At 40.7% G+C, this 288,358-nt stretch overlaps 4 protein-coding genes across 4 annotated transcripts; 1 reads left to right on the top strand and 3 right to left on the bottom strand.

Annotated features, from left to right (window-relative positions):
- Positions 1–67,156: 67,156 nt before the first annotated feature.
- Positions 67,157–69,004, bottom strand: Fam181b (family with sequence similarity 181 member B). Its single transcript, XM_021658066.2, has one exon. The coding sequence runs from the start codon at positions 68,882–68,884 to the stop codon at positions 67,622–67,624; it is 1,263 nt and encodes a 420-aa protein (XP_021513741.1). The 5' UTR covers positions 68,885–69,004; the 3' UTR covers positions 67,157–67,621.
- A 58,997-nt stretch (positions 69,005–128,001) lies between these two features.
- Positions 128,002–191,148, bottom strand: LOC110561586 (lysosomal Pro-X carboxypeptidase-like). Its single transcript, XM_021658067.2, has 9 exons — positions 191,007–191,148; positions 160,522–160,662; positions 156,752–156,853; positions 154,600–154,781; positions 153,799–153,956; positions 152,696–152,865; positions 143,563–143,727; positions 142,680–142,867; positions 128,002–128,668 (listed from the first exon to the last, which is right to left on the bottom strand). Exons 1-9 carry the CDS (start codon positions 191,145–191,147, stop codon positions 128,452–128,454), a joined length of 1,464 nt encoding a protein of 487 aa, XP_021513742.1. The 5' UTR covers position 191,148; the 3' UTR covers positions 128,002–128,451.
- Positions 191,149–199,371: 8,223 nt separating this feature from the next.
- Positions 199,372–252,215, bottom strand: Prcp (prolylcarboxypeptidase). Its single transcript, XM_021658065.2, has 9 exons — positions 251,978–252,215; positions 219,487–219,627; positions 215,676–215,777; positions 212,974–213,155; positions 212,187–212,344; positions 211,070–211,239; positions 205,366–205,530; positions 204,424–204,611; positions 199,372–200,027 (listed from the first exon to the last, which is right to left on the bottom strand). The coding sequence occupies exons 1-9, from the start codon at positions 252,137–252,139 to the stop codon at positions 199,799–199,801; spliced, it is 1,497 nt and encodes a 498-aa protein (XP_021513740.1). The 5' UTR covers positions 252,140–252,215; the 3' UTR covers positions 199,372–199,798.
- A 923-nt stretch (positions 252,216–253,138) lies between these two features.
- On the top strand, positions 253,139–278,642 carry Ddias (DNA damage induced apoptosis suppressor). Its single transcript, XM_021658068.2, has 5 exons — positions 253,139–253,331; positions 263,401–263,529; positions 273,643–273,804; positions 274,616–274,733; positions 275,856–278,642. Exons 2-5 carry the CDS (start codon positions 263,417–263,419, stop codon positions 278,163–278,165), a joined length of 2,703 nt encoding a protein of 900 aa, XP_021513743.1. The 5' UTR covers positions 253,139–253,331; positions 263,401–263,416; the 3' UTR covers positions 278,166–278,642.
- The last annotated feature ends 9,716 nt before the right edge of the window (positions 278,643–288,358 follow it).

Here is a 288,358-nt window from a genome sequence, read left to right as displayed (position 1 = left end):
TATATTTTATTCTTAAAAATGCTGAGAGTGGTTGTAAAACATTCTTACCACAAAAATGGTAACTAAGGTAATGCACACATTGTCTAGATATAAATCATTCTATATGTATACATATTTCAGAACATCCTGTTGGGTACATTGAACACACATAATTTTATCTATAAACTTTTGAACAAAATACAGTGAAATATCAAACTGATAATGAGAGGAAATTTAGTAAAACATCTCTAGAACTTATCAACAAAAAGCCTTTTTCGGCCCATTCCAGGCTAGGTTTAGAATACTCTAGGATATTTTTATTATTGTAATTCCCACCGTTATGATTAAATATTAATTGTTGTATTATTAGCTATGTAATGACTAGCTCCCAAATGCAAATATGAGCCTCGCAAGGACATGAATAAAATATTTTATTTAACACTATAGATACACTTCCCAACAAAACAAATGTTTATTTAATGAATAAATGAACAAATTAATAAAGGAATATGGTGCTCTTATTTCTCATCATCTAATTTTGTTAATTTTTTTGTTGAGGAGAAGAATGGCCTTTTATCATAATAATATAACAAAACTAGTTACGAAATAGTGACAACATTAGCAAGAAAAAAAGTTCAGTGTGCCTCTGGGTGCGGGGAGTGAAAATCTAAAACAAGGGGAAGAACACTTTAGTAATCTCAAAAATATCCTAAAACTGTAAATACATCAGCTAGAAGAAAGAGATTTCTGGGAGACCATGAAAGACTAAGATGAACCCAAAGAGAAACAAAAGGAGAATGTTTGACATCATGGTCTGGACTGAGGGCAGAAATTATGGTGAGCCACAGATAAGACCGGGCCATTTAAGTAATAAACTATACAACCCACGCTTTTCCAAATTGTGTATGCATTATCCCAGAAGTATGTATTATTTGTATAGCTTCCTCAGCCAGGAGAGATTTAAGTCTGGATCAAGTTTCCCCACTCTATAATTCCAGAAATATTAAATAATTCATTGTTTCCCCCAGATGAACAGTATATACTGTTGCCTCCAAACTGAATGTACTACCTTTTGGCAGCAATGCCTGCTCTCTCTAAATCTAAATCCAAAGCATCCTCCAAAGCCAACTCAAATTCTGGACCTCTCCTGAGGACTCCCCCCGGGGTCTTCCAGTAAAGCCAGCTTAAACCACATAGTCTTTACACTGTTTTCATCATCCTCATCAAAACATCAAATTGAACTTTTTTTCCAGTGATTGGTGCCAGTTTATGCTAGCTGCAATAGTGTGATTATTTTTTTTTACCTTTTAATTTTTTAATTAGCATACAAAGTACTGGGTATCATGTTAGCATTTCCAAGAATTTGTTTTCTCTGTCTTTGTTTCCCCCACCTCCTTTCTCCTTCAACTCCCTTGAGTCCTCCTTCCTCCTCTCAGTGTCCTCCCCACCACCGTGTATGTGTATGCGTTTGTGTGTGTGTGTACTTGTGTGTGTGTGCACTTGCACAGCAGAACCCAGAAAAGGTGCCCTGGAGCTGGAGTTACAGGTGGGTGTGAGCTGTTCAGTTTGGCTGCTGGGGATCTTCAAGAGAGCAGAAGTTTTTGTAGCCTCTGAGCACACAAAAGCTACTGATTTTAATGTGTTGGTTTTGTATCTTGCCACTTTACTGAAAATGTTCATTATATCTCAGACCAGGCCCTGCACCTCACCTGGGCAGCACAGTATAGTTGGCCCTGGTGGAGGGAGGGCAGGTGAGCTGGTTTCACCACTCCTCTGCCATGAGTGGGTGCACGGGGAAGGTATGTGATGCCTTCCACTCACCCTCAGCCTCACCCTCACCCCTTACCTGGGCAACACAGTAGACCTGGACGTGGTAGCAAAGGCACAGATGAGCCAGGCCCAAGAATGTAAGAGTGGGAGAGCTGTCGCAGCCCCCTGGCTGGCTGATGCAACTGGGAGAGTGGACCCAACACCTCCAACGGACACCACAGTGGAGCTGGCTCTGGAGGCATGGGGGCAGATGATCCAGCCTGAGGGCATGAGAGCAGGAAAGTTGACTGCCTCCTGCCAATTGTGGCTTTGGGTACTAGAGCAGTGCTAGAGTACTCACCTCAATGATGAGATAAGGGAGAGCCAGCGGGACAACCAGCTCAGCTCCCATGCAGACGCAGATCCGGGGCTTTGAGTTGGCCCACCCCAAAATCTACATCATGTGTGAATTGTTGGGAACATGAAAGGGTTGGTCCTGCTGATCCAAAGCTGCTGTGTCTCTATGACACAGGGCAACAACAGGATAAACACGAGGAATCCAGGTGAGGAACCAGTACTGATAGTGTCACAGAAACCAGAGACCTCAAACCAGACCAATAACCCATTGCAATAAACGTTCTCAAGTGAAGAATTGTGGACAGAGGGGCGTATTGTTTGACATGCTGTGACATACTGCAGCTTCCACAATGAGGTGTTTTGTATGCTTTGTTTTCTTTTGTTTCTTTTGTTTGTGTGTGTGTTTCTTATTTTGAATGGGAGGTTTTAAGGGCATAGGGTAGATACGAAAGGATGAAGAAATGCGTGGGTCTGGTGTGCATGATGTGAAACTCACAAAGAATCAAGAAAAAGTTTTAAAAAAAACTACTATATGAAAAGCCATCGTTAACTAAACTAATTTAAAGAATATAAGTTTCAAATGGCACAAGTTTGGATATAAGACTCCAGCCTCTAGACACCAGACTCCTCCCACCTCCCTGAGGACAGCTCCTGGATACCAGGTACAGTCCCAACCTCCTGTCCTCCGTTCTACAAGTCCCCCTGTGGAGACCTGCCAGGCAATGGGAGCATATAGAGTCTCCTTCCAAGATGGCAGTGCCTAGAGTTCAAGGAGTCTGAATACAAGTTCAGTAACTTCAGAGTGAGCAAGAGGCTGGGCTGCTGACGACTGCAAAATGCCAGCCTCCATTCATGTTTTCCAGAGAAAGGAGGGGATATGTACCAGCTGCCAGATATGTACCATTTCCAGCCTCAGACCTCCCAGCCAGTCCCACCATCCAGATGACTACTCCAGAATCCGGAGACACCCAGATCCAACCAGCAGTTCACAGCTCTGCTCAGCCATCTTGAGGAGACTTGCTGGACCTCAGGATCACACAGGTTAGAAAGCCACACTCTAATTCCCTGCCTATGGGTTAAACTGGGACACAACCAGCATAGAAGAGCTGCAGGCTTTTTGCAGAGATCCAGCCTCCAGCCCACAACCCAGGGCTCCCCCCACATGCTTGAGAAGCCCAGGGGGCTCCAGGAACAACCAGTCAATGGCAAAGAAAACCAGATGGCTAAAGGCCAGCATAAGAAAACACGCAACAAAAACCAGCCACCACCAGAACCCAGCCATCCTAATACAGCAAGCCCTGGCTATCCTAACACAGCTAAAAGCAGAAAAATGTCCTTAAATCTATTCTTGTGAAGATGATAGAGGTCTTTAAAGAGGAAATAAATAAATTCCTCAAAGAAACACAGAAAAATAGAATCAAATAGAGTCTTTTAAAGAGGAAACAAATCACTTAAAGAAATACAGGAAAATACAACCAAACAGGTGAAGGAAATAACTAAAACAGTTCAATACCTGAAAATGGAAATACAATCAATAAAGAAAATGTAAACTGAGGAAATCCTAGAGATGGAAAACTTAGGAAAGAAAACAGGAACCACTGAGGTAAGCATCACCAACAGAATAGAAGAGATGTAGGAGACAGTCTCAGGCATAGAAGATACATTTGAAGAAATCGATATATCTGTCAAAGAAAATATTAAATCAAAAAAATTTTTGACATAAAACATCTAAGAAATCCCTTAGATTTACATGCTGTAAAAATGAAACTTAAGAATAATAATAATAGAAGAGAAGATTCCTGGCTCCAAAAGCCAGAAAATATTTTCAATAAAATCATAGAAGAAAATTTCCCCAACCTGAAGAAAGTGATGCCTTTAAACATTCAAGAAGCTTACAGAACACCAAATATATTAGACCAGAAAAGAAATTTCTCCCACAGCATAATAATTAAAACACTAAATGTACAAAGAAAAAAATTAAAAGCAGCAAGGAAGAAAGGCCAAGTAACATATAAAGGCAAACCATCAGAATCACACCTGACTTCTCAATTGAGACTCTAAAAGGCAGAAGGGCCTGGGCAGATGGCTTGCACACCCTAAGAGACCACAGATGTTAGCCCAGACTACAATATCCAGCAAAATTTCCAACCACCATAGATGAGGAAAACAAGATATTCCATGACAAAATCAAATTTAAACAATATCTATGCACACACCCAGTCCTACAGAAAATACTAGAAGGAAAATGCCAACCCAAGAGAACACAGGCTATAAATAACTACAGCAAAACCAAAAGAATACAAGCACACAAACACACTACCACTACCAATATCAAAATATAAGTAACTAACAATCATGATCACTAATACCTCTCAACATCAATGGACTCAACTCCCCAATAAAAAGACACAGGCTAACAGAATGGATGTATAAACAGGACCCAGCATTCTGCTGCATACAAGAAACACAACTCATCAACCAAGATAGACTTTAAACTCAGAGGAAGAGGCTAGAAAAAGGTTTTCTAAGCAAACAGACCCAAGAAGAAAACTAGAGTAGCCATCCTAATAGCTAATAACATAGACTTTTAACCAAAATTAATCAAAAGAGATGGGGAAGGACACTTCAATCTCATCAAAGGAAAAATCCACCAAGAGGACATCTCAATTCTAAACATATATGCCCCAAATGCAAAGGGACCCACACTTGTAAAAGAAACATTATTAAAGCTTAAATCACACATTGATCCCCACACATTAGTAGGGGGAGACTTCAACATCTCACTTTCACAAACGGACAGATCATTGAGATAGAAACTGAATAGAAAAATAATGAAATCAACAGGTGCCATGAATCATATGGATCTAATAGATATCTGCAGAATTTTTCACCCAAACACAAAAGAATATACCTTCTTCTCAGCACCACATAGACCCTTCTCCAAAATTGACCAAATACTTGGTCAAAAAGTAGGACTTAACAAATACAAGAAAATTAAAATAATCCTTGTATCTTATCAAATCACCTTGGGTTAAAGCTGAACTTCAGCAAGAACAGAAAACCTACAAACTTATGAAAACTGAACAACTCTCTACTCAGTGACCACTGGGTCAAGGAAGAAATAAAGAAATTAAAGACTTCTTTGAATTCAATAAAAATTAGGGTACAACATACCCAAACCTATAGGGCTTGTTGAAAGCAGTGCTAATAGGAATGTTCATAGTATTACGTGCCTTCATAAAGAAATTAGTGAGAGCTCACACCTAAAAAGTTCTAGAAAAAAACAGAAGTAAACACACCCAAAAGAAGTAGACAGGAGGAAATAATCAAATTCATGGATAAAATCATTAAATTAGAAACCAAAAAAAGAGAACAATACAAAGAATCAATGAAACCAAGAGCTGATTCTTTGAGAAAATCAAGAAGATAGACAAACCCTTAGCCAAGCTAAGAGGCAAAGAAACAATATCCAAATCATCAAAATTAGAAATGAAAAGGGTGACATAGCAATAGACACTGAGGAAATCCAAAGAATCAGTTGGTCTTACTTCAAAAGCCTATACTCCACAAAATTGGAAAATCTAAATGAAAATAGACGATTTTCTTGATAGATTCTACCTTCCAAAGCTTTGCCAAGTTAAATAGTCCTATAAACCCTAAGAAAATAGAAGCAGTCATTGAAATCTTTCATCAACAACAACCAAAAAAAAAAGTGCAAAACCAAATTGTTTCAGTGAAGAATTCTACCAGATTTTCAAAGAAGAGCTAATACCAATACTCCTAAAAGTATTCTGCAAATAGAAACAGAAGGAACCTAGGAACATTGCCAAACTCATTCTATAAGGACACAGTCACCGTAATACCTAAACCCCACAAACACCAATGAAGAAAGAAAATTTCAGGCCAATTTCCCTTATGAACATTGATGCAAAAATACTCAATAAAACATTTGAAAACCGAATCCAAGAACACATCAAAAATATCATCCACCATGATCAAGTAGCATTCATCCTAGGCATGCAGCGGTGGTTCAAAATATGAAAATCTGATCTGCTTGGCCCACCTGGGACACAGACAGTGAACCCAGCAGAGGGACCACCAGACCTGCTAACACCAGAGACAAACAGATGGCTAGCTGCCAGCCTAAGAACACAACAGCAAAACTCAGGGCCATATGACAGCACCAGCAACCAGCAGTTCTACAACAGCAAGCTCTGGAGATACAACCACACCCAAAGCAGAAGAAAAAGATTTTGAACCTGATGTTATGAAAATGATAGAAACTTTAAAGGAGGAAAATAAATCTCTCAAAGAAAAACAGGAAAATGCAATCAAACAGGTAAAAGAATTGAATAAATCTCTTAAGGAAATACGGGAAACTACAATCAAACAGGAGAAAGAAATGAATAAAACTGTTCAAGACCTAAAAATGGAACTGGTAGCAATAAATAAAACAACCTGAGGCAATGCTGGAGATTTCAGAAGATGGAAAGATCCCTAGGCTCATGGATTAGTAGGATTAACATAGTCACAACACCCTTCTTACCAAAAGCAATCTATATATTCAGTGCAATCCCCATCAAAATTCCAACACAATCCTTTATAAACCTTGAAAGAACAATTTCAAATTTCATATGGAAAAACAAAAAACCCAGAATAGCTAAAAACAATCCTATACAATAAAAGAACTTCTGGAGGTATCTCCATCCCTGATTTCAAGCTGTACTACAGAGCAATAGTAATAAAAACTGCATGGTGTTGGCATAGAAATAGACTGGTTGATCAATAGAATAGAACTGAAGACCGGGAAATAAACACACACACCTAAGGACACTTGATTTTTGACAAAGAAGCCAAAACTATAAAAAGGAAAATAAATATTTTCAACAAATGGTGCTAGTCTAACTTGATGTCTACATGTAGAAAAATTAAAATAGATCCATATTTATCACCTTGCACAAAACTCAAGACCAAATTAGATGCTGAAACTCACAGCTAAACATTTGGTGGGGTGCAGGGAGTCTTGTAGAAGAGCCAGGAGAAGGACAGAAAGACCTGGGGGGACAGGAGCTCCACAAGAAGAGCCAACTAATCAAGACCCAGAGAGCTTGAGGAGACTGAAGCACCAACCAAGGACCATGCATGGACTAGATCTAGGCCCCCTACACACATGTAGCCAATGGACAGCTCAAGCTTCATGTGGATTCCCTAGTAAGGGGAGTAGGAGCTGTCTCTGATCTGGACCCTATTGCCTGCTTTTTGATCACTTGCCCCTGGCAGGAATGCCTCACCAGGCCACAAGGGAAAGGGATGTGTTCAGTCCTGATATGACTTCATGTGCTGGGGTGGGTTGTGGAGGAGGCTCCCCCTTTCTGAGGAGTGGGGGAAGGGGATGGGAGAAGAGGAAGAGAGGGTGGGACCAGGAGGATAAGAGGGAGAGGCCCACAATCAGGATATAAAGTGAATTAATTAATTATTTTGGGGGTTTTTGTTTTTTGATTTTTGTTTTTAAGATTTACTTATTTTATTATGTATACAATGTTCTGTCTGCATGTACACCTGAACACCAGAAGAGGGCACCAGATCTCATTGTAGATGGTCGGTAGCCACCATGTGGTTGCTGGGAATTGAACTCAGGACCTCTGGAAGAGCAAGTACTGCTCTTAACCTCTGAGCCATCTCTCCAGCCTCCTAATTAATTATTTTTTAAAAAAATAAAATAAAACATTCAGACACCTTTAGTAAAGATACCAATAAAGCAGGTGACAGTGGCATAGAGATAAAGGAAAACTAGCTAATACTCTTTCTTTCTACTACATATTAAACATGGACATTGAGCTAGAGGCTATTGAGATGTTAATTTTGGTTTATTCTTCCCTCAAACAGTATGCAATAGAAACACAAAATCCTCCAGTCACCATGATGTATGCAATGATAATCAACATGGGTTTATACTTCCAAATCTTTGCTTTCATTCATCCAAAATTGCATTCCTTCACATTTCTACCTACCTACTGAGCTACCAATTATCTTATGAAATGCACTTGGACTCCAAAAAGTGATATCAGCAATAGACTAGCTTTCCACCAGACGGTTAAATTTTTTAAAAATCAATATAAACAACTATCAACATGTAAGAATATCTTTACAGGGATTTAAGGCTCCAGCCAACAAGTCTTACAACATTATTTGAAAATAAAGTTTGAGAATAGATGAATGAAACGGGCAAGAATTGTTTCACTTTTTATATACTATCTTTCCTCCAAGATGGACTAGCTCATTGCCAAGAAAGATCTCTCAACCTGTGAGTTTTTCTTTTTATTTTTTTATTTTTTTTTATCAGTTACATTTTATTAACTCTGTATCCCAGCCATGTCCCGATCCCTCATTCCCTCCCAGTCCCTCCCTCCCTCCCTCATCTCCACCGTGCCCCTTTCCAAGTCCACTGATAGGGGGGACCTCCTCCCCATTCATCTGATCCTGTTTTATCAGGTATCTTCAGGACTGGCTGCAAAGCCCTCCTCTGTGGCCTAACAGGACTGCTCCTCCCTTCGGGGGTGGGGAGACCAAAGAGCCAGTCATTGAGTTCCTGTTAGAAATAGTCCCTGTTCCCCTCACTTTGGGAAACCAATTGGTTACTGAGCTACCACAGGCTACATCTGAGTGGAGGTTCTAGGTTATATCCATACATGGTCCTTGGTTGAATGTCAGTCTCAGAAAAGACCCTGTGCCCAGATATATTTGGTCCTTGTGGAGCTCCTATCCTTTCCCCATCAGACTAACTCCCCTTCTTTCTTATGATTCCCTGTACTCTGCCAAAGGTTTGGTCATGAGTCTTTGCTTTGAAAACACTGCTAGTTAGAGTCTTTCAGATGCACTCAGTAGACTCCTGTCATACGTTCAATGCACATCCCATCTGTCTTTCTAAATGAGGATTGATCATCTTACCCCATGTCCACTCAATTGATTATCTTTTTTAGGTGTATAGATTTCATTATGTTTATCATATCTTATAGGTCTATATAAGTGAGTATATCCCATGTTTGTCTTTCTCCTTCTGGGATATTTCACTCAGAATGATCTTTTCTAGATCCCACCATTTGCCTGCAAATTTCATGATTTCCTCCTTTTTGATTGCTGAGTAGTATTCCATTGTATAAAAATACCACAATTTCTGTACCCATTCCAGCGTTGATGGACATCTGGGTTGTTTCCAGGTTCTGGCTATTACAAATAGAGCTGCTATAAACATGATTGAGCAAGTGTCCTTTTTGTGTACTTGAACAAACTTTGGGTATATACCTAGCAGTGGTATAGCTGGGTCTGGAGGAAGCACTATTCCTATTTGTCTTAGAAAGCGCCAGATAGCTTTCCAGAGTGGTTGTACCAGTTTACATTCCCACCAGCAGTGGAGGAGGGTTCCCCTTTCTCCACAACCTCTCCAGCATGTGTTATCGCTTGAGTTTTTCATCTTGGCCATTCTGATGGGTGTAAGGTGATATCTCAGGGTCATTTTGATTTGCATTTCCCTGATGAGTTTTTCTATTGGGGAAGAAATAACTTAGTGTGTGAGTGTGTAGCTGCCCCAACCAGCAGAGACAAGGCCAAAGGACTCCCTTCTTTTTTATTTCACCAAAAATGATCATGGCTGAATGACCCAAAGGGGCTAGAAACAGGAAAGAGAATGTGCATACAGTTCATAGACTCCATCAGGAATCTCAGCTCATGTCCTTTGGAATAGTTTTTATGCAGAATCCCACTCTGGATACTCCAAAGCTCCATGTGCCTCTGACCAACTGTGTTTCACAATAAACTCAACAATCTCTCTCACTGGAACTTAAGTCCTGTAATTTGTTGTTGATGTAACTCAGTGCTAGAATGCCATCAAGAATGCACAAGGCCAATGATTTGAGTCTTAGCAAAAATAAAGGAAGATATGAAAATTTCCAGGCCATTTGACAATATATCTGGAGATATATTTTTGTCAGTATTTTAGTTTCCAATGGTGCTAATCTCCCTGTTTTAGGACTGAGGGTGAACTTCAAATAGAGAAATATTTAATAAGAGTAGTCTCTTTCTTTAAAAAATATTCTTTTTTTCTGTATGTTTTGAGGTATGAATGAGAAATGAAAATATTACAGCTTAGGAATAAATAACTTTGACTGATTCATTATTATAATGTCACCATCTCTGGAAACTCCAGCTATATGTTAACTTTTATGAGCCTCAGAGTTTCTTCACTAGTAGAAGCATATCATAACTTATTTTAGAAGAGGTGTGAGGAGATATAATAGAATATAACCATAACTACATCTATGTATACACAGCGACATATACATAAAATATATACGTTTGGAGTTTATTCATTTATATATTTAGAGTTCATTTTAGTGCTTTCAGGCTTCCTCGTTTGCTCTTATGTACACAGAGTTGGATGAACACTGCAAAAAAATTTTGTTCCAGAACATTCATTTTTAATTTTACCCTTTAAGTGCATTTTTCTTGATTCTTAAAAATTATAGAAAGGTCTTGCAGAATTGAAATGTAATTATTTCTGATAAAAATGTAACTACATCTATATATACACAGTGTCATATGCATAAAATGTATACATTTGGGGTTTGGTATGAAGAAATTGTTTAACAGATAGCCATGCTGTGATAAAATAAGTACCATGATTTTTAACTTACCAAGAAAAAGGAAACTTTCCTAAGATTCTGACAAAATCTTAAAGAAAGAAAGAGAAGAAAAATTGAGGAAGAGGAACATGTATTGGAGTATAGGAAGAGAAGGGAGCAAAGATGAAAGGGAAAGAGAATGGGAGGGAGGATAGTCAAGGAAAGGAAGCAGAGAGGAAGGAAGAAAAGAGAAAACAAATTGTTGTACCCCTTTCTTGGTGTTTGTTACTTATGTGTTCTGGAACTCTTATTGGCTGTAAGAAATGAAAGTGTTAGAATAAAAAAAAAAATGTATAAACTCAAAAAAAAAATAAAGGAAGATAAAAGGGAAAAGAAAAAAGGAAGGAAGGAGGAAGGGAAATAGGTAGGAAGAAAGAAAGGAATAAAATTTCTGTATTGAAGTACAAGAAGTAATACTTAGCAGCAGCAGCCACTTTGGACTGCCTCACACCCAGAGTAAATAGCTTCCTGTGTGAGTGTTTAGCTCCTTTTAATAGGCGAAATGTAGACCTCAACCTGGTGACATCAAGCTTTCACATTATATGCTAGATCTGATTAGATACGCTAGCTGGTGTACCGCGATTCCTCAGCTGGAAATCAAGTCATGGTGGATTTTCCACATCTGGGAAGCCAGCAAGGGAATAAGGAAATGTGTGCTTACATTTTTCATGTTTCACACTTATTCTCTCCTGTTGTAACAGTAGAAAAGTATCTACATGCCCCCACTAACATACAATGCACATATGCATGTGCCTTCATATACACATGAAAACAGAAAGAATGGACAGTTTTACGGACATCCTCAAGTCAAAACTCAGAAATGTTACAAATAGCACTCAGGAGTGCTCAAGAATGAGAAAAGGAAATTTCTCTCAATTTTACTTATTGTTGTATCACCCTGCTTGCATACAGCTAGCACTCTACCAATTGTTTAGTGAAAGAATGCAGTTGACACTATGCTGTTATATTGACATTTTGTGTGTGTGGTCTAAATTCAGTTGTTTTGGGTGTACAGATTTGGGCAACTTCAGAAACATAAGCAGAATTCATCATACTGGCTAGGGCCTCGGGGCTGGGATGGGAGAAGGCAGAGTACCTACAAAAACATAAAATTACACAGGGAACCCTGAGAATACTTTTGTGCCTTTGTCCATGTTTCCTCCATAAATTGGAGAACCATTGCATCTCACCTTCGAGGAGAAAACTCAAGTCCACACTTGAGGGTGGAATCCTTCCCACCTTGCAATGAGAGCATTCTATGTCCCCATAGCTTGGTAGCTCGGTGGGCATTTGTGAACTTCACAAGACGCTCATGTCTCCAACTTCAAGTCAGATAAAATCTGTTTAAATGAAGGCAATTCTTCTCTAAAATGTTTTTTTTCTTTCTTTCTTTCAAAGATACAAGATGCATTAGATACATTCCCGAACATGATTAGGACAAAAGAAAGCCAACTAAAAGCTTTTACAAGATGCCTTTTCATCACTTGGCAGCAGAAGATAAAATCAGTTCTTGCTATTCCTCAAACAGACAGCCCTTTTCTGCCTCCTGGGTTCTGTAACTTTCAGTTCTTCCTGTTGTTATAAACCATGACAAAGCATGTTGCTCTTAAAGGAAGATCACTTTTTCAAAGGAAACACTGAAACTGCTCTTGGGAAGGTGATGTCTCCCATTTGTGAAGCCTCCTGAAGTCAAAGTCATAGTGCCATCTTCTCAAGCTTCACAGGAGCATCTATGACCTATGTGTTCAGACTGCACATAAAACCCCTCAAATCACGGCTGCATCCAACCAGAGCCCATCAGTGACAAGGAAAGAGGAGAGGAAGTAGCTATAGTCTAATTATAAAATCCTCACAAGAAGACAGTAACCTGTCCAAAACAAGACTTAGAAACACTGACTTATTTGGGAAAATGTGTGTCTTAATTTCTTGAATGCCTTGATTCCTTAGCTATTATATTGGCATCTCTATCTCTCCAGAGTACATAACCCATTGCATTACAAAACACAGAGCAGAACTGTTCTTTATTTTCATCGAAAAGGAGTTGTTCAGGTATTAAGGGGCTCTCTCACACTCTCTGTGTCTCTGTCATCATCTAATGACCATGGTCATAAGAAATGCTTGACCTTAATGCAGTCCAAAAAGAGGGTTAATATAAGCCTTAAATTTTAAAATCTCAAAGACCCTATTCAAAACTTTCTTATCTTCAGGAGAAGGGTGTGATTTCATGGACTGGGACAGAGCATCAGGAACTACAGATGCTACAGACATTTACATATTCATTATCTCTACTTATCTAGAATGTATGTGGGTTGAAGCTAAACAGCTGTCAGTTTTGTAGGTAGAGAAGTTCATTCACTACTGGCCGTGTGAGTCGGTGAACGTAAGAGACTTAAGGATTTACTCTATCAGCAGTTCAAGTTACCACATGAGAAATAATACCTAAGCAAAATTTCCATAGCATGGACGCATAAAGCCCAAGTATACACACATGGTAGTGATGTACTCAAATGGCCACAGACCCAGTCTAATAACACACATGTGCATGGGAACACGAAAGCCAAGTTTAAAAAGAGTTTGTATTTATTCAGGGGAAGTACAACACTACAGCAAATGTAATGATCATGACTACACAGCCAAGAGGGATTAAGCCTGGAAACTGAAGACCGTCAGTACATATGAGTGTGTTACCTGGGTGCTAAACAATGTGAATAAATCAGAAAAGTGCAGCCTGAGTCCCTCAATCCCGTCTCGCTGCTGAGCCTATTCACTCTGCCTGTCAAAAGGATACCATCAGGGACTGGGGAAAATGCATTAGCAAGTAAGAGCACCTGCTGATCTTTCAGAGAGCCTGAGTTCAGCAGCCAGCACCCTTCAACTGCCTGTAATGCCACTTCCAGGGGATCTGATGGCCTCTTCTGACCTTTATGGCCACTAGGCATGCCACGCAGCACACATACATCTCTGCAGGCAAACATTTACATACATATATCGTTTTAAAGTTATATCATCAATAGATTGAAGTGAGTACTTTGTGTTATCCCACACTCCTGAGCATTCACTAAGTTCCTACAATTGTAAGACATTCTGCTCATCTCTCAAGTTCTAAAGACATTATCCTCTTTGAAAGTATGCACAGGTTAATTGAAAGCGAAGAAATGCTTAAGATGAGTGATGAATGCAGTCTTAGGGTTTACAGAGCATTAGTAATTTGTCAGCGTTCTCTAACCCAGCTTGCAGATTTAAAGGAATTGTCATGAACAAATTAGTTCAAAGATTCTCTTTTTTTATATGAATGCTACATTTCAGTGTGTTACCTGGGTACTAAGAAATGTGAATGGATTAGTGAGAAATGTGGGGAGTGCCTGACAGAGAGTATTAGCATGAGAAAGGGCAAAGATGAAAAAAAAGGCACTGGGAATGACAACCAGGTCTATGTACTGGAAAACAATATATAAAAAGAAATGAAAGGACATAATGCAAAAGATGAAGGTGGCTATCAGTACCAGAGGTACTTTCATGCCCATATTAGTGATATTAGACTTCACTTTATTGAAAATGGAGAACAATTTGATCCTTAATGATTAGTGCAAATTTCAGGCATTTGAATAAAACAATATATATTCTTATCTCTTTAGATTCTCACTACACCACACAGTATTTAACTTTAGAAATTGAACTGACTCTTCTAATCCCTACAGTGGGAGAAAATTTGTGAGTATTAAGTGAAATAAAACATTTAAATGTAGAGCAACCTTAATTCAAACTCAGTCCAAAAATACAGGAATCTTAACAGTTGTAGCTGCTACCTACCCTATCATGTTTATTACACAAGGCAGAATTGAGAGGAAGAATTATCAGTGAAGAGCCTCTTCTGTAGCATCTTATGATAATGGATAAAAACAAAGTGAGAGCATTCTTTCCTACCATTTCATCTGTAGATCATCTTTATGTGCTAAAACAGAGTGTCAAAGACTTATTGCCTATATGTGCTGGCTAGTTTTATGCCAACCTGACACAAGCTAGACACGTTAGGGAGAAGGAACCACAACTGACAACCACAACCACAACCACAACCAGAGTAGTCGACTGGAAAGCCTGTGGTAGAGTTTCATGATTGATCATTGATGTGGAAGAGCCCAGTTCACTCTGAGCAGTGCCACACCTCGCCGGTGGGCCTGGATGCTATAAGTAAGTGGGCTTAATAAGCCATGAGAAGCAAGCCAGTATGAAGCATCCCTCCACGGCCCCTGCCTCAGCTGCTGCCTCCAGGTTTCTGTCTGAGTTACTGCTTTGACTTCCATTGATGATGGCCTTCAATGTAAAAGTGTAGGCCAAATAAACCTTGTCCTCCCCAAGTTGTGTATGATCCTGGTGCTTTATCACAACAAGACTATAAGAGAGTTGACCAAATGAAAGACTTTATTTGATTGGGAAGTCAATAAAAAGAAAGGAGCATCAAGGTCACAAAGTATCATCCAGATCATTTCTGATCTCTTGCCTTTTCTCCATGTCTTCCATCATATCACAGTTGTCAGTTCTTTAGAAGTCTTGATTATAGGCATAGACATTTGTCTTGGAATAGCACAGTTTTGTGAAATCTATGTATCAATAAATACAGCTTAAAAGCAGTTTGTCACACTGGCAGAGAGTTAATTGCTTCTGTGGTTAAATCAAATGTGCTCATTGTTTACTTTTGGGAGGAATAAAGTCTCAAGGTCCACAATTGTCTCGGGGCTTCTTATAAAGTCATAATTAAGACACTAGAGTTTGGGACTTGAAGTCATGCCTGAAAATACCCACACTTTGATTAGCTCTCTGTGTCCAGAGAGTAGCAAATCAAATTTCCAAGGTGAGACAGAAAATCAATTTTACATTTCAAAAGAGACATTTTCTTTGTGTCAGCCATCATTCCTTTATCTATTTCTCTTTTCAGAAAACACTTTTGGGATTTGATATATTGGTCAGATATTTGGTTGGAGGAGGCATGGAATGGAAAGAAATAGAGAAGAAAAAGAAATAGCATTTGCTCTCAAGAATAACAGAGGGAAGCAAATAGCCTGAAAGATTCAAAGCATTATAAGAGCATTATGACAAAAATATGATTCTGTACATGAGGTCTCAAGAAATGGTGGATTAATTCAGCTACAAAAGAGAGTCAGGAGGCAGACAAAGAGGTGAAACTTGAGCTGAATCTTTTTCTAATTTTTTTATTAATTATACTTTATTTACTTTGTATCCCCCCTGTAGTTCCCTCCCTCCTCCCCTCCCAATCCCTACCTTCCTCCTGCTTCTCCACGTCCACTGATAGGGGAGGTCTTCTTTTTCTTCCTTCTGATCCTAGTCTGTTAGGTCTCATCAGGAGTGGTTGCATTGTCTTCCTGTGGCCTGGTAAGGCTGCTCCCCACTCAGGGGGAGGTGATCAAAGAGCAGGCCAATCATTTCATATCAGAGGCAGTCCCTGTTCCCATTACTGTGGAACCCACTTGGACACTGAGCTGCCATGGGCTACATCTGTGCAGGGGTTCTAGGTTATCTCCATGCATGGTCCTTGGTTGGAGTATCAGTCTCAGGAAAGACCCTGTGCTCAGATTTTTTTGTTCTGTTGCTCTCCTTGTGGACCTCCTGTCCTCTCCAGAGCTTACTATTTCCCACTTCTTTCATAAGATTCCCTGCTTTCTGCCCAAATTTTGGCCATAAGTCTCAACATCTGCTTTGATAGACTGCAGGGCAGAGCCTTTCAGAGGTACTCTGTGGCAGGTTCCTAACTTGTTTCCTTTTTTCTCCTTCTTCTGATGTCCATCCTCTTTGCCTTTCTGGATGGGGATTGAGCATTTTAGCCAGAGTTCTCCCGCTTGATTAGTTTCTTTAGATGTACAGATTTTAGTAGGTTTATCCTATATTATATGTCTATATGAGTGAGTATATACCGTGTGTGTCTTTCTGATTCTGGGATAGCTCACTCAGGATGATCCTTTCCAGTTCCCACCATTTACCTGCAAATTTCATGATTTTCTTGTTTTTTATTGTTGAATAGTATTCCATTGTGTAGATGTACCATACTTTCTGTATTCATTCCTTAGTTGAGGGGCATCTTGGTTGTTTCCAGCTTCTGGCTATTACAAATAAAGCTGCTACAAACATGGTTGAGCAAATATCATTATTATGTACTTAAGCCTCTTTTGGATATATGCCTAGAAGTGGTATAGCTGGATCTTGAGGAAGCACTATTCCTAATTGTCTGAGAAAGTGCCAGATCGATTTCCAGAGTGGTTGTACAACTTTACATTCCCACCAGCAATGGAGGAGGGTTCCCCTTTCTCCACAACCTCTCCAGCATGTGCTGTCACTTGAGTTTTTGATCTTAGCCATTCTGATGGGTGTAAGGTGAAATTTCAGGGTTGTTTTGATTTGCATTTCCCTGATGATTAATGACGTTGAGCACTTCTTTAAGTGTTTCTCTACCATTCGATATTCCTCTATCGAGAATTCTCTGTTTAATTCTGTTTCCCATTTTTTAATTGGATTACTTAATTCAGCTAAATGGATGGAACTAGAAAAGATTTTGAGTAGAAGTAACACAGATCCAGAAAGACATGTCATATACTCACTTATAAGCAGATTTTAGTCATATAGTACAGGATAGACATATCACAATGCACAGACCCCAAGAAGATAAGTAACAGGGAGGATACGTAAATCTCACTCAGAAGGGGAAATAGAATAGACAGAGGTAGTGGTTGTAAGAGAGGGGACAAGGTGGAAGAGGGATCACAGAGAGAAATAAGGGTGGAGATCAGACCTGGTGAGACCATTTGTCTGTCTGTCTTTCTGAAAACAGGACGTTTCTTTTATGACCACTGAAACTCTTAAGATGAACTAGATGCTGGAACAACCTCCCTGTTGTTTCTCTGTGAAATCTGTCTGAGTCTGCGCACAACACACTCCAGTTATGCATTCCCTTAGAGCATGAGGAAGTATCTGGAAACTGCAACAACAGAAATGCTTGAATTACGAAATGATACTTGATTTAGAGAAGAGAATGCTCCAAGCACCACCACCAAATACCTAAAAGAACTGTAACATAGAAATAGAATTAATTGTACTTGCACCCATGTAGTTCAGAGAACAGACATAAGACTGTGCTCCAGCCAGCTGGGATTCTTATAATTCAGGTTCATCATCTACCAACCTTAGATTTAAAAAAATAGCCTTTTCCACCCCTAAACCCTCATCTGTGAAGTGAGGAAGTCTTATTGCATGTGTAATTCACAGAGAGTTCTGTTCTTTTCTTACCAATGGTAAGGAGGGCAATGTTTCAGGCAATCAATCCATGAGCACACTTGGATAATATGCTCCTCTCTCATCCCATCGCCATTCAGAATAATGTACTAGGGGAGGAGGGAGGGGCTTATGGGGGGATGCAGAATGAATAAAGTGTAATTGATGAAAAATTAAAAAAAAATGTAAAAAAAAAAAAAAGAATAATGTACTGCTTAGTTTCCTCCACTAAGGAAACTGATCTCATACCAAGCACCCAGGACCCAATTTTGAGTTAGAAATTATATGACAGAACTGTCAAAATGAAAGAACAATATTTTTAAGATGATAGTTTGGGAGTCACAACAAACCCAACGTCCATTTTCCTGACTGTCTCTGCGCATCTAAATGAAGCCTAAACAACAGTTTCCTTATCTATGAAATGGAACAATAGTCCATGCCTTATGTGTTTCATTATTATTCCCTTTGAAATCCAATATAAACATATCTGGCATATGGTAGGTATTCAATAAAAGTTATTTAAATCTAAAATTAAGCAAATATTCTCTACTGACAAAGGATGAAATGGTGTCTATGACAACAGGATATATTTTAGTCCTTCCAACATGTTATACTGTTATGCCTTAACATTGCAAAATGTTTTCTAATTCCATTACAATTTGTATGCATTCCAAAGTCTGGTGATGAATTATTTCTATGCAAGGTACAGTTATATGAATTTCTCCAATACCTTGGACATGTATCAAAGATTTTTTATCCTTGAATTGTTAAAATCATGGGTAATCAACTCCCAGCCTCATAAATATTTTATTTAACACCAACAAAAAAAATGCTATCTCTTTTGGTAACCAGTGCTTTTTCCAACTTATCCCTGTCCTACCTCATTATCTCTTAGCACGGAGGGATCTCAGCCCCTCATACTTCTGTTATCATACCAAAGGTTTATTTTACAAGCTGACATCTTGGTATCTGTCTCCTGACATCTAAGATGATCTTGGGTTGGTAAACAATACAACGAGATTCATTAAAAGTTTCTGACTCACAGCCACTCCAAGAAAACTTCCTTTATTTTTCTGGTAAGCTTTACTTCCTGGGTTCTTTTTTCCTATGTCTCTCAATCTGGTAAGTTGCTCTTGTTCTGAATAAAAAAAAATTAAAATCATCTGCACTCTTCATATAATAGGGGTGACTGTTAATGTAATATTGAGGTATATAACATAAGTAAGTGTTAAAAAGAAACAAATTGTCCCAATATAGAATAGTTATTTAAAAAGTGAGTCTGGCTCTGGTTTTGAAAGCAGACTCAACTCAATTCCAGAATCTACCATTCTGAAGTGTAGTGAATTTAAATAAGTGTGCATCCAACCTTCAATTTCACACCTCAAATGAAAAAGAAACACAGTCTTCCTATATAGAGCCAGAAGAGAATAAAGAAACACTTGAACCCCCTTCAGTTGTAGAAAGTGCATTAAGGTCTGTCCCTAGGACATTAAAAGCAGCCTAGGGAAAAACAGAAGGGGAAAATAATGTGTCCCTCTACCGTGGATAGAGTAGATGCAGGGAAATACATGTTCTTACTTTTTGAAAGTTATGCTGAGCCAGCCTGGAAAGCAAAAGCATGTTACTATATTAAAATATTTCACGACTGAGATGCATTATATAGGTCACAAAACTAACGATGTAAGCCTGTGGACAGACAAAGCAGCCATGAGATAATACACGATACTACATAAGCACTGACTTTGGGCTGGGGACTGTGATATACTTCACATATGAACAAATATGTCCCTGTCTCATTTCATATTTATTATGATATACATGTTTTGAGCGTGTGTAACTTCTTTTAAAATCCATGTGGAAGACTTGCTATGATGACCATTTAATAAATGATAACTTAGCCTGACAGCATAAACTGAGACAGGGGCTTCTGAAATCATCCACAATAGTTATAGCTAGAATAAAGAAATGACCAGGAGATATGAGGCAATAAGTGTATAAGAAGTATTCTATAGATGTGAAGTCAGGGCTCACATTTTTATAAAGATTGTCTGGTCAAAATGATAAAAACCGCAAAGTGAAGATGGAAACAAGGCAAAAATTGGTACCATGCCAGATAATTCTGTTTCTTTCTCAAAAAAAAAAATGAAAAGAAAGAAAGAAGTTGAAGATACAAGAGGCTAATTATTCAGATACAGATTCATACAGACAGACCCCTCGGTGACCTCTGCCCCTCTGGCTCTTTCAGTCTCTGCTGTCACCACTCTCCTCATCCCTCATGCTTACTTTCCTCTGGGCCTTTAGGCAGCATGTCAAGTTCACAATCCAATAATCCCAGCAAAAATGACTTCAAATTCCAACTTCTCCACAATGTTTCAACCACATTTCTGCTGCTTGCATTCGAGAAAGCTAAGAATGCACATGTGCACTCAGTACAACTACATACTTCCTGGTTGGCAGAAACTGAGGAAGAAGCATTTCCGAGTTCACAGTTGTTGGTGGTAGTAGATGTGCTTGCTAGGATCCAGAAAGCCTGGATTCTGGTCTTGAATATCTCTAATCCACTGTGAAGTACAAGATTTCATGAACCCCTTTGCTCCAGAATTTAGTTTCTTAGCATTTTGATAATATAATTGAAACAAATTGTTTCCAGTGTCCCTTCCAAATATAATGACCTCTGCATTTGAAATTATTATTTAAAAAACAACAGACCACACTTGTTTTTCTATTTTCCTTCCTTGCTGTCCTTTGAGCACATTGTCTTTTGTAGAAAAACACTCAATAAATCAACGCACAGGAGGAATGATTTATTTTGCTTACAGGTTCCCAGAGTTGAGCCCACGGTCATCAGCTGGCTCCATTGCTTTCGTGACTGTGGTAAGGCATCCTGGTAGAAGGGCATGGTGTTAATCTCGTGACCAGACACCACCGCTTACTTTCTACTGCCTTCCCATGATCCCAAATCCCAATACTGAACCTATTGATGGGTTAAGCTATTAAAGAGGTTAGATTCATCATGAGTCAATTGTTAAATCTATCAGTAGCAATCAAACATTTAACACCTGTGACTTCCGTGGTAGGGGCACTTGATATCTGATCTATAACATTTTTTTAATATGGACAAGTAGAATCTAAGCAGAAAATTCACGAGACCAAGCTCTAACTTTTTAGTTTGTCCTGCTCAGAATGTCTGTGTGCATTGCAAACGAACACTGTTGGGATGAGATGGATATATTCCAGGAATTAGATAATCCCAAATCTGAAACTAGTCCTATAGGTTCATTTCCACATCTGTTAAGTTTCCAGGTGTATTGTAAATACAGAAAAAAAAATCATGGCTAATTTCTTCATCTTACAAATGAGATCCTTGAGGCTCAGAAGGGGACTTACTCCAAGCTCTCACCATGATCTTTTAGTCAAAGTTGAATCCCTTCTCCTGCATGCTGGATGGTGTTTTTTCTGTATTATTTCATTGATGAACAAGATTGTTGGCGACAAGGGCACTAAATGTGTCATTAAAACTTGGATTTGAGTTCCGGCTACCACATTTTGCAATTATGTATTATTTATCAGATGTAAAATAATTCACGGAATACTTGTGTGAAAGTACAAATAACTAAAATGTACTCATAGTAAACCCAATGATAAATGCTTTCAAATATCACCCCTCAGGAGAGTGGATTAAATTTGCTTAATGTGATTCATATGAACATATATATTACATAAAATGATATATAATATAATATAATTCCAGTGATATGGAAATATAATTGTTTTGTCTTTTAATATCAAAATAAAGACACTTTCAGATAAGATTGCAATGGACGAAAAACGTTATTAGTTTCCATCTCTTGGACCACTTGTGGCAATATTTTTATTCTGAAACTACATGCACTTCTGCATCCAGAATGGACATACACATTCACTGAAGCCTGAAAACAAATCCATCCTACCAAGACTAGCAGAAAATACACTATGTATTTGGTAAACATTCTGAAATAAATAACCTATATGACAGCTATTACCTATGAATATATCCAACTGAGCCAACCTATCTCTAGAAAATGTCTAGAAATAAAAAGACTACCTAAACTATTGTTAAATATTTTACAGAAATCAAACTAAAATTCATTGATTCTATCATAAAATCATACTCGGTAAATGTTGCTTCTAGCCTCCATACAATCTAATCTTCTGCAATCACAGACCTTGAAGGCTTCAGCTTCCTGCCTCCATCTGTTAATCTAGGTCTAGAATGTTTGCAGCCTCCAAGATGTACTGCTGAATAAGATCACCCTTTCTAGTTCTTTTTAAACTCCAGGTGGCTGGATCAACTCAGCTGTTCTGGCTCAAAATCCCTCTCCAAGATGACTAACTCAAACTGGCTTCTCTCAGCTTCTCACTTGATTGCTCTGCTTGGAAAAACCTGCCTCTGAGCTCCATGAATTGAACTGCATTGACTGCACTGACTGCAGGAACTCAACTACACAACTCAACTACGCTCAACTGAACTGCACCAAACGCAATGCTCCTCTCTCTTCCTGCACTGCCTTTGAGTAGCCTCTCCTTCCTATCTGTTCTTTTGAGAGTTGGACATATCCTATCTCTGACACATTCTGTCAAATCTCTCTGATTCTTGACTCTGCCCCTCAGGAATCACTGTTCAGTATTAAAGATGTGCACTACCGCATGTCTGTATTCCAGGCAGATTACACACACCTAGGTCTTTGGATGTGATCCCTTGTCGGAGTAGGCATGTTGCTGGATTAAATTTTCTCTATAATACTCCCTTAAAGTTCCTGAAAAACACAAACTTGAACATAAACTAACAAGGGAAATTGAATTAGGGAAAAGGGGTAAATAAACACTTGATGGCTAAGTGCTAAACGTTGGTAGATATCTGACAGACATACTTTGTCTATCAGGCATTACTTTGTTCCAGTAATTAAATCATTCCAAATCTGAAACTAGTTCCATAAGTTCATTTCCAAATCTGGACAGTTGTCCAGAGATAGAGCTCTCTCATAATCTTCCATTTAACCCTATTATTATTTTCAAAGAAAACACAAAATGTCTTTTCAGTTATTGCTTACAAGATTTTAGAGTCAAGTTCAGATTCATCTTACTATTGCAGATAATCACCACATTAGAAAACACACAATTTTACAAGCGCTGTAGGAAGTACCTTGCTAATGAGTCCAGTCCAAAAGCCAAAGTATAGATGTAAACCTTCAAAACAGCTACTGGGAATTTAGGAGTCAATTTGGGTTAATTGGATTGTTTTTTCTTTTTGTACAATGAAAACTTAATCACACCTTGGTGTTTAAAAAACACTTTTAAAACACATTTTTTTTTTCAAATAGCATACCTAAGATGAAAATCCAAGTTTTCTAAGCCCTTATCTCAGCAAATCCTGTCTCAAGGGAATCTAAACCAGAATTCAGGCATCTGCATAGTAAAACAGCATATTTTTATCTGTTATAACGAAATATCATATAACAAAGTTATATGTTACATATACATGCTACACATAACAAAGTTATATATAACAAAGTTATTTACATACAACAAAGTTGTTTCTCACTTTTGGAGTCTGTGAAGCCCAATACCAAACCACTGATCAATATCTGATGAGAGCCATTTTCTATTTAATGAATGGAAGATGGTAGCACCTTCTCACTCCATCTCATTTGGTGGAAGAGGTTAGCTACTCTCTGGGATTTCTTTCATGAGGACACTGTATTACTTACCTGTAGGAATCTGATCATATATGTCCTCATCAAAGGTATTAAGAAAACTGGGAAGGTTTGGGAGCTTTAAGTTGTAGAATACATAATTTGACTTTTATTTGAAACGTGGAAGAGAAGCCATATGGGTTAGGGAAATGCTAGTGTGGAAGCTGTTGTGAAATAAAAATGGACAAGTTGGTGAGGATGGGTGGGTTCTGTGATTGTTTTGATAGAATTTTCCAGTAGGCTGAAAGATAGAATTTTCCAGTGAGGTATTTTAAAAGCGAATAGTCAAGAATGATAATATATACAATGAAATATTTAGTCAGCCACAAAAGCAACGGTAATCCTATAATATGTAGCAAAAGACATGGAACTGAGAGACATTTTTTTCTGACAATTGAAACAAGCTAGACAAAAACATATATGACATACTCTTTTTGATGTGTGGAGTTTTTAAAATGTCCATTTGAATGCAGATTAATGATCGCTAGAAGCTGTGAGGAGGGATGGGAAGAACACGAGGACATTATTAGCAAGTATCAAAATGCAGGTCAAAATCCTAACTAAGTTCTGTTGCTGTATAACATAAAGTGACTAGAGCTCATGATAACACATTCTATATTTTTATGAATGACTAGGCAAAAGGAGTCCTAAGGCGTCAAACACGAAATAATGCTATGTTGATGAAATGAACTGACTTAGTCAGTTCATGACATATTGAAATATCACACTGGACCTCTTAAATATGTATGTTATGCAACAATTGATTTGTTATGTTTAAGGAGATACAAATGATAACTGCTCACTCTAATCTGATCATTATACAAAATACACCACACTATCATGCTATAGCATATAAAAATCTACTATTAAAATGACTAAAAATCAACATTTAAAGGGTGGAAAAAAAACAAGGTTTAGAGGTGATAATAAAGAGCAACTCATAAACAGCCTATTTTTAAAAAGCAAGGTTGAAACCCAATGCTGTGTTTCCAAAGTACACATTCACTCCAGTGAACTATACTGGTCTAAATGAAGAACAAGTAAAAGGCTCCACCAGATTTAGGAAACTCAATGAGTAACCAAGTGAAAAGCACAGTCTGCCATCCAAGAATGTCTACCCAGGGGCTAAGAACGACAAGTCCCCGCATCGGCCTAGCTCACCCGAGCCTTAATCACATTAAGTACCTGCCATTACATTTTCACAAGACAGCAGGCCTGGATTCTCTCTGTTGCACACCTAATATGGCATCTGGCATCTAGCTGGCTCTTGAGATGATGAAGCTTGTGTTCTACATTAGGTGGGAGGCACCCCTCATGCAATATGCAGCAGTTACAATGCTACAGTAAGTAAACTATTCCCTCAGAGTCAACGGTTCACCCATGTGGAGTAAACTCTACCAGAACAGCTGTGAAGCATAAAGCAGACCGTGTCATTTAGGCACTATCAAGCTCCCGAGAATGTAGCAAGTGGAAATAATCACCGTAGCAAATTCCTGTAAAGGGCCTTTCAGTCTGAAGAGCATTGTCATTTGTTGTATGTGACTCTCATCGAAGCCTCGAGAGTTAGAGGATTTACTGGTAAGAAAACAGATTCACAAAGACCAATGGTTCATCCAAGACCCACTGCTAGCAAAAGACAAAGCATATATTCAAGCTTGTATCTGGTGCTCCACAATCCTTCTTCTTCCTCTTAAGGAAAAATAATCAAACTTTCGTGTTTTTAAGTGTTAAGTGTTCTGCATATCCCAAGACAATGAGAGTAGAATAGTCTGAGTAGATCTACAATGCTTCAAGAACCAGGGAACATTTGTAACCCAATTGGAAGGAGGAGTTGTTACTGGTGTATCAGAATCCAGACATGAGTATTGTGGTTTTTGTACTAGTTCGTTGAAAATTTCATCCAATGTGTTTTTTATCATTTTCACACCTTTCCCCCAATTCCTCCCATATCCACCCTGCTTCCCTACCCACCCAAGTTAATGTCCTCTTTAAAAAAACATCATAAAGTCCAATTTGTGCTGCCCAAACACTCTTGGATGTGTGACCTTACACAAGAATGTAGTCAATTTACCAGGGGCTACACTCTTAAAGAAAACTGACTCTCCCTGTATTAGCGGTCAATTGCCGATAGCTTCTCTTCTAGGGATAAAATTTCATACACAAATCCTCTCTGTAACTTGATGTTTGATCCAACTTGAGCTTGCATAGGTTTTATATGTACAATTCCTACGTGAAACTGCCCTGTTGTATCCAAAAGGCACTATTTCCCGGTAGTCCTCCACTGCCTCTGGCCCAGACATTCTTTCTGTCACTCATCCACAGTGATCCTTGACCCTTCTTTTTGTGAACAGATAAATCTCAGTTTCCAGTCATCAGGGAGATCCTTCCCTCCCCCACCCCTCATTTCACAGGGTCTCACAACAAGCTAGCTCAACTAGATAATGAAATGGACCCTCTGACAGCAAAGTTCTTTCAAAAACGCCTTACTAAACTTAGGAATCTTCTACCAAGTTACTTCCTGGGTCATAAGTTCCTTTGCCAAATAGAATACTGAGGGTCTAGCCAGTCTTCTGATACCACCTATAAATGTGTAGAGAAGTTAACAAGTTGAATCAGTGTGTTCACAACATTGTCTAGCAGTTACAGACCAATACATGTCTGTACAATTGTAGAGACCAAGGAAACTGCATTCTGCTACTTCTCTGTTCATATATCAGTCTTACGAAATCTTTTCAGCTAGCATCATTGTGTTATAAAGTGTATATTCTTATGCACCACACACAAACTAGAAACCACTCATTCATCCCATTGTCTCTTAGTTCAATTTGTCCCTCATCTGAGATGAGGTAATTTTATAAAGAACAAGAATTTAGTTTGCATCCTCTCGGAGGCAATGAAGTCCAAGATCAAACTTTCATCATGCTCTCGACCTGGCATGGGCCCAGTGTTTGCTTCCAAGATGGTGCCTTGAATTCTGTGTCCTCACATAGCATAAGAAATAGAAGGGGCAAAAGGGACCTAGTGTTTTTCTCCAACTCTAATATGGACCTTAACTTTCTCTCCTAAAGGTCCTACCTTAATTATTTACTGATCTCCTAAATGTCCCACCTTCTGATTCTACCATATTATTCACTAAGGTTCAATGTGTGAATTCAGGGAGACCCTTTGAGCACAATGATCAAAAAGCTGTCCCTGAAATCCCAGGTGCCAGCTTGAAATGCAAACTCACTGCAATGTTAGATGTAGAGCTTTCTACCAACCCCTACAGGAAGCTCACTAACCCCCACCTCCTAAGCATGTCATAAAATCAGCTGTAATCAACGGGGACAACATTATGATTCAACAATGGCAGGGGAGAGAACAGGAAAAGTCAGATCCTGATGACCTTCGCGTACTCCTCCATCCTCTGTTGGCTGACTTTATTCTGGATCAGTGACTGCACAACAGCTCCGCGTTAACTCAACCTGTGTGACCATTCACTGATCTCCTCGAAAGCCTCTATTTTAATTCTAAATAACTGTTTCCATAATGTTTTCAGTTTGCATGACACATAAGGAGTTCTCAAAGATACAAACTTTCAGTTCTAAAATATAAACAGCATTGTCAGGCAAACTGGGATTGCTAGTCAGCCTGTTGATGAAGAATCTTCTGTTATAACAGTTACATAGATGAATCCTGTCTCCCTAAACATTTAACATAAGGAGCATCTAGGGGATAAAGGTAGTATCCCATCCCCGCAGGACTCCAGACATGAGCTCTGTCTCATTAGTACCCAGACTGAGTGCTGAGTTGTCCCCTAGAATTAAGCTTCCCTAGTACAATAATTTTTATATGGCATAAGTGCATGCACTGGTGACAAACGGCTAAGATCTGTCCTCCATGGACCCTTAGTTATCCCTCTTCTGGCAATGACCTTTAAAAAGGTAGAAAATGACTGTGTGGAGAATGCTTTGAAAACAGCTTGAATGCTCCATTAAAGCTGAATCCAGAGACCCTTCATACACTACACATAGAACCATGAGGATGCTTTCTTACTCCTCCTGAACATATAGTTTCTCCATATTTGATACATGTCTTCCAAGAGTGCCCTTCTCAGTTACCTCTCCCTTTGGTGACTTACTTACTTGGAGTGTTGTCCTTTTTAATTCCTGCCAATCCTTTAACATCTAGCTCAATCCCATTTCCTTTCCTCTCCCCTGCTGATTAAGGTTCACATTGATTCTTCTCATTAGGAAAAGCATTATTGTATTTATGTCACAATTTTAAATAGCCAGTGTTTAGTCCAGTGTGGTTAACTACCTCTTGTGTGTGTGTTCTGAATTTATAAACTCTCCCTTTAGCTCCTCAAAGATTGGGGTCACATCTTACACTCTTATACATTATCTGCCACATGGTATGTGCTACATACATGTGACCAGAAGTATGTGCCTATTAGTCTTATAAGTTCTTTTGTATTAATTTATATACTATGATCCTGACCCTCCCTGAAACTGTAGAGTTTTATCTCCTGCTAGGACGAGGTATAGTGAAAACTATGATGAAGCTATTTTGTAGAGTCCAAACACTTGAAAGGGTAAAAATTTTGAGATTGATCTTTTTGGAACTAGAACCAGCCATGAGGCCTCCATATAAGTCATCAAACCCATGCTCTCCAGCTACTGGGTACAATGACTCCATGGAGTCATCGCATGGCATGATGCTAAGGCGTCAAGCGTAGCACTCATTGTCAGTGCTCTACCCAATATCTCCTCAGTTGCCTCACTGTTTACATTCACACTTATGTACATGTCTTCTTGAGAGCTGCACACAGGCTGGCAGAACCCACATGGACTTCCCATACACAGGCTGAACAGGTCTTCACACCCAGAACATGGGAGAGAGAGAGGGAGCCTCTTCCCAAAAACTACAAATACCCTGGGTCACTCTGCACTGACAAAAAAAAAATTGCTGGAACATTGTTTTCTAGGACATGGTGATTAAGCAACAGTCGCCTATAGCGCAAGCTGGATTTATGGTTTGAGTTAAGTATCTGACTTCTCTTTCTTATGCTATGTTTCCCCTCCACATTCTATCCATCTTTCAGTTCACTGCATTTGAATCCTTCACCAGGGACCTAGTTCCTGAGAACCGAAACCAAAATGTCATCATAACACACCTGGAAATAATGTCATTAGATACAGGTTCTTGGCAATATGAATGTTTAGGGAGATACAGCTAAATAACATAAGCTAACCCCCATCCCTATTTTTAAAATTTAAAAACAAAAAAAAAAAAACAGTGCATCAAGATGTACTTTAAATCATTATCTTCTTGCAGGTAAGGAGAGCAAAGGTGCAGGAGAAAATCTCCTTTATACATCCTGTAATTCCAGGACATATTTTTCATCCAACCCTTATCTTGGCTAATTTCTATGCTTCTTCAAGTTCTCTATTTGCTACATGACACATCTTTCAGAAACATGCTTGGCTTCTTTCCATTTTTCCTCAAAGCATCTTCTGCTTCCCTTGTCATGGTACCAAATGCCCATTTTATAGCAGCTACTTCCTATACCTTCCACTACTCCTTAGGTTTGGTGGAACCAGGAACCATGTTTAATCTTTGTGTTTACCATTAAATGTAACAAAAATTCTGGTATAGAGTAAATGTCCAAAGAATAATGTTGTATGAAGGAATATGTAAGCAAGTGGGAGTTCCAAGTATCCATTTAATCTTGATCATGGATTATGACCTAGAATTGTATTTTCTTTCACTTTCCAGTATGATATCTCTAAATGCATAAGATGGTTAGGTTACAAATAACCATCGAGATCATTTATTTATCAGGTCATTTTTATCAATAAGAAAATTCAGATCCAATACATTCCACAGCCAGAATTCAGAAGATCCATGGTCCATTTATTTCAGGTACATAAACGTTAAGAAGTTTCATATTAACAGTCTCTATCCATACATATAACCCTGCACAAACTCAACTCCAAATAGAGCAAAGATATAAATGTAAAACCAGATATACTAGGTTCCCGAGCTTCGAGTGATGTTTGACTCTGAGTCTCTGCATCTGTTCCCATCAGCTGTTGGAGGAAGCCTCTCTGATGGCAATTGGGCTAAGCACTGATCTATGAGCCTAGCAGAATATCACTAGAAATCATAAGAGCCAAATGGTTCGAGGACACCAGGACAAAATGGCCCACAAAATCAACGAAGCAAGGCTTATCAGGGCTCAGAGACTAAAGCTTCAATCATTGAGCTTGCATGGGTCTACACTAGGACTTCTCTTGGTTTTTTAGTTTGGAGCTTTTGAGGCTCTCCTAACCAGCTCTCAGGACCTTTATTCTCCTACTGGGTTGCTTCATCCAGTCTTGATATGAATGTTTATGCCTAGGCTTATTTCGCCTTATTATGCCATGTTCGGTCGAATAACACTGCCTTTCTCTCTTGGGAAGGGAAATGGAATAGTGGATATAGAGGGACAGGAGACTGGAGGTTTGGAACTGGGAAGAATAAATGGAGGGGAAGCTGCAGTCAGGATGTATTACACGAGAGAAGAATAAATTTAAAAAATAATAGATACATTGAACCTGATAGAAGAGAAAGTCAGGAATAGTCTTGAACTTATTGGCACAAGAAAAAAAAAAACTTCTAAACAGAACACCATAGCACAAGCATTACAATCAAAAATTAATGAATGGGACCTCATGAAACTGAAAAAGCTTCCGTATAGTAAAAGACATCATTTGGACAAAGCATCAGCCTACAGAACGGAAAACAATCTTCACCAACTACAGCTCTAATAAAGGCCTAATATCTAAAATAGATTAAAAACTCAAATGGACATGAGAAAAAAAATAACCTCATTGAAAACTGGGGAATATATGTAAACAGGAAGTTCTCAAAATAGGAAAGACAGATGACTTAGAATCACCAAAGAAATTTTCAACATCCTTAGTCATCAGGAAAATACAAATCAAAACTGCTTTGATATTTCATTTTGCATCAGTAAGAATTGCCAAGATCAACAAAGTAATGACAGCTCATGCTAGCAGACATGTGAAGAAAGAGGAATACACATACATTGCTGGGGAAACTCTAAGCTTGTACAGCCACTATACAAAGCATTGCTGCAGTTCCTTAGGAAGCTGGGAAGACATCTACCTACAGATCCAGCTGTACCACTCTTGGGAATATACCCAAAAGACCCTCCATCTTACTAAAGAGACACTTGCCCAATTGTGTCCACTGCTACTCTATTTATAATAACCAGACATTAGAAACAACCTAGATGTCCATCAACAGAATAATGGATTTTAAAATGTGGTAGATTTACACAATGGAATATTACTAAGCTGTTAAAAAATGATATCATGAAATCTGCAGGTAAATGAGTGGAGATAGAAAAAAAAATCATCTTAAATGAGGTAACCCAAGACTCAAAGAAAGGCCAATTGTGATATGTGTTTGTTTATGTATGGATGCTACTGTTAAGCCTTAGGTAAGCAGACTACAATCTATAAAGCTGCAGAAATTAGGCATAGAGTAAGGAACTACGGGGAAGGAAGGATCTCCCTAGGAAAGAGAAATCAAATAGTTATGAATAGACCAGTGTGGGGGAAAAATAGAACAGGAGGATCAAACAGGCATGGAGAGAAAGAGAGGATAAGGGAGGAAATGTGGGAAGGGTCAGCTAACATAAGGGACACTTGAGGAGTCACACAGAAACCTGATACAACAGAAGCTTCTTAAAATATATGTGAAAGAAATCTAAATTGGAATAACCAAATAACAGAGAAGAATCTCCAACTAGACACCTCCTGTCACCAATGGAGCCTCCAGTGCCAGAAAGAAATCCATCTAAATAAATTCCTGGCCTAAGGGGCCCCGTGGAAGAACCCAAACAACCCAGGCTATTGCCAAGGTTATTTGTTGCTCTCTAAATGCTGAAGACAACACCTGTGTAACTCACTGAACACAAAGAGGTCAAACTGGTGCCTACCTGGAGCCTTCACACCTGTTGACTAGTGTTCATGGTGTGACGTGTTGCTCTGCACAGCCACAGAAGATGAAGGTAAATGCCAACCCAGCTATAAACCGTTTTCTCTATAATGGAATCTAGCATAATGGCAGATATGCTAGAAAAATAGCGGCACAAAAGTTGTGAGAGTAACCAACAACTCTATAACTGGAATTAAGGCCCTCTCTATAAGATTAAGCCCATACCTGACATTTCCCTGGTGTCCAAGAACCTAAGGCAAGATAGGCAAGGACCTAGGGGGTAAACAACTATTAGTGTCTTTCCAATAGAACAAAGCAATAACATGACTCCTAACAACATTCTGCTGTACTTGTGATCCTCATCTTCCATCACAGAGAAGCTTCCTCCTGTAGTAGATGGGAACAAACACAGAAACCCACAGCTTGACAATGTGCAGTGTAAGAGACCTGAGAACAGTCAATCCGTATTGGTATCTATCCATCAAACTCCTCCCCTGTAGGTCAAGCAACTCCACAGAAGAGGAGGTAGAATGAGTGCAGACCCAATGGGAATGGAAGACACCAGGGAAATAAAGCCTCCAGACACAAGAGAACTGATGCTCATGAGAACTCATGGAGACTGAGGCAGCAGGTACAGACGGAGTCTAAGCTAGATGGGGGTCTCAATGCTGAGAGGAGAAATAGGCACAAGGTCCCATCCCTCGCCCAGAAGCTGTCTCCAACTGATAACCACTCACAAAGAAAAAATTCGTTCTCTTCAACAGAGTCTCACTGGGTATGCAAACCATACCAGGCCCAGCCGTAGATGGCCAACAGAAAATGAGCTCAGTGGTATTTTTTGGAGGTTTTTGTGGAGTTTGGTTTTTTTGTTTGTTTGTTTGTTTTGTTTTGTTTTGTTTTTTGACTCACAATGCTTTGTCTGGGAATTATCTTTTCCTTACAGATATTTTGCTCATCTATTTTGGTTTCCAGTTTCTTTACGGGTTTTCTGTGTGTGCGAATGTGTGTGTCTCAGTATCTGTATGTGTTTCTTGTTCTTTTTCTTTGGCTCCTTTTTCTCTATTTGTTTATCTGTTTGTTGTTGTTGTTGTTTCCTATATTCTGGTTTGTTTATTTGTTTTTATTACTTTTGTTATCATTATTATTTAGATGCCTGCTAGTAGTCTAACAAGAGAGAAAAAAAGGTGTGGATTTGGATAGGGGCAGCAGTGAGGAAGATCTAAGAAGGGTTGGGGAAGAAAAAGTAATCAGAATATATTGAATGGGGAAAAACTATTTACAATAAAAAAAATTTTTCACTGAAAGGTGAGACCTACATCTATTTTTCTGTTTCTGAAAATGGAATGATAAAATTACTTCAACTACTTCAAAGACTGGTTTCCCTCCTTTTGATGTTCACTGACCACCTATTAGATGCCAGACCTTCTGCAAAAGAACACAATTAGAACTCAGACTATGTATCCATAGACCTTGTGTTAGTGAGGTCTAATAAGACAAAGGAGAAAACTGGTGCCCAGAAGTGTGGTGTTTCTTGCTCAAATTCACACAGCAAATAAACACGGTAACCAAGCCTCAATAACTGCTCCCCAATAGTCTCCTTTAAGGTAAACTCTTTAACAGTCTGCCAGTATGAGGCTAACAGGCTCCTGCCCTTACTTCAGATCTTAATGTAGTTTTGTATAAAGGTGGTTAATCTTTTGGCAAAAGGCAAGATGTTGTGGCCAAAACTAGATAAATAACAACAGAAAAAGAATGGCAGGCACTCAGCATGTTTTGGGCATATTGAGTTAAATTTGTTTCTACAAATTTGATCTAAGAAGACTTGGAAAGCAAAGTCCAAAGAGATGCACCACTTGGAGCACTCCAGCTGTATCCAATCAGTTTATTCCATCCCATATAATAAGCTTTTATTGCCTGACTTTTATTACGTTGTGTTTCTCCTTATGCTGGGTGTGACCTTGAATGGGGATAATTCTTTGGAGTCTCAGTTTTATATCTATACTAACCCCTTTTTATAAAAGATCTCTTGAACATTTACATGCACCAACTTTTTGAATAATAAAGATGAATTTTGATGATGGCCAGTCACTACTAAATAACAGTTTTTAAGCATAGTCTTATTTGTTCTCCCAGGGCTTTAGGGTTCTGTTCCTAGAAGTTTGAACAATACAAACTCTTGTCTTGTGTCTTTAGAAAAGACCCTTAATCTCTCCAAGGCTTAGTTTGTTCATCTATGAATTGGAGACAACAATAAAAGCTTACACATAGAATTACTGTAAAAAGCAAATAAAACAATTTGGTCAAAATTCTCTTAGTACCTGCTACAAGCTAGAAAGCCATTAAAGATGGTTCTTCCTTGCTGCTCAACTCCATCACAGCATTGTCACCAGACTTCCAGCTCTCTGTGGCTTTGCCAGCAGGTCCTTCCAACTGACGCCTACTCATACAAAAGCAAAATCAGTGAGAAAAGGATCTATGTGACCACTTGCCAAGAAAACACCCTGTGCTCAGCTTCAGACCACAGAAAGAACAAGGATCCCCTGAATCTTCTTTAACACAGACCCACCGAGCAAAACTCACAGTAAGCTTAAGGGGGAAACTCTGTCTGCTGGAAGATTCTGAATCCGCATCCAGGTCTCCACAGCCACAAGTAGACCAGCCAAAAAGCTGACAGCATTGCTTATCTTGCAATGCCACCTGCTGAGATTTGTGAGCTATCGCAGCCTCTTCGGTTCCAGAGACAATGCCATCCGGTTCTGTATTCCAGAAAATAGATCAGAGACAACTTCCTCATTTTGTACTACAACTGTCTACCAAGAAAGATAAATGCATTATCTTTTTCTAAAACTAATCAATAAGATATTTAATGACCAATATGTCTACCTCTAGGAAGCCTGGAATATGAGAAGTACAATGTAAAGGTTTCATCTGGACTTCAATTGAAATCCTAGAATCTAAAATCCACTGACATTTTGGGTGACCAGGATGAGTGACTGTCTAGATCACCACAAGGAAGACGGTGGTGATGATCTTGATAGTTTTTAGATAGAATTGAACAGAATACTGGAATTCAATAAACATTTCCTCACTTCGTCCCTGACTAGCATGGACCAGTGTGAAGTCACTGTGTGGAGAGCCTTCTTATACACAGCAAGGAAGGTGTTGAAAGGGGTCTATAGATCCCAGTTTTCAGAAAACTTTTTATGTCCTTAAAGAGCAATCTCTATAGTGAAATAAGTGGTACTTTTCTGAAGCAAACGAAAGGTGTGTTTCTCAAAGTTCTGCTGTCTTCTGCAGCATTTGATGGAGGATCTTTTCTACATTTGTGATAGATAAAAATAAATCAGATTGCGAATTGTTTTTTGTTTGTTTTTTTAAACCATGTACTGAGTTACTGGACAACGTTATGTAGAAGTTAAATATAATTGCATTCTATTAACCAATATGAGTGTTTTATGCAGTTACACTGAAGTAAAGTTCTAAAAAGAAAAAAAAAACACCTTCAATTTTGTCTTCATAATTTTCTGTCCTTTAAAGACACAGAGAACAGAGAACCAAAGATCTAATTTTAATAGTACCTATTAAGAGCTTCTTAATTTCTTCTATTATGTTGCAACAAAGCACACAGAATTTTTAAGAAACTGCTTACACTTTTAATTTTTCAATAAAATGGTTTCGTGAACAAAACTATAACAAAAAAATTAATAATATGTGATCCAGATCTGGGAACAAATACTGGTTACCAATAGAGAGGTGAGCTTGTTCCCATCATGGGCTGAAAAAGATACAAGAAAGAGGAGGACCTCACATCACAGTGAAACTGTGGTGCACAGTGTAGGGCTAGAGGCAGTAACTCTTGTCATAATCTGAACGTAAAATGCCTCTCACAGGACAGGGGCCTACCACAGAGGGACTCTGAAAGACTTGACCCTGCAGCGTATCAAAGCAGAGGCTGAGACCCATAGCAAAATTTGGGCAGTGAAGAGAATCTTATGAAAGAGGGGGGAGATAAAAAGACCTGGAGGGGACAGGGAAAAAGAAAAAAAGAAAAAAAGAAAAATCTGGGCACATGGATCCTTTCTGAAAATGATGCTCCAACCAAGGATCATTCATGGAGATAACCTAGAACCCCTGCACAGATGTAGCCCATGACACCTCAGTGTCCAAGTGGATTTCCTAGTGAGGGGAACAGGAACTGTCTCTTATATGAACTCAGTGGCTGTCTCTTTGATCACTTCCCCCTGAGGAGGGAGCAGCCTTACCAGGCCATAGAGGAAGACAATTCAGCCAGTCCTGATGAGACCTGATTGATGAGGATCAGATGGAAGGGGAGGAGGACCTCCCCTATCAGTGGACTTGGGGAGGGGCATGGGTGGAAAAGAGGGAAAGAGGGTGGGATTGGGAGGGGACAAGGGAGGGGGGCTACAATTGGGATACAAAGTGAATTTAAAAAAATAAGTTAATTTTTAAAACAAAGGGAAAAAATGCCTCTCACAGGTTCATGTGTTTGATCACTTAATTTCCTGTTTGGGAAGCTGTGAGGACCTCCGAACACGGGTATTAAAAGGCTCTCGGGAGTGGGCTTTGAAGGCTGTCCTGTTTCCAGCTCTAGGCCAGATCCCTACATTCTGGTCAGCACCACACCTCTTCAAGCTCCTACCACAGACATACCTACTCCAACCACTGTGCCTTCCTCTCCGTGATGGATAAAATCAACCCGTGTTCCCTTGAGCTGCTTCTGTCAGGCATTTCATCACAGGAAGAGTAACGCCTGATCCTGCACCCGACACAAAAGCCGAAGATCTAGCATAGATGCAGCTCTTCAAAATACATATAGCGATTATTGATAGGCGGAAAAGGCCCAGTTCTTACAAACAGAGAAGCAGCTTTGCTATGGGGAAAAGTAGTTGTTTCCAGCGAGCAGGAAAAAGACAGGCTAATCGACCAAGAGCTTTGGAATTGCCGGGCGGCATTTTATAAAAGGGAGTGGGCTGTGTTCTTTCGTTGCTTGTTATGATGAGATCATTTCCAGAGGTATTTTTAAGCACACGATTTTACATTTAATAATAATTCATGTTATTTTGAGTGGAAGACAAAGCAACTACATAGCGCATACATTTTCAAACGGTTTGTATGTGACAGAAGTTTACATTTTTTATTTATTCTTTAGACGAATTTATTTTTACTTTCCATTCACACAATTAAACATGCTGATATGCCATTTGTAGAAAGTTCCAGCTTATGGGACATTAAACTAAACATCATTAACACTCATTAAACATTGTGTTACATTTATAAATAATAATGAGAATAAAGCTCTAACTTAATTGAGGACAAGTGGTTAAACACAGAGCTGAGACATCCTGTACCATCTCAGCATTTGAGACTCTCTCTTCTGTCTTTCCTTCCCATAGTCTATAATTACACTTCTATTTGAAAGAATGTAAGAACGTGGGGATAGGCAAGCCTCTTGGGAGATGCCACTGGGAAGTCTCTGTGTTTATGAGAAATATAGGTGTTTACCGTTAAAATTCTATCCTATCAATTTTATAAAATCTCATTAAGTATATAATTTTTCTTTATTAATTGCTGTGATAAGAGGCTGGCTGTCTGGGTGTTGGGATGGTAGCTGGCAATGTTTTGTATCATTTATTGTTTTGTTTTAAACAGAAAGAAAATCATTTTAGAACATTTTAATTCACTTATTAAAGACATTAGTTAGCACGTGCCTGTAATCTCAGAATTCAGGCAGCAAGATCAGGAAGATCAGGGGTCTAAGACCAGCTTTGGCTACAGAGCATACTTAAGACCAGCCGAGGTTTCGTGAGTCCCTCAAAACACCAAACAAAAATAAAATTGAAGTATAGAAATGATATACAAGTATGGACTTACGCAAAAAGCTCCTGGCTTAGCATTTGACATAATTTTTCTACTTCCTAACAGAGTGAAATTAATACACATTCAGTAGAAATTCTGTCTCAAACACTGAATTTTGTTCTTCCCCGTAAGTGATATAATACTGTCCCTGGTGCCGTAGGGTTCTGTCCCGTAGGTCCCCCTCAGCCATGTGGTCATGAAGGTGCACAGTACCACATGCACAGCGTAATGTATTGCTATACTGTTTGATAGGCCGGGTGTATTAAAAGCATTTACCGCCTAAGACATCGTCAGCCACGGTGGTTTTATAAGAGCATAACTGGAGTGGACAACATTCTTCAAACCTGACATAAAACCCATAACTCTGGCTGGAGAGACGGGTCAGTGGTTAAGAGCACGGTCTGCTCTTCCTAGATAACCCAGGTTCAATTCCCAGCATGCACATGGTAGTTAACAACCATCTGTACCTCCTCTTCCAGGGGATCCAAACAAATACAAGGGCATGGCACACACATACATACACAGGCAAAATACACACACATACATATATGCACAGATATATACACAGGCAAAATATGTACATATATGAATATAGATATATAATGGAAAGAAATAAACTTCAAAAACAATGGAGGCCCAGAACCTCTAAAATAAAGACATTAATCTGAACCCATTAAAAAAAGTTAAATGAATATAAAATGCTTAGGAGAATCTTGGTTGCGCATTTACCAGACAGCGGGCTAAATTCCTTGCTGTAAAACGAATTTCAAAATCAATAAGGAAAAGCTATACAAGTCAATAGAAATACTAATGCCCAATAAATAGATTTTAGCATGCTTGATCACATTCATAATTAAGAAGATACAAATCAAATCAACACTGGGATGCTAATTTACATCCGTGTTAGTTTGGCAAAATATTTCAGGCTTAAGTAGTTTTCAAACTTAAGTAAAAACAGAAATAATCACTTACACACATTGTAAGAGGATTGAGATTGGTGCACATTTTAAAAGATCAGTTTAGAGATGGCTGCACCCAAGGTGTCACCTTGTCCAGTGACAACAGATAAAAGAAGCAAGTGTGCCAAAGCCAAATTTGACATGAAAGGGTTTGTGGAGGGTAGTTTCAAGAGTATGGTGGAGAGGTTACATGTAAGAGGATATGTGACTCATACAGAGCCTTGTCACTGAAAAGCCCACCCAGCCCAGGTGCCAATCAAGTGAGAATTCCAGCATCTTTTGTTCACACATCCTTCAGCTGCTATGGCTTAAACGTGTAACTCAAAACACATATGTTGAAGGCTTGGGGTATAGCGCAATACAAGAACCTTTGCCTAGCATGTATGAGGCACCAGTTCATCCTCTCATCTGTAATCATGAGTGTGATGCTAACAGCTGTGGTCTTTAGGAAGCTATTAAGTCATGAATGTACCTTCTTAAATGGGATTAGGGTTTTAGGGGCAGGCTTGATAACCAGTGTGGTGGGCCTGGGGCAAGATTTAAGTTCAAGGCCAGCTTCAGGCAGCCAGTGACCAGGGCCACCACAAAGTATGTGATCTAGCCTCAACACCTACACCCTTTCTGCTTCCAATTCCAACTTTGTAGTTTGGCAATACTAAACAGTCTGTCAACCCCAGCTTACAAGTATCTTGTCTTGGCTTCCCTGTCTTTCTGTCACCTCATCACTCTGACCTAGTTGTCCACCCCACACTAACGTTCTGATGGCTCAGTTTAAGAGGTATCTCCCCAGGAAGCACTCCCTGTCCTCTTTCTCATCACAGAGAATTTTATGCCTTTCTTGTTCTCCCAAAATCTATGCCTGTCCTTCAGCATTAAAACTACACGCTCTGAATTTGTGTCTGGTCTGAGTCCCCATCTCAAGAATTTCATGAGGATACTGTGTTCATCTTTGCTCCCTAGACAGAACAAGATCAAATGTAGTGCACACTTTCAAGAACTTTGGACAGCTATTTTTTAAAAATCACTAACATTTACCCAGCCCTCTAACATGCCGTGAACTGACTGTAACCATTTTTACCGGTCGGCTGCCATTCATCAGGCAGGACCTATGATATATAAACTCTACTAATTCTTCCAGCTAAGAGGATATTGAAAGACACAGAAGGATTAAGTATGCGTCAGAGTCTAAGCATCTGAGAAACAGTAAAGATCAAATAGAGACATGTTCAAAGCTCTAGATCCACAGGCTTCACCACTCTGCTGTAACTGTTTCTCAAACACAGTGTTAACTGTCTCCTTCTGAGACATACTCCAAGTCCTCCCCAGCATCTTCATTCATTCCTTAACCTCTGAGTTGGTTTTTAACAGCCACGATACTTAAATTTTTCACGGTTCGTAGGCGTAACCTTTCCTAAATCTATCAAAACTCCCCAAAAGGAAGCCTGATCTTACTGTGATGATCAGCCTAGAGCCCAGAGGCAGGCTTTTGTGGAATTTTGGAGGAAAGGGAAGGAAAAGAAGATATTTAGAGGAGGAAAGAAGAAAGAATGAAGGAGGGAAGGGAAAAGTGATATGAAGAAGAATGAGGCAGCTCTGCCATCTGACACCTCCTTTGTCGCTGCCAACATGCACTACACATGCACACACACACACCACATATACACACAAAACAATACACACATGCAAACTCACACATACATGCACACACACATGCAAAGACACACACGTCTGCATGTCACCTCTTCAAAGTATTTCTGTAGTCGGAAAACATGAAAAGAGCCTCTCATCTTTCTTACCGTTTTTCTTCATTATAACAATAAGATGATTTTACTTTCTTACTGCTGATGAGCTGCAGAAAAGCATCTCAGAATGGCACTATAGTGCCATCTTTTGTTCAAAGTCCTCAATTCCATCCAGGTTGAACCACACAAACTGGACAGGAGTAAGACTCTGTTATCCATCTAATTCTCTCTCTCACACACACACACATACACACACAGTCATATGGTGGTTCAAAAGTCTGGCTAACCCAGAACAGGACTGAAGGGCCATAGGGTCTGTCCTGAGGCTCTTCTCCTTCTGGCTCTCTCTTCCTCACATGTCAATGCTAAAGCACCCCTCAAGGTCATCCTTAAGCTATGTGCAATCTCAGAATTGTCTTCTCCAATACTATTTCTGCTACACAAGTGTCACTGTTGACTCTCCTAATCAATTATTATTCAGTAACCAGAATATCTAATTCTTTGTTTTAATGATCAAAATCCCAAATTTGTCCAAATGTATCTTTATCTTATCAGCAATAAATAAGAAAGTGAGCCAGTCAATGATACCACAATGCTTTTGGAGTCCTAGCACAATAGTTCTCAACTTTCCTAACGAGGCAACCCTTTAATACAGTTCTTCATGCTGTGCTAACTCCGAACCAGAAAGCTGTTTTTATTGCTACTTCAGAACTGTAATTTTGCTAGCTATAAATTACAATGTACACATCTAATATGCAAGCTATCTGCCATGTGACCTCTGTGAAAGTGTCGCAGAACTTTAGCAGGACCATTGCATCTGGCAGGAATCTGGAGTGGTGGCACCTAAGCTTTGAAGTAGCTTTTTGTCGGTGATTGATAGCTGGAATTTTATGGGGTTATTCTCTCAGAAGGATTCACAGAGTCTTCGCATAACCTAGTCTTGAGACAGGCCTGGCAAACAAGGAGGTCTCCTATGGTTGAGATAACTACTAGATCAGAGAAGAAGGTTTTTGGTACGCAGAAATTGGCTTGCTAAAGCTGTCTTTTTTGTGTAACAATATAAAGAGCTTCTAGAAAGCTGTCAGGGATCAGTCCTTCAGAGGCTGATCTCCCTGCTGCTGAGAAACCTAAATTCATCCTGCAGTGGCTCTTTTCTTCCATCAATCATCCTCAAGCACTGACATTAAAGGGTCCTTTGACCCCGAATCGGTCAGGATCCACAGGTTGAGAACCACTGTCCTAGAGTAACTTTGAATCTGAACAAACATCTTTATCACATAACTTTAGAACTTAACAGTTTCACATGTCCTGTTACTCATTGAGAAAGACATTGCTAATTCCCTAGCTAAATTCAAATAGTACACTTGAGCATGTTTTCTAAGTTAGAGAAAGAAAAACTTTTGTGGCAGCATTTTTTGTTTACTACTTGTTTGTTTTAACATCTTTTTCGTCACCAGAGCAACAAATTACATTCTCTCTCTCTCTCTCTCTGTGTGTGTGTGTGTGTGTGTGTGTGTGTGGTGTGCCCATGCATGTATGTATGTATGTGAGAGAGCGAGAGAAGAGTACACGTGACAGTGTGTGTGTGTTTGTGAGTGTGTATGTGTGTGTGCGCGAGAGAGAGAGTACATGTGTGTGTGAGGGGGTAAGCACACATGACAATGTGTGTGAATGTGTATGTGTGTATGTGTGTACATGTGTGTTAGAGAGAGTAGCACATATGACAGTGTACATGCATGTGTGTGTGAATGTATGTTTCCAGAATCAAAATCTTTTTGTTTGTTTGTTTTTGGTTTTGTTTTTTTTTTGTTTTGTTTTGTTTTGAGGTTTTTTTGGGGGGGGCAGAGGTGGATTTTTGTTTTTTGATTTTTGTGTTTTGTAGGATTTTTTTTTTCTTTTTTTGGTTGGTTGGTTTTTCAAGATAGGGTTTCTTAGTGTAGCCTTGGCTGTCCTGGATTAACTCTGTAGACCAGGCTGGCCTCAAACTCACAGAGATCCACCTGCCTCTGCTTCCCTGAGTGCTGGGATTACAGGCATGTACCACCATGCCTGGCTCAGAATCAAAATCTTGATATCTTATTTAAATTCACAGATGCTCCCCCGAATCATTCTACATCAGCTCCTGGAGGGGCTGCCTTGCCAGGACACTGTGGAAGAGAATGCACTCAGTCCTGATTTGACTTGATGTGCTGGGGTAAGTTGGGGGCTTCTCCTTTCTGAGGAGTAGAGGAGAAGGGATGGGGGGAGAGGGAAGAAGGAGGGAAGTTGTGACCAGCAGGAGAGGAAGGAGGGGCTCTGATTGGAATATAAAGTGAATAAATAAACAAATTTTAATATGTTTATTAATTAGTTCCAGATTAAAGAAGCTCTTAAAAACTGTCTATAATATTAGACAGAATGGACTTGATGATAGGTAGAAATAGTTGAGTGAGGAAAAGCATACATCAAGAATTGGTATTTTTCAGCTTTATATATGCTGTCATATCAGAATGTGTTCGCATAATATTCCTAAGTTTATTTTGTATCTACTTAGTGGCCAAAGAGTCAGAAATATTAAGAAATTTTCACACCACCAAATTAACTATTACTGGAAATTGAATACAAATTTAATTGAATGCATCGTTTTGCCTTTTATAGTGAAGGGCACGGTGATTTGACGGGGAGAGTATTTAAATGGGGCTTGAGACCAGAAGGGTCTTGTTGTGGTTTGTTAAGACGCCCCACCCTCAATGGGCTCACACATTGAAGGGTTGGTCAGAGGTGGCGCTTTGGAGGAAGTAATCGGTTTCACCAATAGGTTAGTCTATTGCTGCCCTGAAAACATTAAAAGACTGTTGGGAGTAGGGAAGCTGCAGAAAGTGGGAAATAAATCCAGGGTGTGCCCTGGAAAAAGAGAGGCATTGTCCCGGCTCTGTTCCGTCACTCTCTGCCTCCTTCCCACTGTAGAATGAAGAGCCTGTCCTCTACCACATGCTTCTTCCCAGGATATCCTGTCTCACCACAACTCAGAGGAAACAGAGCCAAGTGGCCATAGACAGAAGCCTCTGGAACTGTGAGCCAAAATAAATTCTTCCTACTTTAAATTGTTTATGTGCAGTGACAAGAAAGTAAAAGAACCAAGCTAACACATCCCATAGATAAGCACTGTGCAAATTAAACTTTATAAAGTGACCCATGGCTAAATTTTTGAAAACAAGACTCATTCGATTCATAAAGCCACTTTCTAGGGAGCTAATTAATATCCTTGCTTTGAGCATTCATTTTCTCTCTTCTTCCAGGTACACAACTCATTGTGATGATGGCCCCATCCACCATCTGTCTCTGTAAATAACAGCTGCCAAAAAACAAGGGTTGAAGCTGTTAGCAAAGTGAGGACACTTTAGTATCAGCATTTGGCTTTAGAATCCATGTGTACAACACACCAGTCAAAGCGACTAATTAGACTTCAGTTGGAGCCCAATGGGATTTATTAAAGGAAAATCTTGTAAAACATTTCATCCACACCATGTATTTGGATAATCCAGAAGAACAATTTAATTAGGGGATTAAGAGCTCGTTGAAGTATATTCCAGAACAGAATAGTTTCCATCAGAAGGATATAGGGATCACATTCCTGGGTGGGGGTGGGAGGAGAGCATTCCCAGCATCCTCTGCTCTCCCTTTTAATGGGCAGATGGCAGCAGCAATTCACTTTTTTAAATCACTTAAGCCCACACACACACAGAATATCGTTCATTGGATCCTGTCTGCCATATCATTGATAAAACCATACCAGTAATTGTAAATCTGCTTCCTCTCTAAACATCGAAAACTATGTCGTTGGGGACATCAGCTACCGAACAAATATTCAAGCCCTTGGTCAGTCTAAAGTGAAGTTTTGTGTGGCCCCTTCCAGATTGTGAATAAGGCACAAACTGAATGATAGCTATTAGCACCTACTCGGCGTCTAGTGCATAGTGGAGTCCAGTGTCTAGTGCACAGTTGAAAAATACATCTGAAAAGGTTTCAGTGACAGTCAAAATCCAAATTTCAGCTGGGTGCAGTGGCATACAACTGTAATCCCCAAACTCTAAAAGTTCATGGTAGGGTGATCATAAATTTAAGGCCACCCTAGGCTATCCAATAAAACTCTTTGCATCTCCCTCCCAACAAAATAAATGCAAGTTCTATTCTTTCCTAATGAGAGGACCAGGCCTGACTCTTCCCCCAACCCCCAACTCCTGTGCCCACACCAAAAGTTGCCAGTCCCAGGAACTAGGCCATAGCTCACCAGTTCCAGGAACAAGACAATAAAAGCCCCTACCCAAGGAATAGCCTAGAAAAAAGTCCACAAAAATGTGCTTCCACCACTCACCTCTGGTAATCTTTAGCCATCACCCCTAGCAACAGCTAATCAGCTGGTCGCTGGCTTTGCTTCTAAGTACTGGATAAGGCATCTCCTGAGTGATTGACATTTAGCAACTATCAGGTGATGAAACCCTATTGACTATATCCGGAGCGCTAAACTGTAATTTTTACTCAACCTCACTTATACAACTGCCAAGCTGGAATTCCTCGCTCCTTGTTCAACCCCCAATAAAAACCCTCCTTCCCCTGAGCTCGGGGGCTCTATGCTCGAGAACCATTGCGTTGGTGTGCGCCTGAGCTCGAGCTTTAACAAAGGCTGCATTTTCATCGGAACTGGCTCCTTGGTGGTCTTTGGGGTCCGCGAGACTTGGGCGTAACCCTTACCTCTGCTTTTATACGCAGTATGTCTCTAACACTAAGAACAGGTCTTACCCAGCACTTAGAAGCAAAGCCAGGGAGCAGCTGTGAGTCACACAATCTCTCTACTCCTCACACTCACTTCTACTCTTCCCAAGGAACGCAGAACCAGCGGGCACTGGATGAGAAGACAAAACTGTCTTAGCAGAGACCTCCATGCTGGCTCACAGCACTTCTTTCCCTTAAGACAGAGAATCCTCGGACCCTCTGAGCAAGTAAACTTCAGATGAACCAGCCTTCCAGGTGAGCATAGCTACGGCTCTCAAGCTAGCCCGGGTGTTTCTCAGGCTAGTAGTTCATCATAAACAATGGTTTATGAAGTTAAAGTCGGAAGCACTCTGGATGTCCATCAGGTTAACTACATCAAAGGCCCACCCTGGAGCAGAGCAGTAAGAAGTAACAGCCAGGAGATGTACAGAGCAATGCAAATAAGTCTTTGAAATGTAAGCTCAGGAGTAGGGGGACAGGGGTAAAACAGGGTATATAACACAATTCCAATTTGTGAATAAAAGCATGCGCACACAAAATAATACACATTCTACAAAATGCATACATACTAAGAATACATATTAAACACACATGTGATTATGTTTAAATAAGACACAAAAATTTCTATACCATTTAAAACTGTTGGCCTTATGCTGGGGCAGTCTGTCAGCTAGCTGGTCTAAACTTCTCCTAACTTCTCCACCATCTTGTCTCTCCACATAGTTCTCACTACCTCCATCTCTCTGCCAGGAAGTCCCTCTGCTGGCCCAAAACTAACAACTGAAAATTCAGGGACACACCTTCTCAATGTGAGGGAAGGTCAGCCCAACACAGAAGAGGAATCACAGGAGCTAATGATGAGAGTGTGCCACAGTTTGAGGAATACTGTTACTTCAACAGTATATTTTAAAAGTCCAAGCTAAAACAACATTAATTTCTTTGGTGATGAATCACTTAGAGGAGAATGTAAAGGGAGGAAACAGGTTAAAGCATTTGGTATTTTTCCCCCTCAAGTGCAAAATAATTCAGGTCAAGTGGGAAAGGGTTCAACTTGTCAACACTGTGATTCAAAAGTTCTGGGTACATTTGAGTTACAAGGAGAACCCCACCAGCCATAACTCCTAATATGATAGATCTGGGATAGATTTTGAATTGTACATTTTTAACAAGTCCTTTGGTGATATGGATGCTTGTTGGTCAGGGACCAAATTTTTTTCTTTTTTACAATTTATTCATTTTATATCCCAATTTTAGCTCTCTCCTTCACCTCCTTCCTGTCCTCCCCCCCATTTCCCCTGTCTCCTTCCCCAAGTCCACTGAAAGAGGGAGTCCTCTTCCCCTGCCATCCGACCCTAGTTTATCAAGTCTCATCAGGACTGCCTGAATCCTCTGTGGCCTGGCAATGGCCCCCACCAGGGGGAAGTGATCAAAGAGTGGGTAAAGGAGTCCATGTCAAGGCAGGCCCTGATCCCCTTACTAGGGAACCTACATGGAGACAGAGCTGCCTATCAGCTACATCTGAGCAGGGGGTCTAGGGCCTCCTCTTGCATGGTCCTTGGTTGGTGCATCAGTCTCTGCAGGACCTGCTGGGCTCAGATTTTTTAGATTTGTTGCTCTCCTTGTGGACCTCCTGTTCCTTCCGTGCAGGGACCAAACCTTAAGAACAATGATTTTAAAGATTATTATTAGCTGGTAAATTTACTCAGGAGGAACTAACCATACAGAATGGGGCTTCTCTGAATTACAAATTAGGAAGCAAAGTGAAGGCAGAGAAATTCCTTTGTAATTTCGTGTGTTTTCTCTTCCTATCATAACCTATATTCAAGATATTTGTTGAACTGGAATGAAGTGAATAAGTGACTCTACGCCATCAAAAATATTTAATACATGCCATGAAAAAAAAAAAGGGCAGAATGTCTTTCACCCCAAGTATTCTTAATAGAACTTTCCAGCATCATGAAAACTAGACAATAGGAAAAGAAGCTTCCTGGTCAGTAACAGAGGGATTTCTCACATGTTCAGTTGTTCTGCCCAGTTCACGAACCCCAAAAGACCAGAACTAAATAGACTCCACTGTAAATACATGAGGTTTTTTTGGTTTGTTTTGGGGGGGGTTGTTTTGTTTGTTTGTTTGTTTGTTTGTTTACAAATTACAAGCTACAGCTTGGGCTCATACCCCACACCGCCAAAGAGGTGAGAACCGAGAGCCGGTGCTCAGATTAGTTGGGTAATTCCGGTTCCTCCCAGCATGCCCAAAGCAAGGGTGATTCCCACCTGGCAAGAATCTATTGGTCAAAACGCAAAAGGGATGTTGCACTTTGAATTTATTGGCTATAGGACGGTCCCCAAACCTTTAATGATCTGGTGTCCCTCCCTAGGGGGATGGGCCAGTTTCCTAGCAACTTTATCTCTAGTGGGTAGGAAAAGAATGCACTAAGACTAGTTCTTCTCCTCAAGGCATTATGGCTGGACGTATCTCCATCCAGCTAGCCTTAATTCAGGCTTTTGCTTTAAACTTTAAAATAATAACCACTGATTTTTAATCTTTTGGTCTCTCACAGTGACCAAAGAACTTTGTGCCTTCAGCAACAGTCTTACCATCAAGTTCTGATAACAACAAAGAGCAATGGCAATGGCCTGTGTCGTTTTCAAGGACTCTGGAATTCTGCTGGCCATCAGCTCAAGGTGAGGTACCCCACATCTCCTCCCCTAAGGGCTCAGCGACAAGATAGAAGAGAAGAGGGAAAGTTAGTATGAGCCAGAGACCACAGAGAACTGCTGCAAAAGAGTATCTTCTGAACACGACGGGGCTATTACATGTATGTTCACCTATAGCAGCTGTGCTTGCCTGCACAAGACAGATGCAACATTAAGCCAATCAACAGACTCCAGCCTAGAGTCAGAAGGGACTCAAGGGATCCCACCACATCTGAGGCATTATTAACAGTTGTTGGCTTTTGTGGAAGGGAGAGTCACCTTCTTGGGAGAATGGCCTCACATAATTGCCCATTTTCCAGAAGCTAGCCCTGTACTTGTGAGGCATATGGAAACACTGTTTGGACTCAGCATGAAGAAAATAAAAGGGTATGAGGTTGGGAAGAGAACAACAAAAGAAGGTCAGAAAGAATGTGGGCAGGAGTGGAAGAGGGTAAATATGAACAAACTACATTGTCTATATGTATGAAATTCTCAAAAAGTAGTTAGATAAAATAAAAAAATTAAAGACAAATGTACAAAATAAAAAGGGAAATAAATACAAAATATCCAAGGATTTCAGACTTTGGATATGGTGATCAAAAAAAAAAAAGAAAGAAAAAAAAATAACACAAAGCAAATTCTGTTATGTCATAACAATGCTTTAACCTGGCCCTGTCCTAGAAAAATCAGTGAAATTATATCAAGACAACCCTCAGTTTTAGGTGATAGCATTAATACCAACCATGTTCTCACTGTGGATCAGGCATTATGGGTGCCCTACATGCATCAACTCATTTACTCCTCTTAGTATGAGAATACTTGTATTATCCTTATTTTTCAGGCAAGGAAATTTAAATATAGAGAGGTAAAATGCTCACACAACTGGTAAATTATGAGTCACAATTTAAACATAAATAATCTAAGGCCACTCCATGTTTGGTCTGAATCGTGCTGACGTAATTACCAGAGTCCATCCTTGGTACCTGTGGAACAATAAGTTCCCATTCTTCACAGGTCATGACTATAGAAGTCCTTCCTTTCCTTCGGGTTGTCTCAAGTCTACAATCTAATATCTTTTCAGAGTATACAAAGAATGTAAAAATGATGACTTCTCATCAAATATGTTTTTCTGGGTCAACATCAGAAACATCAGAAAAGAGGAGACGGTGTACTCAAAGAGAAAGTGAAAAATGTTTTACAAAAATGCTACTTAGTTACAGTGTTGTGGGTATTAATATTTACTGTTGCTTTATCTTTTAGTTAATCAGCGGTTATTCCTAAACAGCTGTATACCCAAATCACCATATAGAGACTGGGATTTATTTTTTTTTTATTTTTTTTATAAGTTATATTTTATTAACTCTGTATCCCAGCCGTGTCCCGATCCCTCATTCCCTCCCAGTCCCTCCCTCCCTCCCTCATCTCCACCGTGCCCCTTTCCAAGTCCACTGATAGGGGGGACCTCCTCCCTATTCATCTGATCCTGTTTTATCAGGTATCTTCAGGACTGGCTGCAAAGCCCTCCTCTGTGGCCTAACAGGACTGCTCCTCCCTTCGGGGGTGGGGAGACCAAAGAGCCAGTCATTGAGTTCCTGTTAGAAATAGTCCCTGTTCCCCTCACTTTGGGAAACCAATTGGTTACTGAGCTACCACAGGCTACATCTGAGTGGAGGTTCTAGGTTATATCCATACATGGTCCTTGGTTGAATGTCAGTCTCAGAAAAGACCCTGTGCCCAGATATATTTGGTCCTTGTGGAGCTCCTATCCTTTCCCCATCAGACTAACTCCCCTTCTTTCTTATGATTCCCTGTACTCTGCCAAAGGTTTGGTCATGAGTCTTTGCTTTGAAAACACTGCTAGTTAGAGTCTTTCAGATGCGCTCAGTAGACTCCTGTCATACGTTCAATGCACATCCCATCTGTCTTTCTAAATGAGGATTGATCATCTTACCCCATGTCCACTCAATTGATTATCTTTTTTAGGTGTATAGATTTCATTATGTTTATCATATCTTATAGGTCTATATAAGTGAGTATATGCCATGTTTGTCTTTCTCCTTCTGGGATATTTCACTCAGAATGATCTTTTCTAGATCCCACCATTTGCCTGCAAATTTCATGATTTCCTCCTTTTTGATTGCTGAGTAGTATTCCATTGTATAAAAATACCATAGTTTCTGTACCCATTCCACCGTTGATGGACATCTGGGTTGTTTCCAGGTTCTGGCTATTACAAATAGAGCTGCTATAAACGTGGTTGAGTAAGTGTCCTTTTTGTGTACTTGAACAAACTTTGGGTATATACCTAGCAGTGGTATAGCTGGGTCTGGAGGAAGCACTATTCCTATTTGTCTTAGAAAGCGCCAGATAGCTTTCCAGAGTGGTTGTACCAGTTTACATTCCCACCAGCAGTAGAGGAGGGTTCCCCTTTCTCCACAACCTCTCCAGCATGTGTTATCGCTTGAGTTTTTCATCTTGGCCATTCTGATGGGTGTAAGGTGATATCTCAGGGTCGTTTTGATTTGCATTTCCCTGATGGCTAATGAGGATGAGCATTTCTTTAAGTGTTTTTCTGCCATTCGATATTCCTCTGTCGAGAATTCTCTGTTTAGCTCTGTTCCCCATTTTTTAATTGGATTACTTGGATTGCTGCTTTTCAGCTTCTTTAGTTCTTTGTATATACTGGACAGCATCTTCAACAAATGGTGCTGGACCAACTGGATGTCTACATGCAGAAAAATGAAAATAGATCCATATTTATCACCCTGCACAAAACTAAAGTCAAAGTGGATCAAGGACCTCAACATAAAACCAGATACCCTAAATCAATTGGAAAAAAAAGTGGGGAATAGCCTAGAACTCATTGGCACAGGAGACAACTTCCTGAACAGAACACCAACAGCACAGGCTCTAAGAGCAACAATCAATAAATGGGACCTCATGAAACTGAAAAGTTTCTGTAAAGCAAAGGACACCGTCATCAAAACAAAACGACTGCCTACAGATTGAGAAAGGATCTTCACTAACCCTTTATCTGACAGAGGACTAATATCCAGTATATACAGAGACTGGGATTTATTTAATTAACCTAGAGCACAATGCTAGGCAATAGTTACTCCATCCTAAACCTCCAAACCTGCATTGTTTTCTAGCATTCAGATTTTACCCATTATACTTGTTTTTAATCATATCTTAGGTCCTGTCCATCCCTCCTCATGACCTCTCCTGCAGATTTTCTGTTTTCCTCCCTTCGCTTCTTCCTCTTCCTCTCCCTCCCCTCCAGACCAGGATGTCCCACCCTATCTTCTCCATTGCAAAGCATTGGCTGGTTGTTTTAATTGACAACACAGAGAACAAATGGTGGCATGTTTATACAAACTTGAGACAGGTGATGCTTAGAGTAAGCACCACAATACAATGTCCGGATTGAAACCAAATAATGGGGTAGAGAAATCAGCATTTGAATGAACAAGGGTAAATTGTATACATCCAAAAGAACACAATACCAACATTACAGATAATAAATACAGAGCTAAGGAAAGCAGTGGTGGGTGGTGATGTTAGCAACAGTAGACCCAGCAATTAGCAACAATTAAAAAAAAAAGCATTACCACCCTGGGCCAAAGGAAGCAAGACTAGAGACAATATTAACCGATCCATAACAGAATGGAGCCACTGTGAATGGACACCAAACAAGAAATGCAGTCTGCAGTAGACACAATTTCTAGAAATGGCTTCAAGACCCTAATCCCCAAAACTCTAATCCCCAAAACCTTTGAATGGAAAGAGCTATCATTGTTATAACTTGAGTTATATTTTATCATCCTACTGATAGTCAAAAGGGAGATCATCCAAGTATGTCTACTCTAATCCCAGAGTATTCCAAAAACAAAGAACTTTCTCCATCTGGTAACAGAAGAGGAAGTTGAGAGATGAAGCCAAAAAATTCAAACTATGGAGATTTAATGTGATGTTTCTTTTTCTTTAAAGATGGAAGAGGCATAGAAGCAAGCAGCTTCCAGAATCAACAAGCTCCCTGCTAATGACATAAAGCTAAGAACCACAGCTCTCAGCCAGCCCTGTGCTCAGAAGTGGAATCCTGCCAGCCCAGTGAGCTTAGAAATGGATGACCAACTCACCCTCAGCCTCAAGATAAAAGCTGAACTCTGCCAGGACTTTAAACTTTTGCCGTCTCAATTTCACTGAACACAGAACTCATTTGAATTCACCCTTCTGTCCTAAAGAAATGTTAAGTAATGGGTGATATTTTAGGCTATTAAATATGATCATTTGTTTTAACAATAGAAATCCACATACAACCAAAGAGGGCATGACTGTGCCCAGAACTGACCATGGGGGAGACAGAAATAATGAGCATAGGACTGGAGAGATGACCAGCAGTTGTCTATTAGAGTTACTATTGCTTTGATGAAACATATGACCTAAAGCAATTTGAGAAGGAAGGGGCTTATTAAACTTACATTATTATGTCACAGTCCATAGAGGGAAGCCATGGCAGGGACTCAAACCAGGAAAGAAACTGGAGGTAGGAGCTGATGCAGAGGCCATGGAAAAGTGCTGCTAACTGGCTGGATCCTCCCGGCTTGCTCAGCCTGCTTTGTTAATGAACCTCGTACCACCAGCCCAGGGGTGTTCCCAGACACAATTGGCTGGGCCCTCCTCAATCAATCACTAATTAAGAAAGTGCCCTATGGCATCAACCCGCATGCAATCAGACATGCTCTTCTCTGGGTCGAAAGCTGCTGACCCTGAGTGCAGTGCTTAGCCTCGCATCCTGAGCATATCATTTTAGCTTTTTATGGTATCCAACCATGCTTGGGGAGAATGTCCTGCTTCAATGGCTGTAAAGGCCTGAATGATCATGGCTGCATCACACTGTTGTGAGACTCTAATCTTGCATATATACCACAGGCAAACCAAGGAGACCAACACCAGAAGGCCTGCTAACGCTCCCATGCCCGCCCATTCCTTCAGATGATTCATGGCTGCAGCAATGCATGTTGATAATCCTGTGGCTAGTCCTGCGTCCACTCTGGTAGAATTTACTGTGACAATGGCCACTCCCAGAGGCTATTTAAGCTGTGGGCTGGCTTTCCCCAGGGTCCGAGGATTGTTCAAGGTTCCTGAATAAACTGCATTGAAAAAAAAAAAAAAAAGAAAGTGCCCTATAGGCTTACCTGCCGACAGCCAGATCTTAGGCAGGTCAATTTCTCAGTTGAGGTTCCCTCCCACCAGATGACTTTAGCTTGTGTTAAGTTGACATAAAACTAGCCAGGATAGCAAGTAAAAAGTACTTCAATGTGAAGACCCGAGTTTGAATGAATATCCAGAATCCACATAAAAACTAGGAACATAGCACAAGGATCTATAAACCCAGTACTCCTACAAAGATGAGAGGCAAAGGGAGGGCACTCTCTAGAAGCTCAAAAGCTAGCTAGAATCACGATTGGAAAAGAATAAATTAGGCCTGTTCCAAACAAGGGGGAAGGCAGAGATTGTCCTCCAACCTCCACACTTACACCATGCCTACACCCACACACATGAATACACACATATGCACACGCCACACCCCCAAACAAAATAAGAACCCCGTTTCTTCTTCCTCCTGTTCTGCACTCTGCTTCAGGGCCACACACTTATCATGCTGTTGATGGCAGCCACGGACGTAAGTTGCCTGGAACATGTCAATCTCTTTCGAACACATAGATATATTCTAAGCTCACAGATAAACTTGGGTTTTGTGGGCATTAAGCATATAATGTTAGATCCATCTCGGAGAAAAAGACTATCAAAAGCAGTACAAAAGCAAACGTCTATCGAAAATGTAAAGAGAACCCGCAGCAAATTACAAAACCTATTGGGGCTACAAACATCACTAAAGTCTGAGCAGTATGTCAATGCTTCTATTTTTATTAACTAACAGCTCTTCATATGCTTTCTTCTGACTTTGGCTCTGCTACCTCTAACCATTCCTTCATATGACAACACTTTTGTAACTTTTTTTTGGCAGATGTGCATGCATGTGTGCATGTTTACACGTGTGTGGGAGCGTGTGTGTGTGTGTGTGTGTGTGTGTGTGTGTGTGTTTACTCGTGTATGTGGAGGCTTAAGGTTTATGTGTCTTCCTCAGTCACTCTCCAATTTATATTTTTGAAGCAGGCTATCTCTCAGAGCTCACGCTTTCAAATATTCTGACTAGCTGCTTGTTTGTAAGATTCTCTGACATTTTCTCTGACAGGGCCCCCACACCCACCTGGCTTTTACATGATTTGTGGGAGTTCAGCCCTGGCCGTCACACTTGACCCACTCAGGCAGTCCTCCAGCCCCCCGGGATATTATTTTCCACAGAAAGAATAGAAAATCAAATCACACTTTTGTCTAGCATGAGTAATAAATTATCCTCTCCCTATATTTAAAAAATAAGTTATTTTTCACCTTTGCAGCTTACTGCCAATAATGGCATGAAATTATTTTTTTTTATTTTTATGAAATTATTTTATAACTGATATTATACATGATTAAACCTCTATCATTTTCTCTCATGATGGAAGGATAAGATTTCAAAGGGTTTCCAGATTCCTTCGGTTGAGAGTCTCAAACTAGTCTCCATTGGAGTGTGCTCACTAAGCCTGTCAGAGTTCTCACTGGAGAGATTTATTGTGAGGGATCCATTACCTTTCCAACGCCAGGATTTCGTGTCGCTCTGACAGTAAATTTAGAGCAATCCTGATGTGTTCACTCCACACCAGTAAGGAGGATGTGAGCTCATCCACTAATGCTAAGTACCACTGTCTGCACTGCCTCTCTCCTCAGGAGCTACTGCCTTGAGTATTACTGAAGAAGAAAGTTGTTACAACTCACTTCTTGAAGTCAGAATATTTATTATTCATTTTATATATTTATGTACTGCTTTCTTTGTTGTTTCATAACTAAATTTGAAGTGACTTCCAAATCAGACATCTCTAATTTCACCATTTTATTAAAATGCCCCCAAATACTTGTTGGAGAGGCTGTCTAAATGGTATGTTTAAGCTTTGTCTGTTAAGTCATTCACATCACAAACAAGAGGAAATGTTTAAAATACAATGAGCATCAGATAGACTTCTTTTCAAAGTCAGAAAGTCTATCTCTGACAGAAGAAAAATTTAGTCTTGACAAAGCAAGAGCGTAAGCTGAATTTCTACTTATAGTTTTACACATCTAAAGGTCTTAAAGAAACTGTAAGATTCCTTCTGACTTGGTGAGCTACAAGCTTCTCTCTCCTTGCTTCCATTTTCCCTGCACTGTGAACAGATGCTCCTGCAAGACAATCTTCTCACAACTGTACAGCGGTACAGAAGCATTCCTAGAAACCAGAGAGGCACCAGAAGGCTGGTGACCATTCATTTAACTCCACATGGAAGAGATCGAAAACCACAGGGAACAACGAAGATCAAACTCAAAGTGTCTGTGTTCAGCATCCCATTATCCAGATCCCAAAATGCCCAGAGCCCATTCACTATCATCCAACACAAAGTAAAAGGTGATGGGTGGGAAGGAGACAGGGGTCCTGACAAATCCTCTAGGGATAATCTCTTATGTTGTGTGTGGAAACATCACCTGTCAATAAAAATCTGATGGCCAATAAGCTGAGGCAGGAGTAGAAAGCAGGACTTCTGGCAGGGAAAGAAAAAAAAATCAATAGTTATATCAATCTCTATTTAGTGGCTTCCAGGGAGAAAACTTACGGGGAAAATAAGTAATCACAAAACAAACATGCAATATTCTTATCACTCATATCTGCGCCAAGACACCGAAGAATAGATGGAGTCATTTTCTTGTGAAACCACAAGATGGCTCTGTGGGGCTTTGGATTCCTCAAGTTTTGCTCTGCCATCCTTTGCAGTGAAGCAAGATAAAAGGATTTTCCAGAAGTCTAAGCAGAGATAGAAATGACCCTATTCTTCTAAGCCTAGCTCAAAGAACTGACCTGGGCCTGCCTCCACCTCACGGAAATTAGTAACTGGGAGAATAAGAGAAGGCAGTGAGGTTAAGCTGAGCGTGGGGGCGTGGGCTAAAAGCACACACTGGGTGTGCAAAGCCTGTCCTCGGCACCATCTGAGATGGCACACTCATTGAGCACATGTAGCCTTTTGCTACCTCTGTTTCTTTCTTTTTTTTTTGTATACATTCTTTCATTTAATGATTTCTCCAGCTTCCTCAAGTGCTTTCACAAGTGTCCTCCTCCGTTGGCATCCAAGCGAGGTCCCACTGTAGGTGGAGAAACTAAGAGAGACTAAAACAACTTGCCAAGGGCGGAGGCAAGTAAATCAATTGCCGTCGCTCTGTGATGAATTTTATCAAACTCGCAGGAGTCCTCTGTTCCTCACTAGACACACGTAAGCAAGGTAAGCACTGGCCTCACTCGACTCACTGATTCAGAGGGAGGCAGGCAGCCTTTCCATTTAGGGAACAGAAAGGTCATATAATTTATGTTTCTAAATTTCCTCTTAAAATTAGTTTTTTAATATTAATGTCATACACTAAACTTTTCCCTCTTGCTGTCAGATACACTGATTTTTTTTTATTATCTTTAAGTGTTTTGAAAAGATTCTTTCCTTTTAAACATGATCCTATAATTTTGGCTAATGTCAAAATTAGCCCTAACTTTAAAATACACTCACACACACACATATATATATATATTTTTTTTTTTTTGAGGGGGAGGATGCAGTGGGTAAGAAAGTAAGCAGGCACTGTGGGTTGCCTCTTCAAGAAACATCTGAGCGGAACAGTGGTGTTGGAGCTGTGTTCTCAGAGTGATGGAGATGAACCCAGGTGTCCAGCCTTCTCACCACACATGAATGAAACACCCATAGAGGACTGAAGACCCTTCTTATCCACAAGAAAGGATCTAGCTCTGAACTCCACCTCAGCCAATGGAAGTCAAAAATATTGACTGGGAAGCTGAAGAGAAAGCTCAGCTGTTAGAGAACCAGCTGCTCTTCAAATCCGAAGGACCAGGATTCGATTCCCAGCACTCATATGTTAGCCCTCAACTATCTAGAATTCCAGTTCCAAGGGATCCCACGCCGTCTTCTGACCTCAGCAGGCACTTCTGTGGTTGAAGAGACAGTCAAGCAACACACTCATACACATATAATAAAATAAATAAATCTAAAACTAGTTTTAAAATCACTCAGAAGAAACACATAAGCAATTTGAAAGTCGGTTGTGAGTATTGGCATAGCATCACGTATGGCTAATAGCATGCAAATCTTTGACTTCAGATGAAGTAGAAATAAATTCACAGTTAAAATGTAGCTTCAGGACCAGAAATATAATCTGACGGTACAGTGCTTGCTCAGCACATGTAAGGCTCTAAGTTACCAGCCCCAAAAGCTGGGGGGCTGGGAGTTACTTTATCCCTTATATGATTTCCAGGTCCTGTAGTATTTACCAATGCTTGCACACAGCATTAGTAAACAGTGATTAAAGGTGGTTGCGTTTCAGGCCATCCTTATGACAAGAACACTGACCCAGCAGGCACAGATCATCCCCGAGTGGTTTACATCCAGATCTTAGGTCTTGGAAGTTATAGTACCAGCTCCTGCGACCCTATTCCCTGCCGGGTGCTTGGCGATAGCTACAGACGTGATTTTCCATCCTCACACCGATCCCGAGATCAGGGAATGGTGTTAGCACGGCTTTCCAGGTGACACCTGACAAAGTTAGAAAAAAAGAGCAGAAACAGAGCCTGGCCGTGGCACACCGCAGCGGCACAGGTCTGGGCTGCCGGGGCTGCATCACTTCCCACTGCCGTCTAACTGAGCACTCGGTGTGTGGCAACCGACAGGAGAGTAGGGGAAACCTCTCTGCTCAGACTCTCAGAGAGGGTAATAATTGATGCCGTGCTGTCTCACTTCCTGTTTCCTCCCCACCATTGTACAGGCAAGAATGGCTTCTTTTCTTTTTCTTTTTCTTTCTTTCTTTTTTTTTTTTTTTTTTTTTTTACAATGTTCTGGCAGCAACCCATGACCGGGGCCTGTGCCAGATTCCATCTGGGTTCTGGGCTAGTGTTCAAACGTGTCCTGAGTCTCTCTGGGCCACTTTACATCCCGCCCCCTCTCCCCCCCCCCCCCCAACCCGCACTGCTTTGAAATCCTGTTGTTAAGGATGGAATTAAGAGATCGAATTCTGAGCAGCACTCGGCACCCAGAACTTGGAAGACAGGGGACTCCAAACACAAAGCTGACCACCCAGTATTCGGCCCTCCAGGGAGGCCTGCCCCGCTCCTGAAGGACCAGACAGAGTCTCCTGGCTTGCTGGGAGGATGGCCCACTCCTGCCCAGCAGCAGCCACCTTTTGTGTGGGGTTTGTTTTGTCTTCCAGGGCAAAGGCACATTCCACCATCACTCCTTTACAAGCCAGCTCATCTGAAGAGAGCTGTTAGTCACGGATTCCAAGACATTGAGGAGAGACAGCATGTTTTTAGTTCCAGAGCTTCCTCCAGACCTTCCTCCAGACCTTTCGGTCCTGAGAGGACTACCCCATGGCATCCAGTTCTTCCTGTCTGGATGCAGTGAGGAGGCACCGGGAAGTTCAAGGCTCTTTTTCAGCTTTCTGATCGAGCCTCACTGGACACCAGTGGCATTAATAACAGTCACTGTTTGAAGTTGATCTTTACAGAATGCTGGTTACTTGGTCTGTGCATCTCAGACAATTGCAACTGCCTGTGGTGTCACTGTTGTCATTTGACAGAGAACATGCAGTTCTAGTTTAATGATCCCTGCCTAGGGACACGTCTCTGTGGACTCCAGTGGTTAGAGATGCCCATCGGTGTACCTTTACCAGAGCAAACAGGACTCACATCCACAGCGGTAGAGGACTCTCACACGGTAAGAACAGGCGACAGGCTCAGCTTGTCAGAAACAGGAAGTAAACTACAAAGGCCTAGGACCAAAGAACCTGGTAACCAGGGAAAGGATTCCAAATGAAAACTGAATGACTCCATTAGATCCCAGAAATAAAGGGGAATAGCACTGGTTCTGAGTCCTAGTGGTGTCAGGTTTCAGAATCTACCCTGGCCTGGCACACCTCAGGTCTGGCCTCAAAAGAGTATTTTCCCAACAATGCATGCAGGGCCTCAGCAAGTAAACCTGGCAGCATTAGCAGCTATGCTTTTCTGGCTAGGACAGATCTGCCAGGGTGACTCACTAGCCATCACTAGCTATGAAATTACTTTTCATTAATGTCTTATAAAAATGCTTTTTAAAAAAGACTCCCTGTTTCTTGGGTACATCGCTAGTGGAAACTGAGGCAAGATAGCTAGTTAGGAAACAGCGCTATCATGAGAAGACTTTTAAAACTCCCTTCCCCCTTCCAGAGCCTGAGTTCTATCCATTGCTAGTTAATGCCCAGGTTTCAACATAAATGGCCAGACATCTGCAAGAACTGTATTCCCCACTCTGAGAAACTTTACAAGCAGAATTGCTACAAAGAGTTAGTGAACTCCCTGTGCCCTGCAGGTTAAGAAGGGTCCCTTTAGTAAGCATTTTGTATCTACTTGCGGCCAGCCTACACTGTATGTCAACAGAGTCCGTTCAAACACAAGATTCTGTGGACAGGAAAGGGGGATTTATGAGCACATACATGCTGCCCTAGCATCTAAACTCACTTAAGTAGCTTGGAAGCACACAAAGTAAATACACGGCTCCTACTGGGGCATGTGGGCACCCTCCTCCCCTTACACCTGTACTCGGCTCTCGAAAGTGTGTCAGTGAACAACTTTGCTTCACTCTGACTCGTTCTGAAAATCTTCCTGTGGCAGATATCAAAGACCCGGGTGCACCTTCAGGGCAAGAGGCTCCCTGAAGCCCCGATGCCGCCTCTGCAGGCTATACAGCTTGCAATGCTGCACTGTAATTTTGTCACAGTGACTAGGGAAGTCGTGGATGAGTCTTACCTTCCGTTCATCTCATTGACTTCTGTCTCAGTTTTATCACTGTGAAGAGACAGTATGACTATGGCAATGCTTATAAAAGAAAACATTTGGGGGCTGGAGAGATGGCTCAGAGGTTAAGAGCACTGGCTGCTCTTCCAGAGGTCCTAAGGCATACGTGCAGGCAGAATACGCTATACATAATAAATAAATAAATCTTTTAAAAACTAAATAAATAAAGGAAAACATTTCACTGGGGCTGGCATACAGTTTCAGAGGTTTAGTCCATTATCATCATAGGAGGGAACATGGCCACATACACGCAGACAGTGCTGGAAAAGGAGTTGAGTGTTCTACATCATGATCTGCAGGCAGCAGAGGGAAACTCACACTAGGCCTAGCTTGAGACCCCAAAGCCCACCTCCACAGTGACACACCTCCCCCAATAAGGCCACAGTTTTCCAACAAGACCACATCTGATAGTGCTACTTTCTGTAGACCTGTGGGGGCCATTTTTATTCAAAGCACCACAACTATGCATGCTCATAATGTAGGATATATGAGATCCGGGGTTTCAAGACAAACAGTGATGATAGCATATTTACCAGACTACCCAAACAAATTCTGGGCTCCCTTGAATGAAACTCTCTGATGCTCTCCTTTGGATTATGTAAGTGTTTGGGGTATATACTCCTACAGGGTTCTGGCACACTCTTGGAAGGAGAAAAGACATCAGGGGACAGATACTGAGATAGATTTGGTAAAGCTTAAACAGTTACTTGAACGTAAAAGAAACTTAGTATTTGATGTCTCAACTTGAGGAACTGTTCTCACAGACACATCACCTCTCTGGCCCCAAATGCTCATTTGGGTTCCAGTTTGCATATCTTCTATGTAGGTAGAGCCTATGATTTTCCTTGTCAGTGTGAACTGATTCACATCTATTTATTCCTGAATATTAGCAAAATTACTTATGGCTTTTAAGTTGGACATTTCGTTATTTGGGATAGCATAAATCAATCTTCTAGCGTTGGATTAATTCTGTCACTACATTAAAAAAAAAGTTACAGATGGGGGAAAAGCCTTAATGGCAGTAAATTAAGCTATCCTTATGCACAGCAGGCAAGGAATAAGCAAAACTGGCCTGGTTACAGGAGCAAAAAGTGGTTCCTGCCTCACGCTGGCCAGTTTGGACCAACTGCATCAAATCTCTGCAAACGATCGTTATACCATCCTTTCTTCTCTTCATTTTCATCTTGGGCTACATTTCTTGGTTTTCCTAAAGCTTTTATATCAACACACTGAAAAACTGGGTTGCTTGAAATCATAGAAATGTATTCTTTCGGTTCTGAAGGCTGCAAGTCTGAACTTAAGGTTTGGACAGGGCAATAGTCTCTGACTGCCCCATGATTCCCAGTGTCTGGTGTTGGCCAGCCATCCTTGGTATTTCTTGACTAGCAGATGGATCACTCCACACACATGGTTGTCTTTCTCCTGTGACTCTTCAATGCATCTTGTGTGTGTGTGTGTGTGTGTGTGCACGTGTGTTTGTGTGTCCAGATTTTCTTTTCATAGATACAAAAGTCATAGTAGATTAGCTTCACTCCTAATGGCCTCATTTCACCTTTATATCTATGTAAATACCCTACATCCAAATAGTGGCAAATCTTGGGCACCTGGGAGTTATCTCTTCAACATGTCTTCTAAGGGATCTAGGTCCATTTTTTTTTTTATTTATACCTATAAAATTTTCATTGCTAATAAGTAGATGGAATTAGATTCACTTTATTAGGCCATAGACATTTGTTTACTTTTTCATTCCTATCTTTCCCTCTTCGTCCACTAACACTGGAGTCTATGGAGAATGAATATTATATTTAACTTGAAATGCATTTCTAGAAATAGTTGATTTTGAAAGTGAAACTATTCATATCATTCACTTATCAGCTAAACTTTCTTTGTGGCATTTCTTTGGTTATTTTTAATATATTCTTCATTGCCACATTAGCAAGGAACAAACTATTACATGTACTTGTGTCTGAGGAACACATTTGTCTAAGATCAACTTTGAATTCACTGTAGGAAGAGAAAATATTATAACTTGGTAAATTCACAGAGGAAAGTTCTGTCCATACCATATAGACAGGGTAAATAATTAAAAGTATGTCACCAATATCCTTTCTGCCTGCCACAAATGTGCTGATCCATGCAAAATTACTGTGTCTTTGGGTTCGATACGGTTTTTCATGTGACTATTACATATATGCACCATTTTTTCACAAGTTAATTCCTACAAAAAAGGGTTCTCTTTGCACAATATGTCCTCAACAGATACCATCTTACAAGACTTAGGTAAAGAGCAAATGAGAGAATGAGTGAGAAGTCTCTTTTACAAATATAAAACTCATTCAGAAATCACCAGTATGTATCCCTGATGTCTGGTTCCAAAAGCAATGGAGCTGCAGAGGCTCCCAGTAAAGAAGGTAGAAGAATGACAACTATTTTTAAAAGTCTAATCAGTTGTCACAAGATAATCTTGACAAAATATTTTGAAACAAATATTGAGCAAAATATTTTAAAACAAGTGCTTAGTTGATTCAAAAAAAATTTTTTTTAAAGAGGCTGACATTAATGCTGAAAAGCAAAGTAGAGAAATTAGGACAGTGTATTCTGGGCTTACGTAGGACATGAGAAAACTCGTAAGAGTTTAGTAAATTCATGTATATGTAGCAGTCAAGTAACTGTGGTTACTATTAAACTTCTTAAATATACATTCCCTTAAGAGAGTCATGGGTGAGGTTAGAGAGGATGGTAGAATTCACACCTATAAGCAAACAAAAACTTAGAGTTGACCATGGAAGCAACAGGAAGCCACTCAACACTTGTAAGAAAAGTAATTACAGCAGGGATACTTTTTTGAAATCTCACTTTAGCAAGTAATGGAGAGGATGGACTAGAGAGTTGCAAGCAGAAACAAGAAAGTCATTAAGAGATCAATGGAATAGGTCTGGTGACAAGTACTGAGGGTTCAAACTAAGGAAGTTTCACTAACAGGCAAACAGAGGAGAAAGACAGGTTAGACTTATTAAGTTAATATCTTTCAAGCTGAAGACCCAACATCTTAATTACTGTTAAATCATACTAGCCACTAGACTACCAGATTTAGTCTAATGAACACTAACTATGTTTAGGAATAAACTGAAAAGAAAATATCAGTGTCCTTGACTCCTTGACAAGAACCTAAGCTTTGTGTTTTGGTTTTTTGTTTTAGTTTTTTAAAGTTATTTATTGAAATAGAAAAATGCATCTTAATATAAATAAAGACCTAGTAACACTTCAATTCTTACATATGAGAATATACGAACATGAACTTACCTAAATGTGGACATGGGTAAACTGAGCATGATGTCAGATCATGAACAAATAGACATATATACAAACATACTAGTTTAGCAGGCCTCAGGAGCCATTTGGATAGATGGGAGAGGCTACAAGGAATAGTGTGGTTAAGCTGACTGTGACTAATCAGTTTGAGTATGTTAACTCTCAAACACAGAGTTTGGGGAGTTAAGGGGCCCCCAGGACATGCTATCTGGAAAGCAGGTAATGGTCTAATATGGAGGAAAAGGGCTATAAGTACAGAGCTGGGTCAGGGTGGTGTTCATCAGAACATACAAAACAGATAATAGCATGGAGAAATCCACCATCTCCCAGGAAGAATGTAAGGAGTGTAAAGGAAAAAGGGTAGACAACAGAACTCTGAAGAACACTGAGGACATCCACTCTGCAAAGACAGGGACACAAGGTTAAAAAAAGAAAATGAGGACCCACAATTACATGTTTAAGATGTTTAGAGAAATGAAAGAAAACTCGATTCTGGTGGGGCCTTCATGGTAGCAGTTCTCAGGAAGTGGTGGGCAGAGTGTGCTATGGATTTAAAAATGTCTTGATTTGTGCAACTTGCAGTTTGAAACCTGGGAATGTACAGAAAACTAGAATGTTGATCACCCTAGACTGAAAATAGTGATAGCTTAAATAGTTGGTGAGATAGAGGCAAACCCTGTGAGCCCTTGCCCCAAAGATCTGACTCTCAAGAGATGGGTACTTCGAAGGAAAATGGTTGAACATTTTGACTTATCCCACACCCCTTGGAATTTTAAAAATTATGTTAAAGATTTATTTCCAGAATGTGAGGGGGAAATGAGGAGACAGGAAGGTCAATAACACAGAACACAAATAATAAATGGAGCAGTGCTTTCTCATGGAGAAGGGCAGGCAGGATCCTGGGCAGCAAGGTCAGGATGAGGTCCTGATAATTGCAGAGAGAAACTGAAACAGGTATAGGAAAAGGAGAGACCAAAACAAAGGCTCTCTATCTTGTCAGGACCTAATGGTATGATGATGGGTACTAAGGTACGTGGCAGCTTGAATGAAGATGAAGGGACATTATGAAGTTGCAGGATGTCACTTAATTCCAAGAATGAAGAATGACCAGCTAAAGAAGCATTAAAGAGTATGTATTCTACACATACAATTACTAACTAGCTAGGGTCTCAAGCCTGTCCAATCATACAATTATAAGTACACTGCACTAGTGGTCTTGAGAAATATCTATCATTGTACTTAAAAATAATTCCTTATGGATAATTAATTATGTGGCTACACAAGAGATAAAATACAGATTTTAAAATGACTGGAAAGACACATTTTCTATTTTAGCAGGTATACTATGAGTAACTCACTTACTGCACTACAGTGGGTGACACAGTCAGAGACAGATGAACTCAGATTGGAAGGGAATGTGAGAAAAAGAGGAACCAGAGACAGGGAAATGGGGAGGTTGCTAAGTCAGGGTCCAGTATACAACAGCTTGGAAAACAAGATGGTTTAACATAATGCTAAGCCTAGACTACCAAAACTGACCCCTCCCTCTCAGTGGGCTTTTATAAACACCTTATGGCAAAGTCTTACAATAATTCTCTGTGATAGATTGCTCTCCAGTTTGCCAACAGGAAAACCACAGTTCAGTACAGTAACTGGCCTGTGGCTGTTAACCAATCTAGCCCCTCTCTAGAACAGCATTTTCATTATTTACCAATAATAAAAAGGAAAAATAATAACACCTAAATTCAGACCTCTATTAAAATTAAATAAGATAATGTAAAATAAAAAAGATAATAAACAAATAAATTGGGTTCATGGGAAGGTTCCGGTTACCCCACAGGCACTGAGTTTATATTTACCTGGCATAATAATTCTCAACCAGTGGTAATTTTGCCTGTGAGGGCACATATGACAATAGGGATAGATTTTGTTGTCACAACCAACAGAGTACCACTGGACAAGCCTGGGCAAGCTGCAGAGCATGGCCGTGTGCAAGTCCACAGTAAAGAAGTGTGGTGCCCAAAATGCCAACAGCACCAAGGGGTCAGAACCTCCGCTTCTGGTGTAAGGGTCGGACACCCACGTGCGCCAAACATAGCCCAACCTCACCAACGTCAGGCACGTCTTGGTGTCCCGGCACATCTGAACCCACCACTTGCTTTCAGCGAGTTGGAGTTGTCTTGTCTATCTGAGCTTCAGCTTTCAAAGGAGCAACCACCACCCATGGGAAGAAGATCAGTAAACGGGAGGGTTTGCTCAGCCCTTGGCACATAGAAACATGTGGTGTTGGTATTCGTCTCATGGACGGAGGGCATCGCAAACAAGGCACTGGCCAAAGAGATCTTGTTTTTACTAAACTGGGTAAGAAGGAAGGAGAAATTCAAGAAACACTACAGTGACAGTCAACCTTGTGAAAGGTCACAGTGTCAACATCTGACTGCGAAATCCTACCCTGGGTTTTTCTCACCATAAAACACCTAGGATAAATTAAATGCCTGTTGAGTAATGTGCCTGCCGTTAGCACAATGAAATGAATCACTTTTCACTGCTGTGAATAAACTCAGCTAGCTGCCAGGATCCTAGAGTTGCAAAGTTCTTTTCATGGTTACTGCTCCAGTTTTGCTCAGAAGAAAGTGATTTGGTAAAAGCATTTGAAGCTATGCCTAACATTGCTTCATACACTTTTTTTTTTTTTAACAATTCCTTTCCAAAATCTACAGCAGTGCTTTCTATCTTCACAAACATTGGCCCTGACTTTTTTATCCCTTGCGGCAACACTGATTTTCCTTTCTCACATGTAGATATTCAGACAACCTGGCTTCGCTGCCTTGCACAGAAGCAGCAATCAAGCCTGTAGACGCACCCTAATCAGTTTCTGAAGTGCTGCTTGCTCTCTTGCATTCTCACCTGAGGGTCTGTACTCAGCAGCCTCCTTCCTTGTCTCCAGTTGCTCTCTTCCCACAGAGGCTTTCCTTCTCCGGCTCTCAATCATCTTGATGGTCCTGTGAATCCCCTCAGCCACCTTCCTGACTGCTTAAAACTATTCCTCTGGCTTTTCCCCTCCATGTCTCCATCCAGGCCTCCTTCAGACAGGTTAGAAAGGGAATGGAAAACCTCCTTTGGAAACATACATTCCACCACTCCCTATCATGGGGAGGTAGAAGGAGTGGGGAAGATCAGGAAGGTAGAAACTGGGGAGCAAGGATTTGAGATACAAGGATTGGCTGGGGAGTTAGAGAGCTGTTGTAAGGCCCAAAACAAAACAAACAAAATGGAAGAATTACATGCTGAGGTTTCTAGCGCAGAAGGCACATACATGCTTGTAAAATACATGTACACCTGCAGGCCCAAGCAATGCAAGTCTCAAGACACTTCTGAGACTCCCAAACAGCTGCAGAATGAGAAGTGAGAAAAGGTTGTCATTCTCTGTTATAATACGGAAACTCAGAATCAAAGAGGTTACAACCTGTCTCCTTTCCCCCATCCTAAAACGGCTGGTAAAGAGGAAAAGGAAAAGAGAGAAATGGGACTCTAGACTTCCGTTTTTTGTTTTGTTTGTTTGTTTTTGTTTTGTTTTGTTTTGGTTGTTTCTTTTTTCCTCCCAACTCAGAAATTTGGAAGAAGGCAAACCTAAAGAGAGCAATGAGAAGTTAGAGCAAGAGGAGAGGTGAGCCATATACAGGTAAGAGCAGAAAGGCGGAATGATCCTAGGAATGGCGGGGATGATCCTAGGAATGAAAGAAGAAAATCACACTCAGGGCTGGGGATAAAGCTCAGTGGTAGAGCACTTTTTCTAGCGTGTTTGAAGCCTTGGGTTTAATACCCAACACTGTGACAAATTAACCTTAATGGCCCTGTCAGCCGTGCGCCCCCCAAAAAGGAAAGGGGGGAGAGAAGGAAAGCCAACGCTGGGATCTGGCCTTGTCAGCGCCCAGCCACACCCACAGCATCCGCCTAGCAAAGCTGAGAAATCTGTGAAAACACTAAGACTAAAAACAAAACAAAACACAAAACGCTCAACTCAATGACCACATACCTCTGCTCCAGTTCTTTCAATATAGGCTTTAATTCATAATGCGCTCAAGAGAGGACACCAGGGCACTGTTTAAAGGGGGGATGACATTGAACACACTGACCTTGGCTGAACTGAGAGGAGACAGGTAGCTACAAAATCCCCATCCTGCTCGTGACCCTTCCTTCCATCGCCCTACCCGATTATTCCCCAAACCCTATCTTGGGCTTTTGGGTCTCTTCTGGTCCAAGGAAGAATCTATGGGACACCTACAAAGAAAGGAAAGGGGAGTGGGGGAAATCTGAGGCTGTGATTAAAATAACTCCTCTTTTCCCCAAGTTTCTTTTATTAACTGAATCGCGGGTTTGTTTTTTTTTTTTTTTTAATCCCATTTCGTCGTCACTTGCGTTCTCCCATCGTTCTCTCCCCTCAGGAGAGACCCACAGTGGCACGCAGCCCACAGCAGTCATAAGGAAAGGGAAGGGTACCTCGCAGTCAGTCTGGGTGAGCCCCCTCTTCCCCAGAAGCCCCTTCCCAGCAGGCCCCGTCGGGTCTCCAGAGGCTGGGGTAAACTGCGCGGCTGTAGCCCGTGCTGTAATCATAGGACACCTGGTGGGGCGGCGGCAGCGCACAATCTGGGAAGAAGGGAGTGAAAGATGCCAAGGCTGGTGCGTCCTCCCCACCTGGAGAGTCCAAAGCGGTGGGGTACAGGAGGCGCACAGGCTCGTTCAAGGTCACGCCGCCGCGAACGCCAGCCGGGGCAGGCTTCTTGGTCTGAGGACAGCTCGGAGCGTTCCAGGGCTCCGGGTAGAGTAGGTTCCCCCCCATAGCGGGCGGCTCAAAGGGGCCGGACTCCAGCTCCAAGGGTCCCCGTAGGACGGCGGCTCCGGCGGGGAACGTGTCGAGAGGGTCCGAGGCCAGCAGGACGCCCGCGTCGTTGCCGGCGCCGAAGTCCGGCGCCAACAGCTCAAAGAACTCAACGGCCTCCGCCCCTTTCTCCAGGTCACCAAGGCTCACGCCCTGACCCGAGGGGCCGCAGCCGCCGCCGCCGCCCACCCGGGACGGCTCAGTGAAGAAGGACGGGGGCAGGTTTCGAGCGCGCAGCGGGACCTTCTTGGTGCCGGGGCCCGCTAAGCTCCCCGCGGTGCCGGCCCCGTCGCCCGCAGAGCTCGCCGCCCCGAGGCCCGGGACCGACGCGGCCACCGCTCCGCCTGCCGTCTCTGCGCCCCCGGGGACGTGGCGCAGGGAGTCGAAGAGGGCAGCCAGGCTCCGGCTCTGCAGGCTGGCGGCAGCCGCCGCCTGGGTCGCCTCCCTCCGCGGGGCGGCCTTGCAGTGCGCCGGGGCAGCGACGGCCGGGGCTCCCGGGGGTCCCGGCGGCCGCCTGGCTGGAGCGTCTGGCGCGCTCGGGGACGGCGGTGGCGGAGGCGCAGTGCCCATGAGGCCGCTGCAGCGCTTGATCTGCTTCTGCAGGTACTTGCGGTGGTTCACCTTCCGCTTGGACTTGCCTGGCTTGTCCAGCGCCAGCTTGATGTTGCTGGACGCCGAGTCTATGAAGCTGAGCAGGTCGCGGGTGGCCTCGCGCACGTCCCCGCCCTCGGATCCCGACAGTAGCGCCCCCGCGGACCCGCCGCTCTCCTCGTCCTCGAAGCAGCAGCCCTTATCCAAACTTCCGAAGGCGCTCACCAGCCCGTCGGCCGGGCCTCCGAAGCCGAAGGGGATGAAGGGGTGGGAGCTGAGCAGCGCAGCCTGCACCGCCATCGCCGCGGCTCCTGCGCCGTCCGCTGCGCGGCCCGTGCGCTCCCGGCCGCCTCCCGCCCGGGCGCAGCGCGGACTGCTCGCTCCCGCCCCAACTCGCGGCTCAGCCTCCCGGGGGAGCTCATTAGATCTTGTAAACCAGAGGCGGAGGGAGGGAGCAAGGCGACCGCCCCGGTAGCAGAGGGGCGGGGCTTACTTAGCCAGGCTTAGGGGGCGGAAAGGGGGCACCGGAGACAGTTGGGGGGTGGGGTGCGGACTTGGGCTTTTCTGAGCTTTCTCAAGCCTTAACTCTTTCCTCTCGCTGTGCCCCGGCGCATTTGTTTTGACTGGCCTCAACCACCAGGGGTGACAAGAAAGCCTGTGTTCAAACCTCAGCTCGAGTCCGTGTAAAAAATATATATATATATATATATTACACTCTGGCCCTGGACAGTGTCCTTAAGGCAAAGCGGACCTGAGTCCATACTTCACCGCATTTAATCCTGTCCAACAGCCCCGTGAACTGAGTGTTTTCGTCACTATTCAACAAAAGAAACTGGACCTCTGAGACGTTCAGAGGATTGACCACTTGTAGCCCAGTCAGACAACAATGCCGTTCCCAAACTGATTAGTCTGTTCTTTATTGGCCTTGTCTTTCTGAAGACGGTGGGAAGTTATGTTTTCAAACTCTACTTCTGATTATAAGATTCTTTCAAGTTTCCCTGGGACCCTCGAGTCCAGTGTTCTTTCTTCTACTGCTTGATTGATAGTAGTTACTACTAGTTTAAAGGAAGTTGAAGCCAGCCCTTGGTCCAAAATCAGTCTCCCTAAGCCAATTCTTGGTGGAGAGCCACGGGAGTGTGGACGGACAGCTCTCAGCCCCTTATCCTCTGTGCTACTTCAGAAGTCACATAGATTGTCCTCCAAACACTTCCATTGTATTTGAGTGGTTACCTTGAAGTTCGCTAGGACACACTTTTAACCAGATATTCGTTTCTCTTGGAATGGAGGAAATGAACAACATGGCCCAGCATGAAAGATAATTGAGAAAAGATCTGGTTCTGGTTTAACGTAAGCCTTACCATTCAAAAGCCTTGAGACGGGGAGTAAAAATCTTGGCCCTGCGCATGGCTTTGGACAACCCGACCACGCAAAGCTAAACACTGGTGAGGTGGCCACCTCACTGGACCCATATAGTATTTACTATAAAACACTTGACCTGTGGAAATGGCTGCACCCCTCGACAAGCCTTCTCTGTCACAGGAATTCTTGAGAATTGACTGATGCCATAATAGGAAAGCCCTGAGCACAGGGTCGCTGAAGAGTCTTCTCTTCTCGCCCCATTCTTCTGCAGCAATTGGAGCATATACCCCTACCAAAGAAGACAGGCTTTGTTTAGGTGACGGGAATAGGCACTTACTCAAACCCATAAGGCTGAATCAGACTGTGTGTTGTAACTCAAGTTGGCTCAGTTGTCATGTACCTTACATCCAGGTTCACTCAAAGATGTCCAAGATCAGCCAGGCACCCAGAGTCCAATAAAGATGCCAAGATTTTAATTAGAAATGTCCATTTGAGGCCAACCTGGTCTACAAAGTGAGTCTAGGACAAAAACCCTGTCTCAAAAGAGAGAGAGAGAGAGAGAGAAGAAATATCCAGAGGCCAACTACACAAGATTTCTACACTTGAAAGACTGAAAAAAATTTTCTATCATATTTAAAATAAGTCACTATGAAGATTCATCTATGAAAATCCTTCTTCATTTCTAGACAGTTGGACTTCTGCACATCAAAGCTGATTTGCCCTTAGATGAGGCCAGTTACGATTCTGGCTGTGCCTGTTATTCCTGGTGTCCTCAGCTGGTCAGTTCATTCTCTGTATCTTTTCCATTCCTCTTCTGAGAAATGAGAGCAGTCAGAACTGTTCTCATTCTCATGGGTTTTGAAATGGTTATATGACATAGTAGGTAAATGTTACTGGCAAATATTCTCCCAGTACAGTGGGAAAGCTATCTCACCTCTTCATCTGGCATAATGAACTCCATTTCTTGATTTATATCCAACGCATTCTATTCCAACATAGCAAACTATAAAGTCTGTGTCATTTGTCCATCGTCCCCAACCAAGTGCCTATTTGCAAGTGCAAGAAAGTAGCTGTGCCTGTGGCTTATGTGGACTTTAAACAGACAGTGGAGTATGGTGGAGGAAGTGCTGAAATTAAAGCCAGAGGCTAAAACTGGAGTTCAATTTTGCCTTTACAAAACTTTTGCAAAATGTTGCCTTTGACAGTACAAAACTTCTCCTGTGGACTCTGACCTATAAAATAGAAATAACATGAGAGCTGTTTGGTGAAAAATTAACAAGATAACAAAAGTGAAAGTCTGTTGACAACTATATGTATAGAAAAGTAAAATATTTATAACTTTTCATGGTTCACAAAGCTGACCCTTAAATGCACATCTATGCCCATCCTTGACTTATTAATTTTGCAGAAAAATATTAACCCTCGCCCTCGACTGTACATATAGTGGACATGCAGAGATAAGAAGCTGTGCTTCCAACCTTTTCTACTGCAAAGGCAGACATACACGAAAGTCATTGTAATCTACAATCTTAGTAAATTAAAGGCGGGAGAGTTGATAGGATAAAAGGACCCTCAAGGCTGTCCAAAGTAGACAGGATGTTTATATAGACAGGGTAGTATTGGAGCAAAGACTTAAATGATGTCTTAGTATTTCAAGCAAATATGCTCTCTCTCTCTCTCTCCATCCCAGAAAAAGGCAAGAGTAAGTGAAAGCAATGGTGTTTATGAAAAAATGTGGAATAAGATACAAAGAATAATTTTTTCTTGAAAGAATACATTCTATTTCTGAAACCAGAGAGTTCTTACCCAGATACATTATCTGCACCTAGTATGACTCATGGCCTCAGTTGCTTTTCCCCTTCATCTTCTCTCTTTTTTGGAAGAGTCCTATCTGGGATGAAATTGGCTTTAGTTGAGCCAGTGGCTCACTCCTGCCAGGCCCTTCAGCCCCTCCTCCTACCCCCTGAGTGAGAGCATTCACTTGAGTGGCTTTGACATCAATACATTTCACTTCCTATAGAGCAAAGGGACTCAACTCCCGCCTGCACCAAGGGATCGCAGATCTCCAGACTAGAGCTCTTTCCTCCTGGTGATGCCTAATGCTGGGCAAGTGGGATTAGTCTCCTTGGGAACCAAGCCCCCCAGGGGCTCAAGAGCTGAACTCGCCCCAAACCGTTTGGGAGAATTGAGATTTCATATTGTTCTTTTACACAAGGATTTCAGGACATTACTCGAACAAAAGCCCACCTGAGAGCTGCCTCCTTTTTGTGGGTAAATATAGCAGCAGGATCAAAAGCTGACTTACTTATTTTGTTTTCCTTCTTTTTAACTTTAATCATATTCCCTACAGGAAATTCTTAGTCCTCAGAGATGTCAGGAATGCACGTTCATAATGAAAGAAATAATTATGCATTTTTTTTCTCTTCCCAAATTAATTTCCTGTCACTGGTTAGTTGGGAAATCTCAAATAAGGCAACTTAATTTCCCACACAATTTATAAGCTATCATTATCATCATAATACAATGTTACCTTACAAATATTACACACACACACAATGTGTCTTTTGCCTTGTTTCTCATCCACCCACCTCACCACCAGTGCAAACCTTCTACCAACACTACATCTCAACTTCTGGCTTAAAATATGAAATGTTGGTCAAGGGAGATAACTCAGTGGGTAAAAAAAAAAAAAAAAAGGTTCTTGCCACCAAACCTGAACCTGCATTCTATCTCTAATATCCACATCATGAAAGGAAAGCACCAGTTCTTGCAAGTTGTCTTGTGACCTCTACACAGATGCCATGGCATATATATGTGTATATATATATATATATATATATATATATATATATGTATGTATGTATAGATGTATGCACACACACACACTCAAAATGTAAAATACAAATTACAAAGTATAATCTGTTACCTTCTCCATCTATCATTATTAAATAGGTCACTTCAAAATTTAGCAATTACAAACAATAGCCATGTTATAGCTTGAAATGTTACAGATCAGTAATTTGACTAGGAGAAACATCTGTATATGAGACACTGAAAACAGCTGACGTAGAGGGTCCAAATTGGCATCATTCATAGGCTAGCACATGCTGGTGTCTTATCATTCTGATCTGAGAGGACTCCAGCTCTTAGGAGGGGATGTAGGAGGTCCCAGAAAAGATGCTCGGAGGGGCTTTTGGGACATCTGCCAGGTTTCTAGTCCTGGAATCCTCAGGATGTCCACTCTCACTAGTTTCTTTGGTTAAGTAAATGATTAAGGCCAGCACTAATTTAAAGAATGAGACATTAGTTACTACCTTCTGGTAAAGAACTAGCAGAGAATTTGTATATCTCTTGGGTCTTTTTAATCACTAGCAGCCATCATCCCACTTCGCTTTGTTAAAGAAACTGAGTTGTCACCAGCTCAACTGTCTCACATTCTACACTTGTCACTGAGTATATCTATCTCTGTGATGTCATTAGCAAGTGCCTTTGGTCTCTGTGATGTCATTAGCAAGTACCTTTGGTCTCTGTGCCTACATGCAAAGCATATGCCAAATTTGATGAGATTTGCGGTCCCTTCTTCTTCTTCCCAGAGTGTTTTAGAACAACAATGTCAGTATTATTACCTACAACCACCATAAATTGACTTCTCTTTCTTATTTTTTTCCATGCTTTTGTTCTCAAAACATTTTCCAAAATTTGTTCTCTCTTTTTTAACTCTTCCCTGTTTGACTACGCTACCAATTCAAGGCATACATTCATTTGTTTATTTTGCTTTTCAAAAAATCAAATCTTTAATTTTATTGGAAATATTTTACATGCATATAGGGTGTTTTGGTAAAACTCACCCATTTCCTCCCTCCAGTTCCCCCTTATACACCCCCAATTTTCCCTTCCAACTTCTTGTGCTCATGTGTTTCATTTGTTATTAAGATCCACATAGGGGTGCCTATCTGTTTGGGGCTGTAAGAGAGTATGGATAGCCTTTAGATAAAACATTAAAAACACAATAAAGAGAGTATATTAAAATCTGCAAGAGAGAAAGACCACATCATTTTAAAGGCAGGCCCAACAGATCAACACTTGGTTATTTGACAGAAAGATTTAAATCCTGGAGAACCCTGAAAAGATGTACCCAAGTTCTGAAAGAGGGCTCTTGTCAAGACACACCACTGTATCCAGAAAAGCTGTCAATTAAGTTACAGGAGAAATAAAATTAGTTTTTCAAATGCAGTTGGATGTCATTTTCAGCATTGTGACTCTCAACCTTGGAGAATGTAAGGCCATGTGAAAAGTAGGAGTAGGGTGTGTTTGCTGACAAGCAGCACTGACTGCCATATATGCCAGGGAAACTACACTGTACCCTGTACACCCGATCAAACCAACTGATAATGGAAGCCATATGAACAGTCCCACTCAAGACAAACAGAAAAACCACTCAGACAGCTAAACCACAGAATCCTGTAAAGCAGTGCATTTTCTTTTTAAATGTTTAAACCAGAAAGTTTGCTTGTTATACAACAAGTTTCATGGAACTTTTTTTTTAAACCATTTCATTTTCCATAGAAGAATAGCCTTCCATTCTGGTATGTCCATCAAAAACAACTGAAGAGAACCTGTTCATTCTAGCTGAATACCTTGGAACCAAGTCTTCATGGAGATAACCCCTGCCCTCCCTACTTGTTATGCTTGTAAAATTGACATATCATGAGATGTTGAGTTAGAAATGTTTCTATAATTGTTGGGTCTATGATTTGTCTGATGACTGTAGAAAGCGAGACTGATGGAGAAGGGATTTAGAGGACCAAATGTGAACAAATTCTGCATTGGTTCAGCCATTCATGAAAACCACCACAAACTCATGCTGTATCTATCTCTCTGTTCGATCTTCATTAATATGATAGTTTTCACCCTTACGTGGGTGTCCTATGGCCAGAACACTTTAGCAGAAGGCTTTGTGGTCTTCATAAAAGGACACCCAACACTGAAAACCACCTCTTTAGCCAAATCATAAACTTAATGTTTACCTGCACACCACTCAGTGACTATAGAAAATAAGACTTTCATGACTTATTTAGATTAGTAATAATTTACTCCTTGTACCCAGTATCTTGTACCTGGTAGGTACCAACAGTTACTGAGAAGGAGGGATTGTCTACCCAGCACTTAGATATATTTGTGTTCTGTTCACTGTTTGTAGAAGAGTGGCTACTAAATGCTCTGTGTAACCAACATGGTAACTGTCCTGACCTACATCCTGAGCACATCAACAGAATCAAACAAAGTCCCAAAGTGGTGCAGGGCATTGCATGCCTAGAGACAAGAAACATATATATGTCCATTTATGCTAATGTATATGTGTGTGTGTGGTTTCTTGTCTTTCTCCCTCTTCTAATAAAGCTACCAGGATTCAATCATGAGGCTCTACCCTAATGACCATCTCTAATCCTGATCACCTCCTATGCCCCATCCCTGCCTCTAAGCACCACAGTCAGACCATTTCCAGCCTCAGAACAGGGACTGCACGGTAACAAACTGTAGCTGAAAGCCGCATCTGCACTTTAGGTCCATCATGCTGCTCTCTGTAAATGATACGTAGAAAAGACAGAAAATCCAGTCTTTTATCAATATGAACTGAGAGACAGAACCAAGGAGGGCTGAAAACCAACCCACCCATCATTTTTTTGCCCCCTTCTGTTCTAATTCCTCGCTTTTGCTCTGTAGAGAGAGTAGCTGTTCTGTTGCAGATGAGGCCAACGTAGAGCTGAAGGCTTTGATTTCTGAATAATGATCCTGCTTCTTCCTGGAAATAGGGGGACATTATACAAGTCCTTCTGCATGGAATCCTCTTTTGCTCAGAATTTATTCAAATTCTTAGGGGCACCAGACTCCAGTTGCAGTGATGTGGAGTGACATCTGTCAGAACAAAGCTTAAGTCTGCTGTGAGATCACAGAGGTTTGCAGCAGAATGTAAGAGGGTGAAATAGAAACGGCCAGTGCTGAGGTAAGGCCTGGCCACTGGAGCAGCCCAACAGCTCAATATCCGGTGCACCAGACGGAAATGCTTAAAGACTTAGATCCTATTATATGAGGTTGAATTCATTCAATTAAACAGCTTAAGCAGCTCCGATCAGCCACTGGAACACATCTCTGCAGAGCGCTAAAACAATGGCGTGAAGGAAATTTGAGGTTTATTTTCTCTTGTGGGAGGCCAGCTGGAGCTGCCCAGCACATAGCCACACTGGGGAGGGCGGGCACTGCATAATTGCATTAAGCTTGCCTGTTCTTTGAGGGGAATGCTTCCTGACTACATCAAGAGAGGAAATGAGTTAAAGAGGGGCACTTTAAAGTCTTCGGACACCACACTTACGTTTCAAGCCCTGTCTCCTAACCCTTAAAATCACTTACGAGAAAAGAATCTCAATGTAGACTCCCCTGTCAATGGCTGTTTTTGCTCTTCTGCCATTGGCCTTCCATCATGATTATTAAATTGTCTTTCACCAAGCCAGTGTAACATTTAAAACAGCAAACGTGCACTGGGCTATATTTCTGTAAAACTGGACCCAGTAATCACAATTCCATGGCACTGTCTAGGATTCCTGTCTTACGTTTAAAACCCACACCAGATTCTAAACTCTTTCAGAAGCTTCCCACATTCTCCTTCTACTCTCAAGCTGTTGCCTCTCCCGCCCTGTACCACTTTGATATTTCACCTTACCCCTCCGTGGCCCTTCTTAATTCTCTCGTGTATTCTCTCAACAAGCATGGATCGAGTGCTCACCTTACACTTGAAGCATTTCTCAACAGTTGCGCATATTCATTCACCCTCCTAAGAGCACTTTCAAGTAGGTGATTTCTCTACTCACCGGAAAAACCCAGCTCACCAGAGGTTGCCTGCTTACCAAGGGTCAGACAGCTGGTAGCAGCGGTGGATCGCTTTAACCTCAAATCCTCTATTTCCAAACTTTCGCTACCTTCAATTTTGCTTTCTACGCTACTTAACTATTTCTAGCACTTATTTCTCGGATCCCACCCTAAGCACCCAGATTTACACAGCTCTCAGTATTAGTCCTAAGGAATAGACAGGCTTCGATTTTAACTATTCGTAGTGTCACTTACTCACTCTGCTGACATTTACTGCAGACCTGCTAACATTCTAAGCATACCATACACTGAACAAAGATAAACGGCATGCCTAGGCTTCCCATCCTCAGAACCGTGTTCTACAGACACGCAAGCAGAAAGAGAGAAAGAGAGTAGTTCAACATGTCTGGGAAATCTCCAGAGGACCTTTTAAAAAGAAGGAGGAGAAGGAAGACAGAAGACAAGGAAGAAGAAGAGAGATTTTTAAATGTGTTAAATGGCACCTTTAAAGTTAAAAGATGTTAAAGGGTGTCTCCCTCACAACATCATCATGAACAGTGGCATGAAAGTATAAAACTACAGTAGTAACACAATCCTGAAGGTGGAAAGCAAAGTCTGGATGACATTCTCTAATCTCACCAGCTTATTTCAGATGCAAAACCAAGATAATATGATATTGCTGAATGAAGAGACAAACAGATCAAGGTAATGTAAGGGTGTTCATAAATAGGTGTGTGTGATTTGAATATGAAATGTTTCTTATAGCCTCATATGTTTTACCACCTGCTCTCCAGCTAGTGGTGCTGTCTTGGAAAGCTGTAGAGCCCTTGGGAGGTGGAGCCTTACTGAGGAAGTAGCTCACTGAAGGTGGGCCTTCAGGTTTTAGAGTTCAGGCCCACTTCTTGTTCACCCTCTACTGCCTGTCACTGAAATGTCTGTGCTAGTTCCAGCAGGAACTGCTCTCCTGCTCCTGCTTTCATGCCTTTCCCCACTGTGTTGAACTGTATGCCCCAGAAACTGTAAACCAACATGAACCCTTCTCCCATAAGTTCCTTTTACCAGGGCATTTTCTAACAGCAATAAATAAATAAAAATCAAGACTTATACTTAACTAGTCTTTAACTAGTCTTTTACGAAGAAGCTAAGACAGCACAAAGGAGCAAAGATGTTCTATTTAATAAGTGGTGCTAGAGCCCCTGTGTGTTGACTTGCATAAAAATGAATCGACATATAAAATTTGCACTGTAAAATATTAACTCATAATAGATCAAACACTTTAATATAAAATGCAAAAGACTTGCAAGAAGTAGGACTAAATATAGGTTATGGATATTGTGATGATTTGAAGAAGTTTGGCCCCTGTAGACTCATGTGTTTGAATGTTTGACCCATAGTGGTTGGCACTGTTAGGAGGTGTATTATTGCAGGAATGGGTGTGGCCTGGTTGGAGGAACTATACCACGTGGAGGTGGGCTTTGAGGTCTCATATGCTCACGCTATGAGCAGTGTGGCACACAGTCTCCTTCCGCCACCAGAAGATCAAGATGTAGAACTCTCAGCCCCTTCTCCAGCACCATGGCTGTTCATGCTGCCATGTTTCCCATCATGACAATAATGGACTAAACTTCTGACACTGTAAGCCAGCCCTAAATTAAAATTTTTTATAAGAGTTACCTTGATCATGTGGACTCTTCACAGCAATGGAAACCCTAACTGAGAGAGATACGGACAGGATGTTTCAGATATAACACCAGAGTTATGATCTGTGAAAGAAAGAATCAACAATGTGGACTTCACTAAAACAGAAAACTTCTCTATGCTAGACAATAACAAAATGAGAAGATAAGCCACTGTCTGGAAAGAAATCATTTGACACAGAATTTTTATCTGAAATACACAGAGTTCTTAAAACTCCAAATTAATAATATGAACAGCTCAATTGTTCAAAAAGAAGCAAAGCACAAAGCATCTAAACACACTCCTCACCAAAGATCCAGGAGATGCAAATAAGCATATAAAAAGGTGTGCAGTATCTTTCTTAAGAGCTATTTCAGTTTAAAACAGTGATGAGATGCCATTGTATACCTCTTAGAAGGGCCAACGTCCTCAAGGCACCAAATGCTAAAGAGGATGTGAAGCAACCGGAACTCATTGTTGGAAGACTTTGGAAGGCGATTGGATGTTTCTTACAAAACTAACCACACTCTCACTACTACCCAGCAAAGCTGTTTGTTATTTGCACAAAGGATCTGGAAATTATTTCATTTCCACATAAAAACTTGTTTATGAATTCTTATAGAATTTTATTCACAGTTTACAAAATTGGGAATCAAGTAAGATATCATTCACTAGATGAGAAGGTAAGAAGCCATAAACATATGTGAAAGAACTTTAAATGTGTGCTGCTGAGTTAATGAAACTAATCTGAAAATGGTGTATATTATAAGATTCCATCTGTATGGACTCTTAAAAAAGGGAGACCTAGGAAAGCAATAAAAAAAATCAGTTATTGAGAACAGAAAATTTGTAGAGCTGGAAAAATACACTGTTTTATACTGGGCATGAGGGACATACGTCACTGACATTTTCCCAAACCCAAAGGAGGTTAACACAAAGAGCAAGCTCTAGTTTAAATTGTGGACTTTGAGTGATATGATATCCACATAGCTTCATCAGTTAAAACAAGTCTACCATTCTGCTGAGGGATTGATATGATTTGGATGTAAACTGTGTCACCTGCATGATCATGTGTTCGAACATTGTCCCCAGCTGGTGGTGCTATTCTGGAACAATAGAGAACTACCAGACAGCCTGCCGGGCAAACACAGGCAACAGGGAGTGCCCAGCCCTGCTTACTCTCTCTTCTCTGCTTTCTGATTGACCAAGATGTGAATAAGCCATGCCTGCTGTTGTGGATAGAGCCACCCCCAATTGCCAAGCCCTCCACACAACAGTAGATTAACAACCTCTGATACTGGGAGCCCAAATAAACCCCCTCTCTTACTGAGTTACTGTCAGATATATGGTTATAGTGATGGAAAAGTACCAATCAGAGATGTTGATATTGAGGGACATTGTTTGTGTATAAGTGTGTGGGGGTGGTTTCTATGCCTTTCTCGTAATTACGATATAAAAACAAAGAGCCATTGATTTCTGAACAAAGATCTTATTTCTCTTTCTACTACATGTCTTGCTTTGGTAGCATCTTCCTGGAACAACAGAATTTCTGACCCCCCACCCAACTGATGCTATGCTCTGTTTATGTAGGAAAAATACCACATGTGCACACACACAAACACACACACCCTTCCACGTAACAGTTTTCTTGCCAGCCCTCGTGAGAAAGCATCTGAGGTCTATTAGCAGGCTTTCTCTTTTAGCTGAAGCTAACCTCTTCTTCCTTGTTGTGTTGTGCTGCAGATCCCGCTAGCTTCTCCTAAGAAAAAAAGAAGACAAAGGAGGTTTGGTTCATGGAAGAAGTGCTAGACCAGAAGACTTATGAACCAGGGCTCTGATTCCCACTCTGAGCACCTAGAGTGTTATCATGACGACAGTCCTAACTCTCAAACGGACAGTCTTCACCTTCTCTTCCAGCCTTAAGCGTGTCTAACTTGAAATGCAGGGTCATCACCACCCCTTTGCCAAGTCCAAAGTCCTGCCTTATCATGTGGCTGTTAGATATTTTTTTCTCTTTGACTGCTTCATGTTCTCCCTTCTCCATACCTGTTCTAGGAGGTTGGCCAGGAACATTTGCCCGTCCAACTTTGGAGAGTTTTGTATTGCTTAGCTAAAAGCAGAGGCCACTAAAGCAAACCCTTCCTGCCTTAGGACTCAGGAATATACTGAAAACACTAGTCTACTTTTCTCACCTGGCATCCAGAGAAAAGAGAGCGAGCACTTTTAAGGGAATGAAATGAGGCTAGGGAAGGAGACCTTCTCTCAGAACAACAGCGTGATCAATCCTCTGAAAGAGAGCATTATAAGAATAAATGGAACACTAGTCAGAACTACCTTTGACAAACAGGCATGAATATGGATGATTGCTAGCAAACCATGTGGCATAGCCACCCTATACCACCGTGAAATCCAGGAAGAAATGCAGCCTCACTTTCCTCTTTCTTCTAACAGAGATCCCTGACCAATCCTGACAGCTCTACACGGAGCCCAAGGGAGCCTCGACCCCTTCTCATCATACTGTTTCTTGCCTTCATCAGTCCATCAGAGTTAACCCTTGACTTGAAACCTTTCCTTTTTTTAATCACAGTGAGCTTTGTAACAAAACTGATCGTGTTTGTGTTGTGCAGTTTCCCTCTGAGCAAATTGCTCAGCCTATTAGCTGCTGAGGGCTACCCAGTGCACAACTCTCTCAACAGCACTGACCTCAGCTAATAGACATCATCTTGTTCAGGGTTGTACCTCTCCCCAACCCAGAACCAGACAGGGTTTAAGGCCACAAGTTTCCTCTCTCTATTTAGGTTAAATTGAAAGAGCAACGCCAGCCCCAAAGCAAGAGTAGCTAAGACTGATGGCAGATCAGATTATCATAATCAATCATGGCTTCCTCACCTCACTTCGCTGCAGATATGGCCTCCAAATTTTCTCCATTGGTCTGCACACAAATCTATTCCTGGTTCTGTTTACAGGGAAAGCTAAGGAACCAAAGTATGTCTGCCCTAGGAGCAAGAAGTAAACCCTGAGTTCAGCTTCCTAGTGTCTACCTTAGGAGTCAGTTCACATAGATTTCTTAATCCTACAGTAAATTGAAATTAACTGAAATGTCAAAGCAAAAAAAAAAAATGTACATGTTGTTGATTGTTTATAAACAGCAAAATGCAAACTCTCTTTCCAGGGCCCTGTGGAAATTCCAGGCTGAGGAATCAAGGTTGCTACATGGTTCCTGGGTTCCTAGGTAGCAAATGGAGCAGGGCTGAGCTTCCATTATGCTTTGACACTGACTCACTGAGATGTAGACAAATCATTTCCTCTAGGTATACAAATTCACGTATAAAATATGGGGATTGCCAGAGCAATTACTCCAGACCCTGAAAGAGAGAAATATGCCCTGCACTCTTTCAATATTATACCAATCATAAGCCACTGAGAGACTGCCTACAGGGATAGGATTTGTCTTACATTTGCTGTTATTAAAAGTCTCCAACTTAGGGAAAGTATTTCATACCCGACATCTTTGTTCAGTACATAGGTAAATAATTTCTTCTCATGGAACAATAACCACAAAAACATATAGCTGGTGTTTATGAGAACCCAATAAACTTACAGTAACATCACAGATATATGTACATGGTGTCCTATATGTACATACAGTTAGTGTATATGTGTGTGTGTGTGCATATGTAAACATACATATACTGGCTACTTTTCACAGATGGGTTTCACTGAGAAGAACCTCTGACAAGACTACATACACATAATCTATCTCTAACATATATCAGTCATATGTATGGACTTTGAAATGCTTTTTGAACAAATCCTAACAGTTTAATGATTCTGTTACTACTGAGCAACTAGAATAGGATCTCTTTCACGTAGCTTATATTTGCCTAGGAGTCATAATTTTTTGCCTTCTTGAAAATCATACTTCAACGGTTTATCCTCTCGGTGACACTGGAAGAAAACCAATCCACACCCTGGGGAATTCAGGGTCTCTAGGAATGAATGTCATGTGGCATGCCTTTGCCTATTTTGACTTCATCACAAACATTGTGGGAACTCTCCCGAGGCTTCCTACAGAAGTTATGTCCTACCTGGATCTGTCTACACTTCCTCATCACCGCTTGTCACATAGCAACGTGTTCCTCCTGCTTGCATTTCAACCCACATCACATGAGCCCAGCACACAGTGCTCAACATATACTCCAAGAAATTGTTTTCATTATTCCCAGTAACTAAACTTTGCACATTTCCAAACGATCCAACCTATTTAGTGAACCTCACTTCAGAGCCCTGGAAAAGGCAGACATGTCACACACAGACAGATAGACCTATATTCCATCCCATCATTGCTATTTAGTGCCATTTACTTAGCCACTGTTTATTTATTTAGCATTGTGACCTTGAACCAGAGAGGAAAGCACACAAGCCTCAGTTTCCTCCTTCATCATATGCAAATATCCCTCGTAGGCCCATTATAGGGATTAAAGTTTTACAAGTGTGCAAAGGCACTTAGCAGCAGCCTAGTCCAAAGCCACCCCCACTGGTGATGTCTTTCCTCCCTCCCCCCAGCCTCCCCCAAGAGGACTTGGAGAGCTTTGAGCCTTGGCTAGGTTGCGGTTTCACCCCACCCCCACCACAGTCACAGTGATCAAGGGATGGGAAAATAACTCTGTTCAAGCAGGTGTCACTGTTCTAAACCTACAGTCTCATTTCCTGATCGTGTCTTAATCTGCTCGTCGGTGGCGAGAGTTGATTTCTTGCACATTCTTATATCAGTGGGAATTTCTGCCCTTGGCTGACAGGCATTATGGGCTGGCTTTGACATACAGCCCTACAGGGCCTGAACAGCTCCTATTCTTTCCCGGTCCTGAAAGGGAGCTTTGTGCCAAGGATTCATTAAACTGCACCGCACAGCCCCTTCATAAATGGGGCTCAATAATGAACAGTCGATTTAACTGGAAAAGCTGCTGGAGCTGTTAAATTAAAGGAAAATAAAGTGCACTTTAGACTCAGTCTGCCAGAAGAAACGGTGACCTAAAAGAAAAATCTTCATTTTTATTGAATTGCAGATTTTTTTTTTAAGTCTAAAATGTCCAGGAAGCTTCCTTGTGACAAGCAGCGTGACACAGAAGATTCGAATGCAGCTTAAAATGGTGCTTGCTTTTGTTCATCCCAGAGTGAGTCTTAGGCTCTTAGAGGGTTCAGGGGAATGATCTAATTTTGAGACTCTGAAGGAACTCTTCAATATGCCACAAAGAAAACTTGCACACATAAAATATTATATGTATAATATACATATATATTTAAGCATCTTAGCTAACTGTTCTGGGATAAGAAACTTTCCCTAGAGAAAATCCAGCTGTTTCTTCTTACTGTGCATCTCTGAGGTACACTTGGGTTTGGTCTTTCGCTCTGAAATCCGACAATGACCTTGCTTTGGGAATTTGAGATTTTCAGAAACAAAGAATGTTCTCTTCAACTTTTCAGCTTATTCTAGACTATAGCATGGAGACGAAGGATTTCTAATAGATGATAAAATCATGGTTTCAAACAACAATCTTGTGGAAGAAGCAGAATTCACTGGGCTTTGGCAGATAAAATAGTCCTGGCTTCTCTCTTGTAAGGTGCCGTGAGCCGAGAGTTCTGCTCAACACGCACCTGTGCCTTTTGTGTGTTTTCAAATCTAACATGCTTCATCCTGGGTATGCTACAGATTTTACTGCCTCATTAAACTCCTCTCCTGCTTGTCATGTCCAAGCCTCTTTTACCACCAAAAGTGACAATCATTCATCACGGGGAATTTAAAGAAAAATCTAAGGGACAGAATGAAAAATAAATAAATTCCACTTCCGATCCCATTGTTCAAGATCACTGGAATCCAAACAGAAATTTTCAGAGCAGGAAAAAGATGCATCTCAGCTTCTAGAAAAGTAAGACAGACAGTTAATAGGTATTTGAAGCAAAAGTAAAGGGAATAGAAAGAAAAATAAGAAGATGAAAGGGGAAATATGGGGCCGTGATGTAATAAACTTAACCCAGGAAAATTCAGAAATGGTGTGGTGGTTTTCTTCAAGTAATGAAAAAACTTGAGAAAAAGAGAGACTTATTCACTTAGAAATCAAATGTTTTAACTGGGATCTATGAACAAAAACCTAGAAGGAGGGAAATCTTACATCAACACCATGAAGAAATTGCTCAGAGCTCTCTGAAAAGGAGATAGGCCATCTTGAAGACAGTGGCTTTTCTCAAATTGAAGTTGACCTGACATCAGTTAAAAAAGCATGCTCTATATATTTTTGTGGAAAGACATAGGCATCAGAGAACAGTAAATCCTATTTCTTTGTGCCTGACATGTGAAGCTTTTTTTTTTTTCAGGTACACAGTGTTCTCTCTACTCATTCCTTTTCACCGGGTGCTCTCAGTGATGCTCTCATGTTCTCAGTGATGCATGCCCTCTGATATTTATAAGGCTAAAGGAAGAATACCCAGGAAAGCCACCTACAGCTTGTGTGCAAGTTCTATATGAAGTTCTATATCTCACTAACAAACCGCAAACAAGTATGTGCTGAGATATCAGTTCCAGAGAAGATGCAGCAAACAAACTCCATCCTGTTTCTCCTCCTGAGTACACTATTAAACTGTGGGGAAACCATCAACATAAGAAAAAGTACGGAGCTGCAGGTGGATTAAAGAAAGGTCAGAACTCCACCAGGTCAGCTACCATCTTGCTGTTGTCTCACATCTGACAGTTCTGGTCCTCCAGGAACACCATACTATTACTGAATTTTCCCAGGTTAAAGTTATGACTTCATGGTCCCATTTATTCATTTTCTCTTTTTATTTTCCTTTCTGTGTCTTTTACTTCCTTTCCAAAGAGGAAGCAAGCAGTGACACTGACAGAGAAATTACCAGGCAAATGTTTCATGCTGTCTCTCGAGGACCATCTCATGCAGCGTGTATGGAAAGCCCCACTTCCCATCTTTCCCTCCCACTTTTCAGCACATACATTATTACCAAGACAGGAGGTAACAAGTGGGAGAGGATGTCGATACCGTTGGAGGGAATATAAATTAGTACAGCCATCATGAAAAATAATCATGAATTTTCTTCAGAAAGTAGAAGTAGAACCACATATGCCTGCAATCTCACTGCTGGACGGTCAAAAGATACACACGTCCACTATAGCACTATTCTGAAATCAACCCAAGTAGCCACTAATGGATGAATGGATAAAAAAAAAAAAATGTGAACTACTTTCAGATGTTTTTAAAGAAAGTTCCATCATTTGAGACAACATGAATCTACCCAGAACACATTTAGCCTAGGAGAAGCAAACCAGGCACAAAATAGAGCACCAAATATAACCTAATTTCACATTTATAGGAAATATATGTTAAATTCTTAAAAACGGAGAATGGAAGAGTGATTACCAAGGTTTGTGAAAGTATGAGGAGATATGGGGAGACATTGACCCAAGGGCAGAAAAATTTATTTAGACCAGATAAAATGTTCTCAAGCTCTATTACGCACCATAGTGACATAGTTATTTCCTTTTTTATTAAACATAGATATTTCCTCATACAATATAATTTAAATACAGTTTCTCCTCTGTCTTCTCCTCCAAGTCCCTCTCCACACCTGATCTTCCATCCAGATCTACTCCCTTTCTGTCCTTCATTAGAAAAGAACAGACTTCTAAGAGACAACAACAAAATAAACATATAAGATAAGATAAAACAAAACCTATCATATTGAAGTTGGACAAGACAAGCCAACAGAAAAATAAAAGAGGCCCAAGAGCATCAGAGATCCACTTGTTTACACATTTAGGAAACACATAAAAGCTATAACATACATGCAGAAAACCTGGTGCAGACCCTCGTATGCCCAATGCATGCTGTTTCAGTCTCTGAGTTGGTATGAGCATTGCTCAATTAGTTTAGAGGGCCTTGTTCTCCTGGTCTCTTCTGCCCCTCTGTCTCTCTTATTCCTTCTGTTTCCCCATCTTCAGGATCCTCTGAACTCTGAGGGGAGAGATTTGATCCCCCTCCCCTCTCTCTGCATAGGTCTCTGTATTTGCTCCCATCTGCTGCAGCAGGAAGCCTCTCTGATGATAGCTAAATAAGGCACTGATCTCTGTGTAGAGCAGAATATTATTAGGAGTATCTAGATTGTGGTTCTTGGTCACCCAAGCAGTGTTAGGTATGGGCTCCATCTCATGGAGTGAGCTTAAGACAAATCAGCATTGATCAGTCACTCCCACAGGTTTGTGCCACTGTTACTCTAGTATATTTTGCAGGCAGGACAGATTATAGTAGATCATAGGTTTTGGAGTTGGGTTGATGTTTGCTTTTCTTTATTGATAGCATATACAGCATCTTTCTGTGTCATAGATACTAGAACATGGGAATGAAGAAAGTTCTATGTAGGCACATGATGACAACTATAGCTGATGTATTATGCACTTGAATTTTTTTTACAGGGTAGATCCTATTCACAGCACAGAGAAAGCTCTGAGGTGATGCAGATGTTAATTAGCTTGATTTAATACTTTCATGTGCATACATTTGCAAAGTATCAAGTTAGAGCATTAATTCCAAATATAGGTCTTAGATGATAGGTGATACATATCAATGCAATCAAATTAATCAATTGCAAGATGGCTCCACTTCAGTGGCACATACTGATGCTTAGAAGAGCTTTTGTCTGAGCAGAGGGTCTGAGGGCTTACGGTAGCTTCAGCCTAATTGTGCTGTGAATCAAAAAAATTGCCCTACAAATTAAAGTAACATATGCCTTTTTTGTGCCTGGCTTGCTTCTCCTAGAGTAAACATCTTCCAGGTAGATTCACATTGCCTCAAATATAGAGCTATTTAAGAAAAATCTGAAAAGTATTTTAAAATTTTGTTAAAAGCACACAAAAAAATCAGAGAACCATATACTTAAAGATGTTAGTTTTACACTATAATATAAAGTAAATTTGATGTATAATATAAATATATGTTGATATATGATATGTATATTAATACATATGTAAATGTACATATAATTTCTTAAAGTTGTGTTTCTTTTATATACAACTGAAGCTCAGTTTTCTTACCTGATTAGCCACATAGATGACTCTACTAGTCGATCAGCAAATGAAAAGAGAGACATGAAGTAACCTCTGATTTGCTATATGGCTATACATCTGCCTGACTAAGGAAATCTCCATCCATCTCAGTTTCACCAATATCAGCCAACTGCTCCGTGTGCCTCCTCTGGCTGTCAAGGGAAAAGGGCCCATAGAGCTTCTAAAAAAGTTCAAGGTATAAACACCTAAAGAGCCCAAACATGGTCTTTCTTTCTGCGTTCAGATGGAGATAAGGTAGTCAAGGAAACCAGTTAAGGGTTCCTACTAGGGCTTAAAGTACCTTCCCCAAAACTCTGTCCTCATTATATATTTCTGTCAATGCATATAGTTCTGTCAAAAACTTCACCCAAAATCTCAAGGCATAGACCAAATGCTGACACATTATTTATATACTATTACAGTGTAAGAGGAGCACCCTCAAGGCAAGTGATCAATAACATCATCCAGATTCTCATCAGTACAGCTTTTACTCCTTACGTTTCTGTCAGCATTCTAGCTTTTTCAGACATCACCAGAGTTAATCAATAAGTTATGTCATAGCATTCTAGGCTTTCTTAGGCCTTTCAAAATTCTTTCCAACTCCAAAGACCTCTATATCTGTTATCTAGGTGTACTCACAGAAATGACCTACTACTTCTCAGCACGAGTTTTTCTGTTACCTTTCCATATTGTGACAAAATACTCTAGGTAAGTAACTTGTCAGGAGAAATTTCAGTGGTTTGCAGACTACTGTGCTCTGTTGGACACAGTATATCATAGGAGGATATTATATGGCAGAAAAGAATGTTTACTGCACGGTGACCAGAAATGAGAGAGAAATGAGGACTCAGAGCCTCAACATCTCTTCAAGGTGATGCCTTCGGTAACTTGGTCACAATTTCCAAAAGTTCCATCACTTCCTAATGGCAGCACAAAGCACCAAGACTTCTCCATGTGTTCAAAACTCCAAAAAAATCATGCAAAAGGTTGTAAGAAACTACCAAGAAAGACTATATGAGACAAGAAAAGGGAGTCAGTAGTCATCCCTGGGCATGGCTGCTGAATCTGAAGTGTGGGGTGGGAAAGAAGAATTTGGGGGATGGGGAGGAGGTGTGGAAATGGCTAGATGTGTGAGAAGTGGTGAGCCTGGATGAGTTTGATAAACTCATAGGTCCTAAGCCTGGGCGGAAAAGCACCGAGGAGCCCATTCTGCTCCTGGCATCAGCACCGGGCAGAATATGCCTCTCCTGGCTGCTGCAATATTTCTGTGCTCATCCCTGTCCTTCACTGGTCCCACACTTTGTCTCCCTGCTCATGACAACCACTTGCTGTGTCACTAGCACACAGCCCTGAGGTCACCCTGTCTACATCAGCAGTGAAGCAATGAGCCTCTCCATCCTTCCACGGCAGCCTCTTCCTACTCTACCTCCAGACACCTTCAGTAGTTACTGGTATGAATCATTATTTCTCTTCTTGATTCTTTCCATCTCTGGCTCTCTAACATATAACAGAGGGTAGAAGGATAGGAACCTAGACATTAGGGTTACAAAGGCAAAAATACATTATTTGCAAGCCTGGGGAAAGTATATAATTTAATAGTTTTAGTTGCTAAGACCTAAAAACTCAATGTTCTGGGAAATTTTACTTGTGTCTGTTGGCCCAGGAGTGTAGGTGTGTAGGGAATTATGGACATGTTTGCACACACAAATGAGTGCAGGAGTGCATGTGATGAGGGTAGGAGCCTCCCTCAGGTGATGATAACAAATCGCAAGATTTAAAATCTCAAGAAAGTGTATGAGAAGAATGGCAAGCGATGTGTGGGTCCCCATTTTTATATCCCTCGCCAATGAAAGTATCCCTGGCACTCTGCCATCATCATTCCCATTGTACCACTTTGGTATTTTCTTAGCAGAGTTGTCTGTCTCTCTAATTTTAAACCATTGAGATCCTGTGTGAACCCTCTTTCCTGACAACAGAGACAGTGTTTACCCTGAAGAAGCTGTCATCTGTTTCCCAAATCCTGCAGTTAAACTTCTCAAGTGCTCCCCGGCTTCCTATTCCTAATAAGAAGTTAGCTACTGAAGTGATATGTCAAAAAAAAAAAAAAAATAGACATGTAACATTCTCTCTCTTTCTCTTTCTCCCTCATCCTCTCCTTTTCTCCATCCTCCCTCTCTCTCATTCCACTCCTTTATTTTGACAGCCCTAGGACTGAACGCCTCCTTAAACCTTTTCCCCAAAGGACTGTTTGCTGCTGGTCCTGTTTGCTCCTAGTTCAGGCCTCCCCCTCACACTATTTCCAATATCTCTAACTATTTTTGTTCCATGTGTATGTTCAAGTGAGAGAATATGGATCCATCATTTATTCATTTTTCAGACATTGTCCCCTAATCTTTGGGAGGGCAAAATGAGTAGCCATTTGTTTATACACGTCCTGCTCTCTGTCCTTCCTGACTTCTTATCTGTCCTCTTTTTCTCCTTTCAGGAGTGTTTCAAATCATAGGGCCACATGACCCTATGGTGGCTCTGCTGGATGATGAAACAGACCTGTCCTGCTTCCTCTGCCCAGTCAGAATGCTAAGGACATGTAAAGAAGCTGGCCCATAAGCCGTCCTCCTAAGTGGTACAACTGTACGCGCATGGGGGACCAACTCAAAGAAGTCATGCAGGAATGTTCAGGGATGTAAAGCTGGTGAAAGGTGCTATCTACAAAGCTATTGTGGGTCTCAAGATGCTCAGGGTCTAGCCACCCTCTAATAATGTCCTGTATCGCTTTGGATTCCAACATGGCTCCTTCTATAGCGATACATTGAGCTGAAAGAGACAAGTAAGGGCACAGCCTTCTGCCTAACAGTTACTCTTCTGTTGCCGAGATAAAACGCCATGAGCAAGGTAATGTAACTGGGCTTTAATGTGTGAACAATTATTACTTGGTACATGTAGAGAAGCACTGAAAATTTAGGATTTGTCTATAAACAGATACATTTTTGCATACCAAGACCCAGCGATTCTAGCACCATTTATTGAAAATAAAAATATTTTATTTTGGGGCTGGAGAGATGGCTCGGTGGTTAAGAACACTGTCTACTCTTCCAAAGGACCAGAGTTCAATTCCCAGTACCCACATAGCAGCTCACAACTGTCTGTAACACCAATTCCAAGGGTTCTGACACCTTCACAGTAATGCACACAAAATAAAATTAAAATACATTTTTTAAAAAATCTTTTGTTTTCCATTGAATTGCGAACACATTGGTCTCTTGGTACCTGTGGAGGCTTGGTTCTAAGATCTCCCATCTTCTATAGAAATTCATGGATATGTAAGTCTTTCAGATAAAATGATGGAGTATTTAGACACAGTATAGAAAAAAGTCTGGAGAAGTTCAGCATAGCTGCAGAGTTTTCCCCTCCCCCTGTCCGTGAGGTGTGGAGGAGGTTGAAACAGGTTCTTATGATGTAACGTTGGCTGGCTTGGAATTAAATATGAACACCATGCTGGCCTCAAACTAGTAGACATCTGTTGGCCTCTGCAATAAGATTTCTGGAATTAAAGGAGTGCATGACACCCAGTTTTTTCTGAATGTTTTCTGTTCGTACTTGTGCAAATCCACATGTTCAGAACTTGTAACTAGACTGTCCAGTTGCATGTGTTTGTTAACATAAGAATAAATTTCACAGAATACACTTAAAGATCTTTCTATCATGAGATATTTTTGAAAAGCCAGTTTGGGCAGAGGAAGGCTTAACTGAGCATTCAAGACTCCTAAGCTCCTTAGAGATGGTGCCCCGACAAGTTGACTTGGGACTTTCTATGCATGGCTCACCAAGTTATAACCCAGGAAAAAAAAAAACTTCAACCTTATTAATGGGAAAGGAATATTATCCACTTCTATTTTCATGCAAATTGTCCCATTGGAATAAAAAGGGGGAACAGTGAAAGTGATGACACTGACCTAATTATCTACAGGCCACTATCACCAAGTCCCTGAAAGGAGCCTATAGAATGGCCTGACAGAGACTCTGGCAGTCAGGAAACAATCAGGACCTTAGCAACAAGACAAAACAGTGCTCCTTCCTGCATAAATAGCTGCTCTATTAGCATTCCTTGTAATTTTCTATCAGACTCCACCACCTCCCCTGTGAACGTCTTAACTCGGTCTCAATAGCGGACCCACTGCCCTACAATCTCTAGCTTGAACCGTGGCTTCTCAGCCTGGCATTCACATATACAGTTCCAGCTCTGGTTGTAAACAAGACAGAATGCAAGAACAAGACACCAGTAGCCCTAACCTCAGCATCCGGTGCAGCACTTTACAAACGCTATTGCAGTCCGCAGGACCACTGAGTGAGGCAGGTCTAAAGCAAGCAACACCCACACACTAGCACACGTCAATTGAAATATTAAAGTATAAGCAATTTTTTAATGATATGGAAAATGAAATTTAGGGAAGTAACTGTAATTGAGAAGAGGGAAAAGGGAGTTTACGATTCCCTGGATTCCAAGTCTGAGATCCTTTACACTGTACCACCTTCAGCTGTGACAACATATCACCAAAAGGAAGCCAGAGACGTGGTGGCACACCTATAGCTCCAGCACTCTAGAGGTGGACACAGGAGCTGAGTCATCTCAGTTACATACGTGAGTTCAAGGCCAACCTAGGCAGGCAAAACCCTGTCTCAAAAAAATAAAAGCATAGTAACAAATTGGTGAAATTAGAGGTACTCCTTTAGGTAGCATTCAGGGCTTCAGAGGATGTGGGAGGTAGGAGAGTGTAATGGGAGTCAATGTGACCAAAATACATTATGAAATAATGTTATACAAAATTGTAAAAGTATAATACCTTTATTTTTTTTATAGATATAACATTCAAGGCAATTCAGCACTGCTATGGTTTGCTCAAGAGTTTCATTTCCCATTGAATGGAACCCATGCCACCTCTTGCACCACCACCTCCCAATTTGTTGCTAGCTTAGACCTGCTTCAAATCCTTCCCTGCCTTATCCCACCTGCTATTGTCTAAGTATCCTCACTGCCAAAGGCCTTTGCTGCTAGGCCATTATCCTAGTTTTTAGATTATAAATAAATAAATGAATGAATAAATAAATGAAATAAACTTTGACTCCTGATGCCATCCTGGACCGAATAAATTTCTTGGGCACTCCCCTGCTCAGACTATTCCTCTGTCACAGGTCCTTCTAAACAACTGCTCCATTCACTTCTCCACATCCTGACTCTACCCCAGGCTAGCCAGATGGCTTCGTGTGTAAAGACGGTTGCTACTGAGACTGGACACCTGAGTTTGATCTCCTGAACCCATAGAGTGCAGAGAACCATTTCCCTCAAGTTGTGTTCTTGCCTCTATGCTTGTACAGTGGCACCTAAGTGTTTACATGCAAACATGCACAAAAAGTAAATAAAACAAATTTCTACACCCTCTAGAAGAGGCAGTGTGGGGTAGAGCCTGCAGAGATCTAAATTACAGTCTACTAGGTGAAGTGAGAAAGCTATTTCAGCTCCATTAACTCCTATTTTCTATCTTCATACGGAAAAGAATACTACATATCATCTGAGACAGATGGTACACCATACACGTGGGGAAAATGGATAGCTATTCTCACTACTTTTCCTGTCTCCCAATAATTGCTCAAAGTTACAATTATTTTACTTGCATTTAATTTAAAATCCCAATTATTGTTGAAGTGTAACTTTACATTCAAATTAAGTGATACCCATAAATTTGTATCACTATTTAAAGAATGAACACATGGCTAAACTAATGAATGGTTAAATGCAGTTGTCTTCTCTTTTTAAGACGGGTTCTTACTACCTAGCCAAAGATACTCTAGAACTTCTAACCTCACTGCCGTCACTTCCCAAGTGCTAGGACTACAGGTGTACAGCAACACGCTAGGGAAGTGCTGGGGATTGTGCCCAGGGCTTTGGGCACGCTAGGCAAACACTCTACCAACTCAGCTTCATCCCCAGCTCAATTAAGTGACTGCTCCAAAACATTGGATATACCTGGAAGAAATAAACCAAACCAAGCAAACATACAGTCCATGCATGCTGCTAAGGTCTAGAGGTGTAGATAAGACAGACAGGATCCTTGTCCATGCTGAACCTGCATCCCGCTGGTTACTCCTCTTCTTGTGGATTTCGATATGCAACATATTAAGAAAACTGTGTGGAGCCAGGCACAGTGGCGCATGTCTGTAATCCCAGCACACATGGAGTCAGAGGCAAGCAGATCTCTGTGACATCGAGGCCTGCCTGGTCTACAAAGTGAGTCCAGGACAGCCGAGGCTACACAGAGAAACTCTGTCTTGGGAAAAAAAAAAAAACAACAACAACAACAACAACAACAAAAACCTATGTAGAAGGTTTTTTTTTTTTTTTTAAGGTTCTTTTTTTTTTTTTTTTTTTTTCAATGCAGTTTATTCAGGAACATTGAACAATCCTCGGACCCCGGGGAAAGCCAGCCCACAGCTTAAATAGCCTCTGGGTAGCCAACCCAGGCGTGCCACGGGGGCAATGCAGATAGGTCCACATACATGGAAGCAAGCCAGATCCTCAGCCTTAGCCAAATGTGGAATTGTTCATGACAGAGAGCACTCACCATCGGGAAGGTGGAAGGCGGAAACCAGCTCCATCTTTAAGGCATAGCATTCCGCAGCTCTCTACAGTTCCCCCTTTTTGTTTTAGACGCATCAGGCAAGAGTAGAGGTCTGATCTCTGATATTAGAAATAAATTGGGACTTTGTACAGATGTTCATTTAGGTGTCATCCACCCAAAGAGCATCAGACCGTCCGATACCTTTTTCTCAGAGGCGGGACCTGGGGCATCAACCCGCATGCAATCAGACATGCTCTTCTCTGGGTCGAAAGCTGCTGACCCTGAGTGCAGTGCTTAGCCTCGCATCCTGAGCGTATTATTTTAGCTTTTTATGGTATCCAACCATGCTTGGGGAGAATGTAGAAGGTTTTAATGAGTTGATTCGTTCTTGAGAAAGGGGACTCTCAGCATGGAAAGTCTAAGTGAGGAGGCTCAGTTAGTTAAAAAGAACACAGACTCATAACCACAGCTAATTGTTGTTATGTCAAACCTCTCCCAGAGACAAGAAAAATGAAAAACGAACAAACATTGGTGCTAAATAGATCTCAGAGAAGTTGTCCTTTTCGCAACAAGAAAATGATGGGATTTCCAGGGTTTTGTTGTTGATAGAGTACGCAACTTACCAGGTGTCAAACACCTGTGCAAACAAGAAGTTCCTGGCTGCTTTAGCTTTCTCCTGGCCTCAGAGTCAGGGCAGAGTCAGCATCAGCAGTCATTTACACAATGACTAGAGAACAGGAACCATGAACGAACTGGCCTCTTGTAGCAAGGAGTGTGGACATTAGTGCTTTCCAGCTCTAATATGGGAAGCCCTCAGTGTGAATGGTGCTCAGCTGGTGACATCACACAGCTGGTGGAAGAAGAGGCCCCTCTTACAGTGGGTAGGGGTGGAGGCAGGTGAGTAGGCAGGGAGACACAGGGAGAGGAAGAGGAGACTGTGGTTCATCAACAGAAGGCACAACACTGAGGAGCTGCTAGTTGATATTCTCTCAGGATTTTATATGAGAAAACAATGGTGTGAAAGAATGGACAGGAGTGAATAATGACTGTCTGCCAAGATCCTTGCTAACCATGGTGATTATCTCCCAGCCAGATTCAACGGGCAGCAGACTGATAAAAGACACATCAGTTCTTCTCTTTAGAATTCATTTGGTGCCTTCCCCCGACTCTGCTTATATAGAATCCATTTCTATATAGGTTCCAAGCTAGGAGATGGGCACTGTCTCTTATCCCTCATCTCCCTCTTGTTTCCTCAAAACCAGAGAGGAAAAGGTGCCAAACCAGATGGCAAGAAAGCTCTGAGCTAGTGTGGAATGTCTCTTCAATGGCCATGGAAGCAGGGGTCTGCTATTGCATCAGCCTGTAGCAAAACATGCTTTGGAAGGCCCCTCTCCCATCATGTTCTGGCCCTGGACAGCTGGTTCCCAGATGCGCTGGTTGCCAGCCCTCTGACTGGAAGCAAGGAAATGAAACCACTGCCATTTGTCACCTGTCAAAAATCCAGACACTTGTCCTGAGCAACACAGCCAGACACACAAAGACAACCAACCACCGATCCAAAGATAAGTGGACGTGAAACAAAACTGAGGGACCCACACCCTGGTTGCAAGAGAGAAGACAGGAATGCGGAATTTGTTGACATCTTTTTTTTTTAACCTACTTTCTTCATTGTGGTATTTTTAGGGTTCAGGCTTTTGACTTTCATTTCATTTTTCTGATCTATCCATCTAGGAAAGAAATTTGGGTTGATGAGAAAGACCTTACATGGCCTTGTGGTTGTTTATTAATCTAATTTATTTAGGACACTGAGCTGGGAGGTGGACACTTTCCCTTATCCCTCAACAAGCAAAAAATAGGTTTCAAACAAGATGGTAAGAAAGTTCTGGGTTTGTGAAGGAGTTTTTGTTCAAAGATTGTGCATGTTGGAACTATTCAACAAATGATGAATAGATTTCCTTTTAAAAAATGAAATCCCATTATTTTCCAAACCATGAATGTAGCTGTATGCTAGATAAGATAACATTGGCAAAGAAAGACAACTATTTCATAATCCCATTTATACATAGAATATTTTTTAAGTAGCTTGGGGGTTAGAGGTCAGAAAGAATGATAAAATAGCAGAATGTTCAAGACAACAAGATAAATAATATATTAAAATTTATCTGGGTTGGAAAGACAGTTCAGCAGTTAAGAGCCGTGGCTGTTCTTCCAGAAAACTGAGGTTCATTTTCTAGGTTTCATATCACTTGTAAGTCCAGTTACAGAAAATCTGAAACTCTCTTTGGGCCTCCGAGAGCACTGTGCACATGTGATGCACAGACAAGCTTGCAGGCAAAACACTCATACACATAAGGAAAAAAATTATCGGGATAGTCCGAAGACTGAGGTCCTTAGCATTCCTTGTAGAAAAACACACATGCCACTAGCATGCTTACTACAAACAATGCCCCAAGACTCGGTTAACTATTATACCCACTCATAAAAATGGCCTGACTCTTTCCTTTTCCTACCAATGCTGCATCGCCTCACCTGAGGAACAAAGTTCCAACAGATTTCATCAAAATGGACCATGGAAGGGAAGATGCGATGTTTACATTTTGATCATCTGCCTGCTAAAGATTACAAAATAGAGAGTGAGGGAGATGAAGAGCACCAATCTCCCCTGCCACAGAACACCCAGCAGGTGTTAACTTTGTTGAATCATTATTAAAATCACTGTTAAAGCTAACGGTAGGTTGTTTAATTTGCATTTCCGGTTCATAAAACAACATTAAATGGTGGGCAATTTGACTCACTAATTGGCAACCACAGGCTCTCCCTTGCCATCCTGAATAAAGACTGTCAAACAGCCAGCAAAGACTAACCTTATGACAGTGCTAGCTATTCTGAATTCTCAGTGGATGGTTTGAGAAAACTACAAAATGATTACCGCTCATTGTTTCAGCTCTCAAAGGCAGAGCCTCATCTACGGCTATTTCGAATAGTTTGAGCCAGACTTTTTGCTGTCAACAAGCATCAGTGAACTTTAGATGGCTCTGAAATCATTTTCACCTAGGCTAACGTGGGAGACCTTTCCCTGGTGGTCTACCAGAAGGATTTCTGAAGCTGATGCTAATGGGACAATTGTGTGACGGTTCAAAATTAAACCTTCATCTGCATGCATGGTGTGCTGTAACTAATGCAAACACCACTTCCCTGACCGTATAGTCTTTATCTCCTGCTGTCCTTCTGCAGAAAAAAATGATTTTGTACTACCTTACCTGGTATTGCAACATTAGGCCCAATAAAACATTTTTGTCAGTAATATTCTCTTGCTCACATTGCTAAGTGGGTGACACAAAGAAAGAAGAAATGGAGCCTACATTGTGGCACCAATGGCAAAAGCAATAGAGAAACATTTAAGCAGTTGGCAGTCCAAGCTGTGAAAATGGCAAGGTGGCTTGCTGCTTGACACATGACAAAAAGACAGAAGCAGTCAATGGGCCGACCTGCAAAATCAGCAAGGTGGCCAGCTGCGTGACAGCTGAAATTTTTGAGAAAACGGGTCAGGAAAAGATGGACTGGAACAATGGAAGTGGCAGACAAAGAGCTAAGGCTGAAAAAGGATGGAAGGCTGAAGACCCTATTTGCTGGAAGAGTTCCAGATAGTCTTCATGCCTTTGGTATCAAGGCTTACAGACACCCCAGTTTCTGGAAAGTGAAAAAGCATCTACTCTTAAGGTTTGAGGAATTCAATACCTACATGTGCCTAGAATCTACCTGCCTGGCTGTTTCCACAGGCTAAGGAATCTCAGCTTCCTAGACCTTCACTAGAACAATAATGCTAGTAGAGCTAATATTCCCCGCTGCACAAAGTCTCCATGAAAGCTGTAACCTGAGGGTCCTGAAGCTCTGCCTGCTACTGCTTCCTCCTGCCTGCTACCATCACTTGCTACAGTTGAACACGGAGGGCTACAATAGCTGCCAAAGACAAGCTTGAAGAGTGTCTTCCTCACTACCCACAATTCCTTTCTTGGTAGAGCAATAGCATCCTAGCCACCAAGTGACAGCAGAGGACCTGAAAACACTCACTAGTACATGACATGCTCATGTATCACTTAAATGCGAGAGACTCTCTGGCTGTGGACTAAGTAATGACGGACCTGAACAAGCACCAACAGAGGGTGGGCTTGTAGGACTCCCTTGCTCTGACCTTGGGCTTTACCACACGTGTAATGACATCTTGGTAGCATATATGACATAGAAGTAGAAAGAATCAAGCAATTACTCCCCTTTGAATAAGAGTTCTCCCAAAGGGTAGCCAGGACTTTCCTTTGTGTGAAGATTTATGAGCAGGTAAGAATTGTTTAAAAGTACAGACAAAACACAGTTCTCCTTGACAAGCAGAGAAAGAGATTAATTACATGCCAGATAAACTTTTGATTTACATATTGTTGTGTTCTTGCCCTAAATTAGAAGTCTTTTCTGGTTCCAAAAAAGAAAAGAAAAAGAAAGATAAAGGATTTCCTAACTGATTTTTCTCCTATAGTCTATTTGTAAACCAATAATTATCTGTAGCCAAATTGAGCTATTTGATAACCTTGGAAATAAATTAGTGATAGACCACTTCCAAAGACTGAGATTTTTAAAAGTAACTATTGCAAGTCTGGATCACACATTGTCAATTCAGATGGCTTTTAAAACATGACAGCAGCTCATTTTGACCAGGGGAAAAAAATCACATTCACCAGTGGTCTAGAAAATGCCACTGTGTGCCCTGTGCTGCGTGAGACAAGATTTCCTCTGAGTCCGGTCGATTCCTGGAAGGCCACCTTGCTACTTGCTTAACTGCCTACTTCTTTCTCTTCTGGTTTCTTCATCCTGCAAGTTGTTGTTTCATGTCACTGTGAAGCACAGAGGGTGTGGAAGAAGACTCCTGTAATTCCCCTCTCCATGTTTGCACTGGTCCAGGTCCTTTGTCCATGCCTAGAGCTTCCAGAGCTCACTGATCTTCATAAGGCTTAGCCTGCCCCACCCTTCCTCAACCTGCCAGCATCCACAGCCTCATGGCACTGTCTGCCTGAGGCCATCAAGGTTATCCTCACATGCCCCATACTCCTACTGAGGTCAGACGCAAACAGGCGTCTGAGACATCCTCAGCCTGAGACCTCACCCTCATGGTCTCTGTACTTACTTTCAGATGCCCTCTGTGTCAATGGATATCTGATAAATGTCCCGTAACATCCCTACTCATGGATATTGTAACCAGTCTTCAGCAAAGCTGACATACACCCAGTCTTGGTCTTTCCCTGGGTCTCTGTATCTCACTCTCCCAGGGGGATGCCGCACTCCACTGCCACTCTCTCAAGTGATTGCTGCTGTATCTGCAAGCTGCTTATACCATGAAGGCCAGATAAAGCATAAAGGCTCTTCTTGCCCTTTTGGGACTTCCCTACTGTTTTCACCCTTTCTCACTAAAACTCTCAGACTTTAATCATGTCAGACTTAGTTGCTGTCATCTGCTGACCTCTCACAGACTCCTTCATTTCTTTTTGCATTGTACTTTCCTTTTTCTTTTCAGTTTTAATAACTTTATTGAGATATTTCGGTGATTAGTAAATGTTTCTCTATCCCCTGACATCTATGTCCCTTAACCTCCCCTCCTCCAATGATAATTTCCCACACTTGAGCCCACAGGTCATGCTACAACACTCTTTGACCAATAATTTAAAATTTTGCCTAATCTCAGTTTCAAGCATTCCACCTTTGGATCACCATCACCTCTTATCTTTCTAAGTTTATTACCCACATTCCAGCAAGTTTGATCCTACTGAGATTCCTCACTCCTTTCACCACCCCAATATTACTTTGGATGACCAAGAGCTTGCCTGACTTGTTTTTGCTATAGTGGTCATGGTAACTGTAAAGTAATGACTTATGTTTTCCTGATGGTTAAAGAATTTGAACATCTTACATGCTTATTGACTACTTTTTACATCTTTTATTGTGGAAAAATATATCCAAATCCTTCCCCTAATTTTTTTCTTTTTAGTTTTTATAGCTACCTATGTTATACATATACACAGAGAGAGAGAGAATGAGAGAGAGATATCTACAACCTTAGCACTCCAATAGCATAGTAAATTATGTGTTTGTTTTCAGTTTCATTATATCTTTTTTCTTTAATCCTAACTTTAAAACTATAGTAAACTTATAAGTAACATAATTCACACTTTTTCAGTTGTATTGAAAAATGTACATCACTTTCATTTCCATTTAGTTACAGCTCAATAGTTGATACATAGTTTTGATCATATAGATGTGATTACAGGTATATTTTTGCATGAATGAATAAAAAAAGCAGGGAACTAAAAGCCCCACACCTCAGATGGATTTCCTCCCAGATCAGCTTTCTGTACTTTATTGGGTGAGAGAGAGCTGTTTCCTTTCATTAAGATGGAACTGGCAAAGAGGAATCGCTTGCCTATTTCCTGGGCTCAGTTGGCTGCCCTCCTAGCTTCATGGTTGGCCCTGGGATGAGAAAGAGAAGGGCAGCTATAGATCACTGCTTGTGTGAAGTAAGTAACACTTTCTTCCGAAAAGAAATGTCTTCCTTATTCACCTTCACCTCAAACAAGATCTCCAGACCAGTTGGCTTTGTGCCAACTGGGAGCAGGAGCCAGAGCTCACAGTCTCTCTCTCTCTCTCTCTCTCTCTCTCTCTCTCTCTCTCTCTCTCTCTCTCTCTTCTGGTGTGTGGTCTCTGTCTGGCAGACAGTATGGAAGACCCAGGTCAGTGGGGTCATCAGAATGCTAAGGGGAAAACTGATTGATGAGCAAGTGTCAGAAAGAATGAATGGGAGTCTTAATTAATGACTTCTGCCCTGTTTCAAAGAAAGCTTCTCTTACACCCAGCTCCCTTTTCTTCGGGGGAAAAAAAAAGAAGAGAAAAAGAAAAAAAAAATTGGGGTGGGGTGTGGAACTGAGAGGAGAAAGCAGGGGGAAAGCACTCCTATAATCCAAAGTTTTCTAAATGACAGAAAGGAGACTTCAAAGACAGACATTCTGGTTGGTTTTTTATGTGTGAGACTGTTCAGTGACTCTCTCCTCTCTTTGTTTCCAAGGACAGCTAGGCTCCATTCCAAAGCTAAAAAATAAAAGGCCACATTGTTCTGAGGGGAGCTAGCTTTTACAAGAAGTTTCCTCCTCAGGCCTGGGGCATATTAATTGTCAAGGCCCCGAGCTTTCTCCGGGCATTTCTTCCAGAGCTAGCTGCACAGCCCTGCCTCCCATCCCTCCCTACACACTCCTGCTGAAGAGCATGCATAAGAACCCAGAGTCCGCCCCACAGACTCAAACAGACTGGCCTGAGCAAATCAATGTGAAGATGAGGTAATCCAGGTGCATAACACGGGCCAGGCAGTGCTGGCAGGAATGGTCTGATACAAAGGTGCACATGAGTCATTTTACAGTGTTAGCTCAGCACTGAACATCTGATGTCTGACCTGTACTAGAGCTGGGTGAGCCAACAGAATATAAAAAGATTCAGATTACCATTCAAGCCATTTGCGGCGGTGCATGGCTGTAGTCCCAGCACTCAAGGACGCAGAGGCAGGTGGATCTCTGTGAGTTCAAGGCCAGCCTGGTCTACAAATTGAGTCCAGGACAGCCAAGGCTACACAGAGAAACCCTGTCTCTAAAAAAAAAATACAAAATAAATAAACAACAAAAAAAATTACCATTCAACAAGCCACTTAGACACCGCTCTTTCGTACTTTTTAAAAAGTGTGTGTGTGAGTGTGTGTGTGTGTGTGTGTGTGTGTATGTGTGTGTGTGAATGTATGTCACACATAAGCATGTGTTCACAGAGGCCATAATAGGAAGTTGGATCCCCTGGAACTGGAGTTACTTGTGGTTTTGAGCTGCCTGAACTTGGAATTAATGCTGGGAACTAAACATGGATGGTCTGGAAGAGCAGCAAGTGCACTTAGCTGCTGAGCCATCTCTCCAGCCCTCTGTCTCTGCCAATTGAATCTTCACTGGAGGCCATAATACCTGCTTGTAGGGCTTGCCAAGGAGTTGGAGAGTTCACATGGACAACACTCTTGTGCAGTGTCTAGCAAAGGGAACCAGCAAATGATAGTTTAGAAACTGAGTAATGGGCTAGTCCTTGCCCTGGAAGCCCTCCAGGGAAATATATATATATATAGTTCCATTTTAATGTTACAAAGGTTATAAGAAGTCTGAGCAAAGTACGGGGAACAAAATATATTTGTAAAGACTAGTATAGAGAGTACAACACACATTGAGGATCACCAGTCTGATGCTCAACTTCAGATTTGAACATAATGTCCCAAGTGAAAATGTTCTCACTGTAACTCACTGTTTCGTACTTAAAACATATACATATGTATGCTTCATGTTTATATTTGGATTCATCCCCAAGATATCTCATTATGTGTGTGAAACTTCCTCCAAATCTCAAAGTTCTGAGGTCCTAAATGCTTCTGGTTTCAAATGCTTTGGATAAGAGATAATCAACCTGTAATCCTCAAGAGACAGCGTCAGTGTAAGTGTCACCAAGAAGAAAATGTAATCAGAGTTCTGAAAGTGAACCCGACAAGTAGAGCAGGATGGAAAGAGTCTGAGAGAGGAACCAGGCAGGCACATCACATGGCCACTATGAGCACAGAACGAGCGGAGAGAGATTCAGTGAGAACTGAGAGAGACATTAGGAAAACAAAAGCAAATGAACTTGACAATGGATTGAACTAAGGGGAAAAGCAGGAGGAGGAAGAGGAAGAAGAAGAGAAGATGGTGAAAAGAAGGAGGAGGAGGAAAGGAGGAAACAGGATTAACTTGGTGGTAGGAAAGCGGCAATATTCCAAGTTAATCTGACAGAAAATAAAAAAGTTCTCCACTCAGGACAAACGTAAGCCATCAACTGGACTGGATCCAGGAATAAGTAGTAGCTGGGTAATTTAGAGGCCCATAAACAATAGTAAATTAGAGGGAAACTATTCGCCTGTAGCTCTACGAGCTTTTGAACCACTGATTCCCTCACTGGATATGCCCCTGGCAGTCTACCAAAGCAGGTGAGAACATTTGCCTTTAATTCAAAGGTGAGAAACTGTGACGAATGAGTAACCTTTAAGTCCATCGATACAGACCTATTCACTGACATAGCTGACTTAACAGACTGTGCTCAATATAAAATCTATTGTGCTCGCTGAATTTTACAAAAGTGTCTGAAACAATAAGCCAAATTTTTTTTATTAAAAACCAAGTCTAAATAAAATTAAATTAAGCTTTTAAAGGATTTATTTCATTTTCTTTTAGAGTGTGTGTGTGTGTGTGTGTGTGTGTGTGTGTGTGTGTGTGTGCACAAACACGTGCACAGAAGTAGCTACAGAGACCAGAAGAGCTGATCTTGGAAACAGTTGTGAGCCACTTGTTGTACAGATCAGACTCTAGTCCTCTGGTAGAGCAGCGAGTTCTCTTAACTGTTATACCATGCCTTCAGTTCTCTCCTTTCTCATTTATTTACTAAATTTATTCATTCATTTTACATCTAGATCGAAGCCCCCTCCCTCCTCTCCTAAAACTCCCACCCTCCCACCCTCTCCTCATTCCCCTTATCCTCAGAAAAATGGAGCCCACACCACTCTCTCCCACCATCCCCCAAGAACCAACCCACCCTGGGACATCAATTCATATTAGAACTAAGTGCATCCTCTTCCACTGAGGCAAGCCAAGGCAGCCCAGATAGGGGAAAGTGATTCAAAAGCAGGCATCTGAGTCTTTATCAGAGACAGCCCCACTCCACTTGCTAGGGAACCCCAGTGAAGACCAAGTTGCCCATCATTTACATATGTGTCAGGGCCTAAGTCTAGTCCATTTATGCTCTTTGGTTGGTGCTTCAGTCTCTGTAAGCTCCCGTGGGTCTAATTTAATTGACTCTTGATCTTCTTGTAGAGTTCTTGTCTCCTCTGGGTCATTCTATTCTTCCCCCCTAAGCTTCCACAAGACCCTCCCCCAAGCTCTGCCTAATGTTTGGTTGTGGGTCTCTTCACCTGTTTCCATCCACTGCTGGGTGTAGCCTCTCAGAGGACCGTTATGTTAGGACTCTTATAGGACAGTTATGCTAGGCTTTTGTCTGCAAACATAGCAGAGTATCATTAATAGTGTCAAGGGGTTCATTCTCACCTATGGGTTGGGTCACAGGTTGGGCCAGTGATTGGTTGGCCATTCCCACAATCTCTGCTCTATCTTTATCCTTGCACTTCTTGTAGGCAGGGTAATTTTGAGGTCAAAGGTTTTGTGGGTGGGTTGGTGTTCCCCTTCATCCACTGGAAGTATTGTCTGGCTAGAAGTTGGCCACTTCAGTCTCCATGTCCCTTTCTGTTAGGAGTCTCAGCTAGAGTCACTCTCATATCCTCCCAGGAGCCTACCCTGCCTCAAGCGAACCAGCTTGTCCCAGAGATGCCCCCCACATTGGTTTCCGTTCTCTCCCAATCCTTTCACCTCACATCCCTGCTCTCCCCACATATGATCCACAGCCTTGTTCCCCTCCCCACACCCTCTCCAACCCAGTTCCCTCACTTCATCCACTTCTCACATCTATTCTACATACCCTTCTGAGTGAGATTAAAGCATCCTCTCTTGGAACCTCCTTGCTTCTTAGCCTCTTTGGGTCTGTGGATTTTAGTATGGTTGTCCTGTACTATATGGCTCGTATCCAATTACAAGTGATTACATACTGCGTGTGCCTTTCTGGGTCTGGGTTACCTCCCTCAAGATGATATTTTCTAGTTCCATCCATTTGTCTGCAAATTTCATGATTTCATTGTTATTAACAGCTGAGTAGTATTCCATTGTGTAAAGGCACCACGGTTTCTTTATCCACTCATCGGTTGAGGTACATCTGGGATATTTCCAGTTTCTGGCTATTACATATAAAGCTGCTATGAACATAGTTGAGCAAACGTCCTTGTGGTATGATAGAGCATCTTTTGTGTATATACCCAGGAATGGGATAGCTGCATCTTGACTTAGAACTATTCCCAATTTTCTGAGAAAGCACTAGACTGATTTTCAAAGTGTTTGAACAAGTCTGCATTCCCACCAGCAATGGAGGAAGGTTCCCCTTGCTCCACATCCTCACCAGCATGTACTATCACTTGAGTTTTTGATCTTAGCCATTCTGACGGGTGTAAGATGGAATCTCGGAGTCGTTTTGATTAGCATTTCCTTGATGACAAAGAATATTAAACTCTTCTTTAAGTGCTTCTCAGTATGTTGCAAATACTAGAAATGTATGAAATTAGAGGTCAACTCTCAGGAGTCAGGTGTTTTTCTTCTGCCTTGTTGAGACAATTGTTTCTGCTCTGGCATTCGCGTTAGCTGGTCTGGAAGCTCCTAGCTGACTTTCAGCTTTCTAGCTGCCATCTCTCTGTTCAAGTTCTGAAATTACAGACAAACACCACCACACCCAGGTTTTTTTTACATGGATTGCAGGGATCAAATGCAGGTCATCAAGCTTGCGTGGCAAAAAGTTTTATCCAATGAGACATCTCTCTCTTCCTCCTTCTTGAGTATTTTTACATGAGAATATATATTAAATACTTACAAAATTATAGCAATTTAGAGCTATTTTATTTTGATCACTTTCTTTTTTGTTTTCTGTAATTAGAAAAAAAAACCCTACTTTAATGGGTATTCTGATATAGTCGAAAGTTTCTGGGATAAAGTTCAAGAACCATAATTGCAAAAGAAATAGATATATGCAGTTTATTTTATTCTAAAGTTGTTGCCAAAATTGCTCTCTGGTTAATAATGCCAACAGCAATTTTAAAATGTCTAATTTCTTTCACTCTCAGCAATGCACTGTGCTATCAGAGGCTTCCTTCTTCTCTCTGATAAGTAAAAATGATTTCATATTACAAGTGAGACTCATCATTTTCTATGAATGATAGAAACATGCATGTGTTGCATTTTTCACATTCATTTATTGCTCACGTGTGTATGTATGTGTGTGTGTTTGGACCATGGCTTGTATATGGAGGTCAAAGGACAGCTTGCTAGAATAATTTCTCTTCTTCATCATAGTCAGGTCATCATGATTAGAAGCAATCATGACTGAGACATCTTGTCATCCTGAAATTTTAAAAATATTCTTATAACAGTACCAAGTTATGTTACATAAATTATTTTTGTTCCCATAATATTTTTAACACAATGTGGCTCTAGAAACCAACAGTTGTCTAGCCATTATGCAATGTAATGTTTTAGCATTGCATTCTGTGTTCATTGTTGGATTTTCTTCATGTATTTTGAGGCACTAGAAGAAGGAAAACATAAATTAATATTTAATGCATTGGAGAAACCAATAAAGATATAATGGAGCTACTAAAAATGAGAAAATGTTTCTTTTGTTATTTTTCTTGCTGTAACAAAATACCAAATAAGAACAACTTAAAGGAGGAAGTGTTCGTCTTAGCTTGTACTTTCGGTGGTGTGAGACCACAGCCCTCAGTTCCGTTGTGTCTGACCCAGTGGTGAGATAGGACAGACGGCAGCAGGAATGTGTGGCAGAGTAGGCAATTCAGGGCATGGGGAACAGGAAGCAAGAACGGAGAGGGGTCTGGAAGAAGACACACATTCACAGTTACCGATCACACACACACAGATCCACAGTCACCTGTTTACCCAAGAGAGGCTCCATCTCCTAAAGTTTTCAGCACTCTTCAAAATGCTGAAATGTGTGCTTTCCCACCTGGGAACGCACATGTTAAACTCATGTGCCTATAGAGAACATTTCGTACTCAAAGCATAACATTCTGCTCCTGCCCCACACAGGCTCACGGGCATTTCACAATACAAAATACATCGAGTACATCTCCAAAAGTTCCCAAAACTTATCATTGTCAAGTTAAAGTCCAAGGTCTACTGAGACTCGAAGCCATCTTTTACCTGTGACACTCCCTAAAATAAAAGGCAAAATCATATTAATAAAATGGCATAGAGTAAACATCCCCCTTACAAAAAGGTGGAATGAGAAAAGAGCAGGAAAAAAAATCAGATAAAATAAAAATAATGCTTTCCCCAGGAAAAACATTAACTCTGGTGTTTCCATGTCTGATATCTAAGGTATGTGGTAGAAGGATGTGAGCAATCAACGGGCTGGGACAGCCCTGGCACTATCTATGGTCCTGGGCTGGGTCCACTCATTTCCTATAGCTTTCTTTGGCAAATAGTCCACATTCCTAGCGTCTTAAGCATCTTTGAACCTGCACCGTATCCTGCACCGTATCTCTGCCTTCACCATAAAAGCTTCCACATTGTCTTCTCAAGAACAACCTTCAAGGAACTGTAAATCTGATATGCATTCCTTGTCTAGCCTCCCCAGCATTCATATGAAATCTGAGTTGAAGGCTGAAAGACCTTATGACTCTTACATTGTACATACCCACAGTACTCCACGTGCATAAAGTCAAGATCTGCCATCATCTTAAGAAGGGGTGTGGTTTGTGTTGGGATCAGTAAGCAGGCATCTCTACAGCCAGCCCCAAGGGACCTGACAAACCGGTTATCAGGCATTTGTGAAGACACCAAGACTGCCCGCTGATCACCTGGAACTACCTCCGCATGCCCTGGGTCACCTTATAAGAGAACTCCTGGAGCCCACCCCCCTTCTCTCTTTCTCTTCCACCTCGCCTCTCTGTGACCCCTTTCCCTTCCCCTAATAAACCTCCTACGTGGAACCGGTCTCCTGACATGATTTTTTACCCCGTCGTGTAACCTTCACAGACGCCTGTTTCCTAACAGTTTGGCCCGCTGCAGATTTTTGGAATTCTGGGAACTTTTCAGAGGGCATATAAATGCTAGAGCCCCGATAAGCAGGGTTGGTGGTTGGTGGTCATTCAGGGCGTTGGTTGCAGTGTGTTATTAAGCATTCTCAAAGAAGAAGCAAGAAGAAAGAAGTTAGATTCTGGGATCTCTCTCTCTCCCCCCTCTACCCTTCTTTCTCTCCTATCTAGTGATAGGGGGTGAACAGGGTGGAGATAAAGGGTAGGGAAAAAAAAAGAACCCACAAAGTAGAAAAAGGTCAGCCACAAGTGGGGAAAGAAAATATCAAAATTTATTATAAAACTGTCAAAGAGAAAAAATGTATTTTAAAGGAGGGGAAGTGATGGTGGATATGAGCAAAATCCACTGTACGTGTGTATGAAACCTTGAAAGAATACATAAGACTAAAATAAAACCTTTAAGAACAGCTGGGTAAACAACAAGGGTATGAAATAATAAGCCCCACCCCCATCTCAACGACCTGTTGAAACACTCTCAAGTTCCCTAAGGTCAAGCTCTTAAATTATTTCAGCCCTGAAGGAGACACACCCGCTATCGCTGGCCCCACTTGTAAGCGTTGAAGACCGGTTCCCACGCCATGTCAAAGGCAAGTATTCAACACTGTTCCGTGGATTTTAATTTGACTTATTCTGAGGAGGCCTCAAAACACCTCTCCAGTGAGAGCAAAGGTTTTTGACAGAAGCCAGAAAAAGCTGCAGGGCTTACAGATCTATTTCATTTGCCCAATCTGTTGAGCAACCTTGAGAGATTCTCCCTTAGGATCATGCAAGGGCTGGGATGACTGGACAAGAAGCTGAAAAGTGAGGCCACTCTGTTTTTCTGGCCTAGCTCAGAAGGGCCTGGGCAGGGGCCTTTACATTGTCTCTTCTGCCTGGCGATCTGCTCTGCTCCCACCAACACATGCTGCTTGCTACCAGTATTAATAACGCGAGCAGCAGGAGGCTTCACACCAGGATGGGGGCTGCCTGGATAATTACCCAATGGTCTAGGATCAGCCAGTAAATTACTCTGTGACTAGGGAATTCAGCAGGTTACCAGCGTCACTCTGGCCATCTCATTTTATTGCTCTCCCCTCCTGCTGCACTGATATTCATTTGTCTGGTTTGCATTCAGGTCATTGCTCTGGTGAGGTGGGTTTTTGTGTGTGTGTGTGAGAAAGAGAGCAGTAGCCCCTTTGGGGAGTCCACTAGTCAGGGCAATGGGATGGCTGTAGAAAAATAGGAGAAACATTTATTTTATGAAACCATTCAGAGACCCCAAGCATGCTATTACTTGCTCTCTGTTGCATTTATAACCACATTTCAATCTTTTCTTCACAAAGATGTGACTCTTTACTCACATGCCTGTTCATGTAACCTAAAATAGTTTGGAAGAGAAAGGCAGAGAAAATTCTCAGTTCAGTTCCGACTCATCCACTCCATTCCAGATATTCCAAAGAGAGAGTAGGACATGGAAATTAGTTTTCTCAATGGCTGTGGTCTCTCTGAGGCATTTGTACAAATTATGCCCTCTATCTAATTCACCCTTTGTCCTCTCTTTTCCCACACTCCTGCTCTTATTTCGGATCTTCCCTTGGATCACACACTCCCCCGGAACCCTCTACAAACCCAGGCGGAGCACAGCCAAGCTCTCATCCCTCCTGGTCAACCACAGAATCCATCCCCTGTTACTCAGCTAAACCCACTCTGTTCAAATTGTTTCTCCTCTTGCCTGTCTTGACCTTCACATGGTCAGCCTGATAGAAACAAAACTAGCCACAGCCTGTCCAAGGCTTCGCTTAAAGTAGCCGGTGCAAACTAAGGAATAGATGAGGAATGAGCTCCAAGTTCTAGCCCCTAGGCAAGCTTGATTTCTAGTTTGGCCTCAGCTGATACACACAATACCCAGCACCATTGAAGAAATCCGCCCTGACAGTTCCCAGAGCTGAAACAAAGGACTCTATTTCCATGTCCCAGAATTTCCAGCTGCATCTTTCCCTCAACTTACCAACTTTTATAAATGCATCTGAAGATGATTCCGTAATTTTCCTTTAATGTTCATGCCACCTCTATCACTCATCCTCTTGAAGGAAGGATTCCATCAAGGGTTTCATATTCTACAATTTGGAGCAAACTCTGGTGTTCTGTACCATAGAGGTGGCAACAGTTACCGCTTTGGTATAAATGTCTTCTTGACAAATGGGCTATCAATACGATAACTGGTGCAGATAATTTCCAACAAGTTGATGGAGGTTACACTCTGGCCCCTGATAACTCTCCACCTGCCCCGATTCATTGCTGAATGCAATATGCTCTGAGTTCTTCCCTTCAGAAATGCTGCTGGTGATGTGCCTCTCCCTAAGCTGTTCCCTCATTTCGGAATGCCCTTTCTCCTTCAAGAATACCGTATACTTCTCCAAATGTTTTGGAACCCCACCTTGGTCATAAAGAGTCTTTATTAACTTAGACTACACTTTGAGGTAGAGTTCAGACTGTAGCATTAAACCATTTGGTCTACAATTTACTGACTATGACACTGGGGGAAGGTTGTTTACTTATCTAACCGGACCTTAGTCTTCTCATTTGTGAAATGGGATGATAAGAGTTTCTACCTGCCATCACTGTGGGGATTGAAATGGGGAACTTATAATTGAAATAATAAGCACTATGTTAAGGTTTTTGTCTAATGATTAGTGATCCAAAGTGTACCAAATCACTTATAATATCCACTTTAAAAGATGTATTTTATAGTTCTGCCTCCATACTGTGACTCTCTTAAAGTTAGATGTTTGTTCTTACCTGTATCCTCAAACTATGCCCACATCATGAAGAGTCAACAAATGCTTTCTTTGGTAAGTTCAATCATACAGCTAAAACAGCAAAGCATTTAAAAAAACAAAAAAACAGTGATTTGAAATTTTACAGAAAAAAAATGGCAAGGAAAATGTTCAACATTTCATTGCAAAAGCTACAGATTTGTTCAAATATGGACTTTCGTGTACATTTTTCCAGTTTTGCCTTTCATCCTTGAAATTAATTGATGTACCAGGTGTTACTGTGTCTAGACTACAAATGACTCACAGATCAGCTTTTCAGATTCAACTTCCTATCACTTTCCTCCCTCCTTAAGCTTCACTTACCTACAGAACCACCTAACAGGGAGTAACTAATCCTGTCTTTCCGCAGGTGTCACGCAGTACGGGGAACAGTGATCTTCAAGAAGCCATTCCCTGGGTGTCTACTGTACTTGCTTCTAAGGATGCCAGGGAGAAAGCACACAGTGGGCTCTGCAGAAGAAACAGGCATTTCTGATGATGCTTTGGGTATCTCCAGGCTTCTCCTGTGTTTTTGTGCAGCTGAGAAGGTGAAGCATAAGGCTATCAAAAGCTGGAAAAAAAAAAAAACCCTACCTCTGGAGGCAGGCATTTACCGAAAGAAAGAAGGACCAATAGCCTCCCAGAGCATTGTTCAGCCACATTAGAGAGAGGATTAAGCCGATACATTCAGCTATTCTAACAGATTTTCTTTAAAGCCTTGAATACAACTCTCACACTCACTCAGATAATCACATTAGTTTTGTCATTAAAAGATTTCTTTTATAGAAAGCACCTAAACCGCTTAAACCACCCAGAGAGGGTGCATACATTACCAAGCTCTAAGACAAACAAAAGGGATTTTTGGTGCCAAGTGTTTTCTTTATTCTTCATATTTTTGGGGGAAAACAAGGTAGAAATTATTTTCATAAATGGCCAGTGGCTAGAAAGCAAGTCTTCCCTCCTCACCCTGTCAGTTCTCCTGCAAGGAGAACAGGGAAGAACAAATGCCTTCATGGTAGAGGCCAGCAGAAAAAAATCAGAACAGTAAGACTACAGGGGAGGAAGTGGATAGAAACTGCTGTGCTTACCTCTCTGCTACAGGAAATTCCATCTGGAAATCAGAAAGCATAGCAAAGACCCTGGCTGAGAATCAGTTAACAGCCACTGACTACATCTGTGGCCATTCCTTAGGCCAAAAGGGAGTCATTTCTCTCCTACTGTCTTTCACCTGTCAGGGTTGTTGAAGGCATCCAAGGACAAAATCATTGAAAAGACAGGAAGAAGAGCTCTAAGAACTGTAAGGTATGATCCATGTGGTCAAGGGAGGCTTTCTGTGATTCTCTTCTGATCAGCCTGATAATAATAACAGGAAGGGTTGTATCTGGTTTTGTTTTTCACAATAATGTAATCAGTACCTAACTACAGGTACAGAACATATGTTTAATCATTTTTCTCAATATATGTGCTTTAGCTGACTTCCCACTACACTACCCCTAATCAGCAACCTTCCTGCAAACTCCCATCCCTCAAGTCCAAGTTTAAATATTTATCTCAGATCCTCAGGATAAATTCATCATCGTCATGTTTTTGCTTTCCAGCTTCCTGATGCAATAAAAGTTTTGATCGCAGTGTTGTTAATTACTTATCACTGCAATTATCTCTTCCCATTACCTCTGAATCCCCTGAGAACAATTGGACTTTATCCTTATTTCTTCATCTTATTATTGCTCAGCACAAATTTTCTGTTAGATGTGTGCTTTTTTTAACTAATCATAAAGAAACAATTCAAAAAACTGGCATTAGTTGGTTGTCCTGGGGAAGAAGTTACTTAAGCTCAAATGCAAACGGCATTGAACTTTAGAGTAGGTCTCACATTAAACTCTAAGATGCTGATTCGCTGGTCAGAGTAGGGTTATTGAATGATTGAATTACGTGTCAGATTCTCACCTTCTTAGTAAAGTAAAACAAGAAGGGTCCTTAAATTATGATGGAGATGATTTAGATTATTTTCTTAACATCAACACTGTAATCCTCTAGAGCCAGATAAATTCTTTGTTATGTCAAGTATGACAACCAAAAAATGCCTCGAGCATTGTCAAAAGAATACTCTAGGTTGGGAGTGAGGGACTGCCAACAATTGGGAACAGTGATTTAGATCTAAAGAGCAGACTCAGCTGAAGAGAAAGAGCCCTCGCTGTTCATGCAGAGGACCTGGTTTCAGCTCCCAATACCTATACAGCAGCTCACAATGTTTGTAACTACAGTTCCAGAGATTCTGACACCCTCTCCTGGCCTAAAAGAAGTACAGGAAAATAAAATCAAACCGGGGAGCTAACTGAATAAAACTGTTCAAGACCTGAAAATGGAATTAGAAGCAATAAAGAAAACATAAACTGAGGGAATCCTGGAGATGAAAAATCTAGGCAAGAGAACAGAAACTATAGATGCAAGCATCACCAACAGAATAGAAGAACCTCATGTACAGAAAATATGATAGGAAAAAATGATACAACAGTCAAAGAAAAAGTTAAATTTAAAAAAAAAAAAAAAAAAATTTGACACAAAACTTCCAGGAAATGTGGGATACTATGAAAAGACCAAACCTAATAATAATAAAAATAGGAGAAGATCCCAGCTCAAAGGCCCAGAAAATATTTTCAACAAAACCATAGAAGAAAAATTTTCCTAACCTAAAGAAACAGATGCTGATAAATGTGCAAGAAGCTTACAGAGCACCAGATAGACAGGACCAAAACATGTACAACCACTTTGGAAATCAATATGGCACTTTCTCAGACAATTAGGACTAGTGCTTCTTCGAGATCCACCTATACCACTCCTAGGCATATATCCAAAATATGTTCAAGTACACAACAAGGACATTTGTTCAACCATGTTTGTAGCAGCTTTAGTCATAATAGCCAGAACCTGGAAATAACCCAGATGTCTCTCAGTGGAGGAATGGATACAGAAATTGTGCTGCATTTACAAAATGGAATACTACTCAGCAATTAAAACCAAGGAAATCATGAAATTTGCAGGCAAATGGTAGGAACTAGAAAAGATCATCCTGAGTGAGGTATCCCAGGAACAGAAAGACACATATGGTATATACTCACTTGTAAGTAGATACTAGACCTATAAGATAAACATACTAAAATCTTTACACCTAAGGAAGCTAAACAAGCAGGAGGACCCAGAGTAAAATGATCAATCCTCATTTAGGAAGACAAATGGGATGTACATTGGAAGAAGGAGAAAACAAGAAACAGGACAGGAGTCTACCACAGAGGGCCCCTGAAAGACTTTACCTAGCAGTGTATCAAAGCAGATGCTGAGACTCATAACCAAACTTTGGGCAGAGTGCAGGGAATCATATGAAAGAAGGGGGAGTTAATAAGACCTGGAGAGGACAGGAGCTCCACAAGGAAAGCAACAGGACCAAAATATCTGGGCACAGGGGTCTTTTCTGAGACTGAGGTCCATTCATGGATATAACCTAAAACCTTGCTCAGATGTAGCCCATTGTAGCTCAGTCTCTAAGTGTGTTCCCTAGTAAGGAGAACAGGGACTGTCTCTGGCATGAACTCAGTGGCTGGCTTCTTGACCACCACCACCGCCCCTGAGGTAGGAGCAACATTTCCAGGCCACAGAGGAGGACATTGCAACCAGTCCTGATGACACCTGATAAGAGAGGGTCAGGTGGAATGGGAGGAGAACCTCTCCTATCAGTGGACTTGGAGAGGGGCATGGGAGGAGATGAGGGAGGAAGGATAGAATTGGGAGGGATTGAGGCAGGGGGCTACAGCTGGGATACAAAGCGAAAAAAAATGTAATTAATGTAAAAAAATAAAAATTTAATTTAAAAAAGATAGGAAAAAAAGAAAATCTCACCACATAATAATCAAAACACTAAATGTACAAACCAAAGAAAGACCTATAAGATAAACATACTAAAATACTTTTACTAAAGCCTCAAGGGAAAAAGGCCAAGTAACATATAAAGGCAGACTTATTAAAATTATACCTGACTTCTCAACAGAGACTTTAAAAACCAGAAGGGCCTGGGCAGATGTCTCTAAGAGACCACAGCTGCTAGCCCAGACGACTATACCCAGTAAAACTTTCAATTACCATAGATAGAGAAAACAATATATTCATGAGAAACCAAATTTAAATATATATATATATATATATATATATATACACAAATCCAGTCCTACAGAGGAATTAAAGGGAAAAGTCTATTCCAAGGAGGTTAGTCATACCCAAGAAAACACAGGATATAAATAATTTCACACCAGCAAAACCAAAAGAAGGAAAGCACACACACACACACACACACTACTACCACCACCAATATCAAAATAACAGGAAATAACAATCTTTGGCCACTAATATCACTTGACACCAATGGACTCAATTCCCCAATAAAAAGACACAGGCTAACAGAATGGATGCAAAAACAGGATCCATCATTATGCCACATATAAGAAACATACATTAGCAAAAAAGATAGACATTACCTCAGAGTAAAGGGCTTGGAAAAAATGAAACCAAGAAGCAAGCTAGAGTAGTTATTCTAATATCTAATCAATTAGAATTTCAACCAGAATTGCTCAAAAGAGACAGATAAGTACACTTCATACACAAGGAAATGAAATCCCCCAGGTGTCTCAATTATGACTATGTATGCCCCAAACATACATAGTCAACCACATTCATAGAAGAAGCATTACTAAATTTTAAATCACATATCGAACCCCACACATTAACAGTGAGAGACTTCAAAACTTCACTCTCACCAATGCACTGGTAATCAAGACAAAAACTAAACAGAAAAATAATAAAACTAACAGACATTATGAATCAAATGGACCTACAGATATCTACAGAACATTTCACACAAACAAAAAGAATATACTTTTGCCTCAGCACCTCACAGAACCAAATCCAAAATTTACCATATACTCAGTCACAAAGCAAGTCTCAATAGATACAAAAAAATTTAAATAACCCCCTGTATCTTACATACCTTGAAAGAACAATTTTTCACATCATATGGAAAAACAGAAAACCCAAGATAACTAAAACAATCCTGTACAAAAAAGAATTTCTGGAAGTATCACCATTCTGGATTTCAAGCTGTACTACAGAGCAATAATAAGAAAAACTGTATAGATACAGACTGGTTGATCAATGGAATCAAATAGAAGACCCAGAAATAAAGCCACACACCTATACACACTTGATTTTTTACAGAGAAGCCAAAGCCATACAATGGAAAAAAGAAAGCATCTTCAACCAGTGGTGCTGGTCTAACTGAATGTAGAAGAATGCAAATAGATCCATATTTGTCACCCTGCACAAAACTCAAGTCAAAGTGGATGAAAGACCTTGACATGAAACCAGATACACTAGATCTAAAGAAAAGAAAGTGAGGAAAAGCCTTGAACTCAATGGTACAAGAAACAACTTCCTGAACAGAACACCAACAGCTCAGGTTCTAAGACCAACAATCAATTAATGGGACCTCATGAAACTGAAAAGCTTCTGTAAAGCAAAGGACACTGTCAATAGGACAAAACAGCTGCCTACAGAATGGGAAAAGATCTTCACCAACCCTACAACTGACAGAGGGCTGATATCCAAAATATATAAAGAACTTAGTTAACAACAAACCAATTAATCCAGTTAAAAATGGGGTACAGAGCTAACAGCTGAATCTCTACTAGTAGAGAAGCACTTAAGTCTTTAATCATCAGTGAAATGCAAATCAAAACGACTCTGAGATTCCATCTTACACCCATCAGAATGACTAAGATCAAAAACCTAAGTGACAGCTCATGCTAGAACAAGGGGAACACTATTTCATTGCTAGTGGCAATGCAAACTTATACAACTACCTTGGAAATTAAATTGGCAGTTTCTCAGAAAATTGGAAATAGTTCTACCTCAGGACCCAGCTATCCCACTCCTTGGTATATATCCAAGAGCTCAGGGAAGCTTCTGGAAGATTTGAGAGAAGGATTGAAGGAGCAAGAGAGGTCAAAGACACCATAAGAAAACCTACAGAATCAACTAACCTGGGCCCATATGAAGTCACAGAGACTGAACCACCAACTACAGAGTGTTGGTATAATAAATTTTTCCTTGTTCATTCAAATGCTGATTACTCTACACCACTAGCTGGTTTCAATCTGGACACTGCATTGTGATGCTTATTCTAAGCATCACCTGTATCAAGTTTGTGTAAACAAGCCACCATTTGTTCTCTGTCTTGTCAATAAAAACAATCAGCTAATGCTGAGCAATGGAGAGAATAGGATGGGACACCCTGGTCCGGAAAGAAGGAGCAAGAATTACTGGGAGGAGAGATCCGAGAGAAAAGAAATCGGAAGAGAGATCAGAGAAGAGAGGACAGGGAAATATCAGGAGAAATGAACCTGACCTAAGATATGACTAAAAAGCAAGTATAATGTGGGAAACCTGAATGGGAGGAAGCTATGTGGGCTTGGAGGTTTAGGATGGAGTAATTATTGCCCAGCACTGTACTCTAGGCTAACTGAATAAATCTTAGTTTCTGTGTAGTAATTTGGGTATACAGCTGGTTTAGAAATAACTGGTTCTTAACTAAAAGATAAATCAATATTAAATATTAATAATCATCAACAACAGAGCATGCATGGGACAGACCTAGGCCTCCTACACATATATAACAGATTTTCAGCTTGATCTTCATTTGAGACTCCTAACAGCAGAAGCAGGGACTGTCTCTGACTCTGTTGCCTACCTTTACATCCCTTTCCCCTGACTGGGCTGCCTTTTCTAGCCTCAATAGGAGAAGATGTGCCCAGTCCTACTACAACTTGATATGACAAGGAGGTATCCCCTTCTCTAAGGAGAAAAGGAGAAGGGATGAAGAGAGAGAAAGGGGAGAGAGTGAATGAGAGTTGGGGGGAAGCTCTGATCAGGATGTAAAGTAAATAAATTAATTAGTGAATAAAAAAGGCACAAAAAACTAGCAATCTCTTATAGGAGAGAGTTTTATGGAATCTATAAAGGAGTCAAGGACCAAGAGGTCATAGAGGTAAAAATTCCTCCCTGTACCACTCAGTCTCTGAAGATAGAGCCAGTATCACAGGTCTGTCCTCTAGATCTAGCCTATGGATTACCTCTAGCTAGAGGGCAACAATCTAGGAGAGTTTTCCTTCATAACTGAAGGAGAAAAACTCTGCATGTTAAACACAAACTAAAAAAAAAATTCTACAAAAGACACTTGAAGGAAAACAACTCACTCAAAAGAAAGACAAATGTGAAGTCAAGATAATTTTTTGAATAAATAATTTAATGACGCACTTCAAAGCCTTATGAACCACCCTGGTCATGAATAGCCTTGTATTCCTTGTTGGAGATGTTAGTCATGTGAAACACACATGCTCACTCCTATCCCAGACTTGCTTTCCACCTTACTCGGTTAGCTTCTCATGCCCAATATCAAAGTTAGTAACATATATACAAAGCAACTCCTTGGCCACTGGTCATGTTCTATATCAAGTTCTCTTAGGTGGTCATGGTAGCGCATACCTTAAGCCAGCATTTTTGGGTGCTGAAGCAGAAGGATCTTAAGGATGAAGCCAACCTGAGTTACATAGTAAAGCATCATTTCAAAAAGCTAAAATGACCATTCCCTGACAAAGATTTCCAGGCTGCTAGAATGGGAAAAGAAAGAGCCAGGGCCCATGTAGTTGGAGGGAAGATACATCTGAAAGTCCAGGCTCCAAGGTCCTAAAAATGTAATTCCCTTTGTATATCCATGGTAAAGCAAAAGCAAAAGATTACGAGAGCATATTAGAGCTGAGAAATGTGCTCCTCTATAAAATGTTTGCATCTCTCAGTAGAAGTAGATTAATTCAGTAAATATTTTTAAAGCAAACTTTTATTATACAGTATTCCGGCTGCATGCATGCCTACACACCAGAAGAGGGCACCAGATCTTATTATAGATGGTTATGAGCCCCTATGTGGTTTCTGGTAATCAAACTCAGGACCTTTGGAAGAACAGCCAGTGCTCTTAACCTCTGAGCCATCTCTCCAGCCTGTGGAGATCTGGCTGCCAAAGCCCATGAAAAATGATAGTGACTAGGAAGTAATAAGATATGATATCTGCCCTCTGAGAGTTTGATTTTCTTAAAAGTAACTGACGATACGGAGAAAATATGACAATACATTTGTGTATACTAAATTAGAAGTGATCATGTACCATTGAAGGGTGTAGAGATGAAGACAGACAACACCCACAATGATAGAGCTTTCCTTCTTGCTGACAGGCTAGTTGTGAACCCGATTCAGTTAGCCATAAAGAATGACTCTCCTAAGGAAAACTGAGAAATGTCTTCCTTAGAGGAGTAGCCAAACTTGTGAGAGCCTTAAAAGAGGCACAAGGGGAGAAGACAAAGATAGCAGTGGTCAGCAGCACACACTGAGGAGCTTCGAGGAGTATGAGAGACCCAGGGAGGCTCAGAAGGGTGATGCGGTGGCAGAAAAGAAGTCTGAAGAGCCCACAGTAGCTCCAGAACAACTAAGAAAAAAAAATGGCAATTCTTGCCTTATGGGAAGTTCACTTTTAAAAAAATAGACGAAAGAAAGAAAGAAAGAAAGAAAGAAAGAAAGAAAGGAAGGAAGGAAGGAAGGAAGGAAGGAAGGAAGGAAGGAAGGAAGGAAGGAAGGAAGGAAGGAAGGAAGGAAAAGAAAAGAGAAAAAGAAAATTGGCAGAATAGAGCCACCTGTGGCAGAGAATGACTAATCTGTTCCCTTCATCTCTGCCAGACTGCAAACATAAAGGTCATGCTGATGAGCCCTGGGAAGCCCTGGGAAGCCCTGGGAAGCCCTGGGAGATGCGAGGCAGCCTGGAGCGCCTGCAGAAGCAGGTCGATACTGAATAGGGCCTCTGCCCACTGGTCAGCCCCTGCATGGAGCCTCTGCGGCTGCAGCCCTTGGGGGTTGCAAACTGCTCCTGAAAAAAAAAAAAAAAATACAAAGAGGAGATTCTATCAATTGTCTACCATATAAGATAGGTTTACAGAAAATTTGACCACAGAAAATAAGAATCAGGAGAGATCAATTACAAACTTTTAAGGATTTTCAAATTTTGCTAGGAGATTACCTAGCAAAATTAACTGCAGCCCTCAACTGGATTAATTACTAAAGAGCTAAGTAATTTATTTCAAACCTTACAAGAGTGCTACTTACCTGCTGAGAGATGGAACTTGCAGGGCAGCCCACAACCTTCAAACACAACAGCCAGCCAGAGCAAGGACAGGGTAGTATGCAGAAGCCGGTAGCTCCTGCTGAAACATGTCATTACTTAACAGGGCCATTCCCGAGCATGGAACCACTGTGGCTGCAGCCTGAGCTGTTTGCCCTCTTCAGGGCAGTGGTGCTACCTGCAGAGGAGACAGACATCAAGGGCAGGGAGGCACGTGGCACTCAGGAGAGCCTGTCCTGGGACACCTTGCCTTGCCACATCACCCTAAGTATGGGCAACAGCAGGATATCTGAGACAAGTCTCCGCAATGGTCCAGTATTTATGGAGCTTCAGAAACCAGAAACCTTGAATCAGATCAACAATCCATGGAAATGAATATTTGCATAGAAAGCTGCTTGGGAGAAAAAAAAAAAAAAACATTGTATGATACATTGCAGTTTCCAATACCAGTACCACAAAAGAATATGTGATGGAGATGTGGGAAAGATGATGGATTGGAGCAGTAAGTGCATGGTGACGATGGAACTAGAGACACACAGCTGTGATTCGTGTGGGTGAAGGCTGTGGTGGACGGGGGGACTGGCCCTTGCCAAGTAGGGCTGATGGGGTGGTGTGCAGCACCCTGACAGGTGGTGTGTCTGCAGTTGCTTGTGCAGACTCAGTCCCAGAATGCACTTCCCAGCTGCACAATCACCCTGGTTCTGAGCAACAACAGGATGTCCGAGATGAAAGGTTCATTTTACTGGATTAGACTTCTCAAAAGACCTCCACGTTGCCCCTGGAGGCCATGGGGACTGAATTCTGAGAAGAAGATCTCAATTTAGACAAAAGATATACTAGAGATCAAGTGAAGGGTTGGATAAGCAAAGAGTGCTTAGGAAAGTGTTCTAGCTTCATGAAAAGGATGATATAGTACCAGCTCTGAAGTATGTACCTCAAACGTTTGTTCCTTGAGCCCATGCTTTGCTGACTCTCCACTTAACTAGGATTCTTCAGCCCTGGCTGAGTTTCTGATCTCTATATCTAATAGCACTACTTGAGAACTGACTCCACTTGTTTAGCTCAGTACTGCATAAAACTCAACCTGACAATAGTGATCTTATGATCACCATGTCAAACCCAGTCCACATCTCATGCTCCCTCCCAAAGGTGTGGCATCACCATCTAGTCAAATGTACAAAGCAGAGGTCATCATCTTTGGTACCTGTCCAACGTGTATCTCATACAGAGCCCACCACTAAACGCCACTGTCTTAGTTTCTTCTAAGTTGCTGTTATTAAATACTCTGACAAAAGAAATGTAAGGGGAAAAAAAGAAATGTAAGGGATAAATGACTTGTTCTGGCTCACAGTTTATAGTTCACCACAGTGGGGAGCTTACAGCAGCAGAAACTTGAGGGAGCTGGTCACATCTACAGTCAACTAGAAAGTTCCTGGTGAATGCATGCATGTGGGTGCTCAGCTCAATGTCCAGGCCATCCAGTTTAGGCTTTCCTATTGAGGGAATAGTCCCATTTATTAAGATGAGTCTTCCCAGATTAACACAATCAGGATAGTCCCCAACATGCATGCCCAGAGGCTCATCTACCCAGAGGCAAGTCTAGATACTGCCAATGATTAGCAGTAAACATCACACCTACTAATCCATCCCATCCAATCATTTTCTTCATTAAACCACTCTCCATTCATCCATATCTGATTTATTTTTGTCTCTAATCAAAGTTATCATCATGGACAATTGCATTAGTGGTCTACGTTATTGGTTTGCTACTCCCCTTACAATTCACATCCCACTCTATAGCTAGACTGATATTTTCCAATGAAAATCCGTTCCTGTCATTTCCATGTGAAGACTCCTTTGTAGTTACTCATCGTTTATATCATTGTGAGGATACATCTGTGTGAGCGTTCCCCAGGCTATATCTCCATCTTGATTTAGGTCGTGTTCTCCGCGGTTGCCTGCAGTCCCATTCACGTCAATCACTCTGCTCCCCTCAGGGCTTTTACACAAGGCATTCTCTCCATTCCCTTTCTGGGTATATTTCCATTCTCCATTTAGATGACAGCTAAATACTAGATCTGAGAGAAGCATTGTTATCCCCTCACACTCATTCAGATTTTTAGCTGACTATCCCAACCAAATAGCCAGTACTCTTTGCAGCACTTATGTGTATCAATGCATTGCAATGCTTGCCTGCTTGTCTCTTTAGCCCACTAAAATGTATAATTAGAACAAATGTTGTTTTCTTAGTCACCTCTGTATTTTCTAAGCCCTAGAACAATGTTTTACGCTTAGTAGATTCTCTTTATACAATCACAATGTGTATTCACAGATGACAAAGTAACCTTTTAAATTTTAACAAAGATATTAAGACCTATGTATCTTTCTACTATTTTTGATTCTGGCATTTTGTCAGACATCTGTCTTCCAGGCAGACATCATGAGATCCAGTTGGCTGACCTGTTTCTCCTCTACCCTAAGATCTATATCTGTACTCTCAATATCCTGCCCTTCCCTAGCCACCTGAGCTGTAAGAACCTGTAAGGCACTGGGGATACCACTCTGGTAAGTCATCCTAGGCCTGTTGTGAGCAGAAAAGAGAGCTAGCTTACAAAAAGGGCCATTATAGGATGCAGCCTAGAAAGCAGGGCTCCCATCCTCAGACAGGTCAGAAGCAGAAACAGGTGGAGACAAACAGAAAGGTCATGCCCTGTCTGAAGAGAGTCAAATCCATAATGGTTTTCAATAGTGTTTATCAAAGCATGATGTCCCAGAATCACTTGGCAAGCAGTTAGGCATCTTCCTGAGATTTACCCTCTGGGCAGGAAACAAACTCTGGGATAGAGTTCAGCATTTAAAAACTTTTAAAAACTCTTTGGAAAATTCAGTCTCATGGTAAAACTATAAACATCTTAGAAATAAAGCTGACCCTCTAGGCTGGCACCTAGTTATCTTGATTGAAAGCCAGACACAGAGAAAGTGCCATCTTGACTTAAAGACTAGGTAGATTCCGGATCTATTTCTTCAGGATACCTAGTGACCACAGAACCTTGAAGATCTATATTTTAGCATGGTTTCAATAAATCTCCCTTTGTTTCAGATGATGGCTTAGTGAGACTTTGAGTCTTCAGTTCAAAGACAAAGCTACACTAGTTAAATTAAACATAATAAATTTGTAATCAACTCCAAGTTATGCCAAAGAATGAGTTGGAAGGCTGTAGACATGTCCCATCCAGCAAGTTTGATGGGTTGGGCTGGATTCCTGAGGTATGTTCATCCTCTAACATGCTGGTCTACAAAATGGCTGCTTTGGATAATCCACTGGCTCTACAGAATACGGAAGAAATGTCCTGTGTCTGTGTGTGTGTGTGTGTGTGTGTGTGTGTGTGTGTGTGCACGCGCGCGCACGCGCGTGGGTATTGTCAAGGCCAGAAGAGAGCATTTGATACCCTGAAGCTGGAATTGTAGGTGGTTGTGAGCTGTCTAGCACAAATGATGGAAGGAATCCTCTAAAAAACATCAAGTATTTTAACTTCTGGGCCTTCTTTTCAGTGTCCAAATTTCTTTAGCGCATCCATTGCCTCTAGGGCAACAAAAGAAAAAATAAAATTCACTCTCTTTTCTGTGTCTCTCTTTTCTGTCTGATGAATTCTGAGGAGATCTAGAGGAAAGGCACTTTAAAAAAGCTTTCTCTTTTTCTTTACAATGATTCCCAGTACGTTGCCAAGCTGTCCTTAAACGTATAACTTCAAGATAGGCTCCTGCGTGAGCCTTCCAACCACCCAGGGATGCAGGTACACACCCCTGTGAGTACCAGTAAGCTGCCAGGCAATTCCCACTAGCGTGGTAGTGGCATGACTATTTGGAGAGTAACCAAGCATTTTCTGATTGAGGCCTGCTCCGCAGGAGTAAATTTACAACTGGTCCTATAAACGACTGGGAAGAACATAGGCCTTCGTAAGGATCTGCTACCGCTGTTTTGCTAAATTGACATTATGTGCCCATAAAATCGCCTTCTAGATGTTTGTTTATTCCTACTGAAGTAGTGCTGGTAAGAGCTTTGACAAGAGGAGTTTCTTCCTGCAGTGGGCAGCAGGTATTGCAGAGACCCATAACTGATCTAAGTGTTGAGAATAAACAGCTGTGGGATGTCCAGTCCTAAATGGGAGGTCTACATCACCTTTTATGAGGCTCATGGAACATCAGTGAACAGGGGAGGAGAAAAGTGTAAGGGCCAGGAGGAGTGGAGTGATATTCAATGCTGTGTTCCAGGCATTACATGGCAATTACACTCGAGCTCTCAGCAGCTGTGATTACCTGCAGCAGTCATGCACAAGATTGGGCCTCTCAGTACTCCGTCACGGAAGGGAAAGAGGTTCATAAGCTCCACAGGCAGAGGAGAAGACCCCTATGCAAGTAATGGTAGCTGGGAGAGGGAGAGATATTTTTTTCTATGATGTAGACAATGGTAAGATGCCTGTGCTCTTGTAAAAAATAATAATAATAACCTCTCACTTGTGCTCCTTCTAAGCAACCTTAGTGAAATACATTGGTTCACAATTTGAAAAAAACAGTCATGAAAGTAGAAAAGAGAAGACAGAAGGGATGAGAGGAAGAAGACAAGAGAAGACCATTGGGGAAATGTCACAGTGTCATAACCCAGTATGATCAGAATAAGCTTTGAAAACTTTTTAAAATAGAAAGATTAAGGAAATATATTAAACACTACAAAAATATAAGGGTTTTTTTTTTCTTTTTTTTTTTGGTCAGGGGAATTGGCTATTGTTTTGCCTTTTGGAGTTAGCATTTGTTTGTTTGTTTGTTTGTTTTAATTCAACTTTGTTTTTGACTGCCCTGAAATTCACCAAATAGGCAAGTTTGCCCTTAAATGTGCAAGCACCCTCTTGTCTCTGTGTCCCGAGTACAAGCATTGTACGTATATGCCCAGCTATTTCTAATAAGGTTTGATATTCTGATTGTTTTTCTACTTTAAAAAAATTTAGTACAGGACACTGAGGCTAACTTTATACAGTATCATATAAATTATCCTGGCCAAAAATGGAAAAGATCTTTTTAAATTTTGTTTTTTCATCCTGACATTGTGGTGGATGCCAATAATCCCAGAATTCAGGGAAGCTGTGGATTCGAGGCCAGTCTGGTTTACAATGCAAATTCAGGACAGCCAGGGCTACGGAGAACCCATGTCTCAAACAAACAAACAAACAATATATGTGTGTGTATGTATGTATATATTTTATATGTATGTATATATGTATAATGCCTAATAATCAATATTAAATAAAGTCTAACAGTGTTTTTTAAAGATTCTAAATAAGTAAAAACGGGCTGAAGTCCTAAAATAAGAATGCTCTGTATTAAAGCTCCAAGCCTTCATCTTATAACTTAGTAGACAGAGAATAAAAAGTGGTATTGCCTTGACTTTAACACCTACCCTAGTAAACTGTTCTCTGATGCTGGAACAAAGTGTCAGGCTGGAGCAGAGACAACCTGCTGCCCCAAGCCTACTGCAGGGGAGGCCCCAGGCTGAGTTAATCCCAAGCCTCTGCTGTCCCAACTGGTCCCAAGGTGTGGGGAGACCCACCAAGCCGAGGTTGATGCCCCACAAGCTGTGGTGACCCACTGCCATGCCCCCACCTCACAGCAGTGGGGAATCTGAACAGCCGGCTACAGCACCCCAAGAGCTACGTTTAGCAGCCAATTAAATACATAGTAGCCCTTGAGCATTGGGCCACTGAAATTCCGAGCCTCTTGCTGCCAGTTCCCCTTCCTGCCTCAGGGTAGTCAGCCCCTTCTTCCTACCCTGGAGCTGCGGGAGGCAGAAAATGGTCAAGCGCCTTGTCGGGATCTGTCCATGGTGATTATTCCCGCCTAAGCTGACTACATCGGGAACCAGACATTTTCCTCCTTCAGAATGCCTACTGCAGACGCCATAGGAGCTGTCCACGGTGACACAGCCCTGCTTCAGCCTACTGCCTTCACAGTGGACTCTTTGAGGACTTTATAACCCCTCAAGGCAGAAAGGTGGCCAGACCTCTGCCTGAGAAAGCTCCAGCAGCCAGCCCCCTTCCCCACCAAGACCTCTGTAACTGTCATCTCCAGCCCCTCAGTAGGAATTATCCCAGATTATGCTACTTTGAAGTGAAAAGTCTGGACAAAACCCCACCAATTCCTGAGCAGGAAAACTGACCAATCCCTGAGCTTCCCACTAAAACCCACCAATCCCTGAGCTTCCCACTAAAACCCACCAATCCCTGAGCAAGAAAACTGACCCATCCCTGAACAGGAAAACCCAACAATCCTGGAGCTCCCCCAAGTTTAGAACTTGAACTCTCACCAATCCACATTCTGGACATCCCTGCCCCAGAAAGCTCCAGCCCTTAAGAAAGCCTATATAAAGGCTGTGTTTACCCCAGTTTCCTGCTGCCTTCTCCAGAGAACAGAGGCAACCACTCCTGGATTTGTCCCTTCAGTAAATCTCTTTTCTGTGACTCATTTGTCAGAAGAAGAAATGAAAAAGGAGTGGACCTCAGACTCCCAAACTCCTCAGCTCATCAAGGGTTGGGGTAACCCTCCCCTGGGAGCTGCAACGTCTCTGTTTAGGAGGCCTCCTCTCAGAGCTGTGAGGTTCCCTTGCTTCAGGATACCTACCCTTGGAACACTATCCCACCTCAAAGCTGTGAGGTTCTTGGACTCCAGTGCCTCAGGATACCATTGAGACACTGTCCCACCCCAGAGCTGGGAGGTTTCTGGGCTCCCTTGCCTCAGGGACAATGTCCCACCTCAGAGCTGTTATACATACCTTCCCAGCCCTGGGAGCTGTGTCTTGAATTGCAGCTTTGGAATTGTGGGTTTCCTGGATACCCTTCCATCCAAGGATCAGAAGGCAGGCCAACCAAAACAACAACAGAAAGTACTACCCAAGTTGCTTCAATGGACAACTCATTAGAATGAGAATTGAAGGTTTCCAAAGCTGACCAAAATTTTGCTGTATGTCTGGGAAGTATGGGCAAATTCTGATTTTAAATGACCAAGCAAATTGTAATTTTTAAAAAAAAGCATTAGATGTTCCCAAAGACAGGTAAAATACATATGTATGTATGTATGTATGTATGTATGTATATATGTGTATATATATGTATGTATATATGTATGTATATATATATATTATATAACTGAGAAAATAAAAAAGAAACTGGAAAAAAACTTATTCAGCAGAGAAGAAATTGTTAGTCCCTCTGTGTCCCCAAAATGCTCAAATTCAGCCTTATTTCCTATCCAAAAAAAAGAAAAAAAAAGCCCCTTGGAAGAAAGGTCTCCGTGTAAGAACTGCTTAAAAGTTCCAACCCCTTGGAAATGGGAAGGCCTCACCATTTATTACTGTCAAATATGCCGCCTGCATGAATTATCTGCTTGTCTTCTGCAAGCCAGACAGGAATGTACCCACGCACCTGCTGCTTGGTATCGTGATGCCTAGGGCTTTAATGACACCAGGAACAACCATCAGAAGACAAAATACGAACTATATTCTGATCTTTGAACAGCTTGCTCATCAAATTTAAAAGTCTTTTTACTGAAGTATCATCAGTGACCACAACAACATAAAGCCTGTTCCCACTTAAAGTGAAAGGCCAAAGAGAGCGATTTTGCTAGGTTGGCATAATTTAACTAAATTACCACCAAGCTGACCTCAAAAACAAAGAGAAACTGAGCAGGAGAAGGCCAGATTTCTTCCTGGCAGTACCACAGTGGCAAATATCCCAGAACGAAGGAAAGCTGCCAAGCGGGAGAGAAAGAAAGGACTTTCTGAGAACAGCCCAGGCACACTGCCTCCCCAACAGCTGGAGGGAGACAAGCAACACACAGGTAGGCCTGCCTTGTTCTTTATTGCAGCACAGTTCAAAGTCAATCACGGAGTACAAAGGAAGCGGCCCCGTTTCCTGGATCGGCATCACACATCCTACGGGCTGCAGCTGCAGCCTTTTTAATCCAGCTTCTGCTTTCCCTTTTGTGGCAGGAGTGGGGACGTACAATGGGCCAGAGAGACTTCAACCTCAAAACCAAGGAGACGTTCCCCACTTGTGAGAGAGCAGGCTCTCCTGGTGAATGGCAGTCAGGAACCACGCCAGTGAAGGTGGAGCAGCCACCAGCGTGGGACGGCTGCGCCCACCCCTGTCACTATCTTGTCTCAACCTTGGCCCAACAAATACAATGACAAATGAGAGAAAGTAATTGCATGTTTTAAAAAAAAATCAAAGTGAGTGGGAATGTGGGTGGAGTGAACATAAAAGAAGTAAAAGTGACTTTTAGAAACCGCTCAGGGCATCCTTCTGTAATTGCTATAGTAATCTGAGATCCACTGTTTCATGTGTCTGATTTCCACCGAGCGGGCTAACTGCAGAGATGGCGGGTCTGTGGGAGTGCTGAATCGCAGATCTAAATGGTGGGCTCCCTCTGGAATGTTGACCGCCACCAAGGTATCAGAGAGATCTTCAGTGACTCCACCTGCTGACCATGGGTCTAGGTCGCCATTGCTGCAAGTGAGGAAGACAAGAAGAATTAAAGTTGTCGGTTCTTCATGACCATGTTCAAATAAAATACGAGAAACATTCTCTATGCGTGAACCTGAAAGTATAAACAATTTAGGAGGCTGGACCTGAAGATCTACTTTGTCACGTCAAAAGCTTCTTAATGCTTTTTTCCCCAAGACACAGAAGCAAAGAAGACAGAATCTGGTGACAAAAGGCAGTAGTATGAACAAGGCCTGCTTGTGAAACATGAGCAATAGGACTCCTGAAAGTGTTGTAAACACACACGGTTTGATGTTTCTTAGTTGAGGAGAAGCAACCAGCTCATGCACTGTTCAAAGTTGACAGGAAACATGTCTATGCGGGCTGAAAACTGAGTTATAAATGTACCAAAATGTTTTTCCAGAAACCTTAAAATCTGTTTTCAAATTTTTGTGTCAAATCAATACAGAAGGCTACATACTTTCTGTAGTTCATGAGACTGTCTTTTGCCAGAGCATTGTGATGTGTAGAAGTGTTTACCTTAATTTGAGCTTGGTATAATTTCAATTTCCATTTAGTGATTCGTAAATTAATAAACTCACCATCAGAAAAATGGTTCTGAAGTTTTGTCACTAAATATGCTACCACATGGCCAGGGGCGGTGGCGCATAATCCCTCTAACCCCAGGAGACAGAGGCAGGTGGATCTCTGTGAGTTTGAAGCCACCATGGTCTATCTGCAAAGCAAGTCCAGGACAGCCAAGTCTCTAAAGAGAAGCCCTGTCTCGAAAAACCAAACCAAGGAAACAAAAGCTGCCACAGAAATAGCTTTTACCATATTTTTCATTTTAGTTGTTACTTCCTTAAAGTGTGCTCAGCCCTCCTGTATCAATTCACATATACCAACACTCTGAACAAATTGATTCTTCCGTTGAGGTTCCCTCTTATTAAGTGAGTAGGTTTGTGTCAACTTAATAAAAAATTCACATACATACACTTCATGATGTTTTAGGTAAATTTGCAATTTTGTGTTGAGCCATAAGAACTCAGAAATCTACATTTAAAATTAACACTGAAATGCCTGAGGTAAACATTATGTCATATCCCTCCTTTTTTATTATACTTATTTATTTATACATGGCTGTAGGAATGCATGTATAGCATGTGTGCATGTGTGAATGTGGAGGGTAGAAGACAATTTGTTGGACTCAGTTTTCTCCTCTCACCACATGGGTACCAGGAATTGAACTCAGGTCCTCACTCATCAGGACTGCCAGCAAGTGCTTTGACTTGCTGAGCCACCTCACTACCCCCAACGCCCCCCTTTGGAAGATCTTTGCCCCTCTTGGAAGATCTTAACCTACTAGTTGAAATCTAGAAAAGGTGTGTGTGTGTGTGTGTGTTCTGACTTTTGTTTAATGCACACTCCATGTTTCCGGTATTTTAACAAAATCTGAAATGCAAAAATTTCCAAGTCTTATTATCAGATAAAATCATTCCTGTCATGCACACAATCATGACTTTAACAAAACCTTCTCTAAATTCAATCTATATACAGATTACTGCTATTGTCTGTGTCTTAGGTGTTCCCCAAATGTCTATGTGCTGAAGGCTTTAGGGGGAGCGCAGTGGGAAGTTTTAGGTCACTGGCAGAGTACCTTTGGAAAGAATTATAGGACCCAGTCTCCCTCATTCACTGTGTGAATGAACACCTCCCCCACATGGTAAAAGTTTATCTCCTCCCGCTCACATCCTTGCTATGGTTCCCAAAGAGTAAGGCTAACCCACCACAGATTAAAATGTCTAAAACTGAGCCTTCTCTCTTTTTAAGTCATTTATTTCAGGCATTTTCTAATAGTAATGGAAACTTTTACAAATACCAAACACTGTGTCTCCCAGATTTCCCAAATACTTTATTATCAAAATTCAGCCACTTGCATGGCATTTTTTTTATGTGGAAGTCTACTTAGGCGTCTCAAGCATACCACATCCAAAGTGAGCTGTTTCCTCAACCGTCCACCAGCCCCTTCCTTCATATTCTTAGTCCCTACTCACGGCAACTTTCGTAGTTGCTAGGGTCAAAGATTTGCCTCCATCCTCTAGTCTTTGTTTAACCCCAATCCGTCCACAGACCTCAGCGATATCTTAAAATAAATCCAGAATCTGACCTCTTCTCATAACACTGCCACACCACAGTCCGGAGCTTCCATCATCTCTACCGAGAAATTGCTAATAACCTTTGCAATGCTCCTTCTGACCCACTCCTTTTCCTCTGTAATTCCAAACCAGCAAAGCAGCCTGTTTCCTTCTTCAAATCTGAATTAGTCTATGCTACTTTTCCGCTCAAAGTACGCCAGTTTTCTCATCTCTCAAGTAATTTCTAGAACCTACAAGTTTTTGCATTAGCCAAGCCTGTGCTGTCTCTGTGAATTCATCTGAGGACCTCCCTTACTGAACATTAACAACATTCCAGCCCAAAGATGTCCTTCCTCTGCTGGGAGAATCTGAAGAAATGTCCCTCTAGGGGCCTTGTCCTTGCTTGTGACTCTGGAGTACTCTTCTCTACCAGCTACATGGATGGCTCCTGCACTCAGCCAGATGATTTGGCAAAAGCTACCGTTTGGCAAGGTATTCCTGGTATGTGTGCATTTGCATATACATGTATGCATGTATGTATGTAAGTGTGCATGTATGTATGTATGTGTGCATGTATGTGTGCATGTCTGCATGTATGTACATGTATGTGTGTGCACATGGATAGTATTTGTGCATATGTGTACATATGTGTGTTTATATATACATACATATGCATATATGTAAGCCTATGTACATGTATACATATGCATTATATGTGCATAAATGTGTGTATATATGTGTATGGTCATGTATATGTGTATGTATTTATATTTGTATGTGTATATGTATGTATGTAGGCATGTGTGCGTGTTCCTTGTATTCCTGATACTTTCCCTTCCCACACTTTTTTAACCCCCTCCCTGGCTTGTTTGTCTTTCTCCTTAGCATATTTGTTGGTGCTGCCTTGTTTTATTACCTGTCAAACTAGGACCCTTCAAGATTGAGGATTTGGAGTTCTTCATTGTTCTGTCTCTAGGTGTGACACACAGCAGGGGCCAAACAAATAGATACAACAGTTAGATATCAGATTATCTGTTGTCTCACACTAGACCCCACGGGGTCTATGAGTAAATGTTTGCAGGTTCATGAACACATAAGCTCTTTGGTACTTTCTGACATGAAAGAACATTTAAACGACTAATACAAATGCACACCTGAGCTTTCTGCAGGAAAAACATCAACATAAATTTTAAATATTTACTAGGCTACCTGATTTCTGGGAACCTCAATTCCTATGCTTATTATAGAAAACAAATTATTTAAGTCTCACACAGATGTTTAGAGGCCAAAGTTGAATAATACACATGTAAATAAGGCACAAGCCACAAGTGTCCAGTTCTTATAATTATTATCATTCATTGTAAGCATGGTTAGTGGTAATGCCCCAGAAGGCAATCAATTCATGAAAGTGGATTCAAACTTTCTCGTAAAAATTTAATCAGAATCCTAATTCTATTACCCCTTTCTAGATAAATGTACTGCACAAACTGAATTAGAAAATAAACATTCAGGCACAGTGTAAATGTGTTTGAAATACAACTGTAAATTCCATTTTCCATCATATACTCCTCTTAAAGAAAAAAATGCTTAGTTGTAACTTACTAATATCATTCTTGAAGGGCGGGGAGGGGGGTACTCTAAGAACACACTTTACTGGTTTTGCTAAAAATAAAGGTTGACTTCTCTTGTGAGAACAAAAAGCCTTTTTCATTGCTCCAGTTTGATGGGCTCAACCCAGACAGGAAACCCTCCTTTATTTGCAAAACAAAGAGGTCCCTGCAGCCACGTGACAAGCAGACTGCATCTGATTTAAAGGGTCATCAGAGGCACCTGGTGACTTAGCAGCAGCATTTGGAGCTGCAGGGAGACCTAGCCTGCACGTGGGCTTGGATTTCTCAGTTCAGACCTGGGAAAGCTATGCCAGTCATCGGGAAATCTAAAAAATAAAGTAAAATAACTGCTTTCCTGACAGACTCCAGACACCTGGGTAAAATCCCCAACAACCAGCCTCACTTAATCAATGGCAATAAACAGTTAATTTGCCTGAGAAATGGTGTTAGTTCTTCATGGAGTCCCCTTTGAATTATATGCGATTAACTGAGAATCACCACTGATGAAACAATCTATGGGTTTTAGAAAACACAAGTTCTCCCAAGAAAACCACCGTGCAATGAAAATAAATAAATAAAAATGCCAAAGTAGGATTGTAGCAGCTACTATTTACTGAGGCCTCAGCTACCAACAAATGTTTACTGAGCACCTACCTTGTGTCTGGCGCTCACTGGCACAATAGGTTGAGCAGACAATAATACAGATAAAACCTCTGTTGTTGCAGTTACTCCAGTAACAATCTATTTATTCCTTAAATAACTGTGCTAGATAATCACAATTATTTCTCAATTCCATAAATCAGCAGTTTGCCCAAGGCCGTGTACGCAACTACGGGAGGAACAAAAACGACACCCAAGCTGCACCTGACTCTAACTGCAGCTCTTAACTGGAAAATCTTCAATCCAACAATTTCATATTGAACTTTCCAGCCAAAGCAGCCACCATGCTCATGTGTTTCTGTGTGTCAAGCTAAGGAGAGAAGCATGAACACAAAGATATTTTCCATGTGACCTTGTGTACATGTCCTCACTCAATACACACAAAATATAAACCAGAGGCTTTTTTTTTTATTCTTTTACTTAAGGTTGCCACAGCTTCAGAAAAACAGAAGTGTGTGTGTGTGTGTGTGTGTGTGTGTGTGTGTGTGTGCATGTCTATGTGTCTGTGTCTGTTTGTCTCTGTGTGCATGTGTCTGTGTGTCTGTGTCGATGTGCTCCTGTATGTGTGTGTGTGTGTGTGTGTGTGTGTGTGTGTGTGTGTGTATGACTCTGCGTGTGCCTGTGTGTCTGTGTCTGTGTATCTGTGTATATGTGCTGGGCTGGGCAGGAACAACATACAGATATAAAGTGTGTGGGAGAAAGTAGATGTCATTATACTTTTTACCCACATGTAGTTGCCAGGATTGAGTTTGAGTGCTTAGTACTTTGCTGGGTTAGCTTTTATTTGGTATTGGCGTTTCCCTAAGTTGTTAAGCAGACAAACCTGCTGCCTAAACCTCCTGAGTGGCAGGGACTAAAGGCCTGCACACCAGGCCTAGCTTTGGTTAACTCATTGAAACATGACAGCAGCTCTGTGAGATGCTTCTGCTTTTCTTATCTTTCACATGACAAAACTGAACATCAGACAACAAAGTCATTTCATTTAAGACAAGATCCCTTTACCTTTGTGAAGCTCTCTTAGAAAGCCATTCCTTATATTGAGTTATGACAACCTACTGACCTCGTAAATGTCTCTCACAAAATCTTCCCCTACTTCTGGTGAAAATGAAGGCAGTGCCCATGACAATTTTGAATACTATGGCTAAGCAGACAGATAACTACAGGAAGTATCTGTGGTGGCTAACTCCAATAAAAAAGGAGACTGTATTGGACCAACACTCATAAATTAAACATTCGAGCAAAGGTTAAAGATTCCACTTAACTAAATTTGATCTTCGGCTTTATTATAAGGTCTTTTTCTTACAAGCTTAAAGTCACGGTGGCAGAAAAACCATATAAACAGTCCCTAAAGATAACCTCCAGGAGGGAAAGCAAACTGACAGTTTCTTCCTCTTCTGATAGAACAGAGATGATCCTGGAGCCTCAGTGTTCAGTATTCGTGTGTGAGAATTTAACCTCGGCTAGTAATAAGATTTGTTAATAAGAGATAGGTCCTCTAGGGAAGTGACTGACTTCCGTAGCATTATCATCAAAGGCTGAAAAACAAACATGGCGACACACTCCTTTAGCCCAGCACTTGGGAGGCAGAGGCACGTAGTTAGAGGCCAGCCCGGTCTACATTGTGAGCTCCAGGCCATCCAGGGCCACATAGCGAACCGCTGTCTCAAAGCAAGCAGTCAAGGGTAGAAGAAACTACTTTAGGTCCCTTTCTACTCTTGTGCCTTCTACCACACATGACTTCAGGCCTCAAGGCACCATTTTAGAAACTAGACACAGAACATTCACTTTAGGTTTCCTGGCTGACACAACTGTGATGAGTAAGTTTACATTGTTTACAAATTGCCCAGTCTGGGATATTTTGCAACAGCAGAACTAACACTGAAGCCAGATCCAATGGCTTATAATGACACGTTTTTCAATGTCCAAGGTCCTTCCAGTATCCTAATTTCAAACATTCTAAATCTAGTGGATTGTAACTTAATTTATTTGTCCAACTACCACTTTTTACAGCTGAACTGAATAATATAGTTTTTGAACAGTCCAACTAAAAATGAGAAATAAAATTTAAAGAACTTAAGCCAAAAAAGCTGTCTGTTTTCTGTCAGACTGTCTCACCCTTTATTTGGAAACAGGTATCTGTTGGGTTAGAAAATAGCATGAGCTTGACAGTCACAGGCTTAAATTAAGCACGGCTGGCTGTTAGTATGTAGGCAGCCTGCTTCTGGGTTGCCTAGCAACCTATCATGTCATCATGTGTCACCAGCCAGGTAGTTGCACCTGGCAGACATGGTTCAGTTGCTCCGTAAAAGGACCAACCTGCCACTTTGTCTCTCTCTTGCCTTCTTGCTCTTGCCCTCTCTTCTTCTCTCCTGTTCTCTTTCCTTTCTCTGTTGTGGCATCCCCTCCCCTTCTCATATCATGTCTTGCTCTCTCCTCTCTCTCTCTCTCTCTCTCTCTCTCTCTCTCTCTCTCTCTCTCTCTCTCTTTCTCTCCATCCAATAAACTTCTTTCGTATAATATCTGTTGCACATCATCATTTCATTGGTGCGTTGGGCAGGGAAGGGCTCTCCTGGTAGCACCTGGTCTGGTGATGCCAATATCCCTTTAAGCAAACAAGGATGCCTGCAACAGGTTTTTCTTCTTTTCTACTTATCCCTAACCACCACTCAACCACATATGCCTTAAAACCTACACTTTCTCTCAACTGCCCTGCCCTTAAGGCACGCACTGTCCCTCTGCTGGCGGTAGCTCAGATGCGGCATCCTTCCATGTGCTCCGAGCACCCTGGACAAGACAGACACTCACATTGCCCCAGAATTGGCTTAGGGAAACTAAAACACTCATGCCAGTCGGCTGAAACTGATGCTTCAGACTCAGACACAGCCTGCTTCTAAACTATTGCTGTTAGGTAAGCAGTTGTTGGGGACCCTGCGCACACACAGATGGCTTTAGATTGCACCGCTGCCTCAGGCCCCACAGGCAGTTTTAAATCTCCCGCTGAATGCCTGCCACGAGAGGCTGGTTTGCAGAGGAGGGTTTTCGATTGTGCAGACTTCCAGTCAGCCACACTGCTGCCCAGGCAGAGAGCTTTAAACCGGGTGGGACAGCCTTCCCGCCAGCAAGCACCTGGTCTCTCTGTGCCGCCACAGTTGCGCACCGCAAATGGCAAGCTGCCATGTTGGTTTTAAAATAGAGAAGTCACGCCTTGCGCCCGCCCCTCCCCCGACTCCTGCAAAACTCCAAGTCCCACATTCTAAACACTAGCTCTCAAAAGATTTCTGACTTCTAAGGCCCTGCTCCCCAGCTTTTAAAGATATTTTCTTCCTGATTTCTGTACACTCTGCTCTTTAAAAGATACCTTAAAATGCTGTCAATTCTTATCTAATGATTTACATAATATGCTCATTGATCGGGTTTACATTCGTAAGACTTCCTTAGTCATATGTGTTTATTTTATCTCCTTTTAGACTAAAAACAAGCCTTATTTCAAATGCGCATAACATATAAGCTTAAAGTTATATTTTTATAACATGCTATAGACGATTCAACCATGGTTCAAAATAATTTTTATATGATGCTAAAATTTCAAGGTTATGAAGAGCTATTCTAATTAAGCTAATTTAAAATGTATGTCTAACTGCCTATGTCTTTATCAGTTCCTGAGTTAATAAATAAATGCTGTTTCTCCTGCCGCAAGATGCCTATGATCCAGATCCACCTCTAGGCTTTCTGGCCAATGGATTTGGTATAATAAATTCAAATGTAATTTTATAATTGCTTTGTGTTGCTCTACTATATTGTTGGTTTTAAAACTTATAACTCGGGGATTACTAAATAAAAGTTTTTGTCTGGATACCCTTAAACTATATTATTCCAAGGATATAATTCCAAGGATATATAATTCCAAGAATACTATAAATTAGGATCTATTAATTTTAGAGGCATTTATTTATGTTAAAACTTGATCATTGTGCTATATCTTCACTATCAAGGTTAAAATATGCTTGGTCTTATTTTCTAAATACAGTTATATTATTATTTTTATTACAACTTATTCACTTTGTGTCCCAGCTGTAGCTCCCTCCCTCAGCCCCTCCCAATCCCACCTTTCCGCCCTTCCTCATCTCCTCCCATGGCCCTCCCCCTGTTCACTGATAGGGGAGGTCCTCTTCCCCTTCCATCTGACCTTAGCCTATCAGGTCTCATCAGGACTGTATTGTCTTCCTCTGTGTCCTGGAAAGACTGCCCCCCCCCCCCACAGGAGGAGGTGATTAAAGAGCCAGCCACTGAGTTCATGTCAGAGACAGTCTTTGTTTCCCTTACTAGGGAACCCACTTGGACACTGAGCTGCCATGGGCTACGTATGTGCAGGGGTTCTAAGTTATCTCCATGCATGGTCCTTCATTGGAGTATCAGTCTCATAAAATATTCCTGGGCCCAGATATTTTGGTTCTGTTGCTCTCCTTGTGGAGCTCCTGCCCCTCCAGGTCTTTCTACCTCCCCCTTCTTTCATAAGAGTCCCTGCACTCTGCCCAAAGTTTGGTTATGAGTCTCAGCATCTTCTTTGATACGCTGCTGGGTAGAGTCTTTCAGAGGCCCTCTGTAGTAGGCTCCAGTCCTGTTCCCTGTTTGCTCCCTCTTCCAATGTCCATTCCATTTGCCTTTCTGAATGAGGATTAAGGAGCTTATGCTCCTTCTTGCTTAGCTTCATTAGGTGTACAGATTTTAGTATGATTATCCTATAGTATATATCTAATATCAACTTATAAGTAAGATTATACCATGGTGGGTGTCTTTCTGCTTCTGGGATACCTCACTCAAGATGATCTTTTCTAGTTCCCACCATTTGCTGCATATTTCATGATTTCCTTGGTTTTAATTGCTGAAGAGTATTCCATTTGTGTAAATGTACCACAATTTCTGTATCCATTCCTCAGCTGAGGAACATCTGAGTTGTTTCCCGGTTCTGGCTATTGTGAATAAATATGCTACAAACATGGTTGAACAAATGCCCTTGTTGTATACTTGAGCATATTTTGGATATATGCCTCGGAGTGCTGTAGCTGGATCTTCTTTCATAAGATTCATAAGATCACTTCCTCCTGAGGTGGGGCAGGGAGAGTCTTATCAGGCCACAGAGGAAGACAATGCAGCCAGTTCTCATGAGACCTGATAGGCTAGGGTCAGATGGAAGGGAAAGAGGACCTCCCCTGTCAGTGGACTGAGGGAGGGTCATGGGAGGAGATGAGGGAGGGACGGTGAGATTGGGAGGCCCAAGGGAGGGGGGCTACAGCTGGGATACAAAGTAAATAAATTGTAATAAAAAAATAATAATATTACCGTATTTAGAAAATAAGACCAAGCATATTCCTAATTGTCTGAGAAAGCGCCAGATTGATTTTCAAAGTGGTTGTACAAGTTTACATTCCCACCAGCAATGGAGGAGGGTTCCCCTTTCTCCACAACCTCTCCAGCATGTATTGTCACTTGAGTTTTGATCTTAGCCATTCTGATGGGTGTAAGGTGAAATCTCTGGGTGGTTTTGATTTGCATTTCCCTGATGACTAAGGATATTGAGCATTTCTTTAAGTGTTTCTCTGCCAATCGATATTCCTTAATTCAGAATTCTCTGTTTAGCTCTGTACCCCATTTTTAATTGGATTATTTGGTTCATTGCTGTTTAACTTTTTTAGTTTTTTTATATATTCTAGATATTATTCCTCTGTCAGATATAGGGTTGGTGAGCCTTTCCCAGTCTGTAGCCTGGCGTTTTGTTTTATATTAAACTATAGTATAGCCTTAGACTTTCACAAACTATAGACTTTTTATATACTAAATCATTCAGGAAACTGTTATGCTCTTGCTTTAATGGACTATGTTCATGACTTTTAAGGCTCCTCCTTAACAGGGATGAAACCTAAAGTCCTACAAATGCAAGTTAATAGTCAGTCATTTCATAGATGATCAAGTCCTTTAACATGTCCAAAAATATATTTATGATCCTAAAATGCAAAAGTGGTCTCCCTGCTATCTTAATTAAATGGCTGAGCTTGGTCCCTGAGTCACCATGCAGGAGTTGGTAAAACTAATAAGAGAGGAAGGAGTCTTCCCAATAGGCTCATCTACAGCAAAAACTATCCTCCAGACCTTGGCTGCTGCCCTGCGGCTGTTGGCATTCCCGCATAGAAAACAAGAGGTCTGCAGTGCTCACCCCCCCTCCAGGGTACAGCTAAAAGTCACTGTTTCACATGCAGCCAGGAAGGATGCGGGCCCCACGGCTGCCTCAACAAGCCACACCCTGCCTGCTGGCACACTGGCTTCTGGAAGTCAAATGCTCCCATGCAGGCTTGACCTCTTTGCCCAGCCATGGAGGCTCAAACAGCGCAAGAGCCACCGATACTTCCAGACTTTGAGCTCTTTGGCCTTGTAGAGGACAAATGGCTCCTAGATTCAGCGACCTCCACCAGCCTTGCCAAGCCCAGATAATACCTCAGGTCTGATTTAACACCACACTTGGGTCCCATGGTCATTTTGCCAGTTTCTATCTTGGCTGATTTCAGATGCCTTCTCAGTTCTCTTCATATGCAGGAGACCAGGCCTCAGTCCTAGAATTGCTACTTATCAGGCCTAGACACACCATGCCTTGTTGCCAGACTCAAGAAACAGGCATCAGATGTAACCTTTTATCATCCCTTCAGCTAAAGGACAATAAATGTTGATAGCAACCTCACCTATGTCTAATGGTAAATAAAATGCTGTTTGAGGGTCTAAAAAAAGTGTTTTAAAGTTGGTAAATACAAGTTATAAAGGTTGCAAGGTCTAAGATGATTTAAGGTATCCTAGATAGGTAAAAATGCTTAATATTTCTTCCTGTTGCTATGTTACTGTTATATTGACTGTCCAGAGCTTTGATCGTTATTTTCAATAGAGCTCTGATTTATTAATATAACTCTATTACAAAAACATTCCACTATACCACCCACTAGCATGGTTCCAAGCTCATCAAGTCCCCCACCTCCCTTAGTTTGTCTATGTATTTGGTCTCTGGCTAACTGACAAGCTTTTGGAACACGTTGTACCATGCTAACCTACTGAGTCAAACCTTGTTCTTGGGATGCCTTGGCAGGTCACTGACTCCTACCTGCCCAGTGGGAATAGTCCATTCAACCATTCCTCCAGATTCTCCTCTGGGATGTTTTCTGGAGAATTTCAGATTTCTACACCTAGCACCCACTTTAAGGGTCTCTAAGCTTATGCACCTCTGTAACCAAACTTGGCCTATAGTTCCCTTAGATGACAGATCCAAAATAAAGCCTTTTTTAATTACTGCCAGTGATTGGGTAAATGGAGGTTCCCTCAGGTAAATGGAGGTTCCCATGTTCAAGTCTCTTCTTTGATCCAAACCTTCCACCTCTGTTCACTCTCCCAAAAGTTTTAAATGTACACCTATAGGAATTTTTTCCATAACCTACTTAGCTTTGTCTTCTGCCTATATGTATGTTCCAGTATCCTGTCAGACCCAGGTGCTTCCTACAGCCACAACAGTGCCAAAGCAGGTGTTCCTGTCTGACCTCACAGACTTCCATCAAGCTGGACCTGCACTTTCCCTCCTAGCCATGATGTTCTCACAAATCCTGGACAGCATCAAAACAGCCTGTTCTTTCTGGTGTTGGCCAGCATTTCAGCCTTTTGACCTCCCTATAGCAATTCCCAGTGTCAGCAGGAAGTAGCCAGAGGAGAATCTCTACCTGTTATTCACTTATTATTAACAAAAGGCTGGAATTATGTGCTTCAGGCCCAGGACAAGCAGCTCCAGGTTCTCCCAGCATTCCTCAGTTACTATCTGCTGCAGTGTGTGGCTAGCAACTCCATTCTCTACCCTGAACTTTCAGGGTAGAGACTTCTTCTCCTCCTTACTATATAATCTGGACATTTTGGTGGTATTACTTTTCTCTTTCTCTCTCTTATCCCCTTGCATGACAACCAAGAACAGCTTCCAATGAACCTACATGTGTATATTTTAACTTGCCTTACATGAGAATCAGCCAAGCTCCTCATTTTTAATTATAGAAAAAAGGAGGAATGCTAGTATTTAGGCACCCTGCTTCTAGGTTGCCTAGCAACCTGTGATGTCATCATGTGTCAGGCCAGGTAGTTGTACCTGGCAGGCATCGTTGAGTTGCTCTGTAAAAGGACCGACCTGCCCCTTTGTCTCTCTCTTGCCTTCTTGCTCTTGCCCTCTCTTCTGCTCTCTTTCCTTTCTCTGCTGGGGCACCCTCTCACTCCCCCCCCATCATGTCTTGCTCTTTCCTTCTCTCTCTCTCTCTCTCTCTCTCTCTCTCTCTCATCTCCATCCAATAAACTTCTTTCATATTTGTTGTGTATCATCATTTTGCTGGCAGCAACCTTTAGCATTTCTTGTTGTTAGAAGCCACTGTATGTGTATGCAGATGGCCCAATCAGACTCTTGTTTAAGAAGGTGTAAAAAGAATGATGCTCACAAACTCCACCACAACTCTAATGAAGATGTATGTGCTGCCATCCACAGACTTCCCAAACTATTTTCTCTAGTACTAGGCATGAAACACAGCCACTTACATAATAGACAGGTACTTTTACTGCTGAGTTATGTTCCCAGCCATTAGTGAACATTTTTAATTAACTGGTTGTCAGCTGAATAACTGACAACATGGCCAGATGAGAAAAATGTGATGCACAGTCAAGTATGCATAGATAGACTCAGTTAACTCTGATGTGAACCAGTGTCAAGCATATTACTTCTTGAAAGCACTGGCAGAGAAGAACAAGTGGGTTTGTCGGCCTGCAGGCCAAGGAAGAAGTCTCCCTTTACAGCTAGCTAGTTGAGCTTCTGTAAATGTCTCAGTTCAGTGATTCTCGATATCACCCCGAGTGAAAGGAGGGTGCCAGATAATTTGTACTTGGAAGGAAATAGAGTGGGCACTTCAAAAGTATCTGTTGAACCAATGTGGAATATTATTTAACAATAATATGATTACTAACAACAATATTGTAGTTACTAATCATAAAAATACCAAATGAGAACAAACGCTTATGTTTTGTTTCATGCTGGAAAGATTTTAATAGGAAAGCCTAATAAGCTCACTATCATATGCTTTTTTCATTTATTATTATTATTTTTGTTAATTATAGTTTATTTGCTTTGCAGCCCAGCTGTAGCCTCCTCCTTCATTCCCTCCCAATCCCACCCTCCCTCCAACTTCTCCTCCCATGCCCCTTCCCAAGTCCACTAATAGGGGAGGTCCTCTTCCCCTTCCCTCTGACCCTAGCTTATCCAGTCTCATCAGGACTGGCTGCATTGTTTTCCTCTGTGGCCTGGTAAGGCTAGTCCCCATGAGGGGAAGGTGAGCCAAGAGCCAGCCACCTAGTTCATGTCAGAGACAGTCCCTGTTCCCTTTACTAGGGAACCCACTTGGAGACTGAGCTGCTTTGGGCTACATCTGTGCAGTGGTTCTAGGTTATCTGTATGCACGGTCCTGGGCTGGAGTATCAGTCTCAGAAAAGACCCCTGACTTTCCTAATTCTATTCTCTCAGCCATTCTGCAAGAGTCCCCAACAACCAAAGTTCCTCTCACGACCAGCAAAACTCACCTGAAAACGATGTTTGAGTGTGTGCCGATGTTTTTGCCTCCATACATGGTAGTGATCCAGGAAGGCCGTGGCCTCACCGACCACTGTTTGTAACAGTCATCAGAGTACTTTTCTAAATCCCATGCACGTGGTTCAAACATGTCGTCAATGCCATTGGTGCAAAAAGGCAGAATTATTTCTGTGCAGGTCTAAAAGCAAACCAGGAAAGGAAAGGAAGCGATGAATTATCTAAGATCATTCAGCTTGTGAGTAGCAAAGCTAGGACCTGAACCTGCAAATAAACTTCAGCCTCACACCCCCTGTAAATCCCTGTCACACAACTCCTTATTTCCCCTGGAAAGACATGGCTGAAATGTCACAGAACTCAGGAATATGTGTTCCTTCCTTTGCAAGAAACATTCTTTCACATCTATGATCATATTTAACCCCCTAGACAATCTAAGGAAAAAAGCATCATCATCATCATCATCATCATCATCATCATCATCGCCATTTATGCTGTGCAGATAAAAGAATGCTGACACAGAGAGAAACCAGTTAGACTTCACTTTTTTTTTTTTTTACATATCCATGCAATGCCTCCATACCAGGACTTGCCAAGGTCTTCTATAGTGTTAATGTACCTACCTTTCTCACTATTTGCTGATGAGGTCATGTTATTTATGATTTTATCTTTGAATCATGAGAGAGCCTGATCAATGATGAGCACTCACTGTGTGCCTGGTGAAGGGGTGAATGAACAAATGAACTTACAGGTAATCTCACATTGAACTAGCACCTTGACTTAAATGCAAGTTAGGTGATAAACTCTTGCCTGGTTTCTGTTGCAGCACAACTGTATCTGCAAAGAGCAAAGGCTGCCCCAGAAGTCATACATGCTTACCTGATAGCCCCAAACCCGGGATCCCAAATTTCCAATTGTTGTTTCGGAAATATTATTGCATTTGGACTGGCCTGAGAAATTATAATACACACTCATAGCTTGGTAAATGTTCTGAATCAGCATGGAGTCAGACATGTAGGGGTTTGTCAGGTACTGGCAAACAACCTGTCGTTTTGGAGAGATAAACAGAGGAAAAGTCAGATAGAAATACAAAATTATAACTTAATAACACAAAGAAGAAATGTGATTATACTTTGATCATAAAGCACTCTTAAACATCTGAAGCCAACCATGGTTATAATATGCCTAAAATACCAGTACACTACAGGCAGAGACAGGAGTACTACAGCAAGCCAGGCGAGGCTCTCCAGGAACTTCCAGAACAACCCAAAACAAACCTAAGTGTGATCCTTAAGGCTTTCTGTCTCTTGGGTGTAACTTTTCTAAACAAACTTCATAAACTAATTAAATTCTCCATGCATGGCAGAAATAACGCAGGCGTTCACATGTTGTGCAAAGCCCTATCTCCTTACCACTCCAGCTTAATCTGCATGACCTTTCCAGTTTAGGAAAACCAGTTCCCACCACACTCTTTAACTCCCCTGCCCATCCTCAAATCTTTTTCTCACTCCTTAATTATATGAATGCTGGCCAACTAACTCATCCTTCACAGTACTAAGCTCAAATATTCCCTACTCTCTGAGATTTTCCTTATCTGTGTTTCCAAGTTTCAAAGAGCCAAACTACTCCATCCTTGGTGCTCTGCTATCATCTTTTTCTATTTTTATCACAACCCCTGTCTGTACTAGTTTCATTCTACAATGTTTCCTACAGTGTGCTTAGCAAGGTCTCAGATAACTAAATGTTTGCTGAATAAAAAACTGTTTTTTAAATTAGCATAAAAAGTATTGGGTTTCATTTTAGCATTTCAAACAAAATTTGTCTCCTCTCCACTTCCCCATAACCCTGCTATTCTTTTGTGCCATATACTCCCATCAGCCTCCTTTGCATTTTCATGGGTTATATTTTTACAAAAATCGACAAGCGTTATTGTGGGAAAAAAAATGGCTCCTAGGTCGGATATCTGTGGTATGATCAGATGGCATATCTCACAAATGCTCCTGTCACCAGACTATAATACATGTCTAAAGTCTAATTCTGAAAATCAAAGGCAAAACTTTAAGTTAGAAGTCAAAATGGAGACAGCCCAGAGGAAGGATGGGAAACTTTCCGAGGTACAGAAATATCTCATATCTTCATAGGATACTGACTTATATAACCAACACAACACACAAATCTCTGGGTTCTGCTGTATGCAGATCTTTATTCTTTTCAGAAAAGAAGAACTGTGATATATAACTGGAAAGGGGAACACTGGGGACAGAAGAGTACTAGCAGGGATGGAAAGAGAGGAAGAGTGATCAGCATGAAAATGTTATTACAATGCCTGTTACTCTACATGATAAATTAAATTGTTTAAAAATCATCATAAACTAGTCCCGTGTGTAGTGGTACATATCTTTATTCCCAGAACTTGGGAGGTGGAAGCAGACAGATTTCTATGAGTTTAAAGCTAGCCTTGGTCTACATAGTGAGTTCTAGAACAGCCAAGGCTACATACGGAGAACCTGTCTCAAAAAAAAAGAAAAGAAAAGAAATAATGATGATGATGATAATGATGATGATGATAATAAAGGCATCATAAAACAATATTGAACTCTAATTGGTAATACAAAACTTTAATTATTTAGCGGGTGTTGTCTATAATTTATCTTGAAGTGTAATATTAAAAATGAGATGAACTCATTCATTCAAAGAAGTTTTAATGCTTAGAATATTCACTTTCATAGACATGTTTGCAAAATCACTTATGGATCTAAAGAGTAATTACAATGTACTAAAATATTGTAATAGGAATAATTGTCTACAAAACATTTAAAACACTTGAGTGACAGCTTAGTAAACTTATTAAAAATAATTAAATATTTTCTGTTGACTAGAAGGTATCCTTCCATGAAACCCTCATATTAAAAATGCCTTAATAATTAAAAAAATGAGATGAACAACGAGATTGCGAATATGCATGTGATAAGCCAAATATACAAATATTATTTATAAGACTTCGGAGGTAAGGGCTAGAGATATAGCTCAATGTTGGAGTACTTATTTCAAGGTAAGTTTATGGGTGGTCACTGTCCAATATTTTTCAACTTTTCTATATATTTGAAATACTTCATAATAAAACATTAGGGAAAATTCACAGTGAAATCATAGCTGAATCGTAACAATACCTACTGATTATTAGAACCAACATATCATCTCATTCTCAAAATCACCTACCCTACCAGATAGGTTATTGTCCACTGCTTTGCCTAGAAGAAGTTGACCGTGAGGTTAAATCACTGTATTTCAATTCATCAGCTAGCAAAGGGTAAAACTGCAATTTTTTCCAACGGATCTCTGCTTCTGAAATGGATGTGCTATCCACTGTGCTGTCTCATAGGAAAATGCCTCCTCATGGAAAGACAGACATCTCCTATGACAAAGCCCCTCGGTCCACGTCATACCCTGTCAACACTCTGACATGGCTTCAGTCAACTATTCACTTCCTGTTTCATATGGAAAAAGTATATAAAGTAGGCAACTCTGATCAAAAGATTAGTCAAGAGAGGGAGGCAGGAAGGAAGAAGCCCTGCCCTTCTCCCTCAGAGAGAGATTCTGGAGGGAGGACCAGGCCTGGCCTAGAGACACACCCCTGGTCAAGAAAGGAAGCTAATGAGAAAAAAAATTTGTCTAGCCCTCCTCACCATGCTGCCTCAGGCGAGTGTCCATCACTACTTTTCTAAAAACGGCAGGAAGTTTGAAACCATAAGAGAAATAAATTATAGGGGAAATTCTGCGCCTCTTTTTGGCAATATTTCTCTCTTTGTCTCTCTGTCTCTTGCTCTGTGTGTGTGTGTGTGTGTGTGTTTGTGTGTGTGTGTGTGTGTGTGCCAAAGGTTCACCTCAGGTTTCATACTCAAGAACGCTCTTCACTTTCCTTGAAACAGGGTTCTATTGGTCTGGAGCTCATCAGTTAAGCAAGACTATCCCAGGCATCCTGCCTCTGCCTCCCCAGCCCCAGGATCATAAGCACAAAGACAAGCCACCATGCGCAGCACTCTTAGATGGTTTCTGGGGATCGAAACCAGGTCTTCATGCTTATAAAACAATTCACTTTGCCAAGTGAGGCATCTCCGCAGCCCACTCACCACAGTTTTCCTATGGATTATTCATTGGTACTTTGTGTGCTTAGAAACAACTTTAAGAAGTCATGTATTAGCAAACATGGAGGGATGCCTCTTCTTTCATGTTGCGTGTGCATGTGTATGTGTGTGTGCATTTGCATGTGTGAGACACACATCTGTGTGGGAGCGTGCATGCACATGTGTGTACGTACATGTGGAGGCTGGAAGCTGGCATTAAGCATCTTCCTAAATCCTCCTTCATCTAACTCACTGAGGCAGAATCTCTCAAGTGAGCCTGGGGCTCACTAATATGGCCTATCTAGGCAATCACCTTGATCCAGGGCTCTACTGTCTGCTCCTTCTGAGGGTCAGAAGGCCTTATAGGTTTAGAAATTCTGAATGTAGGAGAAATCACAAAATACAATATCTGAAAAAGTAAATATACCTTTAAAAAAAAAAAAAAACATGAGAGCTGCGTATAGTGGCACACAGCTTTAATCCTAGCACTTGGGAGACAGAGGCAGAAGGAGCTCGGTCAGTTTGAGTCCAGCCTGGTCTACAGAGCAAGTTCCAGGACAGCCAGAGATGCACAGTGAGACGCTGACTTAAAACAAAACAACAATAGCAAAGCTACGAGGACAAGCATATTAAATCAGTGGGTAAATCTACTTACTGTGAGGCCTGAGTTTGATCTGAAGGACCCACATGGCAGAAAGAGAGAACAACTCCCAGAAGGTGCTGTAGCATACACACACACAGACACAACACATACACACACACACACACACACACAACACATACACAATAACTGTAAGATCATAAATATTCACTGTGCCCGTGCATAAAGAAGTACCTGCACAAAACTGCAGGTACGGACTTGTTACACCATAAAAAATGCCGGCTAAAGAAAAGTTAAAAGTCAAAACAGTGATTTGTTATTCTGAAAAACTCTTTAGTTATTCATGGAAATTCAAGTTACCTAACACTTAGAAGCAGTGTTCTCAGAAAGTATTCCTAAGATGCACAGCAGTGACAAATAACCAAGCGGTGTGGAAGCCAAGAGCCTATCACAGGATGTACTGAACCAGCCCTCACCAACAACTGACCCCTCCCACCTCCTTCCTGAATCAGGACGCGCTCAGCAGACCCAGCTCTTTCTAAGGCCGTCACGGAACTACAGGGTAGATTCAGAGGAAAACATTCTGTTCGAGCTGCGTGGTGGATGAGGCCAGCAGACGGTGCAAGCCGGTCAAGAGAAGAGAGGGGCTGATGTCCAAGTATCTAAAACCCCTGAAAGGCACAGTTGCAAGCGGGCATGACTCATATACTGGCATTAGACACCCCCGCCCTCTTCTGCAGCAGGAACACTGGGCCTCTGTTGAGGAAAGAAAAGGAGTCCCCGTGAATAGCCATCTCTGTAAAGAGCAGTTGTCGTCCCTGAAAAGACGCAAGCGTGGCTGGAGGCTGGCACCAGATAACAATGTGTGGGTTTCTGCAGACCCAGAACATCAGGAGCAGAGCCCTGGCCTCTGCTGATAGAAATCCCATAACCCAATTAAGGGCAGTCCTGGGCCCACTGCCGTTCTGATGGCAGATGCTCCTGGGAGGCCTGGGTTCAGTTCTGACCACCAACACTTCCGAAGGACACTCACCAGTGTAAAACAATTCACCGAAGGGCGGTGAGGCTATGGAGCTGAGGACCAGACAGAGCCTAGAGACTGGTCATTTGAAACATTGCAACCTTTTATTTGTATTTGTAAAATAAAAATTGTACAGCTCTACGGCTAAATCTTTACTCTTAATGACTTCAAGATAAGTTCTTACAGGAGTTGCTGGTTCCTAAGAGACAAACATTGTAAGCCTTTTGCTAGATCCTGTCAAGATGCCTTTATATAAAGGAAGAACAAATCTATAGTCTCCTTGTATACTATTTAGAATGCCCGAAGCTTCAAAAACCAGTGCTGCAATAAGGGCAGGGCCTCGGCACTATTTCATGATTACTCACAAGTACAGTGGCTTAAAGGGAGATAGTCCCACACTCTTCAGTCTGATGGACAATGTGCACAAAGCACATACATAACAAGTCACCGGTAAACCATCTGAAACTGTCACACTTAGAAGTCAAACATCAGCAGTCTTGTTACACTCTCATGTGATACCTCAGGTGAATCTTGATAGTTTGCAAATATTAGCCAACTCATCAATACAAGCATGTTCACTGTTAGTTACTTACTGAGGGGCTGTAATCTAATTAGGCAGCAGAAAGAGACCCCAAAACAATACAACAAACACTTCTTGAAAGACTTCACACACAAATGTTCCTTGCTTCATGCACCATTTGTGTGTGTTGTTAGATTTGTTTGGAGTGTTTGTGTCTGTGAGTATGTGTCTGAGAGTGTGTGTGTATGTGTGTGTGTGTGTGTGTGTGTGTGTGTGACAGAGAGAGAGAGAATCATTCATCATGTTGCCCCAAGTTGCCCTCAAACTTGCAGTCTTCTTGCTTCAGCCTTCCACATAGCTAGGATTCCGAGCCTGTGTCACCAGGCCCAGATTTCACATTTACCATCATAAAAACATGCTTTTAACTGGTAGGTTGTTTTTATATATTTTTTAGTTTGCTTTCTATTTATCTTTTAAAAACTTAAGAATAGCCAGGTGTGGTGGCAGGCAGATTTTTGTGAGTTTGAAGCCAGCCTGCTCTACAAAGTGAGTCCAGAACATCCAGGGCTACACAGGGAAACCCTGTCTCAAAAAAATAAAATAAAAATAAAAAAAGAAGAAACCTTAAGAGTCATTTTGTTGCTTTATAAATTTAAATATACATGCAATAGTTTAAAAGAAACTAAAATGTTAGATTAACAGAAGACTTGGTGCTAGCCACTTGAATCAAGCAGACTTAATTAACTTTCTTTTTCCTAGGATAAGTAAACACTCAAGAAACACTCTTAAAAGAATAAAAGACTGGAAAAGTGCCTTAGCAGTTAAAAGCATGTGCTGCTCTTGCAGATGACCTGGGTTTGTTTCCCAGCACCCACAGCTCAAAACCATCCCTAAGTCCAGCTCCTGAAGTTCTGATGCTCTCTTCCGAACTCCTTGGGCATCAAGTATGCACACAGTGCACACACACACACACACTCACACATAGACGAAACAATCTACGGAATAGTTTTAAGAACATTGGAAGTCCTTTTAATAATTACAGCTTTTAAAAGTACAGAAACGGGCTGGAAAGATGGCTCAGTGCTTAACAGCACTGATTGCTCTTCCAGACGACCTGAGTTCAGTTCCCAGCACCAACATGGCAACTCTCAAGTGTCTGTAATTCCAGTTCCAGGTGTCCAACACCCTTACACAGATATGCATGCAGAACAGACACCAGTGCACATAAAACAAATTTTTTAAAGTATTTTTTAAAGTATTGGCACAAGCCAACAGCCTCAGCTCTAGAGAGTCTGAAACCGGATGGTCACAAGTTCCAAGCTAGCCCGGGCTACAAAGCTAAACTTTGTTGCAAAAATACAAGGGGTGTAGAAGTAGAACACTCATGCAATGTGAGACTGGTCAAACGTGCACCCCAACCTGAACTGCCCTTTCTGCCAACACATAGGCAAGAATGTAAGGATAAGGGTTTGCTTGAAAGCCTTAGGTACCTGTACCTAGGAGGATAAGCATTTAAATTAAAAAAAAAAAAAAGTGGAGGCAGGGAGAGGTAGGGTAAACATACAATTCTCAAAAGAAGATAGTCTTAAAAAACAAAAAGGTCAGTCTTCTCTCCAGAGTATGGTGCCTCCATCCTTCCATTAGAAGAAGGATTACCAATACATTCAGCTTTTAGACCGGATTTTTTTTTCTCTAAGACTCCAACATCCCTTTCACACTACCTCAGATAATCACATTAGTTTTGTCAGTAAAAGCTCTCTTTTCATAGGATGCATCTAAACCGCTTAAACCACCCAGAGAGAGTGCATACATTATCAAACGCCAAGACAAACGGAAGAGATTTCCCCTTTTGTGTCTTACTATTTCACCGTGTGTGTCTGCATCTCGGAAGACTAAGCTAAGAATTGGAAGATATCTGACTGGTTATCCGCTAAAAGAAGGACTACAAAATTTAAGGAACGACATGGCCTTCTTTTAAAAGGCTTTTTAAGCTAAGAAGAGGCGTGGTGGTTTTCAAAGTGCCGAGAACGGTCAAATGACAGACGGTTTTCTATTTCCTTTTTCTCTTCCTCCCTGTGTTCCACCCGCCAAGTCCATGATTATTTCTGCATGACTATTTCGGCTTCTGTTAACGGTAAACAAAAGCAAATAGGGACAATGTGCAAAGACAAATTAGAGAGAAGGATAGCAGAATTGACGTGGAAAACGGCATTTAGTCACTGCCCAAGAAAACTCTAGAGATGCACATGCGACAGTTGGATTTGGAAATAGCCTGCTTTCTCCGACAATCGGACTGTTATCTCGTGGCGCTAAGCCTGAGTTACAGACTCAGAAAAGGCCTGCTGATTGTCAGCCTTTTAAAGAGGAGGAAGTGCATCCCAGGGAGGAGGAGTTCTGGCTAAATGGAACCATCCAAGTGAAAGAGCAGTCCCCAGCTGGGTAGTGTTCCAGGGATTAGTGGGTTGAGAGGACAGATAGGGTCAAGAAAGGAGAAACAGAATGAGCAGAGAACAGAGAGCATCTGAAGCCAGTTGAGGAGCAGGCGCAGTGAGAAAGAATCTGTGGAAAGGAAATGTGTAGCTAGCTGTGGGAAGAGAATCAACAGGCAATGGGGAGGCTTGCAGAGCAAAGGCAAGAGAAGTAGTTTTTGTTTAAGGTGGACAGTTCTAGACCACCCTAAGCTACGAAGCGAGCTTTGTCTGTCCCAAAATAGTAATAATAACTTTGTACTATCAACATCCAGCCTAATTCACTGCATGCTAATTTCCAGTCTGCTGTGGACAAGATGTTCACTTTGTATGTAAAGAAAAACAACTCCGAAAGCAAGTGAATTTATTTTGTTTTAATTACATTTTTAGGAAAGGCGTAGTTTTAGTAGTTTAGTGAGACAGTTAGAAGAGCTTTTGAAACTTGGTTCTTATATAATCACTTAAAATTTCATTTGCACCACCCATTCTATCTGTGGAGTCAAAAAATCCTCAAAACATAACTCTCCTTTGTTTTTTAAAACTCTCATTCTTAACAAGAGAATACTTTAAAGGCATATTCAGTAAATGATACAGGCAACAAAAGAATCTTTCAAATTATAAAAAGTACTTAAGTTTACAAAGTGTTAGTGCATTTGTAGAAGCGAAAATCAAATGTGTTTACATTTCTCGGGTCCATATTATTAGTAAAGGCATTTGAAAAAACACTGATATCTGTTCTTCTGAGGCACACAGGGCAAGGACAGAGCAATTCAAAAAGGAAGAGCACCTTATCCAGGTTGCTGGGGGATAAGCAGCAGCCTGGGGCCATGACCTCTAGCACCTAGACGGTATCCTTCCCATTCTGCTGCTCAGCGTATGATCACCCTTCATGGTGGGTAACATTTAGAATGTTTAACAGCTCACTGAGTAATCATCAAGTTTCTCCCATCTTTTGCATACATTTAGGCATGATACATAGATCACAAAATTAGATAAGTTACATATCCAAAGCACAGCATGGGATTTAGCACACAGCAATTATCCAATTAACAGCAACCATTGGAATAACTGATATTTTTATCTTAGGTTCTCAGAAGAGGAACCTAAGGCTAAGAAAGGCTATCTCAAATGCCTATGGTCACGTAAACAGAAAAACAGCTAACCTCAGGATGCTAGCCCACAATTGCTAGCTGAACAGAGCCCTCCATCACTGTGTATCTTCTTCTGATGAAAGCCAGAAAGTAGTTTATAAATGAGGACGGGGCACTATCCTGTTACCTTGATAGGCCAAGCAGGCAAAGGCTTTAAAAAGTTGGCTGGGTATGGGTAGTTCACCATGGCCAGGTTGACCCAGGTCTCAGAGATCCAGTCTTTCAGGCGTTGGATGTCCTCAGAGTTTAGGGGGGAACACAGGTGAAAGGTTCTCGTGAGCCACGGTAGACCACTGCCTGGAGACAAAATGACATCGCTGGAACCTGAAACATGCTAGTCCACACAGACCTCTCATCCTTCCCTTTGAGTTACAGAAAATGCGACTTTCTATGCCACTTCAGCAAGAATTTTTACACTATTCAGCAAAATGCTTTACTGCAGTCTGATAATTCCATGGCAGACAAATGAAATTTCATTGTGGGGCTTACTGAAATTAGTATTCTTTACCGCTTCTCATTTTAATTTAAAACATTTAATAGTTACTTAACTTAAAACAATTACATGGGAACGCTATAAAACAATGTGAATGGAGAAGTAACAACATAAAACAAATAGATACAGCTAACATTGAACAAAAGATACCAAACAAAAAATCCCCACAAGTGTGTGTGTGTGTGTGTGTGTGTTATATATAGCAAAAATCAAATTACTGAAAACTTCAAGAACAAGTAAAATCTACCTAAGATGAAGGCATGAGAATAATGATGAACAATGCAAGTGTACCAAAATGACTAAGAACGCCTTCAGATTTCTGAGAGCCTGAAAACGTTCTCTATTGATCTGAATTAGAATTACATCAAGCAACTCATCAGCCCATGCATCTTGATTTCTTTTATTTTCAATATTTATATTATGCTTTTATAACGTGTGGCGTAAAGGCAGTTGTGAAAATATGGCTCAAAGGTTAAGAGCACTGGCTGTTCTTTCAGAGGACCCAGGTTCAAATCCCAGCACCTACATGATGCCTCAAAACAATTTGTAACTCCATTTCCAGGGAATCAGATGCCCTCTTATGACCTTTGAGGACATCAGGCACACACATGGTACAAAAATATACATGCAGACAGAATGCCCATATACATAAAATGTTTTTAATTAAGTAGAAATATTGAACAAATGAAGTTCAATTTAAGAAACAGTATAAATCTTTTCTTTTAGGTAAAGCTTACCCGTATTTGAGAGTCGGTTAATGGCACCCCAAGACCTGAGGATGCTCTCTGAACATTTTACACCACTTTTTCTAAAATCTTCAGTTACAATCTTCATAAACACACCACAGGGAATCAACTCTGCAAACTGCCAGATAGGGGCAGAAGCTGCAAGAGCTCTAAATGATCAGGAAGAGGAGAGGAGAAAGGAAGAAAATGTAACTCACCTAAGTTTTAAAACAACAGACTCAAGCCAGACAAAACTCTAGCATGGATGGGGGGTCGGGGGTGGCCTGAGGTCCCATCACTAACGGGCAATGGATGTTGCTAGGAGAGGGAGAGTCAGTTTATCTTTAACAGTGTGGCCAATGGTAGGTCAAACACACTCCAGTAGGTAGCCACATACCCAGGAGTATGTGGCAGCACAAATTGGACTTGATGTGTGTGGGGAAGGAGAAGAAAGAAGAGAGGGAACTGGAGGAGAAAGAGGAAGAAGAGGAAACACAAAGTTGTGTAAGTGGGGAAGAAGGGATGAATGGGGAGGAGCTGGAAGAGGAGGGTGAAATACATTGTACAAAAGATTCTACAACAAATAAGAACTAATAAAAAAACAGCAAAAATCAAATAAGAATACACATTAAAAATAATTTTTAAAAAATAAGATGGAAACTGAGCCTTAACAAGATGATTAGCTAAATAGCACAGATGTTAATGAGATTCCAGAAACATCTATCCAACATCATGAAACATGCTTTACCCCAAATGAATCTCTGGGTTTGTCTTGATCGTGCTCATGGTTGGGTCCAGCGTAAATGCACCTACCCAACTACCAAATGAGGATATTTCATCCTGAACCAGGCTGCAAGCACGCCGCCATAAGAACCCCCAATGGCGATGACAGGCTGTCCATCTGCTCCTGGAACTGTTCTTTTCAAGTGTCTGATTAACTCTGCATAATCAGCCAGAGCCTGTTCTGAGGTCAGGAAGTTCAAGTGCTTGGAATCCTGTGGGTTGAAAGGATGAGCACAGGTGTAAATGTGCCCACATTTACCGATTAGGCACAGCTTAGGTCCAGAGTAGAGCCTGAGTCATGTAAACATTTTTCCAAATAGGCTTTCCAGGAAGTTGAGTCAAAATGCCAAGTCAAAGCACAGGTTCAATGTTTTCAACAAGTCACAGAAAGTGATTTAAGTTTGTAGAACATAATACTTTTGCATTAAATGTAATTTAATATCTCTCAGTTTAATATTTCTGTGTGTGTGTCATTTACTAAAGAATGAAATACAAAAAACAAGGCCAAGAACACATCTTTAAACACGACTTTTCAGCAGCAGACATAACATGACCTATTTAATTAAGGATTTTTCCTGAAAGTATTCTGGTGCCACAGAACTCATTTTGTCAAGAAATTTAAACAATTACTTGATGTGGTTTATTATTTTTATTTTAAATTTGTAAGGCTCCATCCTTTGCCTTGTCACAAATATAAAACAAGTGTGCATGTATAAAAGCAGTCCACCTGGGACTGACAGAGACACTGTACAGACATTTCCCGTGGAAACAAAGGAGCATCGCCAGGCCGCAGCTCTTTGCTTGACTGTGTGGCAGTGGTTTTGCCATCAGAGGCTCGCGGTCAACCAGTGTACACAATGTTGGCCTGGAGAGAAAAACAAACCACAAGCACGAAGACCATCCTGAAGGTAACAAGCTAGCAGCTAGCAAGGACGGACGGGTCTTGTTTTGTGGATGGATGTCAACGAGTTTATGAGATTTGAAGGGTAACTTTGATTCTGAAATAAAAATAACGTTGCAGCAAGAATTGTCACGGTGGCGTGTCTGAGACACTTTTTAAAATTGCTGCCACGTTTCTGACTCTGTAAACCTAAGTCTTCTTCTTGTCTGATGTTTACCAGTTCTGCCTAGACAGAGCCTGTTTTTCTTCACTACTTTTACACAAACACACAACTTCAAAAAAAAAAAATTTTTTTTTTTAATCAGTTGCCAAACCCCAAGGCCTGCTAGCAGGAGGAAGCGGCCTGAAGGACTTTGGAGTTTTAGTCTAACTGTCAGACAGAGGCAGCAGAGCAGAGGGGTGAGGTGGTAGCATAACAGAGAAAAGTTCTGACCCCAGGTCCTGTGCTGAAGAATCCGCAGGGATCTAGAGAGTGAAGAAAGCTCAGGATCCTGAGGGGCGTGTGCCCCTCTGCTCCTCTATCTCCTTTACCTCTCATTTCCCGACCTGAAAGTCCCGGTCACCAGAGGCCTTCAGACAACCGTCAACTCTCCCAGGCCAGCGGCCTTGGACTCCAGGTTAGGAACTGCTCCACCGAGTGCTGCCAAAAGCCAAGGGTCCCAGTACCCAAGATCCGCCTGGGGACCGAATGCGGGGAGCTAAGTTTCCCCAAACCCCAAAGCCGGCCGGGTTCTGCCACAGCAGAGGTCTTGTCTTGCTGCTGCTTCTGCCTGGCTGAGCCATAACTCACTGCTCCTAGATACTGAAGGAAAATAAGATCTGCCGGAAACCGGCATTCTTACCCCACCCACAATTACTATCCAGGTGAGAAAAAACAGAAAACAAAAACAAACAAACAAACAAACAAACAAAAAAAAAACCCAAACCTGTGTCTGGTGACAGTTGCACATACCTGTGGTCCCTTAGGAGGCTGACAAAGAACAGTCGTGAGTTTAAGGCTAAACTGAGCTATGGAGTGCCGCGCTGTCTCGAAAACAATAAAGAGGGGGAGAAAGAAGGAAAAGAAAGGTATGAACAGGGCTGGGGATGTGGGTCTGTGGGAACAGTGGTCGCCAGGAACGAAGCCCCGGGTTCGGCCGCAGAACCAGAGGAAACCAGGCACGCAGCCTGCCGTACAGCAGTAATCTCAGCACTTGAAGGTGAAGGCGGAACACCCTGGGATACGTGAGACCCTGGCCGACCCCCCAGAAAGGACAACCTTGAAGAAAAATGTGTGCCTACCTTGTATGAGTCCTCGCCGAAGGGCAGGGACTCCCCGTAGTACCGATGCTCAGCAAAGACCAGCAAAGCTTTCAGCTTCTCAGCCACATCCCACATGAACCCCTAGGAAGAATGCACGAATCCGTAGGTATAATTAGGTTATTTAAAAAAAAAAAAAAATCACGTTGAACTTTTACAGGCCAGGAAGAGTTCCCTGAAAAACTGGGCGGTTTATGTATGCACCACAGATAGGTGATCCTTGTTCCACTTCCATACGACCTTAGAGTGCTACAAATAAAGACGGGTTCTGTAGCCAGGTATGGCGGCAGCACCTGCACCCTCAGCAATGGAGAGAGAGACAGAAGGACGCCCCAGCCCCTAGGACAAAGCCGGCCTGTACACACAGCAGCGTCTATACCCGCCTGAGCTGATGAGCCCGTCTCAGAAGAGAAACAAAAGCAAAGCCTAGCCTTCCGCTGTCCACGCCAACTGCCACCTCTTCTGATACCCACACTAAACACCCTTGGAATCTTAATCTTATATGTTAGGAAATTAACAGCAGCTAACAGCACCTGTTATTAACTCCTGATTACAATGTGTCAGTTCTAGCCACACATGAAATAATTCGCTTATTTAGCACGATAAACACGACTCAATCAAGCACTGTGGTTCTACAGGCAAGGACACTGAGACACCAGGCTCAGTGCTCGCCCAGGTGGCAGAGCCAAGACTGAAACACAGGCTGTGATGTGGTCACCAAGGGCCACTCGCCTTCCTTTCTCCACACTGACGGCTCCTACTAATCATTTGCTGCCCCTTTCCCTTTGACTCGATGGTGCCCTCGCATCCTTCCTAGGAAAGCATCCAAGGCAGACAGCATTAATTGATCAGAAAGTTTAGCATGGATTAAAGCCTGATGAATGTTGCTGGTGTTTAATAAGTTACTATTTCCTAATGAGGCATAGGAACCTCAAAAAGACTTTGGTCATTTTGACCAATCTGTAAGGAATTAAAGGAGCCACCTTCGGGGATAATGGACGTGTTGGCCTGACACCTGTGCTTTTCAAGGTGCCACTTCTCTTTTGAGGAGCTGCTCGCTAATGCCGCACATCCAGGTCCAGCCAGGAACAGTCTAACTGAGCCACACCAGCTCAACTTCTTGAGCCACACCCAGCTCAAGCACACCCTCCTCTGCATGCCCTGCCCAGCAGAGCTGTCTATCTCCCCTCAACAGCACAGTGCTGGCAAGACCTCCTCCGCCTGCTGCAGCAGGAACTGCAAGTGTCTTAAGAGTAGGAACAGACCTCTGTGGGACTGACCTCAGGCTTTGGCAGAAGCAGCTGAACTGAACAGGTGCATGATGCAATTAGGGAGTGTTTGCGTGCATCTCAAGAGCAATTTTATCTTTTGAAAAAGGACTTAGTAATATGTTAACATCTATTAACGCCATACTTCTACAAGGTCCTTGATTTTCTTTTTAATTTTCCAAACACTAGGAAATAGCGCTTTTATCGTACCCATTTAACAGATGAGAAGACTGAAGTGTAGAGCTAAAAGCTTACCCAAACTCAATCAACCAAGTAACGAAAGTAAGAACTGAAGCCTCCTGCATCTGGCTAATAATTTCATTACTAAACTATCTCCCAGGAAGATCTGTTCACAGAGGTGTACATGCAATTGCGAGATTTCGGTTTGCAAAGGACGATGTTTAGAACCAGGGAAGGCAAGCCTCTGCCCTTCCAGTTCTCTGGAACTGTTTCTACGTTGAGTGTCTTTTCATTTCGGTTGCCTCCCCCTTCCCCCGCCATGAGCCTTAACTCCCACTGAGAAGCCTGTGCAGGAGCAGGGTTTGCTGGGGGGCAGGATGGACTCTGTGCCTAGATTAAAGATCTGGGAGATGGGCAGGAGAAGTTGCCCTGTGGCTCCAGCACAAAAGGGAGGTCACATCTAAAGAGAAGAAAGAGGCTGCAGTTCTGGTCTCTCACAGAGGAACAGCAGGAAGCTTGTGGAAAGTGACTGACCACTTGTTGCTGACCGTGTCCTGGATCTCCTTTCTTCAACACATTTAGACTCTTCACAGTTGTAAGCGGGGGAAGCACTATAAATGGGGAACTCAGGAGCTATGTGTGAATTCACGTCTTTGTTTTTTCTTTGCATTTTTTGCTTTAATTTTTTTTTTTATTTTTACAATTTATTCATTATATACCGCGACTGAAGGTTCCTCCCTCAACTCCTCCCAGTCCCACCCTCCGTCTCTCTTCCTGCCTATCCCCCTTCTGCTAGTCCCACTGAAAGTGGGAGTTCTCCTCCTTGGCCATCCGCCCATCCGCCCAGAGCTTATCAACTCAGCTCTCCACAAAGGCATTTTCTGAAGGCTCCTGAATACCAGCACCGTGGCAAACACTCCCGTTCTAGGTGACATGATATTCTCCACTTTACCATCACTCAGCCTTTGTAGAATTTTGATGATTTCTACTCACAGTCCTGACACCCCAAGAAGGAGGATGTCATATTTTCACATGCACTTAAGTTTTGTTTTTCAAGACAGGGTTTCTCTGTGTAGCTTTGGCTGGTGCTGGACTCACTTTGTAGACCAGACTGGCCTCACACTCAACAGAGATCCACCTGCCCCTGCCTCCCGAAGTGCTGGGATTACAGGTGTGAGCCACCTGGTCCAGCTACACTAACTGAAGTTTTATTAATGGATTTTAAGTATGATAAAAGGTGACAGGAACACAAGCCGGGAAGCAAGCTAATGGTCCTACTATGCTAATGCTTACAAATGTAAGAAAGGTGACAGGACAGGTAGGTTAGCTAAAATATACTCATACATTCACCTCTGCCCTTCCCTGTCTGGCAGGGAAACTTATGTCTTCTTACACTCAGTCACGTTGCTTTTGCATTTGTTTCTTTTATTCATTTAACAAGTGACTTAGGCACCTGCCTGTTATAACACTAAACTCCAATGCACAGTGCTAAGTATGTGAAAAGTCTGCCTTTACATTAACCAACTAGAGACGGTAATCAAAACACACTATGTGAGCTGGGTATGATGGCACATGCCTTTAATTCCAGCACCCAGGAGGCAGAGGCAGGTGGATCTCTGTGAGTTCTAGGTCAGCCTGGTCTAAATGATGAGGCCCAAGACAGCCAGGCAATGTAAAGAGATCTTGTCTTAAATCCTGACCCCCACCAAAAAAAATGCTATTACTATGCTATTACTCTATATGTAGTAGCATTTCTATACCATCTTCCCTTAGATTCTTCACTCTAGAAATAAATCAAAAATTTTTAACATAAAATTCAGTTTTCTGAGAATAGAATTTTGCTCTTTTCACTTATAATTTCATTAAGTGGAACAGAGCCCTCTTGAATATCTATATTCTTCACAGACTTATCTATTCACGTAAATTTGTTATTTTTTTAGTTATTCGTCAGTTTATCTTTCTATTCAATAACTTTATAATTAAGAACAATAGTAGCTTGAGCTGGTAGCACAGGCCTATAACCCCCGCTATGTGTGGGGCTATGTGAGGTAAGAGGATTGCAAACTCTACCTCAATTACAGTAAGTTCAAACCACCCTGCACAGCACAGTCAGACCACGCCTCAACTAGAAATGAAAAGAAGCCTCGGAATGCTGCTCAGTGGTAGGGCACTTCCTCTGCATCTGCAAGGCCAGGAATTCAATTCCCAATGCCACAAAAAAATAAACAAACCAAGTTTAGTGTCTACAACCCATCCTAGTAAAAGTCGATTTGCTTAAGCAGACCTTCCCAAATGGGCACATACCGTGCGATTCGAAAACCAGGTAATGTCCCCTTCGTTGCCAGTGTAGAAAAGTATAACACCATCATAGGTCTTCCAGTACTTATCAGATATTAGGTACCGCTGCTTAAAAGTTTTTGTATTATAAAATCCAAAATGATCAACCTACATTTAAAAACAAAACAGACAAGACATATTTCAAAGAAAGTAATCAGGTGAAGCATAAAAAGTAATTGACTAAAATCAACCTGGATCATAAAATAATCAAAAGAAACTTTAAACATCATTTGGTTTTATTCTCAATAGTAACTATTATAGTAATATTTCTACATAGTAATATTTCTTTTGAAACATGTGTACATTGTGGCATAGCAAACGGATCTAATTGCATAAGAATTACCTTATGCACAGTTAGTACTTTTTCCGGTGAGAGCACTTAGGATCTTTTCTCTTAGCAGTTTTGAATAAATCCAAGTATTCTTCAAGATGACGCTAGTACTTACTACCTGAATTTTCCTTTTTTATATAGGTTTATTTATTTATTCACTTTACACCCTATCTGAATTTTCATTGCCAAAATTTTCAGTATCAAAATCAAGAACTAACAAACCATGGAAAAGGTCTGTAAACATTGGTGTTGTACCACCCATAGACATTTCAAGTGGCAAGATTTTCATGCCTGCTTCTCTATTCCCCTCAAAAGAAGATGCTAACACACACACACACACACACACACACACAAGAGCTTGTTAGTGAAGCGAGTAATTGACTTTTTGGATAAGAATCAAGAATTACACAATCAGCCTAAAAATCTTGCTGTCAAAAAATTAAAACTTGCTCAAAAACTAGTGAAAGTACATTAATGGATATAGAAGTAAATTACAACAAACTAGTGCTGACTAAGGTTGTAATAAAATGAACATAAAACAAATAGAACATAAAGAAAATATAAATTGTAGTTGATTTAAATGTTAAATCTATGAAAATACATTCATGTAGAAAAGTCATTTTAAAGAGTATCTATTTAAGATGCCTATTAAATCAACCCCTCACTGTGAAGCCAGGAGTTAACAGTAAAGATTTCAATCTCTGGTCTGCCTTTCTGAGAGATTTGTATTGAAGAGTACCAAACAATCCCAGCTAATGAAGAAAAGCTGTCTAACCAAGTATCAGCTGGTGCAAAACAAAGTATTAAATTGGTAAAAAAAAAAAAAAAAAAAAAAATGATAGTTCTGCAAAGTTACTGATTAGGGGAAGCTATTAATTGGCATTCAGAACATTTAAAAATCTAAAAGAAAAATTAACTTTTATATGATGTCACAATGATACCGCAGACAACACTATTCCATCACAAGGCAAGAAGGAAACTTTACAAAAAGTATTGGGGCATTATCGCTTAACATTATGATCAATATTAAGACCACAAGTGGCAGGGCGGTCAGGGAACAAGTGTACAACAGAAAGTACATATCATCTATGATGTATTCTTGTTAAAACTATTATTTTATTTTTTACTTAACCCAGACTTTAGATCTAGTTCTTAGATCTAGATCCAGGAAGTGCAGAGGTTAGCAGGATGGCTTGAATGCACTCTGAAGAAGCAGTTGGGAAGTCTAAAGATGGAGTATCTTACAAAACAAGGACAATTATCACTGGGGAAGGACTGCTTTCAATTAAGTGAACTGTAAGGATCATATTAACTACATGCAATGCATGATCTGGGACTGGACCCTCATTTGAACAGATAAGACATGAGTGACAGACTAGAGATGACCAAGATGATGTTGCTATGGACAAGATATTAGATGTCACGTACAACACATACAATACATACACATGCAATTTTGACTACATAAGAAAATGCTCTAAAGTCCCACGCAGTGGCACATCTGAAAGCTAAGCACTTCAGAAACCTGGTATTGCTACTGGAACCAACCAGGATCTAAACTAGACAGTACTTCCCTAGGTCATTCAAAACAGACAGGCCTCCCTGGACCCAGCTCTGTCCCTGCACACACATGCACACAAAATGTGAGCATCTCGTTCTTAATCGGTATACTTCCTGACTTCTCCAGGATCTCTATGCAATGTGAAAGTGACTACCTACTTCTCAGAAGAACGGGAGTTTACAGAGACTATGCACATACGCTTGTGTAGACACCTTTCCCATCACACATGTGAATTTACTCAACCACTCATTCAACAAACGTGTGTTGAACTGCCTAGGCCAAGGGCTGAGCCATTTTATGAAAAAGTTAACTTCTGGGTTTAAAACAAATACAACAGAACAAAAACTAAATAAAGAAATAGAAGGGAGAGTGCCAGAGAAACAGAGAAGATATGCAGGTGACTCCACCAGCTTCCACTTGGTGCAGTGGATCTTCTTTGCACTAACCAGGGACTCGGCAGAAATGCATTGCCTCCGGCCGAATTCCAAACCTCCGGAATCTGGAACTCTGGGACCAGGCCAGGGGATCCATGCCTTTCGGGTGATTCTGACGCAGCTGAAGTTTTAAAAGCCACTGAGCTAGAGTAATCTCCAAAATGAAAGTTGAATGTGCTATTTCTTCTCTTGAGCTAGATCTCAGATGTAAGTATCCTGTACTAGATGAACCTCTGCTGTTAAATTATTTGATCTGCCACCCAAAGAGCTTCTAAAAGCAAGCCACGGGTGTCGTTTGCAGCTCACCAACAACCACAATCTCTTTCCACTAGGGTGGATAGACAGGCTGCGTCAGGGTTAAAGAAAGGAAGCACGTGGACTCTGAGACTACTACAATATTCTCAAAGATCATTTCGCTGTAGTGATGTTTTCACCCCTCCCACTGACTTCCAGACCTTGCCTTCTTATGAAATATTCCTTCTAACCTCCGGAAACGGCTCACAAAGAATCAGATTTGAAAGCCTGGGTGTTTATACGCCATGATAAATACAAGTCAGGACAAGTTCTGGCCAGAGGAAAACCTTTCATCTAGAATTACAAAGGCCTCGGGAACTTCGGAAACAGAGGCAGCCCTGTTCTCCTCTTAGGCCACACACAGGCAATCCGGCTCCTGACCATCGTTTTTTAACTGTTGAGACTTTGAAGGGAAAAGAGGAAGGAAGCGCGCCTTTGGGAGAAGGACAGAAAGTTCACATTAACAGACATGAACTTGAATCTCTGCTGGCTGTAAGTCCACGCATGTCCCTTAACCCCTAAGCCCAGTGTCTTCCTATATGACATTAGGATGACAGTATATATCATGCAATAAATGTGCATTCTTTCCACCCCATGGCACAGCAACACTAGAAATGGGTATTCAAGATGCGCAAGAGATATGAAGCTCTTCTGAGAATTATGGGAGCTATTCTTACAGGTTGGAAAACTCCTATATTCTAAGGCATCTGGGTATTGAAGAGCTGGAGATACGCTGTCCTTTGCACAACATGAATCCCCACCATCCTCCCAGCTCCCTCCTGTCATCAGGAACATCAGCTGCAGCTAAGAACTGAGTTTTCAGTACCCAGCGGTCACACACACACACAAGGGATAGCATGCCCTCTGCTGTCCAGACTGAGACACACATGTCACTTTCCAAGGCCTCCAGACTTTAGAAATCACAGCATGAAAGGACTGCAGAGGCCATCTGACCTCTGCTCTAAGCAAGCTGAGCACAAAGGACTCAGACGCCTTGGCCAGTATCAACAGAGATGGACCCTCTGGTGATTTCTATAACTTGGCTTGAGGATATAACCAAAGTGGGTGACAGGACCGTGACAGCCTCACAGGCATGACCTGGGAAAGGAAGCGCACTGGGAAAGGGCACGCACAGCAGTTCTTCCTAAAACACAGTAAAAAAGAAAAATTCAAAATATGCTTCCTGCTTCACCATGTAGAAATGCAGAAAGGGTCCGTGAGCAGAAAGGGCAAGAAGGAATAGGGACACCCTCTAAATAAAATCTACGGAGGCAAAGATACACGTTTGCATTTAAGCATGGTTGGTGACAATTTGAGGCAGAGAGGGTGAGAAAAACACAGAGTACCTGCTTCATACCATCAATCACCTGGCCGTCTCCAGTCAGAATCGGTGCTTTGGTGTCCCCAAAGCTAGAACAGGATCAGAGAGCATGGTTTCTCATTTATTTCTGCTTTGAAGCCTTTTAATAACTTGCTTCAATGCTTTATCTTTGTTCCCCTGTATAGTATAGATGCAGGAGCTTTAAGGATCAAATAATGTCAGAGGAAACAATAACCCAGGTGATCCTGTGTGGAGACAGGGAAGGAACAAGACTGTCCAAAAGGAAAACACTCCTGGAAGCAGGAATTCCTCCTTCCCTTCCCTTCACCAGCCACCCCAGAGAGCTCATTTACACTGCTTGCTTGCCTGTTGTTCTTGTTGATGTTACATTGTGTTGTGTTGTGGTTTTTTGAGTTTCCAGGTCTAAACCCAGGGTCTCAAGCATGAGAAGCAGAAGCTGTCCATATACCATACTGTCTCTCCACTTTGATAAGGAAGACAGGCATTTCTCAGTTACTCTCCAACTGAAATCATCTGTCTACCTCACAGGGCCTTATTTTTCACACATCCTTTTGCCCTGAAAGAATCAGAATACAGAATGGTACTCTCTTCTGTCCTTTTCTTGAGAAGAGCCACAGAAATGCTTGTGAAAGAGAAATTGACAAAATGAGGAAGAAAGAATATAAGTAATGTAGAAGACTCCTTTGTTGAAAAAAAAAATGTGATGTAGCTGGGCGTGGCGATACACGCCTTTAATCCCAGCACTCAGGGAGGCAGAGTTAGGCAAATCACTGTGAGTTCAAGGCCAGCCTGGTCTACAAAGTGAAGCCAGGACAGCCAAGGCTATACAGAGAAACCCTGTCTGGAAAAAATAAACAAAAAATATGGTGATTCATCCTCCTATATAATGGATAACTTGAAAGGCAAGATGAAAAGACCTACCACAGTGCCCATATAAGACAGATACTGTATTAATAAACATAAAATGGATACAGTTCAAAATGACCGGTTTGTTCATGTTTCTGAGAATGTGGTCCTCATATGTTCATGAATATGCTATAACTTAGTAACTAGTGATTGAGAAAATAGGTGTGGTTGTGAATTCAATAGTAGTACGTTTGAGAAGACACTGTCTGCTGGGTAGAAAGTGGATTTGAAAACTCTTCTTTAACTCTCAGGTTCTTAAAGTGCGCAGAACTTCCCTTTGACCAAAGACTGAGACCCCAGAGAAAGACTCATTTTAAGTTGACAAAATTCTGGAAAGGTAGATTGCTCTCTGCTAATAAAACAGAGTCGCCTACCCTTGAACCACCTAAAACATTACAGCAGCCAAAAGCAGTGTGTTTGGTCACACAAAAGTTAACAGTTTCATCAGAAAAAGATCCTAGCATCTCAGTTTACTAAAGAACTCAGATAATGAATCCTCGAATACATAAATGGCAACAACCTTTACACCAGCAGAGGGCATCGTCTCATAATCCATAAAGTGAGCGTGCCCACTAAGCCTGATTTCCTTTCTTGTTTTTTTTAAATTTATGAATCATAAAATATCCCGATATGTCTTATGGCTTAAATTTTTATTAGCACACATATAAAATGATAGTATCCTGGAGAGAGAAACTTAACACAACCTAGAGTTATCTGGAAAGAGAAAATTTGATTGAGAAAATGCTCCATCAGACAGCCTGCAGGCAAGTCTGTCAGCCATTTTCTCAACTAATGATTAACGGGAGAGAGCCAGGCACGCTGTAGGCAGTGCAACCCGTGGCAGTTGGTCCTCTGTGGAATAAGACGGCAGGCTGAGCAAGCCATGGGGAGCAAGCCGGGAAACATTGTTCCTCCAAGGCTTCTGCTTAGTTCCTGCCTTTGCGTTCCTGCCTTAGCTTCCTTAATGGTCAGTAATTTGGATAGTAAACCAAATAAACCCTTCCCACCTCAAGTTTCCTTTGATCATGGTCTTTATCACAGTAATGGAAATTAAATCTATCTAGACTTCACATAGGGGGAGGAAACATGTAATATTTGTCTTTCTCAGTCTGGCTTATTTCGCCTAACATTGTCATTTCCAGTTCCATCCACTTTCCAGAAAATGGCACTAGTTTTTAACCTATTTTATGTCTAAATAAAAGCTCCATTCGGGATGTATAACACACTTTCTTCATCCATTTTTCTGTTGATAGCCAAGTAGACTGATTGCCTAGCCTGGCTGCCCTGAACACCGCTGCAGTGAACCAGGTGTACAGGAATCTTTGTAGCATGCCAGCTTATATGTCTTTGGTTATATTCCCAGGAACAGTATGGCTAGATCATACAGTTGATCTTTAGTTATGCTTGGGACCTCTATTCCATAGTAACCATACTAATTCACATTTTCCCCATAATTGTATGGCCCTACCCTAATCCTTGTGAACAGTTGATGTTTGTTTTCTTGATGATAGCATTCTTGATGAGATGGAATGATGTTGGGAATGAGATGCAGTTTTGATTTGCATTTTCCTGGTATCTAAGGTGCTTGGTTGATTGATTTTGTTGCTGTATGAATGTAGTACTTCCTTTTGACCTTGACTTGAGAGGAAACCTGGACCATTCAAACAACACTTTCTTACGTATGACCTGGTCATGTATAATAGCCAACAGTAAAGGCTAAAAACCAAAACCAAAAAGAACTAAAATAAATTCTTCTATTCTATCAGGTAATGAGAGTGGGACAAAACTGGGAACCGACAGCTAGAAAAACCACAAAAATACTTGGAGACTGAAAATGAACACTCTTTTAAAGACAGCATCTCAAGAGGCTGGCTTTAGGCTTGCTGTGTAGCTGAGAATGCCCTTGAAATGCTGCTCCCCCTCTCTCTATCTCTCAAGTGCAGGGATTGTGTAGGCATGTGTCAGCACGTGTAGGAACAACACACTCTCAAAGTAGGCCAACAAAGAAGTAAGGGAGCAACTTAAAAATTCCTAGAATCAACTAAAAGTCGAAAGTATGATTTCTCAGAACATCTGCGATACACTTGATGCAGTTCTAGGAGGAAAGTTTATAGCTGTAAGTCCTTAAAGATTGCTTATATCTCAAAGTATTAGGGGAAAAACCCAAATCAAATGCAAAAACAGCATGCAGTAAGAAATAATAAAGATCATGTCTGAAATTAATGCAAGAGAGAAAAATGTATAGAATTACTTAATCAAACAAACAAAAAACTAGCAAACCCTAGCCAAACAAACCAAAATGGAGAGCAAAAGTATCCATTAATAATATTCAAAATTTTAATGTTATGATATGTTCCAATGAAATCCAGAAGGTAATCAAGAGAAGACATTAAGAACTTCTATTTCAGAAAACTCATATCTAGAAGGAGTGAGTAAAGTTAACTACAAATGACCTATTAAAATTAAATCAGAAATATAAATAACCTAAGCAGATCCATAATAAGCAATGAAACTGAAAAGTCAGTAATAAAATGTCTTCCACAGAGAAGGGCCCAGGACATAATGGATTCACATATTCCACATAATGGTTCATATACCAATGCATAGTAAAAAACCTATATACAACAAAACTATAGCCAGCATTATATTACATGGAGAAAACTGAGAAAAGTTTGCTTTAAAAAAATTAGAAATTTGACAAGGATCCCAACTCTCTTCACCCTTGTTCAGTATAATGTTAAGTCTTAACCAGAGTTATAAAACATGAAAAAGAAATAATGTGGATATAATAGGAAAAGAAAAAAATTTAATTATCTCTTGTACAATCCATAATCCTGTACTTAAAAAAAAAAAACCCTAAACACTCAACCAGAAAAGTATTCAATATGATGAATACTTTCAGCAAAGCAGGAGGCTATAAAATCAGCATGCAAAAATCACTTGCCTTTCTCTATACCAGTAACAAACTTGCCAAAAAGAAAAGAAAATAAGAAGGAAGAATCCTATTTACAATGCTTTTTAAAAATAGAAAATATTTAGGAATAAACCTAACCAAGGAGGAGGAAGACCTCTACAGTGAAACTCCTAAAATTCTGAAGAAAGAAATTGAAAATGAAGACCAGCGAACTAGATTAGAAGAAAAGGCATGTGCCACCAAGTCCAGTTATCTGATTTAAATTTCCTAGACCTACACAGTAGATGGCTTCTCACAAATTGTCCTCTAAGCTCCATGCATGTGTATGTGTGTGTGAGTGTGTGCACACACACATGCGTACACACATAAAATAAAATATTAAGTACAAAATAAGTAGATATTAAAGAAGATACCAAAAATGCAAAGACATCACACTGCTAATGAATTGACAACATATTGTAACATAGCTATATTTCATATTAAAAAGTGAAATTCCCATCAAAATTCCAATTACATTCCTCACAGAAGATAGAAAATAAAAGACAGAGAAAAAAAATACATCCTAAAATGTATATGGAAGCGAAAAAACACCCTGGCTAGCTACAACAATCCCCAAAACAAAAAGCAATGCTGGATCATAACAATATCTGATCTCAATTATTTTGAAGCTATACTAGCAAAAAACTGTGTGGTACTTACAACACATAGATGAATGAACTAGAAAAGAAGACCCCCCAGAAATTAATCCACACAGCTACAAACATATGATGTCTCACAAAAGCTACAAAAACATACATTAGGGGAAAGATACCCTGTTCAACAATGGCTGCTGGGAAAGCCAGACAGCCATATGTTAAAGGATAAAACTAGATTTCCCAGTGCTCACTCTGTACAAAAATCACCCAATGAATGGAAGATCTTAATGTAAGGCCTAAAACTTTAAAATTGCACTTTAAAATTGCCAGAGGAAGCATTTCAACATATAAGAGTAGGCAAGAAATTCAAAAAGGCACTCCAGTAGCACAGAAAATAGTCCCCAAAATTGGCAACTAAAAATCTTCTGTGAAGAAAAAATATCAGTGAAAAAATAGCTTATCTGTACTACAGAACCATAGTAACAAAAACTGCATGATACTTACTGGCATAGAAACAAAATGGTGAATCAATCTAATCGAATAGAAGACCCAAAAATAAACGCATACACCTATGGTTATTGATTTTTTACAAAGAAGCCAAAACCATACAATGGAAAAAAGACAGCATCCTCAACAAACGGTGCTGGCTTAACTAGATGTCTACATGTAGAAAATGCAAATATGTCTATATTTATCACCCTGCACAAAACTAAAGTCCAAGTGGATCAAAAACTTCAACATAAAAACAGACATACTAAATTGGTTAAAAGAAAAAGTGGGGAAGAGCCTTGATCTCATTGGCACAGGAGACAACTAGCTGATGAGAACACCAACAGCACAGGCTCTAAGATCAACAATCAATAAATGGGACCTCATGAAACTGAAAAGCTTCTGTAAAGCAAAGAACACTGTCCTCAGAACAAAATAACAGCCTACAGACTGGGAAAGGATCTTCACCAAACCTATATCTAATAGAGGGCTAATATCCAGAATATATAAAGAACTAAAGGAGTTAAAAAGCAACAAATCAAGTAATTTAATTAAAAAAATGGGATACACAGCTAAACAGAGAATTCTCTGTAGAGGAATATAGAATGGCAGAGAAACACTTAAAGAAATGCTCAATGTGATTAGTCATCAGGGAGATGAAAATCAAAATGACCCTGAGATTTCACCTTACACCCATCAGAATGGCTAATATCAAAAACTCAAGTGACATGCTGGGAAGGATGTGGAGAAAGGGGAACCCTCCTCCATCGCTGGTGGGAATGTAAACTTGTACAACCACTTTGGAAATCATTATGGCACTTTCTCAGACAATTAGGAATAGTGTTTCCTCAAGATCCAGCTATACCACTCCTAGGCATATATCCAAAACATGCTCAAGTATACAACAAGGACAGTTGCTCAACCATGTTCATAGAAGCTTTATTCATAATAGCCAGAACCTGGAAACAACCCAAATGTCCCCCAATGAGGGGATGGATACAGAAATTGTGATACATTTACACACTGGAATACTAAGCAATTAAAAACAAGGAAATCATGAAATTTGTAGGCAAATAGTGGGATCTAGAAAAGATAATCCTGAGTGAGGTATCCCAGAAGCAGAAAGACATACAGTGTATATAGTGGAAACTAGACATATAATATAGCATAATCCTACAAAACTCTGTACACCTAAAGAAGCTAAGTAAGAAGGAGGACCATGGGTAAGATGATCAATCCTCAGTCAGAAAGGCAAATGGGTTAGACATTGGAAGAGGTAGAAAACAGGAAACAGGACAGGAGCCTACCACAGAGGGCCTCTGAAAGACTCTACCCAGCAGGGTATCAGAGCAGATGCTGAGACTCGTAACCAAACTTTGGGCAGAGTGCAGGGAATCTTATGAAAGAAGGGGGAGATAGAAAGGCCTGAAGAAGACAGGAACTCCACAAGGAGAACAACAGAACCAAAAAATCTGGGCACAGGTTTTTTTTCTGTGACTGATACTCCAACCAAGGACCATTCATGGAATAACCTAGAACCCTTGCTCAGATGTAGTCCATAGGAGCTCAGTGTCCAAGTGGGTTCCCTAGTAATGGGAACAGGGACTGTCTCTGACATGAACTCAGTGGCTGACTCTTTTACCACCTCGCCTTGAAGGGGGAGCAGCCTTGCCAGGCCACAGAGGAGGAAGATGCAGCCAATCCTGATGAGACCCGATAAGCTAGGGTCAGATGGAAAAGGAGGAGGTCCTCCCCTAGCAATGGACTTGGAGAGGGGCATGGAAGAAGATAAGGAAGGGAGGTTGGGGGTTGAGGGTGGGGGCTACAACTTGGATACAAAGTGAATTAACTGTAATTAATATTTAAAAATAAAAATTTAATTTAAAAAAAGAAAAAGAAAAAATAGCTTATATAATGTATGCAATATTTGCCAACTGTAAATCAAAGAACTGGTTGATACCTTGAACATTTAGTACAGCTTCCACACCTCATCAAAGAAGTGTCTTTATGCGATGGATAGTGATTAACACAGAAACACTTAGTCAAAGTGCAAAGAATAAGTGTCAATGGAATTCTCAACCACAATTGGAACACCTAAATCATGGCATTGCCATGGCTCAAGGACCTTTGTGGAAGAGAGCCGTAAAGATGGGTAAAAGCCAGAAGTTAGGGAGGAACGGATTAAAACAGTGAGAAGCATGACGTGATACAAGAAGACTAAGTGATACTGGCAGGATTTAGGCTACACAGATTAATTCTGGCCTTGGCCTAACCAGTGTCCAGAAGCAACCTGGAGAGGAAAAGATATATTTGACTTACATGTGCTGAGTCACAGTACACTGAGGGAAGTCAAAGGAGGAAGTTTTGTACAGGGGACATGCTTAATGGATAAGGGTAGGAACAGCAAAGAGGAGACACGCTCTGCAAACTGCTGTCTGAGAGGCTACAGTGAAAGCAAGCTGTATGGATTCAGTGATGGCTGACTTGAATCCTGCCAACTCCTTCTTATCCTCGTCTCCCAAAACTTGCCTCTCTCTCTCTTCATATTTCAAAACTTTTCATGATAACATATCCCTCAAGCCTCTGGGCTTCTGCACACAAACTGCCTATGGCTGAAACACTTTCTTCCCTCTGTCATTACAGAAACTACCAACCTAGTCCTCCAGGTACTCCCTCAAGTGCTCTCTCCTCTACAAAGCTTTAAGACAAGCCAGGCCTAAAGGACTGTGCCTTCTCTGCTCCTGTCACAGTTCTCAGCAGAGTTCACAACATGGCCCTGCCACTGTTTTGAAGGTTGGTTCAGCCCACTGCAGGAAAGCAGAAAAGCTCCCAGTTGAAATGCTAATCATGCCACTTTCTTGCTATTAACAAATAACTTTGTCACATCTCTGAATCTGAGCTTACCCGTGCACAAAGGAGAACTAAAATCTTTGTAAAGCCATTGTACTTTCAAGCCCATGCCAACAGCAAAGGCTCTGAGTTTATCAAATTAAAGGATAGAATTGTGATGATACTATCCATAAGAAGGTCCCTACTGCGATATTAATAAAACACACAAATATATATCACAACTATTTGTCTTTGTTAACTCTCGGCACATGATCCTGGAGAACCCGAAAAGCAGTTTGATGATAAATTTTTCCACAGGTGCAGTTCAGTTCTCCTTAGAGCAATAAAACGATGCAAAGAAGCCTTTAAATAAGGGAGCTCCTACAAGGGAAAAAATTGCCCTAAATAATAAAATCAAGATGACCTTTACCATAAAGGCTACTCCATTTACATAACAAACCAATGGAAAACACAGTGGCACATATGAAGCACATGGACTCAGGGGCTGTAATTATCTGCCATTTCTGCTTGTTACAGAGCATCTCCTCCCCTTAAAACTACAGTTCTAGCAACCCACAAGGAGGAGATAATTATTACCCTTTGCAAGTTTTCCTCGTATGGCCTCTGACCTCAGAGTTCACCATTTTGGAATGTTTGCTTTTAGTCACCCACAACATGCACAAAATGGAGGAAAATTAACCCTGAGGTCTCTCTGTGTTGCAGCCTGTGTCACTCTGCGTAGGGATAATGTGGCATATGCATGCCTGTGCGTGCAGACACGTGTGCTTGCACACACACAGAGGCCACAGAAGGATTTTGACTGGCCCGCTCATTCTCTCTCTCTTATTCCCTTGACACAGGGTCCACACTGAACCTAGAACTACGACAGAGGCCAGAAAGCCCTAGAGATCTGTCTGTTCACTCCCCTTATAAGCACTGGATTGCGCAGACCAGCTTTTTCACTGAGTGCTAGAACCAGAGCTCAGGTCCTCCTGCTCGCAAGCTGGTGTTTCCCACACTGAGCCTGCTCCCCAACTCCCTGCTTCACTATAGGGAGCATTTAGAAGCACCAACCTAATCAGAAAACCTCAAGGCCCTGCAGTTATGACAGGAAAGCAAGATGGGAAATAAATAAAAGCCACAGAAAGCTAGAGGGGAAGTAAGATGTGTTTTTCCCACTTGCCCTGGTGAAAAGCAGTCCTCTGCAAGGAGTGCTTTCATTTATCAAGAGAAAAATCTGCAAACCATTAGAAAATAGCAGCCAAGATCCTCTTTCCCCCACTAGGGAGTTCTTTTCACCATGGAATTTTTCCTCCTCTTTACTTTCACCCTTTACCCCTCCTTTCAGATACTTTATCCTCATCCTCTACTAAAGGCTTCTTCTAGGCCTTTCCCTACAAACACTTGTAAGGCCTGTATGGCTCAGGTGTTTGATAACATTGTGGTCCAATCAGGAGTTATAAAGTTGAGTCATAGCATTTTTTTCTCCTATTCTCTCTGTGTCTCTGTGTCTCTGTCTCTGTCTGTCTGTCTCTCTCCCTCTCTCATGATATTGTCTCACTATGTAGCTCAGGCCCTCAATGATCTGGAACTCATCATAACAATGAATTTGCCATCAAACCAGCCATCCTGCTGCCTAAGCCTCCCCAGTATTCTAGCCAGAGGCCTCCCCCACCATGTTCACCTGGACCTTAGCATTTTTATTTAAAAAAAAAAAAACTACCTATGACTGAGCAAACAAGATAAAGTATCTAAAACTATTTCTAGCAAAAAACAAAATTGAAGCCGCTTGAGAAATTATGCTGCTGTAAGGATAATAATTTTGCTAGGAGATTAACAACCTGTTACATTATGGTCCAAGATGTAGTTACAGTTGAGGCTGTCTCACAGAGCAGAGCATAGTTAACTGTGCCTTGACTACTGCAAACAGTTAGCACTATAGGAAGGAGGGAAAGACAGCATTATCATTTCAGGTCAGTTGACGAAAATCCCTGTGATTCAAAGGACATGTAAAGTAGAGAGCTCCAGAGGAACTGGGGCTAACCCTAAAAGAACAGCAAGTCTGAAGCAGCCATTGTAATAATCTGACCTGGAATGATTAGTACATCGTAGTAAATCTGAGAAATGTAAAAAGGGACATAAACTGGGATTAAATTTAGGTGTGGATGTGAAGATGAATCAGGTATTTCCAGTGTTTCCAAAGTAGATTCAGTAGAAAATTTGTGCCAATAACCGTAATGCAAAAAACCTCACAGCAGTCTTAGCAAGGAAGGTTGCATGATAGCATTAGCATTTGTTATCGGCCTAAGCTGTTCTGGATACCTACTGTTCTGGTTTCCTTTTCTGTTGCTGCAATAAAAAACGTAACCAAAAGCAATTAGAGGAGCAAAGGGTTTTCATCTTACACTTCTAGATTATGGTCTGTCGTTGAGAAAATAGGGGCAGGTGCCCAAGGCAGAAACGTAAGGACAAGGTCTTGAAGCCAAAACTATGGAAAAATGCTGCTTCCTGCCTCACTCTCTGTCTCACTACTAGATTTGTGCTTAGTAAGCTTTCTTATAGACCCCAGAACCATCTGCTCAGGGATAGGACCATCCCAGAGGGCTAGGACTCCCCCATCGGCCAGCAATCAAGACAATCTCTCGGAGATATAGATACAGTCCACGGATCCATTCCATTGATCTGGGAATTCCTTCAATGGAGGTTCCCTCTTTGCAGGTGACCCTAGGTTGTGACAAACTGATGATAAAAAACTAATCAGGACATCTAGGAGAAGGAACATGAAGCAATAGCTAGGAAGACAAGCAATATCCTGCCTTTAAAGTGCTGACTACCTGGGGAAACTAAAACTATTCTTTGTCAAGGTCTTAACATATGGAAAGGCTTCAATATTTTGCCAGTTGGCAAATAACTACTTGAGCACTTTGTACATATATACTAGACACACACATTTCATGCATGCATATGCCTTCACACAATCACAGAGAGGTGCTCAGTGAACATGAGTTCCTGCCTTTTTAAAGAGCAGCTGTATTTTAAACATTACACCACATAAAAAGGCAAACAAAAACTTCTTAGTTTCCATTGCCCATCTGCACAGCTTGGTCTCATTTAAGGCGCATTGCTCAAGGAAAGAAATCCCATCAGCACCAAGGACAGGAGAGCTATCCCCCTTGCTTTTCCTTATCTTGTCCCATGAGCTGCTCCCTCAGAGGAAGAAGCCATCAGTGTCAGGAAGTAGCAGAGGTTTCCGAGTGTTTAAAAGGATGGTGTCTGCAGCATGACCCTGCTTCAAACTGTATAGAAATAAAAATGACAAAGAATAACAAGTACTTCCGTACTTTCCTATCTGATGAATCAGAGCCATTGTCTGGCTTGTAGTTCCTGGCTTAAAGTGGGTTATTAAATCACATTGTAGTTGGCCAGACTTAGAGGGTGTGGACAAATATAGCATGCTTTTTATATTATGTGGACTCTTATGGAAAACTTCCCTAAAGTGACACTTGTGTGAAGGCTCAAACACGCATGTGCACACGCTCGCACAGACACACACAAACAGAAACACAGCTGGAAAAGGAATATGAATCAGTAATAATAGTGCTTATTAAAACCTAACACTTAAAATATTTTCTCCTTCTCAAAATCACAAAGGTTCTATAATATAGTGGGAAAAGAGAAGAATTAGCAGGCAGACCTGAGTGCATGAAAGGCCTTCTGCCTGGACATAATCTCCACCATTATTTCATACTCCACAGCCCCATCTCAAATCTCATTATCTATAACAAAAGGAAGACTGAGGAATGGATTTTGTCACATGATAATGTCTGTTTCTTAGGCTCATTCTAATTCCAAAGAGAATCATTTTAGGAGCTAATTTCTGCCTTCAGAATTAGGATCCCTCAAAATTGTCTGCACCACGCACAGAGAGAGATTATTTTGAAAAAAAAATAATGGAGTCATTGTCCTGAAAATCATGAAGAGAAGACCATTGTTAGGCTATTAAAGTACAAAATGCCTGGGTAGTTAGCCGGGCCTGACTGCTTATTCAAGGGGTAGGAAGCCATTTTGATGCAGAGCGTAGGCAAGGAACATGCAAAGTCCTCGCCAAGTAGAATGAAAGATGAATGCACAGCCGTGCTTCATGAGTGCAGAACAGATTGTAAACATGTTTCTCAAGAGTAATAAAATGAATAATTCTCACTGTCTCATCAAAACCATTCTTTTTTCTATTTCTTTCATTATTATTATTATTGTTATTATTCTTAGTATTATTGGTTTTGCGAGACAGGGTTTCTCTGTAGCCTTGGCTGTCCTGGCCTTGCTTTCTAGACCAGGCTGGCCTCGAGCTCATAGATATCCACCTGCCTCTACCTCCCGAGTCCTGGGACTAAGGGCATGTACCACCATGCCCAGCATCATCAAAGACATTCTTAGATGAAACTATTTGGTATAAATGTGAAGTGGTGTAGTTATTAATATTTGAAATACAATTGTGTAGCGCCAGGACATCTCACTTATAAAGTAAGCATTGCCTTATAATTACTACAAAACTAAGCATGAAGGCTGGAAGATGCTTATTTGATAAAGGCTCTAGGTACACAAACCTGAAAACCTGAGTTCAGTCCTCACATTTAGGTGGTGAGAGAGAGCAAACGCCACAGACTTGCCCTCTGACCCCCACGCACATGCTATATTGTGCACATCCACATATCATGAATGCACACGATGACAATGTATAAGCTTGACATCATAGACACCCCCGAAACAAGTCATGAGTCCCAAAGAGCTGCAGAACACACTTTATGTATTTTTTAATTGACTTGCTTGACAGCATACCTTCATTGTACAAAATGATGGGCTCCTTATAACTTTTCATACATCTATTTCATGCTCTATGCTCATATTCAGCCCTCTATCACTTTTGCCCGTTCCCTATCTCTCCTTCTGCTGGTCCCCTGCCTATCCCTGAATAAGCCTTTTTGTTCACGCCATCTGTGTTCTTGAATCTGTCCTGTATGACCTAATAGTGTGATCTACAGTCACATTGATTTTTGTGCAGATGATATTTGTTCTTGGCGGTTGAGCAGTACTTCATGGGTGTGTCATATTTTATTTATCCATCTATCTTTTGATGAACATTTAGATTTATTCCATAACTACTATTGTTAATCACACACCCTAAGTCTGGGTGGTACGGATATCTGTGCTTTGTCAACTTGGGTTCGCCTCTGGTAAAGGAGTGGTCTAGGCAGATGATATGGTAGTTCTGTCTTTACATCTTTTGAGGAACCTTCCTACTGATCTCCCCAGTAGCTACATTCATTTACACTCCTGCCAGCAATGTATGGTGGTTCTTCTTCCCCCTGATATCCCCTCTAGATTTTGCTCAGATCCATTCTGACTGGAAGAAGTAGAATTTTGATGAGTTTTGATCTATACTTCTTTGGCAGCTAAAAATGCTGAACATGTCTTCACCTACTTATTGGCCATTTGTACTTCTTTTGTGAACTTTAAATTCATTTCCCTGTGTATTTTTTTCAGTATTTAAGTCTTTAAGCTCTTTATAGATTCCAGGTAGTTATTCCCATCATATATATAAATAGTGGCAAAAAATACATCCCATCCTATAGGCTCCTCTTCACTATTAGTAATTTTTTATTATGAAGCTTTTATTTTTGTCTGAGTTTAGTATTTAATTCATTTTTATAAATTGCCATTGGTTTATCAGTGGCACACATAGAGTGTCAGAGTCTTTTATGCTAAAGTTTATTGCCTTTTTAATGATTTTTTAAAATTTTTTTATTCACTTTACATCCCGATAGTATCCCCCTCTCTACTCTCCTCCTGGTCTCATCCTCCCTCCATCTTTCCTCCTGTGACCCCCCTCTTCTACCCCTCAGAAAGGGAAACCTACACCCCCACCAACCACCCTAATACATCAAGTTGCATCAGGAAGCTTTTAAATACCATGGAGTCCCAGTTGTCAGCTCTTGGGAATCTTTTCTGTGCTAGGAGGCTTTAAAAAGTCCTGACATGTGCCTGCATTTTGAAGTGTTTTCTCTGTGGATTCCTTTGCCAGTGTCAGTGTGTCAGTATTATATTAAGGCCTTTGATCCATCTTGATTTTTGTTCTTGGCAGAAAATATGAATCTAGTTTTACTCTTTTGTTTGCGATATCTAATTTTTTTCCAGAACTATTTGTTAATCAGGTTGTGTTTCATCCAACAAACATTTTTTGGAGCATTTGTCAAAACACAAATGTCTACAGTCATGTGTTTATTTATAGGTCCTTTGTTTTATTGCATGTGCCTGTGTGCCTGCTTTTGTGCCAGTGTCATGCTGGGTTTGTTACTATGCCTCACTAGTATAATCTGAAGTCAAATGCTGCGATTAATTTTTACTTAAGATTGATTTCACTATTTGAGCCTTTTGTGCTTCTGTAGGCGGCTGTGACCAGCCCAAGTGGGAGCCTCCGTGCTCTGTGACTGAGACAGCAAAGGTGATTGTCCCAGGTACCAGGCAGGCAAACAGTAGACACCACTAAGCTGATGGATCTCCTAAACTCTCATTTGCCCCTGGGGGCCCAAAATCTGAGAACAGAGAACAGGTGGAAGCCCTGTGCTTTCCAATTAAGCCCTGTGCTTCCAAACAAGCTAGGAAGTGTGCCTTCAAGTAAGAGCCCCAGATCCAGGGTCCCTCTACACTAGAAGGCAGATATCAGATCCCTCCCACCCACACCCCTGCTGTGCACAACATAGGGTTCCTTGGGACAGAGTTCTCAACATTGAAGCCCCTGATCTGTGGGTCGACTAGTGGAATCCAAGCAAACAATTCCTGGAGCCCAGACAGATCTGAATACCAGGAGGAGAGTACAGTACAACAGGCCTGTAGGCCACTGAGGGGCACCTGCACATAAGCATTGTGTCTGTGAACAGTGCCAGCACCCCTTCTTGCGCTTAAGACCCACTCTTCCAGGCATCTACACACTCTAGCACCCTGTCCCTCAAGGCACACTTCCATGAACACACCCACAACCTTCCTCCCTTAGCTATAGCTGAAACACCAACATATACTCTCGATCTGGTGAACCTCTCTCATCTTCCTGAATAATACTCCAGACACCACAGACATACTGACCCAGTCTGAAATACAGACTCCAGGAACAAACAGCGAAGGTTACAGATAAGCAGATGGCTAGAGGTTGGCATAAAAACACATTCAACAAAAATCAAGACATCATGGCTTCACCAGCAACCTCCCAAATCAATGGACATTTTAATTAATCAGAAACACAGGTAAATGTTTTTAAAGCTATGATTATCCAGTTATTAGAGGCACATAAAGAGGAAACAAACAAAACTCTCAAAGAAATAGCCACACAAATAGAGGCAAATAAAGAGGAAATGAATAAAAAAAATAGAGGCCATCATGGAAGGACAGGAATCCACATTCAAACAGATGAAGGAAATGGTGCAAGACATGAAAACAGAATTAGAATTAATGATGAAAACACAAATAGAGAAAACCTTGGAGCTGGAGAACTTAGAGAAAAGATCAGAAACCACAAAGGTAAGTATCACCAACAGAACACAAGAGATGGAATATAAGAGATGGAAGAGAGAATCTCAGGTGCTGAAGATACAATTGCAGAAATTGAAACATCTCTCAAGTAAAATCGGAAAAGTTCCAAACTCAAAACATCCAAAAAATCAAGGATGCCATGAAAAGACAAAATCTAACAATAATAGGAATAGATGAAAAAGAAGATTCCAGGCTTCAAGGTCCAGAAAATATTTTCAAGAAAATCATAGAAGAAAAATTTCCCAACTTAAAAGAAAGAGATGTCCATTAACATACAAGAGGCCTACAGAACACCAAATAGACTAGACCAGAGAAGAAAATCCTCACGGCACATAATAGTCAAAACACTAATCCACAGAACAAAGAAAAAATATTAAAAGCAGCAAGAGAAAAAAGCCAAGTAACATATAAAGGTAGACTCCACTGAATCACACCAGATTTCTCAACAGAAATATGAAAGCCAGAGGGCCTGGGCAGAGGTCATGCAGACTCATGCAGATGCCAACCAGACTACTATACCCAGCAAAGCTTTCAATCAACAGAGATGGAGAAAACAAAATATTCCATGACAAAACTAAACTTAATCAATATCTACATAGCAACCCAGCCCTACAGAAGATACTAGAAAGAAAACTCCAATCCAAAGAAAACAACTACATCCAAGAAAACACACAATATAGATAACTTCACAGCAAAGAATCAAAAGAAAACAATGAATCACAGTAACACCACCAACTCCACAATAAAAGGAACTAACATTCATTGGTCACTATTATCCATCAACATCAACAGACTCAGCTCTCCAATAAAAAAACACAGACTAACAAAATGGTTGCTGAAACAGGGTCCAACATTCTGCTGCATCCAAGAAACACACCTTTGCCACAAAGATAAACACTACCTCAGAGTAAAAGGCAGGAAAAATGTTTTTCAAGCAAACGGACCCAGAAAACAAGTGGGGATAGCTACCCTAATATCTAATTAAATAGATTCTCAACCAACAAAGATGAGGAGGGGCACTTCATTCTCATCAAAGGAAAAATCCACCAGGAGGACACCACAATTCTGAACATCTGTGCCCCAAATACAAGAGCACCTAGATTTGTAAATGAAACATTATTAAAGCTTAAATCACATATCGATCCCAAAACCTTAATAGTGGGAGACTTCAACATTCCACTCTCACCAAGGGACAGATCATCTAGACAGAAGCTTAATAGGGAAATAATGACACTTACAGAGGTCCTAAATCAAATGGACCTAATAGATGCCTACAGAACTTTCCACCCAAACTCAAGAATATACCTTCTTTTCAGCACCTCATGGAACTTTCCCACAAAATTGATCATATAGTCAGGCAAAAAGCCTCAACAGATAACAAGAATATTGAAAAAAATCCCTTGAATCCTATCCAGACCACCACGGCCTAAATAACAAAAAGCCTACATACACATGGAAACTAAACAACTCACTACTCAGTGACAGCTTGGTCAGGGAAGAAATGAAAAAAGAAATTAGAGACTTCCTAAAATTCAATGAAAATGAAGGCAAACTTACACAAAGCTATGGGACACAATGAAAGCAGGGCTAAGAGGAAAGTTCATAGCACTAAGTGCCCCCAGAAAGAAGTCTGAGACATTTCATACAAGCAACTTAACGACACAAACACACCCAGAAGGAGTAGATAATGGAAAATAATCAAACTCGGAGCTAAAAAAAAAAAAAATCAATGAATTAAAAACAAAGAAATAAATTCAAAGACTCAATGAGACCAAGAGCTGGTTTTTTAAGAAAATCAAAAAGATAGACAAACCCTTATGCAAACTAACTAAAAGGCAGAGAGAAACTATCTAAATCAACAAAATCAGAAATGAAAAAGGAAACATGACAGACTGAGGAAATCCAAACAATCATCAGGTCTTACTACAAAAGCCTATATGCCACAAAATTTAAAAATCTAAATGAAATGCACAATTTTCTTGATAGATTCCATTAACCAAAATAAAATGAAAATCATGTAAATAGATTGAATAGTCCTATATCCCCCAAGGAAATAGAAGCAGTCATCAAAAGTCTCCCTTCCAAAAAAAAAAAAGAAAAAAGAAAGAAAGAAAGCCCAGGGCCAGATAATTTCAGCACGAAATTCTACCAGACTTTCAAAGAAGAGCTGACTACAATTCTCTTCAAACTATTCCACAAAATAGAACCAGAGGAACATTACCAAACTCATCCAATGAAGCCACAGTCACCTTGATACCCAAATCAAACAAAGATCCAACAAAAAAAAGAGAACCTCAGACCCATCTCTTTTATGAACATTGATGTAAAAATAATAAAATACTTACAAACCAAATCCAAGAACACATAAAAGACATCATCCACCATAACCAAACAGGCTTTATCCCAGGCATGCAGGGGTGGTTCAATATACAGAAATCTATCAATGTAATCTACCATATAAACAAACTGAAGGAGGAAAACCATATGATCATCTCCTCAGAAGCTGAAAAAGCATTTGACACTCATTCATGTTTAAAGTCTTGGCGAGATCAGGGATACAAAGAACATACTAAAACATAATAAAGACAATATATGGCCTATACCCAACATCAAACTAAATGGAGAGATACTTAAATCAATCCAACTGAAATCAGGGACAAGACAAAGCTGCCCACCCTCTCCATATCTCTTCAACATAGTACTTGAAGTTCTAGCCAGAGCAATAAGACAACTAAAGGAGATCAATGGGATACAAATTGGAAAGGAAGAAATCGAAGTTTCCCTATTTGCAGATGATATGTTAGTATACATGAGTGACCCCAAAAATTCAACCAGAGAACTCCTTCAGAGTGACTGGATACAAAATTAATTTAAAAAAAAATCAGGAGCCCTCCTTTATATGAAAGACAAAAGGCTGAGAAAGAAATTAGAGAAACAACACCCTTTACAATAGCCACTAATAACATATTGTACCTTGGTGTGACTCTAACCAAGCAAGTGAAAGACCTGTTTGAAAAAAAAAAAAAAAAAAAAAAACAACTTCAAGTCTTTGAAGAAAGAAATTAAAGAAGATATCAGATGGAAAGATCTCCCATGCTCATGGATCAGTAAGATTAACATAGTGAAAATGGCCATCCTGCCAAAAGGAATCTACATATTCAATGCAATTCCCATCAAAATACCAACACAATTATTTTCAGACTTTGAAAGAACAATTCTCAACTTCATATGGAAAAACAAAAAACCCAGAATTCCCAAACGATCCTGTACAACAACAGATCATCTGTTGTTCTCAAGCTGTACTACAGAGCAATAGTAATAAAAACTGCATGGTACTGGCATAGAAACAGAATGGTGGATCAAGAAATTGAATAGAAGACCCAGAAATAGACCCACACACCTGCAGATGCTTGATTTTTGACAAAGAAGCCAAAACCATACAATGGAAAAAAGTCAGCATCTTCAACAAATGGTGCTGGCCTAACCGGATGTCTGCATGTAGAAAATGCAAATAGATCCATATTTATTACCCTGCAAAAGACTAATAAAGTCCAAGTAGATCAAAGACCTCAACATGAAACCAGACACACTAAACCTGTTAGAAAAAAAAGTGGGGAAGACCTGAAACTCATTGACACAGGAGACAATTTCCTGGACAGAGCACCAACAGCACCAGCTCTAAGATCAACAATCAATAAATGGGACCTCATAAAACTGAAAAGGTTCTATCGTCAGAGCAAAACAACAGCCTACAGACTGGGAAAGGATCTTCACCAACCCTATATCTGACAGAGGGAGGGCTAATATCCAGAATATATAAAGAACTGAAGAAGTTAAACACCAACAAATCAAGTAATCCAATTATAAAAACAGGGAACAGAGCTGAACAGAGAATTCTTAATAGAGGAATATCAAATGGCAGAGAAACACTTAAAGAAATGTTCAACGCCCATGCATCGATATAACCTAGAACCCCTGCTCGGATGTAGCCCATGGCAGCTCAGTGTCCAAGTTGGTTCCCTAGTAAGGGGAACAGGGACTGTCTCTGACATGAACTCAGTGACTGGCTCTTTGACCTCCCTATCCTCCATGGGAGGAACGGCCTAGCTAAAATACAGGGTGGACATTGCAGCCAGTCCTGATGAGACCTGATAAACTAGGGTCAGATGGAAGGGTAGAAGGACCTCCCCTATCAGTGGACTTAGAGAGGATCAGGGAGTAGAAGAGGGAGGAAGGGTGGAATTGGGAGGGAATGAGGAAGGGGTCTACAGCTGGGATACAAAGTAAATGAACTGTAAAAAATAAAAACAAAAAACAAAAAACGCTCAATGTCCTTAGTCATCAGGGAGATGAAAATCAAAACAAACCTGAGATTTCACCTTACACCCATTAGAATGGCTAAGATCAAAAACTCAAGTGACATCACATGTTGAAGAAGATATGGAGAAAGGGGAACCCTCCTCCATTGCTGGTGGGAATGTGAACTTGTACAACCACTTTGGAAATCAATATGGCGCTTTCTCAGACAATTAGGACTAGTGCTTCCTCAAGATCCAACTATACTACTCGTAGGCATATATCCAAAATATGCTCAAGTACACAACAAGGATATTTGTTCAACCATGTTCATAGCAGCTTTATTTGTAATAGCCAGACTCTGGAAACAACCCAGATGCCCCTCAGTTGAAGAATGGATATAGAAATTGTGGTACATTTACACAATGGAATACTACACAGCAATTAAAAACAAGGAAATCATGAAATTTGCAGGCAAACAGTGGGATCTAGAAAGATCATCCTGAGTGAGGTATCCCAGAAGCAGAAAGACACACATGGTAAATACTCACTTATAAGTGGATTTTAGACAGATAATATAGGATAAACATACTAAAATCTCTACACCTAAAGAAGCAAGGAAGAGGACGCCAGGTAAGATGATCAATCATCACTCAGAAAGGCAAACAGGACAGACATCGTAAGAGGAAGAAAGCAGGGTATAGTACAGGAGTTATCACAGAAGGCCTTTGAAAGATCTACCCAGCAAGATATCAAAGCAGATGCTGAGACTCATATCCAAACTTTGGGCAGCGTGCAGGGAATCTTATGAAACAGGGGGGGAGATAGAAAGACCTGGAGGGGACAAGAGCTCCACAAGGAGAGCAATAGAACCTAAAAATTTGGCACTAGGGTATTTTCTGATACTGATACTCCAACCAAGGATCATGCATGGAGATAACCTAGAAACCTTGCACAGATGTAATGCAAGGCAGCTCAGTCTCCAAGTAGGTATCCTAGTAAGGGGAACAGGGACCATCTCTGACATGAACTCATTGGCTAGCTCCTTGATCACCTCCCCCTCTGATGGAACAGCCTTACCAGGCCACAGAGGAAAACAATGCAGCTAGTCCTGATGAGACCTGATAAGCTAGGGTCAGATGAAAGGGGAGGAGGACCTCCCCTACCAGTGGACTTGGGGATGGGCATAGAAGGAGATGAGGGAAAATGGGATTAGGAGGGGATGAGGGGGGGGGGGGTCTACAGCTGGGATACAAAGTGAATAAAGTAATTTGTAAAATTAATTAATTAATTAATGAGAGAAAAGTATAAACCACTGCGGAGATTTTAGGCTATTGAGGGAGTGGGGGAAGCAAGTCTTTTTTTTTTTAAATTATTTTATTTACTTTTTTATTTTATGTGCATTAGTGCGAAGGTGTCAGATCCCTTGGAATTGGTGGTATAGACAGTTGTGTGGGTGCTGAGAATTGAACCCGGGTCCTTTGGAAGGGCAGACAGTGCTCTTAACCACTGAGCCATCTCTCCAGCCCCGGGAAGCAAGTCTTTATTAAGTTCTTTTAAATTCCTTCCATGTTCCAGGGATGGTGTTTGCTTTCAAGTGTTACCACATTTAAATCTAACAATTTTGGTAGGTGTTAGTTTTATCTGCCAATATGGGTATGTTATGGTAAGCAGATATTTGGTCAAACACAGTTTTGGATATTTCTCTGAAGGCATTATTATTGTGGTCTTGTTTTGGAGTGGAGTAGGTTAGCATATACGTCAGCGTGCTTTGACTCGAGCACAATACCCTCTCCAAATCGAGAAGGCCGCATCTGATCCATCTTTAAGGCCTAACTGGAGCATAGACCTCTACTCAGCAAGAAGAAATTCTGCCTGCCAGCCCACCTGTGGATTCCTGCTAACAGTGAAGTCAGGACTCGTTCTAGCCTGCAGACTTGAAGTGGAAAGGAAAGCAGCAACCAGTGAGATGATGTAATCATAAGCCAAGCACCCCTGGGAGCCCTTTATGACTCCAGCGTCACAGGGTCCTGAAGCCTTGATGCGCCCAAATGACCTGCCACATCCTTCCTCTGCTCTCCTGATTTACTTAGGGCAAGTAAAAGAAATCACACATTTCTACTAAATCAACGTTTGGAATGAAATGTTTCAAATGAAACTTTGAAAATGGAATGAAAAGAGATAATCAAAAACAGGAGTGTGGCATGGTAGTGCATGTAGGAGGCTGAGGTCATCCTCAGCTACATGGTGGGTTTGAGGCCAGCCTGGGGTACATGAGGCCTGGCATCAAAGATCAAGAATAGTTAATTAAAAGTTAAATAAATTAATTACATTTTTATTGAAAGTGTTATGTCAATAGAAAAATAAACGTATTTACATCAATTAAATAGTGGTAACCTTGCTATATTAGTGCCCTTTAGTCATTGACTCACTCCCTTTGTTATACTAACAATTTATTTTCTATCTTATGCTTTTTTATTCTTTAAGATTCATTTCTTACACCTAAACGAACATCGGTACAAAGTCCCAATTTACTTCTAGTATCAGAGATCAGACCTCTACTCTTGCCTGATGCGTCTAAAACAAAAAGGGGGAACTGTAGAGAGCTGCGGAATGCTATGCCTTAAAGATGGAGCTGGTTTCCGCCTTCCACCTTCCCGATGGTGAGTGCTCTCTGTCAGGAACAATTCCTCATTTGGCTAAGACTTAGGATCTGGCTTGCTTCCATGTATGTGGACCTATCTGCATTACCCACGTGGCACGCCTGGGTTGGCTACCCAGAGGCTATTTAAGCTGTGGGCTGGCTTTCCCCAGGGTCCGAGGATTGTTCAAGGTTTCTGAATAAACTGCATTGAAAAAAAAAAAAAAAAAGATTCATTTCTTTATTACGTTTACAATGTTCTGTCTGCATATACACATGCACGCCAGAAGAGGGCACCAGATCTCATTACAGAAGTGGTGAGCCACCATGTGGTGGCTGTTAATTGAACTCAGGAGCTCTGGGAGAGCAGCCCGCGCTGTTAACCTCTGAGCCATCTCTCCGGCCCCCGCCTTTTTTATTCTTCAATGTACAACAAGGCTCCAACAAGATACTCTACTCTAGCTAAGGGTGGCAAATGATGGGATGGCAATGACGGCAGAGGCTTAGATGGTGTTAGTGCAATCCCCCACGTGATGAATAAGTGACTTTTTTCCAGATTTCTTAGTTCTTCCAGTGTCCATTTGTAAGGATGGAAAGTGTCCAGAAACCTTTGATTTTTATCTTTTTGCATTTACTCATCTCCTCTTTCTGAAGTCTCTATCCTGCCTGTCCCTCAGCTGCTGCTTTGACTGTTTCCGGGGCTTTTTCTATTCACCTTTGTGGCAATCATGGCACTCATCACCTATTTCTCAACCTTCCTTTAAAATTGGGAACAGAAACCTCTTACATTTTTTATACACTCTTCTAGGTACCACGAGGATGCTATCAAGCTGGAAGGATACATATAAAATACTAAGAATACAAAATGAAACAAGACCAGTCATATCGCCCTAAAGTCAAAAGAATATTTCACAAAAGAACAGCATTTCAACTGAGATAGAAGGACATGTTATTTAAAAAAAATGGCAAACATAGAAAATATGAATGGTATTCCAGACAGACTTTCTCAAATAGTAAAATGCAAGGGAGCTTATATTCCATGATGCTAAACTATCAATGCGTGGGAACAGAAGCCCAGAGCAGCGCATTAAGCTGGAATTGCATGGTGAGGAACAAGATATTTTATGCCAAAGGGTTTGGACTTTATTCTGGGAAAAAAAAAAGGGGGGGGGGGAATGTAGAGATTACTCATCAGTTAGGAGCATAGGCTGCTCTTCCAAAAGTCTTGAGTTCAGTTCCTAGCACCTATATGTCATTTCACAAATATTTGTAACGTTGGTTCCAGGAGATCTGATGCTCTCTCTTGACTTCCTCAGTTACAGGCAAATAAATGGGCAAAGACATATACACAGAAAAAGCATCTGTACGCATATATATATAATGTTTTAAGTTATAAAGGGTTTCTAAGCAGGGGAGGGACAAAGCAAGGATTATATCTTTTTATAGGAGCTACTCCATAAAACATCTTTTCTGTGCATATAAAGACCTCTAGGACTAGTTTGGTTACCTGGATGGATATCATGACAGGCAAAGAAGCCATTTTCAAATTTAATAAAAAGCAAAACCTCAAACAGAAACCAACTATAACTATAATAATAATTTTATTATTAAAAGACAAAATAAAGTTGAGAAAGAGAGTGTATGCCTGTAATTTCAGCACCCAAGAGGTTATGACAGGAGTGGGAGTCAGAAAGACCTTAAGTTTGTGGACACAGTAAGCCACATGGCAAGTTCAAGGCCATGCTCAGCTATACAGAAAGATTCTGTCTCAAAGAAAAACCAATAGCTGGGATGTGGCTCAGTTTTGGAATGCTTGCTGTCTTGCTTTCACTGCCATTGCTCTGATAAAAAGCAATTTAGAAGAGAAAGGACATTGTTGCAGCTTATACCACCAGGTTATGGTCGACCAGCGTGGGGAAGTCAAGACAGGCACTTCAAACGGCTAGTCACACCGAACCCACAGCCAACAGCAGACGAAATGAGCGGACACCTGTTCACTTGCCTGTGCTCAGCGCCACTTTTCAAAGCATACAGAGTTAGGCCCCTCTGTCTAGGGAATGCTGCCACCCACGATGGGCTGGGTCTTCCCATATCAATTAATTAACTAAGGCACCAGCCCACACCACAGACACACCATAGACCAACCTAATGCAGACAATACCTCATTGAGACTCTCTTTCCGGGTGATTTTAAGTTGTGGAAACTGGACAATTAAAGCTAGCTCTCATATTTTTTTTCTAGCCTACACAAGATCTGAGTTTAATTCCAGGTACTGCCTGAAAAGGTGTAGTAAAGAGATATCATAAATATATTTCATGTGCTCCATTAAAAAAAAATAACATGGGGTTAATTTTTAACTCCAAAGCAGTACTATCTAAAAATAGAGACCACAAATAGACAACTACTGAGTGTGCAACATATATATATATACAAATTTTTCTGTAAAATGTGATAAACCTCAATTATAGTTAACTTAAGAAAATTTACTATTATGATCATAAATAGACATATGGACTCTATGACCTAAAGCAAAAACTAAATCTAAACCAGTGCACGAAGATTGCTGAGTTGAACCAGATTTTGCAAACCACCAAAAGTGAAAACTGATATAGTATCAGATTCCATTTCTAAAGAGTGATGTGACAGACGAACAAAATTACAACGAAGAAATATAAGTAGAAATGAAGTCTGAATTTTTTGTCATTTTCTTACAGCTTCTTTTCATCATTCTCAAAGGGATTTTAGAGATTATCTAGCCCAACAGTTCTTCTCTCAGTTTAACTTTTAGTAATAGGATGCCGAACAAACAACCCCACCCCAATAAAATGAATAAATGCAGAACATTCCTGACAAAAAGAGGTCAGGGAGAGAAGGGGTTCTAGGCCTCCAACATACACCACGCATCCAGCTGTCTTCCCTTGGGGATGGCTCCCCCAAAGAGTCCTTCATTTCCCCAGTAATGTATAAAATGTAGAACACACACTGGTGTTTTGCAAAGGCAGAAACTATGCCTGCCGAAAGGCTTGAAGCAGTTGCCCCAGGAGAGAACTTTTTTCTGGTACTTCTTGTGAAAGTAAAACATTTCCTCTCCTTTGTCAGTTCAAAGTTTCTGAATTAAAAATTGCTCCCCATAAATCATTCTGGAAGTGCATGTCATGCCTCCATCCCACAGTCCTACTCAAACTTAACATAGGTCTATAAACCGTCATTGATAAGTGCCCATTCAAAGAGAACTAAGCTTCACTGCTTAGAAACGTATCAGTTCTTATTTAATCACCAACACGACGAGGGAGGAACTAACAGTGAGCTGTCCAAGAATAGAGTTAGCAGGGAGGAGTCTTGGTCTGACTCCTCGTGATTGGAGCCAGCACTCTTTCTAATCCCAGTGTCTCCCACACGCATGGCTATCTTTCTTTGAACTCATAGAAATGCAGAATTATTAGGACCCCTTTGTCACAGGACCTGAGATCCTCTTCCATTCAGACTTGTGGAAAAATGGTTCCATGCCTGAAGCCAAGCACAAAGCATCCATAAAGCTTTTCATGAAAGCCTAATCTCAAGTTACAAGCCTGAGACCTAGTATCATACCCCCCTAAGACTTGCACACAGACCTTTAACCCCTATTATGAGCCCAAGCTTCATGTGTTCAGGGTTAGGGAAGAGATACTGTCAAAAATGTATTAAATGGTCAAAAAGTCAACTTGCCCTGCTACAGAGAGGAAAGGCTCATACTCTAGATTTGATTAATATTCTGAATTAACTCAGAGGAAAAAGGTATTAGAATTCATGATTAGGGGCTGCCACGGAGCAAAGGAAGAATTGCTAGCCCAAACTAGGGGCCAGAACTTTTAATTCTAAAGTCCGTTTAGAGTTTCAGGTTGAGTCACTTTGTCTGGGAGCAGGGTTAGTAGCGGCCAGCCAGCTACAGACAAGCAAAAATCAAAAGTATTGGGGGCCTGACCTCTAGAACTGTGAGAGAATACATTTCCGTTGGTGGGGGAGGGGCTACATTGAGTAAGAGATCCGTGGGAGGAGAAATTTGAAGGTCTGGCTTCTGTAAACTGTGAGTGAAAGGCGGAACAGGTCCTAGGCGTTAAGACGTCTGGGTTTCAGGGTGGCCTTTTGTGTCTGAGAATAGACTGTATTCTCTAGATGATAGTGGTTGGAATATAGGACCTCGATCCCCCAACCTCCATTACCTTCTGGTCGAAGTAATAGACTGAGTAGTTACTGGCCTCTTTAGGTTGTGGTGTGGAGGTTTCCACGTTTAAGTTGGAGAGGGCCCTTAGGGCTGCCACAGGTGCCAGAAAAGGCAGGAGCAGGAAAGCCAGGCCGCCCATGGCTCAGGCTGGCCAGCAGGGCGGGTGGCAGGGCGAGAGGGCCACCGGCAGAAGCGCGCGCCTGCCTGCCCAGCCCACAGCTCCTGGCTGCACACTCCCTTGCGAAACCAAAAGCCAAACACCGGGGATCCCTCTCAAGCCATCTATCCTTCTTCCAGCCCATCTTCCCTTTGGCCATACTCCAAGTCAGCCTTTAAGCAGCCAGGGCTCCGCCCCATCATTATCTAGGCTTCTGGAAGCCTACTGCTCCTTCAGGTCAGGCTCCTAAGATCACCTCTTGGTCGCTGCCAAGTTGCAAGTGCTCGCCTCAGCCTCATTTGCAACGTCTCTGCTGTCGGCAGATCCTACCTACCGGCACTAATAGAGATTCCGTGGCAATTTACAGGCAGTCATCACCAGACGTGACAGCGTGATGTGACCTCCCCTCACTCAACCTCCTTCCTTTGCCAAGGATGGCAGAATCCATCCTCCAACAGTAGTCCCTCCTTCCTTCCTGATGTCCCCTACTTCTACACCCTTTGCCTCCTCTCATCAATCCTCAATCCCTTAGCCTCTCCGGTCCAAGAGGAGTCTCAGCCCTTCTGGCCTCTTCCCTAAGTACTTTACCCTAGCACCTCACAAGCGACAAGCCCCCCAGATCCTGTGTCTATGCCAAGTTGACAGAAAATGGTCCAAAGTGCCCTTCTCCCCGACTTTAGTGAAAATGCTCTGATGGGCATTTATATATTGGATATAGATTTGTTGTATTTAGCCTTTATTATTATTACCTTGAAGTAAATTCCTTCTATTAGTTTCTGTAAGGATGCTGTACTTTGTCCAGTGCCTTTTCTAAATTCATGGAAGTGATAATGCAATTTCTGGCTTTGGGTTTATTGATAGACTATGTCACATTTGCTGGTGTGTGTGTGAGTATGTGTGTGTGCTTGCGTGCATGCATGAATGCTAAGCCATCCTTGCATCCCTGGAATAAAGCCCACTGGGTCACACCAAATGATATTTACCCCTGTACTGGAATTCAGTTTGAAAGTATACAAGTATGCAAATATTTTATTGAGCATCTTTGTATCTATGATTGCACTACAATTTTGTTTTCTGCTTATGAAGTTTTAGTAAAATGTAATTCTGTTCTGTAAAAAAATGGGTTTAGTAACTCTTCTTTCTCTAATTTATGAAATAATGAGGATCACTGAATCTTTAAAGATATGGTAGAGTTCAGCTCTGAATCCATCTGGATCTGGATGTTTTTTAATTGGGAGATTTTATTTCTGCTTTAATATCAGTATTCACTATAAATCTATTTAAATGGTTTCCATTCTCTTGGTTTGACTTTGACACATTTTGCCATGAATTTATCCATTTCTTCTGGATTTTTCATTTTATTGGAATGTAAGTTTTCTAAGTGTGCTCTGATGATCCGCTGAAATTTATTGCTGTCTGTTATGTTTTAACATTAATTTTAGCAACTTGATCTTTGTGTTAGTTTGGCTATGGGTTCTGACGTCATGCTTATTTTTTTCTAAGAACCCACTCTCTGTTTCTTACTTTCTGTGTTGTTATCTTCACTCCCACTTCATTAGTTTCTGTCTTGATCTTCAGTATCTCTTTCCACCTGCTCATTTGAAATTGGCCTCATTCTTGCTTTTCTAAGACCTTAAGTCCACCATTAAGTTACTTGATTTTTTTCCCTGTTTTTTTAAATGTAGGTGTTAATTGCTTGCCCCCAAATACGCTTACTTTTTCTAAGAGCAAACCATATGTATACCAAGTGATGCTGGGTAACTTTACCTCCAAAAGTATCCCTGGTTGGCTAAATAAAGTTGCCTACATACCCAGGTTGAGCAGAAGTGAGGTAGGTAGAGCTAAGGGCATGGAGGACAGGAGGATCACTGGAGGGGGATGAGAAGAAAGGAGAGACAGAAGAGGAGAAGAAGAAGAAGCAGAGTCACCATGGGTTAGCATATAGAAGAACCACGTGGCCAGGGGTGAGCTTGCTCTGAGGATCTGTGATGGAGAGAGCCAACCCAGATGAAAAGCAGAGCAAGTTTTCATGGGAATTATGATGGGAGTTAGCCCAGATAGCAATAATCAAAGCAAGTGGCATGGGATGTGGGGCTTGGAGGTGAAAGACAGCTTAGGGGTTAGTTTCTTCCAGTTCCAGTATATAGGCATATTAAAAATCTAACAGGTGTCTTTGTCTTTTCTTGATATGATAATGAGTTAAATAATAACCACCATAGTAATCATATGGATTACAAATAAATATTAATAGCATTTTCTACAACATGTAGGCATTGATGATTATAAACTTCCATCTTAAAACCATCCTCACGTGTTTGCATTCTATCCTAGGAAGTTTTTAATGCCTTCCTGATGTTTTTGGTGACCCATACATCATTCAGGACTGTGCACCACCACACCAAGCCCTGGTTTGTTGTTGTTTCTGAGGCAGGGTTTCTCTGCGTAGCCTTGGTTGTCCTGGACTCACTTTGTAGACCAGGCTGGCCTCAAATTCATAGAGATCCACCTGCCTCTGCCTCCTTGAGTGCTGGGAATACAGGTTTGGGGTTTTTGTTTTTTGTTTTTATACTTTATAAAGTAAATGTAGAAACTGTCAAGTTTGGTAAGTACTTGCTCAAGCATGAGGTTCAGATCCCTAGCACCCACATAAAAATCTGGGTGTGACAGCACATACCTGTAACTCCAGCTCTGGAAATAAGCAGATAGACTGGTCCTGTTGGCTCACAGCCCAACCATTCTAGCCAAAATTAAAATAAAATATAAAATAAATAGAGTTCTGAGTTCAGTAAAAGACACGATCTAGAAAGGAAGGAAGGAGCCTGAAATCAACCTCTGACCTCTGTATGTACATGCACTAATGAATGTACACGCTTGTGCATACACGTAGACACATATACATGTACACATGCCCATATTAAATGTTTAGGAAATATTTTAAATTTATGAAAAAATTAAAGTATTTTACTATTATTGAGAGAGAGATGTGAGGAGGGTTGCATGCCATGGTTAAAAAACTTTGTGGAGTTGATTTTTTCTTCTTTACATGGTTTCCAGGGATCAAACCCAGGTCACCAGGCTTGTGCAAGAAGTGTCTTTACCTGCTAAGCCACCTCAGCAGCCCCAACATTACTTTTAAATTTATGTTTTACTATTTTAAGTGAGTGTGTATGTATATATGTGTGTGAAGTCAATTAGAAAGTCAGAATTCTGCCAGTGTGATATAACTACCCCACATACAGTCAAAACCACACTGGCCTTCCTACAGAATAATACATAAAGTCTCCTAACATTCAGTCTTGTCGTACCCCATAACTGAAATGAGAGAGTTCGAACACTTAACTACTGACAGTATTTTAATGAGTGTTACATAACATAGGAAAGAAAACACAAATATCTGCTTAATGTGTGTGTGTATATTCATTTTATATGTCTGTCCAGAACCTACAAGCATGCCATAAATTAAGATAGAACTGCTGAGGGCAATTACAGTTTTTTTCCTGTTACTAGTCACATGGCTTTATCTGATACTCAGCTACCTTCTTCTACCTCTTTCACCCTCAGCAAGTACTTCATCTTGGTTCTTTGATGGTACCCTCAAACCTTCCTTGTCAAGAGTCTGGATCACTTATCAAGATAAGCCCGGGGCTGGATTGGGCTGTTGTGGTTTCCTATTGACCTTACACCAGATGTGGTAACAACAAAAGATGCAGTAAAAGATTCTCTGTACTACAACCTCTTCCTTACCTCTATTGGTAGAGAAGCAACTCAGTCCCCTCCTCACCATTGGAATCAACCACTCCCATTAACACTGTAACTCCTTAATTACTGTGTTGACTCAAGAGTGGCAGAAGTATCCCTGAGGTGGTCTTAGTTTTTACTTCAATGGGATCTTTGTTGTGCCTCCTGGTAGAAGTACTGCCCCCTCTGAAAACAGTATCTCTAGGCCAAGAGAACTTAAGGTTACCGGAACAAGAAACAAAAACTATCTTTGTTATCTTGATGAGGCCATTCACAAGCCCACAGTCTGAATTCCTCTTGAAATGACATGTCCATCTTATCCTATGAGGCTCCCATCCTCAAAGGTTTAGAATTGACAGTTGATTCTGTACCATAAAGGTGGCAACCATCCCAACTTTGCTACACACATTTTATTGAAAAATAAGCTACTATCCCAGCACAGAGGAGGCAAAGGCAGGTGGATCTCTGAGTTCAAGGCCAGCCTGGTCTACAGAACAAGTTCTAGGACAGCCAAAACTACACAGAGAAACCCTTTCTCAAAAATCAAAAAAAGGGGGGGGAGGGAAGCTACTATTCAGATAATTAATCAAACACTTGATCTACTTTTCCCACAAAAGTCAGAAGATTATAACTTGTGTATGTTACTTTTTTCATTGCTACATCCTGCAAAAGCAACGAAGGGAGGGAGGGAGGGAAGTAGATAGGGAGAGCAAGTTTGTTTTGGCTCAGTTTGAGGGTACAACCTATCACGGTGCAGAAGTCAGAGCAGCAGCACAAGGCCCTTGGTCACATTGCCTACACAGATGGAAAGCAGAGAGACAAGTATCCATGCTCAGCTGAATTTTTACTTTTTATGCAGTCCCAGGACCCATGGGGTGGTGGCATCCACTCTGAGAATGTGTCTTGCCTCTTCGGCGAAACCTTTCTGGAAAAACCCTCACAAACACACCGAGTTGTGTTTCCATGTGATCCTAAACGCAATCACGTCGACAGGGCCCATTAGGCATCACAGCCTGGCCCCACAGTCACTTTGATCCCGGTGTCATAGCTAGTCTCCCGAGTACTCACTGAACTTCCCAGTCGAACCTACGGGTGACCATCTCCTCTAGGAACTCTTTCTTAAATCGGAGCGCACCGTGGGCAAGTTTAGGTCACAGATGCTATGGGCCCAGCTCTTACTAGCTATGACACCAGGATCCAAGCGACTGTGCTTCAGGAGTATCATCCGAGAAACAGGATAAGAAGAGTTTCCACTAGCCATGGCTGAGGATTGAATGTGGAAACTCAAAGCATTCAGTTCCATTCCTGGTAAATGATAAGCACTATCCTAAGGCTTTGCTGTTATTGCTAATGATTCAAAGTGCATCAATCACCTGCAGTGAGCACTTTCTAAGATATGTTTTATGCTTCCTTACAAGATATGACCCTGTTAATTTTCAGTTACAAGTTTGGTTCCCGGGCCTGTGCATTTTGCCTAGATTATAAATACCCAGAAAAGTGTTGTTACATTAAATTACACATTTAGAAAGGAAGTAGATTTCTAGAATAAGAATTTGAAATTTTAAATGAAAAAGCATACATGTCGCATGTGAATACTGATAAGTGATCCTCACAGTTTCGTGTTCTTTCCTCCACTTTAATTCTGAAAATGAACTCCTGTGACACGACTTATCTCTAGCTTATGAGAGAGCCGACCTTTAGCTCTGACCCAGTCACTGGGCGATTTTGCAAGTTCGGCTCTGTCCCTTTCCCTCTTCTTAGGCTTCCCTTCTTCATCTGCTTAACAGGGAGTAAGCAGCTAAACCTTTCTTCCAACTCAGGTGTGAAAATTTAAATGTCCACAACCGCTCTATCACTCACTGCTGAGAACAGTGCTCTCCAAGATGCCATTCCTCATGAAGAGCACAGTCCTCACTTCCACAAAAGCCCAGGAAAAAAGCCCACCATGTATCTTGTGCTCTGCCCACGGTATTCAGAAGAGACAGTATCTGATGATGCCTTGGGCATCTCCAGGCGTCTTGTGTAGTTTTGTGCAGCTGAGAAGGTGAAGCAGAAAGCTATCAAAAGCTGCTAAAAGTCCTTTCCTCTGGAGACAAGCATTTACCAGAAGAAAAAAAAAAGGACTAGTAGCTTCCCAGAGCATTGTTCAGCCACATTAGAGAGAGGATTAAGCAGATACATTCAGCTATTCTAACAGATTTTCTTTAAGCCTTGAATATGCCTCTGACACTCAGATAATCACATTAATTTTAGCATTAAGAGATTCCTTTTAGAGAGGGTACCTAAACCGCTTACACCACCCAGTGAGGTGCATATTTTATCAAGCACCAAGACAAACAAAAAAGATTTGTATTCTCATGTTTCCCTTATTCAGAGATAGGGGAAGTGGAGAGGGAGGAAAGAACAGAGAGAGAGAGAGAGAGAGAGAGAGAGAGAGAGAGAGAGAGAGAGAGAAGAGAGATCAAGGTAGAAATGCCCAGTGGCTACATAGCCAGTCCCTCTGCAATCAGAGCTGGGAAGGCTGGAAACTCCCTCAGTGTGAAGGCCAAAAGCAGAGGGTAACATAGAGGCTGAGATGAAGGGTAAGGAGTGGGTGGAAACAGGGCTGATTACTTTTCTGCTGCAGGAAAATTGCATTTGGAACCAAGGAAAAGTAAAATAGCTTAACACTGGCATTATACAACTGCTGCTTCCTAGCTCTGTGGCCAGGGTTATAATTTCTTGGCTCTTAGCCATCCTAAGGAAGTTTCCTAAATTGACTTATTCCAAATGAATCTAGCTAGTTAAGGTAACAAAAGATAACTTTTAAAAAGTCACTCCAATTCTGTATAATTCCCATTTCCTATGTGTTAAAGTAGTCACATTACTAATTATAAAGATATTTAAAATATTTTTGCTTGCTTGTTTCTACAGTGGGGTCTTGCTTTGTTGCCCACGGTAGTTTTGAATTCCTGGGAAACTTTCTTATCCTGCCTGCGCCTCCTGAATACCAGGGCTTACAGGTGGACCCACCATGCCCACAAATAAAGATTCAATATGGCTAGTTTTGTATTTGGATTCTATTTCAAGTTAAAGTTGAATGTAAGAACATTTAAGTTAGGCTAATATCAGCTAAGACTGTTGTTATATACATAAAATGTACAGATGTAGAATCAAATTATACTTGCATAAAACTTTTTTTGCCCAATTTATTTCTTCAGAAAATGCAATTTCAACTTCACCTAACAGCTGATACAACATGAAATGTCAAAGTATCTTAAAGCTTCCAAAATAAAAAGATTTTGCAGAAAACACCCTAAAATCCTACAGTAAAAGTAATCATGTTCTCCGCTAAACCATTTCCAAGCCTAACCATGAGCTGAACAAGGATGACACCAAAGTGAATGAGAAAAGCCCACAAGGCCCCACTATATATGCAAAGAACAACAGGCAACTGCAGGAAGCTGAGAGTGGAGAAATAGTCTTCCCTGAGACAAGCACATCAATTGGCAACTCAAAACCAAATAGTCAACCTTGAAAATACTCATCAAAATAACATTACACAGACTGCAGATTGCATTTAGAAATATGTGTGTGGGGGTATGTACAATAACAATTCATAAAAAAAGAGGTCATGAATTTGAAAGAGAGCAAGGAGGGGCAGTTTAAAAGAAGGAAAGGGAAAAAGAGAAATGTTATAATTATATCATAATCTGAAAAATAAAAAAAGGTAATAAAATAAAATCTTGTCAAAGGTCTAGAAACAGTTTTTGTTTGTTTGTTTGTTTGTTTTTAATTTAAGTAAGAAATGTTTCCAAACCTCGGTAAGAACACGACTGAGAAAATAACAAGAAACTAGGAGGAAGAACCCTCTCTGCACAGAAGAAACTGTTAGTCACTCTGTGTCCCTGAAAGGTTCACATTCAACCTTATTTCCTGCCCGAGAAAAACCCCTTAGGCTTCAGTGTGAGAGCTGCTTAAAAGTTCCAACCCCTTGGAAATGGGAAGGCCTCGCCATTTATTACTGTCAAATATGCCACCTGCAGGAATTACTCTGCTTGTCTTCTGGAAGCCAGACAGGAAAGTCCCCACGCACCTGCTGCTTGGTATCATGGCTCTGAGGACATCAGTAACCATGACTAGACCATAAAATTTATTTACAAAATGAACAGAAATACATTCTACCTTTTAAATAGCTGATTTGTCAAATTTTAAAGAATTTTTATTAATAGAATTCGTTCAGTTTTAAGGTAAAAAACACTTCTCCTAAACTGGCAGAATTTAGAAAGGCCAGATCATCACAAAACTGACCTCGAAAACAAAGAGAAACTGAGCAGGAGAAGGCCAGATTTCTTCCTGGCAGTACCACAGTGGCAAATATCCCAGAACGAAGGAAAGCTGCCAAGCGGGAGAGAAAGAAAGGACTTTCTGAGAACAGCCCAGGCACACTGCCTCCCCAACAGCTGGAGGGAGACAAGCAACACACAGGTAGGCCTGCCTTGTTCTTTATTGCAGCACAGTTCAAAGTCAATCACGGAGTACAAAGGAAGCGGCCCCGTTTCCTGGATCGGCATCACACATCCTACGGGCTGCAGCTGCAGCCTTTTTAATCCAGCTTCTGCTTTCCCTTTTGTGGCAGGAGTGGGGACGTACAATGGGCCAGAGAGACTTCAACCTGAAAACCAAGGAAACGTTCCCCACTTGTGAGAGAGCAGGCTCTCCTGGTGAATGGCAGTCAGGAACCACGCCAGTGAAGATGGAGCAGCCACCAGGGTGGGATGGCTGCACCCACCCCTGTCACTATCTTGTCTCAACCTTGGCCCAACAAATGACAAAAGAGGGAAAGCAATTACATAAGGAAAACCAAAGTGAGTGGGAATGTGGGTGTAGCAAACATAAAACAAAAGAATATTTTTTTAAAAGTTGCTCAGGCCTGCCAATTTGGCATTCCCATAGAAATCTGCAATCCATTTCTTGATGTGTTTGACTTCCAATAAGCGAGATGACAGCACAGAGGAAGGGTCAAAGGCAGTGTTGGCTCGAAGATCTAAATGATGGGCCCCATTGGGGATGTTAACAGCCACCAGGGTGTCTGAGATGTCTTTGGTTACTCCACCTGCTGACCACGGGTCTAAGTCACCATTGCTGCAAGTGCAGGGAAGAAGAAACATTAATGTAATTTTATGCTGTTTCCACCTTTTGGACCTCATGAGCATTACTCACTTGAACATTACCACTTTCAAGGTCTCATGTGTATGTTTATCTTAATTTTCTCTCATATACCTAGGAACAGAATTCTGAGATATGTGATATCACTTAATTACTTCACGAGCTGCCAAACAATTTTCCAAAGTGGCTTCAGTATTTTATACTTTCGTTAGCAACAGAGGATTTGGAATTTGTTCATTGTGGCTTTGGTGGTGTGATTAGGGGAGTGCTTTATCCCTGGGCTACACATCAGTCCCTGCCAGAAGCCACACGTGCAGAAAGGGCCTGTGGCCAGCAAGTGAGCATCCTGGAAGCAGCAGCCATTTTTTGCAAAGCTGAGTGATGGGTGAGCCCTGGTTGAGACATGGCCCCAGGGACTTTGTCTCTGGGTGGCTTCCTGCTGTGGCTATGCCTTTCCATGCTTGCCATTGCTGTATCTCTCAGTATCTGGCAAGGCATAGAGAAATCCTCACTGCCTGTGTTCTGATGTAATTATTCCACTCTGTTGCACAGGTTTCCTGTGAATCAATATGAAGATGATTTTATCATTCCTAATAATGATTTTATAGAATTCCTGATTCTATAAAACCTTTAAACCCTCCTGCAGAACAGCAAAAGCTGCTAGGAACTCTGTGAACCTTCTTGTATCAAGCACATAAATTTCACTAGGAAGAAGAATAGGTTTGAGTCAGATTTATGACTAACGGTAAACATGCACTCTAGGTTGGAAGTGAAGTCACGGGTCTTGGAATGCACCATGATAGAGAGCCATGAACAGAAAATAGGTAATTAAATAGATAAATTAGAGAATTAAAATAGATAATGAACTATTTGTGAAATGAAAGGCAGATAGAAATATTATTCTGAACTTATAATGAACTCATGAAACTAAGAGAAAGCTTAGGTTAGTTTAGTTAGGTGTGAGCCTTAATGGAAAGACATATAAACAATAATCCTGCTGTTACCCTTTGGAAACTGTTAACCTTATAACTTGCTACATGAAAAATTGTTGTTCTGAACTGCCAAGTGGGAAAGAGAACTTACAATGAACTTATGGAATGATGACATAGATTTTAAAAAATGATTAATTAGGTACAAGTTTTAATGGAAAATCAAGTCATCTATTACCCTGCTGTAACTTTTATTTCATCTGTTTTTGTGACTAATTGTTTTTGTGGCTATGAGGTTATCTTTCTTCTTGTACAGAGAGCTTTTGCTAAAAAAGTATACAAACCCAAGTACAAAAATAAAAGGCATTGAAGCCCCTTTACTTCATTCATTGTGTGAATGTGTGTGTGTACATAACTTTTTTCTTTCTTTTTCTTTCTTCTTTCTTGGCAGCTCACAGAGTTACCAAGCTCAGAGCCCTTGCCCAGCTGGCAGCTCGGTGCCGCCCCTTTCTGAGTTAAAGAGCTGCCAGCTCTAGGGACTTAAGTTTTGCGCCCTGCAGACAGCTGACCCTGACTGACCACAGCTGACCCTGACTGACCACAGCTGACTCTGCGTACACCTTTCCAGTCTGCCCCATGCTCTGGCAAAGCTGGACTTTGGCAAGTCTTCACTGCGGTCTTGACGGTCACGCACACTCCCAACTGATAGTTATTACCTTGTCATGTGTTATTAGGCCGTTAGATACACTATTTGAAAACTTATCTGTTAAGATTATCGCTTCTTCCCCTTGTTTGGAGACAGAGCCTCATTTTATTCCAAGCTAGCCCAGAACTCACTATTGGCCTCAACCTTGTAGCAGTCCTTCTGCTGAAGCTACAGGTGTGAGTGCTACAGTTAGCTTCTCGCCTATTTTTAACTGGGTCATATATCTTTTCATTTTTGAGTTTAATAATTCATTCTCATTAGGCTGGCGTGCACACTTACAGTTTCATCGCTGGGAAACTGACGCAAGTGGACCACAAAGGCCACCCTTTTGAAATTTGTCTTTTTTTCTAATATTTTATTTGAAAATATTAATTAGTGGGGCTGGAGAAACGGCTCAGAGGTTAAGAATTCTGGCTGTTTGTTCTTCCAAAGGTCCTGAGTTCTATTCCCAACAACCACTTGGTGGCTCACAACCATCGTGAGATCTGGCACCCCTCTCCCTGTGAGCAGACACACATGCAGGCAGAATGCTGTATAAATAATAAATAAATAAATAAATAAATAAATAAATAAATAAATAAATAAAAGAGGACTCCCCTGGGTGCCATCTTAAAAACAACAAACAAACAAAAAAATATTAGCTAGCATATAAAATTCTGGTTTCATGGTGGCATTTGCAATAAAGTTTGCTTTTGTTGATTCTCATCCCCCTCTTCTTCCCAAGCCCTCAATACCCCTTGTACCCTTCTATTCCTCATAACATTCTTCTCTCTCTCTCAAGTCTCATGTGTCCTGCCATCCACCCTCCTGTTTCCTCAGCACCTTCCTCCCCACCCTTGTCAACTAGTTTTATAAGGGTCAGCCACAGTATACCAAACCAAAACAAACAAAAAAATCAATTGACTATTATATACAAAGGTCAGCCTTTGGGCTTACGTTCTCTCTCTCTGATTATGTTTGGGATTATAGTATACAAATACATGTCTAATATTAAGTCAGCATTATAATGTCCTGGAAACTGTTGCTTCAATATGTTTAAAATCAGGGAGTTTAAGTTTTTTCTTCCTTTTCAAAACCATTCTGTGTCTCTTGTAGTTCTATAGGAATTTGAACATCAGTTTATTAAAATTTTGTTACCAAACAAAAACAAAACAAAATAAAACAAACAAAAAAGCCATCTGATTGCTGTAATCTCAGCACTCTGGGAGGCAGAGGCAGCTGGATCTCTGAGAACTCGAGGTCAGCCTGGTCTACAAAGTGAATCCAGGACAGCCAAGGCTACACAGAAAAACCCTGTCTTGAACGCCCCTCCCCCCAAAAAAAGCTGTTTAGGGTTTTAATGAGACTGTAATAGAGGAATCTGGGGGAATGCTCATTTGTAGTGAATTCAATCAACATGTATACATGTGTGTTGTGGTGTATGCATGAGAATACACGTGTGTAGGGCGAGCAAGAGCCTCAGTATGTGCAGAGACCGGCAGTCAATGTTGGCTGTCCTCTACCCCTCTCCTTGCTTTCTTGAGACGCTCTCTCATTGAACCTGGAGCTGACCATTTTGGCTAGACTGGCTCACCAGACATCTGTCCTATTCCACTCTCTCAACCAGCAAGTAGGGTTGCAGGCATATGCCACCATGCCCAGCCTTTACATAGTGCTAAGGATCTGGATTCAGGTCCTCTTGCTCACACAGGAAATATTTTCTAAACTGAGCCATCTCTAATCCCATCAATCAGCTCTCTCTAGGCAAATGTATAAATAAATATTCAGGTATATTGGGTATATCTGTATTTAAAATACAATTTTAAATTCCCTGACCTATTATTATATACCTCTCTTTAAAACAAAACAGTAGTATTTTAATTGCAACCTAGGATACAATTATAGGGGGAAATATATCCTTTTATTTGTTTGTTTGTTTTACTAATCCCATACCAAATAGGACTCACAATTTTCCTCTACAGGATAAATGTTTATGTGAACCACACAGAAGATGGTTTCTCTTAAGTATACAAATTTTGTTTTCTTTCTTTCCTTCTTTTTTCTTTCTTTCTTTTTTTTCACTATTCTAATTAATAAGATCAACTCAGACAGTAAACCCTCCTTTATTTGCAAAACAAAGAAGTCCCTGCAGCCACGTGACAAGCAGACTGCATCTGATTTAAAGGGTCATCCGAGGCACCTGGTGACTTAGCAGCAGCATTTGGAGCTGCAGGGAGACCTAGCCTGCACGTGGGCTTGGATTTCTCAGTTCAGACCTGGGAAAGCTATGCCAGTCATTGGGAAATCTAAAAAAGAAAGTAAAATAACTGCTTTCCTGACAGACTCCAGACATCTGGGTAAAGTCCCCAACAACCAGCCTCACTTCATCAATGGCAATATTAATTTGCCTGAGAATTGATGTTAATTCTTCATGGAGTCCCTTCTGAATTCGTATGTAAATAACTGAGAATCATGATCGGTAAAAAAAATCTATGGGTTTTAGAAAACACAAATCCTCCCAAGAAAACCACTGTGCAATGAAAAAAAAAAAAAGTCAAAGTAAGACTATAGCAGCTACTATTTACTGAGGCCTCAGCTACCAACAAATGTTTACTGAGCACCTACCTTGTGTCTGGCGCTCAATAGCAATAGTGGAATAGCATCAGTATTGAAATCTATGTTACTTTATTACCTAGCACTTTCCTAGTTCTATTTTCTCAGCCATTCTGCAACAGTCTCCATCAACCAGCACACTCACCTGAAAACTATGTTGGAGTGTGAACTGATGTTTTTGCCACCGTACAGGGTAATCATCCAATGAGGCCTTGGTTTCACACCCCACTGGTTAAAACAGTCATCGGAAAACTTCTCCAAGTTCCACAAATAAGGTTCAAACATGTCATCGACACCATTACTACAAAGGGGCATGACCATTTCTGTGCAGGCCTGAAAATCAAGGTGGGAAAGGGAACAAAGGAAAAATGAGGAGAAAAGAGATAAATTACACAGTCATTCAGCTGCTGAGTAGCAAAGCTAGGGTGTGAACCTCCAACTGAGCTTCAGTCCCCCACCCCATCCCGCCCCTAACTTCCCTACCACACAACCCCCTATTTCTCATAGAAAGACAGAGCTGAGAAGTCCCAGAAGTTAGTACTGTGCTTTCTTCCTTCCTTCCTTCCTTCCTTCCTTCCTTCCTTCCTTCCTTCCTTCCTTCCTTCCTTCCTTCCTCCCTTCCTTTTTCTTTTGAAAAGAGCCTTCTATAGTCCTTGACTATAGTTAGCCTTCTTGAAAACCCTGAGAATCTTGCTGTGGAGGTGAGAGAATGGAGACTCAGAGTCATCTTAGACTCCCCTTCTTTCAGGTGTCCACCCGATGCTTCCAGGACTTGTCAACGTCTATTATAGTGTTAATTTATCTCGCTTGCTCACCGGGCTATATTTTATGGTAAGATCATATAAATGATTTATTTATTTATTTATTTTATCTTTAAAACCTAAGAGATTAGGATCAATGATACATTTGCTGATGACATATGAGAAGAAAGGAAAGAATGAAGGAGGAAGGAGAGAGGGGGTCATGTGGCAACTTCACAGTGGCCAGACTTGGATGCAGGTTAGGGTGCAAAATGCCAGGTAAGATGTTACAGTGCCATCGAGTTAGTAAAGAGCACACTAAGCTCCGGGAAATCATGCATGCTCACCTGGAAGCTCCAGCCCACAGAGCCTAGACTTCTAGTGCTGGTTTGTGAAATGTTCAGGCATTTTGCTTGGCCTGAATAATTATAATATACACTCAGAGCCTGGAAAATATCCTGCAGCAGCACTGTATCAGACACATTATGATGTTTCAAATATTGGCACACTGCCTAAAAGATAAACATGGGGAGAGTCAGAGATGACTCGATTGTTAGGTTAGTAACAAAGAGGAAACATTATCTCAATTTTTATAAGATATTGATAAACATCTTAATGCATTGCTTAAAAAATTATATTTCCGAGGAATAATTTCCTCTTTCAAAAAAAAAAACAAAAACAAAAACAAAAAACAACCTTTAACTGTTCTGTAGTCTGGTGAAATAAATCGGCCGTCTGCATGGTATGCAAAGTGCTCTCCACCTGGTCTAGCTTCTTTCTCAGTGCCTTCGTTCACGTGTCCAGTAAGTAAAATCAGTCTTCACCTCTCTCCTCAAATCTCCAATCCATCCTTTATGACACCCACTTCTACTATCTCCCCCTCTCTGAGGTTATGCCTCTGTGTGTTTCCCAGCCTGGAAGAGTTAAACCACGCCTCTCTGGATGCCTCTGTAATACTGCCCTGCATGCATCTGATTTCGGAACATCTCCCTAGGTGCTTAGCAAAGTCTCTAATAACTAAATCTTTGCTGAGTGAAGGACTATATTTTCCTAAGATTGCAAACTTTATAAAAACTTTGTTTGTGGATGTATTTGTGCATGCATGTGCATGCACATGTATATGCGTCCATGTGTAGACCAAAGGGAAGCCTCGGGTGTCAGTCCTCAGGTGGTTTCCACCTTATCTCGATGCCTGGAACTCATCAAGTAGGATTGGCTCGCTGGCCATCAAGCCTTAGGGGGTCACTTGTCTCCACACCCCGGACATTGAGATTATAAACATGGGACACTGCACACTGCTTTATTTATTTTTTTAAGACAGGATCTCACTATATAACATGCAATATTTCATCTTTTTTTCTTGTCTTTTTGTTTCATTCTCTTTCCTTTTATTGTTGTATTATCCCTGTGGTTTTCTTTCTGTTCATTTTCAGTGCAATTATAGCTTCACTGTGTTTTTACAGTTTTTGCTATTCCTTTCTTATATTCACTTTTTTTCACTATTGGACAATACGTTTTCTTTTCTTTTCTTTTTTTTTTTTTTGGCTTTCTCTAGATTTATTAGGGAACTTGTTACAAATGTTTGACTGGGCTTTACAGGTAGAATGCATGGGTTCACAAAGGATTAACAGTGACACTTCAGTCTTCTCAAACGAGAAAAATATAACATTACAAATTGCAACCTGGAGTCACATTTCAAATGGTTCATTTGGGGTTTTGCCTAAATGTATCATTACATAATGAAAGCACCAATTTGAGGGTTTTCCAAAAAGCTTGAGTTTCAGGATATAACCACATTAACTTGGCTATTTTACTCTTCGTATCAACCAGGCATAACCAGATGGGAACAGCAATGCTGAGAAATCCATCAAAACAGAAGCCCAAGCAATTGGGCTTACACTGGAAAGTAAGATTTACTTAGAGGACACATGCTTTTGCTGCATCTAGCAACACTTCTTGTCACTTCTGTCACTCATGTGGTGGGATCAACAGCCTCCACCAACTTAGCAAGCATTTCCTTGTAGAGTCCGGAGTTGAGAACCTCGCCAGAGGACACAATGCACTACAAGAGGGGGGGAAGTGCCCCTCCCTCTTCAGGACACCCTGTCATGCGCGCTTGGCTGCAGCTTCCCTCTTGACTATCAAGTACCTTCCAGATAGAAAAACTGAAATGCAGATTCAATTTAGTATGGATATCATTTGTCAGAAGGTTACATTTCACACCATTAAAAATATTTAAGTGGCATTAAATATTAAAAATATTTAATGCTTTGAATTAAGATCTTAAGAAAGCATGGAACAAAGCCCTTTAATTTAAAAAAAATTAAGGTCTAAATTTGTCTTGGTCTTTCATTTATAAGGCAACTCTGTAAAGTATAAAAAAAAGAATTAAAAGTCAACCAAGACACTTGTGTGATCATTTGTCAGTATGCAGGAAGGGTGCAGGATTTCAGAATAGAGAAATCTGTAATTAGGCATGGTTCATTGTGCTTACTCCCAGGACTTGAAAGTCCAATGCCCCTCGGAGCCTCAACTCCAAGTTTTAGGATTAGGGCAATACTTTTTCTTTTCCTTAGTTTCTTTTTACTCTTTTGTTCCCATGTTTCCTTCTTTATATATGTTTTACTTTTAATATATGCTGAATTTTACTTATTTTTTAAATAGTCTAATTTAAAAATTTTTTGTTTCTCTCTTGTATTTACTTAATTTCTTTTTTAACTTTCTTGTTATTAGGAAACCTTTTACTGTTTTTCCCTTTTGTTCTCTTTATCTTGTTCTTTTCATGAGGCTCTTGCCCTTTTCTCTTCCCACCATAATATTTTTCTTCATTCTTTCATTTCCATTCTTTTTTTTATATATAATTTTATTTTTCTCATTAGTTACATTTTGTAAATTCTGTATCCCAGCTGTATCCCTCATTCCCTCCCCAATCCCACCCTCCCTCCCTCATCTTCTCCCTGCCCCTTTCCAAGTCCACTGATAGGGGAGGACCTCCTCCCCTTTCATATGACTCCCTCTTGTCAGGTATTTTCAGGACTGGCTGCAAAGTCCTCCTCTGTGGCCTAACAGTACTGCTCCTCCCTTGGGAGGTGGGGATTTCCATTCTTTTATGTAACTTTACTTTTCCTTTATTCTTCCCTTTCTCTGTTTCTCTCCTTTATCTCACTCATTTATTATTTCTGTATTAAGTGATTTTTAACATCACAGCTCATTTTACAATAGTCTGGTCCGTTTATTGTCATTGGTGACAAAGTACATTTCTGCATCTTACTGGTTTGATGCAGCAGTATGCATGCTTAGCCACTAAGCCACCTCTCCAGCCCCTCTCCCTCTCTTATCTTTAGATAGGTTCTCCAAACTAAAAAGAACCAAAGTAACCTCAAAGTTCGATCACACCACAGATTAAATAGACTTAACATAAATTTATAGAATATTGTATCTAACAAATACATCTTTTGTAGGGTTTGAATCCAATCTAATGGAGTATTAAACATTCAAAATAATTTCTTACATATTACCAGACCAAGTGCAGTAAAACTAGAAATTAATAGCAAGAGAAATTATACAAACACATGGATAGAGAGCATTATACTGTGGATGACTAGTGAGTCTAAAGGAAATTGGAGAGGAAATTTGTAAACATTCTAGAATCAAATGAAAAAGAAAACACAATTTAACCAGAATCCTTAACCAAGATACAATTAAGACAGTTCTAGGAAGTCATAGTTATGAGTGCTACTATTTAAAAATCAGAATATCTCAAATAAATAATTTAATGATATACTAAAAATATTAGAAAACTTATATTACAAATCCAAAACTAGCAGACAGCAAGAAATAATAAATTCAGGACTGGAACTAATGAAATGGAGACTAAAAGAAAACCTCATATAATCAATCAAGGGGTTGGTTCTTAGGGTAAAAATATAAGCCAGAATGACAACAGCTAGCCAAACTAGGCAAAGGAAAGAGAGAGGGGTGCTAATTAACAAAATCTGAATTAAAATGGGAAGGTTATTACATATGACAATGAAATCTGGGCAGTCATTTGTGGTGGTTTACCTTCATTGTCACCTTAAATAGATTTAGAATCACCATGGAAACACATATCTAGCTATGGATATGAGGGTGTTTCCAGAAAGGTATCACTGAGGAGGGAAGATCCATCCTAAATACAAGCAGTACCATCCCCCAGGCTCAGATCTAGACTAAATAACAAAGAGAATACGAGCTTCCTGGTGAGGATACAGTGTGACCAGCTGCAGCTGCTTCTCCGGGATGGACTGCATTCCTTGAATATAAGTTGAAATACAGTCTCCCTCACTTAAGCTGCTTCTTGTCACAGCAATAAGAGAAGTAACTAGCACAACTTCAAAAGAAGAAATTAAAATGGCCCATATATATATATATACATATATATATATATATCTGTATGTATTCATATATATGTATATATGTGTATATATATATGACATATATATGGCTCATATATGTGTGTGTGTGTGTGTGTGTGTGTGTGTGTGTGTGTGTGTCACAAGGAAGGATGGAAAAACAAAGGATACTGAAAGCAAGAGAAATAGTCTTCCTCAGGGTAGAATATACAATTGCTTTATGCCATACCAAATGATCAGCCCTGAATCCTCTACATAGAGTATAAAAGCTGAGCAGGGTGTACTTATACATTTAGAAATACACACACAAACACACACATATCAACAAAGTAAAAGAGGCCATGAACTTGAGAGAAAGCAAAAAGGGGGATAGATGGGAGGAGTTGAGGAAGAAAAGGGAAAAGAAAAATAACATATTACAGTCTTAAAAGTAAATAACAACAATAACAAAAATACTTGAAAATAAGAGGTAAAGAGAGGACCCGTGATATAAATCGGTGTATGAGAGGCCCTAGGATCAATCACTGTACAGAGGGATGGTGATTTTGAAACCGCACTCTCACATGACTTATTCTTGTTTCATTCCAACAACCACTTTAGAAGTACCGTTAAGTATATCTTCAAAGCTTAACCATGAACTCTGTCAGACTGTTTTCAAAACTAAGAGAGACATTCTTAACAACAGCAGCAAAAATGTTTAAAGGTGAGCCTATGTAATAAGTTATTTTACCATGAAAATAACTTCAGTATAGATGGGTGGTGGTGGCGCACACCTTTAGTCCCAACATTCAGGAAGCAAAGGCAAGTGGATCTCTGAGTTCGAGGCCAGCCTGGTCTACAGAGCTAGCTCCAGGACAGCCAAGGCTACAAAAAGAAACCCTGTCTCAAAAGAAAAAAGAAAAAACTTTAGCATTTAGCATTAGGAAAGATAGAAAAATGAGTGTGATATGTTTTCACACTGGAAAAAGAACATAAAATATATCATAATATATAATTCCAGATTTTCTTCAAATCTAACATTTTGCATGGTCCTCAGCAGAACTCCACGTGTTTACTTCTGTGCTATTGGACACAGGAAGACAGGGAGCCTGGGAAAGAAGTTCCCTTGTTTAGGGTCACAAAGCAGTAGGCAGCAGCTCCAGGCCATTCCCTCACCACAGCACATGAGAGCCTTGTGTGCTGCTCCGTGGCATGCAGATCACCCATGATAAGTGTAGCATTTAGGCTGCCTTTAACAGCTCACTGTCTCTCAGTACTATGATAAAACCTGCCACTTACTAAGTTTAGTCACTGCATTACATGGATCTAGGCATGATACATATATCACAAAACAGATTGTATTACATATGCAAAGTATAGCCCAGAATGTGGCATATAGTATTATTCCATCAGCACCAACTATTGGTCTTATTTCTTATTCCTATAATGCTATAACTGATGAGATTTATCTGTAGTTCTCAAATGAGCAAACTAAGGTCAGAAGACATAGCTAGCATGTTTAATATCATGTGCTCAGAAAGCTGTAGAGCCCTAGATCCCAGCCCAGATCACAGTCCCAGAGATTTTTTTCTGATGTTAAAAGTCAGAGAATGCATATCAAGAAAAGAGAAAAATGTTTTATAAAAAAACAAACAAACAAAAGAAGACATTTTTCTGTTACCTTGATAGGCCAAGCAGGCAAAGGCTCTAAAAAGTTGGTTGCATAAGGGTAGTTCACCATGGCCAGGTTCACCCAGGTCTCAGTTATCCATCCTTTCAAAGTGGACACATCCGCAGAAGTTAAGGGCGTACATAGGTGAAGAGTGTTCGTGAGCCACTGGAGACCACTGCCTGCAGATAAAAGGACAGTGCTGATCCAAAGGACAAGCAGTCATTCATTCTCTATTTGGTTTCACAGAAAGCACAAGTTTCTACATGACTTCTCCAAGACTTTTTCCAACATTCAACAAAAATTTTTAGGGCAACTAGATAAACCCATAGAACTTACCAAAATTGATATTATTCCCTGTTTTTAAATACTATCAAAATAAATAAGAATAGTGAAGAGAATGCATAAATTATAACTAAATAAAACAAATGGATCCACTTAATAATTAGAATACTTCACAAAATACAGCATATCAAAATCAAACAGACAAACTCACACATACCATTCAACTTTCATCACTAAGATGCAGAAATCAGAAAATCAGCCTGTGCTTCAAAAGGAGATTCGTTGTGTAGGTGTGAAAAAGTACTGAGGATAGTAGCAGAGAGTTTATGAGATGCTGGTTTTGTCTTTTGTTGATCTGGATACTACCAGATACTATCAAGCACTTACTTCATAAAAATTTATTCATTTGTACATATAAAAACCCACAAGTGGTGGGGTGTGCCTGTAACTCCAGTTCAGGTCAGGACGGGAAAAGATAAGCAGATCCCTGGGTGTCATTGGCTGGCCAGGCCTATCCTATTGATGACCTTTAGGTTCAGTGAGAGACTATGTCTCAAAAAAAAGAAAAAAAAAAGGAAAAGCACCAAAAGTTGACCTCTAACCTACACACATACACACACACACACACACACACACACACATGCATACTCACTAGATATACACAACAGTGACCAGATACCATATAACGGGCACCTACATAATACATAAAAACCAATACAAACATACAATGCATCACACACACACATATACACAGACAACACAACAAGAACACCTGATTATTTACGAAAGTTTTAAAAAGTCGCACTGTTGATTTTTCAAATTCCCTCTCTTAATGAAAGCTTACTTGTACTTGAGAGTCGGTTAATGGCAGGCCAGGATTTACGGATGTTCTCCGAACAATGTGGACCACTTTTCCTGAAATCGTTAGTTACAATCTTCATAAAGTCACCACAGGAAACCAAACCCTCAAAGTGCCAGATAGGGGCAGAGGCTGCAAGGGCTCTAAACGTTCAGGGAAATGGGAGGAAAAAGAGAGAAATGTAATTCATCTACTCATTTTTGTTTGTTTGTTTTGCTTTTTAAAATGTGTGTGTACACATGTACATAGCATGTGTGTTTGTGTGTGTGTGTGTCCCTGTGGAGGCTAGAGAAGGGGTCAGATCCCCTGGATCTGGAGTTATAGGCAGTTGTGAGCTGCCTGACATGTGCTAGAAACCAAGCTCATGTCCTCTGAACAGCAGTAAGTGCTCCTACAACTGAAACATCTCTCAGCCACTAAATCCAGTTTCAGTACAGAAACAGAACACAGATGATTAGAAACACAATACTGTTGGGTTTTTTGTTGCTGCTGCTGCTGTTTTTGTTGCTGTTGCTGCTGTTTGAGACAGGCTCTCTCTACACAGCCTTGGCTGTCTTGGAACTCACTATATATACCAGACTGGCCTCAAACACACAAAGATTCACCTGTCTCTGCCTCCCAAGTGCTGGGATTAAAGGTGTGCACTGCCATTCCTGGCCCATAATACCGTTGTTAATCGAGAGAGAAGTGTCCAAATAATGCAGCATGGAGCACCTGAAGCTCTAATTTTCTCTTGACTGTTAAGAACTGTGTCAAGAATCAATGCGCTTACCCGACTACTATATGAGGATATTTCATCCTGAACCAGGCTGCAAGCATGCCACCGTAAGAGCCCCCGATGGCAATGACAGGTTGACTTTCAGCTCCTGGAATTGTTCTTTTCAAGTGTATGATTAACTCTGCAAAATCAGCCAGAGCCTGCTCCGATGTCAGAAAATTCAGGTGTTGGGAATCCTATATATGCATATATTTATTTATTTTAAGAACAAAGACAAAGAAAACAGGTATAAACATGGACATAATAGCAGCTGAGGCACAGCATAGATTCAGAACAATTTTCCTTCCGTGAAATACATTTCTAGACAATTGAGCTAAAATCCCACATCAAAGCAATTCATGAGACTAACTTTAAGTTTGTGGAAGAACATGATATATTTTCTAGTCAAATGCAATTTTATTACTTTTAAAGCTTATCTTCAAATGCAATACGAGAAGCAAGACCTAGCACATATTAACATTTAAGATACTGCCCATAAAGGACAGTGATCTTGTTTATAGCCTACTTGAACATTTAGCAGTTTGATTCCTCTGCCACAGCTCTGATTTTTGTTGAGAAATTTAAATAACTACAGGCACGATGTATAGTTATTTTTAATTCACAAAGCTCTGTACTTGTAATCAAGAGAATTCATCTGAGGAAGATTTGCAAAAGGAACCACCCTAGAGATGAAATCCTAGGCAGGTATTTCCAAGGACCGTACAGTGGCATTCATCAGACCAAAACTGCCTGTGGATGGTGATGGCTCTTGCCCCCAGCAGCTCAGCATCCTCCAGAATAAATGGCGATGGTTTAGAACAATGATGTGAGCACCCACAGAGTCTGTACAAGTAGGCTTCTTAAACCCTTAGTTTATATCTTATGGGTGGATGTCAGTGATCATATGAGGTTTGAAGGGTATTTTTGTTTCTGAGTAAAAATATTATACATAGTGCCATGTTATATGTGCAATTGTTTCCAATTCTCGAATAATATGTATAACATCCCTTGTGCTGTTGACAACTTTTGTGAGCACAGAAAGAGAAAAAAATAATATAAAAAACAGGTATCCACTTTGCTAATAAAGTATTAATTGTAGCAACCTACAGAAAGTTAAGATGTGATTTGCAACTACTTTGACTGCTTCCCAATGGTTTCGGAGCCAATTCACCTATTAATCACATGTGTATGTAAAATACTAAAGAACAAAGCCAACAAATGACAATAAACAACTCTGTCACTGACTTATAGCACATGTACATTTTAAACTTATTTTTACTCACCTCATTTATCATGACATAATAACACAGTTAACTGAGTATAACATTTTATTTTTTCCCATAATTTTATTTTTCTCATTAGTTACATTTTGTTAATTCTGTATCCCAGCTGTATCCCTCATTCCCTCCCCAATCCCACCCTCCCTCCCTCATCTCCTCCCTGCCCCTTTCCAAGTCCATTGAGTATAACATTTTAAAAGCTCCTAACCAACCTTTCAAAACAGTCTGAAATATTACTATTCTCAAATTATTTTAGGTGACAGTTCACAACAGGATGGTATTGCTCTATTGGATGAGATAGAAAGCATTAGGTACTGTACAAACATTTTCATGTAACATTTATTTTCATATTTTAAAGCAATTTGAAAAATATAATCAGCACATAAGGTCCTTGGTTAAAATAGTACTAACTTTAACTGAGTTCCCTGAGGAAAATATCAGTAACAAGATATGTGGGAAATTGCTATAGCTGGAAGGACATGAGTAAAATAAAGTCATTCAGTAGAGGAAATAGTATCTGGTTCATTAAATATATAGGCTGACAAAGACCCAGGCCAGGGGCTCCTGTAAGTAGGGAAAAGCGAATGGGATAACATGACCACATAGAGCTCATTTATTCTTATATGCTAATTACATTACTGAAAAAATCTTTCTCACATATTTGCATACTCGTTGCTCCTGAGGCAGGAACAGTAAATTAGTACCTCATTTACAGATCAGGACTATCTACTGACACTGCTGAAATAATGAAAATTCCCTGCACTGCGTGCATCAATGGAGCAAGGCTGAAGCCAGCATGGATGACTGAACTTAAACTAACAGGGGCTGTACTTGTACCTTGGTGGAAGAACCCTTCCTTACCTTGAGCATGTCAGGCCCTTCTCAGGCCCCCAGAACTGCAAACAATACAAACAATAAACAAGCAGCAGGGAGCTTGAGAGGAGGCGCAGCGCTTCTTGCAGAGCACCGGGGTTTGGCTCCCAGCACCGCACCGTGGCTCACAACCACCCCTAACTGCAGTTCCAGGGACGCAGTGTCCTCTTCTGAACTTCTCAGGCCCCAGGCTCCCACGTGGTGCACCGCCATAAGCAGGCAAAGCAGTCATAAACATAGAATAAGTCTGAGTTTTCTTCTATAAAGTGAAAGTAATTAGAAAGACAGCATGGCTTTAAAGGTCTTGGGGTAGGACTGAGAGAAGAGCTTGGTGGAAATGTTCAGCACACAAGGAGACTTGGGTTTGATCCTCAGCACAAAAAAGAAAAAAGAGAAAGACTCTCATTTTGTCCAAATTCTATATATGAAGAAAAGATAACATTTCAGGCACTTCAAGTTAAAGTAATCTCACAGTGTGTGGGTATAAAATGTTCCAAACTTAAACAAATAACTATCAAATATGGTACCAAAAACGTTTAATCTTAAAGAAAAATGTGTACCTACCTTGAATGAGTCCTCGCCGAAGGGCAGGGACTCCCCATAGTACCGGTGCTCAGCAAACACCAGCAAAGCTTTCAGCTCCTCAGCCACATCCCACATGAACCCCTAGGAAGAATGCACAAATACACATGTAAAACTGGGAAATGAAGCATCTCATTGAACTTTTAAAAACCATATGAAATAGTGTTAAGCCAGACCAAAAAGAGCTCTCTGAAAATTATACAATTTATGTGTGTTCCATGCGGGAGGGGAGGCACAATAGCTGTATCATACTGTACTACAGTGGAACTTAAATAAGATAAATTTATTCATCTGTTATTCACTTTGTCTCTTCTTATCCTGATCCTGTGACCCTGAGTCAATATTATATATTACTCTTCAAATTGTACTGTGCTTAATATTCTAGGAAGGAGGTAAAGATATCTAAGCTGCTCCTCAAAGACACAGACACAAAAAGGAATTAAAAGATAAATAAACACATTAAACACCCTTGGGATCTTAACCTTACACATTAGGAAATTAACAGCAGCTAACAGCACCTGTTATTAACTCCTACTTACAATGTGTCAATACCATTCTAGCCACACATAAAATAATTCGCTTATTTAGCACGATAAACAGGACTCAATCAAGCACTGTGGTTCTACAGGCAAGGACACTGAGACACCAGGCTCAGTGCTCGCCCAGGTGGCAGAGCCAAGACTGAAACACAGGCTGTGATGCAGAGTGGTCACCAAGGGCCACTCGCCTTCCTTTCTCCACACTGACGGCTCCTACTAATCATTTGCTGCCCCTTTCCCTTTGACTTGATGGTGCCCTCGCATCCTTCCTAGGAAAGCATCCAAGGCAGACAGCATTAATTGATTAGACCAGAGGTTCTTAACCTCTGGGTCATGACCCCTGAGAGTATCAAACAACACTTTCACAAGGGTCTCCAAAGATCATAGGAATTATCAGATATTTACATTATGATTCATAGCAGTTGAAAAATTAGTTATGAAGTAACAAAAATAATTTTATGGTTGGGGGTCACCACAACATGAGGAACTGTATTAAAGGGTTGCAGTATGAGGAAGGTTGAGAACCGCTGGATTTGACAGTAGCAGCCATGCCATTTCTGATGAATGTTGTTGGTGTTTAATAAGTTACTATTTCCTAATGAGGCATAGGAACCTCAAAAAGACTTTGGTCATTTTGACCAATCTGTAAGGAATTAAAGGAGCCACCTTCGGGGATAATGGACGTGTTGGCCTGACACCTGTGGTTTTCAAGGTGCCACTTCTCTTTTGAGGAGCTGCTCGCTAATGCCGCACACCCCAGGTCCAGCCAGGAACAGTCTAACTGAGCCACACCAGCTCAACTTCTTGAGCCACACCCAGCTCAAGCACACCCTCCTCTGCATGCCCTGCCCAGCAGAGCTGTCTATCTCCCCTCAACAGCACAGTGCTGGCAAGACCTCCTCCGCCTGCTGCAGCAGGAACTGCAAGTGTCTTAAGAGTAGGAACAGACCTCTGTGGGACTGACCTCAGGCTTTGGGAGAAGCAGCTGAACTGAACAGGTGCATGATGCAATTAGGGAGTGTTTGCGTGCATCTCAAGGGCAATTTTATCTTTCAAAAGAGGTCTGTGCCAGCTACTAACAATCTGCACCAGCAAGTTCTTCAATCTTATTATTCAGTTGTCACAACTCTGGTAGTCTTACTATGCCCACTGAATAAAAGAGAGCGCTGAGGCTGGGGCTAAAAGCTAGCTCCAGTGAAATACGAAATCAGCAGTCAGAATGAACATCTCATCGATCTTGCTTGAGCATCACTGCTTCTCAAAAACTTAATGTTCAGAAGTGAATGAGAAGTTGAAATATTTTAGTTTCTAGGAAGATGCCAAGGACTAGCGAGGTCTAGGCCCGGCCCTGCTTCTAGGACTGGCCCTACTAGGATCTCTTTCGTACAACTGTTCCTCTCCTACATGTCTCTTTCTTTCCACCACTCTGAGGATACCAATACCCAGCAAGTGTTCGGCGTGGCTGCAGAGCCTGAGGAGCTACTGGGTCTGAAGACTGAACATCTCACACAAAATAGCACCAGGAAACTGGACACTTACCTAAAATAACAGGTGTCCCCGTGATGTCTTTTCTCAGAAGCTATTTTATTTTCAGCATATTTGTTTATTTATCTATTTATTTTTATTATTTTTTTATTTTTGGTTTTTTGAGACAAGGTTTCACTGTGTAGCGTTGGCCATCTTGGAAATCTATAAATCAGGCTGGCCTTGGAATTTACAAATTTGCTTGCCTCTGCCTCCTGAGTGCTGGGATCAAAAGGTGTGCACCACCACCGCCCAGCATTTAAATTGTTTGTTTGTTTGTTTATTTATTTATTTTTCTTTGATTGTTTGGTTTAGCAGACTGGGTGTCATTACAGAGGCAGGAAAGACTCAAATTTACAGTTTCCTACCCCACCCCCTGAGGGCTGCATAGAGGTATGCAGCCCCATGCCCAGGCGGTTCTTGGCCCATCTGAAGAAAATAATCACAAGTGAGCAGGCAGTAATAGTATCATTAGATTCATATCTTTCCTGTCAAATCAGTTCAGTTCAGCAAATATTTACTGAGATCTCCCGAGTACGGTGCCAGGCCAGACCTGGCACCAGAGATGACAGTAGTTTCCTGACTAGCTTTTCGGTAGAAATTTGACATTTTCTAGTCATAGCACTGGCATACTGCCAAGGAGACTTTCTTACTTCTGTGTTCCTTCCAAATTGTTTTTTTTTTAATGGATGCATTGTTAAAAGGTGATAGAAAATATAGTTAGTGAAGCAAACTGATAGATTATACTATTTTAATTCTAACAAATTATAAGCCAGTGTAACAAAAGACTAAATGAAAATACAGCTACTTTACCTCTGTCCTTCCAACCTGACTATCAAACTTTCTATATTTTCTTTGTCCGCATTGGTTTTGTTTCAGTTTTACTTATTAGTTCAATAACTATTTATTGATCATTTACTATGCACACAATACAGTTCTTCACTTTAAAAATACAGCATTAAATGTGAAAATTCCTGCTCTTACACTTTCCTTCTACAGGCCATCATCAAGATAACTATACACAATTACGCCCACTGGTATCATAAGTAAAATTTCCCCAAAAAAGTGGTTCCGTCTGTCCGTCTGTCTGTGTTGAGACAGTCTGGCACTGAATTAGATGGCAACCTAGACTGGCTTGAATTCCTAGCTGATGACCCTTTTCATTCACCCCCGGCCTTTTGTCATCTTTCTATTACGATTGATCTGATTTTACTTTATTTTTTTATTGCATTTATGAACTTCTTTGGAGAGGGCAGGTGCCACACCACACTTGAGGACATCAAAGAAGAATGTGCAGAAGGTGGTTTTTCTCCTTCCATCAAGCAGGGCTCAGGGACAAAGTCATGTCATGAGCCTTTACCCCACTGAGCCATTTTGCGTACTCTCTTTCTACTTTTGAAGAGCATTATAATTAAAACAGTAATTCGTTGGTCATCTATACTTCCAAACATTTTCTGCCATTTGTCACTATAAAAGACAACATTTCAAAGGCTGGAGAGATGGCTCAGCCGGTAAGAGCACTGTCTGCTCTTCCAGAGGTCCTGAGTTCAATTTCCAGCAACCACTTGGTGGCTCACAACCATCAATACTGGGATCTGATGCACTTTTCTGGCCTGCAGATATACATGCAGTTAGAGAACTCCTCTACATTAAATAAATAAATAAATAAATAAATATTTAAAAGAAAAAAATACCATTTCAACAGAAGACTCTCACTAATGTGTACATACCGTGTTATTGGAAAACCAGACAATGTCCCCTTCATTACCAGTATAGAAAAGTATCGATCCACCATTTGACTTCCAATGCTTATCAGATATTAGGTACCGCTGTTTAAAAGTTCTTGTGTCAGAAAACCCAAAGTGGTCAACCTGTGATAAAAACAAAAGGGGCAAGACATAGTTCAAGGAAAAGTGAATTGAAATGAACATTGAGGTGACTCGTTCTTTCCCTAAAATCAACCTATACTACAAAAATAATCAAAAGAAAACTTAAACTTCATTTGTTATTAATGTTAATGTCATTTTGAAATAACTTTGCTTATATACTGAGATGAGGCAGTATTTGTTATGATGATCAACATTTTCAGTGTAAAACAAAATATATAATTATAAAATCAAGTAGTTACTTTAAAACATAATGCCAAAACAAAAGTTTTTTAATTTGATTTATTTTATCTAATTAATTTATATGGAAAAATAAAAACTTTATATACTTATTATAGCATGGTATTCTAACTTGCACATATATATTGTAGAGTGAATAAACTGAGCATCAGCATCCCCTCATACCTTTTTAGTGTGGTGAGAACGTGATCAAATGTCTTAGTACTCTTCAAATAGTCAACACATCCCATTAGTTCTCAAAATGCCTTCCTATCTAAATTTTCATTATTCAAACATTTTATATAAAAATCAAGAACTGATTAGACCACTGAAAAGATCTATGAACTGTGTGATTCCAGTACCAACAGACATTCCAAATGTTGGGATTTTGATGTCTAACACCATTTCTAAGGGGAAAGCCAATAAAGGAACTAAGGCTTGTTACCAAAGTGACCAAATGACATTTGGGACAAAGAAATTACAGGATAGGCCAATACATCCTTCTGCACAAGGGAGCAAAGGCTGCTTAAAAACAAGAGAGTTGCATAAACAAATAAAGGAGCCAACAACAAAGGAACTATTTATTATTGGCTCACATTTTAATAAGCTTAGCATAAAACAATGACCATAAAAATAAAGATTATAATTGATTGAAACATTCAATTCATGATAGCCATTAATATATAAGAAAAATATTAAGCAAGGGACAAGTTCATTTGCCACCATTTGAAGTGTCCACTGACCTACCATAAGTGAAATCCTTACTTTGAAACTGGGAATTAGTGGTTAAGAATTCCATAGTAACATTTCTGATAGAACTGTATTCCAGAGAACTAACCTGTCACAACTAAAGATGAAGAAGAGTTATGAACCAAAAGCCAGGTACTGCAAAAAGATTACAAAGTTAAAGAAATGATAGTTCTGCCAAGTTACTGATTCAGACAAGAGTTATGAATGGCATTTAAAAACACCACAAAAGACAGCAGAAAACAAATGTTGATATCACAAACAAAATTTTTTCCATTATTTTAAATGTTTTTATATTAATTACAGTTTATTCATTTTGTATCCCACCTGTAGCTTCCTCGTATTCCTACTCTCCCTCATCTCCTTCCATGCCCCTCCCCAAGTCCACTGATAGGGGAGGTCCTCCTCCCCTTCCATCTGACCCTAGCCTATCAGGTCTCATCAGGAGTGGCTGAATTGTCTTCCTCTGTGGCCTGGTAAGGCTGTTACCCCCTCAGGGGGACGTGATCAAGGAGACAGCCACTGAGTTCCGAGACAGTCTCTGTTCCCCTTACTAGGATACCCACTTGGAGACTGAGCAGAGGTTCTAGGTTATCTCCATGAATGGTCCTTGGTTGGAGTATCAATCTCAGGAAAAAACCCCTGGGCCCAGATTTTTTTGGTTCTGTTGCTCTCCTTGTGGAGCTTCTGTCTTCTCCAGGTCTTTCTATCTCCTTTCCTTTCATAAGATTCCCTGCACTCTGCCCACAGTTTGGTTATGAGTCTCAGCATCTGCTTTAATACACTGCTGTGTCTTTCATAGGCCCTCTGTAGTAGGCTCCTGTCCTGTTTCCTGTTTTCGCCTTCTTCCAATGTCCATCCCATTTGCCTGTCTGACTGAGGATTGATCATCTTACCCACGGTCCTCCTTCTTGTTTAGCCTCTTTGGGTAAACAGATTTTAGTATGTCTATCCCATATTATATGTCTAATATCCACTTATAAGTGAGTATATACCATGTGTGTCTTTCTGCTTTTGGGATACCTCACTCAGGATGATCTTTTCTAGAGCCAACCATTTGCCTGCAAAGTTCATGATTTCCTTGTTTTTAATTGCTGAATAGTATTCCAGTGTGTAAATGTACCACAATTTCTGTATCCATTCCTCAGTTGAAAGACATCCAGGTTGTTTCCAGGTTCTGGCTATTATCAATAAAGCTGCTACAAATATGGTTAAGCAACTGTCCTTGTTGTATACTTGAGCATATTTTGGACATATGTCTAGGGGTGGTATAGCTGGATCTTGAGGAAGCACTATTCCTAATTGTCTGAGAAAGTACCATATTGATTTCCAAAGTGGTTGTACAAGTTTACATTCCTACCAGCAGTGGAGAAGGGCTCCCCTTTCTCTACATCCTCTCTGGTATGTATTGTCACTTGAGTTTTTGCATTCTGGTGGGCATAAGGTGAAATCTCAGGGTTGTTTTGATTTGTATTTCCCTGATGACTAAGGACGTTGAGCATTTCTTTAAGTGTTTCCCTGCCGTTCAGTATTCCTCTACTGAGAATTCTCTGTTCAGCTCTGTACCCATATTTTAATTGGATTACTTAATTTGTTGGTGTTTAATTTCTTTAGTTCTTTATATATTCTGGATATTTGCCCTCTGCCAGATATAGGGTTGGTGAAGATCCTTTCCCAGTCTATAGGCTGTCATTTTGCTATGAGGACAGTGTCCTTTGCTTTACAGAAGCTTTTCAGTTTCTTGGGGTCCTATTTATTGATTGTTGATCTTAGAGCCTGTGCTGTTTATGTTCTGTTCAGGAAGTTTTCTCCTGTGCCAATGAGTTCTAGGCTCTTTCCCACTTTTTCTTCTAACCAATTTAGTGTGTCTGGTTTTATGTTGAGGTCTTGGATCCACTTGGTCTTTAATTCTGTGCAGGGTGATAAATATGTTTCTATTTGCATTTTGCTGCATGTAGACATCCAGTTCGACCAGCACCATTTGTTGAAGATGCTGTCTTTTTTCCATTGAATGGTTTTGGCTTTTTTGTCAAAAATCAAGCATCCATAGGTGTGTGGATTTATTTCTGGGTGTTTGATTCCATTGATCCACCATTCTGTTTCTATGCCAGTACCATGCATTTTTTTTTTTATTACTATTGCTCTGTAATACAGCTTGAGGTCAGGGATGGAGATACCTCCAGATGATATGTTGTTGTACAGGATCATTTTGGGAATTCTAGGTTTTTTGTTTCTCCATATGAAGCTGAGAATTGTTCTTTCAAGGTCTGAAAAGAATTGTTTGGTATTTTGACAGGAATTGCATTGAATATGTAGATTGCTTTTGGCAGGATGTCCATTTTCACTATGTTACTCTTACTGATCCATGAGCATGGGAGATCTTTCCATCTTCTGAAATCTTCAATTTCTTCAGAGACTTGAATTTTTGAACAGGTCTTTCACTTGCTTGGTTAGAGTCACACCAAGGTACAATAAGTTATTAGCGGCTATCTTAAAGGGTGTTGTTTCTCTAATTTCTTTCTCAGCCCTTTTGTCTTTTGTATACAGGAGGGCTACTGTTTTTTTTTTTTTTTGTTTTGTTTTGTTTTGTTTTGTTTTTAGTTAATTTTGTATCCAGCTACTTTGCTGAAGGTGTTTGTCAGCTGAAGGAGTTCTCTGGTTGAATTTTTGGGGTTGTTCATGTATACTATCAGATCATCTGCAAATAGTGATACTTTGACTTCTTTTCCTATTTGTATCACCTTGCTCTCCTTTAGTTGTCCTTATGCTTTAGCTAGAACTTCAAGTGCTACATTGAAGAGATATGGAGAGAGTGGGCAGCCTTGCCTTGTCCCTGATTTTAGTGGGATTGATTTAAGTATCTCTCCATTCAGTTTGATGTTGGCTATAGGCTTGCTGTATATTGTCTTTACTATGTTTAGGTATGTGCCTTGTATCCCTGATCTCTCCAAGACTTTAAACATGAATGGATGTTGGAGTTTGTCAAATGCCTTTTGGCATCTAAGGAAATGATCATGTGTTTTTTTTTTTTTTTTCCTTCAGTTTGTTTCTATGGTAGATTACATTGATGGATTTCTGTATATTGAGCCACCCCTGCATGCCTGAGATGAAGCCTACTTGGTCATGGTGGATGGTATCTTTTATGTGTTCTTGGATTTGGTTTTTATGTGTTATTGGATTTTATTATTTTTGCATCAATGTTCATAAGAGAGCTAGGTCGGAAGTTCTCTTTTTTTGTTGGCTCTTTGTGTGGTTTAGGTATCAAGGTGACTGTGGCTTCATAGAATGAGCACAAATAACATTCTTGTTGCTAGGGTAATGAGTAACTTTACAAAGAGCATTGGGCTATTATCTCATCACCTTAATCTAATGATCAATGTTGACATCACAGATCATCAGGCACGCAAGGCACATATGCCTTCTCATGCATACAGTGTAAAAATGCTCCAATCTGGACTTTAGATTACCCCGAAGGAGGAAACACAGAGGGTGGTAGAGTAGCCTGAAGTTTCGGAAAGGCAGCTAGGCAAATCTGAGGGTGGGGCATTTTACAAGGCAATGGACGGTCAGGGGACCACTTTAGATAAGTGAGTTTTTAGGAACACAGTAACCAGAGACAGGACAAGCCAGGATTAGACCCTCATTTGAACAAATAAGATACAAATGATAAACTGGGGTGACTGGGTTAATGCTAATATGGACAAGAATTTAAGTGATATTAAATACTTGCTAGAAGTAACAATATTATTCTATTTAAAAAAAATGTTTTTTTCTTTTTTACAGGTGTAGCCTGAAAGATTTAAGAGATAGAATGTAATACTGACTATCATCTTGGAATTACTCCATCATGAATAAATAGAATGAATTTACATGATTTGAAGTTTCATCTACACTGAAAGAAATAACATATAAGGTACTTAAACTTTTCAAGATAGCTAAACCATGTCAAAAATAAGAAAGAGAATAATTTAAACATGTGGAACTCTGGATATATTTTTAAGGTTTGTTTGTTTATTTTTAAGGTTTGTTTTTGTTTTCTTCACAATTTATTCATTATATATCCCGATTGAAGGCCTGTGCCTCAACTCTCCCAGTCCCATCCTCCCTCCCTCTTCCCAACATCCCCCTCCCCTAGTCCACTGAAAGGGGGAGTTTTCCATTATTGCCATCTGCCCATAGCTTGTTAAGTCTCATCAGGCATGCCTGGATTCTCGTAGCCTAGCAAGGCTGCATCATCAGGGACGAGTGATCAGAGAGCAGTCAACTGAGTTCATGGTAGAGGCAGCCCCTGCTCCCCTCACTCAAGAGATCCATGTGGAGACAGAGTGGCCAATTGGCCACATCTGAGCAGGGAGTCTAGGTCCTCTCAATGCATGGTCTTCTGTTGGTGCATTGTTTTTGTTTTGTTTTTTTTTTAATTTTTGAAATGATGAGCTACCATTTAAATATAACTATCAAATATCTTATATGGTAATATTCATGTATAACTACAAAAAAAGCTATGCTTAGAGCCTTTGGGATGGCGGAGGCTGAGTACCTCAGTGATTTGAAGGGACAGTATTAAGAATGCCGTGCCTAGTATGAGACGCACTAAATCCTAAGAAGGAATACAAAGATGGACAAGAGGTAATGAAGCTCTTCAGTGAATTACAAGAATTACAGTGTCAACAGCTCCATTTTTCTTATTTTTGAGGATTTCCCTGAGCATTAAGCCAGAAATACACTCTGAAATGTACTTTGCATGAATTTCCAGTGTCCTCCTGGCCCCTTCCCATCCTCAGAAACATCACCTGCATCTACAGACGTGAATCACACACACAGGGTCAGTGTGCCCTCTGCTGTCCAGACTGAGACACACGTCACTTTCCAAGTCCTCCAGTTGGGGAGTTTAGAAAGGAGTGAATTCAGAAGCCAATCTGATCTGCCGGCTCTAAACAAACTGAGCACAAAGGGCAAAGTAGGTAAAAGTGCCAAGAAAGCCTCACAGGTGTGACCTGGAAAAAAAAAAAACAAAACTTCTAGCTATGCACAGCAGTTCTTTCTAAAGTATAAAAAATGAAGGAAGGAAGCAAGGAAGGAAGGGAGAGAGGGAGGGAGGGAGGGAGGGAGGGAGGGAGGGAGGGAGGGAGGGAAAAAGGAAGAAAGAAAGGAAGAAAGGAAGGAAGGAAGATGCTTCCTGCTTCACCACATGGAAGCACAAAATGGATGTGATCAGAGAGGGAAAGACAGAGAAGAAATCCTTTACATAAAATCTACATTGGCAAAGATACATTCAGAAATGATATTAAATCTATTAAGCACAGTTGGGTGACAATTTGGGGCATGGAGGATGGATGAGAAAGAACACAGAGGACCAGCTTCATGGTCTCAATCACCTGGCCATCTCTAGTCAGCTGTGGATATTTTCAGAACGTCTTATGATGGGATGATGACCCTCAGAGATCTCCCAACTAACATGACTTACAAATAAAAATCAAACACAATTTTTAAAACATCTTTGATAAACACTGATTTCCACCGCTGCATCTGACATACACTATGTGCTATTTTCATAACAGTTAGTTATAGACAGGGCTGACAACAAGCTTCACCCTCTCACCAGAGGACACTCAAGATTCTTCCTCTATAAATCTGTGGTACAACCATAAGCTATTTACTAAGTTACACTGCAAAATACACAAAATTTTGGTCCTTTTGTTGACCTCTTTTTTTCCTTTTGCTGACCTTCATGATAATCATTACTATAGTGCTATGTTTAACTCGATTAGATCAACTGATTTTTTTTTTAATGAAAATGAATTCACACTCTTTATGACAGCCTTTCATTTTAGGAACTTAGCACATGTTGGTGTTATTTAGGCACTCAGATATAAAGTAATACCTAGCAAAAATTTTATTAAATATATATAATATATACTCAGAGATAAATATGACAAAAAAAGACCCCCATCCTTCCAATGAGGCAACAGCTTAGGGAGGGCTCTCTTGTGTGCAACCTAATCCAGAGATGAGGACATGAAAACTTCTCTCTCTACTCAGATGTGTATGTTGTAGATGAACTTAGAGATTATGGCATTACATTCTTTTAGCTTCTCAACTAGGATGTGACAGTGTTCCCAAACATATTTGATTTCTGACAGAAAGGCCATCTTCAAATAGAGAAGACACAAGCTCTCCAAGGAGTCAAAATTGAGAATGAACATGGAATGTACGGCAGGCCCCGTGAAGAGCCTGTGAATGTGGATCAGTCCTTCACATTGCAAGCCCTGGTGTTCCCAGAGCTAGGGTAAGAATGGAGAGCAACACCGCCCTAGAAATCAAATCATTGGATGTGAGTCCCTGTTTGTTTCCACTTTATTGTGTCAAAGTGGTTCAAAACCTGCTCAAACACTCTACATGTATTTGTCTCCACAATAGGAAGACAGGAAGCAGTGGAGACTGAATTCAACTCAAAGAATCATATGGGCAACAGTTTTCCTGGATGACAGTGTGGTAACAGCAGAGAAATGATGACAAGAGGAAGATGAATCTTACAAACAGGATTTATTCATTCACATGATTGATAATCCCCAGGGCTTACGGATGCTTTGTACCACTGTAGCTCTCAAATTAAAATATCACTGATATCACTGCCTCACTGATCAAACACATAATAGGGAGCCTGACATGTGTAAGTGAATTCTTACACTTGTTGCACCACATTTTAACAAAGATTGGAAGATATTCCATTTTGTCTTGCTAGGACAAATACACACAACATACAAGCATTTCAAAGGTAGCCATAAACAGTATAGGATGTCATATTTTCTCAAAAAGAATTCAAATTTATATTCTCCTGTTTTATTAACTGTGAAGTGGCACATTACTAATGTTTTCTTCCTTTATAATCTCTTCTATGTTACATTAAATGTTAAAATGTTCATATATACATATATATATATGCAACATATTTTCCTACCATTGTTATAATTATATGCCATGTCACATCCCAGAAATGGACTCTAGAAGATACTATAATTAAGACACGCTCACCTAAAACCTAAGAAATGAAAAGCAACTACACATCTCACATAGAGGTATGATACGTCACTTACAGTCCACTCTTGCATTCTACTATTTCTTCAGCCCTCAGACTGTGTTGATTTCCCAGATCTTCTCCATTTAAGCAACCCAGTCTATTTCCCATAAAACCCTATTTCTAAATTCCTCAAAACCCTGTGTACACTCTAGTTCAATTATTATCCCCTCTTACAAATACAGAACCCAAGATTAAATTCCACACATAGCACATAGTCTGACAAATCACTTGATCACTACTTATTGAAAGTATAGAACCAGGAAAATATTTAGACACATATCTTCACTAACACAGACTGACTTAGAAAATCAGGGAAGCTGGACTGGATTAAGTAGCATTCCCTCCAAAGCTGCATATCTTCTCTGACATGTATGGGACCTTGTTTGGAAACTGGATCAGTGCAGATGTTAAGTACTTTGACTGAGCTCTTGATGAGGTAATGCGGCCCTTAATTCTTATAAAGAGAAGAAAGGCAAACAAAATGAATGCAATGTGCAGACATACATAAACAAAAAGAAGATGGCCTTGTGACTGTGGAAGCAGAGCTAAACAGCTGCAAACCATGAAATATCAAGGATTACCAATGAACTCCAGCAGCTTGGAAAGAATAGGCTCCTATGCTTGAATGCTTGGTTCCCAGTTAGTGAAACTGTCTGGGAAGATTGGAAGGTGTGGCCTTGGAGGAGGTGTGTCACTGAGGTGGGCTTTGAGGTTTCAAAAGACTGGAGCCATTAGCAATATGTGTCTCTCTCTACCTTCTACTTGCAGATCAAGATGTGAGCTCTCAGCTGTTTCCGCCACTATACCTTTGCTCCACCATCAAGGTCTACACAGCCTCTGAAACCATAAGCCCAAATAAAACACTTTTTTATAAACTGTCTTGGTGTCTTATCACAGAAATAACTGAGTAATTAAGATAGCCCCAACAAGGAAAGAATCCTGCCACATCTTGTTTGGGTTTGTAACCCCCACAAGAGGTTGTTTACACCTCCCAGCTAAAGGTCTTTGCTCCAAAAGCCAATACTGCAGGTCTTTCCAGAAAGGTAGCTTTGGAGATGACAGCTGAAGGAGGACACCAAGAGAAGAACCTAAGGAAGGGGCCAGGAAATTAAAATGGGGTAAACCAGAGAATGGTACAAAGTGATCCTTAGAACTGAGTGGGCTATTGCAGAGGGGTTTTAATTTAATTTGAAGAGCAATGAGACTTTAAGGTTTGTTCCCATTTCCTTTTTAAAAACAAATCCCTCTTGACTGTGGTGTGGTGTAGAAGGCATGGGGTCCTTGAGCTCACAGAAAAGCACTAGGGAAACCAGGAAATATTAATGATTTCCTCTTCAAGGGAAGAGGTGTATAGCTGTTTTCCACCCAGAAGCCTGGGAGTAGATAATCTGTATCAGGAAACAGTGTTTTTCCGAAATTGTACTGTACTTAAATGCCTAAAATAAACTGTCTGGTGTCAGACTCTAGACATTTGAACTAGATTTGTATTAAAGCAGATTTCCTTCTTGCCTCACGAACATCAACACTCTGCTGACCCTGGTGTTTGCAGAGAGCCCCATCCTGTGGAAGATGATCTGGGGCAGACTTTTAAATAAAGGGAGAGAAATAAAGAGAACACTACAGAAAGTTCCAGGTGGAGGATGATCGTAGGAATAAAAAGCTAGGGAAACAGAGTCAGCAGGTTTCAAATCTTAGTCTACCTTCAGTTGCTGCAAATAGAAATATTCATTTTCCATCATCATAAAACACCCAAGAATGAGCACAAGGACGCCTACGATGAAAAGGACTCAGTACGCACATCAGCAGTACCCTTCCAACAGCAACCAACAAAGAGAACATCTCAAACCGCAGCTGCTGCCACACCGCTCATTCAGAAATGACTGCAAAGCACCGACTGTGGCCATCTAAACACTAGGGCCCTGCTGCAGTCAGTCAGAGCCACATGGCTAGATGCCCCACTCCTAGCATTTGATAAAAAGTAAACAAAGCATATACTATTTCCATTCTTTTCCACCTCCTGGAGGATATTGATAGAAACAGAGGAATGAAATTGGTCTCAAACTTTTTGGTTCTTGTTCTGCACTCATGAAACACTGGTCACCATGAGCCACAGTATTCACTTTGTTTTTTGTTTGTTTGTTGTTTTGTTTTGTTGCAGAATTAAGAAACTACTTTACAGGCCAGTTAGATGGTTGAATGGGTAAAGACAGTAGCTGTCAAGGCTGATGACTTGATCCCATACCCAGAACCTTCATGGTAAAAAAAAAAAAAAAAAAAAAAAAAAACACCAAAAAAGTTGTCCTGACCCCCTGACTGCCTCACACACATACAGAGAGAGAAAAAAAGGAGATGCTCACACACATACCCACCTTCACAAACTAAATGAGTAAAAATCTAAGTTTAAATAACACTACAGTGCTACACTGTTTTCATAACCATCAGTAGTGCATAATGCCACCACCTTTGTCAGTATTTGTGTTTTCTTGGTGACAGTCACTCTGAATACAGTCTTCATATTATTTTGATCTGCATTTCCATAACGACTAAGGAAGTTAAACATATTTTCACATATTTATTGGTCATTCATGTTTCTTCTTTTAAAAACTGTGGCTCTAGCCACAATGGCTAAGACACAGAATCAGCTAATAGTCTATCAACAGATGAATAATGAAAATGTGGTGTACACTCGCATGAAATTGTATTCAGCCATAAAGAATAGAATTGTGTCATTTACAGGAAAATGAATGGTAGGGATCATTTGGTTAAATGAACTATGTCAGACTCAGATAAATGCTACTTGTTTCCTATCATATGCACAACATAGATGTCTATTTAATACATATACATATATGTAGTGTTTTATTTCATTATATTACATATATATGAAAGAAGGATTATTTGGATGGAAGAGAGAGAGCTAAAGAGAATGAAGAACAAGAGAGGTGATATGGAAAAAAAATGCCTGTTTTCTTTTGAATGCAGGATCCAGATTCAAATATCTATATAAATAGATGAACATATATGAGATGACAGCAGAAGTGAAACTCTGTGGGGACAGGAAGGGGACCAATAGTGATATAATTTACTTCAGTATGGTAACTATAACATAAAGATGAAGGCTGGAAGCAAGCACAGTGCTTGCCAGAAAATTGCTCTGCCGCTGACCTTTATCCTCAACCAAGTAACTGCATGTGTTAAGAAAAGAACATGCAAGAACAATACTATGCCATAACACTAAGATACAAGTCCTCTTCACCCAGGGAGATACCTCTGCAAACCACACTTGTGACAAACACTAATTTAGGAAACAGACAGTGCTTTTCTTGTAGATGATAAACACATTATTTTGTTACGCTGAAAAAAAAATGCATGATTTTTAAAGGACATGAGGGGGAAAATGAGCTTTACCAAGTCCCCACATGAACAGGATCTGCTAAAGGAAACAACTAAAGAAAGCAATCTTAAGTTCTTTTCCTCCCGGGGAACTCCGATATCAGATTGTCAAAGCTGGTTCACTATAAAAGACCTCCAGGGATTTCTTATCGTCATCTGAAAAACACCCTCTGCAGACCACTCATTGTTTAGAGCACTGTAAAAAAGATAAAGGAAGGGAAAGGACATCCTCAGCTAAAACCAAAACTCAGAACAATAACAGCAAGTTCAAAAGGGATGCTGTGGCTTCCTTTGATTACCTTCAGGTGCTCTGGCGCTACATCAACATCTTTGATGACAACTGCCCAGAGTTAATAGGATGTGCAAACAAATGACCATCACTAGCTAAACATTTTCGTAGGACAGCTGTCCCTTGAGTAAGCACCATGGGGTCAATTAGCAGACATGTAAGGGTGAACAAGATGCACATGTCAGTGTGGTCACAGCGCTTAGTATCTGGTGGCAAACCACAGGAAAGTGAACACACAATCCTGTACACAAGTTTTATTCTGACAGAGGACCACAGGTCAGTCAAAGGAGGGATAGCCAGACATATACAAAGCCCTGGGCTTGATCCTTAGCACCCTAATAAAATAAAACAAGCACATCTTATAGCTATGCTAACTATCTATCTAACTTCAAGATAGAAATAATAAAGTGGCACATTCTGAGGTAACCTGACTAAGGTAAAATAACTACCACTTATACTTAGTAAAGGCATCTCCTCCCTTCAAAACTACAGTGCTGGCAATCCACAATGAGAGGGTAATTACCTCCATTTGCAAGTGACATTTTCTTCCCATGGCCTCAGATCTTATATGCTCACCATTTGGGAATGACTGCTTTTAGTCATCCTCAAAATAGATGAGATCCTGCTTTCTTCTTGCCATGGTCAGGAAGTACAAGTCAGAAAATCTCAACAAGCCCTGAGGGACACAGCACATGAACGCTGAGGTAGAACAAGAGCCTAAGGAAAGATAAAGGATGGAAAACAAGAGGCATTAATTGTCAAGGGCGAAAGCTGTAAACCATTAAGGTCAGTGGGAGCATAGAGCAGGAGACACAACCCTATGTGCCACTCAGCATCCTGAAGAGGTCTTTTCAAATACATCCCCTCTACATGGGTGATGCTAGGATTCAGGACTTTGCCATAAAAACGAATTTTAGAAAGAGTCAGTATGAAATAGAGTTGGAGTTTATAAAGAAAAGGTTTCACCAAAATTTACCTTCAGATATTAAAGGAGAAAGGCACCTAGAAACAAAGTCCATACAGGCCCAAGAAGGGTGTGGGTTTTCAAAGAGTCCTGTCATAAGTGACTTACCAATAGCCATACATATATATAATGCATTGTATTATATTTACTGGTGTTACCTCTCCTGTTCTATTCTTACTCCCCCTGATCCTCTTCTATTTTCATGTCACATCTCTGGAGAGGAGCATACACATGCCATCCCTCATACATGGAAGTCAAAGGGCAGCTTTGGGTGGTAATCCTCACATTCCATCTTGAGACAAAGGCTCTTGCTTTTCAACATTATGCAGACTTGGCTAGCTGGTCCATGAAGTTGCAGGGATTTCCTCTCTTCGCCTCCTATCCTGCCACAGAAGCCCTGGGACTATAGAGGCACTCCCATACTTGGTTTTATGGGAGTTTGGGGGATGTAGACTGAACTCTTCATGTTTGCTTGACAAGTGCTTTACCCATCTTCTTTTTAATTATCCAGTTTTTTGTTTTTTGTTTTTTGTTTTTTTAATTAGGGCTGCTTACAAAAAAAAAAAAAAAATGCACCTTACCAGCAACTACACCACCACAGAAAATGTTTCTCCTTCCTCTACAAGCCATTATTATTCATAAGTCCTCAGGGAGGGTGGGGCTTCATGAGCTCCAAGCTCCTCCGTGACAGGTGGTAGATGAACCCCATCTGTGCAGGTAATCAGTTTCTCTAAGTTCAGAAATTCAATTGCCACATCATGCCCCAAAGACTACAATCCTTCCTCTCTCAGCCTTGCATTCTTTTTACCCCAACTTTCTGCAGTTGTCCCTGAGCCTAGGAGAGGGCAATATAGATGTTTCATTTATGGCTAAGCATTCAACAGTCACTTATTCTCAGCCCTTTGATGAGTAATGAGTCTCTGCAGTTAATACTGTCTACTGCAAAAAGAAGTGTCCCTGAGCAAAGCTGACAGCAGTATTCTTCTACAAGCACAAACATAATTACTGAGGATGCAATGTGACAGGTACATCATGTCCGCTCAGCAAAAGAGCATCAGTAGCTTCCCCACTAGGGAATATGACCTCCCTAGCCAAGGGCTTTTCAAGGGGTTTATAGAATCAAACATGGATTCTCTCCTTTGGAATAAACCCCATCAGAAAGGTTGGTTTCTCCCATAACAGACCTACCACTACTAGAGTATTGGGCCTTGCCAACTGGTGGCTTTGTAAGACTGCTAAGTAAAAAAACTGCTGATGTCAATCCTCTCCTGGCAGTCTGTAAGGCACCTCTGACAAAATGAAGGCTTGCCAACAGGAAGGAAGCCTCAATCCAGTTCCAGTTTGTTTTCTCTATGTCCTGTAACCAGACAATGTGGCTTCTTCAGCTACAGAATCCTATAATTGAGTGCAGTGGGCAAACAACAGCCACGGCATTTACCTACAATACTTTGAAAGCTGGTCAGGACCCACCCTGGCCAACTCACAGGGAGACAGGCCACTCCTAACACTGAGACTTTCACTCAGGAAAAGTGGCTCCTGAGAGCAGCATTATCCACTTGCCCAGGATACCTCATTCAGACCTCCTTTAAGCTTTAAATTAACCTAGCAAGTATCAGGATCCTTCTTGCCTTCTCCTACATCTTAGCTTTGCCTAAGCCTCCCTCATCCCATTCTCTCTGCCACCATCTCCCCTCTTAAACCTTATATTCTTCTCTAAAATCTTTTTATAAAAAATAATATCACTACAAGTTAACAGTGAACTTTGTTAGTTTTAATAAAATTCTTGACTCTCAGCTGGTGAGAAAGTTCACCCAATCTCTAGAGTGAGGGGCTACTTTTGCTTCTGATGCCCCCTTAACTTTTCTCTTGTGGATCTTGTCTAAGAGATAAATACTGAAGTCTCTTTTCCTCAAACAGAATCATCTTCCTGCAAAGAAAGTTGTTTTCACCATAGAATTTTGTCTCCTCTGAACTCCCATGCTCACACATTTCTTTTCCAATAACTTATGCTCATCCTGTAGTAGACCAGTTCCAAGCCTTATCTTTCCAACATGAGAATCTATGGAGGTTAAGATTTAGTGGATTATAAAACCAACTTGGTGAGCCATGGTATCCTTTTAAGCACTGAGCAGCCAACTTAAAGATTTCCAAATTATTTTTATCTTAATAGAAAGTCAATGCCTGAGCCATTACATTACTCTACATAAATATAACTCTACATAAAGAACAACTATTAGTTAAACCACATTTCAAGAAAATAAGTACAGTTTGGGCAGTCTCACAAATTAGACAGTAAATTCCAGGGCAGTATGAGGAAGAATAGCTCCTACCAGATAGGATCAGTTGGAGAAAGTCTTGTAGGAGAATTAGGATTGAAAATCAGGGTCCAGTAAGGCTGGACTAGAAGAAAGGTGAAACTGGTCTGAGGCTAGAAAAACAGACAGACTGAAAGGCTATTATAATGTAGCCTGGAATTACACGGAATAGGCAGTAACCCTAAGTAATGTAAAGAAGTGACAAAGACCAGGTCTGGGGTGTGACTCCGTTGCTTAGGATGCAATAAGGTCCTGCACTGATTGGGAAGAACCACAACAAAGGAAGGTATGGAGGTGAAGAGGCAGGTATAAACTAGGTAGAAATCATGAAAGGTTTCATTAATTGGATTTTGAGAATAGGTGTGACAATGAGAAAAAATCAGCCAATCCTAAGCACAAGCAACTAGGCTAAGAGAGACATACAAAATAGAGTGGGTTTAGAAAGAAGTGTAATAACACAAATATTTGTTATAATTTTTACTAGTCTGTAATACCTATATCTGGGAAGGATACTAAGGAATATAAGCATTTAGTCTTAAGGTACTCAATCTGAAGAACCAAAGCCATTTTCATCAAGGTTTTAGATGGAGCTAAAAAATAATAACACAAAAAATATAATCACTAGCAACATTATTTCCCCTATCCCTGAGCTGAGCAAAGGTGGGAAGTCAAGACATCTTAGAAGACTAAGGTCAGATGATTTAGAATATGCACATTGTTACCTAGAGTCGCCGGCACTTGTGATTTATGTGTGAACTCCTAGCCCAAACTTCTCATTGTCTTGGAAAGACAATGGTCAAGGGAAAGCAAGCCCAACAACACCAAGGACAACATAGCTCTCAACCCTGCTTTTCCTTATCTTGTCCCATGAGCTGCTCCCTCAGAGGAAGAAGCCATCAGTGTCAGGAAGTAGCAGAGGTTTCCGAGTGTTTAAAAGGATGGTGTCTGCAGCATGACCCTGCTTCAAACTGTATAGAAATAAAAATGACAAAGAATAACAAGTACTTCCGTACTTTCCTATCTGATGAATCAGAGCCATTGTCTGGCTTGTAGTTCCTGGCTTAAAGTGGGTTATTAAATCACATTGTAGTTGGCCAGACTTAGAGGGTGTGGACAAATATAGCATGCTTTTTATATTATGTGGACTCCTATGGAAAACTTCCCTAAAGTGACACTGTGTCAAGGCTCAAACATACATGTGCACACGCTCGCACAGACACACACAAACAGAAACACAGCTGGAAAAGGAATATGAATCAGTAATAATAGTGCTTATTAAAACCTAACACTTAAAACATTTTCTCCTTCTCAAAATCACAAAGGTTCTATAATATAGTGGGAAAAGAGAAGAATTAGCATCTCAAATCTCATTATCCGTAACAAAAGGAAGACTGAGGAATGGATTTTGTCACATGATAATGTCTGTTTCTTAGGCTCATTCTAATTCCAAAGGGAATCATTTTAGGAGCTAATTTGTCTGCATTTTCTCATACCGATTTTCAGAATAAACACCAGAAGCATATTGATATTTTTATATGTTGTTTTATATGGTGTTTATCACTGCTGTGATATTTCCCTGTACATGTGAATAGATTTGTGTCTATGTTCTCTGATTTAATCTGTGTTCCACTTTATTCCAGTGGACCATCTAGGAGCAAAGGAAAAGTTTTTCTTCTCCTTTCCACATTGCATGACCTAAATGCAGCACCACTCAAAGAAAGCTCCCACGGAATCAGACATTAGCAGCCTGATATTTTCCTGATTACATGTGATCAGGAAGAAGCAGAAGACCATGGGCTTGGCAGAAGCATGGATAGCTGGAGCCAGCTTCTCACCATCGGTAGCACTGCAGAGCAACTTGCAACTTGAGTTAGTAATATATACAAGGACATACAATTTATAATTAACCTTGGTTTGCAAATGGAAAAAAAAAAGCATGTTTCCTTTAGCTCTCTAGCAAATTTGAATAGGAGACAATTAACCACCATTCAAGTAATTTTCTTAAAAAAAAAAAAGGCAGGGGATACATGTACTCAAGTGCATGCATTGAGCATGCTAAGTACAAACTCCATCACTGAACTATGGTTTTGTTTTAATCCCAGGTGTAGGACTGATTCAGATGGTCCACAGCTGCAGACTATTTGCTTCATGCAGGCACTGAAAGGAGTTCTTTGCCAGCTGTATAGTTTAAATCTGAGGATTCTGGAGATCGAATAAGTGCCAAAGCCCAGAGTACGTGGTACAAGGGGAAAGAACAAGGCTGCTGTTGTGTCCCCCTTGCTTCTCCTGGTTGCTATTATGAGACAAGAAGTTGGAGATTTCCTGAAATAAGGATTGGACTGGCTTTAAGGAACCCAATGACCCTAACCAGCAGGAAGCACCTAAGAGAACTGTGACCTCTCCCACTCACCCTTTCTCTCTCCTACCTGGTGTTGGGGTGTTGGAATGGATTGGGGTGGAGTAGGGAGGAAAAGATAGAAGAAATGTAAATAAAAATTTTTAAAGTACACCAACAGAGCCACACCCCTGTCAGTAGTAATCTTTAAGAATTTTTTTCCTCCTATTGTGTGTTTATGTATGTGTGTGTGTGCATCCATATGTGGGAGCCAGAGAACAACCTCAGATGTCATTCCTCAAAACCTATCCACTTTATTTTGAGACAAGGTCTTTCAGTGGCCTAGAGTTAGGCAAACAAGCAGGGCTGCCTAGCCAGCAAGGCCAAGGGCTCCCCTGTCTCCACCTCCCCAGGGCTGGAATGACAAGTGTAGGCTACCATACTCCGGTTGTTTGTTGTTTTGGTTGACTGGTTGATTTGTTTGTTTTGTTTTTTAATGTGGGTTCCAGGGATCAAACTCCAGTCCTCATGCTTTCAAGGCAAGCACTTAACTGAGATATCTCCCCCCCCCTTTTTTTTAACACATTTTTCTTAATTTTTTTTTCTTTCCCTTTTTAGAGCCATGTCTATATAACAAAAACAAACAAACAACAGGGAATTCATTTGTTACCTTATGAATTTATTTGTAGGTAAGCTGGAAGAAGGATCAAAATAAACTTCTAGCTACAACTTGAAGACTACTAAAATGAACACAATGAAAACAGACCTAACTTGCTCATCAAGAAGATACAGACACTTGAGACATAAATTTATGTAACTATCACCGTCCCCCATCCATGCAGCTCTTCCTTATTTTGATATATATTGAAGTGGACAAGAGGAAAGGCAAAAGATACAGATTAACAAGATCTATGCAGACAATATGCAAAGTATTGTCTTTGTGCCATACAGTGTACCATGGAAGAACATGGATGTTGTCAAGATAATGGTCTAGTTTTTTGTTGTTGTTGTTTTTTAATGATTAAAAAGTTAGGTATGGCAGCACATACCTATAATCCAACCTGTGTTGGATGCAGAGGCAGGTGGATCACAGTTTGAAGCTATCTGTGCTATGCACTGAGAACCCATCTTAAGAAGAAAGAGGCGGGGCATTAATAGGATAGAAAACAAATACAATAAAGCAAGAATAAGATACCTGCCACCATAAAAGTATAAAGAGCTAACCAGCCATACCCTCCAGATTTTGAAATGACTCCTGCTGTGGCAGTGTCTGTGATTGAGCTTAAGACATGGATGAATGGATAGAACTAATAAAGACAGGAAAGGTTAGCAGAGGGACAACTGAAGGGAACAAGGTGGGCTGAGGACAGAGACAGGAAAGGAGTGAACATGTGTGGAGGACAGACTAGAAACCTGAAAACTGAGCCACAGAGTAAACACCAGTGAATGCTACAGGATTCTGTTCTCCCCCATCCCTCCCTCCGTCTCTGTAGTCCAAGCTGACTTGAACTCTAGACAACCCTCCAGCCTTGGTCTCCCAAGTGCTTGGATTACAGGCATGAGCCACCAATACAAGCTCAGGATAGTGTTTTTAATACAGCAATCAATAAGAAACTATGACACATTCTGATTTAGATTGTTAATGTGACCCAGAGGTATAAAAATAACTTTTATTCGCTTGCTTCTGTTGTCTTGGAGGCTTTCTTCCTCTGTCTGCTAACCTAGACCCAGTCCTTGAAGCTTCTAGCCTCTGTACAATCTAACCTGGGCCTAGAATGTTTTCACACTCTGACACATTGCTTAATAAGCTCACCCTTTCTTGTTCTTACTGAGCTTTGGACTGGCTGGTTCAACTCAGCTGTTCTGGCTCAAACTCCTCTCCCAGCTAACTTACTCAATCTAGCTTTTCTCTCAGCCTCTGAATTGCTCTGCTTGGCCACAAACTAGCTCCAGCAATCTTTTCTAATCTTTTGGCTCCTTCTCATTTTCAGGCTCATTCTGTCTTCATCTGTTTGTTCACTCATTCAATCCCTCTCTGTAAAACTCTTCTGGTAAAACTTCCTCTCTCCTCATTCTGTGTTGCTCCCTTAAGTAGCTTTCCCTTTCCTCTCTGTTTTCATGAGAGCTTGGTATATTCTATTCTGTCAAATCTTCCTCTAATTCATTACATTTCTGCCACTCAATTAGACATCACTTTCAAACATTGGTGCTTTTGAAAGGGTTAGACTAACTTTGTAACCTATATGTCTTCTAAAGCCTATAGTTTTGAGTTTTAGGTCCAGGTTAAGCTAAAGCCTCTTAGTACCTTTCCAGAGAGTGAAGGAATGTGACCCTATCTGTGAGGACAGATATAAAAAAAAGGGCAAGCAAGCAATGACCTTCACTCAGCAAAAGGACCAGACCCCTGTCCTTGAGATAGCGTTTTTTAGCAACGAACCTAGACTTCTTCTGAGTAGCTTTTGACCTCCAGCCAAAAGTCTGTAGCCCCTAATCTTCAAGAATGAGCTAACCACCCCCACCTTAAATTGCAGCTGCATCCACACTTGGCAGCACTGGCCAACCTTGAGCACCTAAGACTAACCAATTATCTTACTTTATAACTTCCTCATCCAATCCTAAATTGCCAAAACTGCAACTTCAAATTTCCCGCAATTTTTCTTTTAAAAACCTTACGGCCTTTGTCTTCCAGCGCCACTCTTTGCTGACCAGCAGGGGTGACCCCGTTGTACAATGGTTAATAATAAACCTCTTGCTTTTGCAACGAGTCTTGGTCTGGGGGAGTTTCTGGGAAGGGAGCGATTGAACTCCTGAGCTGTGAGACCCCAGGTCTTACCCTTTCTTCTACAAACTAATTTTACCTTCATTGTTTGGGATTAAAGGTATGTACACCTGGACCCAAGCTTTTCTTTTCCTGAAGCTTGCTCTATACCAGGCTGACCTTGACCTCAGATCTGCTTGCCTCTGTCTCCTGGGTTAAAGATGTGTTTGTATTCTAGCCAGATCACACAGACCTAGAAAGTCTTTGGATGTAATCTCATGCCGAAACAGCTATGTTCTGAATTTAAAATCCTATACACATGAGAATAGTGGAGAGAGATCTACAAAGCAACCAACTGCTCTTCTCTCCCAAAAGTTAGGGTGTCACAATAATGGAGTTACAACTACAGTAGGAGTACACAAATGAAAATAATAGACTACAGATGGAATCCACTCAAACATTATAAGCAGAAAGATCACAAGAGAAGAGCCCAAACTAACTGACACTTCAGGCTTTAAGGTCTTCCTTTTGCTCAGAGTCCTTTCCTCAGAGAAACTGTCCTCACACACAGGCACACATGGTTGTACTTAGCTTTCCCAACTGCTGGGCTCCATACACACAGAGAAACACATTGATACACCGACACACATCACACCCCTTCTGCCTATTTCTTTCAAGAACTTACAAGTTGTAATCTTTTTTATTATTTTGTATGTATACATGTTTTGCCTTTGTGCATGTATGTGCAACACATGTGTGAAGGACCTTTGGAGGCCAGAAGAGGGCCTTGGATCCCTGAGACTGGTGGTTGCATGGTTGTGAGCAGCCATGTGGATGCTGGGGATTGAGCTCAGTGCTCTTAACCACTGAGCCATTGTTCCAGTCCCACAGCTGCAATCTTCTTCATGTTTATTTGCTTGTTATATTTTTATTGCCAAGGCAGAAAATGAGCTCCTTGGGAGAAGTCAAACTGCTGTCTCCAAAACCATGTTTGAGTATATGTTTTATTAAATGTAATAATTGGCCTGCAGAGAGAAAGTCAGACCAAGTTATCCAACCAGATGAGACTACTTCTTCGTCAGACATACAAGTAACATCACATAGAAATATCAGGAGGCAGACTTGGACAGGGATTAAAATAGCTAATACTCTGTGGTTGTTTCCCCATGAATAAATCAAGAGATATGAGCACCAGGATGTCACCAATAAAGTAATTTTAAGAGTAAATAAGTTAATATATATAAACTGCTTGCAACACTGTCTGGCACATAGGACAAGCTCAAAGGATTTTCTACTGGGATTATTCCGGGGTGGGAAGAAAGGGGCATGGAGATGAGAAGCAGGAAATGGAGATGGGCAGGGAGGAGTCCAGGTAAGAGATTTGGGAAGTCCCAGGAAACTGTGGGAGTAAATGTGTGAGCGTCTTCCTGCCGCAGCCAGAGGGACTAAGAGCAAAAAGATGGCAGAAATCGAAGGGTTGGAGCCAGGGCTGACTTCTGTGATTTTTAACTCCCTTCTGGACATCCTCAAATTCATCTTGGAAATCTTTCTTTCCATTCCCCGCCCCCACACCTCTTATAGTCAATAGAAATGAGGTACAAAATGACACTTTTTTTTTTCTTTCTTCTTGATCCTTATTGAAGCTGTAAACAGAAGGATGTAAAATACTAAATAAAGATACAAAGCAGTCATGGATGCACAGTAAAGGAAAACCAAGTGTAGCTAAGTCTACTTGACCAATGCCATGCTACTGATGGTCCTCAGAAAGTCCAGGCTTAGGCTCCCATGCTATATCACAAACTGCCTGTCAAGCAAAACAAAGCAATTTTTATTATACTTTTGAAAACAGATTATAAAACCATCCAGGCTCATTATAATTTGAAAAAATATAGATAAGTAGAAAGTACAAAATGATTTTAGCTATTGCTGATTTTTCCACCACTGCTAAAATTTCTCTTCCCTCTCGGGACAGTTAGAAACATAGTTGCAAACATACTGGACCCTCTCAAGTAATGTTGTGTCTCTCTCAATATTATCCCAACACTGCTCCTTTGTTGGAGTGGGTATGCTCTTTGCTTCTAAGTCTCCCTTCTTCCTCCCCAACTCCTGCCGTAAAATGTCATCAAGCTAGCAAGCCTGCCAGCCCTCTTATGCAATCACCAGTGACCCTGCTTATTTCTCCTCTTCCGATAATTTCATCTTGCTTACCACCATTCCACATTAATCTTTGAAGTTATTTTATCTTGTTGCATTTTATTCCATTTTCCAATAATTTTGTCTTCCACTAATCACGATCCCTTCTTCAAATCCTAGGTCTTGTCATTCACAGTAACACCAATCTTGTGGTACTATGAATGTCAGGCATTCCACTTTCTTCTTTAAGGTCTACTACTTCCCTAAATCCTTCAGCCTCACCACTGCACTTAACCCCACCCAGCTCACTAACTACCCTGCTTCCACGGTTTAAATCTCGTGGTCAATGACTGTAATCATGCCCTTGAAATGTTCTTCTATGACTATGTCCCACCTGGTTGCTGGGCTTGCCTAGGATTAAGCGATCCCCCTGCCTCTGCCTCCCAAGTAACAGAAAATGGAAACACACTTCACCATATCCAGCTAAGATGAGCATCTAAAGCAAACATATTCACTGACTCCTCTGCTGACTACAGACAAGCTATAAAGTCACTTACTTAAAGATTCAAAGTCACTTACTTAATCTTACTTAAGGATTCAAATATGCTTCCTGCTCCACCTTTCTTCTGAACTACTGATTCAAAGAGCACATCTAGGAGCAAGTTCTTCGTGTCCTCCTATACTTACTCCTCCCAAAGCCTTCTCCATCTTGGTAGGTGACAATTTCATTTTCCAATCTTCCAAAATGTTCAGGTCAAGAAACCATCCTCAACTTCTATTTATTTCTCTCCCCACATCTAACTTGTCAACTATACATCTTAACTGTATCGTCAAAGAAATCCCTGAACTTGAGCACTTTTCACACTTCCACTACTACTCTAATTCAAGTCAACACTGCAACCTGAATGTCCCCCACCCCCAGTGGCCTACTCTTCCTGCTCCACCCAGTTCCCCTCCATAGTCCATTCTTAGTACAACAGTCAGATTGTGTCTGTTAACAGTCAGAATGTCACTCTTCTGCTACCAACACTCAAAAGGTTTCTCATCTAGTTCTTAATACTCAGTAAAGACTTACAAGTCAAGATTCCCATGTAGTTTGTCCTCTTTTTCTATCTTGCTACCCTGTCCCCTACTTCTCCTCCCCCTGCACATATACCCTAGCTATACTTATTTCTGAGTTTGTATACTTGATCATCCCTGGGCCTAGAATACTGTACAGAAAGTTCTTCCCCCAGTCACTACAATAGTGTCTAGAATAAAGCAGGCAAAACCAATAAATAATAGATGAATTTGATGATACATAGTTTGCCCCCTCTATGAATTCATGTACTGGGAATTTGACAGAAGCAAAGGCATTGGGAGGTGGTGAAATTTCTAAGGGTGGAGCCTAGTGAGAAGTAATTAGATCACTGGAAGTCACTCCTGTCTATGGAATTAACTAATGAGTTTTCCTTAGACTTGTTATAAAAGAATAAGCTATCCTGTCTGTATTGTCTGGTTCCCCATCTTGTTAGCTCTTATTAGCTCCTGCCATGATATGAAGCAGCCACCAGAGTCAGTACCATACTGCTTCTTAAACTGTCATACTCAATACTGCTCTATTACTTATAAAGCACTCACTTCCAGATACTTTGTTATTGCAATGGGAAATGCATTAATGCAACACTGTACACTCATTTTTCTATTTCCTTTATCATTAGTACATATACATTTTCCTACATTGTCAGATGGACTTCAAGACCATAATTTTTTTCATAACTTTTAAGAGTTCATAAGAGCAGATGGTGGTACACACCTTTAATCCCAGCACTCTCTATGAGCTTGAGGCCAGGCTCATCTACAGAGCGAGCTCCAAGACAAAACAAAAACAAAAACAAAAAAAGTTGATAAAATCCTATTTTATAAATACACCACAAACTTGTTAGTTTCAGCTTGAAAAAATAGTTGGCTTACAAATGAGATAAACTAGATGTGTCTTCCTTTGATTTTTCTAAATTCCAATAGTCTCACTTCTAAAATGGGCAACAACCTTACAAGATTGTTATAGAGGCTAAACAATAATATGAGAAATAAACACAGGTTCACTAGATTTTCATAATTATTACTTAGGACACATAGGTATCATAGTATCATAGGTATCATAATGTCAAAGAAAGACCAGAGCTATTGAAGCAACAGATTAAAAAGTGGCACAATTATTTTTCTTTAATAACTTGATTGAGGCAATTTCTATAACTTCAATTAAATCCTCCATTTCAAGAAAAAGTTGTAATAATTCCAATTAGACAGGAAAGACTAAACATGAAGCTCAGTGATTATTTGTATGTGTGTCTCTGAGTAGGTGCCCACTGAGGCTTGAAGCATCAGATCATCCTGGACCCAGCACCAGAGGCAGTTATAAGCATTTTACATGGACACTAAGAACCAAACTCCAGTACTCTCTGCAAAGGCAGTATTCACTTCTGAGTCATCTGTCTGGTCCCTAAAATTTCCTTTTTGATGAGCAACTGCCAAGCAATAAAAGTTTATATAAATATCTAATTTTTTATCTATTGAAAAGGATAGGCAAACTAATTTTTAATTACTAAGTGGACACAGAAGTTCCTGTTTATCATAGGTTTACTATGTACACCTATCAGGTCAGTGAGCAGTCTGTTTAGTGAAACACTAAACCGAACCCGCTTCAGGCAAGCCACAGCCACATGAGTGCCAACAAAAGTACAATTTTTCAGTGTTTTTTTTTCCTTAATTTTCCTCAGATACAAATCTGAGTAGGCACAAATGGAATGGTCAACAAGTACAATTTGCGAATCTAGAATGTAATCATCTTCACTTCTCTAGAAACTTCCCCTGAACCCCACCCCCATTCCTGCCATATGAGAGATATGGCAAGTGTTCCGTTTGTGGGCTGCAGGGTGAGTAAATGACTATTTGAGTACAGTAGTCATGAGCGTCTCCACTTCACGGCACTCTGAAACGTCTTTGTCTACGCACTCTGTGGTTCCTCCGTGCAGTCGACTAATCAGCACAAGCCAAGGATCCGTCAAAGAAAGTGATCTGTGTCGTTTTCAGTTAGGAGCATTTGTTTGACTTTCCATGTTTCTTTTTTATACTTTTTAGTAATCACAAAAACATACGTGAAAGGAAGGCTCAGTCAGCCCTTGGGTACTCCATTGGAAATACAGCAAGAGGGATACATTTTTCTATAGCAGCACAACCTGATGCATCCTGACAGGTATTACAAAATAAGAGAGTGGCAGCTTTTTTAGAAGTAGAAACTCACTGGAGTTTTTCCAAAAACAAATGTTGAAAATACATGGTACAACTCAGTTGTAGAGGACACAAGGTCCTTAGGCTCACAGATAAGCAGGATAGTTAAAACACACAGGGCTATCTCTTCAAAAGAAGATGTGTATCTTTTCTACCCAGAAAGCTGGGAATGGATATAATTAATAGCCTGGTGATCTGTGCTATCTGTAGGGCTAGACCACACCTAGCTCCCTCATACTATTGTGTTTGTTATCCCAGACTTTTCCTCTCTAGATCTTTATCTTGAGCATTGCTTCTCAGTCAATACAACCCATCCACATGGGAGATGTCACCTGTACTTTACAACAGCCTGGGTGACCTCTGTGCTCTCTGCAGGTCCAGGCCACTCCTCACTCCCAGACTACTATGTTTATCTCAGTCATTCTCTGTAGACCCTAGTCTTGAGCATTGTTTCTGAGACAACAAACCCATCTTTATAAAAGAGGCCATATGTACTTTGTAAAGAGTTCCAACATAAACATGTCTTACGCTTTGTTGTACACACAGGACTGAGTTAATTATCGCCAGGAAACTTTTCCAAAATCATGCTGTGCTTAAATACACCTAAAATAAACTGTCCAGCATCAGACTAGAAGTTTGAACCAACAAAAGCAAATTAAGTTGTATTGAGCCAGATTTCCTTCTTGCCTCACAAGGATCATTACTCTGCTGGCCCTGGTGTTTGCAGAGACCCCAACATTCAGTCATGTGACTTTTTTGTATGAGTACTCTTCCCTATAAAGTAGGATAACAGTGCCTGCTTCATAGGATGGCTATCAAGATTAAATAAGTAAATGTTTACTAAGTATTTACCATGTTACCTAAAACACATAAAGCTTTCAGTAAGTAATAGGTTCTTAATTACAAACATATTAGAAATATGCTTTTTGTTTCATTTTACTCTTCTGATGCTTCACTTTAACCTATGGACAATTTTTTTTCATTTCAAAATTTCTTACCAAGATGTACTATGTAATTCAAGTATCTTCCTCTAATCTCAGGAAGGAGTCTGAGTGGGGAGGATCTCAAATTCAAAGTCAGTATATGCTCTGCAGCAGGACTTGATCTCAAAGTAGGGGGAGGCAGATCTACCTACCATGTAGTAGCCCTGTGTAAGGCATTAGAAGTGAAGACAAATAAGACATACTCTAAGGACTCTTCCTTATTGATGTTCTTCTCTAATCTTCCTATAACCAAACAAATTGAAGTCACAAATATACAATAGTAGAAGTGGCAAATGTTAGTTGAAATGTACTTTGTAGTTGTGCTTAGACCTTGTTCAAAGTCAAGATGGAAATACTGCATAGGACCAATTCACCAAAGGCAATTAATGTTATGGTAAATCCCAGAACCTGCACCATACTGCTGCTCCTAATTCAGAGCACACAGACTAGAGACACACGGCAAACAGAATTAAAGGTGCATCAGAGATGCGCACAGCCAACCTTATTCTAAATATTAGTACAAGATAACTGAGAAAGTTAAGCAACTGGCCAAGATCATATCACAAGTTAGTAGAAGGGCTGATTCTAGAACATACACTGAAGTGTTCTGTGTCTAAATCCCATACAGCACAAAATGTGCTAAGAGTAAAAACCCTAGAGTTAAATTATATTTAGTTACATTTTAACATTAGCTGATAAAACACATATCTACTACAAAGAATTATTATTTTAGCAGTGTTATTAACAAAAGGTCAATCCAACTACATCTATTACCAAATTTCCCCTCTACCTTTTTCCAAAACTCAAAATAATACAAAAAAACTGAAAAGTTTGATATTCTTTTACAAGTCTACATGAGAGAAAATATAAAACATTGATTCCTGTGTTACAAGTCTATTAACTTATAAAAGATTTTAAAATAAAACGTAATGTAAAAAGTTTAAATAAATTTTCACTTTTTTCCAGAATAACAATTGTAGCCATAAGGAATTATTAAATATATTATTCTGAATGGAGAAAAGTAAAGCATTAATCAACAGAAAGATAAAAATAATTGTTGCTTTGCATTTACTGACTGCCCAGTGATATGCACTGTGATAAGCCCTTTGCACGTATCACCATGCTTCATGACAAACCTGTGAGATGTGTAGTATAATTATCACCAATTTTGCTGTGTATCAGGAGCTACTTCTAAGTAACTCATCAATTTACTCAGATAGAGCAAGAACAGACTGCCTTCTCAAAGCTGTTTGTCTCTCGTGCCTATGTTCTTAATTAACCTTATTTAACTTCTACCAAGTTCCCCACTCTCTGTAATGTAGCTCAAAGTCAATCTATCACACCTAAAAAGGCCAGCTCCATGACCTTCAAGACTCCGTCCAGAAATGATTCCATCATCCAACACAGCAACAGTTAAGAAGTCATACAATATTTGTTTTAGTCCAGGCCTAACGGGAAGGTCATCGACAGAAGCCAATAATGAGGGTAAAGAAGAGGGAAAAGATTATCAGTATCTTCTTCAAAGCAGCTCCTTAAAGCTGAGTTTTAGTGGACATCAGACCAATGGAGCAAATGTTAAGAAGAGGAACTCCAAAGAGGAAGAGAAAGCAGAACTGAAAGGTTGTACATATAACAAAATACCCCAGCCCAGTGCTGTGCTCACCCCACAACTAAGGAAGGAGCTTGCAGGAGCCAGTGGCCACAAAGTCCACATAGGAACAAGCACAGACTAAGAGAAGCACTGAGCAGAAGTTAGGAGAAATAGCTGGAAATAGAAATAGTTAGGAGAAAATGACCAGCATTTTCCAGATGATGCGTAATCATAGTAGTCCCAAGTTAGGCTAATCTGAATTGTATAAGCAGCCCAATGTCTGGGCAACAAAGTAAATAAAGCATTCAAGCTGAAACAAGAAGAGATAAGAAATCCAAAGAGAGATAAAAGCAAAGGTTTAAGAAAGCCCTCTTAGACACAGGCAGAATTAAGAAATCTGGCAAATACAGTACAGGATATCCATACTACAATTCACAGGCCTGAAACTAAATAACAAGGGGGCCCAAGGAAGGATGTTTGAGTCTCACTCAGAAGGGGAAATAGAGTAGACAGTCGAAGTGGTTGAAGAGAGGGAACAGGATAGGAAAGGGAATGTTGAGGGAAACAAGAGTAGGGATCAGATGTAGGGAGAGCCTAGGCAGGAGGACAGAGAGCTTGCAGAGCAAAGAGATACCTTTGGCAGAGGCATCTCTGAGACAAACTAGAGAGCTACTACAGGGTAGGCTTCTAAGACCCCTGGTAGCGGTGGTCATGGAGACTAAAGAGGCCACCCTCTAACCAGACAGGATTCCTAGTGGAAAAAGCAGAACTCCAACCCACCCACGAAAACTTCGATCCAAAAATTACCCTGCCTATAAGATGTGCAGGAATAAAGACAGAGCAGAGACTGAGGGAATATCCAACTAATTCCTGGCCCAACCTGAGATCCATATCAAGGAAAAGAGCCAATCCCTGACACTATTAACTATGCTATGACACTTTGCTATGCTTGTAGACCTGAGCCTAGCATAGCTGTCCTCTGAAAGGCTCCACCCAGCAACTGATCATAACAGATGCTGGGATTCAGCCAAATATTGGGCAGAGTGCGGGAGCCTTGTGGAAGAGTGGGGAGAAGAAAAGAAGGGCCTGAAAGGGTCAAGAACTCCACAAGAAGATCAACGGAGCCAACCAACCCGGGCCCAAAGGGGAATGCGAAAACTGAAGCACAAACCAAGGATCCTGAATGGACTGGACCTAAGCCCCCTACATATATGTACCCAATGGGCAGCTTAGTCTTCATGTGGTTTTCCTAGTAAGGGGATCAGGAGCCTGTTTCTGACAAAGACTGTTACATGCTTTTTGATCACTTCCCCTGGAAGGGCTGTCTTGCCAGGCCACTGAGGAAAAAGTACACTCAGTCCTGATGTGATTTGTGAGGGGGTTAGTTGGTGGGGGAAGGCTCCCCTATCTGAGGGGTAGAGGAGAATAGGAGGAAAAGGGAAGGAGGGTGGGACCAGGAGGACAGGAAGGAGGGAGCTACAATAAAGATATAAAGTGAATATAAGTTAAATTAATTAATTAAATTAAAATAAATAAATAAATAAAAAGAAATCTGGCAAAAAGAAGGTGTTCCTTGTGCTTGGGATCACAGTGACCCTTGATTCCATTCCTATTTAAACAATCGCCTTGCTTGCTAAGACATCTCTTGCCACCTACAGCTAGAAGGACATGTTGTCTTGGAGCTTTGTTCTACATTTATTCTTAATAAAATAAACTTTTATTAACAATGTAAAAGGGGGTGTGGCTAAGACAGTTTAATCAGTTAAGAGCCTGAGTTCTGAATCTCTCCTGGATGCACTCTCTCTAAACACTGGGCATGGCTTTTGCCTATAATCCTAAAGCAAAGCAGACAGGAGAATCTAGAGCTTATTGGCCAGTCAGCCTGAATTCAGTGAGAGATCCTGTCTGAAAAATTAGATGGGAAGAAATTAAAAAGGGAATCCTTTGCAAACATGCACATGTATGCATTTGCACCTGTATACACATGCAGACACCCACACAAACATGTACATATACCACATAAGCCTACAGAAGAAAGTATACATGGGATGGAGGTGTAGATCAGCTGGTGCTTGTCTAACATGCACAAAGCCCTGAGTTTAACTCCCAGCACCACATAAATAAGACATGGTAATAAAAGTGTCTAAAAGTATAAATTCAGTATATGCCTAGAGTATAAAATTTTGCTGAATAAAACCAAACACACTTGCCAACTACCAATATGTAAAAGGAAGGAAGAAAGGAAGAAAGGAAGAAAGAAAGGAAGGAAGGAAGGAAGGAAGGAAGGAAGGAAGGAAGGAAGAAAGAAAGAAAGAGAACTCAAATTATATTTTTAAAAACAATGGAGGGGATTATACAACATCTCAGTAAGAGCACTTGTTGTGCAAGCCTAAGAACCTGAGTTCAGACCCCAGTACCCACATAAAAAGTCATCCATGGCCCCAGACTTGCCTAGGACTAACTGCCTGCCAGGCTTCCAGGTTTAATAAGAGAACATTCCCTTATTCAAGAGAACAAGGCAGAGTGAGAGCACAGGGCACCTGACATCCTCCTCTCTCTTTATATGTGCACTGGTGAGTACAACACACACACACACACACACACACACACACACACAGAAAGAGAGACAGAGAAACAGAGAGGAGACAAAGAAAAATAAAGTAGCATTATTCTATCCCTCCTACCCTTGCATTCCCCCTGATGCATCATTCCCAGAGATTTTAGAGATCATAAATTTCAAAGCTTCTCCCTCTAACTATATTGTTAATAACTGGATGCATTAAAGAGTTAAATATGTAAAAAAGAAACAAAATCCAGTACAAGAATTAAGATTAGAATTCCATAGGGAAAGCCCTGAATTCAATTTTGCTTTACAATAAACAAACAAAAAAAGTGATTATTTTTAAAACCCAAATTAAAGAAAGCAGATAGAAGCAGAACGCCTCGGATGGGGTGGCCTGAGCTGCTGGGAGGAGGAGCTCTTAGGGGTCCCAATACAGCCTTCACTTCAGCTAGCCATAAGCAGCTGGCGCCACAAAAAGGTTTTCCTAGAGAAAGCATAAAATTCAATCGTCCTGACTCCAACTTACAACTTCTCAACTTACAAACGAGGAAACTATAGGAGATTGAAGGAGCTGCCTCAGAAAGACTTCTGCTACCTCTGCTAAAATTAAAATACTTTCTCTTTTTTATAAACTCAAATTCAGGTTTCTAGAGTTATTTAAAAATTAAATTGTTCTGCAACAGTATGTCATCCCTCTCCCAAATTCCTACTCAAACTTCAATCAGTAGCCATGCCTAGATAACTGCCACTTTAGGTCAGCTACTTGCTAGGGGGATGTTAACTGCTTCCTTTAGTCACCACTGCAACCTTCTTCAGTAAATCCAGAAACTTGGCCCAGAAATTGTAACCTGCCCAAAATTACAGTTAGGCTGGAATCCTTGTGTGACTTCTACAGCCAAGATCAGACTCTTGGCACTCTTTCTAAACCCAGTGCCTTGCACAGTCATGCTCCTAGAACTACAGAATTATAAGGGTTTCTTATCATTTCAGAGGACACAGGTACTTTTCCAGTCAGACTTGTCGGGCAATTTCTCATGCTACAGCTGAGTACAAAGGCATTGGAGAAGCCTGTCTTAAAACTGTGAGCTCTAGTTAAAGAACTTGAGACCTGATCCTTGCACTCACCTCAGATACAGATACAGACCTTCAGCTGCTAAAGTAACATTTCAGCTGTTCAGTGAAGCGAATAGACAGGGTGATGCTTTACATTGTAACAGTATTATGTAATGCGTAAATTAGAATTTGTGTTCATAAACCCAGGGGTCAAAGATAGTCTCCATACATTAGAACTCGGGTAGAGAGACCTGGGCTCAAAGTTACTCTCCATACATTTGAATTCAAACCTGGGGTCAAGTTTCCATAATTTGTTTTTGGTCAAGATAAAAAGAAGCTTAGATTGAGGCAGTCTCTGACAGCTGGAGGTGAATTAAGTGTTAAAAATATACGTATCCCAGACATCCAGAACTGTAGGAATAAATTTCTCTTCGTCATTGTTGGGGGACACTGGAATACTGTTACTGATAAGTTTTAAATTGGAGCTTAATGCCACCCTCCAGAAAATCTGAACTAAAACCAAGACAAGCCAGAAGTATTAGTCTGAAATTTGAAGTGGGCGGCGGCGCTCCGTACAGCTGTACCAGTCAAGCAAGGTGCGGGCGGTTGGGACCTGGAATCCCTCCTCCCCAGCCTCCGCTTACCTTCTGTTGGAAGTAAAAAACTGAGTATCTACTGGTTATAGCAGGGTCTGATGTGGGGTTGGTTGGCAAGTGCAGGCTGCCGAGGGTCTTTAACCCAGTCCGGATGGCTGTGGCGGCCCCGAGTGATAGGAAAGGCAGGAGCAGGAGAGCCCGGCAGCCCATGGCTCCGGCTGGCGGCCAAAGAAAGAGGGCCACCGGCAGAAGCGCGCAGACTAAGCCGGGCCCAGCTCCTAGCTCCGCCCGCCGCAGACCAGCTCCTCCCCCGGGAAACCCAAAGCCAGGCAGCTCCTGGCCCTACGGGCATCGCCTCCGCCGCGCTGGTCACTAGGCGTCCCTCTCCTCCCCGCCCACCACCGCTGCGGTCACACTCTGGGTCGGCCTCTATCCCGCAGGGCTTTGCCCCATTCTTATCTCAGGCTCCTGCACCCCACCGCTACTCCAGGCCATGTCACATGCCAGCTTTTACTGTCACCATCCCACTGTCCCCGCAACCTCAGCCGCACCGCGACACCCCCGCTCTGGGAAAATCCTACTCGACGGCACGAGGGGGTGGGGGGCGGAGGGTGGGCCGAGACGAACAGACGGAGAGAGACGGAGGGGGAGGGGGAACGACAGAGCAGACGGAGACAACCAAGGCAAATGACCGACGACCTTCACCAGGCAGGACGGCACACACGTGACCTCTCACTCCACTAGAACAGCAACTTTGCAGACCGAGAATGACGGTCCTCGCTACTTAGGTGGGGAAACAAGCACAGGGACCCGACTCTGGGTCTTTCGGGTAGCGGGCAACGGAGCAAGGTCCGCAGATCGCTCTTGCACTCCTGCAGGCAGTCCCGGCTCTTCGCCTCCAGTTCTCGGGTCACCCCAGCCCCCGCACAACCCGCCCCCTCTTTTCTGCGGCCGCCGGGTCTGCAGTGCAGACGAAGCCGGGGTAAACCCTCTGGCCCCGCCAGGCTGGCGGCGATGGCGGCTCCCTCTCCCACAGCGCCCCCTCTTGTCCATCCGCGGCGGCAGCCCTCACCCGCCCCCACGCCCTCGGCGTCCGTCTGAGGGTGCAGCCGCCCCCTCCCTCGCCTCGCGCCTTCCGGGCTCCCCCCGCACCTCGCCGAGGTGCACCAACCGGGGAAGAAGGTCCCTCGGAACCCACATCCACCCACCCGGGGCCCGACCCAGACGGTCGCTTTCCGGGATGCGCGGCACGCCCCGTGGAGCCTTTTCTGATTGGCTCCCGGGAAGCTCCGTCAAGACGTACTTCCGGCGGAAGGGGACGCGGGAGATTCGATTGCTGGCGTTTGGCGAGCGGCGGCGTCCTCTCAGGGTTGCCCCGGCTTGTCCCGGGCCCTGGCCTCAGGTGAGCTGCTGAAGAAACGTTTTCTCGGGGGGTCGCAGGCCCCTAGGTCGAGAGACCCCCTAAGCCATGCGCTCCACGTGGATTTACTTCAGGACCCACCGCCGTAAAGGGCGGATGCGAGGTTGGAGGGGAAAGTCCCTATTCCTTAGCGAATGTTTATCAACACTTACTGTTGCTGCTGAGCCCCAGAGCCCAGAGAGGAAACGGCTCGACTCTGGCCTGGGAAATGTAAAAATATGTCAGCTGGCTACTGTGCTGAGTAATGCTAGGTGCTGTCAGAGTTTTCTTTTCTAGTTACTTTGATTTCCCAGAGGAGGGATTTTACTGAATAATGCGCGCAATCCAGAAACTGAAAGTTTTCTAGACTCCTTGATCCCTCGAATCCACATTCGAAATCCGTGTCCTGCTCTCCACTGCACACTGCGGCCACCGTAATCTATCCTGTGACTTTCACAGCTGTGAGAATAACCTTTCAGCGTTCCCCCCTGCTTATCCATTCTCCGTATGACCAGGCAGATAGGTGAAAATTTTGGCCAAGGTACTCCGCATTTAAATTGTTTTCGCTGTTCCTTTTTGTCCCGATGGTTTAAGTCCAAAATCCTTTACTTATGTTAGAGGCTCTTTGCCTTCTCTACCTTTACAAATTCAGCCTAGACCTTGCCATACTGACACACACACCTCTCAGTGTGGGAGATCAAACCTACGAGATCCACAGACTGTTCTTGTCATACTTAATTTTTCCCAACCCCACTGTAATTTTGTGTTCCTCAACCTCCCAAACTTGTTTTTATTCCATCCACACCACCCCAGGCTAGTTCTGACTCGTTTGTTATTTCTTAATTTACAAAGCCTTTTCTTTTCTTTTTCTTTTTTTTTTTTTTTTTTTGAGTTAGGGTAACATGGTTTTATAACCAAGGCTAGCCTTCAACTCCTGATCATCCAGCCTCTGTGTCCCAAGTGCTAGATTTATAGGTATGTGACTCCAAGCCTGGCTTCCAAAGCCTTTTTTTGTTTTCTTTTCTTTTTTGGAGACAGGGTTTCTCTGTGTAGCTTGGCTGTCCCCTGGGACTTACTTTGTAGTCTAGGCTGGCCTCTCGAACTCAGAGTTATTCCTCTGCCTCCCTGAGTGCTGGGATTAAAGGCGTGCACCACCACGCCCAGCTCCAAAGCCTTTTTAAAAGCTTCTTGGATCTTAAGCATTTTCTGACCTTTCAAAACCAGATCACAGAGCACTCTGTAGTTTTTTTTATCCATTCTTCAGATACATTTGTAAGTGCCTCCCATTATGTCAAGAACAGCCAGGTGTTGAATGACGTCAATTAATGAGAGAAATTGCCATCGTGAGGGTACATTCATATTTTGGATAGAGTTAACAAACAGCAAAATTGAGTGTGGTGACCTACATTCTAGCACTCTGGAGGCCGAGTCATGAGAATCTCTAGTTTGAAGCCAGCCTGCCCTACAAAGAGAGTTAAGGGCTACAGCAGAAAATCATGTCTATAAAAAGGGGTTAGATAAACATGGGTTTGGAAAGTCCTATCTAAAGAAATTGGTATTAAGTTGGTGAACATGACATAGCTTGTAAAGGGAGGAGTCTTGGTCATCTAGATATAATAGCTTTGGTTTTTTTGAGACAGAGTCTCATTATGTATCCTTGGCTGGCCTGTTACTTCCTATGTAGGCCAGGATAGCCTCAAACTCACAGAGATTAATTACGCTGCCTCTGCCTCCTAAGTGTGTGATTAAAGGCATAAACCACCACATCCAGCTTTGGGTTGTTTTGTTTTGTTTTTTTGCGGGGGTTGGGGAAGAACTTGAAGTTGGATGGGTAAGAAGGTAGGAGAAGGGAGAGAATATCAAAATATATGGTATGAGATTCTAAAAGAATAAATATTAGAAAAAAAATATGCCAGGCAGGAGGCAGAGGAAGGCACATCTTTGTGAGTTCAAGGCCAGCTAGTAAGTTAAGATAGCCAGAACTACATAGAGAGACCCTATCTCAAAAACAAAAAAATAAAATAAAAATGGTAGCAATTATGTGTCATGTGAAGGGAGGGAGGGAGGAGTCTTAGGTCTCTGGCTGTATGACTAGTTAGAAGAATTACTAGTTACTAAAATTGAGAAGATTTTGTGGCAAGAAAGACTGAAAATGATTCAATTTTTGTTACTTATTAAATTTTGACTTTGTGAGACTTCCAAATAAAATTGGCTCTTGGGTAAGAAGTTGCATTATAGAACCCTTTTCATTGTTTTATTGATAAACATTGATGAATAAAACACATTATCTGCCTAGACTACAAATAACTTCTTGTTCTTTAAACAGGACTTCTTTGAAGTCCTATTTTATTTTGTTTCGTTCTACCTCAGATGCTCACTTCTCATTCCTTGTTAAACTATTCCAGAAATGCTACCAAAAATAGAAAAGCAGTGTTGTATATCCTGGTTAATGTTTTAACAGTAGTTTTCAGCAATATTTCACCTTGTGCTCTAAATTTTTTTTTTCTGTCTTTTGTGCATATCCACCAACAGCTTGGGGAGCTCCCTTCTTCCTTAGGGACCTCCATCAACTAAAACTGATCCTTGACTTTGCCTCAGAAAAGAACTTTAGATTGAGCAAAGTTGGTGAGTTTAGTAAATATTTAGACAGTCATTTAGAAAACAGACAGAACTACAGTCCTAAGACATGGTATGGCCTTCACAAGATGCTAAAGTGTGTTCACAGTGTCTTGCTATATATGATCCTGTAGCTAATTTACATTCCTCCAAGAAAGTAATTTACAAGACTTTTGTAATTGCAATTGTAAGATGGTCTTATGAGGTGCATGCCTAGGTTTAGCGATGAAGAATATGATTGTGTTAAAACTCAAAAATCCTAGCTAGAGATAAGTAAGTCTTGAGAACATATATTTACATATGCATCTGTCTTATCAGTTGCATTGGAGTTTCTGGACTGATATTCAAACTACAAGTCGAGAAGATGAAGGACTTCTTTCTCTTCTCATATTCTCACAATTTCCTCTTTTTATCCTGCCTCCCATTGACAGACCTATCTCCAGAGTGAAGAGGATACTCTACATATTGATTCACTCCATAGCCCTTCTTTAAGTACCTTTTTGTTTATAACTTATCTTAACATGTATTTACACCTCTCTCCACACATGCAGAGAGGGAGAGTGCATGCTTGTCACAATTCTTTTTTTTTTTTTTATGATAAATTAGTGAAGCATCTTTGGTTATGGAGTATCTATAGTTCCTCCATATAGCTTTAAGACAGCATACCAGAGCCGTGCTTCTTGGGCACTGAACTGACCTGGACAATCTCTAGAAAACAAAGGAGGGGAGCAATTACTTCTCAAAGTGCAATAACACTTGGACTTTTCTCCGTTCCTCCCAATCTTATTTCTATTTTTATGTATATAAGATTATTAGGAGCTGATGTTTTCCCTGTTATTGCTAAGTTTCCTACCTAGTGTTTTTATTACTGTTTTTCTTATAAAAACTATACATGCCAGGCATGGTGGCACATGCCTTTAATCCCAGCACTTGGGAGTCAAAGGCAGGTGTATCTCTGTGAGTTCAAGGCCAGGACTACACAGAGAAACCCTGTCTCAAAAAAGAACAACAAAAAAAGCTATACGTTTAGGAGAGAAATGGCTTACCCTGCTGCTATTATAGGGAACTTGGGCTCAATTTTCAGTACCCACCCCCAGTGGCTCACAACCACCTACCGTATCACTGGCTCCGAGAGATCCGTGGGCACATGCATACCGGTGCATATACACATAGAGACAAACACATATATATATATTGTTTTGGGTTCATGAATAGCTGCATACTGACCACTCAGACACCAAACTCAGATTGATAGAAGTTTATCTAACACTAAACAAAAACTGCAGTCAGGGCCATAATCTGCACTTGAGAGCCTGACTATGATGCTGGTTTGCTTCTAAGGCGGGTTTTTTTTTTTTTTTTATACAAAAAACCATAACCAGGTAGCAAGTAGGTAGCTGGGTGTAGGAAGCAAGGGGAGGGCAGCATTACATCATTTTGACTAACTAAACAATCAATTTTGTTCCAAGTATGTTGTGGTTTTATTTATTTATTTATTTATTTATTTATTTATTTATTCTAAGCAGCAAATATTGAACTATTGAGTTGTATCCTGGTCTCGGGCATGTAGACCTGAGAACAAGACTATATCTGGTGTTAACAGAGGAACTACAGTTATGCTAAGAACTAAAGTAGGTCTCAACAGAGAGACTATAGAGTTTAAGCAGGTTACAACAAATAAAAATAAATATTTCCCCCAATATATAAATTTAGAAATCTTTTAAATATATAAAACTTTTGAGTAATTTGTTTGTTTTTGTTTTTTGAGACAGGGTTTTTCTGTGTTATAACCCCCCTGTCTTGGAACTTGCTTTGTAGTCCATGCTGGCCTAGAACTCAGAAATCTGTCTGCCTCTGTCTCCCTGAGTGCTGAGATTAAAGGTAAAGGTGTCCACTAGCGCGCCCAGCTCAGAAAATACTTTTGATAAACAAAAATTATCCTACCTCTATCTCTCTCCTCATTCTACCCCTCCTTCAAGCAAAAAGCTGATCAACCCCCTTACGTTTTCTCATTGTATTATATGTATTTCACGTACATAATTTGTGACAGTAACAGAATTTTGTTTTGTTTATCTTCATCATTTTTTGTCATCTCTTAATAGTAGAACATAAATCTAGTGACTTGAAAAGAACTGGGTCTTTTTATCCCTAATTTGTGTACAGCAACAATTGGCATTTAGGAACTATGCAATGTATTAAGGTAAGTAAATGTATTGAACTATTAAGTTAGAACATGTTTTGTTGACTGATGGAGCTTAAAAAAAGTAATACTATGCCATCATCTTTCCCAACATAATAGAATCAAAAATTACAAGGCAAACCAAATATGAAGTTGTTCTGGGATCTATGTTTTCTTTTTTTTTTTAATTATTATTATTATTAGTTACATTTTATTAACTGTATCCCAGCTGTATCCCACTCCCTTATTCCCTCCCAATCCCACCCTCCCTCCCTCAGCTCCTCCCTGCCCCTTTCCAAGTCCACGGATTGGGGAGGACTTCCTCCCCTTTCGTCTGGCCCTGTCTTATCAGATATCTTCAGGACTGGCTGCAAAGTCCTCCTCTGTGGCATAGCAGGACTGCTCCTCCCTTGGGTGGGGAGGTCAAAGAGCCTGCCATTGAGTTCCTGTCAGAAATAGTCCCTGTTCCCCTTACTATGAGGATCTATGTTTTCTTAATTTTAGTACTTATTCAGTCCTGGTGCTTCAAACACGCATTCACCGTAATCCATGTCAAACAACAGAGATATAAGAGAGACGACATTTATCATGAAGGAAACAGGTTATGAAAACAAAGAGAAAAACAAACTCTTCTGTGCTTAAAAGGACCTTACTGATTATTCGTTAGATGAATGAAGTGTCTTTCTACCATTTGGGCTTGCCAGATAAAAAACAGCAGTTAAAAATATGAACTGACCTCTTCCATTTCAATTCTTAAATATACCTGTAAGTAATGGGAGGAGGGGAAGTTGTTTGTTTTTAACATATATATTTGATCCACTAGAGGGCAGTAAACACTTAAATAAAAGGCAGCAACCTTTTAAAAATGTAGCAGTCCATGATTGCATAATTTAAAAATCAGTTCCAAATGTCATGCTTACATTAAGTTTTTCTTGTATTGGTGAGTCACATTATCTAGACAGGCCTGTTGGCACAGATCAGTAATCCCACTTACTTGGAGGCTGATTCAGGAGGATCACAAATTTTAGCCCAGTGTTAGGACACATGAGACCCTCTATCAAAAAGAAGTTGAAAAAGTAGCTTGATGGTCAAGTGTTTGCCTAGTACATAAGAAGTCTAGGGTTCAATCCTCTAGTACTTGAGGAAAAAAAAATATATATATATGTACCCACAATACAGCATAGTGTCTATGTTACCTTACAGATCAATCCATCTAGAGTTTCTATGTAGTAAAATTAATACTTTTTTGAAAAGGGAAAGAAAAAGGTTTATGTGGCTCACAGGTTACAGTTCATCACAGAGGGAGGCCAAGGCAGGAGCCTAGAGGCAGGAACTGAAACAGACCATGGAGAAACACTGCTTACTATTTGCTTGTTATTTGGCTCTCAGGCCCACATTCAACTACTCTTTTCCTTTTTTTTTTTTTTTTTTTTTTTTTTTGTGAGGGGGCCATTATATGTGTATTCTTTTCTTTCCTTCGGTTTGTGGAAACAGGGTTTTCTGTATCCCTGCCTGTCCTGGAACTCTGTAGACCATGCTGTCCTCAGATGTACAGAGGTCCACTTTCCACTGCCTCCCAAGTGCTCTGTTTAAAAGTGTGCATCAGCACTGCCTGGTGCTTAGCTACTTAAACAGCACAGGCCTGCCTGCCAAGGTTGGTGCCACCCATACTGCGTAAAGAATATTTTTGAATGTCCACATGGAATGTAGAATTACTTGTCAGGCCTCCTAAAGATTGGTTCACAATATGGTCCCAGTTTTAAAACCAGAGGGCTAGGGAGATAGCTTAGTGAGTATCAGTGCTTGTTGTGCAAGGTTGAGGACCTAAGTGCAGATCTCTAACACCTTTGTAAAATCTGGGCATGGTTGTAGGCATGTGTGTAGCCCTAGTGCTAAGATTGGCAGTTCTTGAGCTATACAATAGAAATATAAAGAGATAATCCTTCCAAGATCTTACTGTGGTTCTAAAGTGATATATGGAACTGGCTACTGTTAGGATCTGGATGGTAAAGACCCAGATTCAAGTAGTATGTAAAAGCAAAGAGCTTTTATTTGTGCAGAAATATAGCATGTGGGGTCATCACCTTTACAACATGGCAGTGACCCCAGGGGAGATTGAAGGCCCCTTTTTAAGTTAGAAAGGGGAATTCCTGCTGTGGCTGTGCGACCTCAATTGGGATTGGCTGGTGCCTGTTGAGGCTACGTGAGTTTATGTATTTTTTTATTTATTACAATTTATTCACTTTGTCTCCCAGCTGCAGCCCCACCTCCATCCCTTCCTAACCCCGCCCGCCCTCATCTCCTCCATGCCCCTCCCCCAGTCTACTGATAGGGGAGGACCTCCCCCCCCTTTCATCTGACCCTAGCATATTAGGTCTCATCAGGACTGTCTTTCATAGTCTTCCTTTGTGGTTTGGTAAGGCAGCGCCCCCCTTAGGGGGGAGGTGATCAAAGAGCCAGTCACTGTTCCCCTTAGTTAGGAGTCCGCCTGGAGACTGAGCTGCCACAGGCTACCTCTGTGCAGGCTGTCTAGGTTATCTCCATGCATGGTCCTTAGTTGGAGTATCAGTCTCAGAAAAGACCCCCTTGGCCCAGATTTTTTTTTTTTCTCTGTTGTTTCCTTGTGGAGCTCCAGACCCTTCCAGGTCTTTCTATCTCCACCTTCTTTCATAATTCCCTGTACTCTGCCTCAAAGTTTGGCTGTGAGTCTCAGCTTCTGCTTTAATACCCTGCTGGGTAGAGTCTTAGAGTCTTTCAGAGGCACTCTGTGGTAAGTATCTGTCTTGTTCCTTGTTTTCACCTTCTTCCAGTGTCTCTCTCATTTGCCTTTCTGAGTAAAGATTGAGCATTTTACCCAGGGTCCTCATTCTTGCTTAGCTTCTTCAGGTGTACAGATTTTAATATGATTATTCTATATGTCTAATATCCACTTACAAGTGGTATATACTGTGTGTGTCTTTCTGCTTCTGGGATAGCTCACTCAGGATGATCTTTTCTAGTTCCCACCATTTGCTTGCAAATTTCATGATTTCCTTGTTTTTAATTGCTGAGTAGTATTCCATTGTGTAAATGTACCACAATTTCTGTATCCATTCCTCAAATAATTGAGGGACATCTGGGTTGTTTCCAGATTTTGGCTATTATGAATACAACTGCTACGAAAATGTTTGAGCAAATTTCCTTGTTGTATACTTGAGCATCTTTTGAATATATGCCTAGGAGTGGTATGGCTGGATCTTGAAGAAGCACCATTCCTATTGTCTGAGAAAGTGCCATATTGATTTCCAAAGTGGTTGTACAAGTTTACATTCCCACCAGCAATGAGGAGGGTTCCCCTTTCTCCACAACCTCTCCAGCATCTGTTGTCAGTTGAGTTTTTGATTTTAGCCATTCTGGTGGGTGTAAGGTGAAATCTCAGGGTTGTTTTGATTTGCATTTCCCTGATGGCTAATGACGTTGAGCGTTTCTTTAAATGTTTCTCTGCCATTTGATATTCCTCTATTGAGAATTCTCTGTTTAGCTCTGTACCCCGTTTTTTAATTGGATTACTTGATTTGTTGGTGTTTAACTTCTTAAGTTCTTTATATATTCTGGATAGTAGCTCTTTGTCAGATATATGGTTGGTGAAGATCCTTTCCCAGTCTGTAGGCTTTCGTTTTGTTCTGAGGACAGTGTCCTTTGCTTTACAGAAGCTTTTCAGTTTTATGAGGTCCCATTTATTGATTGTTGCTCTTAAGAGCCTGTGCTGTTGGTGTTCTCTTCAGGAAGTTGTCTCCTGTGCCAATTAGTTCTAGGCTCTTCCCCACTTGTTCTTCTAACCAATTTAGTGTGTCTGGTTTTATGTTGAGGTCTTTGATCCACTTGAACTTTAGTTTTGTGCAGGGTGACAAATATGGATCTACTTGCATTTTTCTACATGTAGATATCCAATTAGACCAGCACCATTTGTTGAAGATGCTATCTTTTTTCCATTGTATGGTTTTGGCATCATTGTCAGAAATCACGTGTCCACAAGTGTGTGGGTTTATTTCTGGGTCTTCTATTCCATTGATCCACCAGCCTGTTTCAAACCGGTAGTTATGCAGCCTTATCTTCCCCAGGCCAGCTGTTAGCTGTTTCTAATTGGTTGCCTTTTCCGGGGTGTGTGTGTGTTTCCCCTGTAACTCTTAGGCCTGTTTTGTCTAGCAAGAAAATGAAGCCTCTCATGGAGTTGAGCAGGCTTATTTAGCCAGGGTCTCTCATTACTTTCCTGTGATGGAGTAAGTGGTAAGTAAGACAAGTAGGGTCACTTGGCTTAGGCATGCTTCCTGGAGAAGACCTGAAGAATAATCTTATAGAATAAGCATTAGCCTAGGAAGTAAAATAACTTTGAAAGAAAGGAATAAATGGAAAGCAGCAAAGAAATGTGAAACATTCAGTAAGACAGGAGGCAAGAAACAATACCTTTCTGTGTTCTTTTAAAATTACTTTCCCATAAATACCAAGGAAAGGCAATACAGTAAGAATAGGGGGCTGGAGAGGTGGCAAAATACCAGTGCACTAAAAATTAATTTAAAAAAACCATTTCCAAGTGGCAAGTAAATCAAGGACTATCTGCATGAGTTTGATAAAACATTGTAACCTAATTATGTATACCTAAAAGGGTCTCAGAACAAGCATAACACTCTATTTCAGAATTTAAATAAATGGTCTATATATTTAACTGTGTCTGCAGAGTTTTATTTTTTAGGTCTGGTGGGGAAAATCACAGACTGAGAGCATGCACAGGGCCTGCACCATGAATTCAAGACCAGCCTGAACAAAATAGAGAGAACTCTCAAAACCACAGGGAGGAGGAAGAAAGAAGTTGGTTCATGGACTATCTTACCTATTAAAACTGTAAACACAACTTCTATCTTTTGTATTAAAAAAAATGTGAACCAGCTAAGTGATGTCTCCCTGAATTACTAGAAGAGACTACTTATTCAGAAGTTCTTCAATTTTTCTTTTAATTCTTTTAATAATTAAATAGCAAAAAAAAAAAAGGTAGTTTTTCAGTATAGCCTCACAGGGTTTGGGATGTAACAATAGGGCACTTGATTACCATGTATGTCTCCTCAGATTTAATCCCCCAGTACAAAAGAAAAAGAAAGAAAAAAGCCAGTATACTGAAACTTACTCTCTTTACTTTGATAATGAAACAAAAGATAATAATGACTGATTAGTCTTCATAAGAATGATGTTCATGTGTGAGTTAACATTTGCATTGATGATCGTTATGCTTGTTTTCTTTTGTAGAACAAAGTGTAGACACATGAACAAAAGACGGAAATTCCTTTTTGCCTCTGTACTTGCTCTCCAGAATTCAAGTTTTATATATCCATCATGTCAAAGGTGCTTCTCTCGGGTAGTCCTTGACTCCAAAAGGTAAGAATATGAGGGGAAATATAGTGTAGATAACTTTCTGACTTGGGGGCAAATGCACACTAAATTCACTATACCAGAACACCAGAGGCTTTCATGAATTCTCAGGGTTTGTTCTGCTGATAATTCTACCATAGGACTGAGTAGTAATCCAGTTTCTAGGGGGAGTTTGTTTTTTCGTGGTCCTCAGTTTTTTTTTTTTTTTTTAATATATGTAAGTAAACTTATTAGCTGGCCCTGTGCTTAATATTACTTATATAAAATGCCTGGACCCCAACGTGTTTTAGATTTTAGAACTTTGGAGATTTAAGACTGTTTGCATAGACTTTGTTGGTTGAGTATCCTTGAGCTAAACCTGAAATACATATGCTCCAAGATGGATGTAAGTTTGTTAGTGATTGGGTCTCTGCAGCCCAGACTGGTCTGGAATTCAGAGTTTTGGCATGGTAACCCTGGTTTCCAAGTCTACAACTTTTTAAGTCATGTCAGTACTCAGAAACTTTTACAAGTACTCTGAAGTTTAGAATTTCAGGTCAAATATGCTCAAATTCTAGTAATCTATAATAGGTATTCTCCACTGATGAAATGAGCCAATTCAAGCCAAATTAAAATATAAAGGCAAGTTTATTGAGGGCAGCTTTCAGGCCAGTTCACCAGTCCCAAGGAAAGGGGCCAGGGAAGTCACCATTCAGAGGGAGATAAGAGGAGGAGGGCAGGGAGAGAAGAGACAGAAAAACAAAATGGCTGGGTTATATAGTGAAGAGCCTCTTGGGGAGAGGTATGCCAGCCATGCGCTGTAACAGGTAGGGACTGAGGGATGCTGGGAGAAACCAGAGGCCACTTTTATATGTTAAATAGGCACCTCAGCCAATTGTCCTGGGTCTGAGACCTAATCATCTATTGTTCAACAACTACAATGTTTGGCTACATCTGAATATCATGATACCACTGTTGCCATGTATAGTTGAGTGCCCAAGATATACCACCGATTTGTAGAGTAGTAGTGAAAAGTTAGGATTGGAGTTATTTGGCAACTTTGTGTATACGTAAGATAAAGATGTTACTAGGGCTGGAGAGATGGCTCAGAGGTTAAGAACACTCCTGAGTTCAATTCCCAGCAACCACTTGGTAGCTCACAACCATCTGTAGTGAGATCTGGTGCACAGGCACACACACACAGGAAGAACTCTGTATAAATAATAAATAAATAAATAGATAAATCTTTAAGAAAAGGGATGTTGCTAATGCCTAGTAGTATGTAAATAGAAGTAGTAAGCTAATAACTATTATTAGTCACTTCTCAAGTTAGAATTGAATAACATGGGGCAAGAGATATAGATTCTGTGATTCGAATTACTTATTTGTAAAGTGGAATAACTATAGAGATAATGCACAGAAATCTTGTACAATGCATGACATATATGAGGATTTCTAAAATGGCACCTATTTTTACGAAAAATCTTTTACAAGTATACTTTTCCTATTGAGTGTATGCAGTGGTAGTTAACAACATTATTTGTGAAGCCAGAATATCTGAGTTTAATATTACCCCAGCCGTTTTTTTTGTTATTGTTGTTGTTGTTTTTTATGGCAGGAGATTGAGACAAGGTCTCACTTTCTAACCCAGGTTGGCTTGAAACTCACTGAATATCACAAACTAACCTCAGACTTGTAGCAGTCCTTCTGTCTAAGCATCCCAGGTGGGGAGATTATAAACATTAACCACCATATCATCCCCAACCCTCTCAGTTATATAGCTGTGTGGTCTTGCATAAATCACTATGTAACTTGGGCCTAAAACTGGAGAAAAACATCTACCTCTTAGAATTTTTATTTGGATAGGGTTAGTTAATATACATAACATACTTAGAACATTTGCATAATATATAATCATTACCATAGATGTAAAATATTTTAAAGATTTGTGATCTTTTCCAAAAAAGATAGAATGTATCGCTAAATAAGCAGCTGGCTTTGAACTTGTGATCCTCTTGCCTCTGCTTTCCAAAATCTAGGACCACGAACCTACATCACCAAACCCAAATAGACAAAGGATTATCTTGATGATTTCTCACAAAAGTCTGGGTTGGATAATAATACCACTGTTAGCTCTTTAGACTAACATTACTAATATATATGATTTGTATTTATTTCATGCTAGCCATGATACTAGGAGCTTTGCAGACATTGTACCCCTTTAATAGAAGAGATTTTTATGAAATGGGTGCTATTGTTGATAACCAAATTTGGAGATAAGTGAAGTGATTTGCCCCAGTCACACACCCATCTAGTTAGAGGCATAAACATTCAAGGCTAAACAATGCCACTGTGGTCTACATTCATGCTCACCATGTTGCCTCTGAACTGACAGTGCAGTTTACATTCAGATTCCTACTTAAGATCTCCTAGGAAAAGAGCTCTGGCTGAATTGTTTAGATGCGTAAAGCACATGGTGCTTACCTGTGGAAAGTTACCCACCGGAAGGTAACCTGTGCCTAATCATATTATACTGACAATTCCTTAAAGCTGAAGTATGGTGCTTAACCTTTTCTGTTTTCGCTTCTGCTTTCCTTTCCTTTTTTCTTACTAGAAATCTGCCAACACAGAAAACTGAAAATCTTTCATGACCCACTTCTTTAGCCACTAAGTTTATGATGAGTTCCCCCACCTTAGCCTTTGCAAATCCTATTTCACCCCCCAAATCCTTAGCAATGACAGCCAAAGTAGATGTTTTGTATCTTGTAGAGACAGCTTCTTTTTTAACCTCCCAGATTAAGGAGCAGAGATATTTAAAGTATATCTGAAGGCTAAGACAATGACTCAGTGAAGTGTTTGCTGTGAAAGCATGAGGACCAGAGTTCAGAACCCCACACAGTGATTTTTATAAAGCAGTTTTATGCCTATAGTACCAGTCCGGATGTTTTTTATAAAGCAGTTTTATGCCTGTAGCACCAAGCAGGATGTCTGGAGCTTGTTGGCAGGTAGTATTGCTGATCAGTGAGTTCCAGATTCAATGAAAGACTTTTATCTCAAACCAAAATAAGGCGTTCCTTTTCGAGGTCTGGTTTGCAGTGGCTGTAAACAGCAACGACCTTGGGGTATATGCTACCTGTTGCCTATGTGAGTTTACCTAAAGGACCTTGAAAGCACTGGTAGTCATGTCTCTTATCTTAATACTGTCTCAGTCTAGCCTCCAGACAGGTATGTTGGGTGCCTTGAGGAAGCCGCAGGCCACAGTGGCTAGGGTTTACACCACCAGGTCATCCTGTACATCCACACCAAGCTGCAGAATAAGGAACATGTGATTGAGGCCCTGAATGAAACTAAGATCAAGTTCCCTGGCCACCAAAAGATCCACATCTCAAAGAAGTGGGGCTTCACCAAATTTAATGCAAATGAGTTTGAAGGCATGGTAGCTGAGAAGAAGCTCATCCTGATTGCTCTAGGGTCAGATATATCTCTGGTGTGGTCCACTGGACAAGTGACAGGCCCTGCACTTCCAAGGACTTAAGTTAGGGAGCAGTAGAGGAAGATAGCCAGCATCAACCTCTAGCATACACAAACACACAAACTATGTTTTTCAGAGTCTTATGACATCATGGAAGCACTTCTGGAGAGAGAGTAATATATCTCTAAGTGTAAATATCTCTAAATGTAATAGTAGGTAGTTCTCTGAAGACCTTACCTTAGTTTCAGCATTCTCATTCCTATATTAGGACTCTAAGTTAGATTTCAGTTGGAAGAGTTCCTTAATAAAGCAAAAAGACATTGATATAGAAGTTAATTAACTCCTTTATATAAGGACTTTACTACCAAGTGTGTTCGTGCACTCTCAGCATAACATGTATATTGTGCCAAAAAATATAAATAAGCTTTATCCCTATAGGCTGCTTATACTATATATGATAAATATCCCCAATATTTATCATGTCTGATAAATATCAGACATGAAAATTATCTCCTGAGTAACTTAATAGGACAAATAAGTAGTTCCTTTAGTCTAAAGATCTGTCTCACACACATATGTTTCTTTGCCTGACTGAAACTGAGAATCATGGCTTGATGTAAGGCGCTGTTATTCCTGGGGAGACCTCAACGAATGTCTACTCACCCCATATAGGGAACTGACAACAGACCAAAGTTAAGGACACCACCAAAGTCCAGCTTGGTGAGCCAATGAGTTTTCCTGGGGTACCTAGAGGAACATGGGTGAGGCTGCTCATGATAGCTGGAAACCAGGAGCATACTGCACAACCTGCAGGTGGTTCAATAGATTGGAGAGTGTCTTTTCCAGGTAGATCAGTTTGTCTGAGAGTCTTCCATACAGCTCAGCCTACCTGAGAATATCTCTAAAATTTAAATCAGGGGTCTTTGCTTTGAATGTATTATCTGTGCCCTGGCTTTTCCATCAGTTTCACATGGGAGCTTATTAGAAATACAGAATTTTGAGTCTTGTCCCAGACTTGTGGAATCAGAAGTTTAATTTTAACAGGATCCTTAGGATTTGGTATACTATTAAAGTTTGAGAGGTGCTAATCTGTATTATATCACATTAACACTTATTTCAATTGAACTTTTTTCCTAAAAGATTAAGAACTATATATTTGTCTTATACATGTATATGTAATGTAGTATATACATCCAGTAAAACAAATAGGCCTGGGTTTTGTCAAGCTATTATTGCTCTGCTATTTGTTTTCTGTGCTATGCTTTGCTATGCTAGCATGTTTTCTTTCATAGTTATGATAAGAAAATTAAGAACTTCAGGATAGGAAACCAAAGGTTCAGATTTGAATCAAAATTCACTGCCACCTCTAAGTATGCATGTGGGTTTCCCTAGTAAGGGGAATAGGGACTGTCTCTTACATGAACTCAGTGGCTGGTTCTTTGAACTCCCCCCCACCCACCCACCCCACCCCACCCCCCCCACCCACCCCACCCCCCCCCACCCCACCCACCCCACCCCCACACACACACGAGGGAGGAGCAGCCTTGCTAAGACCTGATAGACTAGGGGCAGATGGAAGGGGAAGAGGACCTCACCTATCAGTGGACTTAGAGAGTGGCAGGGAGGATGAAGGAGGGAGAGAGGGGTTGGGAGATAGTGAGAGAGTGGGCTAAAGCTGGGATACAAAGTAAATAAATTGTAATTAATGTAAAAATTAAAAATTTAATTAAAAAGACCAGTAAGACAACAAATTTTATTTACTGACTACTAACATGAATTACATAATTATCCTAAAGTTTGTAGAATTCCACATTACATTTTTAAATGAGTTCCATAGGTACATCACCTAAACAGGAGTTGAAACAAATAAACAGTATATTATAGCAAAAATAACCTTAAATTTGTATCAGCATACAAAAATCTATACCAATGTAAAATATTTGGATTTTTGATGCTCTTTAGTTTAAAAATAGATTTAACAATAAACTGTTTTATCCTATTAAAAAAAAAATTCACTGCCACCTTGGGCAAAAATTCAAACCAATTTCCCCATTTATAAGAAGATAAACATAGAATGAAATCATGTATGTGAGAAACTTTTCATAAATGCAATAATTCATGCATATTAGTTATTTTATTTTATTTATTTTTTTGAATTTTTTTTTCTTTTTTTTTTTTTAAATTGTGTGGGGGTTTTTTGTTTTTTTTTTCAATGCAGTTTATTCAGGAACCTTGAACAATCCTCGGACCCTGGGGAAAGCCAGCCCACAGCTTAAATAGCCTCTGGGTAGCCAACCCAGGCGTGCCACGTGTGCAATGCAGATAGGTCCACATACATGGTAGCAAGCCAGATCCTCAGCCTTAGCCAAATGTGGAATTGTTCATGACAGAGAGCACTCACCATCGGGAAGGTGGAAGGCGGAAACCAGCTCCATCTTTAAGGCATAGCATTCCGCAGCTCTCTACAGTTCCCCCTTTTTGTTTTAGACGCATCAGGCAAGAGTAGAGGTCTGATCTCTGATATTAGAAATAAATTGGGACTTTGTACCGATGTTCATTTAGGTGTCATCCACCCAAAGAGCATCAGACCCGTCCGATACCTTTTTCTCAGAGGCGGGACCTGGGGCATCAACCCGCATGCAATCAGACATGCTCTTCTCTGGGTTGAAAGCTGCTGACCCTGAGTGCAGTGCTTAGCCTCGCATCCTGAGCGTATCATTTTAGCTTTTTATGGTATCCAAACATGCTTGGGGAGAATGTCCTGCTTCAATGGCTGTAAAGGCCTGAATGATCATGGCTGCATCACACTGTTGTGAGACTCTAATCTTGCATATATACCACAGGCAAACCAAGGAGACCAACACCAGAAGGCCTGCTAACGCTCCCATGCCCGCCCATTCCTTCAGATGATTTATGGCTGCAGCAATCCATGTTGATAATCCTGTGGCTAGTCCTGCGTCCACTCTGGTAGAATTTACTGTGACAATAGCCACTCTCAGCTGCTCCATCGTAGTATCGAATTCTCCAGTCCAATTACCTAAAATATAGCTCGACAATTGTTTAGACAGATTTGCAGCACAGGAAAAATTCTCATGTTGTATGCTAGTAACACAAAGTCCAGCATACTTTCATTGACAGCCAGGTTGAGCGATTTGCCATAGGGTATCAATTTGCTCCTGCAAGAGGTCAATCCTCTAATTGACCACCATCAAGCTTCCTTTTAGTTGAGCATTAATTCCTTTATGTACAACTAAGGCATGAGCTACATTGGCTAAATGATTATTCAGGGTTTGAGCAGTCTGCCCAGTATGACTCATGGCTAATGCCCTGGTGGTAGCTCCAACAGCTGCCAATGAGATGGTAGTAACAATGGTGGCTGTAGTTCCAAGATCCCTTTTCTGTCTGAAGAGAGTCATAGCGTGAGGGGCATCAATGGGCACAGGCACCCAGTGAGGCATGCGAGTAACCAGGGCATACCTAAATTTACTAGCATTCCAGCATTGGGCAAAAAAGCAAGTATCATTACCACAATTACTTGGCTCTATTACCACTATTGGCAAGTATCATTACCACTATTACTGGCTAATAATGAATAAGAATGGGGGATATAGACAAACAGGTGTGGGCTTATAGGAAATATTATGAGAAGCCTTAACCCCTCGTTGGAACATCCTGCGTCAGTTCTAGAACTAGCAGTGGTGGTGTCCGAGGTCTGAGTAGGTTCAGGAGATCATTGCCCCCAAGGGCGAGACGTGCTCCATGCCAATTGACTAACTCCATGTTTTCCTCCAATTTTGAAAGTCATTTAAGGTTCTTAAATTATTTTTTCCCTTTTTTTTTTAAATTTTTCATCAATTACACTTTATTCATTCTGCATCCCCCCATAAGCCCCTCCCTCCTCCCCTCCCAATCCCACCCTCCCTCCTCCCTCTGCTTGCATGCCACTCCCCAAGTCCACTAATAGGGGAGGTTCTCCTCTCCTTTCTGATCTTAGTCTGTCAGTTCACATCAAAAGTGGCTGTATTGTCCTCTACTATGGCCTGGTAAGGCTGCTCCCCCTCAGAGGGAGGTGATCAAAGAGCAGGCCAATCAGATTATGTCAGAGGCAGTCCCTCTTCCCATTACTATGTAACCCAATTGGACTCTGAACTGCCCTGGGCTACATTTGTGCAGGGGTTCTGGGTTATCTCCATGAATAGTCCTTGGTTGGAGTATGAGTCTCTTGGAAGTTCCCTGTGTTCAAATTTTCTTGTTCTGTTGCTCTCCTTGTGGAGACCCTGTCCTCTCCAGCTCTTACTATTTCCCAGTTCTTACCTAAAATTCCGTTCACCTGCCCAACAGTTGCCCATCCGGCTCAGCATCTGCTTTGATAGTCTGAAGGGCAGAGGCTTTCAGAGGCCCTCTGTGGTAGGTTCCTAGGTTGTTTCCTGTTTTCTTCTTCTTCTGATGTCCATCCTCTTTGCCTTTCCGGATGGGGATTGGACATTTTAGTTAGGGTCCTCTCTCTTGCTTAGTTTCTTTAGATGCACAGGTTTTAGTGGGTTTGTCCTATTTTTTTCTTATCAGTTACATTTTATTAACTCTGTATCCCAGCCATGTCCCGATCCCTCATTCCCTCCCAGCCCCTCCCTCCCTCCCTCATTTCCACCGTGCCCCTTTCCAAGTCCACTGATGGGGGGACCTCCTCCCCATTCATCTGATTCTGTTTTAGCAGGTATCTTCAGGACTGGCTGCAAAGCCCTCCTCTGTGGCCTAACAGGACTGCGCCTGCCTTGGGGGGTGGGGAGGCCAAAGAGCCAGTCATTGAGTTCCTGTTAGAAATAGTCCTTGTTCCCTTCACTTTGGGAAACCAATTGGTTACTGAGCTACCACAGGCTACATCTGAGCGGAGGTTCTAGGTTATATCCATACATGGTCCTTGGTTGAATGTCAGTCTCAGAAAAGACCCTGTGCCCAGATATATTTGGTCCTTGTGGAGCTCCTATCCTTTCCGTATCAGACTAACTCCCCTTCTTTCTTATGATTCCCTGTACTCTGCCAAAGGTTTGGTCATGAGTCTTTGCTTTGAAAACACTACTAGTTAGAGTCTTTCAGATGCGCTCAGTAGACTCCTGTCATATGTTCAATGCACATCCCATCTGTCTTTCTAAACGAGGATTGATCATCTTACCCCATGTCCGCTCTCTTAATTTTGTAAGAATTTTATATTATACATGAATGCGTTGTTACTTTAAAATTCTTAAAAATTATGTGTATTTCAAACAATTCACTTGATACCTTGACAATAATAAAAATGGGTTTATATTCTAATGAGTCAGTTTACTTTATTCTATGGACATCATATAGCACAGACTATAGAAGTTTTAAATATTATTATACGGATTCATGCAGATTCATTTCAGAGTTAAAAAAATAATTACCACAGATCTATATAGTGTTGAATTATTTCATGACAGTGTTAGAATTATTTCAAGAGCTAAGGAGTATAGACTAATACCTATAATAATAATAGCTCCTGGCAGCAATCAAATTATTAGGCCATCATTAACATTGGTTTCTCTTTCTGGTTTGCCACTCTTTAAGCCAAAATATTAACATGGAAAAATAAAGTCCTTGTTATTTTACAGTGTTTTAAAGGGTCAGTTTTGCAGACCATAAAAAATAAAGATGGCAATTATAAAATAATTCAGACTAGAGAAGGAAAATACCACCTGGGCCTATACCTCAGAGATGAAGAATTTGCCTAGCATAAACATGGCCAGGATATTCTTGAGGAAGATACAAATAAGTAGAAGTTATAATAATCACTGCATTAAGAAGCAGACTAATATATTAGTTTGATGAGAGTTATACCAAAGTATTCATTAAATTTGTCTTGTTCTGTCTTTCCTCTGTGTTGGATTTTACAGACAAGGTCCTTACGATTTCAGGCATCTAGTAACTATCCCAAGACTAAGCAGTATATGGCACGAGATCTACACTGGATGTGTATTTCTAACTACCCTTTGGCTATAATTGTAAACTCTCTTGTAAACAAGTTAAGTTGAATACCTTTGCTATCTAGTTTTTATAATCCAATATTCTTAACATATCCTGATGAATTAAATAAAATAAATTTTAGGGGTTGGAGAGGTCATAACTCTGTCCCCAATGCATCCAATACTTCTCTCAGAGGGCACCTGAATCACATGCCCATGTACAGGTACAGACACATACACGGTGAAGAGTAAATCTTTTAAAAACTAATAATTTTCAGGTTGTTAAGAAAATTACAAATACAAGTAAATTATTGGTGTATGACTATTTCAAGACTATTTTTTTGGTTACACTGTTCCCATCTTTTTTTTTTTTCTTTTTTTAGCAGTTTGTTAATATGTTTCTTTCAGTTTGATACTACTTAAATCTATAAAGAAGCTTATCAGACTAGGTATAGTACATGACTGTAGTCCCATCCTCCTGGAGGGAGGTGTAAAGGACCTCAAGAGTGCAAAGCCGACCCTACTACTTAACACTGGGGGCCAGTTATGTCACACAACACTCTGTCTCAGGAGGGAGACAAAAAGGTTGTTGATCATAAAGAGTTTAAGAAGAATTTAATTTACCAGGAATGTTTGTATACTACTATCCTAAATTTGGACAACTCTCTGCTTTCTCTCCAACTTCTCTAGGTTTACTTGTCCCAAGTGTGGCTCTACTGGTGAAGCTAAAAGTGCCAGTTACAGATACAAACTTTGCATAAAAGTGGCAGAGTCCAACAAATTATTTGTCATTACTGTATTTGGGAGCTGCTTAGATACATTTTTTGGACTTACTGCCAATGATTTACACAGGTAAGAATCACTAAAGCATTCTTTTACCTGACTGCTCTTCTAGCATGCTAATAGAATTTGAAAATACATGTATTGAAGGTATTTGGCATTACTTCTCTATTTCAGTCTATCAGTTTCCTTAAAAGATAGCTACTGAAAAAGGAAAATGTCTCAAAAATACAAAATCATGTTTTAAGCTATTCTGTAATTAAAATATAAAACATAATCCAGGTTAGTCACTCAGTTTGCAGATTCATACCCTTGAGTTTGACCTAATAAGACACAGCCTTGAGACTTTAGGGATCCATATAAGTAAAGTATTGTCTCATTGTCAACCTTGTTCCCTCTTCACCCCATCATTTTCAGAAGACACTTGCTCATATCGTTGAACCTTAGGGCACACTCATGTGAAGGAAAGGAACACTAGAAGGACCACATCTAGAACTGCAAGGAAAGAGAAAAGACCCCTACTACCACTGCAGCTTTTACTTTCCTTGGTACTTTGTGGGCTCTGAAGATTAAGCATCTACTTTTTCCCCCCTTACAGAGCTAAAGATTGAACTAAGGGCAAACTTTGCAGATACTAGTCTACCACTCAGCTTCTTTCCCAGACATTGCAGGCATCTGCTCATATTTGAGAAGTTGGGCTTGGGTACTTTACATCTTCCTTTTGTGTTGCAGGAACCTAGTAGGAACAAAATGCCAAGGTGATATTTTTCTTTTCCTCTATATGTAACTGACAAGGTTCATGCCACATTTTAAAATAATTGTGTTTTCTAGTTTTTACTACAAGGTAAAAATTTCAAAGTTCATCACTTTATTTTCTTTCAAGGTACCTTGAGGATTCTAGTAAAATCCCAGAAACCCTGAACAGTGCTAGAACTCAGAGCTTATTGACCACTGCAGTAGAAAATTGTTTTGTTGGACAAAGCTTTGTGTTTGGAGTGACGGTAATTAAAGCCTCTTTCTTTTGAATGTCCTCTTGAAATTCCCATTGTAATGAAATGATTTTAATTTCCCAAGCTGTTTTTAGAAGTTACATAGATTTTAAAACCTGTTAAAGCACTTGAACCTATAAAAATAGCTCTGTTTAAACATTGTAGGTTACAACTCCCTATTTCAAAAGACAAAGAAGCCCAATTCAATGTTTTCAGAGCTTTAAGAGGGGGGGAACTTATTATGAACTGGAAAAAGTATTAGATATTTGGTTTTGAAAGGTTATTTTTCTTTTACTCTAAGTTCTGTACAAATTTCATAGTAAATATCTGTGTCTTCTATAAAAGGAGAGAAACAACCTTAAAGGTAAATATCTGAATATTCATTAAAAATATATTAAAGCCTGTTACGGTGGTACACACCTTTAATCCCAGTACTCGAGAGGCAGTTAGATGGATCTGTGAGTTCAAAGCCAGCCTGGTCTATATAGCAAGTTCCATGTTTACATAAGACCCTGTCTCAAAACGAATAGATTAAAAAGAATGTTCTTTAAATATCATAACAGTAGAAACTCTTAAAATACACTGACTCTAAAGGAGTAGTAATGAACTAAAACTAATCTAAACTAAAAAGAACATGTGGAAATTTGATTACAGTCTTAACAGATGTAGTATAGAGAATATAGCACTATCAAATGAGCACTACGGAAAACCCAAGGACAGGGATAAATCAAGAGCTAAAAAACTGTATTTTGTTAAAATACTTAATAATTTAGTTTTTCTATTCTTTCTTTTACAAACATACTAGTACCATTTATAGAATAGCTACTGTTTGCTAAGTATTGTACAATTGTGTTATAGTTAATCAATAATCTTTTTTTCATAAATGAGAAAAATAAGGCACAGAGGAGTTAAATAACTTATCTAGGACCCCAACCAGCAGCCAAGTAGCTGCTGAAACAAGGATTTGAAGATAAGCCTGTGCCTAAGTCCATAGTCTTTGATATGTGCTATTCGTTCAGTAATATTAAAGGATTGGAGTTAAAGGGGTTATTATCATCTCTCCCTTAACCTTTAATTTCTGTGTCCTCCTCAAGACAAGAAAAACCTATTTAAATTCATTTACTTTTTTTATAGAATTTTGGAGATGTATGTGAACATGACTCAGATTCTAATAACTATTTGCAACCGTGCTGCAAGCACAAAGAAGACAGGACACTAGTGGCTTCCCAGATTGTTCATCCTGTCCCACATGTTGCAGGCTTTACTGTCATTGACTACTTAAACCATCTTTTGCACAGTTTCAATTTCAAGAAACATCACTGTGGCTCTCAGGAACATAGCAGCCACTCATTCACTTTAGATCACTCAGACAGTGATCTTAGCAGTATACAGGGCCCTGGGGAAACATCCTGTTTTCTGGAGTCCTGTAGCAGAGATGATTTTTTCAGATGCTGGCAGCCATCTCTTGAACTGACTTCTACTGATTCACAACTAACAGCTAATGATGATGTTCCAACTTCAGAACAAATCATGGCCAATGGTACTCCTAACCAAAACAGACAACACATCTCCTTTCCAGAGGTCACTGGTTCTAAGAACTGCCAGGATCCCCTTCAGAGTTCATGGAGCCTTGTTTCTTCTATGGACAAGAATAACACAACAGGAAAGTTGAATGAAGAATTTGGTTTACAAGCTAATCATCTGAGTCCAGTTTACAGCAGTTGTCATGAAACTAGACTGTCTGACTCTGATTTATTCGTTTCGCAAATGCAAGAACCCTTTGAGAAAGATAATGCAGAATGCAGTAAAGAAGAAAAAAATGATTATTCCCAATATGATCTCCCATGTTACCAACACTGTGAAGTAAATACTGCCACTGTCCTTCAGGACAGATATGAATTTTCATTGTCATCACTCAAACCTGAAGAAACAGTGATTGCTTCCCAGAACTGTGACTCCTTGATATGGGATGATCTGCCATTCTCTGAAAGCCTGAACAAGTTTCTAGCAGTTGTTGAAAGTGAGATTGCTGTAAATGAGACAGGCACTAAGGATAGAAAACAGGGTATAGATGACATTGATAAATTTCACACAAACTACAGTAGGTTATCAGTGACTCCGAGGAGAAATGCGAGAGCTTTAAATACACTACCATTAGGCTTAAAATCATCACAAACAATGATGAATGAAAACTCTAGGAAAGAGACCTTGTTTTCTAACTGTGAGTCTAATCAAAGTCCTCAAATTCAAAAAGAATCAAAACCAGACCTGACAACAGAGGCTGTTGTCAAAGGCAGTAATAGAAATGATACCTCCCAGTATTTCTTACCAAATACTTGCTTATCAGCTCTGTTTACGTCTTCAAAAGGTATAGAGGTTACCCAAAAGAAGACTACTGGGATCTTACAACAAAGGAATGAAATCTCACTCAGGCCCAGTACCTCAACAAGTAACTGTTCTTATCTCAGTAACAAATGTTTTAATGGATGTGGAAAAAAATCGTATTCAGGAACAAAAGAAAAATTGACAAACTTGTATTCTAAGAAATACAGAAATGTTTCTGATCTTCACAAATTAGAAAATACACAGTATCATAGATTGTCAGAGAACCAAGATGACACTTTTACAGTATGCCGGAAACTCACATATCCCTTAGAAATCCTTTGCAGTAGTCCGAGAAGTACAAATACATCGAAAGAAATCGCTTGCAGGCCTACCAATAATAACTTAACACAGAGTTATTCCTTTGATCAGGAAGGTAGCTACAATGCTTCTGCTGATCTTTTTGAAGATAAGAACACTGGAACAGAACTGACCAAACTGTCACAGGATGTTTTGTTACGGTTGGAAGCATCTTGCACAGAAAATTATCCTATAAATGAGAACTGCAGTCGGCCTTCACAAAAACTACCCTTGCAAAGTATATCAGCATCGACATTTTCAAGAGCAAGGTCTCAGTCAGACTCAGAATGTGATTTTGAAGAAAGCCAAGACTTTGTTCCATGTTCACAGTCAACTCCAGTTGCAGGCTTCCACCAAAGATTTCAAGGCTTAAGGGGAACTTTCAAAATGTTGCCTTCCTTATATTCAAATCTTAATGCTAACTATAAAGCCACAAAAGTTTCTCCTGAAAATGGCAAACATCAAGCCAGCCCAGCCTGCCCAAAGAATGTAAAAACACCTAGCCAGAAATCCAAAAGACCCGTTGTATCTAGTTTAACACAACCAGAAACTTTCAACCACTGCCCTACTGTTGAGTGCCTTGAAAATGATGTGGACGATTGGATCCCACCTACTACTAAAAAAATATTTCTTTCAGATATTCTTGGATTCAAAGTCACAGGTTTAAGAAAATGCCTTGCTGTCCATTATTCTCCTGACCAAAAAGAATTACCAAGGAAGAAACTGATAAAAGTCACACATAAAACCAACATGTTTAATTAAGAAGTTAAAGAATATATTTACAGCAACAGTTGAAAAAACAGGTGCCTTAAGTGTAACGCTAAATGATCAGGCTGAAAACAGGAAAAGTCCATTTTGTGGTGGTTTTTTTAGAAGTAAAATGTTGCCTTCCATTTTCAGAATACTGCCGCTTTCAGTGTCTAAAACAAAAAGCAGTTGGTCATCAAAATTAAAGTCATGAAATTCTAAGTAAAGGCAAAGCTGTTTGGAAATTTTTATTTTCACTGACACAGGAAGCAATCTTCATATTTTGAACATGCACCTACAGAAAATTATAACTAGAGAATATACTGAACTGAGTGCTGTTGGATCTTTCAAGGTTTCACCGTGGCGTTTTTCTCCAGAAAACTATAATTTAAATAACTGAGCACTTTATCTTACATTGATTGTATTAATCTGTTGATTTTGTATTTAAAAGTATTTGTTAAACTATAGACATCCAGAAATAAAGTCTTTACAAGCCAGAGTGTCTTATTTTTAATCATAATATTTTATTATTTGGGAATTTCACATCATGCACTCAGATCATGCTCACTTTCCAGTCCTCCCAGGTCCACCCCCTTACCTTTGTCACGACTCCCCACCCCCGCCAAAAAAAAAGGAAGAGAAGAAAATATATAAGTTTAGTTGGTGTTGCCTGTATATTCACTAGAGCATGGCCATACTCCTAGTAGTCTTCCCTTAAAACTGAGTCTTTCCCCATCTATACACCCATCAGAAGCCCTCACTTGTGGAGAGCTACACTTCAGCATCCTTGTCAAATTTTTTTTCTTTTTTTCTCTTTGTGTGTGTGTGTTTGAGATGGGGATGCTCTGTGTAGCCTTGTGTGTTCTGGACTCACTTTGTAGATCAGACTGGCTTGAAACTCACAGAAATCCATCTGCCTCTGCCACTCTGAATGCTGGGATTACAGGCATGTGCCACTGCACCTGGCCCTTGCCACAATTTTTAAGAGATCTCTTCCATAGCTTCCTGTCTAAGCTGGGTTTTGGGTTTTGATGTTTTTTGTTTTTTTGTTTGTTTGTTTGTTTTTTGGGGGGTTATCACCAGAGCCTTCTGTGTCCCTTTTTCTCAACTGAGTCTGCAGTCATCAATGACACTGCAAAAGTAACTTCCTTGCCCTTTACAGTCAGTGGGTACATGGATTATGGACTTCCACATAAACCAAAATATCTATTAATTGTTAGCTAACATAAGAGTATAATTGCTAAGCTGGCAGTTATGGTGTATGCCTTTAATTCCAGCACTCAGGAGGCAGAGACAGGTTCTCTAACCTCAAGTCCAGCCTGTTTTACAGAGTGAGTTCCAAGACAGCCAGGGTTGCACAGAAAGGAAAACACAAGGGTGGGGAGCTCAAACATAACTACTGGGTTCGGTTTGTAACAAAAGGCTAGCCAAAAGTCATTAATCTCAAAACATTTTAATCTATTGGATAAGACAAACATTGGCAGTGTCAGTACCATACAGAAAGTGTAGTGGTAAAGATATTTGTTTTTTTTTTACATGAAGATTTGGTACTATAGTACAAAGAGCATCTTCAATGTTTTTCACAGTTAATATTCTGATCTTAAAATTATTAAATGATGAGAATACTGCTTTGCATACATATATAGTACAAAATGACAAGTATTTGTAGGATCATTTCAGAAATGGTTGGAAATTTTAATTTCTAAATATTCATTTAACAAGCTGAGTGTAGTGGTACATGCCTTTAATCCCAAAACTCAGAAAGGCAGAGGCAGGTGTATTGCTCTAAATTCCAGAACAGCCTAGGCTACAAAGCAAGTCCAGGACAGCCAAGGATACACAGAGAAACCCTGTGGTGGGTGTCGGGGGACAGCAGATATCACAAGAATATGTTTTCATTTTAAGCCTAAGTGTGGGGATTTGGGATTGCTTTGCAGCAACTGACTGATTTGCCTTGTGCTTTATCAGAGGCATGGTTTTGCCAGCGACAGATAGTTTCTGTGATTTTGTGATATTTGGAATTCTGGGAATTTTGCAGAGGATAAATAAATGCTAGAGCCCCATTAGGTGGAATGGGTGGTGGTTCGTTATTCTTCAGGGGTTGGTTGAGGTTTGTTAGTAGTCATGCTCAAAGAAGAAATAAATTAGGTTCAAGGATCTCTCCTCTATCCTTTCCTCTAGTGATAAGGGGTGAGACCAGAGAGTAGGGATAATGGGTGGGAAAAAACTCACAAAGCAAAGGTAGGGCTACAGGATAGGTCAGTGAACTACAGACTTGCCTACAGGCAATCTCAAAGAGGCACGAAGGTTTATCTTCCCACCTTGTGTCAAGGTAACACAAACAGGACAATGTATACTTGCTTCCATGTACTATTTAGATAAATAGTTTTGGTTTTACTGAACCATTGAAAGGGGAGTTTCAAATAGGACATTTTATCCCTAATATCTCTATGAGTTTCCTTTAAGGAAGAGCTGCTTTCTATATTTCCAGTGTCACATGGAAAAACAAAACAAAACAATTTCTCTAGTATTTTCCAACAACCCTTATAATTTTCCTATGTATATTTAAATTATATAATGAAGTTTTATCAAGGTTTGTCTATGGTGTTTGGGTGTCTCTTTGGTGTCCTTCCAATGCCTTAACTCTTACTTTCCATAACACTGTCTTTATGAAAAGAAGATGAAAATACTTTTGTGTCCTGCATTCTGGATTTGTATGTTTAACTCTTAATACTATGTCTGACCCTCTAGGCCTAGCATTTACTGTAAATCAACTCTAAAGACTTAGTTAGATTCACACTTTGCACAGAAGTGTTTCATGGTTAATGCTGTGCATTTATATTATCTCGACAGGAGACAACATATCAAGTTGCCCCACTATATAATAAACTGCTTAGTTAAAATGTTGCAGGAGAAGTGCCTCGGCAGTTTTAAGAGCAACTACCTGCCACTCTTGGAGAGGACCCATGTTTGGTTTCCAGCCCTTGCATTGGGCAGCTCATAACCACCTGTAACTCCAGTTCCAGGGAATCTGATGCTCTCCTCCAGTTTCTGCAGGCACCTGCATTCAAGTGCACATGCCCACACAGATGCATGCACACACAAGTATATTTTTGAATAAGTTTTTAAAGAAATGTGGTTCACCAGGAACTCTAAAACTGGTAGGGAGGGTCAGTGGTTTCACTGAGGTCCATGGTGGAACAGATTATTACTGACTGAATGACTTACACTGCCATACATTGAGTTTGTAAAGGGCTAAGTCAATAAAAAAGGGGATGAGAAAAGAGCAACACAGGGGTTCTCTCTGGGATTTTCTGATAAAATGATGGGCTAGAGGGCTTTTGTGAAAGCCAGAGAAAAGTAATAAAAACAGTCTATCTCAAAAAAGAGAAACAGGAACAGCTGCAGAATCTGTGGAGGAAGAAAAAGGATAGTAGACAAGAGCATAACCAGAGACATCATCACACAGATCCTCAGACTGAACACAGCGTCATCTGAACAGTTTCCTGGTTAGGGGACAGGACCCAGAAGCTGCTACCAAAAAGGTAAACCATATGAAAGTGAGGCAACTCTTTCCTCCATCAAGCCCACAGCCCCCAATCTTCAGATCGGCTTGCGGATTTGGGGAAAGCAGTGATCCTCCAGCAAATGGGTGAGGAAAGGAGAGAGAGCTCATTTTGTCTGAATAGGAGCATAATAGTGAAGCATTATCTTGAAAATATTGTAGACAATGACCTACCAGGGTTAGGAGCCTCAATTTGTCCTGCCACTGCTCCTGTGTCCAGGAAAACCGGGTTAGGATGTTTTGGGCTGCTGGAATCCAAGGGATGCAGGCAACAGCCAGTTCAGGCTTTCTGTTAAAGTACACCAGGAACTCTGCCTTGAGGCCTTTGTATATTCTATAATTTATGTCTATAATACTTTCTACCAAAGGTTACACACTATTCTTTCCTTTCACTGCCCTAAATCTGTTTTCAAGTGACATGATATTGTTGAGGCCTTCTTTTGACCATTCTATATAAAATAACAACTTGCACCATCACTATCTTGCTTCCTTGTCCTGTCCGATCTTTGTAACAACTCTCAAAATTTACATACTGTGAATTTACTTATTTTCTACTGCTTTCTATATGATATAGATCATCAGAGTAAGTGAACTTTCATTCCTGCTGTACTCCCAGTGACTAGAACATGATTTGTCATGTAATAAATAATATATAAATAAAGCATTGATTTTGTTGTTGTTCTATACAATAAACTTAAGAATCCATTGGATTGCTATCTGGAACAACCTAGAATAGATTTGGGACTTGAGTAGAATCAAGATACTGTTTCCGCTTTCTTGCCATCTTGAATCTGCATGTTCCCCCAGTCGGAAGACATGTTTCTAGCATTCCTGGGGAATGTTCCCCTAAGGTATAGATTTCCAACCCTGTCTTCCCAGTTGGAACCACCTCAGTACCTGGTGTATGCCTTATCTGAAGGCCACCACTACTGGCCATCCTCTGACCTTCATAAATCAGAATTGTAAAATAAATGCATAAGGTGAGAAATCCGAGGAGAAGAAAAGAAGCCTGAGATTCAAAGAGGTTAATTTGTTAAAAGTATGAGATACTTTTACTAAAAGCCTTTGCCTAGAATGCTATCTTCATCTCTGTCTTTGCTTAAAACATGTGCTCTACCTACTCCAAAGATTGCTTTAAAGGATTGTCATAGTTTGAATAGGAATGACCCCCATAGATTCATGTGTTTGAATGCTTGGCCACAGGGAGTGGCACTATTAGGAGGTATGGCCTTGTTGGAGGAAGTGTGTCACTGTGGAGGTAGGCTTTGAAGTTATAGATGCTCAAGTATGCCCAGTCTCCCAGTCTCTCCTGGCTGCCTTCAGATCAAGATGTAGAACTCTTAGCTCCTTCAACATCATTTCTGCCTGTAGGCTGCACTGCTTCCCACCATGATGATAATGGACTAAACCTCTGAAACTGTAACCCAGCCCCAATTAAATGTTTTCTTTATAAGAGTTGCCATATTCATGGTGTTTCATCACAGAAATGAAATCCAAACTAAGACAAGGTTTGGCATCAATAAACTAGTTCTTAAGCTCTAACACTATAGATCAAAGTAAGGAAGACTATTTCTCTTTGTTTATTTTTATTTAGATATGAAAATACCACTATTCTGTAAAAGCTTAAATATACTCTAGGTGTAAACAATGAGACTGTCTTGTAGTATTAACATGGTTTCCTGAAAAAAAAAAAATTTTTTTTCCAGTTCCAGAAATAGGCTATAGCTCTTAAAATATTCAGTTGTGAGCACTTGACCAAAAGCACACCATGTGGTTTTTATTATAAATATAGATCCAGGTTTCATCTAGAGACTGTATCCATTTAGGGATATGCAGACATCATATATCAAGTATTGATGTTTTTATGAGTGAGCATGTTAGGATTTATGCAGGTTTGCAGTGCATTCCATTTTGCTAATGGGAAAAACAATGTGTGAGGTATAGTAACTTTTGAAAGACCCTTGATGAAAAGTATGAGGGTCAGTGTTTTTTCCTCTGGCTAGTTGTAGTTACCAAACAGTTCTTGCTGCTTAGAACTGGATAATATTAGAATCTTGAAGTTGCCAGCATATGGCTAGTTTTACCTGTAGTAGCAGCAATTTTACATGATTCAACTATTAAGGGAACAGTTAAAAACCATAAGATGGGCAAAGTCAGAAATGTCTGCCAACATCTCCCTTGTGCATTCCAAGGATGCACTCTACTAAGGTATAGAGTCTCATACCAACTTCAGAGCTATTGTCATTGTATAACAGAGTCTGAATTGATTTTTTCAGCCCCAAAACTATACACACTTCATGATGTCATTTAATATAGTTACAGCTTACCTATGTTCAATTAACTGAAGAACAATATACGAGGAAACTGAAGTTTATAGGACTGCTCCTGTCACCCTATTAATTCTACCATACTCCTGACCTACTGTACTCTTTAGAACTCATGCCAGTTTTGAACATGTAATGAAGTTACATGAGCTATCTCCATGTGTATAGACGGTGTGTCTACAGCAAACCCTTCCACTCTTATCCTCAACCCAGAACCATTTGAAATCCTTAGTTAGTGATCACTAACTTACTTTAAAAGCATCTTACAATATTTTTTTAAATTTATACACATGAAATACTTTGTCTTTTTGTATTTGACTATTTTACTTTATATCATATACTCTTGTCATTTTGCTGCAAATTATATATTATATTTGGGCTGGATAAACTTCTTTGTGTATATATACAATATTTTCTTATTCATCCATTGACTAGCAATTGAGTTTATTCTATACTTACGTGAAGTGGCAGTTTCTGGTTTCATTGAAGACTCAGTTTTGTCATGTGATGTTTTCTATGAGCTCTCGTGAGGAGTTTTTTGTTTTGGTGTGTGTTGTGTGTGTTTGTAAATAAGAGTTGCTTTCATGATTTTTTTTTCATAACAAATTGGTAGATAGATAGGAAAACTGTTTTTTGCTCTGATTTTTTTATTCTGTTTTTAGATAATGTTCCTATCCTCTGATAGTCTTTTTTTTTTTTTTAAAGATTTATTTACTATTTATGTAGTATTCTGCCTGCATGTGTACCTGCATGCCAGAAGAGGGCACCAGATCTTATTACAGATGATAGGCCACCATGTAGTGCTGGGAATTGAACTCACAATTTTTAGAAGAACAGCTAGTGCTCTTAACCTCTGAGCCATCTCTCTAGCCCTCCTCTGATAGTCTTTTGGTAGAGTCTTTAAATTTTTCTATGGATAGATTCATGCCATCTAAGAACAGAGATACTTTGATTGATTCCCTCTCGTTCTATTTGTATGATTTTTGTTTTCCCTCCTGTTAAATTGTTCTGCCTAAAACTTCTAGTACTATATTGTATAAGAGTGATGTCTTCATTAATTTTTTTTTATCAACTTGACACGAGTTTGAGTACTCTAGGAAGAGGGAATCTCAACTGAGAAAATGCTTCCATCAGATTGGACCCTAACAAGTCTGTGGGGCATTTTCTTGATTAATGACTGCTGGAGGAGGACTGCCCTTGGGCAGGCCATCCTGAGTTGTATAAGAAAGCAGACTAAGCAAAATATGGGGAAATGAGCCAGGAAGCAGTATTTTCTTCATGGCCTCTGCTTCAGTTCTTGCCTCCAGGTCCCTACCTTGCATTCCTGCCCTGACCTTCCTTCATGATGTACTACAACATGTTTGATTGGTTGGTTGCTTTTCTGGTCCGGAAGTTTAAATTAACAATAATACTAGGGCAAGTATTAAAAATAGACATCATCACCTTCTTTTTAAGGGACATGCTTTCTGTTTCTTATTGGCCCCGGGTTTTTGTTATATTGAAGAATGCACCTTATATACCTAGTTTGTTTAAGGATTTTACCGTGAAATGAAGTTGAATTTCATGCTTTTTATTCATCTGCTGAGATTATGGTATTGTTTTATCTTCCATTCTCTTTATGCGGTATATCATGTTTATTTATTTGTATGTATATTGACCCATCCATGCATCCCTATAGTGAAACCAGTCTGGTCATGCTGTAAACCTTTTTAATGTCGTGTTGAATTTGATTTACTAGTATTTTTCTGTGGCTTTTTGCATTTGTGTTCTTTTGGATATCTATCTAAAGTTTTCTTCTGTCTTTGTTATCACTTTTCCACTTATTGCCTAAGACTAAGTTTGGGGTCTTTTTCAAATATTGACAAATGATAATACTGCAGTTAAATATTTATAGTATAGCATTAGAGTTCAGTGAAACAATCTGGTCCTGGGATGTTCATTTTTTAAGATTTGTTTTTATTATTTTTAATTATATATAGGGGTGTGTGTGTGTATGTATCTGTGAATACGTGCTTGTGAGTTCAGGTGCCAGGGAACCCAGAGACATTGGATACCCAGGAGCTAGAGTTACAATTGTGAGCCTCCTGATGTGGGTGCTGAGAATGAAAATCCACCCTCAGGTCCTCAAAAAGAGCAGCAAGCAGCAACTGCTCCTAACTGCTGAGCCATCTCTCCAGTGTCTTGGACTTTTCTTTAACGGCAGACTTACTAGTCATTCAACTCATCATTATTTTTCTATTCAGGTTTTCTATATCCTGTTGGTTCTATTTTAGGAGACTACTTGTGTCCTCTCTGTCACCAGTCTGGAGAAGAACGAGAACTCACTATGGAACCCTTGCTAGCCTGGAACTCATGATGATTCTCCTGTTTGGCCTTCCTGACTTCTGGGGTTACAAATGTGAGCCAACATAACCAGCTTTATTCCACTTTCCTTTGCTTTAATCTCTATTTCCTGTACAAATTTTTAGGTACACTTGTTCATAATTTTCTAAGTCCTTTAATGCCATCATTGGAATTTTTACTTGAAATCTTTTTTTATGTAAGTATTTATTACTATAAAGCGCCTTCTTAGTAATTTTTTTGTATGTGGAACTTCTAAGTTTTGGTATGTTGAATGGTTATGAATTTCCTCAGATTCCCTTGTCTTCGAAGATCTGTCATTCTTCATAATTTTTGAAGGGTAGCCTTGCTGGTTATGGAAGCTTTAGTTGGCTGATACTTTCTTTGGGACTTATAACCTGTTATTGTATTCTCTCCTTGTCAGAGTTCCTGCTGAGAAATCTCCTAGACTCTTAGTGAGTTCCTTGTAAGTGTGTGACTTGGGACTTTTCTCTTCCAGATTTTAAACTGAACTGTAATTTGACAAGAGTGTGCTGTGGAGAAGACCATTCTGGCTATTTGCATTTGGGGTGTCCATGTCATTCTCAAGAATAGGGAATTTTCTACTATTATTTCATTAAATATGGATGCTATTTATTTTGTCTTGTTTTGTGAGACAGGTTTGCTATGAAACCCAGACTGGATTCAAATTCATTACTCTCAATTTCTCACCTACAGGGATTACAGCTGTGTACCACCATGGCCATTATCATTAATAGGTTTCCTATATGCTTAATCTCTTCTCTTGTGTATACTAAGGAAATAGATGTTTAATCTTTAATAATTTGACAAAGACTATGAATTCTTTTTTTCATTCTTTGTTTCTACTTTTGTGTTTGTTTGTTTGTTTGTTTGTTTTTAAGCAAGTCAGCCCTGGCTTACATGGAACTCACTTTTGTAGACCATGCTGACCTCAAACTCACAGAATTCCATCTGCTTTGCCTCCTGAGTTCTGGTATTAAATGTTTCGCCACTATGGCCAGCTATTTCTACTATTTTTAATTAGTTTTCAAATGAGCATACAAAGCATTGGATTTCATTGTGGCATTTTTTTATCTTTATTTTTTTGGATCATTGTTGTTGTTGGGTTTTTTGAGACTGGATCTCTGTACGCATAATGTTATTGTGTACTGTGTAAAGATTCAAATGCTGATTTCTCTGCACCCAATATCTGTTTGCAATTCTTGTTCATAATTTTCTGTCTAAACTTTACTCCCAGTTGTCCCCTGATATGTCAAAAAAAAAAAAAAAAAACAACTTGTCAGTCAGTCACTGAGTAAGGGAGAGAATAGGGCTGCATTTCCTGCCAGCCAGAGGAGAGAGGAAGTGGGGATCAGTCAGGGCCAGAGGTCCAGGAGACATCATGAGAAAAGTGCAGCTGGATCAGAGAAAGCTATAAAATGCAAGTATCTAGGGGATTTACTCTAGGAGAAAGGTAGATTTGCTTAGAGAGTTAAAAATAGATTAATACTGCTCAGTTATTGTGCTGTTAAGCTTATTAAACAAATATAATAGTCCTGTCTCAATTATTTGGGTACTAGCTGGGTTAAGACACACATTTTTTTAAAGTAACACTAACTGAGACACACATTTTTTTAAAGTAACACTAACAGAGCTCTCTATGTAGCCTTGACTGTTCTGGAACAATGTAGCCCAGACTGGTTTCACAGAGATCTACCTGCCTCTGTCTCTCAAGTGCTAGAATTAAAGGCCTGCACCAGTATGCCTGCCTTTACTTTGTTCTCTATATATTTTTGTTGTCTTTTTTTTTTTTTTGAATGGGGTATTTTTAAACATCTTTCTTTTGTGTAGATCTTTCATTTGTTTCATTTGGTATTTTTTGAAGTTTTCAATTGAACTTTGTATTTATCTTTTTGAGGCCTTTTTTCCCAGTGTTTCTGTTTGGTTCTTTCTCAGATTTTCTTTGCAAAATCTTTCAT

Source organism: Meriones unguiculatus, chromosome 14 (genome assembly GCF_030254825.1).
Source record: "Meriones unguiculatus strain TT.TT164.6M chromosome 14, Bangor_MerUng_6.1, whole genome shotgun sequence".
Classification (NCBI taxonomy): domain Eukaryota; kingdom Metazoa; phylum Chordata; class Mammalia; order Rodentia; family Muridae; genus Meriones; species Meriones unguiculatus.
This window is presented reverse-complemented; position numbering and strand designations above follow the sequence as displayed.

Bases quoted from the DNA above. Each gene is read 5' to 3' on its own strand.
- Fam181b (XM_021658066.2), bottom strand. From the start codon at position 68,884: ATGGCGGTGCAGGCTGCGCTGCTCAGCTCCCACCCCTTCATCCCCTTC.
- LOC110561586 (XM_021658067.2), bottom strand. From the start codon at position 191,147: ATGGGCGGCCTGGCTTTCCTGCTCCTGCCTTTTCTGGCACCTGTGGCA. The intron at 160,663-191,006 runs GTAATGGAGGTT...TTTTAAATGTAG, and splicing joins TCTATTACTTCGACCAGAAG to GTTGATCATTTTGGATTTTA. The intron at 154,782-156,751 runs GTAGGCACACAT...TTCAACCCACAG, and splicing joins TCGGCGAGGACTCATACAAG to GATTCCAAGCACTTGAACTT.
- Ddias (XM_021658068.2), top strand. From the start codon at position 263,417: ATGAACAAAAGACGGAAATTCCTTTTTGCCTCTGTACTTGCTCTCCAG. The intron at 263,530-273,642 runs GTAAGAATATGA...CAACTTCTCTAG, and splicing joins GTAGTCCTTGACTCCAAAAG to GTTTACTTGTCCCAAGTGTG. The intron at 274,734-275,855 runs GTAATTAAAGCC...CTTTTTTTATAG, and splicing joins GCTTTGTGTTTGGAGTGACG to AATTTTGGAGATGTATGTGA.
- Prcp (XM_021658065.2), bottom strand. From the start codon at position 252,139: ATGGGCTGCCGGGCTCTCCTGCTCCTGCCTTTCCTATCACTCGGGGCC. The intron at 215,778-219,486 runs GTATGTACACAT...CATTCTTCCTAG, and splicing joins TCTGGTTTTCCAATAACACG to GGGTTCATGTGGGATGTGGC. The intron at 205,531-211,069 runs GTAACAGAAAAA...TTTATCTTTTAG, and splicing joins TGCCTGCTTGGCCTATCAAG to GCAGTGTGCCAATATTTGAA.